The 256,533-nt window shown below is 45.6% G+C and overlaps 2 protein-coding genes across 5 annotated transcripts; both read left to right on the forward strand.

Moving 5' to 3' along the window:
• The first annotated feature begins 42,810 nt into the window (after positions 1-42,810).
• Positions 42,811-60,840, forward strand: LOC140395921 (uncharacterized). The gene is made up of 2 exons (XM_072483966.1): positions 42,811-42,945; positions 58,739-60,840. Exon 2 carries the CDS (start codon positions 58,771-58,773, stop codon positions 60,130-60,132), a length of 1,362 nt encoding a protein of 453 aa, XP_072340067.1. The 5' UTR covers positions 42,811-42,945; positions 58,739-58,770; the 3' UTR covers positions 60,133-60,840.
• An 18,154-nt stretch (positions 60,841-78,994) lies between these two features.
• On the forward strand, positions 78,995-237,585 carry gnptab (N-acetylglucosamine-1-phosphate transferase subunits alpha and beta). Of its 4 annotated transcripts, XM_072484782.1 has the most exons (22): positions 78,995-79,103; positions 82,612-82,810; positions 89,787-89,872; positions 91,217-91,336; positions 92,753-92,791; positions 94,879-95,084; positions 96,448-96,512; positions 99,758-99,892; positions 141,629-141,790; positions 145,386-145,565; positions 147,796-147,966; positions 148,194-148,317; positions 159,018-159,203; positions 175,985-177,162; positions 178,162-178,361; positions 179,337-179,556; positions 181,288-181,401; positions 181,998-182,083; positions 182,955-183,053; positions 183,953-184,120; positions 213,770-213,860; positions 235,599-237,585. In XM_072484782.1, exons 2-22 carry the CDS (start codon positions 82,682-82,684, stop codon positions 235,674-235,676), a joined length of 3,837 nt encoding a protein of 1,278 aa, XP_072340883.1. In that variant the 5' UTR covers positions 78,995-79,103; positions 82,612-82,681; the 3' UTR covers positions 235,677-237,585. The 4 variants fall into 4 exon arrangements, with proteins under 4 accessions (XP_072340883.1, XP_072340884.1, XP_072340886.1 ...); XM_072484783.1 differs by lacking the exons at positions 213,770-213,860; positions 235,599-237,585 and adding an exon at positions 205,798-206,051; XM_072484784.1 differs by lacking the exons at positions 78,995-79,103; positions 82,612-82,810; positions 89,787-89,872 and adding an exon at positions 90,013-90,104.
• The last annotated feature ends 18,948 nt before the right edge of the window (positions 237,586-256,533 follow it).

The raw sequence follows: 256,533 nt of genomic DNA on the forward strand, positions 1-256,533 counted from the left end.
AGAATCATCAATCGGAGAGGTGTGGCCATGATCAGGTGCCGTCAGCGGCTGGTTTAGCACAGGGCTAAATCGCTGGCTTTGAAAGCAGACTAAGGCAGGCCAGCAGCACGGTTCAATTCCCGTACCAGCCTCCCCGAACAGGCGCCGAATGTGGCGACTAGGGGCTTTTCACAGTAACTTCATTTGAAGCCTGCTTGTGACAATAAGCGATTTTCATTTTCACCTGATGTTGACAATTCTCAGAAGTGCAGCCCCACAACAGATGAAGCAAGGGATTAGCAGAGCTCACTCCAAACAATGGGCACATGCACCATGGCCATTGGAACCCTCCCTGCCACACATTCCCTCTTAGAGTAGAAGTCTCCCCAGTGACACTATCAGCTAGCCCACCACTGTGGATCACGATATGTCTCCAAGCCCTGTCTACCCACCATGCTACTGATCTCATCCATCTTGCCTTAGGTCAGGAACCCTATCACAACTTGTGTGTTAAAACCAAGCTCCACATAACACTGCAGCTAAGGTGCCAGCAAATGCACACATCCCTTGTTGACTCCCATCTGTAGGACCAACCTCTTAGCATGGAGGCAACTGACAAGTTGACCGTCTGCACCACACAACCAATTGCCACCCTGCTGGCGGGATAACATAAGGCCTACCGAGTGAGGAGTCCTACAGTAGACCCCAGTGGGAGAAAAAGGACAGGGGGCCACAGAACCTATCACGGGTTTTACCCCTGTTGACAGGGACGGGTGGTGAAGATAGAGGCTCCCCAATTCACAGTCCAGGTGCCAGTCACTGATGAGGACAGGGTTGTAGTGTGGACGTCATCGTCTCAAAGGAGCCGGGAGAGAGGAAAGGGGTGGGCCAGATTACGGGTGGCGCAGCAGTACAATTCAGGGTGACCATGTAACCTGGTGGCATTGAATGGTCAAAGGAATCCTTATCTTGCTGACATTCTCTGCTCTCCCTTCTCCACCTGCAGATTCATGGATATCAGAATACAGCCAGCTATGCTTGTTAACTACCTGGCTGCTGAAACCGTTGCGGATGCATAGAAGCTAAAGCACCAGGGCCAGCCCAGTGAGGACCCTGCACAAGAGGAGCCTGCCTCAGGAGAGCAGGAACCAGCTGGTGAGACCCAAGCCTGCCTCAGAAGAGCAGGGGCCAGCTGGTGAGATTTCAGGGGTGTGTGAGGAAGAGATGTTGAGTGGGTGTGGGGGCTGGGATGTTGGTTTGGAGAAGGCTTCAGTTATTCATTGGGGGGGGGGGGGGGGAAGTAGGAGTTGAGTATGCCCCATCTCCATTACCCACCAATCTCCCTCCATCTCCCCTATCTTCCCCCTCCTTTGCTCCCTATTTCCACCTTCATTTCCCCTCTACATCTCTTTCACCCTCAATGTGCCATAGCGAGCATCCTATCCAGCTGCATCACAGCTTGGTATGGCAACTGCTCATCCGAAGATCGCAAGAAACTGCAAAGTGTGGTGAACTCAGCCCAACGCATCACACAAGCTTGCCACCCTCCTATTGATTCTGTTTACACCTCCCGCTGCCTCAGGAAGGCAGACAGCATTATCAGAGACCCCCTCCCACCCAGGCATTGCCTTCTCCCAGACCCTTCCATCAGGCAGAAGACACAGAAGTCTGAAAACCCGCACATCCAGACATCGGAACAGCTTCTTTCCCATAGCTACAAGACTCCTCAACGACTCCCCCTCGGACTGATCTGTTCCCTGTAAGAACACTAATCATGACGCCCTATGCTGCTCTTGCTCATTTATTTGCTTTGTTTGGCCCCTTGTTCCACACTGTAACCAATCACTGTTTAATCGATGTACCATTTGTCAATGGACTCTGTTGATTATTCTTTTTGTCTCCTATGTACGTACTGTGTATATTCCCCCGGCCGCAGAAAAATACTTTTCACTGTACTCCGGTACATGTGACAATAAATCAAATCATCTCCCCTTCTATTACTCCTCAGTTCTACCTTTTTCACTCCCCATCTTCCCCTGTGGGAGTTGATGAAAAGACAGGGGGCTGAATCGTCTCCAATTTCGGCAAAGTTCGATGTCAGATGGGCAAAGCGACATTGGCCACCCAATGGCAACACCATCTTTTTTGGAAAATGCTTAGAAAAGCTTCAGAGTTCACTGAGAAGTCATCCCTCCAGACCTATGAAACATGATCGAGTGCTTAACTGTATTTAGTTGGTGGAATTAACTGGTGATTGATTTATGCTCCTTTATACAGCAGAGTGACCATTTTTATTTGTTCATTCGAATTTTTGATAATTTGTCCACTTTTGAATTGGTTTCATTCAAAAAAAATAGGAGGGTTAAAACTGTGGCTGTTGGGGTTGGAGATGCATGTTTCAAGTGTGGGTCCTGTAAATAAAACTTCGCAAACATGTTAAGATTAATCTCCAGTTCTATCCTTCTCTGTCTGATCATTTGAGAATAAAACCAACTTTAACTGGAACTATATCGCTGTTCCTTCATCATCACTGGGTCAAACTCTTTGAAATCTCTAGCACTGTGCATGTACCTACACGCAGACAGGAAGCGGAAAGTAGGAATAAATGGGTCTTTTTTGAAGTGTCAGGCAATGTCATATGTGGTCCCACAGGGATCAGTGCTTGAGTCACAGCTAATCCCAAAGGTAGGCAATAGCACAGTGGTATTGTCACTGGACTAGTAATCCAGAACCTAGAGTAATCCTCTGGGGACCCAGGTTCAAATCTTACCACAACTGATTGCCGATCATTAATCAAACCCATCTGGTTCACTAATGTTCTTTAGGGAAGGAAATCTGCCATCCTTGCCTGGTCCGACCTACATGTGACTCCAGACCCACAGCAATGTGGTAACTCTTAAATGACCTTTGCCTCGTTTTGTGAGGGCCATGAAGAAACCAGCACGAGTTGAAGGATAGAAAGAAATAACATTTATTAGCAGCAGCAACTCGCTTGCTGCTCACTCTCCTTTATCCGGTTCCAAACTGGCCAGCTTTATTTATGCAGGGAATCTGTTAATGATTTCTCCGCCCCCCCCCCTCATTGGGGAAGCTCATACTCCCAAAGGATAGTGGGATTGCCATTAGTCCCAGCCAGTGGTAAGCAGGCAGGTTGTAACATCCCCCCCCCCCCCCCCCCAACGTCCAAGGAATCCACCGAAGACCCTGGCAAAGGAGGGCGTCGGACTCATTTTGCCACAAGATGACACCATTTGCACGAGGCGCTGGATCGGGCGGCGTGTAACGAGATGGAGAACGGCGCTTCCGTGATGAACGGCGTAACGGTTGTACATCCACGGCCCGTGGTGCCCGAGGATTCCCCCTCTGAGGCGTCCTGTGTCTCCATCTCGGAGTCGGAGTCCGCTGCCTCTGTGATCTCGGCGTCTCCAGCGGCACACGGTTGAGTGCAGCTTTGAGTGTGGCACCAGAGGAAGACTGTGAGGAATACTTTCCACTGTGTCTGATCTCTGTGGTTGTACAAATGAGCTCTGGGACGGGGAATCTTTGGAAGAGATGGTTTTCTGGACCGAACGTGGTCTACATGCTTTCGCTGGAGACCACCCTGTGCTTGCACCTGGTAAGAGACAGGGCCCGTTTGGCGAAAGAGTACGCCAGGGACCCACTGGGCACCACCAGCAAAATTCCGAACGAACACTGCGTCACCTGGCGCAAACTGCCGAATCGGCCGATGTCGAGAAAAACCATGACCCTGCCATTCCTGTGTGAGGCGTACTTTTGCGCCAATGTCTGGGAAAACCATGCTAAGGCGGTGCGAAGTCTCCGGCCCATTAGGAGTTCCGCGGGAGCTACCCCAGTCACCGCATGTGGGGTGGTCCTATACGAAAACAAAAAACCATCAATCCGGAAGACTGCTTCTTTAGGTCTTGTTTGAATGTCAGCACTCAGCGCTCCGCCAACCCATTTGAAACCGGGTGGTATGGGGCTGTGCAGATACGGCCTCGCAAACTCCTCACTTGTGAACGGAGTGCCGTTGTCCGTGACCAGCACCTTGGGGAGGCCATGCGTACTGAAGGACAAACGCATCTTCTCGATTGTTGCGTAGGACGTTGTGCCTCCCATCTTATGCACCTCTAACCATTTAGACTGGGCATCGATTAATAGAAGGAACATGGATCCTTGAAAAGGGCCAGCGAAATCCGCATGCAAGAGCGCCCAAAGCCTCCCTGGCCATTCCCAGTGATGTAGGGGCACGGCCGGCGGAAGCTTCTGGCAAATGGAGCAGTTTTGGGCCACCTTCTCAATGTCGGTGTCGAGGCCTGGCCACCAGACATAACTCCGGGCCAACATTTTCATTTTGGTCACGCCTGGATGCCCATTGTGCAAGTCTGATAGTATCAGCTCCTGGCCTTTTTCTGGGACAATCACACGCGTCCCCCAAAAGAGGGTACCATCTTCCATGCTAAATTCTGACAGCTTGGAGGAAAATGCCCGCAACTCGCCTGGGAGCTGTCTATGCTGCTCATCATACAGGACTATGTGCCGAACCTTTGACAGGACTGGCTCCGTCTGGGTCCACTCACGGATCTGTGATACCGTGACAGGCAAGGTGTCCATAAAATTTAGGGTAGCAACCACCTCACTGGTCGTGGGGGTCGACATGGGGCCGGTCGATAAAGGCAATCGGCTCAGTGCATCAGCATTCGCTATCTGGGTTCCTGGTTTGTGCTCCAGAGAATACTCATAGGCAGCGAGCAACAAAGCCCAGCGCTGGATCCATGCGGAAGCAATGGGCGGTATTAGCTTATCCTCTCGCAGAAATCCCAGCAGTGGCTTATGATCAGTTACGATAGTGAAGTGGCGGCCATACACGTACTAGTGGAAGCGTTTCATCGCAAAGACCACTGCCAGGCCTTCCTTCTCGATCTGCGCATATTTCTTTTCCGCTGCAGTCAATGTGCGGGAGGCGAAAACTATTGGCCGCTCGGCCCCGTTCTCCATCTTGTGGGTCAGGACGGCCTCAATACCATATGGGGATGCATCACATGTGATGCGCAAACGCTTTCCAGGATCATGGTGGGTTAGTAACTCAGATGACGACAATTGTTCTTTTCCCGCCGTAAAGCGGCTTCTTGCTGTTGAACCCAGACCCAGGCGTGATTCTTCTTTAGCAGAAGGTGCAACAGGGCCAGCGTAGTTGCCAGATTGGGAGGGAAATTCCCATAATAGTTTACGAGGCTGAGAAAAGAACGAAGATCCAAAGTGTCAGTCGGGGCGGGGGCCTGTTGAATTGCACGCACCTTCTCTGCGACGGGGTGCAAATCTTCGCGGTCCACCCGATAACCCAGGTTGACTACTTCCTTCGCCTGAAAGACGCACTTTGTGCAACGTAAACGGACTCCAGCCTCTGAAAGGCGTCTCCAAATTTTCCAAATGTTCCTGCTCCGACGTCCCTGTAATCAAAACGTCGTCTAAGTAGACAACGACATGCAGTAAAGCTCTCAAAATGCCCTCCATGACGCGTTGAAAAATAGCGCAGGCAGAGGATACCCCAAAGGGCAACCGTGTATATTCATACAGGCCCCGGTGTGTATTAATCGTTACATATGGCCGGGAGGCAGGGTCCAGCTCCAACTGTAGGTTGGCGTGACTCATATCTAATTTCGTGAACGAGAATCCGCCTGCAAGCTTTGCGTAGAGATCCTCTATGCGAGGCATTGGATATCGGTCGAGCCGGGAAGCCGAATTCACTGTAAGTTTATAATCGCCACACAAGTGAACTGTGGCACCTGGCTTCATTGCAGGTACAATTGGTGCTTCCCAGTCAGCAAAAACGGAGGGGCCTGATAATACCCAAATTCTCCAAACGAGTGAGCTCCCCTTCTACCTTCTCGAGAAAGGCATAAGGCACCGGGCGCGCTCGGAAATAGCGTGGCGTGGCTCCTGGTTCGACTTGGATACGGGCTACAGCCCCTTTTATTTTCCCCAAACCGGGCTGGAATACATCTGGGTACCATTCTAGGACCTCAGTCAATCCTCCAGGAACTGTTTGGAGGATGTGCTGCCACTGCAGCCGCAAATGGCGCAACCAATCCCGACCCAACAGGCTGGGCCCAGGGCCGCGCACCACGGTAAGTGGGAAATGCCCCTCCTGGCGTCCATAAACAACAGGGGTCATCATAGTTCCTGCAATGTCCAATGGTTCCCCCGTATAGGTGGCCAACCTGGTCTGTGAGTCGGTTAATGTAAGGGTCTGTATACCGTGCTTGATGCGGTCGAATGTCCTCTGGGCGATCACGGAGACCGCTGCGCCAGTGTCCAACTCCATCTCAAGCGGGTGACCATTGACCCGTACTGTCACCTTAATGGGGGCCACACGGGGAGCTGCCACACAATGCAGCTGCAGGCAGTCATCCTCCGTCTCCACGTCCTCGGGAGTAGTCGCCACAGTTTCATCAAATGGAAGGTTCGGCACCTGGACTGGCCCCTGTTTCTGTCGGAACGATGGTGCATCTGGCACCCCCAGGAGCGGCGTCCATGACGGGGCCGGCGCCCACAAGTTAGACACGGACATGGCTCCTCATCCATTGGTTCTGGAGAAGGCTCCCTTCGGGGAGGAATGTCCGACGGCCACTGCCGTCGATCCGGACGTCGCCTCGCCCAAGGTACCGCAGGGATGTGGGGGGATGCTTGCGGACGGAAGGGGTTGCACCCCAAAGCATGCACCTCCATTCCCTGTAGCTCCTGTACTCCCCATTCTGCGCTCTCTCGGGACAATACTATTTGAATGGCCTGCTGAAAAGTCAATGTTGGCTCAGCTAACAACTTTCTCTGGGTGGCCGCATTGTTAATACCGCAAACCAAACGTTTGCGTAACATTTCTGACAAGGTCTCACCATAGTCACAGTACTCCGCAATCCTGTGTAGCCTGGATAGAAACTCGGCAAGGGATTCTCCTGGGGTCCACTCAGCGGTATTAAACCGGTAACGATGGACTATCGTGGATGGGGTTGGGTTAAAATGTTGCCGTACTAATTTCACAAGTTCATCAAACGTTCTGGTGTCCGGCGTAGCTGGGTACGTAAGGCTCCTAATCACCCCAAACGTATGTGGGCCGCAGGCGGTGAGCAATATGACCACTTGGTGATGTTGTTTGCCCGGAAATAGTAACGCATCCGTTGTGCGTACTGGTTCCAGCTTTCCAGCGCAGTGTTAAAAACATCCAAAAGTCCATACAGAGGCATGGTGTAATAGAAAACAACTTCCAACCTGTATCCAACAAAAATCCAGGGAGGTGGCTTCAGCAGTGTAGACAGATATTCACGTTAACCCTCGTCGCCAGTTTTGTGAGGGCCACAAAGAAATCCAGCACGAGTTGAAGGATCAAAAGAAATAACATTTATTTACAATAACATATATACACAACAGCAGCAGCAACTCCCTTGCTGCTCACTCTCCTCTAGCTGGTTCCAAACTGGCCAGCTTTATTTATGCAGGGAGTCTGCGAATGATTTCTCCGCCCCCCTCATTGGGAAGCTCATACTCCCAAAGGATTGTGGGATTGCCATTAGTCCCCAGCCAGTGGTAAGCAGGCAGGTTATAACACCTCGCTAGCCATCAGTTAAAGGGCAATTAGGGATGGCCAATGATTTGGATGAGGGGACCAAAAGTAATATTTCCAAGTTTGCGAATGACATGAAACTTGGTGTGTGGGGAGGAAGATGTTGAGAGGCTTCAAGGTGATTTAGACAAATTGATTAAGTGGGCAGCTGCAGTAAAACGTGGATAAATGGTATCCATATCAGACAGAGAAACAGAATGGTAGAGTATTATTTAAATGGCAATAAATTGGGAAATGTTGACATTCAAAGGGACTTGAATGTCCTAGTATATCAGTCTCTGAAAGAAAGCATGCAGGTACAGCAAGTAATTAGGAAGGCATATGATATGATGGCCTTCATTGCAAGAGGACTTGAGTACGGGAGCAAGGATGTCTTACTGCAGCTGTACAGGACCTTGGTGAGACCACACCTGGAATATTGTGTGCAGTTTTGGCCTCTTTATCGAAGAAAGGATATATTTGTCACAGAGGGAATGTAGCAAAATCTCACCATACTGATTCCTAGGGATGGCAGAATTGTCAGAGTTGTTGTATCAGGAGAGATTGGGGGGACTGGGCCTGTATTTGCTGGAATTTAGAAGAATGCGAGGGGATTCCATCAGTACTGGACAAACTGGATGCCGTCATGTTTTTTTCCTCTGGATGTGGGTTTTAGAATAAGTGATCACAGTCTCAGGATATGTAGTGGACCTTTTAGGACTGAGATAAAGTGAAATTCCTTAATTCAGACTGGTGAACCAAATCACTGAATGTATTTAAAAAGGAAATAGGTAGATTTCAGGATTCTAAGGATGTACAAGGATATGGGAAGGGCACTTGAGTATGGTGCTGAGATCGAAGATCAGCCATGATCACGTTGAATGACAGAACAGGCTAAAAGGGCCGAATAGCTTACTCCTGCTCCTATTTTCTATGTTTCTGTGTTTACACCATGGCATTAGTTTGGGGAGGCCTAAACCTCTTGTGGATGTATTGACTTCTTTGCCGCCATCTTCTCAAGGGCAATTAGGGATGAATGTTGGTCAGTGACACTCACATACTGAGAATGAATAACTGACAAAAAGGCAGCAGTGCTTTGTGTTTAATGACAGGATAGATTGATAATCTAAGACAATGTTCTTTAGATGTCTGCAGCCAGTCCTTGTGCTCAGGAATCTGCAACATGCTCTTTCTTTCTCCTTTAAACTTTGCTCTAATTCATAATGCACTCAGTCTGTTGGAAGTATGTCAATGAATTATGGTATTTTGCCAGGCACCTGAAAAAAAAACATACACTTGTGCCAAAGTGTAAAAAGAAGAAAATACCTTCAGACTGAATAGAGAATGGGTGTGAGAATATGGAAGTTAGAGTTTGTTTACTGACATGTTTATGCTGTTGTTTTATGCAGCAGCTGTAGACTCTGATAGAATCATGGAATGAAAGAGCACAGAAAGAGGCCTGTCAGCCCTTTGAACCTGTGCTGGGACTTGGCTATCCAATCGGTTCAACTCTGCCGATCTTCCCCCTTAGCTCTGTGAATTATTCATTCAATCTTCTTATGGAATTGTTATTGAATCCGCTCTCATTGCCCTTTCAGTCAGTACATGCAGATCACAACAACTCACTGGGTAAAGGTGAAAGCCATTCATTGACTTCTTTAAGGAGGATTGAGGAGTCAGCAAAAAAAAAAGGGGGGGGGGTAAAGAAATGGCTCCTCTCACCTTTTCTTCAGGCATTTTCATAAAAACAAACTGAAGCAGAATTATACAACATTATCAATAACCAACATCCATCACTCCCCACCTTCACCCCCTTCTCCCATCCTGCCTTCCTCATTTTAACCGCCATCCACTCCCCCCTTTTGCTGACTCCCGCAGCTTGTTCCCTTCCCACTTCCTCATCTGCCTTGCCCACCAAAGAACCTCTTTATCCAGAAAGTATTGCAACCGCACCTCCATCGTCCTTGACGGCTCGCCCGCTTGCAGCCTCCTCATCAGCGTCCTGTGCACTCGGTCGACCTCCAGGGGGCGGTCAAAGGCTCCCTCCCCCATCAACTGCTCCAACATTTTGGCCATATACCTGCTAGCCTCTGCACCTTCGATGCCTTCGGGCATTCCCACAATCCTCAGATTTTGCCTTCTGGAGAGGTTCTCCAGATCCTCCATCTTCTCCTGCTGCCTCTTCTGGTGCCGCATCACCCCCACCTCGGCCACCAGCGAGGCCAACTGCTCCTCATGCTCCCCCACGATATCCACTTTCTGGATCGCACGGCCCTGGGACTCCAGCCTCTGCTCCACTCTCTCGATCCTTGCTTAATCGGCACAACTCAGCACAATTCTTCCAGGGTCTCCTTCCTCTACTGGCTCAACTTAGCGTTCAGAAACTCCATTAACAGCTCTGTTGACCCACTGGGCAGCAGAATAGCCTCTTTGCCCTCCATCATCTTAACCTGTGGTACACCACGAAGACTCTCCAGTTCCAACAGCTCTTTTCTTCTTGCCCCACTCCGAGTTTGTGGATCCATCCACCAGCCACACCAGAGGAGTTACACCTTTTCCAGGTATTCCTACACCTCTTTCCATCCAAAGACTTCACCCTTCAGACGGGAAAGGACCAAAAAATACCACTTTAAGCAGGTGCGACCGCTACTCAATGTGTGCCATGGGAGGTTAGTCCTCCCCTCTCGATTTTGAACAACAACCTTAACTGGCTCCCTTGAGCGGGAGCCGTTTCCGCCAGCTGGCGGGGCAGAAAGAAAACAAGTTCACTTTCATGATTTGAAACACCTTCCCTTCACCGAGCCTGCTCAAAAGGAGAATTGCTCTCGTATTTTTATTTATTCTTCGGATTTGGGCCTTATTAACAATGCTGGAATTTTTTATTATTTTTTTTTAGAAATATTTTAATTCAAATTTTTACATATTTTCAACAAACTCCCCCCTTACAGAAAAAAGAAAACAAAGAACACATAAATAAACATCTTACAACTACATCACAAATTCCCCCAATATACAAACCCCCCATTAAGCAATAATACACAGTAGAAAACACACAGTACACCCCCCCTCCTCCACCCCCCCCCCCCCACCCCCCCCCCCCCCCCCCCACCCCCCCACTCTGGGTTGCTGCTGACCACCTCCTAACGCCCCGCTAGAAAGTCTAGGAACGGTTGCCACCGCCTGAAGAACCCTTGCACAGACCCTCTCAAGGCAAATTTTACCCTCTCCAATTTAATGAACCCTGCCATGTCGCTGATCCAGGCTTCCACGCTCGGGGGCCTTGCATCCTTCCACTGTAGCAGAATCCTCCGCCGGGCTACCAGGGACGCAAAGGCCAGAATATCGGCCTCTTTCGCCTCCTGCACTCCCGGCTCGTCCGATACCCCAAATAGTGCTAACCCCCAGCTCGGCTTAACCCGGGTGTTCACCACCTTAGACACCATCCTCGCAATACCCCTCCAGAACCCATCCAGCGCCGGGCACGCCCAGAACATATGGGTGTGATTTGCTGGGCTCCCCAAGCACCTCACACACCTGTCTTCCACCCCAAAGAACCTGCTCAGCCTCGCCCCTGTCATATGCGCTCTGTGAAGAACCTTAAATTGTATCAGGCTAAGCCTGGCGCAAGAGGAGGAAGAATTAACCCTACCCAGGGCGTCCGCCCACGTACCCTCATCTATCTCCTCCCCAAGCTCCTCCTCCCATTTACCCTTTAGCTCCTCCACCGAGGTCTACTCCTCCTCCTGCATCTCCTGGTAGATCGCCGAGACCCTGCCCTCTCCAACCCACACCCCCGAGAGCACCTTATCCTGGATCCGGAGTGCTGGAAGTAGCGGGAACTCCCTCACCTGCCGTCTTACAAACGCCCTAACCTGCATGTACTTGAAGGCATTTCCGGGGAGTAGCCCGAGTTTTTCCTCCAGCGCCCCAAGGCTCGCAAACGTCCCATCTAAAAACAGGTCCCCCATCCTTCTAATTCCTGCCCTGTGCCAGCTCAGGAACCCTCCATCCATTCTCCCCAGGACGAACCGATGGTTCTCCCGGATCGGGGACCAAACAGAAGCCTCTACCTCACCCCTGTGGTGCCTCCACTGCCCCCAAATTTTCAAAGTCGCCGCCACCACCGGACCCGTGGTGTACCTAGTTGGCGGGAGCGGCAGCAGTGCTGTCACCAGCGCTCCCAGACTCGTGCCCGCACAGGACGCCATCTCCAGCCTCTTCCACGCCGCCCCCTCCCCCTCTATTACCCACTTGCGTATCATCGCCACATTGGCAGCCCAGTAATACCCACACAGATTAGGTAACGATAGCCCTCCTCTGTCCCCACTTCGCTCCAGAAACACCCTTCTCATCCTAGGGGTCTTTTTCGCCCACATGAATCCCATGATGCTCCTACTGACCCGCTTAAAAAAGCCCTTCGGGATCAGGATGGGGAGGCACTGTAATATAAAAAGGAACCTCGGGAGCACCGTCATCTTCACCGACTGTACCCTACCCGCAAGGAGAGTGGCAGCATATCCCACCTTTTAAACTCCTCCTCCATCTGCTCCATAAGCCTCGTCAAGTTGATCTTGTGTAGGGCCCCCCAGCTCCTGGCCACCTGGATCCCCAGGTACCGAAAACTCCTTTCCACCCTCTTCAGTGGAAGCTCATCTATCCCCCTTCCCTGGTCCCCTGGGTGTACCACGAAGAGCTCACTCTTCCCCACGTTGAGCTTATACCGGAAAAGTCCCCAAACTCCCTGAGGATCCGCATCACCTCCGGCATCCCCCCACTGGGTCCGCCACATACAGTAACAGGTCATCGGCATACAACAAAACCCGGTGTTCCCCCCCCCCCCCCCCTCCCCCCCCTCCAGTTCTGGACGCCCTTAGAGCCATAGCCAAAGGCCCAATTGCCAATGCAAATAGCAACGGGGGGATAGGGGGCACCCATGCCACGTCCCCTGGTACAGCCAAAAGTATTCCGACCGCCTCCGAATCGTGACCACACTCGCCACCGGGGCTTCGTAAAGTGGCCTAACCCAACTAATGAACCCCTCCCCGAACCCAAACCTCCTCAACACTTCCCAGAGGCACCCCCACTCCACCCTATTGAAGGCCTTCTCCGCGTCCATCGCCGCCACTATCTCCGCCTCCCCCTCCACTGTAGGCATCATGATTACGTTAAGGATCCTCCGCACATTGGTATTCAGCTGCCTTCCCTTAACAAAACCCGTCTGGTCCTCGTGAATCACCTCCGGGACACAGTCCTCAATTCTGGTAGCCAACACCTTCGCTAACAGCTTCCATGTTGAGGAGAGAGATTGGCCTATACGACCCACACTGTAATGGGTCCTTGTCCCGCTTCAAGATCAGCGATATCAGCGCCCTGGACATCGTCGGGGGGTAGGGCCCCCCCTCCCTCGCCTCATTGAAAGTCCTCACTAATAGAGGGCCCAGCAGGTCCATGTACTTCCGGTAAAATTCCGCCGGGAACCCATCTGGCCCCGGTGCCTTCTCTGCCTGCATACTCCCCAGCCCCTTAGTCGGCTCCTCCAGCCCTACTGGTGCCCCAAGCCCAGCCACCTGCTCCTCCTCCACCCTCGGGAATCTCAGTCGATCGAAAAATCGATGTATACCCCCCCCCCCCCCCCCCCCCTCCGTCGGGGGCTCAGACCTATGCAGCCCCTCATAAAAGTCTCTAAATACCCCATTTATTCTCACCACACTCCGCACCGTGTTCCCCCCTTTATCCCTAACTCCCCCGATCTCCCTCGCTGCCTCCCGCTTCCGAAGCTGGTGTGCCAACATCCGGCTAGCCTTCTCCCCGTACTCATACACCGCCCCTTGCGCTTTCCTCCACTGCACCTCTGCCTTCTTGGTGGTCCACAGGTCGAACTCGGCCTGGAGGCTTCGTCGCTCCTTGAGTAGTCCCTCCTTGGGGACCTCTGCATACCTCCTATCCACCCTTAAAATCTCCCCCACCAATCTCTCCCTCTCTCTCCTCTCCTTCTTCTCCTTGTGGGCCCTAGTGGAGATTAGCTCTCCCCTAATCACCGCCTTCAGCGCCTCCCAGACCACCCCCACCTGCAGCTCCCCATTATCGTTAGCCTCTAGATAGCTTTCAATGCACCCCCGGATCCGCCCGCTCACCTGCTCATCTGCCAGCAAGCCCACATCCAGGCGCCACAGTGGGCGCTGGTCCCTCTCCTCCCCTAGCTCCAGCTCCACCCAATGCGGGGCATGGTCTGAGATGGCTATGGCCGAATACTCCGTGCCCTCCACCCTGCTCATAACGAAGAAGTCTATCCGGGAGTAGGCTTTATGGATGTGGGAAAAAAAAAAGATTCCCTGGCCCCTGGCCTGACAAACCTCCATGGGTCCTCTCCTCCCATCTGGTCCATAACACCCTCAGCACCTTGGCCGCCGCCGGCCTCTTACCCATCCTGGACCTGGAGCGGTCCAATGCTGGATTCAGTACCGTGTTGAAGTCCCCCCCCCCCCATTATCAAGCTCCCTGCCTCCAGGTCCAGAATCCGGCCCAACATGCGCCGCATAAATCCGGCATCGTCACAATTCGGGGCATACACATTCACCAAGACCACCCGCACCCCCTGCAGCTTACCGCTCACCATCACGTACCTACCTCCATTGTCGGCCACGATGTTCAGCGCCTCAAACGACACCCGCTTCCCCACCAAAATCGCCACCCCCCGATTCTTTGCGTCCAAACCCGAGGGGGAAACCTGCCCTACCCACCCCTTTCTCAGTCTAACCTGATCTGCCACCCTCAAATGCGTCTCCTGGAGCATGACCACATCTGCCTTCAGTCTCTTCAGGTGCACGAACACACGGGCCCTCTTGACTGGCCCGTTCAGGCCTCTCACATTCCAAGTTATCAGCCGGATCGGGGGCTTCCCGCCCCCTCCCCCTGCCGATTAGCCATCCCCTTTTCTAGGCCAGCCACGTGCCTGCGTCTCCCGCACTCTCCATTCCCCCCCAGCGGCAGAACCCCGCCCTGACTCTCTCTCCGAGCTCCAGCTCACCTTTGGCCAATGCAGCAGCAACCCAGTCACCCCCCCCCCCCCCCCCCCCCCCCCAGCTAGGTCGCTACCCCATAGCACTCCCGTAAGTCAGCTGACTCCTGCTGACCCCGGCCACTCCGGCCACTCCATCGACCCCCCTGTGTGGTAGTCTCCCCCCCTCCACTCCTGTCCAAAGCGGGCGCTCCTCTCCAACACTGCCCTTCCCCCCCGGCCCTGCCCCCTTCCTTCCCTAGCGCAGGAAAAAGCCCGCGCTTTCCATCAGACCGGCCCCGCCCTCTCTGGCGCAGCTCCCTTTTGCGGCCTAATCCCAGCTACCCGACCTCAGGCCTCCCATCTCCCCTCCCCCAACGGGGCCCTGTCCTTCCAACCACCGAAACTCACACTCTCACAAAACCCTCACTTCGAACCATTTCACCCTACCCCACCCAGCACCCAAGGAAACAATACAGAACAGAATAGAACATCCCCCAACACACAGTAACCACAGTAGTCCCCCGCGCCCTCCCCTCACAACCAACCCTCAGTCCGCATCCAACTTTTCGGCATGAATAAAGGTCCACGCCTACTCCGGCGTCTCAAAGTAATAGTGCCGGTCCTTAAACGTGACCCACAGTCGCGCCGGCTGCAGCATCCAGAATTTCACCCCCTTCCGATGCAGAACCGCCTTAGCCCGATTGTACCCGGCCCTCTTCTTGGCCACCTCCGCGCTCCAGTCCTGGTATATATGGACCTCTGCATTCTCCCACCTGCTGCTCCACTCCTTTTTTGCCCATCTTAGGACAAACTCCCTGTCCACCAATATCGCCCGCGGCGGCTCGTTAGACTTGTGCCTCCTTGCCAGGACTCGGTGGGCCCCATCCAGCTCCAGGGACCTCGGGAAGGCACCCGCGCCCATCAACGTGTTCAGCATCGTGACCGCATATGCTCCAGCATCCGACCCCTCCACTCCCTCCGGGAGACCCAGAATCCGCAGATTCTTCCTCCTCGACCGATTCTCCATGCCCTCGAACTTTTCCTGCCATTTCTTATGCAGCGCCTCGTGCGCCTCCACCGCCAAGCCCACTATCTTGTCCTCATTCTCCGAGGCCTTCTGCCGCACCTCCCGGATCGCCGCCATTTGGGCCTTCTGGGTCTCGACCAGCTTGTCGATCAAGGCCTTCATCGGCTCCAGCAGCTCTGCTTTCAATTCCGTGAAGTAGCGCTTGAGAATCTCCTGCTGCTCTTGCGCCCACTGCGCCCATGCTGCCTGGTCTCCACCCGCCGCCATCTTGGCTTTCCTCCCTCGCACTTTTCGCTGCACCAGAATTACTTTTTTCACCGCTCCACTCCTGGTCCAATCCATACAGTGCCGGGGAAATCGTACTGTCACCTTCCCACACTGGGAATCGTCTACCAAATGCAGCTGGGGCCCCTTAAAAGAGCCCAAAAGTCAGTTTCTGGCGGGAGCTGCCTAACGTGCGACTTAACTCAGCATAGCCGCAACCGGAAGTCCAACAATGCTGGAATTAACAGAAGAAAGTGACCCCTAGTTTATGGAGTTGCAGTCCAGAAGTAATCGGAAAAGTACGAACCATGTGGTGGTGGCAAGTAAGGAGCGGACAAACAGGGTCGGTCCCCGTCAGCTCAATGGTCGATGGACCAGTTGGTGAGCTTCTTAAATGAGAAGTTCACCCAACAGCGGAAGGAGAGTGCAGAGGACCTGGCCCGGGCGGTGGACTCGATCAAGGCGGTGGTTGACCGGGTGGTGACGAGACTGACAGCCCGGGTAACAGGCGATCCAGAGGTTGGAGGAGCAGACGGGTAGCAGGCGGAACAGTCCACCTCGATGGCAGCAGAGATTGGGATGCTCCGTGACTAGCAGAAGAGACTGCTGGAGAAAGTGGAGGACCTGGAAAATCATTCTCGGAGGCAGAACATTTGGATCATGGGTCTTCCGGAGGGATTTGAATGATCGGATGCTGGTGCGTATGTGGGGAAAATGTTGGAAAAGCTGCTTGGAGAAGGTGCGTTCGATCGACCATTGTAGGTGGATCGGGCCCACAGGGCACTGATACGCAAGCCCCAGTCGATGGTGGTATGATTACATCGGTTCCTGGACAAGGAGCGTATTATGAGGTGGGCCAGGTAGACAAGGTGATGCACTTGGGAAGATATTGAGATCCTGTTGTACTAGGACCTGGGAGCAGAGCTTGCGAAGAGGAGGGCGAGCTTCAATAAGGTCAAGTCGGCCCTGTACAAGAAGGGCATAAAGTTCGGTCTACTGTATTTGGCTCGCCTATGGCTGACCTATGGGGGCCGGGAGTTGTACTTTGGCTCGTCGGAAGAGGCAGCAGGCATTATGAAGGAGAATAGACAGGCAGAAGAAGGAGGACCTTGAACTTTGACTGAGGAGAACTGAGTTATGTTTTGTAAAACTTTGCGATGTTCGGATCTATTTTGGGGGTTTTGCTTGTTTATTTTGGGCTTTTTTGGTCCTGTTTGGGGTTAGGCTGGTATATCGTACTTTGTTAAGGGAGGAGGGGTGGGTCATTGGGTTCGGACCTTGGGAGGATTGTTTGTTTGTTTTTACTTCTTGTCTTTGTTTCGATTGTTTGCACTAAGAGCGTGGGGGGAACCAATAGAGGGTAAGATGCTCGGCTCACTGGGCAGGCTAGATCATGGAAACAAAGCCAACATTGAGGGCATTTAAAGGTTTATTGGATAAACATATGGATGATAATGGCATAGTGTAGGTTAGATGGCTTTTGTTTCGGTGCAACATCGTGGCCGAAGGGCCTGTACTGCGCTGTATTGTTCTATGTTCTATGTTCTATGTTCTAAAGTAGGCGGGGAGCTGAAGACCGATGTGGAGGGGTGGGGGCGGGATTAGACTGCTGACAGGGAGGGAACTTTCAAGGTGGAGGAAGAGGAGGGTTGATGACGATAGTTGCTTGAGGGCGGGCCAGGGGAGGTGCGGGGCATGGGTCGCAGGCTGGCCTAGGAGAGGTTATGGTTGATTGGCAGGGAGGGGGAGGCGGACCAGGCTGGTCATGTGGAACGTTTGGGGACTGAATGGGCCAGTCAAAAGGGCCCATGTGTTCGCGCGCTTGAGACAACTGAAGGTGGGCGTGGCTATGTTCCAGGAGACACATCTGAACTGGGGCTGGTTCAGCACACTGGGCTAAATACCTGGCTTTTAAAGCAGACTAAGGCAGGCCAGCAGCACGGTTCAATTCCCGTATCAGCCTCCCCGAACAGGCGCCGGAATGTGGCGACTAGGGGCTTTTCACAGTAACTTCATTGAAGCCTACTTGTGACGATAAGCGATTTTCATTTCATTTCATTTCAAGGTGGTGGATCAGATTAGGTTAAGGAAGGGATGGGTTGGGCAGGTGTTCCATTCGGGATTAAAATGATGGGGGTGGCAATTCTGGTCAAGAAGCGGGTGGCATTCGAGGTGGGGAATATAGAGGTGGACCCGGGGGGTAGATATATTATTGTTAGTGGGAAGTTGGAGGGAATGGCTGTGGGATGACGTTGAGTTTGCTGGATGAGTGCTGGAGAAGATCCCGGACCTGGATTCAGATCGACTGATTATGGGGGGGGATTTCAACACAGTCCTGGATCCTGGTCGAGTGCCAGGTCTGAAAGGTATCAACTATGGAAAAGGAGCTGCGGGGGTTTATGGAGCGCATAGCGGTTTGATCCGTGGAGATTTGGGCGGTCAAGAGTAAGGAGGTTTCATTCTACTCGCATGTGCTCAAGGTGATTCCCGGATAGACTTCTTTGTGTTGGACAAAATGCTGCTGGTTGAGGTGGCAGATGCTGAATATTCAGCAATTGTGATGTCAGACCACGCCCTGCACTGTGTAAACCTGCAAGTTAACAAAGGAAACTTCCAGCGCCCGCAGCGGAGGTTAGATGTGGGGCTGTTAGTGGAGGAGGAGATGGGCGGGTGAGGGAGGCCATTCGGGGATATATAAAGATCAATGACATGGGTGAGGTATCAGCGGGGGTGGTTTGGGAGGCATTGAAGGTGGTTATTAGGGGGGGAACTCATCTCAATTCGGGCCCATAAGGAGAAGGCTGAGTGGGTGGAGTTGGCAGGCTGGTAGGCAAAATTTTACAGGTGGACAGGAGGTACACGGAGTCTCCGGATGACGGGCTTTTGAAGGAGCGTCAGAGACTACAAGTGGAATTTGGGCTCCTGTACACAGGTAAGGCGGAGGGACAGCTAAGGAGGGGAACGGGGCAGTCTATGAATATGGGGAGAAAGCCAGCAGGATGCTCGTGTATCAGCTGAGGAGACAGGAGGTGGCGAGAGAGATTGGGAAAGTAAGAAATACAGGGGGAAGGTGGTTTTGGATCCGGCGGAAGCGAATGATGTGTTCCGGGAATTTTACAGTGGATTGTATAAATCAGAAGCCCCAGGGTATGAAGCAATTCCTGGAGGGGCTGGCGTTTTCAAGGATAGATGAGGAGTTGATGGAGGGTTTGGGAGCCCAATTGAGCTTGGGGAGGTAATAGACAGGTTGGGGGCGATGCAGTCAGGTAAGGCACTGGGACCTGACTGATACCCGGTTGAGTCTATAAAAAGTTTTTTGGGCTGCTGGGGCCGCTCCTGGTAAAGGCTTTTAATGAGTCCAAGGAGCTGGGACTGCTCCCCCCAACATTATCGCAGGCATCAATTTCCCTTATTTTGAAGCGGGATAAGAACCCGGAGAGCTGTGGGTCATACAGGCCAATCTCCCTGTTAAATGTAGATGCAAAATTGCTGGCAAAGATCTTGGCCATGCGCATAGAGGATTGTATTCCAGGTGGAGTGGAAGTTCGTGTGGAGTGGAAGTACCTGTGGAAAGTACCTGTGGGATGTCCTGGGTAGGTTTGGGTTTGGACAGGAATTTGTGGATTGGGTCCGGTTGTTATATCAGGCACTGGTGATGAATGTAAGGACCAACCGGGTTCGATCAGAGTACTTTAGTCTGTACAGGGGCACAAGGCAGGGTTGTCCACTCTCCCCACTACTGTTTGCCCTGGCCATAGAGTCTTTGGCAATGGCACTGAGGGGATCGAACATTTGGCGTGGGATAGTGAGAGGGGGGGTGGAACATAGGGTCTCGCTCGACGCGGATGATTTACTCCTTTATATAACAGACCCGTTGGGGGAATTGCATGAATTATGGGAATATTGAAGGAATTTGACCGGTTCTCGGGTTACAAACTGTATATGAACAAGAGCTAGGTCTTTGCTATCCAGGCAAGGGGGCAGGAGAGGAAATGGAGGGAGTTACCATTCAAAGTGGTGGGAAGGAGTTTTAGGTACCTGAGGATTCAGGTGGCAAGGGACTGGGGTCAGCTTCATAAACTAAATTTGGGCAGAGTGATTGCGCAAATGAAAGGGGATTTCCATAGGTGGGATGTGCTCCTGCTGTCATTGGCGGACAGGGTACAGACTGTGAAGATGACAATCCTCCCGAGATTGCTGTTCGTGGTTCAGTGTCTCCCAACCTTCATCCCCAAGGCATTTTTTTAGGAAGTGGAATGCGGTGATCTCGGATTTTATATAGGCCGGGAAAGCCCCGAGGTTGAAGAAGAAGGTCCTTCTTGAGCGGGGGCGTGGGGTGGGGGGCTTGGCCCTTCCGAACTTTATTAGCTATTACTGGTCGGCCAATATATCGATGGTCAGGAAGTGGGTAGTGGGGGAGGGGTCAGTGTGGGAGCGAGTGGAGGTGGCGTCTTACAAGGGCACGAGTCTGAAGGCTCTGTTAACGGCACCTCTGCCATTCACGCCAGCTCGGTACTCCACAAGTCTGGTGGTGGTGGCAGCCCTGAGAGTGTGGGGGCAATGGAGGCAACACATGAGACTGGTGGGGGCGTCGGTGTGATCACTGATCTGTGATAATCACAGGTTTGCTCCGGGGGGGGCTGGACGGGGGCTTTAGGGGGTGGCAGCGGGCAGGGATTGAGAGATTTGGGGATCCCTTCTTTGAGGAGGGTTTCCCGAGCCTGGAGGAGCTAGAGGAGGAGTTTGTGGTTGCCGGGTGGGAACGGATTTCAGTATCTGCAGGTACCTATTTTGTCCGGAGGCAGGTTCCAAGCTTCCCTTGCCTTCCTCTAAGGGGACTACAGGATAAGGTGATGTCAAAAACAATGGGTTGGGGACGGGAGGGTCTCAGAAATATATAAGGAACTGATGGAGTGGGAAGGGGTCACAATTGGGGAGGTGAAGAGGAAGTGGGATGAGTTGGGAGGGGAGTTGGAAGTCGGGCTACAGGAGAAGGCCCCGAGGCGAGTCAACGCATCCTCGTCATGTGCCAGGTTTAGCCTGATCCAGTTCAAGGTGTTCCACAGGGCTCATATGACTGTGGACCGGATGAGAAGGTTGTTTGAGTGATACAATTTAAGGTGGTCCACAGAGCGCACATGATGGGGGCGAGATTGAGTAGGTTCTTTGGGGTAGAGGACAGATGTGGAAGGTGCTCAGGTAGCCCGGCGAACTAGGTCCATATGTTTTGGTCATGCCCGGCACTGGAGGGGTTCTGGAGAGGAGTGGCGGGAGCAATATCCCAGGTGGTGAAAGTCAAGGTCAAGCCAAGCTGGGTGCTAGCAATATTTGGAGTAGTGGACGAACCGGGAGTGCAGGAGGCGAAAGAGGCGGCATTCTGGCCTTTGCGTCCCTAGTAGCCCGGCGAAGGATCTTGCTAATGTGGAAGGAGGCGAAGCCCCCCAGCCTGGAGGCCTGGATAAATGATATGGCTAGGTTCATAAAGTTGGAGAGGATTAAGTTCGCCTTGAGAGGGTCTGCGCAGGGGTTTTACAGGCGGTGGCAACCGTTCCTAGACCATCTCGCGGAGCGTTAGAGGAAGGTCGGTCAGCAGCAGCAACCTGGGGGGGCGGGGGGGGGGAAGGGGGGGACTGCATGGGAGGGTGGATGAGCAAGAGATAACATGAAGGGTTGGGGAAACTGGCACGTACGGGTGAGGGCCAGTGTACAAAGCTGTGTAAATATATCATTTTGCCATGTACATATCTTGCTCTGCGTGATTTCTCGTTTTTTGTTTTGTTACGATGGGGGGGGGGGGGGTTATTGTTTGTAAGGGAGAAAAATTGGGTTAAAAAACTTTAAGAAATATATTTTTTTTTTTTAAAAAGAGAAGGTTATTTGAGGAGGTGGAGGACAGGTGTGGGGGAAGTCTGCCGAATCATATACATATGTTTTGGGCTTGTCCGAAGTTGAAGGGATTTTGGCAGGGATTTTCAGATGTCATGTCAGAGGGCCTGGAAGGGAGAGTGACTCCGAGTCCAGAGGTGGCAATATTTGGAGTGTTGGAAGACCCGGGTGCCCAGGGGTGGAGAGAGGCCGACGTTTTAACCTTTACCTCCCTGTTGGCCCGGAGACTGATTTTGCTGGGATGGAGGGAACTCGGAGCCTCCAAAGTCAGGGGGTGTGGGTCACTGACATGGCAGGGTTTCTCCGGCTAGAGAAGATTAAGTTCGCCTTAAGGGGTTCATTACAGGGGTTCGCTAGAAGGTGGCACCCTTTCAGTGACTTCTTTAGGGAAAACTGACCATCAGTAGGAGGGGGAGGGGAATGGTGGGGGTGGGGGGGGGGGGGGGGGGGGAGGCATGAAAGTGAAAAATAAGGTCAGAGAATCTAATATTTGGGTAGCTAGAGGTTAGGGTGGGGGGGACATTGGGTATGTTATTGTGCAGTTTTTGCATGTGTTGGACCGCTCTGTTGTTTAGAATGTTAAAATGTTAAAATTATAAATGCCTCAATAAAATATTTACAAAAAAAAAAATGCTGGCATTTATTGCCCATCCCTAATTGCCCTTGAGAAGGTGGTGGTGAGCCGTCGCCTTGAACCGCTACAGTCCATGTGGCGTAGGTACATTCACAGCGCTGTTAGTGAGGGAGGTCCAGGATTTTTACACAGTGGCCGCCACTTAAGTGATTTCATCTATAAATCATGAATGGTTTACTTAGTCCTTTACTTTTCTCCTATCTTATAACCTGGTATATTGAGTTCCCAGTCCTGAGTGCCTTGCAGCCATGTCTCAGTGGTGGTAACCACATTAGACCCTCCAAGTTGAATTTGCGCCTGCTCGGCACTGTGGTTAGCACTGCTGCCTCACAGAGCCAGAGACCCATGTTCAGTTTAGGTCTTGGATGACTGCCTGGAGTTTGAACTTTCTCCACGTAACTGGGTGGGTTTGCTCCACGTGCACCAGTTTCCTGCCACAGTCCAAAGAGGTGCAGGTTAGGTGGATTGGCCATGCTACATTGCCCCTTAGCGTCCAAACATGTAAAGGTTTGGTGTTCACAGGAATACGGTGGAGGAGTGGGCCTCAGTAAGGCGCCTTTCTTTTTAAAAAAAAAACATTTTATTAGGGTATTTGTAGTTTTTATAATAGTAACGATAACAGCAACATAAACATGGTACATAAAACATTTCCATCCCTATCACGTTCTTCGCACCCCCAACAATAAACAATAGCCTAACCCCCTCTAGATTTCTGCCTCTGCTGACATTTTAATTTTCTCCGAGAAAGTCGACGAACAGCTGCCACCTCCGACAAACCCTAACATTTACCTTCTTAGGGAGAACTTTAATTTCTCGAGACTGAGAAACCCAGCCATGTCACTAACCCAGATCTCTAATTTTGGGCTTTGAGTCCCTCCACATTAACAGTATCTGTCTCCGGGCTACCAGGGAGGTAAAGGCCAAAACGTCAGCCTCTCTCGCCCCCCTGGACTCCCGGCTCTTCCAACACTCCAAAGATCGCCACCTCTGGACTCGGCACCACCCGTGTTTTAAGTACCGTGGACATAACCTTAGCAAAACCCTGTCAAAACCCTCTAAGCTTCGGGCATACCCAAAACATGTGGACTTGCTCATCCGGGCTACTGTCATATGTGTCCGGTGGGCTACCTTAAATTGTATCAGGCTAAACATGGCACATGATGAGGATGTGTTAACCCTGCTTAAGGCATCCGCCCACAGACCCGCCTCCATCTCTCCCCCTAGCTCATCTTCGCACTTGCCCTTTAGATCCTCTTTCTGAGTTTCCTCTGACTCCATATCTCTTTGTAGATATCTGATACCTTCCCCTCTCCCACTACCCTGTCCAGTATCCCCCGTGGTGGCAGGAGAGGGAAGTTTGGAACCTGCCTTCTCAGAAAATCCCGTACCTGCAAATATCTAAACCCATTCCCTGCTGGCAGTTCAAATTTCTCCTCCAACTCCTTCAAGCTAGGGAAGCTCCCGTCTATAAACAGATCTCCCATCCTCTCACTTCCCACTCTGCCATCTCCGAAACCCGCCATCCAGTCTTCCCGGCACAATCCAATGGTTGTTGTAAATTGGGGCCCAGACCGATGCTCCCTCCGCTCTCCTATATTTCCTCCACTGCCCCCAGACTCTCAGAACCGCCACAACCATCGGGCTTGTGGAGTACCGGGCCTGCGAGAACGGCAGAGGTGCCGTTATCAGTGCCCCCAAACTTGTGTTCTTACACAATGCCGCCTAAACTACCTTTTCCATTGAGTCCCCCTCCCTCAATCAGGTGGAGCCCACCCCAATGGCACATTTCCTTCCTGATGCCAACATCCCATGAAATGAAACCCCCTCCTATCACATGTTCATCTCTCAAATTTGCTTGACCCGAACATCAATTTGCACATGGCCAAGGTCAGTGTTCTTCAAACTTTTTTTCCAGGGACCCATTTTTACCAACCTTCGGGACCCAACCTGCCGACCTTCGCGACCCACGCCGGCCGACCTGTGCGACCACCATTTTCTCTTACCTTGTTTGTTGCTGACAAAAATGGAGAAAATGGTTTTGGGTCCCTTTGACCCTCGTACACGCTCCTCCAATGGAACCTGTTGGATGAAGGTGAAGCCTTCCAGGTCGGAAAATATGGGGCGGGATTCTCCGACCCCCCCCCGGCGGGTCGGAGAATCGCCAGGAGCTGGCGTGAATCCCGCCCCCCACCGGTTGCCAAATTCTCCGGCACCGTGATGGGCCGCGCCGGTCGGCGGACCCCCCCCCGGCGATTCTCCAGCCCGCGATGGGCCGAAGTCCCGCTGCTGTCATGCCTAACCCGTCGGCGTGACTCAAACCACCTACCTTCCCAGCGGGACTAGGCGGCACTGGCGGGATCCAGGGTCCTGGGGGGGGCGCGGGGGGGCGATCTGGCCCCAGGGGGTGCCCCCAGGGTGGCCTGGCCCGCGATCGGGGCCCACCGATCCGCGGGCGGGCCTGTGCCGTGGGGGCACTCTTTTCCCTCCGCCTCGGCCAAGGCCTCCGCGATGGCCAACGCGCATGCGTGGACTTCCGCCGCCTGGCGAAGTCCTTTCGGCCCTGGTTGGCATGGCGCCAAAGGCCTTCTACGCCAGCCGGTGGAGCGGAAACCACTTCGGCGCGGGCCTAGCCCCTCACAGTGAGTGCTTGGCCCCTAAAGGTGCGGAGAAAAGGCCGCACCTTTGGGGCGGCCCGACGCCGGTGTGGTTCACGCCACTCCATCCCGTCGGGACCCCCCGCCCTGCCGGGTAGGGGAGAATCCCGGCCCTGGAGTCTCCTTCTGTCCAAAGTTCTGCATTTTTTTACTGTAAAATGTATCAAATAAACCCCCCCCGAACTTGTAAAAAAAAAGAATAAAACAAATGAAAAAAAAAATTAAATGAATAAAACCCCCCCCGAACTTGTAAAACAAAAAGCTGCGACCGTTAAAAAAAAAGCGCCCGCAATGTGCATGCGTGCCCGATCATCGGCGCGCATGCGCATAGTTTCCCCGGTAGGGATCTAGCAGGAGTTGCATATTAAGTAACTGTAAATAAACCACATTTCTTTACTTTATTTGGTACTCCCCGTGTCCTTATTAAACTGGCAATGAGGAATAAACTGGTTGATGCTGCAACCTACTCGGCTGAGCCACCTCCCTGATTTTCTGGACCCAGGTTGGGACCAATTATTTCACCATGCCCGTTTGTATGATTAGATGCATTTGATGCCGGCGTTGAAGACTGGAACAAGTATGCAGAAAGGATACATTACTTCTATGATCTGTGATCTTCCAATCAAACAACATTACAGAGAATAAGCACTAGACGGTCATACTGTTGACGGCCTTTGACGATCACTTTCGGAGTGATCAGGAGTCTTATATACCAGACGTATGTGCCAGATGCACAATCATTCGACCAACTCGTGGCAGATGTGGCGCAACACATTAATCCTCCCTAGTCAGTGTCATTCAAAGATATCAGTTTAATACGGTGCAGAGATCCCGTGGTGAGTCCGTCACCGAGTTCCTTTTTGGCTAGGGAAGATAGCCGAGTTTTGTGAGTATGGAACTGCTTTATCGGATTTACTCTGCGATCGTTTGGTCTGCAGTATAAATAATATGGAAACATGAAAAAACTTTTGGGTGACACCTCCCTGACTTTTTAACAGCTCTGCAGAGCGCTTTGTCCCGAGAGAGCGCTGAACGTGGCATCCAAGAAATACAAAGGATGGAGGTGAAAGCTTTGTGGCATTGCCCTCACATGGTATCACCACGGGCCGGATAAGACCACTGCAGCGAATCCGGCCTCTGGCGAAGGGCCGGCCATTGAGACGTGTGACATCCCCTGAAATAGATTCCGGCCCATGTGTGACGTGCGGGGCCATCTAGGCGTAACCGCAGGCAGCGGGAGGGCCAGCACTCCAGGTGCCCTGGTCAAGGTAAGCGTCAAATGGCTTGGCAGAGAGGACCATGCAGATGGTTAAATGGGGGGGCTCAAGATTGAGACATCAGGCTTGATCGACACCAGGCTTGGACTTTTTTTATTGTCGTACAGGACCACGCCACACGCAATAACTCCCACAGAGATGCTCACGGGTCGTCGGCTTTGTACCCGCCTTAGTTTGATTCTCCCAGACATTGGGGCAAAGGTGCACCGTAACCAGAAGTTGCAAGGATGTTGCCAGGTTCGACATCGACCTGTCTGACCATTCTCACCTGACGACGCGGTGTTCATTCGTAACTTCACGGACGGTGCTCACTGGCTGTCTGGGATTGCCATTCCTCAAATGGGACCAGTCTCTTACCCCATTTCGATCTGGGGGCAACTGATGAGATGGCATTTGGATCATATCTGCTCGAGGAGGTGGTCCCTCATGAGGTTCCTCGGAAGAAACCTGTCTTGGATCCTCCAATGCCATTGTCGAACCAGCCTGCTGTGCTGCCTCTAGTCTGTGCCGACACCGACATGCCCAACGTTATATCTTCAGATTCAGACATGGAAACGCAGATATCTGAGCTCTCGGATGCAGATTCATTGGTTCAGCCGACTCCTGCTGATCATCCACCATGGTGTTCCTGCCGCACACGGTGTTCCCCTGTGAGGTATACGCTGACTGATCTGGTGCATCAGGTGCATGCTGATTTACCGGAGCCGAAGTTAATCCAATGTCTTCCACCTATTCCCCCTCAATCATCTGTCAAGGAGATCATCGGACTTTGGTGGGGTGGGGGGAGGGATATACTGTAATATCCTGCCTGAGACTTACGGGCGGAATAATTATCCTCCTGTGATTCTCGTGGAGTATGAGTTCCCCTGCTGAGGAGCAGGGGAACTCCATTTAGTTGTGTTTTAAAGGTCAGCAAGTAAGGCACCAACCAGGAAGAGGCCTGGGAGGGATCTACCGGGGGTTGCATATAGCATAACTGTAAATATTTTATTTTACTCAGTGTGGACTTCCTGTGTCCTTATTAAAATTGGTTCCAATACTGAAGGACAAATTACTTTGGGCTCAACCCTCACTCTTAGAATGAAGACTGACCTTTATTTTCAAGTTATAGAAAATAATAATTACCGGTTGCTTAGCTTATGCCTGCTAGAGCTCTGTGTGATTTCTTCCCCTCGCACGTCCTCGAGTGACTGCCCAGGTCACTCCTTCCCAACCGGAGGTACAGATTTCCTCCTGCACTGGTTCATTCAATTCCACACTGCATTCCAATTATCGTGATGTCAGCATGTCTGCTGTCTCTGAAAATGTTTGGATCACCTGATTGGCTTTCAATCAGTTAATTGTCTACTGCATGCTGGACATTACTGACCATGTCTTCCTTTGGCGTTGTCTCAACACTAATTGGATCAGCTGAGTTTGCTGCAAATTTCAACTTATTACTCCAACTGTGGCTCTCATATGTTCTTCGGTCCAATGACAGACAATTCCTCCTGCTGGTTTCACACATGGTTAAGCCACAACTGGTCTTTACACAATACATCTGTTTCAACATTTGTAAATCATCTTACAACATGGATCTCAATTACTGGCTGCTTCTCCTGTCTCTCCAATTTCCTTTCAAACTGGTTGGAGATACATGGGTATATGGTACATGAAACTCTCCATCCTTCTTACAGATGGTGTTATGTGTCCCTCTCGTTCTTTAATTCCATATGATTATCACATTAGGCTTCCCCTCCTCCTCCCCCTTTGACAGCCTCCTGCTCAAAGGTGTGATGGTCTACATTCTGGCTATCCTTCAGACAGATTTTGTCTTTATCATCTTCACAGGGAGCAGGTGTGACAAAATCAGTTTTTTTCCAAAAATGTGTTCTTTGGTGTGTGTGCATCACTGACTGTGCCAGCAATTGTTGTCCATCCCTAATTACCCTTGAACAATGGCTTTCTCGGTCATTTCAGAGTGGGGCAGTTAATAGTCAACCACATTGCTGTGTGGGTCTGGAGTTACCCATAGGCCAATAGGCCAGACCGGGTAAGGACATTAGTGAACCAGATGGGTTTTTACAACAAGCAGTAATGATTTCATGGTCATCATGAGATTTTTAATTCCCGATTTTTATTGAATTCAAATTTCACCATTCGCCATGGTGGGATTGGATCCCAGAACTCGGTATATGGTCGCAAAAGGAAGTTTAAATAAAGCAGGCAGTTGTAAAAGGGAAGACCCTCCTTAAGCCACCACAGAAATTATATGTAAACCCCCACAGTACCATAAATATCAGATTTTCCTGACCTTCAACTTCTGAGGCAACCAACAAACTTGAACAAAGATTTTTTTTAAATGCTAACAGTGGCTTCATCCCAGCCAACATAATCCAAGCACCAAATGTAGAGGCACATGCTATTTGGCACTGTTTAAAAATGACACTGAATCTATCGTGAAAGGTACAGGGCAAGAACAGCATATACAAACAACACTCTATACAAACTACCCATTATTCTCTTAAAGGCCAGATATAACAATTCCAAGCGATCTGAAAAGCTCCAATATTATTTATCTTTCAATATCTAAATTTTGCCCAATCCAGAATATTTCAAAATCAGCAATGATTCTTGTCACATTAACTATACAGAATATGCGGTAATAATTTTAGCTGGTGATGTGCAGAATAAAGAACCCCATCCTATTCCATCTTTCCTGATAAGTATAGCCTCTAAGTTATGGAAGTAACACTATAAGGTTCATGTTTATGCAGCAAGTTAAGGGTTACAGTACTAATCACAGAGAATTACCCTGGGTCTCTGAATTACCAGGCCAGTGACAACACCACTACACCATTGCCTCCTCTGCAGATTTTCATTTTTGATCTCACCACTATTGGTCACACCAGCCCAGTTCTGACCCGACGCCCTGTTTAGAGAGATGGTGCAGGCACAATGGGCCAAATGGCCTCCTTCTGACAATTCTGTGTTTCTGTGTGAGTTGTGACTGAAATGAGGAACAAACTGTGCAGAAACTGTTCCCCCTCCATTATTGTGTTGGAGTCTCCCCAACAACACTCCAGCTCAAAGACTGAGCTGGAGAGATTTGAGATGGAGACATCTTTTCCAGATGTCTTCACATGGCACATGTCCACAAACTGCCCCATACTGAAGGCCATACACAGAACTTGCTCTTCCGTATCTTGGTCTTCGTTATTTATATTATTTGTACCTCCTTTTCAGTTTGTTTTGTTTTTGTTTTGTTACATACTAGCTCCACACTGTACTGGAATTTTTTTGAAATGCCTCCCATGTTTAGAAAGCTATCTAAACTTACCAGAAATAAACTTAAGACTTGTCTCTGGGGGAAAAACACTTTAAGTGTTGTCTTACCCTCTCCCTAATGATCACACTTCCTTACATCCAGGCTCTCTGATTGAGGCCTACACTCAGGGAATCACTTGAATCATAGAATTACTACAGTGCAGAAGGAGGGCATTTGGACCATCGAGTCTGCACCGACCCTCCGAAAGAGCACCTTACCTTGGACCACTCCCACACCATATCTCCGTAACCCCACCTAAACTAAGGGAAAATTTAGCATGGCCACTCCACCTAATCTGCACATATTTGGACTGTGGGAGGAAACTGGAGCACCCGGAGGAAACCCACGCAGGCACGGGGAGAATGTGCAAACTCCTCACAGACATTCACCCAAGGTCTGAATCAAACCCGGGTCCCTGCTGCTGTAAGGCAGCAATGCTTTTTTTAAAATAAATGTTTTTAATTGGGTTTTTGAACAAAGTAATTTTACCGTTATGTACACAAAATAGAATACATATATATATATATACATTGAAGAGAAGGAAAGACGCACAAAAAACAAAACAAACAACAACAAAAAAAAATGGTAGTATAAAATAACTGGTAGGGTATTATGTGCTAGCTCAACAACAGCAGCTCTGTACAATTGGTAATTTTGTTTTTAGCACATAAGTAGGCATCTGTTTGTGGGGGGGAGGGAACTGGGGGGGGGGGGTACATATACATTTGGGCGCCGGGGAAACAATTGCAGAACTGATAAGCCATCAATGAACACATGATGAGTGGTGCACGTAACTGAGGCTTTAATAAACTAAACGGAAAGCCTTCAGGCCTCGGATCCCGAACTGAGGCAGCGGCGGAGACCAGCCACCTTTATACCGAGCCCGAGGGAGGCGGAGCCAGCAGGCAGTAGTTTATCACATTACATATAATAGTGGCAGTTTACCACAATACACATATGATATACTACAGAGGTTCGGACTCAGCAGGGACAAGCCCAGACATGTAACAGTACAATACAGTGGTTTACCACAAGAACAATCACAGAGGGCAATACGCGAATGGATCTGGTGTTGCTGTTGTCGCTTGCTTCTCCCAGACGGTTTTTGCTGCCGTTGTCATCTCGCGATCACCTCCGCTTCAGCCGTTCGTCCCGTCTTTTGCCCGGATTTTACTTGTTCTCTGCTCCTGTAGATACCAAGTTTCAAGGTAGCAATGCTAACCACTGAGCCATCGATCCACCCACTATTCTCCTGCCACTCTATCGGCCTCTCTCAAACTCCCTCAGGGCTATATTTCTTTACTTCCTTGGTTTCAGTTCTTTTGTAGAAAATGTTCTCAGAAAATTTGTTTCCTACATTACAAAGGTGACTGCATGTCAAATTGGCTATGAGGTGCTTTGGAACATTCTGAGGTCATGAAAGGTGCTATAGAAATACGAGACCGTATCAGCCCTCTGGAATTTTCTCCCTCTTCCGCTCGCTTCTTCCCTGCTTGTAAAAAAAACATTCTGAAAACCAGTTTTCTCCGCACATGTTTGGCCAAGACCCTTAATTCTCTGACTCATGTTGGCCCAGTTTCTTCCTGTGTGGAGAGCATTGCAAAGTTTTTTTTATGACATTGAGAGTGCTCTATAAATATCATGTTGTTGTTGGACAAAGCTTGAGATCTCCTCACCTATACAATAGATAACATTCCCACACTGATAACAAATCTTGTTAAGAATGCACAATGGAGCGGTGGCGTGGGCGAGCAGGGCGGCCGCAGCAACAAGAGCTCCCGCCGGTGGCCGCGATTCCGGGGAAATCCCCAAGTCTTCACGCACACCCCGACTATCTTCGGCCTTTGGGGCCGTCACGAGCAGCTAGCGGGGCCGGTTTAAAAACTGTCGAAGAACCCCGCGCGGGTATCGGGCGGCAGGGGCTGAGGCGCTGGGCCCAGCACGGCGCTGAGGTCAGAGCAGCGGGGGCGGAGCTACTAGGAGGCCGAGGCGGCAGGCCCGAGGCCAGGGCACTATGTAGGGAGGGTGCTCCACGTCGGATGGCTCCCACCTAGGAGGAAGAAAGAAGGCTGAAGCCTGGTCCCAGGGGAGTTCATAGAGTCATAGAATTTACCCAGAGGTATGGGTGAATGCAGAGGAGAAAGAAAGAAGGTTTAAGGAAGTTTGGTTTTCTCTCCCTTTTAAAAGAAGTCAGATTGATGAAGGACAGGAGGGTGAAGGGGGAGAGAGGAGAAAAGAAAGAAGATAAAAAACAATAAGCCGCTAAAGGATGCGAAGAGCAGCGTCGAAGAAAGGAGGAAACGCGGGTTCGCCGCTGGAGGAGAAGACGAGCAAAAGTGTTGACAGGATTCCTACTCCCCAGAAGGCGAATGAACAAAGAGACAAAGGGATCTTTGCAAATCAATTCAAATGGTATCAAGTTTCACATAAACGATTCCCATAGATCATCCTATACCCCTCCTGACCTAGTCAGACATTCTGATTGGCTCACTTCCAATCCCTTCCTCTGGCCCCTATTACCCAGCATCCTTTTCTCCTCCTTTGGTGGACACACCTCCTCCTTGCTTTGCCATGCGGTCTGAAATCCTTTGTCTGTGAACTCACCAGAATGAGACTGGCCTATCTCTACATTACAGTAACTAATATCTCTAAAGTAACTATTTTATATCACATTCGTCATTCCCTCCTTTTATCATTCCATGATAACCGAACTATCCAATCAATAGCTACGGTCCCTCATCTTAAAAGATCTGTCACTGCATTTCCAATTCCTGGCGTAGCCCCCCTTCATCTGCTGCACCCTCATGGATTTTGACAGCTAAGATTTTAGGGGCGTTGATCTGTTCCAGTGTACCCCGCATTCTACCCATCACACATTTAAGGATGGCTGAGCCCACAATGATGCAGCCGATAGCCACCACTAAATACATGACCATATTTATCAACCAGTCCTTCCAACCTCCAAATCCCCAGTTACCCCAAGCGCCAGGATCCTGCATTCCGTCCAGGTGATCCCGTATGTGATCCATAAATTTAGTGATGTTAGCGGTCAAGTCCTGAACTCCCATGGTACACTTGCCCTGCACTATGGCGCATACCCCACCCTCACGGGCCAGAAGATAGTCAAGAGCATACCGGTTCTGCATTGCAAACAACCGTAGCTGAGACAATTCCCTGGTTATTGCCCCGATGGCTCCCAAGATTTCATTTCCCAAGATGGTAAGGCCACAAATAAAATAATTCCTATTGCTGACAGCCAAGGAACCCCCAGTAGCCCAGTTTATCTAGCTTCGAAACGCCCATTCGGGCCGCCTAGCAATGCGGAAAGCCCTCGTCCCAACAGTGATATGAGAGACATTCGCCCAGCCACAAAGGAGCTGGAGGCCGGCGTTCAATGGAACGCAAGTGGTGTTGTAACAAACGCATTGGCCAGACGCCTGGGTGATATGGCACTTCCTGTCCGTACAGGTGGGGAACAGACATGTTATATTCGTTTCCACCTCTACCAGCAAACAGCCGTATCCTCCACTGCTGAAACAATTCTCGTACGACCGGAAATCCCTATTGGGAGTGAGGTGGCTAGGTATATATGCCCTCCACCGTTGCAGCCTATCATACTGTGAATGGGAATTATCCCGAGGAAGGGGAAGGCAAATAGACGGTGGTGCTGAACCCGGATCGTAAGGAGGAGTGACTTGCTCGGGCGGTGGCTCGGAACGCTGACAATGAACCACCGTTTGGGGAGTGCCCCAAAGCGGTGAAACAGAAAATAACCTAGACACCGCTGTGGGGTTCGGGTAGCAGACAACCCGTCCGTGGCCATACAAGCGGTGGTAAATCTGGTAGAAGTGATTCATACTCCCCAGGTTTTCCTCAGTTTGGCCTTTAACTAAATTAAGTGTATCTCCCGATAACCTACGTTCTAGCTGTACTTCCCTTCTCACACGCCCCGTCCTCTCTCTAGTCCCCCTCTCTCTCTCACAACCTCTTCCTACGCTCTCCTGACGGCCTGATGTTACCTTTATCGCACCAATCTTAACACATCCAAAATCAAATTTACATGTACTCCAAAAACAAGGCAATGTCCATATAATGTTCCCTTCCCATCGCCGGGACCGGTGCAATTGCTTCATGACTCCTGCATTCTCCTTAACTTTGACGACCTTCCATGAGTCGATACCATGTCTTCGTATATGGGGGCAGCGAAGAACATCACCTTTGCATAGGTGATGTATCCTTGTAGATTGGTTGGGGTTACAAATATAAATAATATTCCCCTTTTCCATGTCCGTCGCCAATAACACTCCAAGCGAGGTGAGGCCAAATATCACACAGACGGTGCGTAGCCACCCCATCATGCTCCACACCTGTAAAATAGCACTGGAGAAGGGAGGCAGGTTAATCTGTCCAAGAAAATGAGGCCAGTTAGCAGAACTCAACTGAGCTGGTCTACTGTACCGGGGAATGATTCCCGCATCAGAACTTTAACCACAGTTCTTAGCTTTATTATCGGTAGTCGGATACGCCTCAACCCATCTGCTGAACCCATCCACAATGACCAAAACATATTTATAACATTGACACCTTTCCAACTCAATGTAATCCATTTGGAGCGTCTCAAAGGGACCACTGGGCAACGGGGTTTGCCCCTCCCACAAGGGATACCTTTTCCGGTGTTATATTGCTGACAAATCAAACACCGATTACTGATACTCTGGGCCAACCCCTGCATTTTAGGGTGCCACCAAGTGTCCAGCAACAAATCACTAGTCCCCCGAGCCCCACAATGAGTTGCAAAGTGTACACATTCGATGACCCATAAAGCCAGCACATCAGACATACAAGTCTGATGTGCAGGCGTGGTCCATAAAGAGGAAACAGAATCATATGTACAACCTAACCGTTTCCACATTTGTTTATCACTCTCAGGAGCGTCCTCCTGTAACCTTATGACGTCTTGGATGGTTGGCATTGACTTGCCAGAAGCAGACATATTTATAGTAGATCGTTTAGTCTGACTTAACATTTTAGGCACCATCACTTGCTGAATTTGCACGGCTGTCCGCGCTGCACAATCTGCTTGTTCATTACCAACGTCAACTGGGGTCTTACCATTTGTGTGGGCAGCGCATTTAATAATGGAAATCTGCGCGGGCATAAGGAGGGCCTGCAGTAAGTCATTAACTAAACCCCGGTGTGATATTTGACCACACATAATCATGTCAGGTTGTTCTGACGAAATGTCACTCAAATCGCCCCTTATTGTGGTAGTTTCCCGAATCAAGGCTAAACAGTCGTGGCCAGGTGCATCTTCATGGACAGGGGGACCACTAAGAAAACAGGCTGGATTGTTAGTGGTACAGTATTTAAATGTCAGACGTGGATTGTTCAAAAGGTATATCTCATACCTATTCTGACGAGCTGCGGTATGATGCTGAGTCTGCAGTTGCCTCAGTAGTGCGATGACCGAGTGGGAGCTATACACCGTAATATCCTGTTGGAGGGTGAGAGCATGTAACGGCTATGCGATGGCATTGATTGAACGTAAATCCTGCACTATTCGGTACTGGTCAGGTTTGGCTGGTTTAGGCACAGCAAGTATGGGGGTGTTACATTCTGATTGGCAAGGGACCAAAATACCCTGTTGCAACAGCTCTTGAATTAATTTGTCTATAGACGGAGCAGCTTGGGATTTCAGGGGGTATTGCCGAATGGAAAGTAGCTTTACATGATCCTTAATCGTTACCTTTATAGGTGTAGCATTTGTCTTTCCCACTTGTGATGGGTATTTCTCCCAGACCTGTGGATTGACATATTCCAAAACATCATGTCCCCAGTGATGCTGCAGTCGAGTGTTAATTGTTTCAGGGACCTCAAAATATTTTATGGCAGTGCCGTCCGGCATGACTTGAATTGTGTATTCTGTTGGATCCGAATGATCCACTGCCCTCCTTACCATTTGCCCCAGATCCCTGGCATGGTACTGGTCGTGGACCTGACGTGTAATATGAGGGCTTACCGAAGCTGACTGTGGCCATAAATGTGGCGGTATTGTAACAAAATCGGCTGTACCTTCTTTTCCCGTGACTGTGGCTGTACCTATGACTGGCCATTCGGTCCCAATTAATGGCCGGTATTTGTCCTCCAACTCCCTGTTTTGTCCGGTTCTGTCATAGGCCAGGGTAACGTGTTGCAGTGAATGTTCAATGTCTAACGTCCACCACTGGGGGTGATAGAAGTATAGCACTGTTGTCTCATCCTCCATGATTGGACCGTTACCCCTTCGTCTCCGTACTCTAGCTGTAGCTGGAAGATACACAGTAAATCTCGGGCCAACAAATTACAGTCCAATCCAGTAGTCACTACAAACTGATGATCTGCAGACTTATTCTCGTAAGTGACTGTCACAGGTTCAGAAATAGGATACTCACACACCTGTCCTTGGAACCCCGACAATTGCTGTGTGTGGTCAGATAATGGTAGTTGAAGTTCTGATTGCACAGAAGACATGGCTGCTCCAGTGTCGATTACAAATGAGTGATGTTAATCTCCTATCTGCAGAGAGATAATAGGTTCCCTGTCCGATTGGAGAGTCCTTATGACTAAATTAGCTAGTCAATCCTGTGTTGGGAAAGGGTTTGCCTGGGAGAAGTCAGTGTATCTCGTCTGTCCTCCCTTGGTGGGTACCCCCTCCTTTGGGTCGGATAATCTCCTTCTGCTGCCTGTCTTTTAAAGGGGCATTCCTGTTGCCAGTGATCTGCATGGCCGCAATTAAAACATGCATTGCACCCTCTATATCTGCCCCGTCCTCTTCTCCCAGTAGACCAATGGCCCCTCAGAGGGGGCGGCGGTTGTAAAGCTGTTGGTGCATACGGTGGGCCATAAAAAGGAGCTGAGGGTCCCTTTGGGTGGGTTTGATATCCTCCCCCTCGCTGATCCACCCACCCAAAGTCACAATATTGGGGCTCCTGCTGGTAAACTACCATTTCTGCCGCTTGTTGGGGTCGCAGATCATCCTTTTTCATTACATACTCAGTCTTAACCTTTGTAACTGAGCCTCCTTCCTGGCCTACACTCTCCTTCCAATAAAATCTGACTGCCCTTGCCATCTGGGAAGGGTCGTTCTCTGTCCAATTCATGTTATTACATTTCACAGCAGTAGCCACAGAAGGTGGTAGGCAATGCATTAACATAGCACAATATTGAGGGGAATTCTGACCATTTTGATATGGCAAGTCGCCTGACTGCCCACGGTAGATTTCATTAAAACGCTCCAGAAATTCCTCTGGCTCTTCAGTCTTCTTAGGTTTTAGGTCTAAGATAGCAGAAATATTTATGGGCTTTTGAAATGTGCTATTCAACGCATTCAGGATCTGTGTCCGTCTATCGTCGTCTAACGCATGGGCTTGCTGAAGTGCGGCGTGGCTAGCATAATTCAGGTGATTGGTATCTTCCTAATCGGCAACTGTCTCCGAGTCTCACCAGGGGGCACTCTAGCTATTTCCTCTGGTTCTTCCAAGACTTCGACGTCCCTCCCTGTCACTAGAGGGAGTTCTTTCTCTTCAAAATCATCTGTTGCAGCTCCCTTTGTTCTCGAAATTTGCGGTCTGGAGGGATTTTGGTGGTATGCTTAATTGTTTCTGGTTAGGATCAAGCCCTTCTCTCGCTGTCCGAGATCTGGTCCTAGAGCTAACTGGGCTTGCGGAACAGAGCTCCTCTTTCTCTACTGATCGTGAAGATGGTAAATCGGGACCCACACTATCATCCAAAAGGGCTGGAGTTACTGGCATGATTGGAATCTGGGGAGCAGTGACTGGATATAAATTATTATACTCTGGTGGTTCTGGAATTAGTGCAGACAATGCTACAGGTGCAGTCAAAACTTTTACTGACATTTTTAAATTATTGAATTAATCATTTTCTGTCAATTCAAGGCCAGCCATTGAACTACGTAGCTCATCTTTTGTTTGACCCGAGCCTTTCCTGTCTCTACTTGCGCGTTTTTTTTTTTCTTGGCAAAACAATTGAAAAGGTTCTAACAGTGTTCTTTTAAAACTTAAAAATGTTTGAAAATTCAAATTGAATTACTGCAACTTGCAAGCTTAGCTCTGATCTCAACTCAGAACTAAATTTACGATTTGCTTAACACAAACTTGTATAACATTTACAACTTAATTAATTCTTTATCTTAACAATTTTTCTTTTAACAAGTTTTTCTTACATTCTCAAAATGTTGGGTGCTATCAATGAGGGAGGTGATGTATACCAGAGCAAAGTCAACTATCATCTCCAGATTTACACTTTTTAAAATGGTGTCAGTGATCTTCTTTAAGTTTCTATTAATTCACAAATAAAATGAGATAAACATTATTTCAAGTAAGTAAAACTTAAGATTCTGGCAATTGCAATCAATTGCTTTCAATCAATAATAACTTTTATCAAAGAGGTGGAGAAACCCACTAGTTTCCTTTAATTAATTCAAAACGTAACTTTGCTGGAGTTCACTGACTCAAAGGAAAGGTATCCGATTACACTACAGGCTGCTGCTGTTATCTCAAGGCCTGAGTGAGAAGCACTGTCTGTCGTCCTTAACTTTGGCTGCTGTTGTTAACCCTTTGAGAGACTTCTGCTTCAACCAATATGCAGCATTCCCCACAATCTCAACTAGTCCTCAGAACTGCTCTCTCTGCCACCACAGTCCAAGGGTACAATTTTAGCTTAATCAACTATAGATTTAAAACACTCACATATGGAGTTGAACCATCTTCAATTTTAGATGTCCCATCAACCCATAACCTAACCCAAGCCGAATCAGAACTCACACATGGAGTTGAACCATCTTCAATTTTAGATGTCCCATCAACCCATAACCTAATCCAAGCCGAATCAGAACTCACACATGGAGTTGAACCATCTTCAGATTTAAAAACACTTATTTAACTGACCCCTCATCTGCTGAAATCACATCAGTCGTCAACAATACAATTAACCCAAAACTGAACTATCAATTATGATATCCCATCAGTTTAATTTGCTAATCCCCAGACTGACCTTTGATTTCATCGAGACGATCTTTCCGTACCAACCGCGAGTGACCAGACTAATCAGACGATAAGAAGAGGGGAAAAATCAATGCGCAGTCATTTTTCAGCTGTACATTGTGGGCCCTTTTTCCCCATCCTCCTGTTCATAATCAGTCTAATTCTGATTTCGCAGTTGGTCAGAACCGTCTTGAGAAATCACCGGTTTCGGCACCAAATGACAAATCCCAAATTTCTTTACCAGTCAGTCTGGCCTCAATAAAAGTCGAGATGGATTTGCAGGTACAGCATTAGTTATTTTATTTGGCTTGCAAGCCTGATTCATCTCAGAGGCATAAGACACATCCAGTCTCCTACTCCCCAGAAGGCGAATGAACAAAGAGACAAAGTGATCTCTGCAAATCAATTCAAATGGTATTAAGTTTCACATACACGATTCCCATAGATCATCCTTTACCCCTCCTGACCTAGTCAGACATTCTGATTGGCTCACTTCCAATCCCTTCCTCTGGCCCCTATTACCCAGCATCCTTTTCTCCTCCTTTGGTGGACACACCTCCTCCTTGCTTTGCCATGCGGTCTGAAATCCTTTGTCTGTGAACTCACCAGAATGAGACTGGCCTATCTCTACATTACAGTAACTAATATCTCTAAAGTAACTATTTTATATCACATTCATCACCATCTGTCCACATGATTTAATATTTTTTGCCCCAGTATCATTCTGGTGAATCTGTGATTCACAGCACTCCCTCAATGCCAATATATCTTTCCTGAGGTGCAGTGGCTAGAACTGAATGCATTTGCTCAAAACTGAGTTAACCAGGGCTCTGTAAAGTGGTAAACTCACTTTCACCTATTTGTATTCTAGTTATTTGCCAATAGCTTTACTAAAATCCAACAATACAATGTCGATCATCTCATGCCCAACCATATTTACTCGATATAAAGGTTAGCTTCCATTAACTTCCAAATTGCATTTTGTCCATTTATCTATTTAAATTGTAATTCTGCACGCTTACAATTTTTAGAGATTCAACATGAATTTGAGAGATAGACAACTCAGAAGGGGAATTTCCTCGAAGTTGCTCCTGCATTAGTCAGACAAAGCTTCCAGTGCACTTACAGTGAAGTAAAGGTGGTCACTGTGCCTGGAATCCTCCACTTCACCAACTCCTGATAATTTAATGTCACCCCCGCCTAATCCTTTTAAAAACCTTCACTCTTAACAAAAGATCTATATTAGTATCAGATGAGGCATTCAAAGTAAGGTGACCTTCCTCACTGGCTACCCACAACTGACAGATTTAAACAGTGCCGTGTAGTACACTGTGTACCCAGTGATACACCCAGCAACAGCCAACAGCCATTATTTCTCAGGGCAAGTGTAACATGCCAAACTTTGGACGCGTAACAGTTTGTTCCACCTTTTCACAGAATTGGTGGCTGGATAATTGAATAAGAATGGAATTCAATGATGCACTGTCAGAACAGGAATGTAGAGGAGACTATTCAAAAGGACTGTGGAATCGAAAATATCATTATCCTGATGTAAAATAGAATCCGTAGGAAGAGGCGGGGAAACGATTGTTCAGTTGGTCTCGCATCATTTGCTGGGAAAATGCTTGTCTGGGACAATCTGATTGAAAATTAAAGAAGTTACTAATTTGTAAGAAGCAATGTAGAAAAGTGAAATTATTTCAAACTTAGAATTTTCTGATGAAATAACTAAACATACGCAGATGCGAGCACATAGTTGTTAATGTTGGAGTTTAGTAAATGTTTGATAAGCTGCCTCATGAAGATGTACTAGCAATCAGGAAGGGAATCCGGAACTTATTGTGGATAGATCCCTCAACTTATCAGGGGAGATAGCCCTACATCCATGCCCAGGAGCGTTGGATTGTCTGAATGCAGTAAATATTGGAAAACTGGCAAGCTACTAAAGGTATGGTTGCTAAATATGCTGATGACACAAAGGTAGGTAGGAAAGTAAAGTTTTGAAGGACATAAGGAATATGCAAAGGGATATTCATAGAATTTACAGTGCAGAAGGAGGCCACTCGGCCCATCGAGTCTGCACAGGCTCTTTGAAAGAGCACCCTACCGAAGCCCACACCTCCACCCTATCCCCACAACCCAATTACCCCACCCAATACTAAGGGCAATTTTGGACACTAAGGGCAATTTAGCATGGCCAATCCACCTAACCTGCATATCTTTGGACTGTGCGAGGAAACCGGAGCACCCGGAGGAAACCCACGCGCACACGGGGAGGACGTGCAGACTCCGCACAGATAGTGACCCAAGCGGGAAGCGAACCTGGGACCCTGGAGCTGTGAAGCAATTGTGCTAACCACCATGCTACCGTGCTTATTAGGTTAAGGGAGTCGCCATTTTCGCCTGTGGAGAATGCCGGCAGAAAATCACCCCCCCGCCCCCCCATGCCTCTGTAATGGCTATATGATCATCCCCATTAACCTCAATATTTGCCGCTGTTGTTTATTTTGTGCAAAATACTATGTGTATTTAAGTAGAGTCATTATGTTAGCCTTTTTACCATTTTTCCCCTTTGACCCTATTTGCTGCTTTTTTTTATATCTGTACACTCTGTCCCTTCCTGTCGCACTGTGGATATCATCACCTAAATATTGCCTTGCAATGCTGTCATATCCTTTTCCTTTGAAAGCCGACATATCCCCTCCCCATAAACATCGTCCTCTGCACTCTGTAACCCCTCTCTGCAAGTCCCTGAATTAAGACAGTAACATTCCCATAGTTCCCCATTGAATAAGGACTAAGGAAAACACTAAACCTCCAAAAAAACAACACCCCAACTTCTGAGCCCTCGTGTGAACCATCCTTAATAGGCCACACTAATAACTCCCCTGCACTCCCCATTCCAGTCCATAAGACCATAAGAGATAGGAACAGAATTAGGCCATTCAATCAGGGCAGCACGGTAGCATTGTAGGGCAGCACGGTAGCAATGTGGATAGCACAATTGCTTCACAGCTCCAGGGTCCCAGGTTCGATTCCGGCTTGGGTCACTGTGGGAGTATATCTGTGCGGAGTCTGCACATCCTCCCCGTGTGTGCATGGGTTTCCTCCGGGTGCTCCGGTTTCCTCCCACAGTCCAAAGATGTGCAGGTTAGGTGGATTGGCCATGATAAATTGCCCTTAGTGTCCAAAATTGTCCTTAGTGTTGGGTGGGGTTACTGGGTTATGGGGATAGGGGGGAGGTGTTGACCTTGGGTAGGGTGCTCTTTCCAAGAGCCGGTGCAGACTCGATGGGCCGAATGGCCTCCTGCTGCACTGTAAATTCTATGATATGTTTCTCATCTCCAATCTTTTGCCTTCTCCCCATAACCCCTGAACTCCATAATTATCAAGAATCTATCTATCTCTGTCTTAAAGACACTCAGGCAGCTCTTGCTGTGTCCTGCCTGTTAAATTGCAGAAAAGCCAGGTTTAATAATAATAATAAACGTTATTGTCATAAGTAGGCTTACATTAACACTGCAATGAAGTCACTGTGAAAAGCCACATTCTGGCACATGTTCAAGTACACAGAGGGAGAATTCAGAATGTCCAATTTACCCAATTGTCCAAATTGTTACATATTCTGTGTTGGTAAGGGTAAACTTGTGTGTGTCCAGGGTTATTCAAATGTGAGGTTGTTGGATTCAGATTATCTCTAGAATCTAAGGGATACAAGACTAAAGGTGTTATCTTTTGCATTTTGTATTGAGGTCTTATGGTGAAATTTGCATTTGGAGATAAATTTGAAATTGACCAGTGGCTGTTGCATTTCAAAGGAGTCTCAAAGGTGGCAAAGGATATTTACATTTTACAGGAGAATCATGAGTAAACAGGGGAAGGTGTTTTAAATTTTATTGACCTGAGCTAGAGATAAAATAGGAACTCAAAAGTTTTCAATATTTGGGAAACTAGGTGTTCAAAGGAATATTTAAAGACAATGGAGCACTCAGATGAAAGAGATAAGGAGTTATTTATGAAAATATGTTTTCAGCTGTAGTTAGCTGTTGTAAAACGGTGTAGGTGGGGTGGGGTGAAGTTCAACTGAAAGCCAGCCCCTGTGTTTTGGAGTCTGTAGCAAAACTGTTAATGTGTGTTAATTGAAGAAAGAAACTCTGTTTTGGTGTGGAGAATATTTGTCTTGCGAAACTGGTTTCTTTTGAATCTCCCTTTGGAAAAAACACTTCGGCATAAATTTGTTCTGAAAAGTCACGGATAATACTCCAATTTCTCGGTTTGGGTACTATTTCTTGGATTTTATGGTTAAGAATCTATAATGGAGGTTGCCAAAATGATAGTTTTGTTGTGAATCTTTGATATTGCATTTTTGGGGGGTTATTTTGTAAAATTTCTTTCTAATTGTATATCTTTTATGCTTAAATTTGACCTTTTCTGTCTTTTAATAAACATTTTAATTCTTCACATTTTTAAAAGTTCTCACTGGAGACCTGTGATTTTGTGTTCAGTAGCTTTCCCTCTTCATTTCTACAATGCAAAAAATTACAATCAATTGCAAAAGATTTCAACCTGGGTTATGACTTGCTCAACATTAATATCGGTTGCAGTCGTAACATTATACTTTCCAAGATCTTGAAATTAAATGAATAACTTATACCTCTAATGGGATAATTACAAATTTATAGGCTCCTTTACTAAGCTTGTTTTTAGATCTCTAACTTTAACCCCTGAAGTAAACAGGAGTGTTCACCAGGTTCTCAAACCAGTCCCCCCTCAACTTCTCAAACCCGGTGCCCCCTCCCCCCATTATCTTACATTTAAAATTTCAATTCTTAAAACATGAATCATGAAATTAGAGTTTTACGCAACATGGTGGTCAAAGATAGAACTAGAACCAATCTTTAAACACTTCTATAATTTTTTATTTACAGGAATGCACATTACAAACATGCACCTCCGAACACAAGAACCCCTGTTTTAGTTTATTGCATTTATAGTACCACAAATAAATTCCCAGTTAATGCCAATCACTTGCACAAAATGAATGGCAATTATTATACAACTAACACCTTTTCCTACCTGGAAGCTGAGCAGAGGCAGTCAGGTGCACCTAAATAGAATCCATGGATCCTTTCCTACCTGGGCCATGCAGGGGCTGGTGGGAGTTTGGAGCACCGTAAATAGAGCTTGGGAATTGCTAGGAGCCCTGGTTCAATTATGGCCTTGGGTGACTGTGTCGTGTTTGCACGTTCTCCCTGTGTCTGCGTAGGTTTCCTCCGGGTGTTCCTGTTTCCTCCCACAGTCCAAAGATGTGCAGATTAGGTGGATTGGCAATGCTAAATGTTCCCTTCATGTCCAACGATGTACAGGTTAGGTGGAGTTCTGGGGATAGGGATCGGAGTGCAGCGTTTCTTGCTTTGGAGCTGAGCAGAGGCAGTCTGGTGCACAGCTATCTCAGCTGCTGAAGAAACGTGAGTGAAACAAACCAAATGTGACATCACAGGAAACCGGTTAGTTGATTGACCAGTTAGTGCTTGGTGTAAAGGATAGTGTATTTATAGGCAGCTTAAGACACAAGCTTTAAGGTAGATCTGTAAATATCAAGAACTAAAACTTAATCAAATTAATACAAAATAAAATAATTGAAATAAAATTGATAAAATATAGTAATTAAAATAAGTATCTAAACACATACCTGTCTTTTAAGAAACAAATAGCCTTTAGTTTTATTTCTGGGGACACTAGCATTTAATAATGTTAAGAACCCTGCTGATGTTAGATATGAGGGTATCCCAAACGCCAGAGCGCTAATTTGGAACACCGGTTCTTAAATTTGTACTTTGCAATTTGGCATAATGTGAGGAAAGATGTGCAAACCAGACTGACAATCTGCAGCTGGTTGAAATTTTAATTTTAGACTTTCTCCCTGCTATATTGTTTTTGTATGATTTTATCTTGTCATGTATCCTAATTATTGGGAGTGTTATCATTTGAGCACTATGCTGATTATCTTACCCTTAAGATTTTCAGGGACTTTTATTTGAGGTAACTGTGCCACATGCTAATTATCTGTCTTTTTCTCTTCTAATCCGTATCTTTATATAAGTAATACTGGTTGTATTATTTATTCATGATAGAATTGAATGGCGCCATTGCCAGGAGGTGGGTGGAAGGTCTAGGTCTTCATGGGTGGGTCCTAAATGCAGGAGGGACATTTGGTTCCCATTCCCTTGTTGGCTCTTTTCTTCTCCCTTCCAAGGAGTCTGTCTCCTGATGATAATGATGGTATGACTGGAGGGTTAACCTTGCGAGTCCTCATTTGTGTTGAGGAATATCCCCATAGAACTATTGTGGTAATGATTTTTTTGTATTTTTACTGTCGGGGTTTGTGTGATGTTGAATGAATCCTACAATGGTACAGACAAATATTTTATCAGAGAAAAGAACGTTTTGCGGATATTCTGTTGCCTCTGGTGCAGTTTGAGATGGGGGAGGTGCGATTTTGTGCAGGTCCGAATTCGGCACAAAAATCCCATCCTATTTTGTTTCTGGTGAGCTTTGCGATGGTAGTAGCTAATTTTAAACAATGTTCTTGGAACGTACGGGGAATTCATCATCCTATCAAAAGGATATCCTATCAAAAATCTGTGGGATTTTCCATTGGTAGGATCCTCCGCCCCGTCAGCAGCACACCCCACCCGCGCCTCTCCCGACAGCGTGGGGTGGCCCACAATGGGGAAACCCCATTGGCCGGCTGTGAGAATGGAGAATCCCGCTGCCTGCGGGGGCGCACTCCTCCGGAAAATGGGTCTGGCAGGATGGACAATTCCGCCCCTTGTTTTTTCTCAATGCACTAACTCTCTCATGACCCACAGGGACGACCCGATTGATCTCCCTGTGGGACACATGGAATACAAGCTCCCCCCCCTGATGGGCATGCCTATCAGCTGGGCCTTACGGAATTCATCCTTAAAAGCCGGCCTGGATTGGGACCGGCATGATCGATAGTCCTGGTTAGGACTTGAGTGCTGTACACGCATTATGGCCTTTTATTTTGGTTGGAAATAAACCTCCGTTTTGAATCACTTTTAGGATCTCCTGAGCTTTACTACTTCAGAAGGAGAAAGTTGACATAGCCTTGTTACAGAAGACTCATTTGGTTGACAAGGACACTTCAGAATTAAAGCGGGACTAGGTGGGGCACGATTTTTTGCCTCATTTCTGACTAGCAGCAGGGGAGCGGTAATTTGGTCAATAAAAAGGTGCCCTTTATGGTGGAGAAATGTGTGAAAGATTAGGGGGGTAGATATGTGATTATTAAGGGGCTTATATATGGAGAATCTGTCTTGATGATGAATGTGTATGGCCCTTCTAATCACTCCCCGGAATTTGTTACTGAAGTCTTTATGAACTATGTGGAGTTGGTTTCGACCAATTCGTTTGTGGGCGGAGACTTTAATTGTTATTTTAATCCCTTGATTGACACGCCCCTGTTAGCCAGAAATACCCCCGCTCTACAGGCAACAACATTGACGTCAATATGTGTGGAAATGAGATATCAAGACGCGTGGAGGACCTGACACACTAGGGAAAAGGAAGCTACATTTTTCTCAGCCCCTCATTCATGTCAAACTCGAATTAATTACTTCTTTGTTGCTTGGGCAATCTTACATCTGGCATCCTCCTGTTCTATGGGTAGTACTGTGATATCTGACTATGTTCCTGTCTTCTTTGAGTTTATGCTTAAGGGCTTACCCCCCCCCCCCCCCCCCCCCCGCACCCCCCCCCCCCCCCGCACCCGCACCCCCCCCCCCCCCCCTGCCATCTTGGTCATGGCATTTTGATGCGTCTCTGCTTCGGCATAGATCCTCTCCTACCTATTTTCAGAAAGAGTTTGAGCTTTTTTACTCATTCAGTTCCCTTTCTGGTGTGACCCCCTCTATTTTGTGGGAAACCTGTTTATGCTATGGGGTTGGTTATTTCTTTTACGATGAACAAAAGATGTTGAATGCTGGAAAGCTAGCATTGGCTGGATGCTCGATTGGCCCAAGTGGAGGAGGAGTGAAGGAGAAATCCTAGCGGTAATTGTTTAGAGAGGTTAACACACCTTGAGTGGCCCTTGATTCCCTGCTGATCCAGCGGGCTGAAAGGAACCTTAAATTTTTGAAACAAAGATTGTATGAATTTGGGAACAAGACAAGCAGCGAGCAGATACTTGGCTTTTTTGACCAAGAAGAGGGGTGATTCTCGGGGTAGTAAATTAATTAAAACTGAAGATATTAATAGGACATTTGGGGATTGTTATGCTGAACTGTATAGGTTGGGTCAGTCTGCGGATGCGTTGACATGTATGGAGCGCATCCTCTCTTCCCTCGAGCACCCTGTGCCTTCAGAGGATTAATGTTTGACCCTTAATGCTCATATCTCAAAAAGTGAGCATCATCAGGGCAAAGCTCCTGGGCCAGTATTATGACACCCTGGGCTACTACATGATCAATTCCAGCCCCACAGGCACCGGATTCCCAACACAAGTGAATTAACCAATAATTCATACAAAAATTCCAGAAATCTTTGGCCCTTGGCTGCCCAATAACTACAGTCACCAGGTTTGTAAGTTGATTAACAATTTCTTTTTATTTATAACAGAGATAAATATGAAGTAATTTCAGATGGATAACAAGCAAGCTAATCTACTGTCCCGCTCACCTTTAACTGCCCCACCGTCTACCTACACACCAGGACAATCACAGAGGGGTGGAAAGGGGTAAAAATAATAATTGTTACGGGCAAAGAAAATAAGAGTCCTTGCATCAGATGATGAGTTCTTTGCAGCAAGCATTCCTCCCAACACATGGTTGATCAAAGGCCATGGTTTAGAGTTGAAGATGATCTTCTTGTAGAGCCATTGGTTCAGTACTCACAAGCAGTAGGTTGTCTTCTGGAGAGACACTTTAGCTTTTATTAAACTAGGCCTTCAACTTGAAGGTTCATCTTCAGGTCTGTTTCTTCCTTGAGACCCTTTGTTTGACCTCAAACCCAGCTTCCAGCCCGTGGGTTGATTTCAATCCTTTAAAGTCTCCAGAGAATGAAATCCAGTTTTACTGGGAAGGGATAAGAACTCTTACACTGGATTTTTAGAGAGAATCAGAACCAATCACCACTGGTTACTGGGCAAATGCACAGCATTTCAAGCCAATTCATTGGCCGCCAGCCAAGTCAGTCAAAGCAAGTCATCACTGATCTTTCCTGCTGCTACAATCCTCTGCTCAAATTAAAGGCACAGGCCACATACAAGCCGCCTTGCCTTAAAGCCTATTAACCATTCATGCATCAAAATGCTAATTGCAAAAATAAAAGAAAGGGGAATACAGGGAACAAACAGGGTTTAATTAGGAGAACCCTTACGCCAGATAGTTTTGTGTGTGAGTTTTTCAGAGAATTTAAAGACCTGTTAATTGATCCATTAGATGGCATGTACTGTCATTCTTTCAAGATAGGTCTGCTGCCACCGACCTCCGGGAAGTGATTATTTCACTGATTTTGAACGCAGACAAGAACCCGGAGGAGTGTGCCTCCTATAGGCCAACCTTTCTTTTAAATGTTAATTCAAAAGTGCTGTCTAAGTTGTTGGCACGTCAGTTAGAGTGAATTCTTCTGATGATTATCCGGGAGGACCAGACTGGGTTTATAAAGGGACAGCACGGTAGCATAATGGCTAGAACTATGGCTTCACAGCACCAGGGTCCCAGATTCGATTCCCGGCTTGGGTCACTGTCTGCGCGGAGTCTGCACATTCTCCCCGTGTCTGCGTGGGTTTCCTCCCAAAAGTCCCAAAAGATGTGCTATTAGATAATTTGGACACTCTGAATTCTCCCTCTCTGTACCCGAATAGGCGCAGGATGTGGCGACTAGGAGCTTTTCACAGTAACTTCATTGCAGTGTTAATGTCAGCCTACTTATGACAATAAGGATTATTTTATAAAAAATAAAGGGGCGGTTTCCTAGCAATATCAGGAAGCTACTGAATATGATCCAAGTTTTCCACAAGTGGGCGTTGAATGGGTTAATGATCTCCTATGATGCAGAGAAAGCTTTTGAAATTACTTAATTTATACATTGTGGAGGTTTGGGCTAGGTGAGGAATATGTCAAGTGGATTTTGGAGTTGGACAAAAGGCCTTTGGCCACAGTGCTTACGAATGGTTACAGTTCTGGAAATATTGATCTTCAGAGAGGGACTAGGCATGGCTGCCCCGTTCTGTTCGCTTTGGCCATAGAGCTATTGGTAGACACTATTTGGGAGGATCCCTTGATATTTGGGTTGTGCTATGGAGGGAAGCAACACAAGATCACGCTTTATGCTGACGATGTGCTGCTGTTCGTGCTGAGGCCGGATGTTTCAGTTCTCCCTTTCATTTTTGGTTTAATGCCTTCTCCAGTAATAAGATTAACTTCACAAAATTGGAAGCTACCCCCGTAATTTCCCTTTTAGGTGATTTCCCTTTTAGATGGTCTCAATCGGGGTTCTCTTAACTGGGTGTTGTAATTACCCCCCTTTTTAAACAAGTGTATAGGGCAAATTTTCATCAGTTAATTGCATCAATTAGATGGGACCTGACACGTTGGTCCTTTCTGCCTCTATCATGGTTGGTGAGGATTGCTTTGATTAAGATGAATGTGTTGCCTAAATTTTTATATCCCTTGCAGATGTTGTTGATCTTGTTGTCTGCTAGAGTCCTGAAGGAAATTTATGGAATGATTAGCTCATTTATTTGGAATAAAAAGAAGCCTCGTCTAAGGTCTACCAAGCTGCAGCTCCAAGCTTCTAAGAGCAGGGGTGGGATTCTCCGACCCTCCGCCGGGTCGGAGAATCGCCAGGGGGCGGCATGAATCCCGCTCCCACTGGCCACCAAATTCTTTGGCACCGGAGATTTGGCGGGGGCGGGAATCGCGCCGGTCGGCCCCCCCCCCCCCCCCCCGGCGATTCTCCAGCCCGCGATGGGTCCAAGTCCCGCTGCTGTAATGCCGGTCCCGCCGGCATGAATTAAACCAGCTCCCTTACTGGTGGGACCAGGTGGTGCAAGCGGGCTGGGGGGTGGGGGTGGGGGGGCGATCTTGCCCCAGGAGGTGTCCCCACGGTGGCCTGGCCCGTGATTGGGGCCCACGATCCACGGGCGGGCCTGTGCCGTGGGGGCACTCTTTCCCCTCCGCGTCAGCCATAGCCGCCGCGATGGCTGACGCGGAGGTGACCCCACCCCCCGTGCATGCGCAGGGATGACGTCAGCAGCCGCCGACGCTCCCGTGCATGCGAGGACTTCCGCCGGCCGGCGGAGTCCCTTCGGCCCTGGCTGGCGTGGCGCCAAAGGCCTTTCACACCAGCCGGCGGGACGGCAACCACTTTGGCGTGGGCCTAGCCCCTAAAGGTGAGGGCCTGGCCCCTAAAGGTGCGGATCCGCACCTTTGGGGCGTCCCGACGCTGGAGTGGTTCACGCCACTCCATCCCGCCGGGACCCCCCGCCCCGCCGGGTAGGGGAGAATCCCGCCTCAGATCTGGGGGTCCCGAATATTAGACTGTACCAATTAGCCTTTAATCTCAGGTTTATAATAGACTAGGTTAGGAAGGTCTCTACCTCAATTTGGCTTGATATTGAAGCAGTCCAATCGGCTTTCCCCCCTCCAGGTCTTATAAGGACTTTAAGTCAGGTTCTGCTGAGAATATGGCTTAAACTAGAATAGAGCTTGATGGGAAAATGAAATGTCAAACAGAGTTTTTAGTCTAATGGAATTTCAAGGCATTTTGTTATCGCTTATGCTTTTGCGCTAGACAGTTTGCAGTAACAAAACATGGCCTTGGGAATCGTTTCTAATTCTACAGATAACTATATTTTAGCTGAGAGCCACAGAATGCTGTAATTCTCAGGCCTCCTCTAAGAGGGCTGTCCTTAGGAAGGAAACATTGTCATTTAATTATATATATGTAATTGTCTGCTGTATTAACTTCGACTTGCTACTGTAGACTCTTTGATGTACAGTGCTCAAGTCCCGGCCGTGAATAAACGTACGTTGAAGTAACTTGGTGTTCGATTGGTCATTTCATCCGGACTGAAGGGAAACTAATTCACATTTGGTAGCAGAGGATGGTTCTCACGGAGCCTTGCCAGGAGCAGACGGTGTAACTGACTGGTCGTGTCCGGAGGCGAAGGAGGGATCGGGCCCTCAAATGTGAGTACCCTTGTTACCACTTTGGTTTCCCCCTCCGCTGTACCCAGCGCGGCCTGGTCCTACTGTCTGTTTCTGGAGAGACTCTTACGAGATCAAGTCAGTCCGGCGAACCCGTTACAGACCGGGTTAGAGGCCCGGGAAGGGTTGGAGTCCCGTAGGAGGTTAGAGTCCTCTTCGAATCCCTGGGTTGGAATCCCATAAGAGGTTAGAGTCCTCTTCGAATCCCTGGGTTGGAGTCCTGTAAGAGGTTAGAGTCCTCTTCGAATCCCTGGGTTGGAGTCCCGTAAGAGGCTAGAGTCCTCTTCGAATCCCTGGGTTGGAGTCCCGTAAGAGGTTAGAGTCCTCTTCGGATTCTGGGTTAGAGGCCCATAAGAGTTTAGAGTCCTCTTCGAATTAGAAAGGTGCTTGGCTGTTGATGATCCTTCTGGTTGCTTGATACCTTCGCGATAAAAGGTTGCCCTTAAAACAAGCGATTGTCTCAACCAGTGTCTTGACTTGTTCGACACTCCGGGTTGACTATTGGCTACAGCGGAGAACGGATAGCTCCATCTAAATTATAGTACTTCTCACCAGGGGCGGATGACGCCTTAAACTCCACAATAAACAGGGTTTCACCGTTGCGTACCCTGTCGGAACACTCAAACAATTTCTTAAGTTTGTTAGTTATGTCTTTAATTCCCTGAGTCTGTCAGTCTGTTTAAGTCAGTCTGTCTTTGTAGTGATGTAGTGTTTTTGACTTTGAGTTTGAGTTTAGCTGAAGATTAGCTCTCTCTCTCTTTTCATGTTTCATTTCCAGACTTTGACCTTCTAAAAGTTACTTTTGAACAATTGCCTAAGCCTCCTGATTGGGTAACGGGGCAGGATAACCCCATTTAAATTCTTGATTGAATAAGCGATTTAGGATCGCTATCAAAATTAAGTAGGTAACCACGACTTCCAGGTGCGGCGATGACCAGCTGAGTCGCACGTTTCGGCAGCTCCCGGTGAAACGGACTTTTGGGCTCTTGATAGGAGCCCCAACGGCAATTTTGACGGCTAAAAACACTGTGCGGTAAACCAGAAGGGAATCCCCCCTGGATACGGATGAAAAAAGGAGGAGAAAGTGGCCGGATTGCAGTGGATCCTTTAGAACAGCGGCAAGGAAGGCAAGCAAAAACCAAGATAGCGTCGGAAGGTGGCAGTTTAACATGGGGCCCTGAACAACAAGAGTTCTTGAAATGCTGTGTGGAAGAGCTCAAAAAGGAAATGAAGAAAGAGCTGTTGGTCCCGATACTACAGGCGATCGAAGGGCTAAAGGAGGAACAAAAGACCCAGGAGCGGGAGCTTCGGGTCGTGAAGGCAAAGGCAGCCGAGAATGAGGACAACATACAGGGCCTGGTGGTGAAGACGGAGACGCATGAGGCACATCAGAAACGACGTGTGGAAAGGTTGGAGGCACTGGAGAACAACGCAAGGAGGAACAACCTGAGGATTCTTGGTCTTCCTGAAGGTGCGGAGGGAGCAGACGTCGGGGCATATGTGAGCACGATGCTGCACTCGTTAATGGGAACGGAGGCCCCGGCGGGTCCATTGGAGGTGGAGGGAGCATACCGAGTGATGGCGCGAGGACCGAGAGTAGGAGAAATTCCCAGAGCCATAGTGGTGAGATTCCTCCGTTTTAAGGATAGCGAAATGGTCCTTAGATAGGCAAAGAAAACTCGGAGCAGTAAATGGGAGAACGCGGTGATCCGCGTTTATCAAGACTGGAGTGCGGAGGTGGCGAGAAGGAGGGCGAGCTTTAATCGGGCCAAGGCGGTGCTTCATAAAAAGAAGATAAAATTTGGAATGCTGCAACCGGCAAGACTGTGGGTCACATATCGAGGGAGGCACCACTACTTTGAGACGGCGGATGAAGCGTGGACTTTTATTGTGGAAGAAAAACTGGAATGAGCGGGTTATTAAAAAGAACGTTTGAACAAAGTGGTGGGGCGAATGTGGGGGGCGAAGAGGGGGGTTAAAAAGGGGGGAAAGAGGAGTTTTATGTACTAATCCTGCGATGTGGTAACTTTTCTCTCTTCCACAGGTGGTGATGGGGGGAGGAGGGGAGGTGGAGGAGATGGGGCGTTGGCCATTGGGGGCGGGGCCAAGGGAGAAGCGCGGGCTTGGTTCCCGCGCTATGATAATCATGGCGGGAATAGAGAAGCAGGAAGGAGGGGGTGTCGCACGGTGCGAGCCGAGGTCACGGGGGGAAGCCGAGGTCGGCCAGAGTTTGCTGACTTCTGGGAGCAACATGGGGGGAGTAATTACGCTAGCGGGGGATCTAGCGGGGGGGTGGGAGGGGGGAATTATTGGGTTGCTGCTGCTGGGGAGAGGGGGGAGCTGGTATGGGAGGGGATGGGCGGGGGGGCACCGCCTGGGGGAGATACAGCTGCGTGGGAACCGGGTGAGGAGCTGGAAAAAGGGGATGGCTAATCGACAAGGGGGGGGGGTAGGAAGCCCCCCAACCCGGCTGATCACGTGGAACGTGAGAGGGCTGAACGGGCCGATAAAGAGGGCACGGGTACTCGCACACCTTAAGAAACTTAAGGCAGATGTGGTTATGTTACAGGAAACGCACCTGAAACTGATAGACCAGGTTAGGCTACGTAAAGGATGGGTGGGGCAGGTGTTCCATTCGGGGCTAGATGCGAAAAACAGGGGGGTGGCTATATTAGTGGGGAAGCGGGTAATGTTCGAGGCAAAGACTATAGTGGCGGATAACGGGGGCAGATACGTGATGGTGAGTGGCAAACTACAGGGGGAGACGGTGGTTTTGGTAAATGTATATGCCCCGAACTGGGATGATGCCAATTTTATGAGGCGGATGCTAGGACGCATTCCGGACCTAGAGATGGGAAAGCTGATATTGGGGGGAGATTTTTATATGGTGTTGGAACCAGGGCTGGATAGGTCGAAGTCCAGGACTGGAAGGAGGCCGGCAGCAGCCAAGGTACTTAAAGATTTTATGGAGCAGATGGGAGGTGTAGACCCGTGGAGATTTAGCAGACCTAGGAGTAAGGAGTTCTTGTCCTATGTCCATAAAGTCTACTCGCGAATAGACTTTTTTGTGCTGGGAAGGGCGTTGATCCCGAAGGTGAGGGGAATGGAGTATACGGCTATAGCCATTTCGGATCACGCTCCACACTGGGTAGACTTGGAGATAGGGGAGGAAACAGGAGGGCGCCCACCCTGGAGAATGGACATGGGTCTAATGGCAGATGAGGGGGTGTGTCTAAGGGTGAGGGGGTGCATTGAAAAGTACTTGGAACTCAATGGTAATGGGGAGGTCCAGGTGGGAGTGGTCTGGGAGGCGTTGAAGGCGGTGGTTAGAGGGGAGCTGATATCAATAAGGGCACATAAAGGGAAGCAGGAGAGTAAGGAACGGGAGCGGTTGCTGCAAGAACTTTTGAGGGTGGACAGACAATATGCGGAAGCACCGGAGGAGGGACTGTACAGGGAAAGGCAAAGGCTTCATGTAGAATTTGACTTGCTGACTACGGGCACTGCAGAGGCACAATGGAGGAAGGCACAGGGTGTACAGTACGAATATGGGGAGAAGGCGAGCAGGTTGCTGGCACACCAATTGAGGAAAAGGGGAGCAGCGAGGGAAATAGGGGGAGTGAGGGATGAGGAAGGAGAGATGGAGCGGGGAGCGGAGAGAGTGAATGGAGTGTTCAAGACATTTTATAAAAAATTATATGAAGCTCAACCCCTGGATGGGAGGGAGAGAATGATGGGCTTCTTGGATCGGCTGGAATTTCCCAAGGTGGAAGAGCAGGAAATGGTGGGACTTGGAGCACAGATCGAGGTAGAAGAAATGGTGAAAGGAATTAGGAGCATGCAGGCGGGAAAGGCCCCGGGACCGGATGGATTCCCAGTCGAATTCTATAGAAAATATGTGGACTTGCTCGCCCCGGTATTGACGAGGACCTTTAATGAGGCAAAGGAAAGGGGACAACTGCCCCCGACTATGTCTGAAGCAACGATATCGCTTCTCTTAAAGAAGGCAAAGGACCCGCTACAATGCGGGTCTTATAGACCTATTTCCCTCCTAAATGTAGATGCCAAGATCCTGGCCAAGGTAATGGCAATGAGAATAGAGGAATGTGTCCCGGGGGTGGTCCACGAGGACCAAACTGGGTTTGTGAAGGGGAGACAGCTGAACACGAATATACGGAGGCTGTTAGGGGTAATGATGATGGCCCCACCAGAGGGGGAAACGGAGATAGTAGTGGCGATGGATGCCGAGAAAGCATTTGATAGAGTGGAGTGGGATTATTTGTGGGAGGTGTTGAGGAGATTTGGTTTTGGAGAGGGGTATGTTAGATGGGTGCAGCTGTTGTATAGGGCCCCGATGGCGAGCGTGGTCACGAATGGATGAGGATCTGCATATTTTCGGCTCCATAGAGGGACAAGGCAGGGATGCCCTCTGTCCCCATTATTGTTTGCACTGGCGATTGAGCCCCTGGCGATAGCGTTGAGGGGTTCCAAGAAGTGGAGGGGAGTACTTAGAGGAGGAGAAGAACACCGGGTATCTTTGTATGCGGACGATTTGCTACTATACGTGGCAGACCCGGCGGAGGGGATGCCAGAAATAATGCGGATACTTGGGGAGTTTGGGGACTTTTCAGGGTATAAAGAACATGGGGAAAAGTGAGTTGTTTGTGGTGCATCCAGGGGAGCAGAGTAGAGAAATAGAGGACCTACCGTTGAGGAAGGTAACAAGGGACTTTCGTTACCTGGGGATCCAGATAGCCATGAATTGGGGCACATTGCATAGGTTAAATTTAACGCGGTTGGTGGAACAAATGGAGGAGGATTTCAAGAGATGGGATATGGTATCCCTGTCACTGGCAGGGAGGATGCAGGCGGTTAAGATGGTGGTCCTCCCGAGATTCCTCTTTGTGTTTCAGTGCCTCCCGGTGGTGATCACGAAGGCTTTTTTTAAAAGAATTGAAAAGAGCATCATGGGTTTTGTGTGGGCCGGGGAGACCCCGAGAGTGAGGAAGGGATTCTTACAGCGTAGCAGGGATAGGGGGGGGCTGGCACTACCGAGCCTAAGTGAGTATTATTGGGCCGCTAATATTTCAATGGTGAGTAAGTGGATGGGAGAGGAGGAAGGAGCGACGTGGAAGAGATTAGAGAGGGCGTCCTGTAGGGGGACTAGCCTACAGGCTATGGTGATAGCCCCATTGCCGTTCTCACCGAGGAACTACACCACAAGCCCGGTGGTGGTGGCTACACTGAAGATTTGGGGACAGTGGAGACGGCATAGGGGAAAGACTGGAGCCTTGGGGGGGTCCCCGATAAGAAACAACCATAGGTTTGCCCCGGGGGGAATGGATGGGGGATATGGAATGTGGCAAAGAGCAGGAATAACGCAACTGAAAGATCTGTTTGTGGATGGGAAGTTCGCGAGTCTGGGAGCGCTGACCGAGAAATATGGGTTGCCATATAATGCATTCAGGTATATGCAACTGAGGGCTTTTGCGAGGCAACAGGTGAGGGAATTCCCGCAGTTCCCGACACAAGAGGTGCAGGACAGAGTGATCTCAAAGACATGGGTGGGGGATGGTAAGGTGTCAGATATATATAGGGAAATGAGGGACGAAGGGGAGACTATGGTAGATGAACTAAAAGGGAAATGGGAAGAAGAGCTGGGGGAGGAGATCGAGGAGGAGCTGTGGGCAGATGCCCTAAGCAGGGTAAACTCGTCGTCCTCGTGTGCCAGGCTAAGCCTGATTCAGTTTAAGGTATTACACAGGGCGCATATGACTGGAGCACGGCTCAGTAAATTTTTTGGGGTGGAGGATAGGTGTGCGAGGTGCTCGAGAAGCCCAGCGAATCATACCCATATGTTTTGGTCATGCCCGGCACTACAGGGGTTTTGGATGGGGGTGACAAAGGTGCTTTCAAAAGTAGTGGGGGTCCGGGTCGAACCAAGCTGGGGGTTGGCTATATTTGGGGTTGCACAAGAGCCGGGAGTGCAGGAGGCGAGAGAGGCCGATGTTTTGGCCTTTACGTCCTTAGTAGCCCGGCGCAGGATATTGTTAATGTGGAAAGAAGCCAAGCCCCCGGGGGTGGAGACCTGGATAAATGACATGGCAGGGTTTATAAAGCTAGAGCGGATTAAGTTCGTTCTAAGGGGGTCGGCTCAAGGGTTCACCAGGCGGTGGCAACCGTTCGTCGAATACCTCGCAGAAAGATAGATGGAATGGAAAAAAGAAGGCAGCAGCAGCAGCCCAGGATCGGGGGGGGGGGGGGGTGAGGAGGAACCAGAAGGACTCTCAGGGTTGTTAATATATACTGTATAATATGTATAGGTCGTTGCTACAGATAATTATATATTGGACTGTTAAATTATATTTTTGGAGTGTGTTACTTGTGATAAGGCAGTTGCCAATTAGGGTTAGTTTTCATTTTTGTTATTTATTATTTATTCATTTTTTTTTGTTTGTTCATAAAATAGGTCATTGTTATTTGTGTTGTTATAATATTGTGTAAAGGAGGCACAATGTACTGTGTTGGTTGACCAAAAATTTTCAATAAAATATTTATTAAAAAAAAAAGTAGGTAACCACAAGGATAATCCGAGGATAGGAGACAATGGGTAATACTCTGGATAGCACCTCTGATAGTGGAAGCGCGCTTCAGACTCTTTGTGAACAGTATCCGGAACATTCTCAGCAGCTGCGGCAGTTGTCGGGGGAATTGCATAAGAATTTGGAAAAGGGGAAATGGCCCATGGGAGGATCAAAAGATTTGCCTACGGTTATAGAGGCACAGCAGATTATTTGGCAACGTAACCGTAGCTCCACGGCTAAGAAATTGATTGAGTTATGGCGGGAGTACCGAATGTGTTCACTTTGCAACTCATTGTGGTGCGCGAGCTACGAGTGATGTATTGCTCAAGACTTGGTGGCATCCAAGACTGCAGGACATAGCGCAAAACATTAGCAGTCGTTGCCTAGTATGTCAGCAGTATAATCCTGGAAAAGCAATACCCTGTGAAATGGGTAAAACCCTGCTACCGGAAGGTCCCTTTGAGACACTCCAGATGGATTACATTGAGTTGGAAAGCTGCCAATGTTATAAACATGTATTGGTTATTGTTGATGTATTTAGTAAATGGATAGAAGCTTACCCCACTGTAGATAACAAAGCTTCCACGGTAGTAAAAGTTTTGATGCGAGAAATTGTTCCTAGATTTGGGATTCCATATCGATTAAGCTCTGATAATGGACCTCATTTTGTGGGACAGTTCAATGAGGAATTTTGTACTCAGCTGGGAATAAAACAACAATTACATTGCGCATACCGACCCCAAGCAGCGGGAATGGTAGAAAGGGCTAATCAGACATTAAAAACAAAACTGGCAAAACTACAGGCAGAGACTGGAGCCACTTGGCTCAAATTATTGCCTATTGCCCTCTTCCAAATACGTGCAACCCCAGCTGGAAAGACGCGACTGAGTCCCGCCGAAATGTTATACGGAAAACCCTTGCGTACTCCTTGGGATCAAGGGAAACATAAGGAAGTACAGTTTCACCATATGACCACTGAAATGGCCAACTATGTGATAGCCTTGACTAAAGTACTAAAAGGCCTCCATTCATGGGTACGAGCTGCTTATGCAGTTCTGTCGCTATTAATCCGGGGGAGTATGTTCTGATTCATAATTGGGTTAGGAAAGGATTAGAACCCCGATGGGAAGGACCACACCAGGGCCTACTCACTACTCCCACTGCTGTAAAAGTGGAAGGCAGAAATGCCTGGATCCACATCCTCCATTGTAATGTTGTGAAAATGCAATAGAAAATAACCCTCTGTTTTGAGCCCTAGGTAATAACTCCGACATCACTTCAAGGATGAAGGCCACACTTATTATCGTAACCCTGCTGGGACTTTTGGAAACGGGAGGAGAGGCCAAGCAAAGAACCTGTGGCCCCAAGGGAAGACGGACTCATCACCTCTGTCGAGGAGACACCTTACAATGCACCAGTCAAGGCTCAGGAGAAGGACCTTGGAACGCGACCCCTGCGGACGGATGTTCGGCGTACGTACAACGATGCAATCGGACCATACTCATCAGTGGAGTGACTAAGGGCAACCTAGCTTGTCATCAGGTCAACTGTAAATGGGACTATAGCTGCAGAAACAAAAAAAAGACTTTACCCTTGGGATGCGTTGACCTGCAGAAAAAAAGGGAATTACATGTAAACACGTATCTGTATATGTCATATGTGTACGCAAAGGACATGAATGTTTCTGGTTGCTGGGTATGTACACATATCCCGACCCATGCTAAGGGAGGGATCCCCCTCAGACCTGTTCCGCTTAACCTGTCAGAAACAGTAGAATGGTATATTTACCAGAATGGTACTCGTCAATCCCCCAGGACTATAAGAATTGCATCTGTGGTAAGACACCCAGACGGCGGGGCAGCTCCTAGTTTATCGTTTCTCCCCATATCTCCAGGACCTTGGAAAGAGGAGGGCTATCCAATGAACACCTTTGAGATGTGCTACCAACTAAGTTATAACAGATCCCACCAGCCTCCGTTTCTTACCCTCACTAATACCACCTACATGGGAAGACCATTGGCAATAATATGTTTAGTAAGGAATGTGGTTAAAGGGACATTTGTAGGTGCTAGTCAATGCGAGCACAGATTTGTGGTGGCCAACATTTCCGAGGTCTATCCCGTATATACGTCTCCTCAGTTTTATGGGTGTACACTGGATGTCCTATACGCAAATGGGACAGGTACCTTCAAGTACTCTTTAATTGCTAAAGGGTTTGATGTGGACAAACTCACTTCGTACAATGGGACATACTTTATTTGTGGCCACAAGGCATATCCCTGGTTGCCAGAGAATTGGACGGGATCCTGTTATCTGGGGTATGTAGTCCCGTTTATACACCATCTCGCCAATTTAGGCGACCATTACCAAATGACGAAGCGACAAAAGAGAGCAATAACCGAAACGCAACGATACTTTGGGATCCTGCTTCCCCCTATTGCGGTGGCTCTTGCAATGAAGAAAATAAGGAAGATAGCAAAAATCCTGGAGGAGGTAGCAAACGACACCACTGAAGCATTGACTGAGATAAATAATGAAATGGTGGCAATAAGAACCATAGCCCTACAAAACCGAATGGCCTTCGATTACCTCTTTGCAAACAAAGGTGGGACTTGTGCCGTGATCGGTTCGGAACATCCCCAATAGTTCGGAGAACATCACCCACCTTGTGGATCATATCCGCAAAGAGGTTAAGAAACTGCATGAAACATCAAGGGATGTTAGATTGGTTATTTGCCAGATCATGGGGATCTTACCTGGTGCATGGATTAATAATCCTGGTAGTTGTAATACTTGTAATAATTATGCTTAGCTTCCTAATGAAATGTTTGTGTAAAAGTGTCAGTGCAGCAGTAATTTCTCAACAGTTAATGCAGCAACATGAGGTGCGGCTTGAAGAGTTAATGGATGTGAAAGAAAGTGCAGAGGAATGTAAGAAAATGATAGAAGTACAGATAGAATGGGAGAGACTGAGACGATTGGCTATGGATTAGAAGTTATCATGAAATGATAAAAGGGGGGAATGAGAATATGGCTTAAACTAGAATAGAGCTTGATGGGAAAATGAAATGACAAACAGAGTTTTTAGTCTGATGGAATTTCAAGGCATTTTGTTATCGCTCATGCTTTTGCGCTAGACAGTTTGCAGTAATAAAACACGGCCTTGCGAATTGTTTCTAATTCTACAGATAACTATATTTTAGCTGAGAGCCACAGAATGCTGTAATTCTCAGGCCTCCTCTAAGGGGGCTGTCCTTAGGAAGGAAACATTGTCATTTAATTATATATATGTAATTGTCTGCTGTATTAATTTCGACTTGCAACTGTAGACTCTTTGGTGTACAGTGCTTAAGTTCCGGCCGTGAATAAAACGTATGTTTGTTGAAGTAACTTGGTGTTCGATTGATCATTTCATCCGGACTGAAGGGAAACGAAAATTCACACTGTTAGGTGCAATAGTGCTATTATTATTAATACTCTTAGAGCCTGGAGGATGGTTCGTCAATTGGAAAGGAAATCTAGACTGACTTCCACTCTTTCTCCTATAAAGGGCTGCCTGACTTTCCACATAAGTCTTATGGGCCATGGAGTGGATACTTGGGAGAGATAGTGGCATTTGTTGGCTGCGAGATATATTGAGTCGTTCTTCCATGTCATCCTTTGAGCAGCTCTGCTAACAATTTGACAATCCGAGACACTCCTTTTTTTTAAGTATCTGCAATTTAGAGACTTTATCATCAACAAGTCAACTTTGCGTCTTGACTCTTCTATTTCCCCGATGGAAAGAATTCCTGAAACAGTTTATTAGCAGGTTTTGTGATACCGTGTGCTCTAGATCCTGTGTTAGTACATTGGGTACGTTCAGTCTTGGGAATGAGACTTGGCAACTCAAACTGATGAGGAGACATGGGGTAGTATCTGGGATTATGCCAATAATACTTTGGTATGGAATAGAATGAAGGAGTCTCAATTCAAGATACTGCCTGTTTGCATATCATTCCAAGTCTGAGGCACAGACTCACTGAGGGATCCTGCTATATCCCCGATGTGCCGAAAGTGCCTGGTCGTTGAGGGTGATTGTATACACTGCGTATGGATCTGTGTCAAGATTCAATCCTATTTGTCTGGTGTAGTTAAGGTGCTGGAGGGGATATTTGACAGAGCCTTAGAGTTTGATCCTTTATTGTTGACATTAATTTAAAAAAGCTGTATTACATCCTAACAATTGTGGGTCGTAAACATATCCTCTGCTTGTGGATTAGTGACAAGTATCCTTCAATTCAAAACTGATGTAAAGTAGTCATGGAATGTGTCCCAGTGGAATTCTTGACATCTGTAATCCTGCTCTTGCTAGGATTTCCATGAGCTATTTTGCAAGTCATGATCTCCCTATGCATTAAAGTGTTATCCTATCATGTTTATTTGGTCTTATCCTTTTTCCTCCCCATTTTTTGATTGACCCAGCCTATAACTAGAGGCACCAGTTCTTATCAACTGTTGTTCTGAATTTATCCTGTCTTTCTCTCATATCTGCAGAATTTCTTTTTCTGTACTGTACAGATTGTGCTTTGAAAAATGTGTTGCGTTTTCTCTAAAAAATTATAAAACTCTAATAAAAATATATATTAAGAAACCTCTCTTTGACCAAGCTTTTGGCCATCCTGTTAGCTATTTTGAATCTTACAGAATCACAGAATTGTTATTATGCAGAATGAGGCCATTTGGCTCATTATTTCTGCACTGAATCTCCAAATGTGCATTATGACTTAGTGCCATTCTCCTGCCTTTTCCTGTGCTATTATACTCTAAGCCCCAATAAGCTCTCACCTATCAATGACTTCCTACTCCAATCCAGCTGCTCCACCCCCTCTATTACAGTATATGGGGGTCGGTTAGCTCAGTTAGCCGGATGCCTAGTTGTAATGTGGAGTGACACCAACAGCGCAGGTTCAATTCCTGTACCGGCTGAGGTTATTCATGAAGGCTCCGCCTTCTTAACCTTGCCCTTCACCTAAGGTGTGGTGACCCTCAGGTTAAATCGCCACCAATCAGCTCTCAAAGGGGAGAGCAGCCTCTCTATACAGTATATATAATCCATCACATTTCTCCCTCTCTTTAGCTCTGAAGAGGTCATATGGACTCAAAAGTTTAACTCTCTTTCGCTCTCCACAAACCTGCTGGGTTTCCCCAGCATTTTCTGTTTTTGTCCCCCTATTAATAAAGTCCAGGATACTATATGATGTGTTAGGCAGGTTGGTTCGATGTGGACTGCACTCAATGCAGCGGTGTTAGAAACAGACCTCTAACACAGGAGAAGATCCAACACTGTTTTATTCAACTAGATGAACTGCTGTACATATTCAGCTGTGGGTTAACACTATACTGATCTGTCTAGTGACCTTGTAGTAGCCTGACCAGACTTACTAGCTACCGCATGATGTTTGTGCTCGCTAGCTCGTGGACTCTGACTGTCTCAGTAGCTGGGTCCCGAGAGAGTGGGAAACCTAGTGCCCTCTGGCTTTATAGTGGTAGTGTCCTGGCTGTGCTGTGTTGTATGCTTACTGGTCATCCTATGCTTACTGGTCATCCTATGTGTCAATCACTGCCTGTCTGCATCTCATTATATACATGAGTGGATATTATGACAATATGCTCTATTAACTGTGCTCTCCACCTGTCCTGCCGTCTTCAATGAACTGCTCCAGCACCCCCTTAAGAATTGTACCCCTCTCTCTTTGTTCTTCCTATCAAAATGCATCACCTCACAATTCTCTGCACTGAACTTCATCTGCCACCTGTCTGCCCACTCCACCGACTTATCTATGAACTTTTGAAGTTCTATACTCGCCTCCTCACAATTTACAATGCTTTCAAGTTTGTATCATCTGCAAAATTTGAAATTGTCCCCTGCACACCAAGATCTTGATTATTAATATATATCAGGAAAAGCAAGAGTCCCAATACCGACTCCTGGGGTACTCCACCATAAACCTTCCTCCAGCCCAAAAAAATCATTGCATATTACTCTCTTTCATATTACTCAGCCAATTGTATCCATGTTGCTACTGTTCAGCAGAGGGCAGTAGAGCGGAGCTGCTGATTGGCTGTTGCCGGGAAAATTTGCATACGTCCGGTGCGGTCACTCTAACTTGAAGGTGTACCTGTGCAAGAGACTCTATCTGTTCAAATGAAGACAAGCATCCAGCAGAGGGCAGTAGAGCGGAGCTGCTGATTGGTTGTTGCGGGGAAAATTTGCATACGTCCGGTGCGGTCAGTCTAATTTGAAGGTGTACCTGTGCAAGAGACCCTAGCTGTTCAAGTGAAGACAAGCATCCAGCAGAGGGCAGTAGAGTGGAGCTGCTGATTGGTTGTTGCGGGGAAAATTTGCATACGTCCGGTGCGGTCAGTCTAATTTGAAGGTGTACCTGTGCAAGAGACCCTAGCTGTTCAAGTGAAGACAAGCATCCAGCAGAGGGCAGTAGAGTGGAGCTGCTGATTGGCTGTTGCTGGGAAAATTTGCATACGTCCGGTGCGGTCACTCTAACTTGAAGGTGGTTTGTGGAGGAGCTGTTGTCAAGTGACACTTAAACCAGAAACACTTCTTCAGTGTTTCCCTCCCTACCCCCTCCTCTAACCAAAAAAAAACCCAACCGCTGTAAAGATCAAGAGGAAGGCTCGAGGGCAGGTAGAAGTAGAAACAAGTTGAACCGTGACGTCACAGCCTGCAGGTAAGGGATTGGCTGGTGACTGGTAAGTAGTTTTTCTTTTATTTTCCCTCAGGTGTTATCGTGCGGGGTGCAGAGGTTGCTGAGTGAGTGCTTGCTGAGAAGGGGAGTGAATAACAGGTAAGCTCTTTCTTTCTTTTTCTTTTTTTATCTAGAGGGGATGGCAGGGAAGGTAGTTCCTCCTGCAGAATGTTTGAGGTGAGGGACGCCGTCAGTGACCCTGCTGATTTCATCTGTGGGAAGTGCACCCATCTCCAGCTCCTCAGAAACCGCATTAGGGAACTGGAGTTGGAACTGGATGAACTTCGGATCATTCGGGAGGCAGAGGTGGTCATAGATAGAAGCTTCAGGGATGTAGTTACTCTGAAGAATAAAGATAGATGGGTGATGGTGAGAGGGGCTGGGAGGAAGTGACGAATGTGATATAAAATAGTTACTTTAGAGATATTAGTTAATGTAATGTAGAAATAAGCCACTTTGATTCTGGCAAGTAGAGACAAAGGATTTTAGACCGCATGGAAAAAGCAGGAAGAGGTGTGTCTATGAGAGTGATGCTGCATTGATAGGGGCCGGAGAAAGGGATTGGAAGTGAGCCAATCAGAATAGATCAAACAAGTCAGGAGGGATATAGGATGACCTATGGGTGGCGAGTATGTGAAACTTGATGCCATTTGAATGTATGAGTACTGATCTCTTTGTCTGGGACCTTCACTTAGTTCCCGGGGCTGCAGAAAGCAACATGTTATCTGTATCACTGTGGACTAGGTAGCTTGCAAGCTGAATAAAATAACTTCTTTTTACTTGCAAATCCATCTCGACTTTTATTGAGGCCAGACTGACGGATAAAGAAATTTGGGAATCAACATTTGGTGCCGAAACCCGGGATTTCTCAGGGCGATCCTGGTCCAACTGCGAAATCAGAATTAGACTGATTATGAACAGGAGGATGGGGAACGAGGGCCCTCAATGTAGAACTGGAAAATGACCGCGCATTGATTGTTCCTCTCTTCTTATCGTCTGATTAGTCTGGTCACTCGCGGTTGGCACAGAAAGACCGCCTCGACGAAATCACAGGTCAGTCTGGGGATTAGCATTTTAATTGATGGGATTTCATATTGTTAATTCGGCTGGGGTAGGCTATATTGTTGATGTGACATTTAAAATATAAATGGTTCAACTTCATTTGTGAGTTAATTCGGTTGGGTTACGTTATGGGAGGTCGATGCAACATTTGAAATTGAAAATGGTTCACCTCTATGTGTGTGTGTTAAAAATATAGTTGATTAAGCTAAAATTGTCTCCTTGGACTGTATTGGCGAAAAACGCAGTTCCGAGGACTAGTTGAGATTGTGGGGAATGCTGCATATTGGTTGAAGCAGAAGTCTCTCAAAGGGTTAATAGCAGCAGGCAAAGTAAAAGACAGACAGTGCTTCTCACTCAGGCCTTGAGATAACAGCACCAGTCTGTAGTGTAATCGGATACCTTTCCTTTGAGTCAGTGAACACCAGCAAAGTTACGTTTTGAATTAATTAAAGGAAACCAGTGGGTTTCTCCACCTCTTTGATAAAAGTTATTATTTTCGAAAGCAATTGATTGAAATTGCCAGAATCTTAAGTTTTACTTACTTGAAATAAGGTTTATCTCATTTTATCTGGAGATTAATAGAAACTTAAAGAAGATCATGGACACCATTTTAAAAAGTGTAAATCTGGAGATGATAGTTGATTTTGCTAATACTTATGTGTATGTAAAAGAAAAAAAACTTGTTAAAAGAAAAATTGTTAAGATAAAGAAATAATTAAGTTGTAAATGTTGTAAAAGTTTGTGTTAAGCAAATTGTAAATTTAGTTCTGAGTTGAGATCAGAGCTAAGCTTGCAAGTTGCAGTAATTCAATTTGAATTTTCAAACATTTTTAAGTTTAAAAAAAAAAGCGCAAGTAGAGGAAGGACACGGGTCACACAAGAGATGAGCTACGTAGTTCAATGGCTGGCCTTGAATTGACAGAAGAAGAAAAATTCAATAATTTGGAAAAGTCAGTAAAAGTTCCGTCTGCACCCATAGCATGGTCTGCGCTCATTCCAGAACCACCAGAGTACAATAATATATACCCAGTCATTGCTCCCCAGATTTCAAATATGCCAGGAACTCAAGCCCTTTTGGATGATAGTGTGGGTGATAGTGTGGGTCCTGATTTACCAACTTCACAACCGGAAGAGCAAAAGGAACTCTGTCCCACAAGCCCAGTTAGCTCTAGGACAAGATCTCGGACAGCGAGAGAGGGGCTTGACGCTCACCAGAAACAATTAAGCATATCACCTAAGTCTCCCCAAACTAAGGAGAAACCACAAGATTCGGGAACAAAGGAAGCTGAAACAACTTCTTTTGAAGAGAAAGAACTCCCCCTAGTGACAGGGAGAGACGTTGAAGTCTTGGAACAACCAGGGGAAATAGCTAGAGTGCCCCCTGGTGACATTCGGAGAATGTTACCGATTAGGAAGATGCGAAACCCCGACGCAGTGACTGTGGGAGCGAACCCCACGATAGACGTTTACTTCCCATGGACACCCAGTGAGATGATGGCTATTATGTCTACAATCCCAGATAGAAAAAATCTCCTGCTGCCTTCATGGATTCCTTGAGAACTACCATCTCAATTTATCAAGCTGATTTAAGGGACCTCTGGGCCCTAGTCCAGCAGATTTTAACCACAGCAGAGTACCGCAATTATCTTAACCACCTGAATTATGCTAGTCATGCCGCACTTCAGCAGGCCTATGCGTTAGACGACGATAGAAGGACACAGATCTTGAATGCGTTGAATAGCACATTTCAAAGGCCCATAAATCTTTCTGTTATCTTAGACCTAAAACCTAAGAAGTCTGAAGAGCCAGAGGAATTTCTGGAGCATTTTAATGAAATCTACCGGGGGCAGTCAGGCGATTTGCTGTATCAAAATGGTCAGAATTCCCCTCAATATTGTGCTATGTTAATGCATTGCCTACCACCTTCTGTGGTTACTGCTGTGAAATGTAATAACATGAATTGGACAGAGAACGACCCTTCCCAGATGGCAAGGGCAGTCAGATTTTATTGGAAGGAGGGTGTAGGCCAAGAAGGAGGCTCAGTTACAAAGGTTAAGACTGAGTATGTAATGAAAAAGGATGATCTGCGACCCCAACAAGCGGCAGAAATGGCAGTTTACCAGCAGGAGCCCCAATATAGTGACTTTGGGTGGGTGGATCAGCGAAGAGGAGGATACCAAACCCACCCACAGGGACCCTCACCCCCTTTTTATGGCCCACCGAACGAATCAATAGCTCTACAACCGCAGCCCCCTCTGAGGGGCCATTGGTCTACTGGAAGAAGAGGACGGGGCAGCCATGTCTTCTGTGCAATCAGCACTTAAATTACCATTATCCGACCACACGCAGCAATTGTCAGGGTTCCAAGGACAGGTGTGTGAGTATCCTATTTCTGAACCTGTGACAGTCACTTACGAGAATAAGTCTGCAGAGCATCAGGTTGTAGTGACTACTGAATTGGACTGTAACTTGTTGGCCCGAGATTTACTGTGTATCTTCCAGCTACAGCTAGAATGCGGAGATGAGGGGGTAACGGTTACATCATGGAGGATGAGACAACAGTGCTATATTTCTATCACCCCCAGTGGTGGACGTTAGACGTTGAACAGTCACTGCATCACGTTACCCTGGCCTATGACAGAACTGGACGAAACAGGGAGTTGGAGGACAAATACCGGCCATTACTTGAGACCGAATGGCCAGTCAAGGTTACAGCCACAGTCACGGGAAAAGAAGGTACAGCCGATTTTGTTACAATATCACCACATTTATGGCCACAGTCAGCTTCGGTAAGCCCTCATATTACACGTCAGGTCCATGACCAGTACCATGCCAGGGATATGGGGCGAATGGTAAAGAGGGCAGTGGATCATTCGGATCCAACAGACTACGCACTTCAAGTCATGCCGGACGGCACTACCATAAAATATTTTGAGGTCCCTGAAACGATTAACACTCGACTGCAGCATCACAGGGGACATGATGTGTTGGAATATGTCAATCCACAGGTCTGGGCGGAATACCCATCACAAGTGGGAAAGACAAATGTTACACCTATTAAGGTGATGATTAAGGATCATATAAAGCTACCTTCCATTCGACAATACCCCCTGAAATCCCAAGCTGCTCCATCAATAGATAAATTAATTCAAGAGCTGTTGAAACAGGGTATTTTGGTCCCTTGCTAATCAGAATGTAACACCCCCATACTTGCTGTGCCTAAACCAGCCAAACCAGACCAGTACCGATTAGTACAGGATTTACGTTCAATCAATGCCATCGCATAGCCGTTACATGCTCTCACCCTCCAACAGGATATTACGGTGTATAGCTCCCACTCGGTCATCGCACTACTGAGGCAACTGCAGACTCAGCATCATACCGCAGCTCGTCAGAATAGGTATGAGATATACCTTTTGAACAATTCACGTCTGACATTTAAATACTGTACCACTATCAATCCAGCCTGTTTTCTTAGTGGTCCCCCTGTCCATGAAGATGCACCTGGCCACGACTGTTTAGCCTTGATTCAGGAAACTACCACAATAAGGGGCGATTTGAGTGACATTTCGTCAGAACAACCTGACATGATTATGTGTGGTCAAATATCCCACCGGGGTTTAGTTAATGACCTATTGCAGGCCCTCCTTATGCCCGCGCAGATTTCCGTTATTAAATGCGCTGCCCACACGAATGGTACAACCCCAGTTGACGTTGGTAATGAACGAGCAGATTGTGCAGCGCGAACAGCCGCGCAAATTCAGCAAGTGATGGTGCCTAAGATGTTAAGTCAGACTAAACGATCTACTATAAATATGTCTGCTTCTGACAAGTCAATGCCAACCATCCAAGACGTCATAAGGTTACAGGAGGACGCTCCTGAGAGTGATAAACAAATGTGGAAATGGTTAGGTTGTACATATGATTCTGTTTCCTCTTTATGGACCACGCCTGCACATCAGACTTGTATGTCTGATGTACTGGCTTTATGGGTCATCGAATGTGTACACTTTGCAACTCATTGTGGGGCTCGAGGGACTAGTGATTTGTTGCTGGACACTTGGTGGCACCCTAAAATGCAGGGGTTGGCCCAAAGTATCAGTAATCGGTGTTTGATTTGTCAGCAATATAACACCGGAAAAGGTATCCCTTGTGGGATGGGGCAAACCCCGTTGCCCAGTGGTCCCTTTGAGACGCTCCAAATGGATTACATTGAGTTGGAAAGGTGTCAATGTTATAAATATGTTTTGGTCATTGTGGATGTGTTCAGCAGATGGGTTGAGGCGTATCCGTCTATCGATAATAAAGCTGCTACTGTGGTTAAAGTCTTGATGAGGGAAATCATTCCCCGGTACGGTATACCAGCTCAGTTAAGTTCTGATAATGGGCCTCATTTTATTGGACAAATTAACAAGGAGATTTGCTCCCAGTTGGGCATACGCCAGCAGTTACACTGTGCTTATAGACCGCAGGCGGCCGGGTTGGTTTAGAGACACAATCAGACCCTCAAAACTAAATTGGCTACATTAAGAGCAGACACGGGACTGACATGGCTTAAGTTGCTCCCCGTTGCCCTCTTCCAGCTGCGGGTTACACCTGCGGGACCGGCCCGGCTCTCTCCCGCCGAGATTCTTTATGGCAGGCCTCTTAGAACTCCCTGGAGCCTGCAGGTTCCCAGACTGGTTCAGTTTCATCAGATGACTGAAGAGATGACCACCTATGTTCTAGCCCTCACGCAAGTGCTCAAAGAACTCCATGGCCAGGTCCGCGCGGCTCACCAGCCATTGCCCCCAGTACCTAGCTCACTTTCAGTCCAGCCCGGTAGTTATGTCATGGTCAAAAATTGGACTAGGACGGGGTCGGAGCCGCGATGGGACGGGCCCTTCCAAGTTCTCCTTACCACCCCCACAGCAGTTAAAGTGGAGGGGCGAAGTGCTTGGGTCCACCTACATCACTGTAAATTGAGTCCATCTCCACTACTGTAAAAGGTCGGATACTAACCTGCCTCCCTTCTCCAGTGCTATTTTACAGGTGTGGAGCATGATGGAGTGGCTACGCATCGTCTGTCTAATATTTGGCCTCACTTCGCTTGGCGTGTTATTGGCGATGGACATGGAACAGGGGAATATTATGTATCTGTGTAGCCCCAACCAATCTACAAGGTTACATCACCTCTGCAAAGGTGATGTTCTTCGCTGCCCCCATATACGAGGACATGGTATCGACTCATGGAAGGTCATCAAAGTTAAGGAGTCATGAAGCAGTTGCACCGGTCCCGGCGATGGGAAGGGAACATTATGTGGACATTGCCTTGTTTTTGGAATACATGTAAATTCGATTTTGGATGTGTTAAGAGTGGTGCAATAAAGGTAATATCAGGCTGTCAGAAGAGCGTAGGAAGAGGCTATGAGAAAGTGAAAAGGACTAGAGAGAGGACGGGGCGTATGAGAAGGGAAGTACAGCTAGAACGTAGGTTACCGGGAGATACACTTAAGTTAGTTAAAGGCCAAACTGAGGAAAACCCGGGCAGTAAACCTTGGGAGCCCTTGGGGCAATAACCAAGGAATTGTCTCAGCTACGGTTGTTTGCAATGCAGAACCGGTATGCTCTTGACTATCTTCTGGCCCGTGAGGGTGGGGTATGCGCCATAGTGCAAGTGTATCATGGGTGTTCAGGACTTGACCGCTAACATCACTAAATTTATGGATCACATACGGGATCACCTGGACAGAATGCAGGATCCTGGCTCTTGGGGTAACTGGGGATTTGGAGGTTGGAAGGACTAGTTGATAAATATGGCCATGTATCTAGTGGTAGCTATCGGCTGCATCTTTGTGGGCCTGGCCATCCTTAAATGTGTGATGGGTAAAATTTAACCAAAAAAACATTTAACTGTTAAAATCCATGAGGGTGAAGCAGATGAAGGGGGGCTAAGACAGGAATTGGAAATGCAGCGACGGATCTTTTTAGATGAGGAACCGTAGCTATGGATTGGATAGTTCGGTTATCATGGAATGATAAAAGGAGGGAATGACGAATGTGATATAAAATAGTTACTTTAGAGATATTACTTAATGTAATGTAGAAATAAGCCACTTTGATTCTGGCAAGTAGAGACAAAGGATTTTAGACCGCATGGAAAAAGCAGGAAGAGGTGTGTCTATGAGAGTGATGCTGCATTGATAGGGGCCGGAGAAAGGGATTGGAAGTGAGCCAATCAGAATAGATCAAACAAGTCAGGAGGGACATAGGATGACCTATGGGTGTCGAGTATGTGAAACTTGATGCCATTTGAATGTATGAGTACTGATCTCTTTGTCTGGGACCTTCACTTAGTTCCCGGGCTGCAGAAAGCAACATGTTATCTGTATCACTGTGGACTAGGTAGCTTGCAAGCTGAATAAAATAACTTCTTTTTACTTGCAAATCCATCTCGACTTTTACTGAGGCCAGACTGACGGATAAAGAAATTTGGGAATCAACAGAAGCAGTCAGTACAGGGATCCCCTGTGGTCGTTCCCCTTAGTAACAAGTATACCGCTTTGGATACTGTTGGGGGGAGTTACTTACCAGGGGTAAGCCATGGGGTACAGGTCTCTGGCACAGAGTCTGTCCCTGTTGCTCAGAAGGGCAGGGGGGAGAGGAGCAGAGCATTAGTCATTGGAGACTCCATAGTTAGGGGGATAGATAGGAGATTCTGTGGGAACAAGAGAGACTCGCGGTTGGTGTGTTGCCTCCCAGGTGCCAGGGTCCGTGATGTCTCGGATCGTGTTTTCGGGATCCTTAAGGGGGAGGGAGAGCAGCCCCAAGTCGTGGTCCACATAGGTACCAACAACATAGGTAGGAAAAGGGATAGGGATGTAAGGCAGGAATTCAGGGAGCTAGGGTGGAAACTTAGATCTAGGACAGAGTTATTATCTCTGGGTTGTTACCCGTGCCACGTGCTAGCGAGACGAGGAATAGGGAGAGAGAGGAGTTGAACACGTGGCTACAAGGATCATGCAGGAGGGAGGGTTTCAGATTTCTGGATAATTGGGGCTCATTCTGGGGTCGGTGGGACCTCTACAAACGGGATGGTCTACACCTGGACCAGAGGGGTACCAATATCCTGGGGGGAAAATTTGCAAATGCTCTTCGGGAGGGTTTAAACTAGTTCAGCAGGGGCTTGGGAACCTGAATTGTAGCTTCAGTATACAGGAGGTTGAGAGTAGTGAGGTCATGAGTAAGGTTTCAAAGTTGCAGGAGTGTACCGGCAGGCAGGAAGGTGGTTTAAAGTGTGTCTTCTTCAATGCCAGGAGCATCCGGAATAAGGTGGGTGAACTTGCGGCATGGGTCGGTACATGGGACTTCGATGTTGTGGCCATTTCGGAGACATGGATAGAGCAGGGACACGAATGGTTGTTGCAGGTGCCGGGGTTTAGATATTTCAGTAAGCTCAGGGAAGGTGGTAAAAGAGGGGGAGGGGTGGCATTGTTAGTCAAGGACAGTATTACGGTGGCAGAAAGGACGTTTGATGAGGACTCATCTACTGAGGTAGTATGGGCTGAGATTAGAAACAGGAAAGGAGAGGTCACCCTGTTAGAGGTTTTCTATAGCCCTCTGAAAAGTTCCAGAGATGTAGAGGAAAGGATTGCAAAGATGCTTCTGGATAGGAGCAAAAGCAACAGGGTAGTTGTTATGGGGGACTTTAACTTTCCAAATATTGACTGGAAACGCTATAGTTTGAGTAACCACAATTTGATTACGTTTACTTTAGTGATGGAAAGGGATAGGTATATACCGCAGGGCAAGATTTATATCTGGGGGAAAGGCAATTATGATGCGATAAGGCAAGACTTAGGATGCATCGGATGGAGAGGAAAACTGCAGGGGATGGACACAATGGAAATGTGGAGCTTGTTCAAGCAACAGCTACTGTGTGTCCTTGATAAGTATGTACCTGTCAGGCAGGGAGGAAGTGGTCGAGAAAGGGAACCGTGGTTTACTAAAGCAGTCGAAACACGTGTCAAGAGGAAGAAGGAGGCTTATGTAAAGATGAGACATGAAGGTTCAGTTAGGGCGCTCGATAGTTACAAGTTAGCTAGGAAGGACCTAAAGAGAGAGCTAAGAAGAGCCAGGAGGGGACATGAGAAGTCTTTGGCAGGCAGGATCAAGGATAACCCTAAAGCTTTCTATAGATGTGTCAGGAATAAAAGAATGACGAGGGTAAGAGTAGGGCCAGTCAAGGACAGTAGCAGGAAGTTGTGCGTGGAGTCCGAGGAGATAGGAAAGGTGCTAAATGAATACTTTTCGTCAGTATTCACACAGGAAAAAGATAATGATGTCGAGGAGAATACCGAGATTCAGGCAACTAGACTAGAAGGGCTTGAGGTTCATAAGGAGGAGATGTTAGCAATTCTGGAAAGTGTGAAAATAGATAAGTCCCCTGGGCCGGATGGGATTTATCCTAGGATTCTCTGGGAAGCTAGGGAGGAGATTGCTGAGCCTTTGGCTTTGATCTTTAAGTCACCTTTGTCTACAGGAATAGTGCCAGAAGACTGGAGGATAGCAAATGTTGTCCCCTTGTTCAAGAAGGGAAGTAGAGACAACCCCGGTAACTATAGACCAGTGAGCCTTACTTCTGTTGTGGGCAAAATCTTGGAAAGGTTTATAAGAGATAGGATGTATAATCATCTGGAAAGGAATAATTTGATTAGAGATAGTCAGCACGGTTTTGTGAAGGGTAGATTGTGCCTCACAAAACTTATTGAGTTTTTTACCATGAGGCAGCAGGAACCTTTTGTCAGTATTGCATTCCCGTTGTAGTCTGACAACCTACAGTTTGATTTTTTAATTTGTGGTATCTCGTGCACTTGTTTGAGATCTCCCACTGTGATTAAATTTGCATGTGCACCCTTATCCAGCTTGAATGGAACATCAGACCCATTAGTATTTAGTGTTACAGTCCCATCTTTAATTAAATTGGAGAGTTGAAATATTTTTCTATCATCAGTGTCCAGTGCATTAACTCTGGTTATTGCTTTTAAAATGAAGAGTACTTGCAGAGTAAACTTAGAGGAATCATTATTTGAAGTTAGAAATGTTTCTTCATGTCCTTCATTTTGTAAGCTCTGTATCTTTTTATGTGTATAGAACAATTTTTTTAGAGTTGTTTGCCGGTATTGCTGAATTAAAACAGCATTGTGAGGCAAAATGATTGAACTTGTTGCATCGCAAGAATTTTTTTCATTTCGCAGGACAATTTGTTCTATAGTGGGTGCACGTCATCATGTTCGTGATGACACTTTCAAAATGGCCACCATCAGTGGCGCGTTGTCTTCTGAACTGCACCACAGTGTTAATGGCATCGGCCACGTTTACCGAGTTTGCTCCTTTTTCTTTAGTCCTGAACTCTGCATATTCATTTGTGGATTGTTCACTGGCCTTGCAAAGATTTATGGCTTCTTCTAACTGCAAAATCGGTCTTCTTAATAACCTTTCTCGCAATCGCTCATCATACATACCAAACACTATTTGATCCCGCAACATCAAATCCGTAACGGAGGAAAAATTACAGGCTCTCAGTCTTAAATCAGTTATAAACAAATCTACCGATTATCCTTTAAGCTGCAACCTTTTTCTGAACATGTATCGCTTGTATGTTTCACTGACTTGCGCTTTGCAATGCACATCAAATTTGTCCATGACCTGTTCAAATATTTTCTTATCCTCACTATCTGTGAATTCAAATGAATTTTAAAAATTCTAATGCCTGCAGTCCTGCCAAATTGAGGAGGAGCGCAATTTTTCGTTGATCAGGAACTGATTCTAACGCGGAGACAGATAAAAAAAACTTCAAATTGCTGTTTGAAATTTTTCCAGTTTACACTTAGTTTACCAGTCGTCCTGAAGTGTTCAGGCTTTTTCAGACCTTCCATCTTACAATCAGTAACTTGGTGCTGTCTTCGAAATCTGTGTAGCGGCTTGATTGTCCTTCTTTTCTTTCAAGAAGCTAAACTCACTTTCTAAACTCACTGTTTACTTTTTAGGAGCATGCGCCTGGTACCATGTGGTGTTCTTTGTGATTCTTGTTATCAGGATGGATGCTGTAGTGTTCACAAAGACCACAGTAGCTAAGTTCATTAACAAAGCTAACATTTATTTACACTACTTATTAAAGCTCGACCACTTACTCCTATAGTAAACAATAATCTTCTAATCTACACTCAATTAACACTAGTCTCTACATTCTATCTATTTTTTAAAATAAAACTAGAGTACCCAATTATTTATTTCCAATTAACGGTCAATTTAGCGTGGCCAATCCACCTACCCTTCTCATCTTTTGGGTTGTGGGGGTGAAGCCCAGGCACACACAGGGAGAATGTGCAAACTCCACACAGACAGTGACCCAGGGCCAGGATTCGAACCTGGCTCCCCAGCACCATAGGCAGCACAAAGAACAAGAACAAATAACAATTCAGCACAGGAACAGGCCCTTCGGCCCTCCAAGCCTGTACCGGTCATGATACCAACATTTGCCAAAACCCTTAGCACTTCCTTTGCCATATCCCTCTATACTCATTCTATCCATATGTTTATCAAGACGTCTTTTGAACACCGTTAATGTATCTGTTTCCACAACCTCCCCTGGCAACACGTTCCACGCCCTCACCACTCTATGCGTAAAAAAACTGCCTCGCACATCTCCTCTAAACTTTGCCTTACAGTTCTTAAACCTATGCCCCCTGGTGACTGACCCCTCCACCCTGGGAAACCAGAGTGCTAACCACTGTGCTACCATGCCACCCTCTACACTCCATCTATAACTGTACTCTGATCTCTTTCACTACTCCTATGCTCTCCAGCCTTCTCCCAGAAGTCTGAGTCAATGTTTTATATAGTTCTGCATCTAGCGCCACCTAGTGGTTAATTATGATATGACATTAACCCCTTCTATTCTGAACATTTCCCATAATGTCACGTTTTATTGCCCATTTAATGCCCATCCCTAATTGCCCCTGAACTGAGTGGGTTGCGGAGACATTTCAGAGTCAACCACAATGATGTGAATTTCGAGTCACATGGGGGAGGCCAGGCAAGGACACAGATTTTCTTCCCTGAAGGACGTTAGTGAACCAGATGGGTTCAGTACGAAGTCTTAAAACACCAGGTTAAAGTCCAACAGGTTTGTTTCGATGTCACTAGCTTTCGGAGCGCTGCTCCTTCCTCAGGTGAATGAAGAGGTATGTTCCAGAAACATATATATAGACAAATTCAAAGATGCCAAACAATGCTTGGAATGCCAATCCACCTACCCTTCTCATCTTTTGGGTTGTGGGGGTGAAGCCCAGGCACACACAGGGAGAATGTGCAAACTCCACACAGACAGTGACCCAGGGCCAGGATTCGAACCTGGCTCCCCAGTACCATAGGCAGCACAAATAACAAGAACAAATAACAATACAGCACAGGAACAGGCCCTTCGGCCCTCCAAGCCTGTACCGGTCATGATACCAACATTTGCCAAAACCCTTAGCACTTCCTTTGCCGTATCCCTCTATAGTCATTCTATCCATATGTTTATCAAGGCGTCTTTTGAACACCGTTAATGTATCTGTTTCCACAACCTCCCCTGGCAACGCGTTCCACGCCCTCACCACTCTATGCGTAAAAAAACTGCCTCGCACATCTCCTCTAAACTTTGCCTTACAGTTCTTAAACCTATGCCCCCTGGTGACTGACCCCTCCACCCTGGGAAACCAGAGTGCTAACCACTGTGCCACCATGCCACCCTCTACACTCCATCTATAACTGTACTCTGATCTCTTTCACTACTCCTATGCTCTCCAGCCTTCTCCCAGAAGTCTGAGTCAATGTTTTATATAGTTCTGCATCTAGCGCCACCTAGTGGTTAATTATGATATGACATTAACCCCTTCTATTCTGAACATTTCCCATAATGTCACGTTTTATTGCCCATTTAATGCCCATCCCTAATTGCCCCTGAACTGAGTGGGTTGCGGAGACATTTCAGAGTCAACCACAATGATGTGAATTTCGAGTCACATGGGGGAGGCCAGGCAAGGACACAGATTTTCTTCCCTGAAGGACGTTAGTGAACCAGATGGGTTCAGTACGAAGTCTTAAAACACCAGGTTAAAGTCCAACAGGTTTGTTTCGATGTCACTAGCTTTCGGAGCGCTGCTCCTTCCTCAGGTGAATGGAGAGGTATGTTCCAGAAACATATATATAGACAAATTCAAAGATGCCAAACAATGCTTGGAATGCGACCATTAGCAGGTGATTAAATCTTTACAGATCCAGAGATGGGGTAACCTCAGGTTAAAGAGGTGTGAATTGTATCAAGCCAGGACAGTTGGTAGGATTTCACAGGCCAGATTGTGGGGGATGAATGTAATGCGACATGAATCCCAGGTCCCGGTTGAGGCCGCACTCATGTGTGCGGAACTTGGCTATAAGTTTCTGCTCGGCGATTCTGCGTTGTCGCGCGTCCTGAAGGCCGCCTTGGAGAACGCTTACCCGGAGATCAGAGGCTGAATGCCCTTGACTGCTGAAGTGTTCCCCGACTGGAAGGGAACATTCCTGCCTGGTAATTGTTGCGCGATGTCCGTTCATTCGTTGTCGCAGCGTCTGCATGGTCTCGCCAATGTACCACGCTTCGGGACATCCTTTTCTGCAACGTATGAGGTAGACAACGTTGGCCGAGTCGCACGAGTATGTATCGCGTACCTGGTGGGTGGTGTTCTCACGTGTAATAGTGGTATCCATGTCGATGATCTGGCATGTCTTGCAGAGATTGCCATGGCAGGGTTGTGTGGTGTCGTGGTCACTGTTCTGAAGACTGGGTAGTTTGCTGCAAACAATGGTTTGTTTGAGGTTGCGCGGTTGTTTGAAGGCAAGTAGTGGGGGTGTGGGGATGACCTTGGCAAGATGTTCATCGTCATCAATGACGTGTTGAAGGCTGTGAAGAAGATGACGTAGTTTCTCCGCTCCGGGGAAGTACTGGACGACGAAGGGTATTCTGTCGGTTGCGTCCCATGTTTGTCTTCTGAGGAGGTCGGTGCGGTTTTTCGCTGTGGCGCGTTGGAACTGTCGATCGATGAGTCGAGTGCCATATCCCGTTCGTATGAGGGCATCTTTCAACGTCTGTAGATGTCTGTTACGCTCCTCCTCGTCTAAGCAGATCCTGTGTAGACGGAGAGCTTGTCCATAGGGGATGGCTTCTTTAATGTGTTTAGGGTGGAAACTGGAGAAGTGGAGCATCGTGAGGTTATCCGTAGGTTTGCGGTAAAGCGAAGTGCTGAGGTCGTTGATGGAGACATGTGTGTCCAAGAATGCAACTGATTTTGGAGAGTAGTCCATTGTGAGTCTGATGGTTGGATGGGTTCAGACAGCAATGATTAATTTAATTTCAGACTTTTACTGAATTCAAATTTCACCCGGGTCCCTAGACCCTGGGCGCTGGATTAATAGTCCAGTGCCAACGCCACTTGACTACACCCCTCCGTAAATTTGTGTTTACTTCAGCCAGCCACCATGGCAACCAAGTACACTAATCTGGACTGTAGCCTCAGAAGCAAACCTGCCAAGATGCACAGTTCGGTGTGTGCTTGCGCGCGCACATGTTGTTATTCGGTTATGGCGGTGTGCCGGTCATGGCGCATGCGCCCTTTCCAGGACGTTTGAGGCCCTGTCACGTGCCTTGCGGCGGCTGGCTGCTGGTTTGGAATGCGGGCGATGTTTGAACACGGCGCGCGGGCAGCTTTGGTTGGCGTGGCCTCAGTCCCGGGCGACTAACCGTCTGAGGCAAGTCTTCACAAAACACCCATTACGTATTTATATATTGCCGCTGTAACGCATTCCCGCTTCTGCTCAGATGTGGGGGTGGGATGTGGGGGTGGGGGTAGGGGTAGGGGTAGGGGTAGGGCTGCCGCCGGGGGGGGGGGGGGGGGGGTGGTGGTGGTGGTGGTGGTGGTGGTAGGGCTGCCGGGGGTGGGGGGTGGTGGTAGGGCTGCCGGGGGGGGGGGGGGGGGGTGGTGGTAGGGCTGGGGTGGTGGGGGGGCTGGGGGGGGGTGTGGTGGGGGGGCTGTGGGGGGGTTGGTGGGATGGTGGTGGTGGGGGGGGTGCTGGTAGGGGTGGGAGGGCTGGGGTGGTGGTGGGGCTGGGGGGGGGTAGGGCAGGGGGTGGCAGGGCTGGGGGGTAGGGGGTGGCAGGGCTGGGGGTTAGGGGGTGGTAGGACGGGGGGGTGGTGGGGGTGGTAGGGCTGGGGGGTGTGATAGGTTTGGGGGGGTGGTGGGGCTGGGGGCGGTTGGTAGGGCTGGGGGGGTGGGAGTGTGTGGGGGTGTTAGGGCTGGGGGGGGCGGGTGGGGGGATGGTAGGGCTGGGGGGGTGGTGGTCGGGCTGTGTGAAGGGGCTGGTAGGGCGGGGGGGTGGTAGGGCTGGGGGGGCGGGTGGGGGATGGTAGGGCTGGGGGGGCGGGTGGGGGATGGTAGGGCTGGGGGGGTGGTGGTCCAGCTGTGTGAAGGGGCTGGTAGGGCTGTGGGGGAGGGGGGTGGTAGGGCTGGGGCGGGGGGTGGTAGGGTTGTGGTGGTAGGGCTGGAGGGGTTTGGTAGGGCTGTGGGGGGGTGGTAGGGCTGTGGGGGGCTGGGGGGTGTTGGTAGGGGTGGGGTGGTGGTGGTAGGGCTGGGGGGGGTGGTAGGCCTGGGGGGGGTGGTGGTAGGGGCGGTAGGGTGGTGGGGTAGGGGTGGGGTGGGGTGGGGGGGCTGGTAAGGGTTGGGCGGTAGGGCTGGTGGTTGTGGAAAGGGGCTGGAATCTGGGTAAAGTGGAGCTGGAATAGGGGGTGGAGGTGGAGAACGGGTTTGGATGTGGCGAGCGGGTTGAATGTGGAGGGGGGTTGGGGGCTGAGTGGAATGGACTGGGGTGAGGGGGTTAGGGGTTTGAATGGATGTGGTGAGGGGGCTGCAGTGGGCGGGGAGAGGTGAGGGGACTGGAGTGGGCGGGGAGAGGTGAGGGTGCTGGAGTGGGCGTGGTGAGGTGAGGGGGCTGGAGTGGGTGGGGAGAGGTGAGGGGGCTGGAGTGGGTGGGGAGAGGTGAGGGGGCTGGAGCGGGTGGGGAGAGGTGAGGGGGCTGAAGCGGGTGGGGAGAGGTGAGGGGGCTGAAGCGGGTGGGGAGAGGTGAGGGGGCTGAAGCGGGTGGGGAGAGGTGAGGGGGCTGGAGCGGGTGGGGAGAGGTGAGAGGGCTGAAGCGGGTGGGGAGAGGTGAGGGGGCTGGAGCGGGTGGGGAGAGGTGAGGGGGCTGGAGCGGGTGGGGAGAGGTGAGGGGGCTGAAGCGGGTGGGGAGAGGTGAGGGGGCTGAAGCGGGTGGGGAGAGGTGAGGGGGCTGGAGCGGGTGGGGAGAGGTGAGGGGGCTGGAGCGAGTGGGGAGAGGTGAGGGGCTGGAGTGGGTGGAGAGAGGTGAGGGGCTTGAGGGGGCTGGAGTGGGCGGGGAGGAGTGAGGGGGCTGGAGTGGGCGGGGAGAGGGACAGTGGATCTGGAGGGGAGGGGAGTGAGTGGAGGGGGCGCCGTGGAGGGGGAGGGGGGACGCCGTGGGGAGGGGGGACGCCGTGGGGAGGGGGGACGCCGTGGGGAGGGGGGACGCCGTGGGGAGGGGGGGCCGCCGTGGGGAAGGGGGGGCCGCCGTGGGGAGGGGGGCCGCGCGGGTCGCAATGGTGGGGAGATCTCCACTGAACCGGCACATCTCCACTGTACCTCTCTTTCCCCCCCCCTTGTAATTGTCATTTCCGCCCTGGGAAAAAGCCACCAACTGTTCACCCTATCTGTACCCCTAATAATTTTATAAACTTCTATCAGGTCGCCCCTCAGTCTCCGTCTCTCTAGGGAGAACAATCCCAGTTTATTCAATCTCTCATAGCTAATACCCTCCACACCAGGTCAGATCCTGGTAAACCTTATACGTGCTTTATACATTTCCCTGCATGTTCGGATAAGAGATTTTGAATTCCAGTCTTACTGACAATCCAGTTGCGGGTCTGAGATTGAATTGATAAATTGGAAAGGGCACTGAGAAGAGCATCAAGACTGACTTTCCGTATAAAGAGGGTAAATTATAAATTAAGGCACTGGTTTATGATGGCTGAATAAATCAAACTCTTTCTTAAATGGGGTTACAGGAGTTTCTGAAATTCTTTATGCCAATAACTTTTAATCAATTTTCAGTGTAAACAGAACTCGTCAATTTGATTGATTGAATGTTTAGCATATCCTGCTGAGCAAGCTAATAGAAAATAAAATAGAGACGTTCCAAGTGCAGTTGGATGAAAGAACAGTAAAGATGACAGTCATGGTGCTTTGTGATTTGATGTGGCGAATAATCTTATCTTTAAGCTTTCTTTCAAATACAGTGAAACAAATCCGAAACTTACAACTCATAACAATGTTTCAAGAGTTAGCAAATCTCATGTTGATTATTTACTTGTATTTGACAACTCATGAGAGCATTTTATGTTTTGGATGTAGTTGGACACCCCACTAGACTCATGTCCGAGGTTTCCTTTGATGCAGTTTAATATTGGTGCAATTGTTTTTTCTAGTACCCTATTCTTTTTTTCCAATTAAGGGGCAATTTTGCGTGGCCAATGCACTTAGCATGCGCATCTTTCGGTTGTTGGGGTGAGACCCATGCAAACACGAGGAGAATGTGCAAAGTCCACATGGACAGTGACCCAGGGCCGGGATTGAATCCGGGTCCTCAGCGCCATGAGGCAGCAGTGCCACCATGCTGCCCTGTAATATTGGTGTAATTAGCAGAACTGGCTTAATGTAGTTACTAGCAGCCCAGCTCTGGCTTCCACTGAGTGGCATTAGTAAAGTGCAGCCCAAGTTACTTACAATGTAGCTTGATTGAGAATTGGCAAAAGAGACAAAAACATACTGAATATTTGAAAGTACATGCTGCAACTAAAAGGTTTGTTTCTTTTAATTTTATATTATATTTATCCTGTTAAGTTGTACTTGTACAACTGCTGCATTTGTTGTACTTCACATTGAATTTTAGAAATGTCAACATTTTTCATTCAATTTTGTGTACAGTGTAATTGGGGAATGTGATTTTAATATTTTTTTCACCTGCAGTTTTCATGTTGGATATCTTTCTATGTTCTGATTACTAAAAGATGTACACTTGGCATGTGAGCTAAGCTAGTATGAATGGTTGTCAATCTTAAGCACTGCCACAGTGTTGGGAGTATTTCATCATGTCATAACTAGAATATTTCAGTGTCGTTATAGGGTTCTTTTCTGTTATTTTATCTCCCCAGTGATCTGTTCTTGCTGCAGACGAGTTTGTGACTGGTTGCATGTTTGCACCAGGAGTATGTCAACTTGGCCATGGTCCTCAATTCATTGCTGAAGTTGGTTCAGAGGCAGACCTACACTTGTCTGTCCCATCAATATGGCCTTTACCTCTGCTTTGGGGGATTAGTGCTCATGATTGTATCTGCCTTTCAGTTTGGAGAGGTAAGTAACTTGTGAAATAATGTTTACCTACAAACCTAATAGGCTAATGTGTGCAGATTTGGCTGAATATACAATTCAAGTATAACTGCATAATTATTCTGAAGGTGCTATGTTCATAATTGGTTAGAACAGACTCAACTAGAAGACTGATGCATATGCCACTTATCAGCTCATTATTTTACCCCTACCTGTTGAGTCTCATAGATCAAAATTTGTTATAAGTAGGGTAAATAATATGAATGTTATTCAAAAATAATTCTTACCCAAATAACCATTTAGTGTTTGCAGTATTATATTTCCAGTTGCAGTTTTTACACCTGAATATACTACCTACTGTGATTTCAGTAATTCATTTTATAGAAATGCAGCATAGAAATGTGAGTTTTCAATTTTTTTATTGTTATGTAGCTGAAGGCCTAATACTAACATCTCCTTTTAGTTTGTCAAACTAAATAAGATGCTAAATGAAAGCAAAATACTGTGGATGCTGGAAATCTGAAATATAAACAGAAAATGCTGGAAATACTCAGCAAGTCTGGCAGCACCTGTGAAGAAAGACAACAGTTAACATTTCAAGTTTCTGTGATTCTTATTGAATCCATTTGCCAATGTTTTCTTTGATTTCTTTTGTACTTCTGCATATTTGAAATTTTAGTGTCCCCCACATTATTAAATAGCTCATAAACTTGAGACACAAGCTCCCTTCATGTATATTTTGTAGTTGCGAACTTAAAAGGATCTTGACTACTTTGAAATAAAAATCAGAAAATATTGAGAACACTCAGCATGACTGGCAGCAGCTGTGGAGCAGGAAACAAAAGTTCATATTTCAGATAAATAGCCTTTTGTCAGAACTGTGCATCAGCAAAGAAAGATATATTAGCCTTGGAGGGAATCTGATTAATACCTGGACTCTAAAGTTAAAGTATGAGGAGAGATTGCACAAACTGGTTGTGTACCATAACATTTAGAAGGTTATGGGTATTTTTGATCAAAGTTTCAAGACTTTAAGGGGAATGGATAGGGTAGATTTGGAGAAACTATATCTGCTAGTTTAGCGTCTAGGACAAGGGGGCATAGTCAAAAAAATAGAGCCAGACTTTTCTGGAGTAAAACTAGGAAAAACTTTTTGCAAATTGTGGTAGAAGTTTGGATGTCTCATTTTCAGATTCTAGATCAATTGTTAAGTTTAAAACTTTGAGATTGATCATTTTTTGTTTGCCCAAGTTATCAAAGGATATGGGATGAAAGCAGGATTTGTGGAGTTCGGTGGGAGATCTGCCATGGTTTCATTGAATGGCAGCGGAAGCAGCTTAAGGGTGAAATGGCCTTCTGTTCTAAATTCCTATGTTCAGATACAAAAGGATTTACTTTTTTTTTTTAACACTAATGGGATGTGGACGTTGCTGGTAAGGCCAGAATTTATTGCACGTACCTAATTGCCTTTGAGAAGGTGGTAACCTCTTCTTGAATCGCTGCAGTCCATGTGGTTTAAGTGCACCTACAGTGCTGTTTGGAAGGGAATTCCAGGACTTCAACTCAGTGACAGTGATGGAATGGCGATATTGTCCCAACTTGAGAGGCTTGCATGACTTGGAGGCATACTTAAAGGTGATAGTGTCCCAGCATATGCAGCCCTCGTCCTACTAGGTGATGGGGGTCGTGGATTGGGAGGTGCCGTCCTCGGAGCCTTGGTGAGCTGCTGGAATGCATCTTGTAAGTCTGTGTTTTTCAAACTTTATTTTTCTTGGGACTCACTTTTGCCAACTGGCCAACCTTTGCAAGACATGTCACGTTCGCTTACCTTTAATGTGACAGGTGAACGTGCTTGGTCCTCACAATCTCACTTCAATCAGGTTCACAGGAGGAGAGGACAATGTGCATTTCAGATGCAGAATTCAGCCGGTTCCTTTGTACCGTCTTCATCCTTGTTAGAATGGAAAATCCAACCTTGCACGTGTAGCTCGTTGTGGAGGGCAATGGCAACAAAATGCTTGTTTTACTCAGCATTCGATACTGCGTGATGCTAATCCAGAATGCTGACAATCCAATGGACTTGTGACCTGTTTATAATGTGCTATCACAGGTCAAGTGCAGCAACTCAGTCTCCTCACTTGGAGTCAGCTGTAAGATAATGACTGATTCTGCGGTCTCAAACTCAAAGGGATTTTTCATCCATCACTTCTCTTTCAAAGTCTGAAAACTTTTTGAAAAGTAGTGACAAAAATTGTTGATCAGCACAGTCAGATGCAACTGAATAAGGCTTGCCAGTCTATTGACAGTTCCCTTACAACCACTGTTTTCTTCAGTGTGCTCTAGCTTTTCACAGTAACTTCATTGAATCCTACTTGTGACAATAAGCAATTATTATTATTCGCAGTGAGGGGACAGCGAGTAGTTTTGGTTTAAAAAAATTACTTTTATTAAGATATTTCTATGAACAGCAAATACTTTTTTTAAATTTAAAAAAAAAAAAAAAAAAATTTTTTTTAGAGTACCCAATTAATTTTTTCCAATTAAGGGGCATTTAGCCTGGCCAATCCACCTAGCCTGCACATCTTTGGGTTGTGGGGGCGAAACCCACACACACATGGAGAGAATGTGCAAACTCCACACGGACAGTGACTCGGAGCCGAGATCAACAGCTTCTGGGCAAACCCATAAATCGACCCTCTTAAAACGAACTTGATTTTCTCCAACGTTAGGAACACCACCAGGTCACTCACCCACAGCCCCCCCTCCGGTTTCAGTGGCTCCGAGTCCCTCCACTCCACTAAAATCAGTCTCGCTTGCTCGCTCACTCTCTCTCTTGGGACACCTTCAAAGCCCGAGATCTACGTATTGACTTTCTTAAAGAATGTGTTTGGGACGAAGATCGGGAGGTTCTGAAAGACAGATAAGAGCCTTGGCAGCACTGTTGTTTTCACTGTCTGTACCCGCAGCACTGTCATTTCCACTGTCTGCACCCGCCAGCGATAGTGGCAGCACATCCCACCTCATAAAATCCCCCCTCAACTTACACCAACCGTGCAGCTGTTCCAATCCCAAGCCGCCTGGATACCCAAAAATCTGAAGCTTGCCCCCACTTCCTTGAACGGCAACTCACCCAACATCCTCTGCTGTCCCTTGGCCTCAATCGGGAATGCCTCGGTCTTCCCCATGTTTAGCTTGTATCCGGAAAACCGGCCCAACTCCTCCAGAATACTCATCATTCTCTGAGATATAAAGCAGCAGGTCGTCAGCGTGTAGCGAGACCCTGTGCTCAATCCCCTCCTGCACAATCCCTTTCCAGCTCCTCAGTGCTCAGTGCCATTGCCAATGGCTCTATTGCCGGGCAAAAAGGAAGGGGGAGAGTGGGCACCCCTGCTGTCTCCCACTGTGTAGCCCAAAGTACCCCACGCTCACCAGATTTGTCCACACGCTAGCTACCAGCGTCCTATTCAACAATCCGACCCAGTCCACAAACCCCTGCCTGAATTTGAACCGTTCGAACACTTCCCACAAGTACTTGGACAGCACGCTAGCACAAGTGGCTAGCACTGTGGCTTCACAGGTTTCCTCCCACAGTCCAAGGATGTGCAGGTTAGGTGGATTGGCCATGCTAAATTGCCCTTAGTGTCCAGAAAAAAAGGTTAGGAGGGGTTATTGGGTTACAGGGATAGGGTGGAAGTGAGGGTTTAAGTGGGTCAGTGCAGACTCGATGGGCCAAATTACCTCCTTCTGCACCGTATGTTCTATGTACCCTGGAGTGTAGTCCAGGTGTTTTACCCACCTTCAGACCTTTCAGTTCCCCAGGACATTTGCCTTAGTGATAGCCACCACACTCACCTGTGCTCCCCAATTCTTCTGGAGTTCTGGCATCCCACTGGTGTCTTCCGCCGTGAAGACTGAAACAAAGTAATTATTCAGTTCCTCTGCCACTTCTTTGTTTAGTATTATTACTTCTCCAGCCTCATTTTGCAGTGGTCCAATGTCTGTTTTTGCCTCTCTCTTTCCTTTTATATATTGAAAAAACTCTTCCAATCTTCTTTTATATTACTAGCTAACTTACATTCATATTTCATCTCCCCCCCCCCCCCCCCCCCCCCATTTTTAGTTGTCCGTTCGCTTTTAAAGGCTTCCCAATCCTCTGGCTTCCCACTAATCCTCACCATTTTGTTTGCTTTTTCTTTTTCTTTTATGATGTCCTTGACTTCCCTCACCAGCCATGGATTACTCGTCCTCCCCTTAGCATGTTTCGGCCTCCTTGGGATGAATTTCTATTGTGCCTCCCGAATAACCCCCAAAAAGTTCTGCCATTGCTGTTCCACTGTCTTCCATGCTAGGCTTTTTTCCAATCAACTCTGGACAGTTCCTCCCTCGTGTCTTTGTAGTTACCCTTATTTAATTGTAATAACGCTATATCTGATTCCAGCTTCTTTCCCCCTCTCAAACTGCTGGGTAAATTCAATTTTATTGTGGTCACTGCTCCCTAAGGGTTCCTTCACCTTTCCCTAATCAAGTCTGCCTCATTACACGTTACCAGATCTGAATTGCCTGTTCCCTAGTAGGCTCTGTCACAAGCTGCTCCAAAAAAACATCTCTTAGATATTCCACAAATTCCTTTTTTGCGATCCACTTCCAACCTGATTTTCCCAGTCAATCTGCATATTTAAGTCCCCCATGATTATTGTAATATTATCGTTTTTACATGCCTTTTCTATCTCCTGATTTATTTTCTGCTCCACATCCTGACTACTGCTAGGGGGTCTGTACAGAACTCTCATCAGGGTCTTTTTACCTTTGCGATTCCTCAACTCTACCCACGGACATTCTATGCCTTCTGATTCTATATCGCTTCTTGCTATTGATTTAGCTTCATTCCTTACTAACAATGCAACCCCGCCTCCTCTGCCCATCTGCCTGTCCTTTCGATAGGGCACATTTCTTTGGATATTTAGATTCCAGCCCTGACCCCCTTGCAGCTACGTCTCTGTGATGCCCACAATATTATACCTGCCAATTTCAATGTGTGCAACAAGCTCTTTTACCTTGTTCCGTATACTGCGTACATTTAGGTACAACACCCTCTGTCCTGTATTGACCACCTCCCTTCTCATACTTGTCACCTTTTTTGCTCTGCCTGAGGTTAGATTCCTGCCAACTTCTATACTCTGTTCTATAATGTGGTCTGGAAACTTTACTAACCTCTCCTGAGCCCTCTTTAACTAGTTGAAAGTCCTCATCATTAACCTGCACTTCTACCCTTTCCTTTAAGTTTGATTTTCTAATTCTCCATACAATTGGGGGACCCCCTCACCCCCAGCATGATTCAGATGAAGACCATCCCATCGGAGCAGGGCCCCTCTTCCTCAGTATTGGTGCCAATGTCCCATGAATTCAAACCCATTCCTTCCAGAGCAATCATTGAGCCACACATTTACCTCCTTAATCTTAGTGACCTTGTGCTAATTAACTTGTGGTTCAGGTAGTATCCCAGAGATTATTACCTTTTTGGCTCTGATTTTTAATTCCGCTCCTAGCTGTTCGTACTCCCTTAGCAAAACCCTCTGTTTCTGTCGTTGATACCTACGTGGACCACGACAACTGGATCTTCACCCTCCCACTCCCATGTTCCTCTGCAGCCCATATGTGAGATCCCGAGCACCAGGGAGGCAACACAACCATCGGGATTCTTGATCCTGGTCACAGAGAACAGTGTTAATGCCCCAAACTATACTATCCCCAATTACGACTACATTTCTTTTTTCTTCCCCCACTTGAACAGCTCCCTGTACCACGGTACCGTGGTCAGATTGCACATCCTTCCTGCAGTCCCCGTTCCCATCCGCACAGGGCGCAAGAATCTCAAACCTGTTGGACAAGTTCAGGGACTGAGGCTCCTGCAACCCTATTTCCTGGCCTCTACCGGCCTCCTGTCCCTGACTACTGGCCGAATTGAAGGTATTTAATCTGAGGGGTGTGACTGCCTCCTCAAACAGTGTTCAGGTATCTCTCCCCCTGCCTGATGTGTCACAGCGTGCAAAGCTCAAAATCCAGCTCATCAACTTTGAGCCGGAGTTCCTCAAGCGGGAATTGAATGTGGAGCAGGCTCACGGGCCGAATGGTCTACCCATGCTACAAGTTTTTATGTTATGTTCTGCATAGCTATTGCTGAGTTGAGAATATATTAGCAACAGCTGCAGCCAAAATTTGAGTAACATTGGGTAACTGTTTATAGCTGTGGAAATAGTTACTTCAGTTGGGTATAGATAGGGTGAACAGTTGGAGGCTTTTTCCAACGGCGGAAATGACAATTACTCGGGGGCACAAGGGGTGATAGGTTCAGTGATTAGCACTGTTACTTCGCAGCTCCAGAGTCCCAGGTTCGATTCCCGCTTGGGTCCCTGTCTGTATGGAGTCTGCACGTTCTCCCTGTGTCTGTGAATTTCCTCTGGGTGCTCCGGTTTGCTCCTGCGAGTCCCGAAAGACGTGCTGTTAGGTAATTTGGACATTCTGAATTCTTCATCGGTGTACCTGGAATGTGGCGACTAGGGGCTTTTCACAGTATCTTCATTGCAGTGTTAATGTAAGCCTACTTGTGACAATAAAGATTATTATTATGTGCGGGGTAAGGTTTTTTACACAGAGGGTGGTGGTGGTGGTGACCTGGAATGCATTGCCAAGTGAGGTGTTTGAGGCAGACACGTTGGCGATCTGTAAGACTTATCTGGATGGACACATGAACAGACGTGGGACAGAGGATACAGGCATTTGGTCTAGATACGACATGTGATTGGCGCAGGCTTGGAGGGCCGAAGGGCCTGTTCCTGTGCTGTATTGTTCTTTGTTCTCATGGTCTAGTAAAGTCATTCTTTGGTCCGTTAGGACTATTTTCTTATTAGGATCATATTGGAACAATGCAGGAAAATGTTTTGTGTTAATGAACAAAGCAAAAGTGAATCCAATTATTTTTGAATTTTATGATTCTTTCTAGGTTGTCCTGGAATGGAGCAGAGATCAATATCATGTCATGTTTGATTCTTATCGCGATAATGTAGCTGGAAAATCGTTCCAAAATAGGTAACGTACAGTTAGTTTCAGATACTACTTGATTGCTGGTTTAGAACATTGCAGATCACAAATGCAAGATTGAACTTTTTACAACCTGTTTGAGGGCTCATAGCTCTGTAAACCTCTCTTGTCTATTCTAGGTAATGGGTTTGTTGAGAGATTTATTAGTTGATTCGCCCATCAAGAACATCAGCTTGTTCTTTTGCACTTCATGTAATGCACTCTGAGGATTCATGTTCAGGTGAAAATGTAGCTGTTCGTTAGAAATGAGTGAAATGAAAAAGTGAACATATATTTAGTGCATAAACACATTTGGGTTAAATTAGAACTTTAAAAGGTAGACTTGTATTTATATCGCTGCTTTCATGACCTCAATGTGCCAGTGCTTTATAGCCAATTAAGTACTTTTGAAGTCTAGTTATTGTTGTGATGTAGGAAATGCAACAGCAGTTAGCACACAGCAACTCCCTCAAATTGCAGTGTAATGCTGACCAAGTAATCTTGGTTGAGGCATACATATTGGCCAGGATACCTGGGGGAACTCCTTTGCTTTTCAAAAATCATGAGGTTTTACTTCTGCTGGGGAGGAGGACCGTAGTTTAACATCTCACTGGAGGACATCACAATCCTCCTCCGTACTACACCAAAGTGTAGCCTAAAGTTTGCAATTCAGTGTCTGGAGTATGACTTGAATCCCCAATCATTCGACTCACAAGATTGCTTCCACTGCCACAAGCGTCAGCTACTGCCTACTGCTGTGTTAAGTGGTTTTAGTTTTGCATTAATATATGCATAGTATAAATTGGCAAGCTTGGAGACAGTATAGGTGTCCCGGATACAGAAACTGTATATCTGAGTGCAGTGAGAGTATTTGGTAAGAGCAAGGACTTTTGCAAGGCATTTAGCAGCGCTATCTCCAATTTGCTAAGATGTGTTAATTATTGAAAGAATGCTTCAAGCAAGGTATTCAATTTTTTTATTTCTATGAAATATTAGAACTGAGCTAACTGAGTTTGTATGTGCAGCTTCGTTACCATTGCTTTAGGGAGAGAAAAAGTTCCTGGATTGTACTATAATTAGAATGCATCAGCTGAAATATGCGCATTGATTGAGTGACATTGCAGCCCTTTCAGTCACTTGAAGTATTGAATTGTTAGCCAATTGTTTAAATGCTTGATAAAGTTGGTTGCACTATTTTGTGTACGTGGAATCTCTGAATGTACTTCACAGTAAAGTGTTTTTGATACGCTTGTCAGACCAATGTGATTTACAATATCTGTTGTACAAGTCTGTATACAGATAATTGAAATAGAATAAGAACAGCTACTTTAATGCTATTTTTGTATTTATTAGGTTATGTCTGCCAATGCCAATTGATGTTGTCTATACATGGGTGAATGGTACAGATCCAGGTTTGCTGAAAGAACTACACGAAGTAAAGGAACAGATGAAGAAAGACCAGCATGCATGGAAGTATGTTTTTCTTTCTATCTCTCAACTTTTTTTGGCGGTGGTTTGCAAATTTTGGATTTCCATCTAGTTGCCCAGTCTTCTGTACAGATCTGAGATCGGTTATGTTACTGAACTTGTAATCTTTGAGGTTCAGAGAACACCGGTTCAAATCCTAAATTTGAGAGTTTCAGTGTAAAATAAATAAACAATTTGATAATGAACTAAAGTGACCATGAAGCAGATGGATTGTAGTGAACCAACTAATTCACGAATGATCATTGGAAAATACAATCTGCTGTTCTCCCTGGTTTGGGAACTCCGCACCAATCTGGTTGACTCTTACCTGTCCTCTAAAGCCACCTAGACAGCTGCAGGAGCTAACATTTGCCAGAGACATCCCAATCTGAGAATTATTGAAAAGATCAACTAGCAGCAGGTCCTGTTAAAACTGAATCCGATCAAATTCAATCCCTTAGGGTAAATGTGGTGCTGAATGCCTTGTATATCTTTTCAACGAAGGCAGGTAAGTTCAAGTGACGAAGCCTGGACTTTGGAAAATGATTGTCTGAGGGAATGATTTTTTTTTTTTTGAGGTCAGCATCAATATCTATAACTAAAGATCAGTGGAAATCTGGGGAAAGGACTCCCATCCTATACTGAAAAACTAACTTGTCAAATTATGGATAAATGATTTTGGGGAATAAATAGTTCTTTAACTTTGTATAAGATCTGATCTTGGTCTGTGGCATCATTTTGGGGGAATAGTCATGGTTCTCAGAGTAACTGAATTAAAATTAACGGAAGGTATGGTTTTAGAATGGGCTGAGTGTAGGTGTTAGAATACCCAGTTGGTAACCAGGTTTTGATAGGATTAAATGGTTCCTCCAGATCTGCTCTTAACCTAGCCTGCTGCTGTCGTAAGGCTCTGGGATGTAAGGTGCTACTCACTGCTGCTGATGTCACAAAGCAACCTAGCATACCATACCCCGTGCCATTTTAAATTAAGAATTCTTGATGTCAACAAAAGTCAACACCAGATTTTGGTCAGTTACTTTTTAAAACTTTCAATAGAGGTATCAACTTTGCCGTCACCTTTTAGTATACGTAAAGTCAGTATTGTATATATTACACCTAAGTATTTTAAACAAACACTGCTGTGAAATATGTGTCAATAGTTGCCGGTGTAGAAGTGAATTATGTTCTAATAATTTTCATCAGTATCCACATTTTGTGACAATGGCCATATGATTTTTACGAATGTTACAGGTTAATTGCAGATCTAAGAGTGTCATTTATGGTAGTTTTTTATTGTACAAATTCAGGGTACTGAGCTGCTGGTGAGTACATGGTCCTGCTCTCAGCTACTCAAATCATTTAAACTAAATAGATTCTTCATTATTTATGCTATTAACAAATTAGTATTTTTTATTTTTTTAGGGAAAGTCTTGGAAATGCAACAGAAGCCACTAAAAAAAGGTAATTAACTTCTATTTGATGCTGAACTTCAAAATTCCTTTGAAAAGTTTTTTTTGAGGTGCATTCTATGGTGTTATATCTGGTTTACAATATGTTTATATTTTTCTCAATGTGTAAGTTTCACATATTGTGGATAAATGGGACAAATAAGCAACTTATTGAATGCCAATTGCAGTTTCTTAGTTTTGACGGTCCTGATCTTTGACTCTGGTTATTGGAGATAACTCTGATAATGATTTCTATGTGACACTTGAGAAGGCAAGTGTGTCCAAACCTTTTCCGAGTAAGGTATCAGACTACATGGTGAGGAACCTTTTAAGGCACAAAAAATAATTACAAAACAAAATAATGTATTCAAGGCAAATTTTATACTGTGAATCAATCAACCGTAACCCCATGATTGGATTTGGGTGGGTACCAAAAAGATGCACTGGGGAAAGTCACAGGTCAAGGTTTGTATGGCAATTGGCTAGAAGTGCAAACTCCTTCCAGGCAATTTCCCTGTGCTATGAAACCATCCAAAAATGTGATTTAAATCACAAACTTTGTATGAATCCGGTTCTATTACACAAATAGTTACCCAGAAAAGTTAGAAGGATTAAAACCCCTCTGACCAACCTCTGATTGGCAATGATCATCTCCAACAAGAGAGGGGGGAAGTGACATTTAATCTCCTTACCATCGCTGAATCCCTCACTATACTGGGGGTTACCATTGACCAGAAACTGAACTGGACTGGCCATATAAATATTGTGGCTATAAGAACATGCTAGAGGCTGTGAATTCTACAATGAATACAGCCCTCATGACTCCTCAAAGCGTGCCCATTAGCTACAGGGCACAGGTTAGGAGTGTGATGGAATGGGACTTCTGGTGGCATCATGTTGGAGGAAGTCGCACGTTGGTTCCTGCTCGAGGCTTGATATTTTGGACTTTAATGCCCGGTCCCAGGGGCAATCTTTTGACAACTGAGTGCACAAAGACATATGGAAGGTGGGGGATGTCGAAAAACCAAAAGAAAGCCGCGGTGAAGAAGAACGAGTGAAGGTTCGCTTGGTAGCTGGAAAGATGGCGGAGGCTGGGTTGCTGGGTGGGGCTGCACGGCTTACGGCAGAAAAGATGACCGAGTTGATGGCTTTGGAACTTGAGAAACAGTTTGCAAAGCACATGGATGTGATGAGGAAGGAGATGATGGTGGCGCTGCAGGTGTTGGTGGAGGAGGTGATTGCCCCCATGAAGGTGGCTATGTCGAGGACGTCGGCTGAGGTGCGGAAGCAGGGTGAGAAAATGAAGGGAGTGGGGGAAGCCATGTCACAACACAGTGATCAGCTCACCTCGATGAGTGAGGAGCTGCAGAGAGTGGTCACGTGCAACAAAGGTCTGCAAGCTAAATTGGAGGACCTGGAAAACAGATTAGACCGGAAAAACTTGAGGATAGCAGGCCTGCTCAAAAGGATGGAGGGCCCGAGGCCGACTTTGCCAAGATGTTGGCGGAGCTGTTGGGCCAGGCGGAAGGTCCCTCCCCGTACGGACTAGACAGGCTCATCGGCCGTTGAGGCCTAAACCAAAGACGAATGAGCCGCCAAGAGCTGTGCTTATTTGCTTCCACAGGCACCACGTGAAGGAGAAGGTCCTGAGTTAGGCGAAGCATAAGCTGGAGGTGCAGTGGGCTTGAACTGGTATGCGTATTTACCAGGACTTAACCGTGGAGTTGGCAAGGAGGCGGGTGGTGTTCTGCCGACTGAAGACGACACTATAACAGCAGTGTGCGGGTCGGCGTAGTATACCCAGCTAAGTTGAGGGTGATCTACAACTCCAGAGACTTTTATTTCGAGATGGTGGAAGCGGATTTGGGAGGGGGGATGTGAGAGACCCCCGGTCAGGCTAGTTATGTGGAACGTGAGGTGGTTTGGCAAAAGGGTTGAATGGAAGTTGCCTACTTCAAAATTAATTTAACAGTAGATACAAATGTTTTTCACAAAACTGAAGAGACTCGAGCAATTGGCATGGAGTAGTAAATGTCTTTCATACTAATTGGCGCTTTCTATGTTCACAACACTAGATTAATGCAGGTTTGTTGATTGCAGTGAGAAGCAACCAGAATGCTTGTTTTCACAATGTGTGAAGGGACCAATGATCGTTTTGGATCCGAGTTTGCCAGCAAACATTACAGTCAAGGAACTGTCTTCACTCTACCCTTACTTTCAAGCTGTCAAACATGTATTGCAAATACCAAAGCTGAAAAACCCTTTGTCCAATATTACTGTAATTATGTTTGATAATCAAAAAGAAGGTAAGTGTAAATGGCTTTACACTACATGCAACACTCAATAAATTTCTGGTTTAAATTGGTGGAAAACTTTTTTAAAATGTTGGCATGTTCATTTGTAAAAACCAGGGGCGAAATTCTCTGGAAACGGCGCGATGTCCGTCGACTAACGCCCAAAACGGCACAAATCAGCCGGGCATCCGCATCTTTGGGGACCGAGCCCCAACCTTAAGGGGCTAGGCCGGCGCTGGACGAATTTCCGCCCCGCCAACGGAAAAGGCCTTTAGTGCCCCGCCAGCTGGCGCGGAAATGACATCTCCGGGCGGCGCATGCGCGGGAGCGTCAGTGGCCGCTGACGGCATTCCCGCGCATGCGCAGTGGAGGGAGTCTCTTCCGCCTCCGCCATGGTGGAGACCATGGCGAAGGTGGAAGGGAAAGAGTGCCCCCACGGCACAGGCCCGTCCGCGGATCCGTGGGCCAGGCCACCGTGGGGGCACCCCCCCCGGGGCCAGATCGCCCCGCGCCCCCCCCCCCCCAGGACCCCGGAGCCTGCCCACGCCGCCTTTTCCCGCCGGTAAGGTAGGTGGTTTAATCTACGCCGGCGAGACAGGCATTTTAGCGGCGGGACTTCGGCCCATCCGGGCCAGGGAATCGCGCGGGTGAGCCCGCCAACCGGCGCGGCCCGATTCCCGCCCCCGCCGAATATCTGGTGCCGGAGAATTCGGCAACCGGCGGGGGCGGGATTCACGCCAGCCCCCGGCGATTCTCCGACCCGGCGGGGTGTCGGAGAATCTCTCCCCAGAAGTCAAATACATAGGGGACATAGATATAAGATTAAATGGAAAAGATTTGGGACAGTGTAAGCCACTGGGTTTTGAAACTGTGGCATGCACTTGGTGATTAAAGCAGAGTATGTGGACATTTGGATGTGATGTTAAATTGGTGCTGCATCTCTCTTGTTAAAGATCCTACAGGAGTATTCAAAAATGAAGAATTCTCTTGGGAGTTCTGGCCAAAATTCTTCCTTCAGGCAATAGCACAAAAAAACAAATTAACAAGTCAATCAATTCATTGCTTTTGTGGGATCTTGCATTGTATGATTGGCTACATAACAGTGACTGAATTTCAAAGTGCAATTTGTGTGAACTGTATTCAATTTATTCAGACCCATAATTGTTACTTTCTATATTATCTTTTGGTCTGTTAATGCAAATTAGATGATGAACCTCTTCATAAAATTGCTGGTGCTGCAGCCAACTCTACTAGTCTTTAAAATACTACTACTGTGCATATACGTAATGGAATACTTGCTTTGTCCAGAAATAAAATAGATAAAGGGGTCACAGATTTAGAATCTGCGAGATAACATTTAAAAGTTTTCTTTCAGTGGATGACGCACTTTCAGCAATGCAAAAACAAAATGGTAAACGGCTGGCATGGAGAGGCTATCTGGTAGGCTTTTGTATTTTATGTATGTTTATCATTGACTAATAAGCAATTACTCATAAACTTAAATGCATGAAACCAGTTAATGTTGAAGTAAAATTTCGGGTTACTGCTTCACTAAATACCTTAGGAACTGCTGAGCTGCCTTTGATCTGTAAGCCTTGATTTTGTTGCCTTAATAGAAGCCCTATCAATATCATAGAACCATACAATTTACAGTGCAGAAGGAGGCCATTCAACCCATCAAGTCTGCACTGGCCCTTGGAAAGAGAACCCTACTTTAAAAAAATATATATTTTTATTGGGTTTTACACATGGCATACTTACAAATGTACATACAGAAAAAAAAACAGGAAGTAAAAAAAATAATTTCATAACACATAGCAGAAAGAGGGGGCTTTTCACCCCACCCGTCCCTTTTTTTTTTAAAGTGCAAAACAAAACCGGGTGGAAGGGGCACCTGGGTGATGCCCCTGATATCACTTGCGTCTCTTGGTCGTTTTTTTTTGTCCATTTGCCTCAGCTTTGGGCCCTCTTATCGTTCCTTCTTCCCGTTCCTCCTTTCTCTCTTTCGCCTTGCTATGCTTGTTGTGGTTGTTGTCATTTCTTGCACTCTCCTCCCAGTTTGTGTTCCCTCCTCCTTCCTCCCCTCTGGCTCCCCTCTGTTGATCTCCTTCCCTCCCTCCCTGTCCCACCCCCTTCTCTGCTACTCCCCTTTCCTGCTGGGTTTGGCTACACCCTCTTTCTCCCCCTCCCCTCACAGTACTCCCTCCCTTCCCTCTCTTCTATCATGTCCTGGCTACTTTCCCCTGGCTCTAGGCTACTTGTTTTTTGTTTGTTTGTTGGCAACAAACAGGTCCCGGAACAGTCGGGTGAATGGCTCCCATGTTTTGAGGAAACCATCTTCCGACCCTCGGATGACTAATTTGATTTTCTCCATTTGGAGAACTTCCTTTAGATCGGACAGCCAGTCTGCAACTTTAGGTGGTGCTGCTGATCGCCAGCCGAGCAGGATTCTACGGCGGGCGATCAGGGAGGCAAAGGCAAGGGCGTCCGCCCTCCCCACAAAGAGATCTGGCTGAGCTGATGCCCCAAGGTCCCCCTGCAGGAGGCCTCCTCCTCGTGCACCCACTCAGCTTCTATATCATAGAATTAACAGTGCCGAAGGAGGCCATTCGGCCCATCGAGCCTGCACCGGCTCATGGAAAGAGCACCCGACCCAAGGTCCAGACCTCCATCCTATCCCCATAACCCAGTAACCCCACCCAACACTAAGGGCAATTTTGGACACTAAGGGCAATTTAGCATGGCCAATCCACCTAACCTGCACATCTTTGGACTGTGGGAGGAAACCGGAGCACCCGGAGGAAACCTACGCAGACATGGGGAGAAAGTACAAACTGCACAAAGACAGTCACTGAGGCTGGAATTGAACCCTGGTCCTTGTTGCTGTGAGGCAACTCACGCACACACGGGGAGAATGTGCAGACTCCGCACAGACAGTGACCCAAGCCGGGAATCGAACCTAGGACCCTGGAGCTGTGAAGCAATTGTGCTAACAACAATGCTACCGTGCTGCCCAAATCTGGCTCATTTATCCATCCCATCACTCTCTCTGCTGTCGCTGCCCAGTGGAAGTACTGTAGGTTTGGGAGGGCTAGCCCCCTCCTGGACTTTGTTTTCTGTAGGACCTTCTTTGAGATCTTAGGAAGCCCCCCCATACAAACGCCATGATTATCTTGTCCAAGGACTTTTTAAAAATCTTGGAGATATAGATCGGGATGGATCTAAGTAGGAAGAGCTACCTGGGCAGCACTTTCATTTTGATCGTCTGCACTCTCCCCGCGAGGGAGAGTGGAAGTGTGTTCCATCTCTGTAGGTCCTTCTTTACTTCCTCTGTCAGACTGGTCAGGCTCCATTTGTGAACACCCGTCCAGTGATGAGCGATTTGGATTCCTAGGTAGAGGAATTTGTGTTGGGCTTGTTTAAATGGCAGTCCCACCAGTGCTGCCCCTACTCTTTGCTGGCTCATCGGGAAGATCTTGCTTTTGCTCATGTTGAGTTTGTAGCCTGAGAAGGCACTGAACTATTTCAGGAGTGCAATGATTTCTTCCATGCTGCTTTGTGGGTCCGAGGAGTAGAGGAGAAGCCATCCGCATAGAGCGAGACTCTGTGCTGTCTGCCTTCTCTTTGGATCCCCCTCCAGTTCTTTGCTGTTCTGAGTGTGATCGTAAGTGGTTCGATCGCTAGGGCGAACAGCAGCGGCGGCAACGGGCATCTCTGCCTGGTATCCCTGTGCAGCTGGAAGTACTGGGAACTGGTGTTGTTTGTCCGTGCACTCGCCATGGGAGCTTTGCACAGGAGCTTCACCCAGGAGGTGAACCCTGTTCAAGACTGTACCGCTCCAGTACCTCTATGAGGTACCTCTACTCGACTTGACAGTGCAGAGTCTGCACGTTCTCCCTGTGTCTGCGTGGGATTACTCCGGGTGCTCCGGTTTCCTCCCCCAATTCCCAAAAGACGTGCTGTTAGGCAAATTGGATATTCTGAATTCTCCCTCTGTGTACCCGAGCAAGTGCCGGAATGTGGTGACTAGGGGCTTTTCACAGTAACTTCATTGCAGTGTTAATGTAAGCTTGTGACAATAAAGATTATTATTATTATTCCTCTGTCGAAGGCCTTTCTGCATCCAGGGAGTCGATCACCTAAGTTGAAGACTTATTGAGAAACCTGCTTGGTATAACATACCAGAGGTTTATTGAATGAACATTTGTAATTTATGAACTATGGGTATGCTTTAATGCATCAAGCCTTTTTATAGCTCGAGTCACTGGTACTGCCTGTTTATAGCTGTTGTATCTGGATATAACCAAGTTGCTTGCTCAGCGATTCATTTTAGAGACTGTTTCAGAGGGAATGAAGTCTGGAGTCACGTGTAGGCCAGACGTGGCAAGGATGGCAGATTTCCTTCACTAAAAAGTGGTGAACTGATGGAACAATCCTCAATGGGTTTTTTATGGTCATTAAACATTAATTCTGGATCTTTATTGATTGAATTCGATTTGAACCCGGATCTCAATGGCATTATTCTGTATCTCTGAATTAGTCTAGTGACAATATCACTACGCCACTGCTTCCCCCTTGTTAATATGGCTTGACATTTTACTTGACTATCAGTCTCTGTCAATATTTCATAGCTTTCATTTCTCAGTAGCTACCAAAAATTAATAGGAAGTAACTTACTTGTCTAGACCACAGATAAAGAATCTCCTGGGTCAGTCTTGATGCAGAATCTTGCTTTCCTGAGTGGGTTTCCAGCATCATGCAAAGAGGAGGAACAACTCCGAGCCAAACTCCCACCAGTTGTTACTGGCAAAATGAAGCAGGTAAGATCTGATTAAATTAATTGTTTTGGGATAGTGTGGAAACTGAAGGTTTTATAAGATCTTTTTCTATTGGTTGAAGTTGAAAACAAAACTGCTCTTAAACTACATTCTGGTGTTTGCAATTTCAATATCGGATACTGATGTATTTTAATTCTGCCTGGACTGTACGCAGAACTATACTTTTAACAGTACCTGTACGTGACAAATCTAAATCTAAATTCAATTCACTCATATATCAAACTCACTGGTGAAAATTGGGAGCCAAATTACTGACTTCATACCTCATCTTTTCTTCACTTTCTGTTTAACTTTCATTCCAACACCGCTGCTCTTTAAAATATAGGAAATAGGAGCAGGAGTAGGCTATTCAGCCCCTTGGGCCTGCTTTGTCATTCAACTGGACCCTGGCTCATTTTCTACCTCAGCACCATTTTCCTCTCCATATTACTTCTATTTAATATCTAGAAATCTATCGATCTTTGTCTTGAATATACTCAATGGCTGAGCCTCCACATCCCTCTGGAGTAGAAAATTTCAAAGATTCCCCACCCTATTTGTGAAGAAATTCTTCCTTGCCTCAGTTCTAAATAGTCTGCCTCTTTGAGTCTGTGTTCCTCTGGTTCTAGACTTCCCAGCCGGGGGAAACTTTCATCCTGCATTTACTCTGTGAAACCTGTACGAATTCTGTATGTTTCAATAAGATCCCTTCTCAATCTTCTAAACATTAGAGAATATAGGGGCAGCACGGTGGTACAGTGGTTAGCACTGCTGCCTCACAGGGCCAGGGACCCAGGTTCAATTCCAGCCTTGGAATTTGCACATTCATGTCACCCAAGGCCAAAACTAGAAACAATACTTGGGTGCGGTCTTATCAAGGCTCTATACAATTGCAGCAAGACATCGCTACTTCTGTATCCCAATTGTCTTGCAATATAACCCAACATATCATTTGCCTTCCTAACCTGTTTTGCCTTCCTAACCTCCATGTTAGCTTTCAGTAATTTATGAACAAGGAGACCCAGGTACCTCTGACCATCCGGACTTCCCAATCTCTCACCATTTCATAAATATTCTGCATTTCTGTTTTTCTTACAAAAGTTAATAGCTTCATATTGCATCCTCTCAACTTGTATTCCCACAGAGTTTTGTGTCACCAGCAAATTTGAAAATATTACAGTTGGTTCCCACATCCAAATCATTGATATAGATTGTGAATATCATAGGCTCAAGCACTGATGCAGTCAGTATCCCTCTAGTCACAGCCTGCCAACCTGAGAATGACTCATTTATCCCTGCTGTCCCTTTTCTGTCTGCAAAACCAATTCTCAATCCATATATTACCCCAATGCCTTGTAATCTGATTTTATTTACTGACCTCTTGTGTCGGACCATATTGAAAGCCTTCTGAAAATGCAAAGACACCCACACCATTCATTTATTCTGCAAGTCATATCTTCAAAAGAAAACCAATAGCTTTGTCAACCATGATTTATCTTTCATAAATACTGCAATTGACTTCAGTTATCAGAACCTTTATTTATGATAGATTCTAGCATTTTCCTTACTAATGTTAGGTTGACAGGTAAGTAGTTGCCGCTTTCACTGTTGCTCCTTTCTTAAATGGTGAGGTCACATTTGCTACCTTTTTTCATTCTTGGGGTGTGAGCATCGTTGGCTAGGCCAGCATTCATTGCCCAACTCTAGTTGCCCTTGAGAAGGTGGTGGTGAGCTATCGTCTTGATTTGCTATAGTCCATATGGTGTAGGTACACTCGCAGTGCTGTTCAGGAGGGAGTTCTAGGATTTTGTCCCAGTGACAGAAGGAATGGCGATATAGTTCCAAGTCAGGATATGTGTAGCTTGGAGGGGTATTTTGAGTGGACGGTGCTCTCAAGCACCTGCTACCCATATCCTTTTAGCCATAGCAGTTGTGGGGTTGGAATGTGCTGTCTAAGGAGCCTTGGTGAATTCCTGCAGTGCATCTTGTAGATGATACACACTGATGCCACTGCCGAGTTGGTTGTGGAGGGAGTGAATGTTTGTGAATGGGGTGCTAATCAAAAAGGCTACTTGGTTCTGAATGGTGGTGAGCTACTTGTGTTGTTGGAGCAGCATTCACCATGACAGTGGGGAGTATCCCATCATGCTCCTGACTTGTGTAGATGGCGGTCAGATTTTGGGGAATCAGGAGGCGAGTTGCTCGCTGCAGAATGCCTAACCTCTGACCTGATCTTGTTTTTATATGGCCAGAATTTATATGGCTGGTCCAGTTCAGTTTCTGGTCAATGGTAACCTCCAGGATGTTGATATTGGGGAATTCAGCAATGGTAATGCCATTGAATGTTCAGGATGATTATCTTGTTGGAGATGTTCATTGCTTGGTACTTGTGTGGCACAGATGTTACTTGACACTTGTCAGCCCAAGCCTTGATATTGTGCGGGTGTTGTTGCATTTGGACACTGACCTGCTTCAGTATCTGAGCAATCATTTATGGTGCTGAGCATTGTGCAGTCACCAGTGAGCAATCCCCACTTCTGACCTTAAACTGGAAGGATGCTATCCTGTAGAACTGCTGCAGTCCTGGAAATGAAATGACTGACTTCGAACAAATACAACCATCTTCCTTTGTGTAAGGTATGACTCCAATCAGGGGAGATTTCCCTCTGATTACCATTGACTCTAGTTTTGCGAGCGCTCCTTGGTCAAACGTTCTCTTGATGGCAAGGGCAGTCATTCTCCACTCACCTCTGGTGTTCAGCTCTTTTGTCCATGTTTGAACCAAAGCTGTAATGAGGTCAGGAGCTGAGTGATCCTGACAGAACCAAAACTGGATGTAAGTGAACAGGTTATTTCTGAGCAAATACCACTTGATTGCACTGTTGATGACCCTTCCTTTACTTGACTGATCTAGTGAGGACTGATAGGGTGATAATTGGGCAGCATGGTAGCACAATGGTTACCACAGTTGCTTCACAGCTCCAGGGTCCCAGGTTCAATTCCCGGCTTGGGTCACTGTCTGTGCGGTGTCTGCATGTTCTCCCCATGCCTGCGTGGATTTCCTCTAGGTGCTCCGGTTTCCTCCCACAGTCCAAGGATGTGCAGGTTAGGTGGATTGGCCACACTACATTCCCCTTAGTGTTAAAAAAGGTTAGGTGGGGTTAAGGGGATAGGGTATAGGTGTGGGGTGTTCTTGCCAAGGGTCGGTGCAGACTCGATGGGCCGAATGGCCTCCTTCTGCACTGTAAATTCTATGTCTATAATTAGCCAGGTTGGATTTGTACTTGTTTTGTGTACAGGACATCGCTGGGTAATTTTCCACATTGCCAGGTAGATGCCAGTGCTGTACTGGACACATGGTTCGGGCATGGCAGGTCCTGGAGAACAAGGCTTCCATTTCTTGCTATTGTTGGATTATTGCTGGAATATTGTCGGGGCTTGAACAGTAATCAGTGCTTTCAACCATTTCATATAAAGTGAAATGAATTGAATTGGCTGAAGACTGGCATCTGTGATTCTGGGGACCTCCAGAGGTCAACCTCGGCATGAGATATTTGTGAAGCCTCCTCCTCCAATGAGTTGTTTAATTGTCCACCACCATTCACGACTGGATGTGACAGGACTACAAAGCTTAGATCTGACTTGGTTGTAAGGTAACTTAGTTCTGTCTATCACATGCTGCTTACACTGCCATGCAAGTAGTTCGGTGTTGTGCCTTCACTAGGTTAACATAGGTATTCCTCATGCTGCTCCTGACATGGCTTGATGGTAATGGTAGAGCAGAGGTACATTGGGCCATGAGATTGCAGATTGCGATGAGTGCAGTTCTGCTGCTGCTAATGGCCCAGTCTTCAGTTTCTAGGTCTGTTCAAAATCTACGGTGGTAATGCCACAGAACAAAATGGTGGGAATCCTCATTGTGAAGATAGGACTTCATCTCCATAAGCACTGTACGATGGTCACTCCTACCGATGCTCTCTTGATCAGATGCATCTGTGCAGGCAGCTAGGTGAGGATGAGGTTAATTATGTTTTTCCCAGTTCTCTCACCACCTGTCACAGATCCAGTCTAGCAGCTATGTACTTCTGGAATTTGACTAGCTGAATCAGTAGTTATGCTACCGAGCCACTCTTGGTGATTCACAGTGAAATCTCCAACCCGGCATTCCTTGCCACCCTAAGTGCTTCTTCCAAGTGGTGATCAGCATGGAGTACCTTATTCATCAGTTAAGGGTGTGTGTTACATAGTAATCAACAGAAGGTATCCTTGCTCATCTTTGACTGATGCCATGAGACATCAGAGGGTCCAGATTTGATGTTGACTCCCAGGGCAACTCCCTCCTGACTATCTCACTATGTCGCCACCTCTGCTGGGACTGTCCTGCTAGTGCAACAGGACATACCTAGGTGTGGTGGTGTCTGGGGCATTATCCATATTGTGATTCCATGAGATTGGCCATGTTAGGCTGTTCCTTGACTAGTCTGTGGGACAGCTCTCCCAATCTTGTCACAAACCCCCAGAAGTTAATAAGGAGGGCGTTGCAGGGTCGACAGGCTGAATGTGCCACTGTCATTTTTGGTGCCCAAGTTGATGCCGGATGGTCCATCCGATTTCATTCCTTACGGACTTTCTAGTGGCTTGATACATCTGAGTGACTTGCTAGGCCATTTGAGATTTAATCACTGTTATGGGCCTGGAGTGACATGTAGGCCAGACCAGCTAAGGAATAGTTAAAGGACATTGGTGAACCAGGTAGATCTTTACCACAATCTATTCACGGTCATCATTAGACTTTTAATTCCAGCATCATCTGTGGTGGGATTTGAACCTGAAGCATCAGAGTCCACAATTGTACCATTATGTCATTGCCTCCCCGTATTGCTATCTGCAGGAACCATTCCCACATCTTGGAAGATTACCACCAATGCATTCATCATCTTTACAGCCACCTTTTTCAACACTGAGGTGTAGATCATCATGTCTTGAAGATTTACCAAGTTTCAGTCATTCATTTCTCCAGTACTGATCTTTTAGTAATAATTTTATTTCAGTTCCTCATTCCCGCTAGTCCCTTGGTTCTCTGGTATTTGTGGGAGGATTTTTGTATCTTCTCTGAAGACAAATTACTTGGTTAGGTTCTCTTTTCATTTTCTTATTCCGCATTACAAATTATCTTGTCTCTGCCCGTAGTGGGCCCATATTTGTTTTTGCTAATCTTTTCCTTTTTTTTCCTACTTAAACAAATTTTTACAACCTCTTATGTTGCTTGCAAGTTTTCTTTCATATTGTATTTTCCCTTTAGCAGTTTCTTGGTCCTTCTATTAATTCTAAAATGCTCCCAATCCTTGGGCTTTCAGCTTCTTTTGGGCAACTTTATAAACCTTTCTTTTGATCCATTACATTCTCTCATTAGCCACGGTTGGACCATTTTTCCTGTTGGTCTTTTGTGCCTCAAATGAATGTATATTTGTTGTAAACTATGTAATAATTCTTTAAATGCTAACCATTGCCAGTTTACTGTTATACCTTTTAATGCAGTTTCCCAATCTTTCTTGGCCAACCTCCTACTCATAATTTCCTTTGTTTAGATTTTGGTCCCTAGGTTTGGATTAAAAGACAGGATTTTACATTAAGTTTGAAAATTATATCATATTGGCCAAACAATTGTGTTGGGACACAGCATTTAGCAGGTTAGACTTTTTTTTAAAGCGGATTGACCTTTTGGGTTGGTCTCCCTTCAGAGCTGGAACAATTGAAAATATGGCGGGTTTTAGGAAGGTGAAATGGGGGAGAGTGGAACTTGCCAGCACAAAAAACGAATGGCATAGAAGAATTTAAGGAGAAGCTGGTCAAACATATGAGGGGGAAGGACATGGAAGGTTTCAATGATGACGAGGTGGGTCCACTGGAGCATGAACACCAGCATTGACTGGTTGTGTCGAATGGCCTGTTTCTGTGTCTTATAGCCTAAATTTGCATAGTTAAAGGACATTGGTGAACCAGGTGGGTCTTTGCCACAATCTATTCACGGTCATCATTAGACTTTTAATTCCAGCATTTGCTGTGGTGGGATTTGAACCCGAGGCCCCAGAGCCCACAATTGTACCATTATGTCACTGCCTCCCCGTATTGCTATCTGCAGGAACCATTCCTGCATCTTATAGAATTTTGGAAGATTACCACCAATGCATTCATCATCATTACAGCCACCTGCACTAGGAGGAAATGATGCCTAATGTTTTTAGAAGTAGATCCGTGTTTTAATTTTGGATTTGAGCAAAATTATTAGGTTTGGAAAAACAGGTTTACAACTAGATGATGATGATGCTTAAATTTGCAGCCTATCCAGCAGGCTTTAAGATTGTACTATTATGGTGTTGATGATCAGATGCTTATTTGTGAATTGAAGTGTCAGAGGAAAAAGAAAATGACAAACTTATTTCTTCACACATTATGGAGAATGACCTAGGTTGGTCATCTGCTCTGATCCTGGGTGGGTGAGGCGGTGGCAGGTGTTAGTGTAAGGGAACAGAACCCTAATTTTCATTTTGAGATGTTTTGGAATGTGGTATGGATTTTCTTGTTTGCTTTCCAGCCTTTTCTTGATGTTGATAATTCCATTCAAAAATTTTACTTGAAAGATTTAAGGAAATCAAGGTGCCAGCTTTGTCAGATTGATGGAATGCAGCCTTATATTTCACGTCAGATCAGTTTGTCTTTAACCAAGTCCCATCAAGACTATTTGCTGCAGTGTTTGGCCTTGATACAAGATTGAATTTCATATAAGGATGAATGTGGTAATTCAGGATTAGGCCAAGGAAACCCTCTATCAGTGCCTTCAGGTAGAAACGTTTCCTGCTGGTATTGTTCACTGGAAGCACTTTCTGCGAGTCCTCCACTAAAGCTGAGATTCCCCAAAATGTGTCTTTGATATCAGTGCCATGAGCTCCATATTAGCTCCAGGTTTGAGTCAGATAACCAAGAACCAATCCTGTACTTCTGTTTTCTCAAAGATTGACACCATTGCTCTTTGCTGTTTTCATTCTTCTACCTTTTTACTCCGAATTCAAGGAAAAGAATTTTGAAAGATTGTGTGTAAACGACCTGTTGCCACATTATATTGCTGATGTCTGTACCGTGAGCAACTTTAGTTCAGAATTGTTGAATTGGAGTTAGGGCTGCAGATATTGCAGGACATCAGGGATGGGGAGGGATACTTGGATACTGTGTTCCAAGAGACAGTTGTACACCTGAAGTAAATAGAGGTGTAACACCTAATCAGGCAAGTATAAGGGTCATGACTGTAGTGATGGTGGATTCTCAGGCCTTGACTTTGACCATCAGGTAACCTGTGTGAATGAGACCATCTGCATAGTGGTAATAGTGAACCAGTAAATTTAATCCATGTAAAGAATACTAGTAATTTAAAAAAAAACTCTTTATCTGAATGCACATCGCATTTGTAACAAAATATCTGAACTTGTGGTGGGACAAATAGAAATAAATGGGTTTGATATCATACCAGAGACAATGTTGCATAGTGACCAAAGCTGGGAAAAAATATTCCAGGGCGCACAACATTTTGAAAAGATAAGTGACATGTCAATAAGACATGAAAGAAATCAAAACTATGTACATCAAACTTTTACTAAACCAGAAGATGGCTACTGCAAGTAACAAGACTCACAGGATTGGCCATCAGCCCTGAAGCTTCCAACAGGAATTATAAGAACAAGAGCGTTCCCTTTATCCTTGTGGCATCTCACCCCCATTTGTAAGGGCATTTAAGTCATGAAATCAGGGGACTTGAGATCAAAACTTATTATTTCGGCAGAGGCGTTAATAGACCCATTTCCCACCTTGGGCTGTCCAGGTCCATTTCAAAAGGGACCGTTGAGGGGAAAATGGATGTAATTTGTACCTTTTTAAAAAAATAACTAGAATAGCCAATTCTCTTCTATCCAATTAAGGGGCAATTTAGCATGGCCAATTCACCTAGCTTGTACATCTTTGGGTTGTGGGGGTGAGACCCACGCAAACACGGGGGGAATGTGCAAACTCCACACGGACAGTGACCCGGGGCTGGTATCGAACCTGGGCCCTCGGTGTTGTGGCAGCAGTGCTAACCACTGCACCATCGTGCCAACCAACGTAATTTGTATCTTGATTAGCTTACTCTTCTAACAGAGCCTTTTCCCCATACTTGTATGTAGCCCCCTCTCTCCCTTCTCAGCTGATGCACTGCTTTCCCCATGGATAATAGGTCAAACCTTGCCTGCAACTCCTTCCTCCTTGCCAGGAGATCTGGGAGCCCTGCGTACCTCCCATCCACCTCCATTCAACCCCTTGAGCTTGTTCCTCCATTCAATGTTATCATAGCTGAACAGTGACCTAACTCCATATACCTGCCTTTTGCCCATATTCCTTAATATCTTTGCTTAACAAAAATCTTATCTATCTGGTGAAAACAGGTTTAATTTGAGTAATCTCTCGTAACTCAACCCATGTAATCCACATATTGTTTTTAAAAACCTACATTGCACTCCCTCCAAGGCCAATATATCCGTCCTAAGGTGTGGTGCCCAGAACTGTTCACAGTACTGCAAGTGGGGTCTAACGAGGGTTTTGTATAGCTGCAGCACAACTCCCAAATCTTTACATTCCAGTCCTCTAGATACAAAAGCTAGCATTCCATTAGCCTTTTTGATTTTTTTTGCACTTGTTCCTGGCATTTTAAGGACCTGTGGACCTGAACCCCCAAGTCTCTAGACCTCCACTGTACCTAACCTCTTTCCATTTAGAAAGTACTCTGCTCTATCCTTGGTCCAAAATGGATAACTTCACACTTGCTTACATTAAATTCCATCTGTCACAATTTTGCCCATTCACCTAGTCTGTCAATAACTCCTTGCAATTTTCTGCTCTCATCCAGGCGGTTTACAATGTCACCTAACTTTGTGTAATCTGCAAATTTGGATATGTGACTTTCTATGCCATCATCCAAGTCATTGATGAATGGTGTGAATAATTGAGGCCCCTTTACAGATCCGTGTGGTACACCACTAGTCACCTCCTCCCAATTAGAGTAATTACCCATTATCCTCACTCTGTCGCCTGCCTCTACTGGAAATTGGCACCAATGCACTGTAACAACTCACCAAGGCTCCTTCAACAGCACTTTACAAACCGGCAATTTCTACCACCCACCTAGAAGGGCAAGGGCAGCAGATGCATGTGGGCACCACCTGCAATTCCCCTCCCAGCCTCGCAGTATCTTGTCTTGGACTATATCATTGTTTCTTTACTGGGTCGCTGGGCCAAAATTTTGTAATTCCTTCCTAATAGCACCTTCATCATATGGACTGCTGTGATTCCTCTTCTTCTTGAGTGAATTTAAGGGTGAGCAATAGTCAGCCATAACCACACGCCATGAAGGAATAAATAAAGAATTTTCAATGATATTAAACACCTTTTCACATAGTCAATGTTTCAAACTGCTTCAGTGTGAGAAATACCTTCAGAAAACAGTGACCTAGGTCAACAAACTCACTAAAATGTAAGTATTTGGATAATAGCTCATTTATGGGTACAAGCTGTATTTTTAAAAACATATTCTCTAGTTATTTGTGGTGAAACTTTGGTTTCAAATCCCTGATATGGACCACACAAGCAACTTTAAAAGTGGAACATGTAGTTTAAATCCTGATATGCAAGCTAATTGATGATACGGAAGGAGTATGTATTTTTGTGTGACCAAGTGCCTTGTGAAATTCAGGCATCAAGCTTACACCAGTTGAGATTTTGCAAGCTGAAGTTACATTCAGATTTTGAAAGTGCTTCAGTCAGAGGGCTGTTCTGCAATGTGCACAGTGCTGTCAATTGAGAATTATTCCAGATGAAAAGCCATTTATCTCATTTGCATAGATTCATTCCTTTAAATATCGCATATGATTTGCTTCTTGATTGACTTAAGTATTTATTTCCACTGTCCCACTTGGAAGACTATTCCAAATATGAATCACTCTTCTCTGGTAAGTGCTGCTAGATATCAGTCCTTTACCAGCCTTGTACCTTTTGTTGTCTGATAATAATGGATTAACTTGAAATAGTTAGTCAGAAATAGCCTTTTTTGTTCCACTTGGGACATCCCAAAAAGCTTTACAGCCAACAAAATACTCATATTCTTTTATTGTTCCAATTAAGAGGCAATTTAGCATGGCAAATCCAACTATCCTGCACATTAGGGCAGCATGGTAGCATAGTGGTTAGCACTATGGTTTCACAGAGCCAGGGTCCCAGGTTCGATTCCCGGCTTGAGTCACTGTCTGTGCGGAGTCTGCACCTTCTCCCCGTGTCTGCGTGGGTTTCCTCGGGGTGCTCTGGTTTCCTCCCACAAGTCCCAAAAGACATGCTGTTAGGTAATTTGGACATTCTAAATTCTCCCTCTGTGTACCCGAGCAGGTGCCAGAATGTGGCGACTAGGGGCTTTTCACAGTAACTTCACTGCAGTGTTAATGTAAGCCTATTTGTGACAATACTAGCAAAATTTGTCTTTGTCTTTCTGTAGTCCCTTGTCTGCTTTGTTAGACTGGATGGCTCCCATCACTCGACTTTTATGATCTTTTCAGTGGACTTCTGAATTCAGCTCATTTTATAGATTGGAAACAGTAGGGGTCTGAGTGCATTTTAACCTTCCCCACCTGACTACTTCCTAGTCATTAGAGGCAGACTTACACTTTTGGGGGGCCCGCACTTTCCCTCTTTGTGCAGGCCCCATGTCACGCCCTGCCCCCTGGTGACGTGATGGCCTTCCCCCAATGATGTTGAGTCTCATCCCGAATGATGGCAATGCCCTCCTGACCTTGCCCACGCTCAGCTCACACAATGCAAGCCACAGAAACCCCAAATCTTGCCCTCGCTGCCCAGTCCCGTTGCTGTCCAGCCCCTTACTCTCAGCCCTGCTGCCTGGCTGACCTCTGGCTCTGGCCGAGTTGCCCTGATTCCCTGAGACAAGACACCGGGGTTTAGCTGACTGCCCTCTCAGCTCCTGACAGCTGCTCTACTCCGCTCTCGCTTGTGCAGCTGGGCCTCGAGCTTCAATCCTCTACCATCATGTGTGCTGCTGGCTGGCTGCTGCTGCTGGCTACCTGGCCAGGCCTCTCCCTTGTCCTCGCCGCCCGGTCAGGTTTATGCCTAGTCTAGCCCTCTCACTACCCGCTCTGCCTGACTGACCTCTGGCACTGGTCAAGTTGCACCGCGTCTGCTGGCTGCTGCTCCCCAATTCCCTTGAGACACAGCGCTGGCATTTGCCTGGCCTCCTTCGCACCACCTTGAGACACAGCGCCAGCATTTGCCTGGCCTCCTTCGCACCACCTGACTACTGCTCTGCATACCTCTCAGCTCTCGACCCGGTGGCTGGTTGTCAAGCCTCGACCCTCGATGACTGCATCTGGTCCTGGCTGCTGCTGGCTATCTGTCCTCTTTTCTCTCTTGGTATTGTTGCCAGGTCTGGTTGCTGCCCAGTCCCCTCTCTCTCAGCTCTGCCTGGCGGGCCTCTTGCTCTGGTTGAGTCGCCCCACGCCTGCTGGCCGCTACCTCTTAGTTCCTCGAAGCAAGATGCCAGCGCTTGTCTGGCCTCCTTTACACCTCCCGACAGCTGCTCTGTTCTCACTTCGGTGGCTGGTCCTTGACCCTTGATGATCACGTGCACTGCTGTTGCTGGCTATCTGGCCTGGTGGCCTCTGTTCCTTTTGGTTGGTTACCCACCTGCCCTCCTCAGCCCTAGCCTGGAGGCTGTGAGTCAATCCTCTGCTCCCCTTGATGGCCGTTGGCCAGTGGCGCCACCTTGACTTGCTGAAGGTTTTGTAGCAGAGGCAGACTTGCACTTTTGAGGGCACACACAACCACCTCTCCATACTATCTCCCCCCCCCCAAAAAAATATTGGTCGGGGCCCAGCGCTGCTGCACCGCTTCATTGTAAGACCACCGTTGCTTATCATTCAGCAGATATTTTTATCCGCATCCAAATTATTGTTGGGATATCCATCACCATAGGTTTGTGCAGCAATCTCTCATGTGAAACTTCCCATTGGCATCTCCAGTGGCTGTTTGGTATGTTGCTTCTTTAAAAAATTGAAGATGGGTTAGGTAGGATTCACTGTTTTAAATGACAACTAACTGTCCTCCTTAAGCTAATTGTCAGCTTTGTTCCCAATTCATTCCTTATTTTCCAGTTTTCCCTGTATGGCAATTCTAATTGCCCATTGATTTTATTGTATTATTTCATTGATAACTCATGATTATAAGTACATTGTACATTTTGATGGGTAGCTTTGAGTCTGTGTTGTATTGATGGTCTGAAAATCATGGGTAGTTTGTGCCCAATTATCTAATATATGCTGTCAGTGAACATGGCTTGCTCCATCAGCAATGCAGACTCATAGAATCACCCATTTATCACTAATCTCACCTGATATCCTAAATTGTATATTCATCATGCCTGAGGATTCACTGACCAACATTAAGCTTGGGACAAGCTTACAAATTATAGTGATCAAAATTTTGTTGTGAAACCTTCCACAGTCTGCAGCATGTTATTAGTTTCATATTTATGCAGTACAGAAAAGGGATTGTTTAATTTTCTTGTGAAGAAGAATCATTGTCGACTTGAAACATCCATTGTTTCTTTTTCTATAGATACTGCTAGACCTGCTGAGTATTTCCAGCACTTTGTTTTTATTTCACATTTCCAGCTCTATGGTATTTTTATTTCATTTAATAATTGCATTGATAGCTATTCCATCAGCCATGTACAGAATAGTTTGTTTGTCTTGCAAGATGCATGTTTTCTGTAATTGAGTTGTTTGGTAGATGACTGATTATTTTCAGCCACTAGATGGTGTTCTTCCTATGTACCAGTTATCTCAAAAGCCTGTTATACTTGGATGTAATGTTCAAATACATTGTGAAATATGCATTTGTATTTTCGAAACTTGAATATAAATAAGTGGATATATAGCGGCAGGTCATTTTTTTTTTTTTTTGAAGAATCGAATAATAGTGTGGTAACTACTAACATCTAAATGTTAACATGCAGGGTAAGAGCAAAGTGAGCCTTGCATTACATAAAATGACAGATGCTGTGCTGTATTGTTCTTAGTTCTTTTAGGAAGTGCTGAGGGTTTTGCCCAAGGGTGGTATCATGACTGGTACAGGCTTGGAGGGCCGAAGGGCTTGTTCCTGTGCTATTTTGTTCTTTGATATGCAGATTAAGGATGTGCTTTGCTATGCAGAACTGAGATTCATAATTTGATAAATCTCGCTTCAACAGATCGTGGTACATTTGCAGTCAGTACAATAATTCTACATCTGCCAGCATGAATGATAACTACTTTCTAGTCAGATGTATATTAACTTGGGGTTTCTCCTTTTTTCCTGAATAATTGCTGTACAGCAGCTTCTTGGTGCAGTTGAGATTTTTCATGTTTCTTGACACTTGTTGTGTAAGTCATTTCTGCATCTGAGCAGTCAAGACAAGATAATGGATGCGATTCAGCGAGAAAGTTTCAAAGTGTCATTTGGGTGAGTTTGGCGAGGTGTTTAGCTTCGGCTGCATTGGCTAAATCGGCGCCTGTATTCAGCCGCACTTAGTCAAAAAATTAGCCCACATGAATCTCGATATGCATGGCTCCCTCGCTGTCAGAATCGCCCGACTCGGGCCTCAGCTGCTCACCGCTAACAAGGGGAGCTGTTTTTAAATGCTCTCTCAGCATTCACTCCCAGTCAAGAAACAAGGATGGCAGCGTGGAAATCTCCTTGCTTTGGGGATGACGACCTGGCCAGTGGATGAGGCGGGACACCCCTGTTTCCACTAGGGGGTGGGAGGACCAGAAGCAGGTTCAGCAATGCCACCTGGGTGGCAGTGGCAGCTGCACTAAGTGTGGGCAGCATAATCAGGAGTACCACCGTCCTATGTTGGAAAAAGACAAACAGCCTCAAATGAGCTTCAAAGGTAAGTTACCACCTCTCCTGGCATCAGATCTCCCCCTGTCCACTCAATTGACTTGCTGACACCTCGCACTCTCCCAACACGGCTATCAACCACACCTTCCACCAGTGCAGAGACACACCTCTGTGGGTGATCGTAGTGGACAGGCCTCGGGGCACTATCTGGTGAGTACCACATAGCTTCTGATGCACATCAGGTGGAGGTAGGAACATCCAAGGGAGATAACAGCCAGAGGTCTGCTGGATCTCAGTACACAGCTGGGTCCCAGCCAGATGTCGAGCATCTGGACACGTTTAGCCCCAGAGCTGATACAGATAATAGGCCAAAGAAGTGAGACTCAGGAGGCGTATCAGCAACATTCTAGCGACTGCAGGGCCGATTGGAGGAATGCAGTGGATGGTGCTGGCAATGTATGGCACTTAAAGCCAATATTGCTAGGGTGGCACCGCAGTGGAAAACCTGGAGCGCAACGCCTGCGCCACAAATTATGGTGTCCAAACATAGCTCAGTCTGTGATAACATGTCCCGGTCGATGAGGGGCATGTCCCAGACACAGGTGGGCATTGCCCAAGCACTCCAGTTACTGAGGAGCATCGTTGAGGGTGTCGGCACCATGGTGCAGACAATGGGGAGTCTTCAGGGCTGGCAGAGCCAGATGACTCCGAGGCTGCAGGAGCTCACTCCAGCTGCCGCTCCGTCTCATGGAGTCACCCAGGGCCCTACGGACACCCACAGGGAGGAGGAAGCGCTGGAGCCTGACCAAGGCCTGCCACAAAGACAACTACGGCGGACTCCAGTTCTTATCCCCCCCCCCCCCCTCTCTGATATCGGCGTATCCCAATGGCAGTGGACAAAACAGGGTGGCATGGAGACGCATGTGATACCGCGGTAAGTCGGCCAGAGCACTCTGGCTCCAGGCACACCAGAAGACGTCCAACGAGAGCATCAAAGGCCACAAGGTGTGGAAGGCAGCAAGCTGCCTCTACCTCTGATATGCGTTCTGGGGACACTGGGACATAGCACTAGACCACTGGACCATGGAAGATCAAGAAGTGTGAGGAACACAGAGAGAACTGGTGATGTCGCTATCCGTAGCTAGGGGGACTGGAAATCTGTCACATTGAAATGTTCACCATTAAAACATTTCACACCTGAGATATGGGAAGGCTTGGCCACGTTAATCTTCACAGCGGGCCTGCCTGCAGCCACGTGCCTGGCACAGTGGTCCAAGATCAAAAGCCCCCGATCCGGATCCGTCATGAGGATGGATTTGAGCATGCAGTCAGCAGAGGAGTCAGACTTTGTTAGACCCTGAGGAGCACCAGAGCTTTCCTGAAAGAGAGGGAATGGGGTGGAGGGGAGGGGGGGGGGGGGGGGGGGGGGCGAGTTGGAGGGAGCGAGGGGGAGGGTGGAGGGAGCGAGGGGGAGGGTGGAGGGAGAGTGTTGAGCTTATAGACTCGTCCGAGGGGAATCTCGAGATCAGCCTCCTTGGTTGTCCTGGCATGTCAGACCCTTGCCGTAGCCTGTCCTCCATCCTCTGGTTCCTCTTCAGGCTCATCCGCCAGCCCCTCCTGGTGTTCCTCCTCCTCAGACAAGGCCTCCTCCCTCCGATGCCACTGCCTCCTCCGCCATTTCGTCCCCTGCTGCTGTGCCAGATTGTGGACGGCACAGCAGACCTAGAAATATAGAAAATGGGTGCTGGAGTAGGCCATTCGGCCCTCAAGCGTGCACCACCATTCAATATGATCATGGCTTATCATGCAAATTCAGTGTCCCACTCCCGCTTTCTCTCCCTACCCTTTGATCTCTTTAGCCGCAAGGGCCACGTCAGTTCCCTCTTGTCTATATCCAACAAACTGGTCCCAATTCCACAAGTTCACAACTCTCTGAAAGAAGAAGTTCTTCCTCATCTCAGTCTGAATGGCATATCCCTTATTCTTAGGCTGTGACCCCTAGTTCTGGACCTCCCCAACATCGGGAACATTCTTCCCGCATCAAGCTTGTCCAGTTATTTTATATGTTTCTATGAGATCCCATCTCAAACTGCAGTGTGTACAAGCCCAGTTGATCCAGTCTTTATTCATACATCAGTCCTGCCATCCTGGGAATTAGTCTGGTGAACCTTCGCTGGACATCCTCAATAGCAAGTATGTCCTTCCTCACAGAGTACACCCTCACCAAGGCCCTGTAATACTGCAGCAAGACATTCCTCCTCCTATACTCAAATCCTCTCACTATGAAGGCCAGAATGCCATTAGCTTTCCTCACCGCCTGCTGTACCTGTATGCCAACCTTCAGTGTCGGTTCCACCATGGCATCCAGATCTTGTTTCACTTCCTAAACTGCCACCATTCAGATAATCTGTTTTCCTGTTTTTGCCATCAAAGTGGATAACTTCACATTTACCCACATTATATTGCATTTGCCCACTCAGTCAGCCTGTCCAAGTCACTCTGCAGCCTCCTTTGCATCCTCCTCACAGCACACAGCCACCCAGCTTGGTGTCGTCTGCAAATTTGGAGATATTGCATGCAATTTCTTCACCCAAATCATGAATGTATATTGTGAAAAGCTGGGGCCCCAGCACTGAATCCTGCAGTACCCCACTAGTCACTGCCTGGCACTCTGAAAAAGACTGCTTCCTGTCAGCCAACCAGTTCTCTATCCACATCAATACATTACTCCCAATACCATAAGCTTTAGTTTTGTCCACTAATCTCTTGTGTGGGATCTTGTCAACAGCCATTTGAAAGTCCAGTTACACAATATCCACTGGTTCACCGTTGTCCACTTTGCTGATCACATCCTCAAAAATTCCAGAAGATTTGTCAAGCATGATTTACCAGGGCAGCACGGTACACAGTGGTTAGCACAGTTGCTTCACCGGGTCCCAGATTCGATTCCTGGCTTGGGTCACTGTCTGTGTGGCGTCTGCACGTTCTCACCATGTCTGCACGTTCTCACCATGTCTGCGTGGGTTTCCGCCGGGTGCTCCGGTTTCCTCCCACAGTCCAAAGATGTGCAGGTTAGGTGGATTGGCCATGATAAATTGCCCTTCGTGTCCAAAATGGTGAGGTGGGGTTACTGGGTTACAGGGATGGGGTAGAGATGTGGGTTTAAATGGGGTGCACTTTCCAAGAGCCTGCACAGACTAGATGGGCCAAATGGCCTCCTCCTGCACTGTAAATTCTACAATTCTATGATTTCCCTTTGGTGAATCCATGCTGACTTGGACCGACCTGTCCCCGCTTTCCGAATGCTCAGTTATTTCATCCTTAATAATTGACTACCGATGTCACATTAACCGGTTTATAATTCCCCATTTTCTTTCCTTCCTTTTTTAAAAATGGGGTTACATTAGCTACCCTCCAATACATTGGCCCTTTGGTGTCCCGCAGTTCCACCATACACATTGTCCAGGCTAATGTCCTTCCTTACTGTTACGTTAATGTCCTCTTTAACCAGCAACACTACACCACCTCCCTTTCCTTTCCTCCTTTTCCTGAACATTGAACACCCCTAGATGTTGAGTTCATATCCTTGGTCGCGCTGGAGCCAGATCTCCGTGATCCCAATTACATCATATCCATTAATGATTGTCAGCGCAGTTAATTCAACTGTATTACAAATGCTCCTCGCATTGAGACGTTGGGCTTGTTTTTTGACATTCATTGACTTTGTAGAATTATCATGTAATGCGTCCCTTTATGATTTTTGTCTTTGATTTCTCTGCCTTCCACTTTCCCTTTTACTGCCTTTTGTTTCTGTCTCCACCTTGCTTCCCTCCGACTTCCTGCACCGGTTTCCATCCCCCTTATTAGTTTAAACCCTCCCCAACAGCACTAGCAAATACTCCCCCTAGGACATTGGTTTCGGTCCTGCCCAGGTGCAGACCGTCTGGTTTGAACTGGTCCCACCTCCCAGAACAGGTTCCAAGGTCCCAGGAATTTGAATCCCTCCCTCTTGCACCATACCTCAAGCCATGTATTCATCTTAGCTATCCTGTCATTCCTACTCTGACTAGCACATGGCACTTGTAGCAATCCTGAGATTACTACCTTTGAGGACCTAACTTGCACATCTTTTTAGTTTAACTCCTAACTCCCTAAATTCAGCTTATAGGACTTCATCCCATTTTTTTTACCTATGTTGTTTGTGCCTATATGCCCAATGACAGCTGGCTGTTCACCCTCCCCCTCCCAGAATGCCCTGCAGCTGCTCAGAGACATCCTTTTTCAAAAAAATATTTTATTCAGGCATTTCATATAAACAACAAACACACATACGAGCAACAGCAAACTTGTGCAACATAATAAATAACCATTACCCACCCACCCCCCCTCCCATCCTGTCTTCCCCATTTTAATCCCCTTATCTCTTCCCCCCCCCCCCCCCCCTCCCCGCTGACACCTCAATTCTCCTCAAAGAAGTTGATAAATGGCTTGGTCCACGTCTGGGAGGCCCATCAACCGATACTCTCTAGACAAACTTGATTTTTTCCAACCTCCGGGCTTCTGCCAGGTTTCTCACCAAAGGCCAAGACGTCGGTCTCTCTCGCCCCTGGACTCCTGGGTCTTTCGACACCCCAAATATTGCTACCTCTGGCCTCCTCACAAAGTCCCAGACCTGCAAGTATCTAAACGCATTCCTGCTGGGCAACTTGTATTCCACCTCCAGGTCTTCTAAGCTCACAAAGCTGCTCCCTGCAAACAGGTCCCTAATCCGCTCAATCCCTGGCTGCTTCCACCCCCGAAACCTCACGTCCAGCCCCCCAGTGCAAACCTGAGGTTGTCACAAATCGGTGCCCACACCGAGGCACCCTGAAATCTCAGATGCTGCCTCCACTGCCCCCCATACGCTCAAGGCTGACGACACCATTGGGCTTGCGGAGTACCTGGCCAGCGAGAGGGCAGAGGCGCCTAAACTCGTTACCCTGCAAGAGGTCACCCCCATACCAACCCCTCCCCCACTTTCCACTTCCTAGCTATAGTGATATGAGCCACCCAGTAATAATTCATTATATTTAGCAATGCCCATCCCGCCCATACAAACCCCCAAATCAACACGTTGACCGTCTTATAAATTGACTTTGGGATGAAGATCGGGAGGTTCTGAAATATAAATAAGAGTCTTGGCAGCACCGTCATCTTCACTGTCTGCACCCGCCCCGCCAGCGACAATGGCATGACATCCCACCTCTTAAAGTCCCCCTTCATCTGCCCCACCAACCAAGCCAAATGTAACTTTTGCAGCTGTGCCCAACCCTGCACCAACTGGATCCCCAAGTACCTGAAACTTGCCCCCACCACCTTGAATGGCAGCTCTCCCAACCTCCTCTCCTGCCCACACCTCACTCTTTCCATGTTCAGCTTGTATCTGGAAAACCGACCCAAGTCTTCCAAAATGCTCATAATTCTGCCAATGACAGTGGGTCCGAAATATACAGCAACAGGTTGTCCACATATAGCGATACCCTGTGCTCGACACCCCCGCCCCGCACAATCCCTCTCCAATCCCTCGACACTAAGCACCATTGCCAGAGGTTCTATCGCCAGGACAAAAAGCAATGGGTAGAGCGGTCACCCTTGTCTTGCCCACAGTGCAACCCGAAATACCCCAAGCTCACCCGGTTCGTCCGCACGCTTGCTACCGGCGCCCTATACAGCAGCCAGAACCAATCCACTAACCCCTACCCGAACTGCCCCAACACCACCTAAAGATACTCTCTCTCCACGACCACTTCACCCAGTCAAAAGCCTATTCTGCATCCATTGCCACTGCCACCTCCACTTCCTGCCTCTCTGGGGGCATCATAATCACATTAAGTAACCTCCTTACATTCGCCGACAACTGCCTCCACTTCACAAACCCAGTCTGATCCTCACCTATCACCCCGAACACAGCCCTCAATTCGCAAGGCCAGCAGCTTGGCGCCCACATTTAGCAATGTTATTGGCTGGTAGGACCCACGCTGCTTCAGATCCTTATCTTTCTTCAGTATCAGGGAAATAGACGCCTGCGATCATGTAGAGGGGAGCTCCCCCTTTCCCAAGCCTCATTATCTATCCTCACCAGCAGAGGCCTCAAGTCACCCCCAAACCCCTTTTAGAATTCCATTGGGAGCCCATCCGGGTCCAGGGCCTTCCCTGCCTGCATCGCCCCCATACTCTCCATCACTTCCATCAACCCAATGTGGGCCACCAGGTCCTCCTCAAACCGTGGAAAACTCCGACCCATCCAGAACGTTGCATCCCCCCCCCCCCCCCCCCCCCCCCCCCAACCTCTTCCCCGGGGCCAGGGGCTGCGACTCATATAGCTTCCTATAAAACTCCTCAAACACTCCATTCGCCCTCACTGGGTCCACCCTTCCCATCCCGTCTCTCCCTCGCCGCCTCCTGGTTCCTAGGTTGGTTGGCTATCAATCTATTTGCCTTCTCCCCATACTCATAGTCTGCCCCATACCATTCACAACTGCCCTCCCGCCTTCCCCATGAACACCAGCCCAAACTCCAACTGGAGCCTCTGCCTCTCCTTCAGTCCTTCAACAACCCTGCCTCCAGGGCCTCTGTATACCTCCTGTCAACCCTCAAACTCTCATCCACTAGTCTTGCCATCTCTACTCGTTCCTCCTTTTCCCTGTGCGCCCAGATCAAAATGAACCACCCCTCCCCAAACCACTGCCTTGAGTGCCTTTCACAGCATGGTGGCCGTAACCGTATATAAAACAAAAAAGAGTGGCTAAGGTAAATATTGGTCCTCTAGAGAAGAGATTTAATAATGGGAGATGAGGCCCCATTTAGAATACTGTGAGCAATTTTGGGCTCCACACCTCCGGAAGGACATACTGGCACTGGAGTGGGTCCAATGGAAATTCACACGGATGATCCCAGGAATGGTAGGCCTAACATACGATGAACGTCTGAGGTTCCTGGGATTATATTCATTGGAGTTTAGGAGGTTGAGGGGAGATCTAATAGAAACTTACAAGATAATGAATGGCTTAGATAGGGTGGACGTAGGGAAGTTGTTTCCATTAGCAGGGGAGACTAGGACCCGGGGGCACAGCCTTAGAATAACAGGGAGTCACTTTAGAACAGAGATGAGGAGAAATTTCTTCAGCCAGAGAGTGGTGGGTCTGTGGAATTCATTGCCACAGAGGACGGTGGAGGCCGGGACGTTGAGTGTCTTTAAGACAGAAGTGGATAAATTCTTGATTTCTCGAGGAATTAAGGGCTATGGAGAGAGAGCGGGTAAATAGAGTTGAAATCAGCCATGATTGAATGGTGGAGTGGACTCGATGGGCCGAATGGCCTTCCGCTCCTATGTCTTATGGTCTTATGAAATGGCTGAGGAACTGAACAAGTTTTTTGGATCAGTCTTCACCGTGGAAGACACAAATAACATGCCAGTGACTAATGGAAATGAGGCTATGACAGGTAAGGACCTTGAGACGATTGTTATCACTCAGAAGGTAGTGATGGGCAAGCTAATGGGATTAAAGGTAGACAAGTCTCCTGGCCTTGATGGAATGCATCCCAGGGTACTAAAAGAGATGGCTAGGGAAATTGCAAATGCACTAGTGATAATTTACCAAACTTCACTAGACTCTGGGGTGGTCCCGGCGGATTGGAAATTAGCAAACGTGACCCCACTTTGAAAAAGGAGGTAGGCAAAAAGCGGGTAATTATAGGCCAGTTAGCTTAACTTCGGTAGTAGGGAAGATGCTGGAATCGATCATCAAGAAAGAAATAGAGAGGCATCTGGATGGAAATTGTCCCTTTGGACAGACGCAGCATGGGTTCATAAAGGGCAGGTCGTGCATAACTAATTTAGTGGAATTTTTTGACGGCATTACCAGTGCGGTAGACAATGAGGAGCCAATGGATTTCTAGAAAGCTTTTGACAAGGTGCCATACAAAAGGTTGCCGCATCAGATAATGATGCATGATGTTAAGGGGATGTAGTAGCATGGATAGAGGATTGGTTAGCTAATAGAAAGCAAAGAGTGGGAATTAATGGGTGTTTCTCTGGTTGGCAATCAGTAGCTAGTGGTGTCCCTCGGGGATCAGTGTTGGGCCCACAATTGTTCACAATTTACGTAGATGATTTGGAGTTGGGGACCAAGTGCAAATGTGTCCAAGTTTGTAGACGAGACTAAGATGAGTGGTAAAGCAAAAAGTACAGAGGATAATGGAAGTCTGCAGAGGGATTTGGATAGTTCAAGTGAATGGGCTAGGTTCTGGCAGATGAAATACAATGTTGACAAATGTGAGGTTATCCATTTTGGTAGGAATAACAGCAAAAGAGATTGTTACTTAAATGATAAAACATTAATACATGCTGCTGTGCAGAGGGACCTGGGTGTCCTAGTGTATGAGTCGCAAAAAGTTGGTTTACAGGTGCAACAGGTGATTAAGAAGGCAAATGGAGTTTAGTTTAGTTTTCTAAAGGGATGGAGTTTAAGACAGGGAGATTATGCTGCAACCGTATAAGGTGTTGGTGAGGCCACACCTGGAGTATTGTGTTCAGTTTTGGTCTCCTTACCTGAGAAAGGACTGTCGCTGGAGGGTGTGCAGAGGAGATTCACCAGGTCAATCCCAGAGTTGAGGGGGTTGGATTACGAGGAGAGGTTGAGTAGACTAGGACTGTAATCGTTGGAAGTTAGAAGGATGCAGGGGATCTTATAGAAACATACAAAATTATGAAGGGAATAGATAGGATAGATGCGCGCATGTTGTTTCCACTGACGAGTGAAAGCAGAACTAGGGGGCACAGCCTCAAAACAAGGGGAAGTAGATTTAGGACTGAGCTTAGGAGGAACTTCTTCATCCAAAGGGTTGTGAATCTATGGAATTCCCTACCCAGCGAAGTAGTTGAGGCTTCTTCATTAAATGTTTTCAATATATAGATAGTTTTTTGAAGAATAAAGGGTTATGGTGTTCGGGCGGAAAAGTGGAGCTGAGTCCACAAAAGGTCAGCCATGATTGCATTGAATGGGGGGCAGTTTCGAAAGGGCTAGATGGCCTACTTCTGCTCCTAGTTCTTATGTTCTCACCCGTATCATTAAGTTCCACATACCCCCGGATGGCAGCCCTCACCTGCTCGCACACCACCTCATCTGCTAACAACCACACTTCCAGCCTCCACTGTGGACGCTGGACCACCCCTCGGTCCACTCGCAAACCAACCCAATGCGGTGCGTGGTCTGAAACCCGGGCATCTTGGGTCTGGTCCAGGTCGAAGTTAATATCGTTTGATGCCCGGGCTCACATAGCATCCGTCACCTCACGGATGCATCTGTGGCCTGACGGTTGCGATATGCCACGTGGGTCCCTGCTCAAGCCCTGAATGACCTGGTGGCATGGAAGTTCAGGGGTGCAGTGACTTCACGGCCACTGGGAGCGGGTGTCGTCCTCCACAGGGGCTGTACTGTATCCCTGGTGAGACAGAGTCTTCTGTGGAATATACTGTCCGTCAGTATATTCGGACTGGACCGTCGCTGGCTTCCTTTTCTGGCCCCCTCGTGAGCCTGATGGGCGACCAGATCTTCAGGGTATCCGGCGGCCCCCCTGCACCTGTGATGCCACCTCCTGTCTCAATGGTTTTTCTGCCTTCTACGGCATCTTTCTGCCTTGACTGCCACAAGAAAAACAAGGCAGCCTCCGCGGGATCCACACCAGCAAACAATTTTATATCTGGAAGGAATTGGAGAAAGAGAGAGACCGACAATTAGCCTTCATTCTTGGGGCCCTCCCATCTCCCAGGCCTCCTCCTCCCCCCCAACCTTACCATGACTGCCCCACCTCCTCTGAGTGCCATCCAGCGAGCCAGTTGTGCTGGCAAACCTCGCTCTGCACACTCACCTAGGCCAAATCAAGAGCCCTAGACCCCAGTCCTGTGCCGGCAACATTAGGGAGGCCGTGCCCAGCTGCCCTTGTAGATCCAGACACTGCCCCCGAGAGGATCCTCAGCAGTGAAGCCCTGCTGTGTACTGTTTGATTGTTTGCAGCTGCTGCTGTGGTGCTGACGCTCCTAGAGTACAAGCCAGGCGCAACACGATGGCTGAATCGAGCCCAATATTTATCAAGTGCTTTCTTCAGAGGTACTGTTGCATTGTTAGGCTACCATCTTTCAGTTAGTACAGCTGAGATCAGAAACTGATTAGAAGGTCAAACCTGTGCCTTCTGTTGCTCGATGCTTTGTTCAATGAGTGGTGTGATCTACATCAATTTCATGTTTATTTTTCTGAAAAGCGATTTTTGTTGACAAGAAATGTCAACAAATCCCTACAGTGTAGAAGGAGGCCATTAGGCTTATCGAGTCTGTACTGACCCTTTTAAAGACCACCCTATCTATGCCCAATTCCCTGCCCTATTCCTGCAACCCCCGCCCCCCAGGGACAATTTATCATGGCCAATCCACCTAACCTGCGCATCTTGAAACTGGAACACTTGGAGGAAACCCATGCAAACACGGAGAAAGTGAAAATTCTACACAGCCACCTGAGGTCAGAATTGAATCAAAGAATCCCTACAGTGCAGAAGCAGGCTATTCGGCCCATTGAGTCTGCTCCGACCATTTCAAAGACTATCCTACACAGGCCCAATCCCTGCCCCATCCCTGTAAACCCACCTAACCTTTGGACAGTTGGGGGCAATTTACCATGGCCAATCCACCTAACCTGCACATCTTTGGACTGGAATGAAACCGGAGCACCCGGAGGAAACCCACGCAGACACTGAGAGAATGTGCAAACTCAACACAGACAGTCACCCGAGGTCGGAAACGAACCCGGGTCCCTGGCGCAGTGCTAACCACTGTGCCACAATGCTGCCTCATAACTAATTTACCTATTGCAAAATGGTCATAGTCATTATGGCGCAGAGGGGAGACCATTTGGCCTATTAAGTCAATGCTGGATTTATAGAGCAGTTATGTCAGTCCACTGATGTATTTCTGTAGTTCTGTGAGTTTATTTTCCTCAAGTGCTTATCTAATTTCCTTTTGAACCATTTCCCCCACCGTAGTTTCACATACATTGCTACTTAAGGTGTTAGGGTGACTTAAGGCAATTGGAAATAGTTTGATTGCAATTCAGTGTTTTAAAAACTACATTATCATCTGTATGTTTTGTGAAATGGTTCTAATCATTTCGTACTGCTTGCAACTGCATAGCAAAATTACATCCTGGAAATTCAAATTGGTCCGCAGCAATGTAACAGTCAGTCGGTGCTGAGGGTGTCATCTTTCAATTGTCCTAGCTATTCTTAATCTCTTTCCTTGAAAAGTATCAACAGTCATGCTTGATCTTTAGTTCTTAGCTAAAGGAATATTTTTAGAATATCTTCATAAACTGTGCTTAAAATAATATGGTAATGATTTATTCTGCTCATGGGCTTACCAGTGAACTTTACTTTGATCCAGTAAATCACAAAGTCACACAATTTACAGTGCAGAAGGAGGCCATTCAGCCCCTCGAGTCTGCACCAACCCTTGGAAAAGAGTACCCTACTTAAGCCCCACGCCTCCACCCTATCCCCTTTATATCCGTAATCCAACCTAACATTTCTGGACACTAAGGGCAATTTAGAACGGCCAATCCACCTAACCTGCACATCTTTGGACTGTGGGAGGAAACCGGAGCACCCGGAGGAAACCCACGCAGACACGGGGAGAATGTGCAGACTCCACACAGTGACCCAAGTCGGGAATCGAACCTGGGAACCTGGAGCTGTGAAGTAACTGTGCTAACCACTATGCTACCGTGCAGCCCCCATTATGCTACCGTGCTGCCCAGTCTTCAATCTTATATTAATAAGACTGAATATATTCAGTCTTATTAATAAACTTTCTATTTTTAGTATTTAAGCATGTTGATATTTGCTGTTTGATTATTTTTCTATCTACTGTTTTTGCATATATTCTGCAAGCCGTTCTTTCTTGGAGAATATGTCCTGTTGTGAGAAGCACTCTAATAATATAAGATGTATTGTAAATCAAACAGGTTTATTCTGAATGAAATTCCATAAGGGGCATCTTATGTTCTGTAACATCTTGTGCCTTAGGAAAATACATGATTGTCATTTTTTAAGCAGCATGTACTTGCAAGCTAGCTGTAAAATTAGTTGTTACAGGCTGTATGCGTTCTTGACTCAGTCTACATTTCAGTCACTGTTCTTTTCCCTTCCAAGAAGAAGAGAAAGCAAAGGTCTGTTCTTTCTTCTCTCAACCCTGGATGTTGCGATTTGGTCAGTATTCTGATCTTCTTAGGGTCTACTTACTTTTTTGTTTAAAGTAGACAAAAGTTTGAAATTTCACTTACCCACTTGGCGAATAAAGCCACCAGATTCCACAATTTTAAATAGACAAATTAAACTTTACTATACAAAATCAAAAAAAGTAAAATAATTTACATTATCCTATTTCTAATATTCAGAATTAGATGTACAAAAGAATTAATAGGCAACTATGGTCAAACACACCATACTGCACAATGGATATCTCAGCAGCACATCCAGACATCTGGAATCACTTGAGTCTCAAGATATCAAAACTGTCTCCCTCATGAGGAATTCAATTCTTCACTTCTGAAGATCTAGCCTCTGAACATAAGAACTAGGAACAGGAATAGGCCATCTGGCTCCTCGAGCCTGCTCCGCCATTCAATGAGATCATGGCTGATCTTTGTGGACTCAGCTCCACTCTCCGGCCCGTACACCATATCCCCGAATCCCTTTAATAAGAACATAAATTAATTCAAAAGCCACTCTGACCCCGTATGCCTCACAATTGTTCAACTCTGATGGTTCACTCTTTTTTTCTTCTTCTGAGATTATGATTTTTAAAATAAATTTAGAGTACCCAATTCATTTTTTCCAATTAAGGGGCAATTTAACATGGCCAAGCCACCTACCCTGCACATCTTTGGGTTGTGGGGGCGAAACCCACGCAAACACTGGGAGAATGTGCAAACTCCACATGGACAGTGACCCAGAGCAGGGACCTGTAGCCACCTGGGTTGGCCACTTCCCGACTTAAAATGGAGAACCGCAAAGACTAAAGGGAAATTCAGCCAACACAGGCAAAGACTAGCAAGTGCAGAATTCATGTGTATTGAAACCTGCAAAAAACCAGACAGCACTGAAACCAGCAGCCATCTGCATAGTATTGAGCGATTCCAAGGCACAATTGCAACAGTTAAGGTGAATAAAGCCAAGCCAGATTCCTCAGCACCAGCAGGAGCCAAGACAAAGGAAGGCCAACGGACATTTAGGGACCGCCCAGCGATCAGGGAACAATTCCAGTATTGGAGAAATCGATCCAAGTGATCGGATCGCAGTCCAATCACTTGGAACCAGGTACGGGGTCCGCCCAGAAGGGCGGGAAGCCCCTGGGGACTATAAAGTATAGCCCCCAAGTTCAAATCGTCCTTCTTGACAGGGTTACTCAGCAACACGAAGCAACCTCTGAGAGTGAACTGTCCAGCAGCCACGCCACCCAAGTAAGTCTGAAGTCAACGCTCGCTACGAGATAGGCGCTCCTAGATCCAAGTCCATACCAGCTTTTGAATCCTGCAGACTCAGGACCTGAACAAAAGGCCATTTGTTCCCCATACCTGGTGGGCCAGCCCGAAGCTAAGTATAGGCATTTTAGTGATAGGAATAGTCTAGAAAGTAGAGTTTATGCATGAGTAGTGATTTACTGTGTATAATAAATGTGTTTTGATTTGAATCTTACTAATTGGTGTGTTGAGTTATTGATCATTACTTGAACTTGAACCTCGTGGCGGTATCATAAAGATACCTGGCGACTCTCGAACAATGGTTATAAAACAGCCAATTGAACCAACCAAAAGTTAGCAACATATTACTGGCGACATCCTGACGGGACCCGACTTAGAAGTGGCTTAGCCACTCCGGGAGAACCCAAACATTTTAATTAGAAATCCAATTGGGAACAGAAAAACCGCAAGTGTTCAAGCAGTTCTGATCAGTCCTCATAATTCGGAAGTGTGTTAATGCATGCGTAACTAACAGGGTTATAAGGTAAAACTGATAGATTTTTGTTGCAAAAAACTGTCGGGAGTTTGTATTCCGGAAAATAGCGAAAGCCGTACCCATAATTACAGCACCGCCTTAGTACCCCTCGTTCCAAATTTTAAGAGAGTATTTAGAGAGGAAAGATGGCAATGCAGGCAATGCAACGCCTCATGAACCCTGAGGAATTCGTGGTCGCAGCGACCAGCAGCAGAGTAGGACAGTGCCCCGTTTGGGAAGAGGAAATCAGGAAGTACCTCAAGGGGAAAGGATGGCCCATTTGGAGCGAATTCTGTGACAATGAGGAAACAGGACCCGGGAGTATAGGGCATACTTGGTGGGAGAACCTGTCAGAAATTCATAAGAAAAACTTGGGAAAATCTCGCAAGCCGATGGCAATCGTGTCCTGTTTGGCACAATTGCGAGGCACAGAGGAGGTCGTTTGGACACTCCGTAGAGAGATAGAGGAGGCACATCGAATGAGTAAGGTCGATGTGAGCAAGATAGAGAAAGAAACCGTAGAATTGAGAAGGAAGTTAGCAGCAAAGGACTGAGAGGTGGATGACGCCAAGAGGGCGCACCAGTCTTGTCTGGCGCATTTAAGCAGCTTCCAGACACAGTACGAAAAGGCCCATCAGGACACGCAACGTGCAGTCCTGGTAAGAGAGGAAACAGAGAAACTGGTAGAGGCATTGCAAAGGCAGTGTAGCGACCTGAAAGCAGCATTACGAGCACTCCATGCTAGCACCACAGAGCAAAGACGAAGCTCACTAGATCATGTGAAGTGCAGGAAGCAGATTGCAGAACTGCAGTCTTTGCTTTCAGTTCAGAATGAATTCCAGAGCACCTTTGGATCCTAGTTAGATACAGAAGATGGCCCGGATTGGGAAGAATTAAATGAGACCGCGCATAGATATGTTCAGGGAACATGTGTGCGAGAAAAGCGCCCCAACCCCCCACATTGCAGATAGTTCAGGCACCAAAGAATCCAGTCACCACCCACCGCACAGTCACATCGGACGGAGATACAGAGTTCCTTTATACCACCCCCTTAACCGTAACCCAATTACGGGACGCGTCCGAGAAAATTACACCGTTCCTCCCCACCTCAGACCCCCACCACTTCTTTGCCAGAGTAAAGCAGCAGGCGACCATGTATGGCCTGGATGAGCGTGAGCATGTGTAGCTCACAGTTTTGAGTGTAGACCCTTCGGTCGTAGCAGCCCTTCCCGACCCACAGAATGTAGGAGGAGGCACCCTTGCAGAGCTGCACGCAGCGATCCAAGACGCGATCGGCTACAACAGAGGTGACCCGGTAGAAGGCCTGAATAAGTGCAGGCAGAAAAAGACGGAACACCCCACCGCGTTTGCTGGACGCCTGTGGATCCATTTCACAGCAGTTTTCGGTAATCTAGACCGCGCCCATTTGTCCCAAGACGGTATGGCCAAATGGACCCGCACCCTTATCCCATGCCACAGAGGCAGGACAAAAAGCCTGTACGAATTATGACCCCTCAGAGGAAGCCCACAATGAGAAATGGGTTTTAAAAAGATTGTCCCGCGCCTGGGAGCAGTCTGTACAAAACAAACCCGCAGTTAGGAAACCCGAGGAACAGCAGGCAGAAGCAGACATCCAAGCGGTGAAAATACATGGGTGAACGAAGGCAGGAACAGCCCCCCCACAAAAACCACAGGAGTGTTGCAACTGTGGACAGTTAGGACACTTTGCACGAGAATGCAATGCCCCACGAAAGCCACAGAGAGCCCAGCAGGCAGGCACTCTGAATAAGAATAGGACAGAGCCCATACATAGTGTAGGCACCCGTTCAGACCGGACAGACCTGAACGGAATGGACTGGCGGTGTTCGGGCTCCCCCAGTTGGGTCTGCGACACCCTTTGGGATAGGTCCGGCCGACCAGTAGTTGCAGCAAAGATACGGGGACAGCCCATCGAATTTCTCTGGGACACAGGAGGGTCCCGCACCACAATTAATTCCTCCACCATATTCCAGAAAGACACGTGGCCCACTACAGCCACAATCACCCTCAGCGTCTTCACAGGCCACTCACAGCAGGGACACATCACAGCCCCTGTACCCATTCAGATTGGCAATATAACAACAAAGCACCCCGTAGTTTTAGTCGATCTACCCCACACAGCAGAACACATTTTGGGAATTGACTTTATGAACTCCCACCACCTTTCCTTTGATCCAGTCAACCAATGTGTTTGGAGAATGGCAAAATCCGCAAGAGCCCCCACAACGCTCAATAGGTGAATACGCAAACAAGATTGGCGCATTCGGCGATTTCTGGTTTGACCCGACCACAATTAGCACAGACAAGCAGGTTAGGGCAGTTCTGCAGAAGCACAGGACAGCATTCGCGACCCACAAACACGACTGTGGCCGGATGACTGGTTCCGTTCAAATCACAGGACCTGACCCCAGACCCCAAAAGCAATACGGATTTCCCCAAGAGGCAGAGGGAGAAATCGCAAAAGTGATCGACAGCTTATTAGAGCAGGGCGTACTCAGATCAGTAGCCTCCACTAATAATGCCCCGATTTGGCCAGTGAGAAAGCCCGATTGATCATGGCGACTGACCATCGATTACCGGGAACTCAACAAAGTCACCCCCGCAGCAGCCCCCACGGTAGCCACAAGTCCCGAGACCATGCTCAAACAGGGACTCAACTCACAATACTATACGGTTTTGACGTCAGTAATGGATTCTGGTCCATTCCATTGGCAAAAGCGTGCCAATATAAATTTGCCTTAACTTTTAAAAATGAGCAGTACACGTGGACATGCCTTCCACAAGGATTCCACAACTCCCCCTCCATTTTCCACCGACAGCTGGCAAATGGTTTGTCAACATTTTCTCAGCCCGAATGTCTGGTCCAGTATGTGGATGACCTATTACTGCAGACAGACACCAAGGCAGAGCACGTCGGGCTTCTGGCCGAACTCCTGGAACTCCTACATTGAATTGGCTGCAAAGTAAACCCCAAAAAGGCCCAGATTTTGGAAAACAGTGATATATTTGGGTACGATTATCACGCACGGTAAACGCGAGATCGAGAACAAAAGAATTGACTCTATGCCAAATTGCCCCTTCCCCAGAATGTATCAGCCCTCCGGTCGTTTTTAGGACTGGTTGGCTACTGCCGAAACCACATTGACGGTTTCGCCAGAAAGGCAGCACCCCTCTAGGAACTCCTAAAGAAAGGAGCCCCTTGGGAATGGCTTCCGCATGCTTTGAAAAGATCCCTCATTGCAGCCCCCGCACTACAGGCTCCAGACCCGCTTTCCCCCTATGCTATAGAGATAGCTAGCACCGACCGCATCCTTTCGGCCGTGCTCCTCCAGGAACGGAACAAACAACTAAGACCCGTGGCTTACGCCTCCAGAGTTCCTGTGGAGCAGGGATTTTCGGCCTATGAAAGGCACCTGCTCGCAGTTTTCTGGGCAGTTCAGTATTTTTCCTACATAACCGGACTAAACCCCATCACAATCCTCACGGAACACCCCCCCCCCCCCACCCAACTTTTACTTGACGGAAGACTCAAGGATGGTACAGTTGGTCAAATTACAGCAGCAAGATGGACCCTTCTTTTGCAGGGACAGGACATCACTGTTAAAAGGACCAAGACCCACACTTTCTTAGCCGATAACCTTCAGTACCCAGGCACCCCCCACAAATGTGAAATCATCTCACCGCACCATAACACAGGCCTCTTTATTGCAAAAACACCCCCCAGAAACATGGGTAGTTCACCACAGAGCCCACAGACACGTGCGCACCGTTGCAAATATATGTGGATGGTTTTTCCACAGTCTTAGAAGGGAAGCGCATTACAGGATGCGGCATATATGTTGAGGACGCGCAGGGGCGCGCCCTAGAAGAGATCTCCTTAAAGCTACCAGGCCACTTAGGCGCGCAGGTGGCAGAACTAGCAGCCGTTGCATACATTGTGGATCACCCAGATTCCTTCCCCAGCCCAGCAGACATATACTCAGACAGCCTGTATGTCTGCAATAGCCTTACAGAATTCCTACCCCTGTGGAAAGCAAGAGGATTTGTTTCCGCAGACGGAAAACCCCTCCCTTCAGCCCCATTGCTCTGCCACATTTTAGAAAAAGCACAGGACAGGACCTTTGGTATTGTTAAAGTTCGGAGTCAGCACTGTTCCTCTCTCTCCCCCCCCCCCCCCCCCCCCCCCCCCCAAGGACAATTTCCAGCACCTTACATTAGGTTTAAAAATGCACTGACCACACATGACGGTGTGGTGTTAAAAGACACCCTTTATGTGGTTCCTGAACAGGACAGGAATTAACTTATTTGTTTATTCCATGACAGTCATGGACATCAGGGAATTGATCTCTCTACAGCCCACCTCAGGCAGCTCTGTTGGTGGCCAAGTTTAAAAGAAGATGTAACACACTACGTCGAGAATTGCCTTATCTGTGCCCAGAACAATCCGGACAGATATGCAAAGAAAGCTCAACTTAGTCACACCCGCCCCGTTAACGGCCCCTGGACTAGCCTCCAGATCGATTTTATAGGACCATTGCCCCCCTTGCAGGAATGGTTACAAATACGTATTAGTCGTCATAGACACTTTTACGAAATAGAGGCATTCCCATCCAGAACGAACACGGCACAGACCACAGCCAAGATCTTAACCCACCACATCTTTACGAGATGGGGACTCCCCCACAGCATTGAATCCGACCAAGGTTCCCATTTTACGGGACGTGTCATGAAGAACATCCTCATGATATTTGGCATTACCCAAAAATTCCACATCGCATACCACCCCCAGTCAAGTGGTATCGTGGAGCGCATGAATCGGACCCTAAAATCAACCCTCTGAAAAATGGTCCAACAGAACTACACCACTTGGGATTCAGTCCTCCCTTTTGCGTTGATGTTTTTCAGAAATACTGTCTCAACATCCGCAGGTTACACCCCACACACTCTCATGACCGGACGCCCCATGAAAGGCACAGAATTTTTATTAGGATTGGACTTGACCAGCCCCGAAGTGACGGCCCTGACACACGAGAACGCAGTCAAACAGTTAGTGGAAAATGTAAAAACGGCTCAGCTAGCAGCCGCAGTAAGAATAGACACAAGAAAGAAACAGAGCAAGGCCTGTTTCGACAAGACTGTGCATGTGACTGAGTTTGAGGTAGGACAGCAGCTCATGCCCTCAATTTACAATCCCAGCACATTCCTGTCACCGAAGTATTCGGGTCCATACTCCGTTGCGGACAAAGTAAGCCCCTCCGTCTATAAAATTAAGTACCCCAACGGAAAGACTGCGTGGTTCCATATTAACCAGCTTAAGGCATATGCCCACAGTCCAAGCACGCACACCACGTCATGCTCGACGCAGAAGACCACACCCCGCCCACAGCCAACGTATCCCTACCCTCCCCCAACACTCCCACACATCCACGGACTCTCCCTTGACTCCACCCCCAACCTCTAGACTCCGCCCCGGAACGCCCACAGACCGCAGCGACAGCGACTGTGACGCAGACAATAGCCACAGCACGCCTCCCTACTATCCCCATGCAACAGGACCCACACCCAGCGAATCTGACCATGATTCAAGTGATCCCTTCCTCATCACGTTCCTCAACAAACCCCACCAAAGACCACCGCCCTACGATGACTATTCTGTCCCCACAGAACTAGACACCACCTTTTGGCACCGCGATCATTCATACAGGCTCGTCCGGAACGACGAGATGGACTCCAAATCACACCATGCAGCCCTATCAGCCCTGATACACTCGAGAGTATGGCATCCGAGAGAAGATGACGACTTTGAGTCTGACTCCCAAAGTGAGAACCCCTTTGCGACCCTGTCCGCAACTGATAACTGAGGTGTCCAGATGATGTTGTAAAAGGAACCGCTTGGGAGGAACAATGTCCTTTCTGATGGAACCTGCAGCATGTTGTTTAATGTTGTTTGTTACTGTTATTGTTGTGTGTTGTATGTAAGATCGGAATTTTTATTTCCACGGCCCTACGCCTTATTTGTCTGCAGAAACCTATGAAAACTTGCTCATCGGTAGAAACCGCTGAGAGCTTGCCAGACCCCCGTTCATAACTGCTCTTCTGGTTCGAAGGTAGAACCAATACGGCAACCCCCCACGATGACTACATTTTTTGCCCGTTCTTGCCGGTCGCTCAGGCAGTGGAGTAACAGCATTGGTCTCCGCCCTGCCTGAGGACCCCCCTCTGGTCAACTACGCTCGGGTAGAGCACACACGGCATCGGTCGCCGTCCTACCCGGGGATTCCATCCAATTCTTGCCCGTCGCGGACCATACGCAACTTATTTCGGCACTTTTGGTTCAAAAAGTTTTATTTTCAGGCGACCCTTAGGTTGCCATCCCTATGCTATTTACATCCTCAAACATTTGGATGGTAAATCGCACAGCCTGCGTGACGGCTCGCACTGTTTCAGTATTTTTAAGTGTCTTGTCCTGAATATTCGTTTTTTTTTTTAAATGAGCGAGTCACATGGTGACAAATTATAAAGGGAGAATTGGCACTAAAGGACAGACCTACTAACGCACGAGATATTAACCAAGATAGTAACAGACACTATGCTTGATCCATTGAACCCCAGACGCTCCAGGAAAAGAGACGAAACGGAAAGGAAGAGACAAAAAGGAAAGAAGACAACATTGAAGACGTCATGCGTGTATTTCGCCGTTATTGCAATGTGTATTCGGTTGCGCGCGAACGCGAACCCCCTGACCCCAACCCCCCCCCCGGCCGTTAATGATTCACTTCCCCATGGCACCCAGAGCCCAGTAACAAGCAACACCACACCACCATGGTGTGATAAGCTCATAACATGGTACTCCCTTTCCTATGTAGTCTAATCCCTACTAGTGTTGCCGATACTCTGCAGCATCGTGCAGACTATCCGCATGAGGAACTGGAGAAGGAGAGCCTACCACGCTCGCACCCCGGTATACAGAATAAGATCCCCTATGTTCAGTTATCCGCAGGACCCCGAACCCCTCGATCTATAATAAAGGGCATTCGTTTGCGTTCTTCTGTAAATAAAGAAATGGAAAGATGGTACAACCCTGTGCTTGACTGCCAAGCCAGGAAAAATGTGAATGCTGCATTTATTTTTGTACTGTTTAGGAAGTTAGTGTGATTGAATGTTTTAGTGAGTGTAGTTTATTAAGGAGTTAGAGGTCGCTTTTAAAAAAATTTTGTAATGCATGCCCCTTTATGACATAGCGCCACTTACAATGTTAGTTAAAATTTTTACTGCATAGTTATGGTCAGTGCAGAGGCCATGGAAGAGTGCTCGCCGGGTCAGGGAATGAAGACAATGCAGTTATGTGATACTTCACGCTTCGCGTTAGGGATCACAAGGAGGGAGTGTAGCCACCTGGGTTGGCCACTTCCCGACTTAAAATGGAGAACCGCAAAAACTAAAGAGAAATTCAGCCAACACAGGCAAAGATTAGCAAGTGCAGAAATCATGTGTATTGAAACCTGCAAAAACCCAGACAGCACTGAAACCAGCAGCCATCTGCATAGTAATGAGCGATTCCAAGGCACCATAATGAACCAAAAGTTAGCAACAGATCGAACCTGAGACCTCAGCGCTGTGAGGCAGCAATGAAAATACTGTGCCACCGTGCTGCCCTTTCTGAGTGTGTTGATGAGTTTGACAAATTTGCACTCACACCGCTAGCTAAGTGCCAGCTCCCTTTTATTTTTAAAGTTTAATGTGCCCAATTACTTTTTTTAAAAATTAAGGAGCAATTTTATCATGGCCAATCCACCAACCCTCCACATCTTTGGGTTATGGGGGTGAGACCCACGCAGACAGGAGGAGAATGTGCAAACTCCACTTGGAGAGTGACCCAGGGCCGGGATCGAACGGTGCCGTGAGGCAGCAGTGCTGATCACTGCACCACCGTGCTGCCCACCAGCTCACTTACCACTCTCCTGCAGACTGCTAGCTTCACTAAGCTGGCACTGCCACTGGGTTTTCCAGACTCCAATCTTCCAATTGCACCAAGCTATAAATTGCTCCAAGGACTCCTCTGAGCACTAATTGCCTGGCACTGAATCGGTGACTTACTGCCACCTTCTCAGCTCCCCAAATTTCTCTGCGCCTTAACTGGCTGGAGCTGACTAATAGCTTCCACGGTTTCTCTGTGCCTTAACTGACTAACAGCTTCCAGGGTTTCTCTGACCCTTAACTGTCTGGAGCTGATTAACAGCTTCCAAAATTTCTCTTACAGCTGCAAACCACACAAGGTCTAAGCTGCAACTAACAACTGCACAATGGCTCCCAGGGCTGTTTCAAATCCTAACTGCTTGGAGTCTGAAAACAGCAGAACCCTTTTGGTACCTAACCTCTTCCCCAACTAAATTGAAACCTGAGAACTTTCTTAAGCTCCATCCATCTCCAGGATGATGCAGCCTTTCAGGGTTCACTGAATGCTTTTAATCTAATTTAGCTCTAACTCCCAAAACAAATCATCTTTCTGAACAGCACTTCTTGTGAGCAGTATAGACGCCCATCTCCAGTTCTCCAGATAAGTAAGTAAACTGTTTGCTGGGAGTTGACCAGCTTTTCCTGCTGACATCTCAAACAACTACCGCTGTAGGTTTCAGTATTTCTTGAAATACATTTTTACCCTTTGATCTATCAATCGTCTCACCCAGTCTCTTTAGAAATGCTTTCTCCCAGAACCGATTAACTTTATTTCTTTTACTTTTGAATTTAGAAGAAAAGTACATTCTCTATCTATACTTCACCTATGACACTTTGACACCCTGCATTCCTTCTCCTTTGAACCATAGCGACCTTCTTATCTCCATCTATATGCTAATATATTATAAGATGCATGCATTAACATGACAATATTCCCAAAGCTTCAGTAAAGTCAGTCCTTTTTTCCATCAGGTTCAAATGTCCAATCATCTTTAAAGCTTAAACTCTTGATAATGCATCCGTAATTATATTTTCCCTTCTAGCCACTTGTATAATTTTAAAGTTAAAGGATTGTAGTAATAGATTCCATAGGGGCAGCACGGTGGCGCAGTGGGTTAGCCCTGCTGCCTCATGGCGCTGACATTCCAGGTTCGATCCCGGCTCTGGGTCAGTCTGTGTGGAGTTGAAAATGAAATGAAAATCTCTTATTATCACAAGTAGGCTTCAAATGAATTACTGTGTAACGCCCCTAGTCGCCACATTTCGGCGCCTGTTCAGGGAGGCTGGTACGGGAGTTTGCACATTCTCCCCGTGTTTACGTGGGTTTCACCCCCCACGACCAAAGGTGTGCAGGCTAGGTGGATTGACCACACTAAATTGCCCCTTAATTGGAAAAAATGAATTGGGTACTCTAAAATTTATTTTAAACATTTTTTTTAAAAATTCCGTAGAAACATCCTGACATACAGGTCTCAAATGTTTCCAGAAATCGTAAAGTGTGTGGTCAGTGCAAACGATGGTTTCTGAGTAATGGTTGGCAGCACAAACCTCAAATGTTGCAGTGTCAATACCAAAATCGATGTTTCCTTCTCAACAGTAGACTATTTCTGTTGGTGAATATTTTTTAGTTTTCTTGAAAAATATCTCTCCAGCTTTCCAATACATGAAACATCATCTTGCAATAATACAGCCCCTAACCAATATCACTTGATCAATACCCAATTTAAACTGTTTGGCATAAGTCAATGTCACCAAAGCAGTTTTGAAATTTCTGAATGCAATTTGGCACTGTAATGTCCAGATTTTGGAATGTATAAAAGTCTAGTAATGATTACCACATAGTGCCTTTCATTTCTCTTGGGGTGCAATCTGAGGTTAACATCAGTTCGCTTTTTGGATCTGGCTTTGTTCATTCGGGTTGCAGGGAGTTGACCAGCTATTCCTGCTGAGATCTAAACCAGCTAGCCCCATGGGTTTGAGTATCTCCTTGAATACGTTTGTTCCCTTTGATCTACCCATTGTCTCTTTAGATTTTATTTCTTTACTTTAACTTTAAGAATTTAAAAGAAAAATAAACTCTCTATCTATACTTTACTCATGCCACCTCTCTTTCACAACCTGCATCCCATCTCCTTTGAAGCACAATGACGTATTCAAATCTACTGTTTTGTAAACTTTCTAATTTAACTTATGTAAACATCTGTTTAAAAGTATTTCTAAGCTCATTACCACAGCAAACCCACATATCACAGTCGTTCTGTTCCTTGCTTTAATTACCACTCAGATACCCCAACCGTTTTTTTAAAAAAAAGGGCTGGAATTCTCCGACCATTGGGATTCTCTGTTCCCACTGGCAGCGCACCCAAGCTTGTAGGTTTCCTGGTGGCATGGGGTGGCTTCAATGGGAAATGCCATTGACAAGCAGCGGGAGTAGTAAATCCTGCTGCCAGCGAATGGTGTGCTGCCAAGAAACATGTGGCTGGGGAACCAGAGAATCCAGCCCCAGAAAATTACCAACAGAAAAAATATTACAATTTCTTGCATTTTTCTGACAGACATAGACATGTTAAATGTTAATACATGGGCCTGCAGGGCAGCAAAATACTCAATTGACGTGTACTACATTTTAGCTGTAATAATTGTGTACTAATAGTATATCCTTATTGTTTGATATTTAAGCATATTTGTGGTAGCACAATGGTTAGCACTGTTGCTTCACACCTCCAGGGTCCCAGGTTCGATTCCCAGCTTGGGTCACTGTCTGTACGAGTCTGCATTCTCCCTGTGTATGCATGGGTTTCCTCCGGGTGCTCTGGTTTCCTCCCACAAGTCCCAAAAGAGGTGCTGTTAGATAATTTGGACATTCTGAATTCTCCCTCTATGAACTTGAACAGGTGCCTGAATGTGGCGACTAGGGGCTTTTCACAGTAACTTCATTGCAGTGTTAATGTAAGCCTACTTGTGACAATAAAGATTTTTTAAAAAATAATGAAAACAATGCTTTTGAGCATAACAAAAATAATGGTAAGTGTTCAAATTGAAAATTCTCTCGTCTTTCATCTGGTATGGGCAGATTTTCAATGTAAGGAATGAAGAAATATTTTCATAGCCAAATAAGTATTTTTTTAAATTGTAGTAGCTATTTAATGCAAGGAAGAGTGAAAGCTAATTTGCACAGAGCAATGTCCCTCAAACAGGATCTATTGTATTGATATTGATTGAGAGATAAATGTTGTCAAGACACCATTAGATAACCCTAGCTTTGAATAATGCCATGTTTTTTTTTCATCTGGTAAGACAAAGCATCTCAGTCTAACATCTAATATGAAAGATGCCATTTCTGACAATGCAGCATTGACTCAGGACTGCCATGGAATATTAGTCTCTCGAGTGGGAGAGCTGGTTGAAGTAATTACAGGTTGAGCATCCCCTATCCGAAAAATTCCAAAATCCGCACTTTTTCTCAAGCGCCGATGTGACGTCACAAGTGGGAAATCCCACAAGTCTCCAGGATGATGCGCCGTTTCAAACACGTGCCGCACGTGCGCCGTCCCCAACACATGCCGTACATGCGCCCTTCCCAACGTACATCACACACGCGCCGTCCCCAATGTGCCTCGCGCAATTCCCAACGCGCGGCACGAATCGCAGTATATTCCGAACCCCAAAATCCGATGCACATTCAGCCCCAACGTTTCGGATAAGGGATTTTCACCTTATGCTGGGGATTAGAGGCAAGCACACGTGAAACAACTTGCTGCATCTAACCGTTAATTTAGACTTTAATTTTGATTTCATTCTGTGGTCAGTGTTTGACTTTGCTACCTGATTAAATGTTCCATGGAAATCACTTTGCAAGTTCTGATGCAGGAGTACTTAATTGAAAGCTTTATCCTTTCTGAATTTTCCTAATGTCATGAAATCCTGACATAACTTGTGGATAAATAGTGTTATTTTATAAAGTGCACTGGACCATTTTGATGATTGAGGAAGAAATATTTGGTCACTTCTGATTGGCAAATTTATATTTTTATTCTCAAGTTCCTCAAACTATAGTTCAAAACAATATATATATATTTTTTCATCCACTGGATGTGGACGTCGCTGACATGGCCAGCATTTATTGCCCATCCCAAAGTAATTGTTTAATACTATTGAAATAAACCACTGCTGAAGAACAGATTGACCATAGCACATGGTCTGATAGCAATGGTAATAAAAATACCCTGTGGATTTAAAATCAAATTAGAAGAGGTTAGTGCCATGTGTTGCATCTGATTTGGCTCCTTATGCATTTTCAATGTAATAAAGAAAATGTTATCTTATTCAGTAGTTTTTGCACTCCAAAATGGATGGTGTAGTATAATCTTCAAACAGCCAATAAATGCATCTAATCTCATCATTATATGTATGAATAAAATTAAGTTTTCTGAACCTATCAGTTCCTAGGATCCTATTCAAATCCTATCTACTATACTTTCTGTTTTCTCCCTCTTTTCGAATCCTTCTACTACTCCTGCCCATTCAACCCATGTGGCTGTTGGTCACATAAACTTTGACAGTGTTTGTTGGCAGGCTTGTTGGAGTGTGGGCTTGTGTGGGTTTGATCTACATACATGCATTCCTACAGAGGCCACTGGATAGCGATCAGGAGCGGAAACGTTTACCACATTTTCCCTTGAAATCTGATTGTGGATAGAACTTGGAATTTATTACTTGGTTTTAAATGTTTTTATTTTTTATAAATTTAGAGTGCCCAATTCTTTTTTTTTCAATTAAGAGGCAATTTAGCCTCTTAATTGCACCTAGTCTGCACATCTTTGGGTTGTGGGGGTGAGACCCACGGAAACACGGGGAGAATGTGCAAACTCCACACGGACAGTGACCAGGGGTCGGGGTTGAACCCGAGTCCTCAGTGCCATGAGGCAGCAGTGTTAATCACTGCGCCACCGTACTGCTGCAACTTGGTTTTAAATTATGATTCATTCCTAAACTTGATTGGGTTGTTTAACAAGCAACTGTAGGGGGGGAAAGAATACAATTAAATAGTTTGCAGCTGAAAGTGAAGGGCAACACACAATGTCCATTCAGATCTGCAATCCTGTCCATTCATTTGACTATGTTAAAAAGAAAATGCAAAAATCCTGCAGTAATAATGCAGATTTTATTTTAGTGTATGCAAGGTTTGGATATTGCATTGTAGGATATGTTGGCAGTTTGGTCAGTAAATCTTGATTTGTCAATCATACAGATTTGAATCTGCTATGACTGGCATATGCATTTGTACTCTCCAAACTACACTCCAACGCTCCTTCTACATCACTGTCTAAATCCACAACCTCGACCACTTAGAAGGATGAGGGCATCAGATGGACGGGAACAGCACGATCTACGAGTTCCTCATCAAGCCACACACTAGCCTGTTGCAGAACTTTCTCGCCCGTACCTTCACTGTCATTGGGTCAAATCCTGAAAATCCCTTCCTAACAGCACAATGGGTATACCTACACCACATGGACTGCAGTGTTTCCAGAAGATGACTCACCACCATGTTTTCAAGAACATTTAGGAATGAGCAATAACTGCTGGCCTAGCCAGCAACACCCACACCCTTTTATATTACATCCCGCTTGCTATTGGCTGACTATTCCATCACCCTTATTGTGACAGTTTCCCAATGTCATTTTTTTTCTTTTTTAGCTGCAGTTGTATTCAGACGTTGGTGTTGTACTACTGCTACTCAATGATCCCAGAGATTTTGTGGAATTAACTAAACAGCCTAAAAATAACATGACTATTGAAGGAAAAGAAATGACAATCAACCCTGTTTATTTGCTGTGGGATCTCAGCACCATCAGTCAGGTAGGTTCTTCCAAAATTTGTGCAACAGCAAATGTGTATCATGTACACACTTCTAAATTGTATTATTGATATTTTTGAGATTTTAAGATATTTTAATCTGCGCATTCAATTATTGCAATGTCAGTATTGCAATTTTTTTTGTGGAGTGACTCCATTTCATATGGAGGGTTTCATTGTGCATGATGCAAATTTAGGAATGTGTCCACTAAGATATTGTAGTTGTTTGATAGTACAGAACTTGAGTATTGCTAAAAAAGACACTTTATTGAAGCTTTTCGTCTTAACACTCATCAGGCCAATCACAAGAATTTCAATGTCGGGAAACGACAAAAAGAATATGTACACACGTTGCACCCGCTTCAGCTAAACTAAATACGCGATAGTTAATCATTTGTTCATTCCTCAGGGCAATGTCTTAACTGGTCAGAGTCAAACTGCCATGTCTCAATTTTCATGTAATGCTTGGCAGTTATCTGTCAGTCACCATTAACTGGTGCATTCTTCATGACAATGCCTCTATGGGCACATGTGAACTGTTTGAAGAGTGATGGTCACATGAAATGGCCTGCAGTTACCCTGAACAACTAATAACGGGCAGTTCATTTCACGAGCTCATCTACTACTTGAAGGAGAATGAATTCAACAGCAGATGACCCGTTCCTTATCATCCTGCCACAAATGGGTTGACGGAACGTTTTGTACAGATGCCGAAACATTTGCTGAAGAGAACTAGGTTCATTGTCTAAACGATTGAGCCAATTCCTGCTCACATTCAGGAATACTGTGTACTCAACAACCCGAGTTTCTCTGGCATTGCTAATGATTAGGTGTCAACTACGCACAGCTTTCGATTTGCTGAAACCACCCAACAAAAGCAATTGTCGAGAAAAAGCTGCAGGGTCAGGCCATACGGTGGGAGAAGAAGGCAAAACATTGTGGTTTTCCGCCAGGGTCAAGAAGTTCTGGCAAGGAACTATACCACAGGTGAAAAGTGGATACCTGTCACTGTACAAACAATATACTATGGAGGAGACATGCGGATCAACGTTTGCCGACAAGAACCAATCTGCCAGAGACCGAATCGATAGAATCCAAATTTGGCGATGCCAGGAACTTATCGAGAACGTGACGCTAATCAAACCAACTGGGAAAAGTAGTGCCTCAGTTGAGAACTAGACACCAAGTCAACCTTAACACTATCTCGACTCCAGTTAAGATGACCACTGACGACGTCCAAACCAAGCTAAAAGCACCAGAGATTGTAGCAAGCACTAAAAGGCTGAGATTCGCCGACGATCTCAAGAATGCGACAACCCTAAGCGTCTGATGTATTGACTGTTGATCGATTATTAATGTTATACTGTTTATTGTGTTGGGGACCTTTTGACTTAAAGGGGGAGGAAAATGTTATGAATTCATGGTATTTCTAGTGTCCGCTCACTGGTAGCCTTGCAGTGGAACAGGGGCACTTTAAGGGACAGATCACATGTTTGCGCAGGCAAACACGGCCTGTAGTGTTAATATCTCCTGAACAAAGCTCTGTTTGTTTGAGTCTCTGAGATCTGCCGACTTAATTTTACAACCACCACCATATTATATGGCATCTTTAATGTAGCAAAATATTAAATAGTGGTACAGGGTTATGGAACCAAATTGCCTACTACAGTTGCTATGTTCCTGTATTCTATTGGACTCCTGATCATATTTTACTTTCTGCAAACTTTTAGGTCATCCAAAACTCTGCTCCCTGCTAGTCCAAACTTACTCTAGGTTCCATTCCCTGATCTCTAGGTTAGATTCACTGACCATCCTTGTGCTTTGAGTTACATTGGTTCCCAGTTAAGCAGTGCCTCAATTTGAAAACTTATCCTTGTTTTCAAACCCCTTCATGGCCCCTGCCCTCCCATTATGTGTAATCTCCTTGAAGAATATCTGCATTCCTCCAATTTTGGCTTAATTAACATTTGTATTTTAATTGCTTCACCATTGGCAGCCATGCCTTCAACTGGCATCACCCTAAATTGTCACATTTCCTCCCTAAATCTCTCCGCTTCTCTGATTGTCTTTCTTCCTTTACGACTCCCCTTAAAACCTATTGCTTTGACCAAGCTTTTGATCTATTATCATTCGGTGCCAAATTTTGTTTGGTAACACCTGAGAAGCGTCTATTAAAGGTGCTACAAAAATAAAATTTGTTGGATGTATTGCACAGTTTGCTAACTTCCAATCGAATCACTGGATAATGTTGGTTCAATTTTATTTTAACAGGTAAAATTCTCTTTCATTTATAATTCTTCAAACTGTTGCCGATGTATTGTCGTTCAAGAAACTTGTCATAAATATATTTAATAAACCATAGCTGAGACCTGTAAAGCATTTGAGTGCCTTTATACAAATAATTTTGTGGCAAATTGGATGCTCTGGAATCATGAAAGTATCTCCTCAAGAGGGCAGCAATACTATTCCTCTTGTCAAACAGATATTGTTAAGGCAGTGAATACCTTTATGTGCCCAGTTAAATGCTTGCCCTTTCTCTTTCCCCTGTCCATCAGTGGGACAGTGCTAGGTTCTGATGAATGGTTCCTGTTGACAGCTCGTTCGGAATGGGCTGGGAGGTGGGAGGACTGGCAATATCTAATATGGTGGTAGATTGTGTTGAGAAGGAAGTCTGACGTCATGCCGCCACCATGACATATCGTCAGCAGTGGGAATATTGATTGGAGATCATTAGCCAATTCTACCACTTAAAAGTGACCAATTAGGGCTATTGCATGTCTCCACAGGCATTTTGGCAAACGTCAGGAGGGCCTGCCACCATGTGGAGAAGCCACTGGGCGAAACCTGCTCCCTGTCCAATTACTGGGACTTGCTTGCCTGGCCCCTGCATCCCCAATCCAACTCATCCGTCATGAAGGATGCTGAGCTGTTGAGGCATCCTCTGTCTAGAGTTGTAGCCTTAACACTGGCACTGCAACGCTTGTACAGTTGAGGCTGCCAAGCTGTCAACCCTCTTGATTGGCTGCCTGTGGCACGATGCCATGCCTAGATCCCACTGCCTGCCCAATAGGTTTTGGACCCGGTGGTAGAGCTTCACCTGTTGACAGAAGAAATAAGCCTATGCTGTTGAGAAAAGTACTAATCTGCACTAATTTCATAGCATTCTAGCTTAATATGATCTTATTTTTAGAAGCATAATCCTGGTTTTGTTAACGTAGCCCTTACTGTGAATTTGTAAAACTTAACAAGTAATTCATATTTGTTAACGTAGCCCTTACTGTGAATTTGTAAAACTTAACAAGTAATTCATATTGTTATTTATCTTGTTAAAATAATTCGCTTTTAGGAATGCATTCTTGCGCAATGTTGATTAATTAAATATTTTGTTCATAAAGTTACTCTCTTAGGAATTTAAAAATTGTACTATGTTGTAACTAAACTTGAACATTATTAAAATATTGATAGCTTTATATAGAATAATTGGGCTAGGTGGGATGATTGTTTATTATTTTGCTAAAATTATAATTGTAGTTTATATACACTTGATAGCTGTAACAGAGTAAGTCCATTCATCACCAGCTTCACTCTTCTCCACAAGTCCAAGCAGGATGATGATATTTCAGCCAGTCGATTTGAGGATAATGAAGAACTGCGCTACTCTTTGCGTTCTGTGGAGAGATATGCACCTTGGATTCGACATGTCTTTATTGTGACAAATGGTCAGATTCCTTCCTGGTTAAACTTGGATAATCCACGTGTTACAATAGTAACACACCAGGCAAGTTTAAAAAAATATATATATTTTCTGTATCGACATCGGGTTAACATTGTCAAGTATGGTAAAATGGTATCCCTTGCTGTTTTTTAGTGCCCACTAATGATCTAGGCTTGAATGTGAGATGTATGATCAGTAAGTTCACAGATGTCATGAAAATTGGGTGTGAACCTTAGGATACAGGATGATGTGGATGGGCTGGTTAGATGGGCAGAATAGTGGCAAATGGAATTTAACCCTGATAAGTGAGGTATTATTAGGTCTACCAAAATGTATCACAAGGGAACAAACAATTGGTGATAGGACGTGAAGAAGTACAGCACACCAAAGGGACTTTGAGGCCCACGTCCAAAGATCCGTAAAGGCAGCAGGACAGGTAGATAAAGTGGTTAGGAAGACAGATGGAATACTTGCCTTTATTAGCTGAGGCATAGAATATAAGAGCAGAGAGGTTATGATGGAACTGTATAAAACACTGGTTAGGCCACAGCTGGAGTACTGTGTACAGTTCTGGTCGCCACACTATAGGGAAGATGTGATTGCACTTGAAAGAGTGCAGATAGAATTCACCAGAACGTTGTCTGTGCTGGAACATTTGACTGGGGGGGGGTCAGGTGGTGGGACATGTATAGGAAGAAACCTTTCCCCTTAGTAGAGGGGGTCAGTAACCAGGGAGCATAGGTAAGCGGAAGGAGATTTATAGGGGGTATGAGGAAAAACATTTCACCCAGAGGATAGTGAGAATCTGGAACTCACTGCCTGAAAGGGTGGAGAGGCAGGAACCCTCACAACATTTTAAGCATTTAGATGAACACAGACGATACAATGCACAGTGCTACGGACTAAGTGCTGGAAAATGTGTTTAGAGTAGATAGGTACTTGATGGCCGGTGCAGACAATGGGGCAGCACGGTAGCATAGTGCTTCACAATTGCTTCACAGCTCCTGGGTCCCAGGTTGATTCCCAGCTTGACTCACTCTCTGTGCGGTGTCTGCACGTCCTCCCCGTGTGTGCATGGGTTTCCTGCGGGTGTTCTGGTTTCCTCCCACAGTCCAAAGGTGGATTGGCCATGCTAAATTGCCCTTAGTATTGGGTTGGGTTACTGGGTTATGGGGATAGGGTGGTGGTGTGGGTTTGGGTAGGGTGCTCTTTCCAAGAGCAGGTGCAGACCTGATGGGCCGAATGGCCTGCTTCTGCACTGTAAATTCTATGAAATTCTATGATGGGCCGAAATGGCTGTAATCCTATTGGTATAGAGAATATTGAGTGACAGGGTGAAGGGAGACATTAATTAAAGTCAATAAAGTATAAGTAAAACATCCCAATCATTTATTTTTCTATGCTATGTACAAGCTAGAAGTATACTGATGGCTAGATGCACAGAAATGTAAAGGACTGGAAAAGACCATTAGAGTCTATCTGCAGTGTCTGGAAGAGCTGCATTCTATGTTGCAGTTCATACTCCTGTACCAAATTTGATTCCACTTGCTTAACTAACTCTACCTTGACTCTGCTGATACCATCACCTCCCACTGCTGCTCTCTTGTAAGTCTATTCATAAGTCATTGCAAGCTCTGAATAATTTTTATTGTCATAAGTAGGCTTACATTAACACTGCAATGAAGTTACTGTGAAAAGCCCCGAGTCGCCACATTCCGGCGCCTGTTCGGGTACACGGAGGAAGAATTCAGAATGTCCAAATGTCTTTCACGACTTTTGGGAGGAAACCGGAGCACCCGGGGGAAACCCACACAGTCACAGGGAGAACGTGCAGACTCTGCACAGACAGTGACCCAAGCCGGGAATCGAACCTAGGACCCTGGCGCAGTGAAGCAACAGTGCTAACCACTGTGCTGCCGTGCAGTTAATCTCAGTTTGTAACTGATGCACATTAAGCTGTAGTCGTTAGTGATCTGTCCATCATGCTGTTAAATTTGTCTCCTGTGTCATGTCTTATGTAAAAAGCAGCATTTAAATTAGATTCACCTGTTTATTATACTTCCCCAATGGTTGCATAAGTCCTCTTAATTGCATCAACCCTGCTCTCCAATCTATCCTGGTTCAATTGTATTTGATGAGATTGTTGATTGGCATTCAATGTTTTGTTTCAGTCTGCTGTGGAAATGCTGTTTGAGAATCAAATTTATAACGCAAATTTCTGTTAAATGGGGTTGTTTCATCCAATGTATCATGTGCTTATAAATGCCTTTCACATTTGACCATTTTCCCCTAGGAAATTTTCAGGAATGCAAGCCATTTGCCAACATTCAGTTCCCCCGCTATTGAAACACATCTACATCGAATTCCAGGTCTTTCTCAAAAGTTCATTTATCTAAATGACGATGTAATGTTTGGAAAGGAAGTGTGGCCTGATGATTTCTATTCTCATTCTAATGGACAAAAGGTAAGCACTTCTAAGTTGGAAACCAAACAAGAAAACTACACAAGTCCATCATTTAAACTTTGATGGAACCAACCCAATTGAATTATTGAAAATAAGTAAATTTGGGATAACTGCTCAATGCTTTGAAATTATACACTGGTTGGAAACAGTAAAATATATATAAGGCTAAATATATTTAGCAATACTTTTAGCTTGTTTGGTTGAGACACTTTTGCTATTTATTTTAGGTTTATCTCACATGGCCAGTTCCAAATTGTGCTGATGGATGTCCTGGGTCCTGGATTAAAGATGGCTATTGTGATAAAGCTTGCAATAATTCAGCTTGTGACTGGGATGGAGGTGATTGCCTTGGTAGGTTAAATTTGTCTTGTCCCTCCTGGCACATTCACACAAGCTGAACAGAGTTTAGAAAGGAACATGGATTTTCTGGAACTTGGTAGCACAGTATGTCATCTCAACTCATGTTCAGGATGTCATACCCAGTGAAGACATGTATGACTCATAATTTGAAAAGTGGACTGCATTCAGTATATAATTTTCTTGAACTATCTTTTTGAAAAAAAGACAACAACCAAGTTCCTAAGGTGGCTGCCAAGGGTCAGGTGATGTTTTGCAATTTCTGCACAGGCACAAACTTGTCTAAAATGCCTCTGGAAAGTTCTGGAAATGGGTTTCTACAGTTTAACGTGTCCATACAGCTCGGTGAAAGAGATCTAACGAGCAATGTATAGGAGCTGTCAGGATAGAAAGAAATTAATGCCTCCCAGTGAGTTAATCATAGCTGGTATGTTGATGGGTTATCAATAACTTCCCCATTGTGTATCAATAACTGGCTCTAACTTATGTGGATAAAGGTGCGGAGTTTGACTGGGGCGGTACGCCTGTCATACCGTAACGCAGGTGCCCTAAGGCGAGCTCAGGGAGGACAGAAACCTCCCGTGGAGCTGAATGGCACCGAAACATAGAACATACAGTGCAGAAGGAGACCATTCGGTCCATCGAGTCTGCACCGACCCACTTAAGCCCTCACTTCCCCCTAACCCAATAACCCCTCACAACCTTTTTGGTCACAAAGGGCAATTTATCATGGCCAATCCACCTAACCTGCATGTCTTTGGACTGTGGGAGGAAACCGGAGCATCCGGAAGAAACCCACGCAGACACTGGGAGAGCGTGCAGACTCCGCACAGACAGTGGCCCAGCGGGGAAGCGAACCTGGGACCCCAGCCGATCCTCATATAATCCTCATAATCCTAGCAAAGCTCCTAAACCTAGGACTTGGCTCTCCACTCTGCAACTGGATCCTCAGTTTTCTGACCAACGGCCCACAATCAGTAAGAATGAACAACAACACCTCCTCCACAATAGTCCTCAATACCGGGGCCCCGCAAGGCTGTGTACTTCGCCCCCTACTCTACTCCCTGTACACACGACTGCGTGGCAAAATTTGGTTCCAACACCATCTACAAGTTTGCTGATGATACGACCATAGAACATAGAACATAGAACAATACAGCGCAGTACAGGCCCTTCGGCCCACGATGTTGCACCGAAACAAAAGCCATCTAACCTACACTATGCCATTATCATCCATATGTTTATCCAATAAACTTTTAAATGCCCTCAATGTTGGCGAGTTCACTACTGTAGCAGGTAGGGCATTCCACGGCCTCACTACTCTTTGCGTAAAGAACCTACCTCTGACCTCTGTCCTATATCTATTACCCCTCAGTTTAAAGTTATGTCCCCTCGTGCCAGCCATTTCCATCCGCGGGAGAAGGCTCTCACTGTCCACCCTATCCAACCCCCTGATCATTTTGTATGCCTCTATTAAGTCTCCTCTTAACCTTCTTCTCTCCAACGAAAACAACCTCAAGTCCGTCAGCCTTTCCTCATAAGATTTTCCCTCCATACCAGGCAACATCCTGGTAAATCTCCTCTGCACCCGCTCCAAAGCCTCCACGTCCTTCCTATAATGCGGTGACCAGAACTGTACGCAATACTCCAAATGCGGCCGGACCAGAGTTCTGTACAGCTGCAACATGACCTCCCGACTCCGGAACTCAATCCCTCTACCAATAAAGGCCAACACTCCATAGGCCTTCTTCACAACCCTATCAACCTGGGTGGCAACTTTCAGGGATCTATGTACATGGACACCTAGATCCCTCTGCTCAGCCACACTTTCAAGAACTTTACCATTAGCCAAATATTCCGCATTCCTGTTATTCCTTCCAAAGTGAATCACCTCACACTTCTCTACATTAAACTCCATTTGCCACCTCTCAGCCCAGCTCTGCAGCTTATCTATATCCCTCTGTAACCTGCTACATCCTTCCACACTATCGACAACACCACCGACTTTAGTATCGTCTGCAAATTTACTCACCCACCCTTCTGCGCCTTCCTCTAGGTCATTGATAAAAATGACAAACAGCAACGGCCCCAGAACAGATCCTTGTGGTACTCCACTTGTGACTGTACTCCATTCTGAACATTTCCCATCAACCACCACCCTCTGTCTTCTTTCAGCTAGCCAATTTCTGATCCACATCTCTAAATCACCCTCAATCCTCAGCCTCCGTATTTTTTGCAATAGCCTACCGTGGGGAGCCTTATCAAACGCTTTGCTGAAATCCATATACACCACATCAACTGCTCTACCCTCGTCTACCTGTTCAGTCACCTTCTCAAAGAACTCAATAAGGTTTGTGAGGCATGACCTACCCTTCACAAAGCCATGCTGACTATCCCTGATCATATTATTCCTATCTAGATGATTATAAATCTTGTCCCTTATAATCCCCTCCAAGACTTTACCCACTACAGACGTGAGGCTCACCGGTCTATAGTTGCCGGGGTTGTCTCTGCTCCCCTTTTTGAACAAAGGGACCACATTTGCTGTCCTCCAGTCCATAGACCATAGTGGGCCGGATCTCGAATAACGACGAGTCAGAATACAGGAGGGAGATAGAGAACCTAGTGGAGTGGTGCAGCGACAACAATCTCTCCCTCAATGCCAGCAAAACTAAAGAGCTGGTCATTGACTTCAGGAAGCAAAGTACTGTACACACCCCTGTCAGCATCAACTGGGCCGAGGTGGAGATGGTTAGCAGTTTCAAATTCCTAGGGGTGCACATCTCCAAACATCTGTCCTGGTCCTCCCACGTCGACGCTGCCACCAAGAAAAGCACAACAGCGCCTATACTTCCTCAGGAAACTAAGGAAATTCGGCATGCCCACATTAACCCGTACCAACTTTTACAGATGCACCATGGAAACCATCCTATCTGGCTGTATCACAGCCTGGTATGGCAACTGCTCGGCCCAGGACCGCAAGAAACTTCAGAGAGTCGTGAACACCCAGTCCATCTCACAAACCTGCCTCCCATCCATTGACTCCATTTACACCTCCCACTCGGCTTACTCACTCTTCCAACTTCTTCCATCGGGCAGGAGACACAGAAGTCTGAGAACATGCACGACCAGACTCTCAAACAGCTTCTTCCCCGCTGTTACCAGACTCCTAAATGACCCTCTTATGGACTGACCTAATTAACACTACACCCTGTATGCTTCATCCGATGCCGGTGCTTATGTAGTTACATTGTATACCTTGTGTTGCCCTATTATGTATTTTCTTTTATCCTCTTTTCTTCCCATGAACTTAATGATCTGTTGAGCTGCTCGCAGAAAAATACTTTTCACTGTTTCTCGGTACACGTGACAATAAACAAATCCAATCCAATCCAAACCCTGGTGCTGTGCTATCCATTTGTGCCACCATGGCATTGTGACCAAAACCAGCTGCAGATAAAGGTTCTATTATCCCAAGAACCAGAGAGAACTTTGATAGCTTGCAAAGAATACCAGCGGTAGAGTAGCAGCTGCTTATCAAGGCCGTAACACCTATACCTTTTTAAAACATGACGATTGCAACATCTTCTAGGCCTCTTGATCTGATTCCTATTCCAAGTCCGCTTGGTAAGAAATACTACAAGTGACTAACTGCACGACCTGCTGAGCATCCGTCTCAGGGATTCCAGCTATTGAACCCGCCTAAATTACCCTTTCCTGAGTGAAAACACCACCTTCAATGCACCTGTAACAATTACTTTTTGCTACAACACCTGAATATGACCACTTATTTTGTTTACAATCTTAAAAATGCACTATTTTGAACCGTATCTTTTGTGAGTGTGTGCTGCGCTGGTTTTAATTTGATTGCACATGCTCCATGGTAGGTGCCAAGAAGCATACATGCGTTCTGTTTCAAAGAAACATATTATGGAAAAGGGTACAAGGGTTTCAGTTCTCTCCCAAACCTATCTGTAACAAGTTGTAGACCCAATTTCTATGTGTAGGCCAAACGAATGAGGCAGAATCTCAATTTGGCTTTCCTCTTTCAACAAGGCTCCCAAGTGTAAACTGATATTTCACAAGAGTTGGAGGAAGAAGAGAATAATTTGGGCATATTGTTTGTTTAATAAGAGAGATTTGATAGAGGTGTTCAAAATCATAAGATTTACAAAGAGAAACTTTCTATTATAACACAGATGGCAAACCAGAGGACACAGATTTGCGGTGATTGGCAAAAGAACTAAAAGCAATATGTGGGAAAAGTTTTTTAATGCAGCAAGTGATTTCTATCTGAAAGGCAATATCTTAACTAGTGGATGTGGTGTATTTGGATTTTCCGAAAGCTTTTGATGATCCTACATAAGAGGTTAGTGTGCAAAACTCAGGCACACTAGATTGGGGATAATATGTTTTCATGGATTGAGAATTAGTTAGAAGACAAGAAACAAAATAGGAATAAATGGGTCTTTTTTGAAGTGCCAGGTGGGGTCCTGCAGTAATCAGTGCTTGGGCTCATGTATGAGGGAACCAAATGTAATATTTCCAGGTTTTCTGATGTAATTAAACTTAATGGGTATGTGAATAGTGAGGAGAATGTTAAAAGCCTTCCGGCTGATTTAGACTAATTGAGTGAGTGGGCGAGTACATGGCAGATGCAGTTTAACATGGATAAATGTGAAATTATCCACTTTGATCAGAGAAACAGAATGGCCGAGTATTATCTAAATGGTGATACTGGGCAATGTTGATATACAAAGGAATCTGGTTGCCCCTTGCACACCAGTTGCTGAAAGCAAACATGCAGATACAACAAGCAGTTTGGAAGGCAGGGTGGCATGTTGGCCTTCACTGCAAGAGGACTTGAGTGCAGGAAGAAGGATTTCTTGCTGCAGCTGTTCAGGGCCTTGGTGAGACTACTGTTTGTAGTTGTTTGTTGTTTTGGTCTCCTTATCTAAGAAAGGATATACCTGCCATAGATGGAGTGCAGCAATTGTTCACCACTGTTTCCTGGGATTGCAGAATTGTTTTATTAGGGGAGATTGGGTCGACTTGCTTATACTCACGGAACTTGGAAGAATGAGACCATAGCCCACAAGACTTAAGAGCAGAAGTAGGCCACTCGGCCCATCGAGTTTGCTCTGCCATTCGATAAGATTTTGGCTAATCTGATATAATCCTCAACTCCACATTCCCGCCTTATCCCAATAACCCTTGGCTCCCTTGTTGATTAAACATCTGTTGGATAGCACTGCTGCCTCACGGCGCTGAGGTCCCAGGTTCGATCCCGGCTCCGGGTCACTGTCCGTGAGGAGTTTGCACATTCTCCCCGTGTCTGCGTGGGTTTCACCCCCACAACCCAAAGATGTGCAGGGTAGGTGGATTGGCCATGCTACATTGCCCCTTAATTGGGAAAAAATAATTGGGTACACTAAATGTATTTTTTAAAAAATAAATAAATATATCTGTGTACTTCAGCCTTGAACACACCTAACGACCCAGCTTCTACAGCTCTCTGCAGTAAAGAATTCCACAGATTCACTATCCTCAAAGAAGAAATTCCTCCTCATCCCTGTCTTAAATGGGCGACTCGGTACTCTTTGGTCCTAGACTCTTCCACAAGAGGAAACATCCTTTCAGGATCTATCCTGTCAAGCTCCCTGAGAATCCTATATGTCTCAATAAGGTTTAAAAATCATTTTCATGTCAGTTGTGGTTCATGAGTGTGCGATCACTGTAAATAAATTGCACTTATTGAAATTCATTGGATGGATTTGTGAAATGTTTTGGGCAAATGAGGGTGTTTTTGTACTTTGGAATCCCCTTATCTCAAGGTTTAGTCATCCTCCCACTCGTATGCTAGTGTCCCATTCTGAGATGAACATTCATCTGATGTCAACCTCAGTGCAACTAGTCTCCAGATTCTTGTGTTGTCAGGAAGATATGTTTAAATCTTTATTAGAAGTGTATGATGGGAAAGCTTTGAACTCTTATTCCTCAAGGGACAGCAATAGTTAAGCGCAGCACATCAGCAATGATAGTTTTTCAATAAATATTTTTATTAGAATTGCCCAATTTTAACAATTGGACATATAAAACACAAGAACTGTCTCATTCTGTAAATATTATGTACAATTTACATGTACCCAGCTTTGCTGGAGGGGGCTCTCTGCCCGCACCCCCCAGCTCTATTCCCACGTCCCTTCCTGATAGTTCCCTGGGTTCCTTCCTTGCCTGATCGCTAGCGTCCCCTCGTCCTGTCTCCACTTAAAAGTGGCACCTAGCATGGCTGATGGGAATTTGTGGTTACCTCAGATGGGCGCCATGGTGGACATCTTGGTTAAACTAGTTTCATGTTTTCCTTGTGGCTACCACCACTGGGCTGAAAGTGTATTTTGTGAAGGGGGATGGGAGCGGTGCAAGGCGTTCCCTTACAGGAGGACGACTCCAGCCGTACCCATTCCGTGCTCGGTGCCCTTATCCATCCCTTCACTCTCGGCTGTGGCTGCCCAGTGGTAGTATTACAAGTTCGGGAGGGCCAGGCTCATCATGTTTCTTCTCTTCTGCAGCGTAGTCTTGGGGATTCTTGGATTCTTCTCTCTCCTCCTCTGGGGACAGCGGGCATCCCTGCCTGGTTAAGCAGCAAAATTTATATGGTCCGCATTCCGTCGGATCTTTGTCTTTTTTCGGTATCAGCGATATGGTGGCCTGTGATAGCAGAGGAGGTAGAGAGCCCTTCGCTAGTGAGTCTGCAAACATCTCCCATTGGTGCGGGGCCAGCGCTGGTGCAACTTTCTATAGTAGTCCGCTGGGAGCCCATTGGGTCCCGGTGCCGTCCCCACTTGCATGGAGTCGATGCTCTCCATAACCTCTCCTAGTCCTATTGCCGCTTCCAGTTCCCTCCGGCTATCGTCCCCCATGAATGGCATGTCCAGTCCATCGAGGAACTGTTTCATTCCCTGAGTCCCCGTTGGGGGGCTAGAGCTATACAGTCCCCAGTAGAAGGCCTCAAATGCTTGGATGACCTTTATTGGTTCAGCTACCAGTCCACCTCTGCTGTTTTTTTACCTGAGCTATTTCCCTCGTGGCTGCCTGCTTTCTCAGCTGGTGAGTCAACAGGCGACTCGCCTTCTCTCCATGCTCACAAAAGATTCCCCTGGAGTTGGTGCACTGCCGGGAGGTGCGTCACAGCCCCCCTTGCTACTATCCATTGCACAAGTTTGAATGAATGCAGGACTTGTTCTCTCTATGACAGGAAATGGCTTGGAGGGTGAAGGGCGATATATCCAGATGACTGTACTTAAACTTTACTCTTCCTGGAGTCTATTAGTTATTAAAATGCCATGAGCACATCTCCCAAGTCTTCCTTCCTTCATGTCAACAGTGTGCTCATACTGTCCCTCAGCAGTGCCTTGGACATCCTGGAGCTCCACATGTTCACCTTCTGATGAGCTCTCATCCTTTTTTAGTTCAGCCTCTGACAAGTTCTCACCTGTTTGCATGGCCAGATACTGCGATTTGTGTGGGAAACCCTCTCATGTAAGTATTGCAGAGAACCACCTGAGCGGTCCAGGTAGATGACGCACATCTTCAGAAGTCTTGTCCACTTTGAGAGAGCCTATGGAGCTGTGAACAGCATTGTACCTCTCCTCGTCACGTGTTTCACCGCGATGCCCTCAGCCAGTGTTTAAGTGAGTAGTCCTTATCCCCCAGCAGCCAACCCTGTAGACATTCTGTCCCCTCAAAATCCAGACATCTGGGAGTAATTGAGGGTGTAGGACTCATGCCAACTCCCAGGGTACTGTGCGCACACGTACAGGATGTGCTTGTGATGGACATGTTGATGGAATTGTAGCACCTGTGGTTTATAAACATTTTTTTTTTTTTAAATTAAAAATTCCAATTATGGGAGAATTTAGTGTGACCAATCCACTTACCCTGCACAGGTGAATGTTTCTTCAAATCATAGAATCCCTGTAGTGTGGAAGAAGGCCATTCGGCCCATCGAGTCTGCATCGACCCATTTGAATGAGTTACCCATTTACACTTCCCCCGTCCTTCCTGCCCTATCCCCGTAACCCCATAGTCTAACCAGCACATAAAGTGGTAAGTTAGCATGGCCAGTCCACTTAATCCACACACCTTTGGACTGTGGGAGGAAACTGGAGCACCCGGAGGAAACCCACGCAGACACTTGTGGACCCCCCCTTCCCCTCCTGGCGGAGTTGGTGCACTGTAGGAATTATTATTAAGTCATGGGGCGATACCAGTGAGCAGCTGTTTTAATGTGCATTCATGAGATGCAAATAAATGCATATGGCGTTCATGCCACAGGGCAATGGAAAAACCAACCTGCCATTGGGTGAATTGCAACGTGTTTTTACGCTGGCGGTTCAGCTCCTGCTAGATTCTTGCTTGCCTGCCACCAAACACACTGGTCGCGATGGAAGAAATCATCCCGAAGTGTCTGGCTAATTGAAAGAAGTGCAATGGAATGATTATTTTCCATAAGTGTTCTTAAATTTAAAAGTTCCATGTTTCAATAATGGCCTTTCCTCCTGGTTATGGGGTTCATCTTTTGAAGTTACTGAGGCTGGGCTACAGAAACATGCTGTGGAGTAAAAGCTCCCATCTTTTTTAATATCCATTTATGTTAATCGGTCAAATGTGTTAGGAACCGTGGCTCAGTTGCACAATGTTGTGTTGTGCCTTGCCTCAGACTTTTTAAAAATAAATTTAGGGTACCCAATTTATTTTTTCCAATTAAGAGAAAATTTAGTATGGCCAATCCACCTACCCTGCACATCTTTGGGTTGTGGGGCGATACCCACGCCAACACTGGGAGTATGTGCAAACTCCACAATGACAGTGACCCAGAGCCGGGATCAAACCTAGGACCTTGGTGCCATGAGACAGCAGTGCTAACCACTGCACCATCGTGCTGCCCTGTCCTTGCCTCAGACTTGACAGTGGCAGTGCTATTCACAAATTAGCTTGAGTTCTAAGTTTTTCCATTTGTTAATCTAACTACCAATATTATTTTAATTTGTAGAGCACTAATAATTCTTTGCAGCATAAGCACCATTGTAATTTTGGCACTTGTGCTTTAAAGTAGAATTTGACAAATATAATAGAAAATATTACGAGTCATGGGTTCTTGGGATTTAAATGATTAATGCCAAACACCTGCTGCAGGCTTTAAGGGAGTGAAATTGGAGTTTATTAGGCATTCATCAAAGATACCTTCCATGTACACAGAATCAGAATAGTACCACATGATGGTGAACCAGTACAGCTGTCCAAATAGCAGAATTTTCCTTCATTGAATAGGTCTAAGTATAACATATTTATCACAGAATTAGCCTCAAAAACACCCAATTGTGTACAACTATTATTCCATTAAAAAGGACAAAACAATTGGTTATGGATTGTATCTATATGGATTCTAACTGGTTTGAAAAGTACCAATGGCCATTAATACTACATTCTTGTTGACTGAGAAACATGAGGGGTGGGATTCTCTATCCTGCCAGCCATGGGCATGGCATGGCCGTGCTGGCAGCGGGATTTTCCATTCCCGCAGCCAGCCAATGGGGTTTCCCATTTTGGGCCACCCCACGCCATCAGGAAACATGTGGGCGTGGGTGCGCTGCTGGCAGGGTGCAGGATCCCGCCTACGGTGAATACCGCAGGTGATCTGTCACCCTGTCTTTCCACTGCAACTTGTCAAGCAAAAGCAGGAGATGTAATACCTTCTCTCCTCACTAGCCAAGGTCCTAGATGAAGCAGCAATTTACATGTACTTTCAATTAAGTCTACTGTATTCACTGCAATGTGATGGCCTCTACATTGGGGAGATCAAATACAGACTGGATGACCACTTTGCGGAAGACCTCCGTCCAGTGTGCAAGCGCAGCCCTGAGCTTCTGGTCGCCTGTCATTTTAATTCTCTACCTTGCTCTCACGCAGGCATCTCTGTCTTTGGTCCGCTGCATAGTTCCAGTAAGTTTGAGGAATAATACCTCCTCTTTCGAAAACCTTCAAACTCAATGAGGAGTTCAACAATTTCAGACCAAAGCCTTATCCCCCAATTTTATTTCTTTTTGCTTTTCTTTGCATGTTTTCGTTTTTCTCCTATTTTGACTTTCAGACAACAGCACATCAGTAAATGTATATTTTACTTTTTTGTTTCCTTTCTTGTCGCACCAGTATTCCCTTTTATCCTTCAGTCTGTCCTATCTCCCCCTTATCAATGACCTTTCTTCTGTCCATGTCCCATCCATACCTTTCTCAAAACCGCCATCTCTAATTTTTTCCAATTCTGCTAAAAGGTCATCAACCTTTTTTCTTCTTTCAAGGGATGTGGGTTATGTTTAATTATGTAGCATGGTTGTTTAATAACACTTCTGTGAAGCACTTTGGCATTTTAGAAATTAAATTTCAGGTGAACTTTACATGTACTTTCAATTAAGTCTACTGTATTCACTGCAATGTGAATGGCCTCTACATTGGGGAGATCAAATACAGACTGGATGACCACTTTGCGGAAGACCTCCGTCCAGTGTGCAAGCGCAGCCCTGAGCTTCTGGTCGCCTGTTATTTTAATTCTCTACCTTGCTCTCATGCAGGCATCTTTGTTGAACTGTCACGTTTAATGTTAAACAGATGACTAAATATTATTGATATAATTGCAGGTAATATTGCAGGTAACCGTGGCGGTGGAGCTGGAGGGAATGTGCAGGCCTGGCAGTTTCCGGGAGGGCTCCCTGGAATAACATATTGCAACCAAGGTTGTGCCAACTCCTGGCTAGCTGATAAGTTTTGTGATCAAGCTTGTAATGTCCTAGCATGTGGGTTTGATGCTGGTGATTGTGGTGAGGGTAAGTATGAGCTCCAATTTCTTTTCCACATTTTGTCTGTTTTAATATGAACCTAGATTGTTGCACGTTAGTTGGCTCAAGTCAGATTTTCACTGTTTGTACAAAGCCCCATCTTAATATGACCTTCGAATATTCCCTGAATCATATTTGATACTTTTGATGTGAGCATTATATAACATCCAAATAATATCCTTGCATATACTTTGTTTATATTACCAGTGTGATGCTTCTTACTCCACATCTGTTGCACTTTGAACAGGAAGCAATGAACCAGTGCCACAACCATGATATAATCTGTTTGAGAAAGGACAGGATAATCAGGATGTGCTAAGTGCATTTTCCCTCTACCTGACAGTTCTGATGATAGCTGACAGATTCAGTGGGTTTGCTTTTGGAATTATCAAGAACTTAAACATCAGATGTTCTGTTGAACTTTTCTTTTTTTAAACCAGCAAAAGGCACCATGTGGGCAATTTTGTGGATGTGTATATGTAAGGATGAGTTAACATTATAGAAAAATCTGCATTTATATTTCATCACATCAGCCAAGGAATTACTTCAAAAGTACAATCACTATTATGCAGGGAACCAATTTGCACATAGCAAGCTTCTAATTTATAGAATTATTTCATGGGATGCGAGCATTGCTGAATAGGCAAGCATTCGTTACCCATCCCCAACACTCTTGAGAAGGTGGTGAGCCACCTTTTGAAGAACTACAGTTCATATGGTACATGTACACCCACAGTGCTGTTAGTAAGGGAGATAAATGAATGCAAAGCTAATTGTTTTTGAATAAGATTCAAAGGTATAATAGAAAAACAACTGGAAACTGACAATATAATCAAGAATTGTTAACACTGATTTAAAAAGGGATGGTCAAGCTTGAGCAATCTTGTATTTGAAGCAATAGAAAGGGTGAAGAGGGGTAATTCAGTAGACATAATATTTTTGGATTTACAAATAAGCTTTTAAAAAGTACTGCATAGTAAATTCATGACTAAGGGTCAAAGCATCTTACGGCACAAATGCAACGAGGCATCATGGGTCATAAAGATTGAGGAACTTTAAGTTAGTACGAATACAGAAATCAGTGGTACCAAATGTTGACAAATCTGGACCTGATGGCCTGCATCATAGGATTTTGAAATAGCTACAGAGCTACACTAGATGCATTGGTTTTGATCTTCCAGAATTCCCTGGATTTTATAATGAGTCTCATGGATTGGAAGGGGGCAAATATAGCCCTGCTTTTTGAGAACCGAGGAAGATAAAGTGGTGATAAAATGGCGAGTTAATCTGACACCAATTGCAAGGAAAATTATAAAATCTATTATCAGGGCCTATTAACAGGGCACATAAATCATTTTCATGAGCCTTCCGGTGGTGGCGATGTGCTGAGCAGTCTCATGAAAGTGGCTCCCCCTTGGTAACTTCAATTTAGACTCTTTTAACCCGTAAATCCGATACTAAAATAATAAAAAGAAAACCCCGCCCACACCCTAAACCAACAACCATCCGAGGAAATGCCTTCAAAACCAGCTATGGGAGCTGGAAAAATAGCAAGAGTGAAAGTCTGGAGAGGAAGATCCAGACCTTAGAGCGAATAGACACAAAGAACGAAGCGGAGCAGAACATAGCGGACCGAGCAGGATCGCGAACGCCGGCCCACTCACTGACAGAACACTGGATGGAGTTTCTTTCAACAGAACTCCAGAAGCACAGGGACTCCATTAAGGAGGATATCATATCATATGTCAGCTAAGAGGACAGCCATAGAAATTACTTTGGCCCTCTTCAAAGAAGCACTGGAAAGAGTGTAACGGAGACTGGAGACCCAGGAGGCGACAGTGCAGGACCTGGAGAAAGCGGCCACCGACCAGAACGAACAGATCGCATCGGAAGTGGTAAGGTTGGTAACAACCCAGAGAGTGAAGGGGTAGGTGAAAGACCAGGAGCACTGGTCCCGGCTCCACAATCTAAGAATCGTCGGGTTACCTGAGGGCAGGAACTCAATGGTAGTATGTCGCGCAGATGCTCGGGAAGCTAGTCAAAGGGGAAGGCTTCGCCAAACCTCCAGCGATAGACCAGGCCCAAAGCAGAAGAACCACTGGGTATGATCATAGTGAAGTTCCAAGACAAAGAGAAGGTGCTGAGCTGGGCAAGGAGTACATGGTCGTGTTGATGAGAGGGACACACAATCTGCATTTGCCAAGATATTGTGGCCGAACTGGCCAGGCGCCGGGCTGAGTTTAATGGGGCCAAGGCAACTTTATTCAGAAGTAAGGTGCGGTTTAGAATGCTGTACCTGACGAGAGACTGGGTAATCTATGGCAACAAAGAACATTATTTTAACACGCTGGAGGATGATGTGTTCATCCAGAAAAACAGGCTGGGAAGACAGCAGTAGTGAATATCTAAGAACTATTAATTGTAATCTTTCATTTTCTGGACTGAACATTTGCACGACTTGGAAGGGCGGGGTAGAATGCTTGTTACAACAGATCACACATGGAGACTACTGGGACAAAGAAGACAACTGTGGCCACCTTGGATGGCCCACAAACAAAGGGCAACACCAGCGTGCAGGGGCATGTCCATGTGGTAAATGTGGCTGACCCTGCAAGAAGGGAGGGGATGGACTAAAAATCCCCCATCAGAATAGTCACTTGGAACGTCATGGGACTCTAAGGCCGGTGAAAAGATCCAGAGTCTTCGCCCATCTAAAAAACCGGTGGGCCGACAAAGTCTTCCTCCAGGAGACGCACCTGAGAGAGTCTTCCTCCAGGAGGCGCACCTGAGAGAGAAGGACCGACTGAGGGTAAAAAAGCGCTGGATAGGACAGACCTACCAAGCTTGCTTCGGTATGAGGGCAAGGGGGTGGCCATGCTGTTTAGTAAAAGGATAGTCGTTTAGCGACAAATACAGCAACGGACACGGGAGGTGGGTATGCAATGGTCAGCGGTGTTGTGGAAGGGTCACCAGTGGTACTAGTGAATATATACGCTCCTAACTGGGATGACGCAGACTTCATCAAAAAAAATGGCAGAAATCCCCGACCTAGAATACCACCAACTCTTCAATGGGCAAGACTTCAACTGTGTACGGGACTCGAGGATGCCCAAGTCAGGGAAACAATCGACGATGGCAAGGGAACTGAACGCTTTTATGGAGCAGATGGGGGTGGGGGTGAACCTTTGAGGGTATAACCACCTGAGTTCACAAAGTACACTCTCGTGATGACTTTTTTTGTAGTGAGTAAGTCATTACTTCCAGGGGTAGTAGGGACAGAATGTTCTGCAATAGGAATATCAGACCGCATGCCACAGAACGTGGATGAGTTTGGAGATGGGCCAGGCCCAGCGTCCCCCATAGAGGCTGGACACAGCCCTCCTTGCCGAGAAGGCGTTCTGCGAAAGAACGTCACAGGCCATCGACTGATACCAGTCCTGCAACCATAACAGGGAGGTCTACCTTCCACATTCTGGGAGGCACTGAAGGCGGTGACTGAGGGGAAATAATAGGATAATAAGGAGCGGGCGGTTAGGCAACGGCTGATTGATTCCATGTTGGAAGTGGATCGGCGATACTCCATGGCCCTGACCGTGGAACTACTGGTGGAGAGAAAAAAGCTACAATTGGAATTTGAACTCTTCTCTCCCGGGAAAGCAGTACACCAACTCTGCCAGGCACTTTTATGAACACTGAGATGAGGCCAGCTGCCTTACCAGCTGAGAAAGCAGGCAGCTACGAGGAAAATGTCACTGGTGAAGGACAGGAATGGTAAACTAGTCACAGCCCCAAATAAGACCGATGAGTCCTTTGCAACCTATTATCGGGAGCTGTACACCACCGAGCTGCCTGATGGCGACTCAAATGACCAGTCGGTTTCCAGACTGGTTGGACCAGCTGTGGAGGAGGAAACGAGGCAGGAACTGGAAGCATGACTAGAACTGGGGAAGTCATGGGAACGCATCAAGAGTGGTGAGCCTGTGGAATTCATTACCACAGGTAGTAGTTGATGCTAAAACTTTGAATATATTCAAGAGGCGGCTGGATATAGCACTTGGGGAGAATGGGATCAAAGGCTAGGGGGAGAAAGCAGGATTAAGCTATTGAGTTGGATGATCAGCCATAATCGTGATGAGTGGCGGAGCAGGCTCGAGGGGTCAAAATACCTCTTCCTGCTCCTATCTTCTATGTATCAACTCCATGCATGTATCTATGTATTAACTCCATGCAGTTGGGGAAGGCACTGGGTCCAGATGGATTCCAGGTGGACGTCTATAAAACATTTGCAGCAGCACTGGCCCCGCACCTGCGGGAGATGTTCAATGACTCTAGAGGGAATCCGGCTGCTCACACTGGCACAGGCCTCTATATCACAGATCCCTAAAAAAGACCAAGACCCAACGAAGTGCAGTTCATATAGACCCATCTCACTCCTAAACAGGGATGGCAAAGTCCTGGTGAGGCTACTGAAGAATCTGTGTTGCCTTTATATGCACATCTGTTTATTTTTGTTTGTGTTTCTTTCGTATTCCCATTTCGTAGATTCCGCTTGATTTTTTTGAGACGTTCCTAGAAATGTTGTTACAATTAAATACAAAACCAATAAAAATATTTAAGAAAAAAAAGAATGTTTTATTAGGTGGAGTCAACATAGATTTATGAAATTGTATTTGCCAAATCTTTAGGATTTGTTGTGGTTGTAACTGGCAGAATTGATATGAAGAATCAGTGGATGTACTATAATTGGATTTTTAAATGTTTGAAGTGTTGTACTAGAGTTTATTAGTCAAAACTGGGGTTTGTGATTGGGAGTAATATGGTATCATAGTAAGAGGATTGAATAATGAGCAGGATTGAAAAACAGTAGGAATAAATGAGTCATTTTCAAATTCCAGGCTATAACTTGCAGGCTACCACACAAATCAGTGCTTGGCCCTCAGCTATTTACAGTCAATATCAATGACTTGTATGAGGAGACCGAATGTTTTTGATGACAATACAAAATTAGTTGGGAATGTAACCTGTGAGGATGCAAAGCATTCAGTTAGGTTAAGGTGTGTCAAGTTTGTGGCAACTGGAATATAATGTAAGGAAATATGGAATTGTTCACTTCAGAAAAATAGAATATTTTTTAAATAGTGAGAAATTGGAAAATGTCAGTATTCAAATGAACTTGCATGCCCTTGTACACAAAATCAACATGTAGGTGCAGCAAGCAATTGGAAAACTTGTTGTATGTTAGTCTTTTTGCAAATGGGTCAGAGTAGGAGAGTAAAGAAATCATACTTCAATTGTATAGGGCTTTGGTGAGACCACACCTCCAATACTATGTGCAGTTTTGTCACATTACCTCAGGAAGGGTATACTTTCATAAAGGGAGTAAAACAAAGGTTCACTAGACAGATTGTGGGGATGAGAGGATTGTCTTATGAGGTAAAACTGAATAGACTAGGCCTACATTCCCTAAAATTTAGTTGAATGAGGCGGTCTCATCGAAACATTAAAAATTCTTAAGGAACGTGACAGGGTAGATAATGGGAGGATGTTTCCCTTGGTTGGGGAGTCTAAAGTTTGGGGTTTATAGCCTCAATAAAGGGATGGCGATTTGGGAATGAGATGAAGTAAACTTTTCTTTCAAATGATTGTGATCCTTAGAATTCTGTACCCCAGAGTGAGTTATGTATCTTCAGCCATTAAATATCTTCAAGATAGATCAATAGATCTTTAACAATCGAGTGATCTGGGTTAATTTGAGTAGATGGAATTGATCAGCCATAACCTTATTGAATGGTGGACGAGGCTCTCGAGCTGAATGACTTACTCCTCGTTTCTGATGGTGTGAAGAACATGTGGAGTCAAAGGAGGAGTAGAAACAGGATCAGAGTTAAAAGTAGTTACTCAGACTGGTTAGTGTTGGAAAGTGATTTTCTACAAGTATTGTTGATGAGACCAAATTGGGGAGGTAGTGGCACAGCTGTATTTCAACAAAAGAGAGGAAGACATTAATAAACTTGGAGAATGAGCAAAGAACTTCAGTATAGGAAAGTGTAAGGTGATACATTTTGGTGGGACGAGTTTGCTTAGAAAGTGTTGAAATGCCATTGAGAAACAGATCACTAAAATAATAATAATCTTCATTGTCACAAGTAGGCTTATATTAACACTGCAATTAAATTACTGTGAAAAGTCCCTAGTCACCATATTTCAGCACCTGTTTGGGTACACAGGGAGAATTTAGTGTCCAAATTACCTAACAGCACGTATTTCGGGACTTGTGGAAGGAAACCAAAGCACCAGGAGGAAACCCACGCAGATATAGAGAAAACGTGCAGACAGTGACGCAAGCCAGGAATCGAACCTGGGACCCTGGTGCTGTGAAGCAACAGTGCTAACCACTGCTACTATGCCACCCTTTAAAAAAAATAATAACCTTTATTGTCACAGGTAGGCTTACATTAACACTGCAATGAAGTTACAGTGAAAAACGCCAAAGGTATGCTTGTTAAGACCAAAAAAACAGACACAGCCAATGGGGTTTATTTTTGGGTGTTGTCATAATATACACACAAGTATATGATGGTGCACAGACAGACAGTGAGTGACACCACTGGGATCACCAGACAGGACACGGCCACTATATAACCAGGGGGCACTAGTTTTTCCTCTCTCTTGGGATGCAGCTTCTGAGACAGTCAGAGCCTATGAGCAACAACTAGAACATCCACCATGTGGTAGTAAGATAGTCTGGTCAGGTTAGCCTCAGGTCTCCAGTCAACTCAGGATAGTGTCAACCCACAGTTCAAGCATGTTTAATAGTTAAGAGTTTAATAAAATAGCGTTATATTTCTTCAAGTGTTGGAAGCCTGTCTCTCTTAGCCTACAGTAAACGCAGTCCTCACAGACCCAGCTTACACAACACATCAGGTGTATAGAATTGAAAAGCAGAAGTTTTGTCAAATTTAAGTAGATCCTTGACTAGAACACACGTTGAGTCCTGTTCTGATCTCCGACTAATGGAAAGCATGTTAGATATATGTTGCATCTCTGTGAATAATACCAGAACTGAAGTTATATCTATCAAAAAAAGTGATCATGCTGGGATTTCTCTTTTCAAAAAGAGGGACGAATGATAGATGACCTGATAGAGATCTTGAGAATTGTGAAAGAACTTAATAGGATAGAGGTAGAAAAGTTGTTTCAATTTATGGAATAGACCAGGGCAAGATATGCAAGATAACCAGTAATAAACCAAAGAGGGAATTTGGGAGAAACTCCTTTACCCAGTGGTAAGAATCTAGAATTTTTTACCCCCAAGAGTAGTTGAGATGAAAAGCATTGATGCATTTAAGAAGCTAGATAGACCTATGAAGGAGAAAGACATAGGAAGGATATGTTGATTGTGTCTGATGAAACACAGATGTGAACTTGTGCTGAATGATCTCCTGTGCTGTAAATTCTTTGGAATGGTGCTTGACACTACAGCTTTTTAATTGCAGTGCAACCAACTGTACCAAGCAGCAACTGAATGGTGGTTCTAAATCTCAGCCTGTGTTAAATTAATTTCCTTTCACGCCAATTTTTTAAAAGTCAGATGTGATCCTATTTTATTAGCAGAAAATAAGTGGAACAGGGACAACTTGTGTAAATGTACTTTTGCAATATCAGTTTTTTATTATGAGCAAGCAAGAATTTCCAAAAATACTTCCTCTTAATGGCTAAAATAAATTTATTTTGATTATTGCTAATCATTCTATGGATCAAATCTTAGTTCTATTTGTCATTGCGTTTTGACTATTTATTGAATGTGTTATAAAAACAAAATGCTGGAAAAACTCACCTGGTTCAGCAACATCTTTGGAGAGAGAGAATGGGTCTGTTAGCCATGGGTGTAAATGCCATAATGGCTGCAAACTCTCGAGAGGCCAAAAACGGGATTTGCGATGGCAGGATTTCCCATCGCGTTGTTCCTGAGCCCTTCCTGATGACCTGATTTGAATTAATTTGAAACCATTTCAGTCCATTAATGAGGTTATAGTCAGTCGCTCCTTCAGACTTCATTGAAGTTTCCCATTCACCAGCGTGGTTATGCAGACGCAATTGACTACTTTTTAAAACGCCAAGACCTCTGAGAGGGAAGCAGGAGGTGAGCACCACTGTCTCCACCTAGAACCAGGGTGTACAAGGGACCGTATTTGTTGGTCATCTGTAGAGGGGGGCAGGTGCAAGGATGGGGTGGGATGGGACTAAGGTAGATGTTGGGGTGAGAGGGCTCCAGGTTGGAGGTCGCAGCTAGTGGGTGTTGTCCTGAAGTCGTCAGCCTGTCTGTTTTAGAAAGTGTTCACAGCCCAGGCACTTAAATTATGCAGTGGCTGCCCAGGCGCCTTGTGCAAAGGCAAGACAGCATTGAGATTTTGGGATGACAGCTTGATTATGAACAGCGTGTATTAGTGTAGTCAATCTCAGCTACATAGATTAATTGTGCCCTCTAACATTCCATGCTCATCAAACTAATTGGCCATCATGAGTTAAGCCTGAACAATGTCGGCTGCCCACATTCTCAAAGTCCAGGAGCGGGGTGCAAACACGTTTTTCAAGGTTCATGGTGTGGGTGCAAGGGATCTAGAGAGGATGTGAGAGCACAATATCTGGAATCCTGGGCCTGCCAAAGAGGAAGCTATAGCCCTCAATGTAAGCAAAGGCAGCCAGCTGACCAAACAGTGTGAGGGATGGTCGACCATGGAATCAACCTGGCAGAGGTTCCTGTGATGGGGCGGCACAGTGGTTTGCATTGATGCCTCACGGCACCGAGGACCCGGGTTCGATCCCAGCCCTAGGTCACCGTCCGCGTGGAGTTTGCACATTCTCACCGTGTCTGCGTGGGTCTCATTCCCACACCCCAAAGATGTACAGGGTAGAAGGATTGGCCATGCTAAATTGCTCCTTAATTGAAAAAAAAAAGATTGGGCAGTTTAAAAGTTTTTTTTAAAGAGTTCCTGTGATGTAAGTATTAAGGGAAAGAACAACCAGGTGGAAGGTCATAGACAACTCTGAAGGGGTGAGACCATTGACCGGGGCCAGTAAAGCAATGATGATTGAAGGGCATCAGACATTTGAGTGAGCGTTGGCTGCAATAGAAGGTTAAGGAATGACTAATTCCAGTACCAAGATGACAAGAAAATCTGAACACAACTGGATGGAACACCAACCTGATTGTGTGTCTCTTATCCCTCTCAGAGTTCTGTGAGAGCTCGGTATGGAGCCACAGGAAACTCTGCCTCACAAGGGAGACAGTGCGACCTTCTTTCGAACTTGGTGCCTCTTGGAGGAGGGAGGGCACCCCCTCCTTTTGGCCGCAAAGGCCACGGGAGCCCTCTACCACGCCACGGGATCATTCCAGGGCTCAACGGGGGACCTTTGTGGCATATCACAAGCATTTGCCCACAAATGCATACATGATGTCAAGGACGAACTCTATGACAGGGCCTCTGATTTTATATATATATATATATATAATATTATATATATATTTTTTTTTTTGAAAAGTATTTTTATTCTCCATTTTCACAATTTCTTAAGTTACACCCCACCAGCAAGCAGTAAACGGTAACGAATACAATGTCAACCCCCCTGCCAACAACAACGATCCCATCCTCCCACCACCCCCCAACCAACAGCCCACCTGACAATATAAGCATCAAATAAAACTAAACCTCCCAAGGAGGAAAAAAACAAAATGGAATCAGGAATTGCCCCTGGTTACTGTTGACATATATAGTCCACCCCCCCACCCCCAACCCCCCCTAACATTCAATGCCATCCAATCCCCGAAAGAGTACTGTGAATGGCACCCATGAATTGTAGACGCTCCCCCACCCCCCTCCCAGACTCCTCCCCTCCACTTCCTCTTGCAAACTCCTCCCCCCAACCTCAGTTCCTCCCCCAACCTCGGTTCCTTCCCCCAACTTTTCACCCCGGCTAGACTCAGCGAAACCTGTTCTACCAGGCTCCAATGGCCGCAGTCCCTCCCTCCACCTCACTCCTGTTCACTGGCCAGCTTAAACCGGCCAGCGTGGAGGCCCCTGCCTCCAAGAATTTCACTTTAGCACACAACCCCAGCATACACACCCAAGCTCCAAAGAACCATCATTGCAAATGAAAGTCCCAACTCTTCCCTTGTCCAAATGTACAGCGTCGACTCATTTAGTACATACACCAACACGCAGTGAAAAAATAAAGTTACATGAGGCTACATCGGTACACAACCCACTCTCAGTCCCATTTCTCAATTCTGCCACAGTCCTTCTACCTTCGCAAACGCCTCTGCCGCCTCCGTCGTCCCAAAATAAAAATCCTTGGATTTGTGGGTCACCCTCAATTTAGCTGGATATTCTATGCCGCACTGCACCTTGCTGATGTACAGTGCCTTCACCCAGCTGAAGGCAGCCCGCCTCCTCGCCAGCTCCACCGTAAAGTCCTGGTATATGCGTGCTCCAGCCCACTGCACCACCCACTTCTGCTTTGCCCAGCACAGGACCTTGTCCTTTACGCTATATCTACGGAAACACAGAGTTACTACTCTTGCCGGCTCTTGGTATAGGCCTCCACGACTGATGAGCCCGTGTGCTTTGTGAACTGTTTTCAAGTTCCACAACCATCACTTTGGTCATTTCTTCTGCTGTGAGCGATGCAGCCTCCCCCAGTGCTCCACCCTCCGCTTTCCTTACAGCTCCTGCGCTGACATTTCCACTCACCGGCGGACTTTCATTAACCCGTTTTTCACGGCCGTTTTTTTCCCAAGCTTGGACATTTCTCCTCCGTGTGCCTTCTTACAGCTTTTTCAGCCTCAATTGCCCCTGAGGCCGGGCGTTAAAACTCCAAAATTTCTATTTCTGACCGGGAGCTGCCTCCCGCCCGCCGTCACCGGAAGTTGGCCTATGATTATATTAATTTCACCCTAAGCCAGGTCCATCAGGGTGAGAGGGCTGTGGGATTCATTACCATCGCTGGTATGCCATTGATGGCACGCGTGGCTCTACATGTCCCATGGCATCAGAGTCCCATATATAAGCAGAAAGTACTTCCATTCCCTTAATGTGCAATTGGTACATGACGACAAAATGAAGAACATGCTTGTGTCTGCACATTTTCTAGGGAGCGTGCATGATAGTTTCGTTCTTGGGCATTTTGAAATACGTGGGATTTTGTTTTTTGATTCATTCATGGAACGTGGGCGTCCCTGGCTGGGCCAACATTTATTGCCCATCCCAGCAGGAAGTTAAGTGTCAACCACATTCATAGAATCATAGAATTTACAGTGCAGAAGGAGGCCATCCAGCCCATAGAGTCTGCACCTTGGAAAGAGCACCCAATCTAAGCCCACGCCTCCACCCTATCCCCGTAACCCAGTAAACCCACCTAATCTTTTTTGGACACTAAGGGCAATTTAGCATGGCCAATCCACCTAACCTGCACATCTTTGGACTGTGGGAGGAAACCGGAGCATCTGGAGGAAACCCACGCAGACATGAGGAAAGCGTGCAGACTCCACACAGTCAGTGACCCAAGCCGGGAATCGAACCTGGGATCCTGGAGCTGTGAAGCAACTGTGCTAAGCACTGTGCTACCGTGCTACCCTTTGCTGTGGATCTGGAGTGGCATGTAGTGACATTGCTGTCAATCTGGATCAGACAAAGTAAGGACAACAGATTGTCCTTCCTTATGGACATTAGTGAACCAGATGGGGTTTTATGACAATCGACAATGGTTTCATGGTCATCACTAGACTTTTAATTCCAGATTCTTGTTGCATTCAAATTTCACCATCTGCCATGATAGGAATTAAACTCCAGTCTCCAGAGCATTGGCTGGACCGCCAGACAATTCGGGGTCATTCCAGGCTGCAAGGATGGCTTGTTGGAAGCCAGCGATACCCACTAATGTCTTGGGTGATGGTGCCTGTGCGCTGGCCTGAGACTGAATCAGTGTCCCAATACAACAATGCTTACAGTGCCACCCAGACTGTGATAGAGCAGTGCATCTGGCTGCTGAAGATGTGCTTGCGCTGCCTTGATGGGTCTAGTGGAGCCCTTCAACACAGTCACAGAGGGTCTACCACATCTTCATGGTATGCTATGCCCTCCATAACTTAGCACGGCAGCTGGGTGACGTCCTCGATGAAGAAGATCAAGAGGAGTGGAATGTCATCTCCTCTGATGAGAAGGAAGTCCTGGACGAAGAGGCTTCAGATCAACCATGGAGAACAGGTATGGCCGAGGGTTTGCATGGGCAGGAGCATCAGAGATCCCATAATTGCGCACTGGTTTGCTGTCCGACAACTCTACAATCCACCCACCCACCCCCAGGTTCTTTGTGAATCCCTCCGTGACCAAGGGGGGTCCACTTCAAAACTACCTCATCAAGATGCTGGCATGGGGGGCACTTAATGTGTCAATGCGGGTGGGTGATGATGACTCTGACAAAAGTTCTGATGCTCCTCAGCTTTTGCAAATGTCTGACTCCTGTATGTATGCAGCCAGCATGTTAACTCTCTGGCTGATGTACAAGTTAGGGTCGGGACCCTATCCATTTGGCCCGTTGCTCTGGAGGGGGATAAGGAGTTAGGATCCAGGGTTCATTGCTTAATGGCAGTGTCCCTCCAGGATGCCCATTACTCACCGAGTGAGTGGATCGAACTGTTAACGTTTCCCACATTCCCTCAATGTAACGCTGTGTCCAGGTGGGGTGAAGACCTATCCAAGTGGGAGGAGGCTCAAAGAGAGTGAGGGCTTAAGGTTGTGAATAACAAACAGTTTTAATATGGTGACGTGCAGCTTAGTGACAATTTATTTTGACCCATAACTGTGCATAACTTCACCCGGGCTGACTGCCATAAACCCCTTCATCTTAGGTGCCCTCCCACTACATCTAGGTATATTCCCAGGATGCACATCAGAAGTGGAGCCTGCTGCCTTCCAGGCCCTGTTGCCTGAGATGCCATTTGCAGCAATACACTGGATGGTCTGGACCTGAAGGGCCCTGGCTGAGTGAGACTGATGTTGTCTGCCCACTGTCTCTGAGAAGTGACGGTATCAGGAAGGGAGGATGAGAAGATATCACTCTGGCCACCTAGCTGGAAGGTCCTGGGATGTGCTCCTGCACTTATTCCTCCCTCTGGCTGTGCATGGGCCCCTGGGTTACACCATGGAACAGAGGGGCAGCTGGAGTGAGCTCGGAAGCCTCAGCATCTGGCACTCCCAATCCTGGAGGCCCCCAATGTCTGCATCTTTTTGTCGAACCCCTCAGCAATGGCCCTTGGACTGAGCCATGTTTTGGAATTTGTCATTCATGGCTCTGACATCTTGCCCTAGGCTTTTCACAGTGGGTGCCACATTTGCAGTGTGGAACACTTGCGACCGAAGGCTTTGGAACTCCATTCGGTCTTGCAGTCACAGGAATGCCGTTGCCAACCCCTCCTGATATTCCTGGCTCTACTTTTGCGTTGCAGCTGAGGGACGAACCTGTCCAGAGGCAAGACATCTGGTTGGGACACAGCTGAGTCCTGGGATCAAGCAGACTTCCTACTATCTGATCCCTGGGAAATGCCTGTCTCCATGTGATGATTCAGAATTTGTGTGGTGCTCACCAGATAGTGACCCAGAATTGTCTGCTAAGTTTTCCCACCGAGGTGTGTCTACAGTGGTGGATGGCGTGTGTGATAGCTGTGACATGTCATCCATAGAATTCCTACAGTGCAGAAGGAGGACATTCGGCCCATCAAGTCTGCACTGACTGTCCAAAAGTGTGTTCTACCTAGACCCACATTCCTGAAACTACATTCATTCATCATAGCCAACTTACACATCTTTAGAAACTAAGAGAAAAAATTAGCATGGTCAATCCACCTAACTTGCCTATCTTTTGTCATCCATGTCCTCATCTGAGATCTCCTCCGAGGTGTTGTCAAGGGTGCTTGTTGATGGCATTGGTTGATGTTCCTGCAAGACAGCCACATGGTTTTAATGCAGGGCCAGGTCCAGGGTTTGGACAACAAATATCTCACTTTTGACAGGTGATCTGGATGAAGGTGCCACTTTTCTGTCGCAGGCCAACCTTGCTCTCTGTGTGGGCCCGCTCCTGGTCCTTCCCTACGAACTCCATGGCACCCTCTGTTCGAAAGGTCTCTCTGTCTCTCGGCAGGTCAGAGGTAGAGGACAATTGCCATAAGTGGGCACTGCGCTTAAGCAGGAAGGGATTCTGATTAGTACCGATGGGGGGGGTTTGGGATGATGCTGGGGACCTATGAGGTGACAGCCTGTGGGTTCAATGTGACATTTTGGGGGTAACGGAAGGGTCATATGCTAAGCGGAGACAGAGCATTCATTTTCTACATTGAACCCCTGTCCTCTTGGTGAAGCTGCTGCCACCGTCTCACAGGCAAAATTGGCAACCTTGCTAGAGGGCCTCCTGCAAACATTGGGGTAAATTGTGGTCCACCTATTCTCAGCAGCAGCACCAGTCAGGGCACCCTCCAAGAATTTGGGAGCTGGTCTTCTAGCGGCCATCCTCCTGGTTTGAATGAGTGAGTGGCGTGGAGCTGTTTAAACACAGCGTCCTCCCTTGATTGAAGTGCTCAAATGACTGGTCTCAGGCATGGCATTTTACATGTGGATAAAAATAAAGTTTACTAAGTACCTAAAAATTGCACAGTATTTGCTCCGAGTTTCGCACTGAAAATGACACTTGGGCCGTTTTTTCAGAAAATTGCACCCAACATTTTGAGTCCAATATGTCTCTTCGGAGCTCTAATTTGGTGTTCTGAAGAAAAGTCATAGGTCTCAAAACATTAACTCTGTTTTGCTCTCCACAGATGCTGCCAGACGTGCTTAGTTTTTCCAGCAATTTTTTTATTTCAGATTCCAGAAGTTCTTTGCTTTTATTTTGTTGAATTTGTGTTGCATTTAGTAAATATTTAGTCAGACTGAAGCAAGGTTCTAATATTGAATGCAAAGCCGTTAATGTATTAATTTTGCTCTCATGACCTAGCACATTGCAAAATTTGATTTTCGTTAATCAAACCACAAAACATTGACAATAAGTTGAAGCTTGTTGAAATCTACCGTGGGGTTAAGTGTAGTCTCATATACACTTTAACTCAGTAGAAATTTAAGCTACATGCCTCGGGTGCAAAATGAAATCTTTATTGTGTCTATTGATTATAATTGAGAGTTTGAAATCTTCTTGTGGTTACAAATCAAATGTTCTCAGTAAAGCCCCTGCCAGCAGAAGACTTTAAGAGATATAATCAAACTTAGTGGCTTACAAACAAATTGAACTTTCAAAATACAGTAATGGTTTCTTGCTCAAAGCAAACCGCTTGCGTGGGCTCAAGAGTTAGAATAGAAATATGAAAATACGAAATAAGGATAGTGAGTAGTTAGATAAATGATATAGTGAGATCCCGGAATGAAAAATGGCTGCCCGGACCTCTATCTTTAAGGAAAATGTTATCAATCTGACTCCATCAGTTCCTATCCCTGTAATGTGCTGATTGTCTTGGATGAGTCTCAAATGCATTTGATTGGATAGTTAGTTGTCAATCATCAATGTGCAACATAGATGTGAGTATGTTGCATCTTTGGGTGTTTGATGTGTGTTGGAATGTGACTTACACTTTTTATCAGATCTGGTTTCTGCTGACTGCTATATTTATTCACATTTTGAACAATGGTAGATTCATGTTAACTTATGGTGCACTTTTTGACCTTCATTGAATTGTTTCATTTGCTTCTAGTTAGGATGCAAATGTTTCAAATCCATGCTTTGATTATTGCAAGTTGTACGCTTTTGTAATCTGAGGTTGTCTTTGCAGTCTTATGATGGAATTCATTTTAAAATGAATTTTGACATGGGCTTTAGTATTTACATCAAAATGGCTAAATCAATTATCCTTTTTCCGATTAAAAATAGCTGGTTCCTTCAAAGCTATTGTAATAATCCGAACTACCATGGTGCTTTGATTTTCCATATACATTATTTTTTTCTCCATTTAAATAATTGTCTCTCCATGGATATTTATGACCCCCACTTAGATTTCTATCTTCTATGTAAATGTTGAATTCCCAAGAATATACAAACATTCCTGTCGGTTGTCCTATTCAGATTTGTAGTCTGCCATCTTTGTTAGCTTTAACTTGTTATCTTTGTTTATTTCTGTTAACCTGCAATTTATGTCATTGGTTAATTTGGTCATTTTCCTTGTTTACAGCCTGTTACACTGTGCAGGTCCCTTCATGATTGCTTCATGGGTGTGCATCTTAAAGAGAACATAAAATTATGCAAGGCCTGTTTAGTGCACTGCACATTATGTTCTAGATTGCTATGTGGCCAGACAGCTCTGAGGGAATGCTGTTTGAGAGTCCTTGATCCAGGTTATGGATCTTTTAGCATTAATGTTTCAAGACAGTTGTTAGTACTTACTTAGTACTTAGATATTAAATATTGACTTGTTTCTGACAAAGTTATTTTTCCTTCAACTACTAAGCTTTCTACAGATATTTAATATTTGACTCAATCATGTACATTTGTTTTCATTTGAGAATCTATTGCCTTGAAATAAAGGAGGGGAGGGAAACAAAGCTGATAATTAGGAAGAGTTTAAATGGAATTGGTCCTTAAAGTTCAATAGCATTTATTTCGTGCTTGACCATTACTTTTGTTATATATATTTTTTTTCTTTATTAACTTGGTTTGTTTACCTATTTAATCCACAGAACATTTTAATCAGATGTATGATGTGAATCTTCTTCTGAATGAGACTCATTATGTGCTTCCCAATGGTGAGGCTTTGCCTTACTTCCGTTTTGAGGGCTTTGCTAACAAAATCACAGAGGCATCGTTCACTGATAATACTATAATTCGCCACGCTTCTGTTGCCAACAAATGGAAAACCATTCACTTGATTTTGCACAGAGAAATGAATGCAACTACAATCCATTTCAATCTGACTTTCTTGGATAAAAGCGACAAAGAGTTTAAAATGCACCTCAGTGTAGATGCTGACACCAGAGAAGATCAGAAATCAAACCAAACTGTCAGTTCAAAGAAGGAAGAAAATGCCATCAATCTCACTGCAGCACCATTAGAAATAGAGATTCCATTCAAAGACATTGCTGAAGAACTGCAATTTCCTAAAATTCAAGAAAGGACTTTAGATAAATTGAATATCAGTCTTCTAATTGGTCTTCAGTTTATTAACATGTCATTTTTGCCATTTGATATTCAGAAAGAATTGAGAGAGTTGGATGCAAAATTAGAAGATGATGATATCACACTTAAGGGGTACAATCGGACAAAGGTGTTGATTTTGGAACCGTTCAGAAAGCTTGTGGGTTCTTCAAAACAAAATGGAAGTAAAGGTGTTATATCTCAGCACTCAGAAAAGATTAATTTGGTTAAAAATGCAGGCTTATTGGAATTTGTTGGTGGTGGATATGTTTACAAGGATGAAGATGCTAAAAATCACTTAGAAGAACAAGTTGAAGTTGAGAATCGGCAGAATGGAAGAAATGAACAAGCTGCTAATCAAGTGTCTCTAAGTTCCTTATTTGCAATTAAAATGAATAACCTATTAAAAAGCCCTGCCAAAGATGTGCCAATTTTCCAAAAATCTGAAATCAGACCCATCACTTCACAGAAAATACTTAATATTCTCATACCAAATAACAACAGCAAGTTAAAACAAGATCAAAATGCAAGAGGAATAGAAAAAAAAGTCAAGCACCAAGGACAAAGGAATGGAGTCCTGAAGGAGGTTATTGCTGAGTCTGCAGAAATTGAAATTAAAAATAACAGTACAGGACATGTCAACAGAAAGCTGCAGTTTTATGCTCCGAGTAATGCTGGCTTTTTACCTTGGGAAAAGCAAGGGTATTTCCAGGATCTCGTAGAAGTAAGTAATTTATAAAGTGCACATTCACTAATTGTCTATGAGGTAGAAAATTGCCAAATGAGTGGAACTTCTTTTGTTATAATGCTAGAATGTTATAGTGTTGAGATATTCCAATGCCTCCCAATTTTTAATTCACATCCTCATGTTTATATTTCTTAATGCTTTCAAATCTCCCTTTCTCGTTAACTCTCCAGACCTGTCCATTTGTTTAGCTACACTTCCCGTCTCCTCACCATTGATCATTATGCTCTCTTCAACCTCCCTGTCCTCTAAATACCTTTTAACTATACTTTTTGTCATTTGCCCTAAGATTTCCTTTAGCTTTGACAACCTTTTTAATTCTGATTGTATCTCTGTGAATAGTCTTGGGATATTTTTCTAAGTTAAAGATACTATTTACATTCCTGTATTTTATGGAGGGCTTTTGCAAGGATGAGAGGTTGACTGTTGGAGCAGAGTTTAAAAGCTTTACTCTGTCTATTCTGGAAGTATTTGCCGTACTTGAGTAGAAAAGTAGAATGCTTATTTCTCCAGCTCCCCCCTTTCTACCTATCCCTGCCCCTATTTACTGGGTGACATGAAATACGAAGATCCAATTGATCAGAATGCTGGTTATTTACTTTAAGTTTTTTAATTCATTTTTGGGATGTGGGTGTCACTGCTGGATCAGCATTTGTTGTCCATCCCTAATTGCCTTGAACTGAGTGGCTTGCTACACCATTTCAAAGGGGGCAGTTAAGTGTCAACTGCATCGCTGTGTGGGTCTGGAGTCACATGTAGGCCAGACCGGGTAAGGACGGCAGATTTCCTTCCCTGAAGGACATTGAAGGACTGATGCTCTATATGTTGGACTGAATATCTGACCTATGGTTATGCCATTACTAATTTTTTTTATAGTTTAGAATTCAGTCTTTAGATAATATATATTATGCAAAGGAGATAAATATCAGTTCCATCTAAAAATGACGTTTGCAAAAATGTCATCACATTTTACTTCAGGAGGATGCAAAACTGGAGAAGGCACTTGCGTACCACACTGACAGCAAACAAATGGGAAGAAAACTCCAAGACACGTTTGCAGACTCACTGCGCTACGTAAATAAACTTCTCAATACAAAGTTTGGATTTGCTTCTCGGAAAGTTCCTGCCCACATGCCTCACATGATTGACCGTATTATCATGGACGATCTTCATACTATGTGAGATACTGACAATAATTTCTTCCTTTTAAAATGTGTTTTAATGAAGGACGTATAGGTTTTACCTGTACTTTTTAATAGGTTTTAATCTTTGGTTACATACAATATGCATTGACTTTAATTTGGGAAATGGCAAGTGACAAAAATGTGTTTTAAAAGAAAATTTACTAAACTCTTGTCATGTATTGGAAACTAAATGTATGCCAAACAATGCAATGTTTAGTATCAAATCTCTATGAAGACCAGCAAAAATTAACCAATTGTCCTTTTTCCATTACCATCGCCATATTGCTTCATGAGCTCCAGTTTCTGTGAAAATACATTCATTCTTGAGTTTGAAATATTCAGAAATTAGCTTAAGATTCCTAAGGATGAACTGGATAAGAAAAGAAACTTGCATTTCTGTACCATTTTTCACAAAGTACTTTTGAGGTATAATGTAGGGGCAGTAGGTCCAACAGATTAAAAGTTAAATTTGCTGATGTCCACTGGATAATGTCAGGTGGCCAAATTCAGCAACCATTGCTTGACAATATGTGTGCAGGATCTCGGGCAAGAGTGGAATTAGACGCAGCAATATGACCACACTCCACCTCCTTGGGCTTTATGTAAAAGTCTGTTGATGCTCGTTTTCTATTTTGCAAGAAGAATATCATTTGGAAGTTAATGGATGGTAATAAGGACTGCAAAAACTTAAAATAATAAGCCAGTTTAGCTTTAGGGCAGTGATGGAGTGCAAGAAAACTGACAAATGAACAGAAAGAAATATTGGATGTAATTGATATTTTTGTTCTACTCGTGTTTTCTAATACTTGGACTATTTAGAAGTTCTGATGGAAGATGACAACCTGAAACATTAGTTATGTTTGTCTCTTCATAGATGCTGCCAGACCTCTTGAGTATTTCCAGCATCTACTGTTTTTATTTCCAATATTTATTGCATTTAATTATCAAAATGGTTTTATTTCTGAACAGGTTTCCAGAGGCATTTGACAAGACTTCTAACCATAAAGTTCGTCATTCTGAAGATATGCAGTTTGCTTTTTCTTATTTTTACTATGTAATGAGTGCACTCCAGCCATTAAACCTGTCTGATGTTTTTGATGAAGTCGACACAGATCGATCAGGAATCCTCTCTGATCGAGAAATCAGGACGCTGGCAACAAGGATTCATGAGCTCCCACTGAGCTTGCAGGTAAAGAATTTGTATCTACTCATTCCTGATCCATGTGATAAAAAATAGATAGCAACGTCTGCATGCTTTATACTCCAATAAAAACACATATCTAAAGCATAGGTTTCTCAATTCTGTTTTGAGCACACCTAGGCAATCATTTTAGTCTTGGATTTGGTTTAGATGAATGAGCTCTGGTTTCCTGTTGCACTTCTGAATTTAGAAACTGTGATGGCTAAGGTAGGAACATGTGCATATTGGACTATCTATAAATATAGAGGCTTAAATGTTGAATACAGTTTGCAGAGGAGTGAAATATGAGGGACATCTGAACTGGAATGATATAGGTTAATTGACCATGTTGCTGCTCAAATGAAACTCAAAAATGGAAATTAAATATTCATTAAAGTATTTTGAAAAGTTCAATATTACAACTGTTATTCAAGAAGTATTATAATGGCGTAAAAATAAATTAAGAGCATTTTAAGTAAGGTTTAACTGTACTTTTTCCATGAGATGCTTTAGTCTCTGTTGTTGTCAGTGACATGAGCTAGAACGAGGAACTGGCCTGCTTGAAGGCCTAAACTTCAAACTTGCTAAAGATTAAAGGGCGCAACTGGTGTAAAACTGATAAATTTAGATCACATGAATGAGAGAACCCGAAGTTGTGATGATCAGCCAGAGAAGTGTAAATTTTATTTTTATAAACTTGCCTAAAGTTGAAGAAACTGCTGATATGACTTAGAACATACAGTGCAGAAGGAGGCCATTCGGCCCATCTAGTCTGCACGACCCATTTAAGCCCTCACTTCCACCCTATCCCTGGAACCTAATAACCCCTCCTAACCTTTTTGGTCACTAAGGGCAATTAATCCTGGCCAATCCACCTAACCTGCACGTCTTTGGACTGTGGGAGGAAACCGGAGCACCCGGCGGAAACCCACGCAGACACGGGGACAACGTGCAGACTCCGCACAGACAGTGACCCAGCGGGGAATCGAACCTGGGACCCTGGCGCTGTGAAGCAACAGTGCTATCCACTTGTGCTACCGTGCTGCCCATGAAATTTGTTTTTAAAGGTTGCTGAACATAGAACATACAATGCAGAAGGAGGCCATTCGGCCCATTGAACATGCACCGACCCACTTAAGCCCTCACTTCCACCCTATCCCCGTAACCCAATAACTCCTAACCTTTTTTGGTCACTAAGGGCAATTTATCATGGTTAATCCAGCTAACCTGCACGTCTTTGGAATGTGGGAGGAAACCGGAGCACCCAGAGGAAACCCACGCAGACACGTGGAGAACGTGCAGTCTCAGCACAGACATTGACCCAGCAGGGAATGGAACCTGAGACCCTGGCGCTGTGAAGCCACAGTGCTAATCACCTTGTGCTACCGTGCTGCCCCTGAAGTGATGACGGACATCACATCAGAATGGGGAAATTCCATTGAGGATTTCCTAAATATAACAAGAAATGATAATAGCTAACTGGTGACATTAAAAATTGAAATATCTCATGAGATATTTACCCATTTCTAAAATAAAAGTGGGCATATATATTTGATTTAGATCAAAGTTTTTATGGTAGCTGTGTTAATGCTTTTCTATTATAGTTATTTTGCTAAATTATTTTCTTGTAGTCTTCATGGTCAATTGAACAGGATTGAGGATATTTGGTCTCTTGTGGTCATGGTATAATAGCTGTTTTTTCACATATATATAATTATATATATATATATATATATGCAGGACTTAACTGGACTGGAGCAGATGCTGATCAATTGCTCAAAGATGCTTCCCACAAATGCCACTCAAATTGATAAAGTCCCTGCCACCCAGGAGGCATATTATGACCCAAACTTGGTAAGAGCTTGCCAACTATCTGAACAATTCAGTTGTGACTTGGTCATTGGGTTACATTTCTCTGATGCAAACTCTTGTGATATTTACCATGGAAGTCTTGGTAATGTCTTAACGTGTGAAAGCTGGATAATTTATTTTTGTGTTGGGTGGGTCGTTGTTGAATAATCTTCACAGAAAAACCAAATGAAGATTCTTCACTCGCAATGTTTTGTGTAATCGATTTTCAAAATATTTGGACGAGATATTAAAAGGAAATAAATTTGAGAAATGGAAACTTCTTCTGATTTTGTAGATTAGTAAAATAATTTGGATGTGTAGTATAATTTTTATAACAAAAACAGCTTTAATATACAAATTATTAAAAGCATAATTAAACAAAAATGGATGCCATGGCAAAGGAGAGGATGTGGATAGTAAGGAGGACCTTGAGGAGAGATGAAGAGGTTTAGGGAGAGATTTCCAGAGCATTTTAATTTAACCTGTGAATAAGAGGTAAATGCCTTCATGTTTGTTTTGTTTTTAATATGGAAAATTCAATTTGCAGGTCCTCTATTTAAGTAGCACTTGACTTGCTTTTTAAATCTTGTTTGCCATAGCCGCCAGTGACCAAAGGACTTGTGATGAATTGCAAACCAATTACTGACTGTATTCGCAAGGCTTACAAGGATAGAAATAAATACAAGTATGTCAATAATTGAGTACTGTTTTTCCCCTCAATGCCATTTGTAAATAATGGGACCCAAACTCCATATTTCATAAGAACATAAGAACTAGGAACAGGAGTAGGCCACCTGGCTCCTCGAGCCTGCTCCGCCATTCAATGAGATCATGGCTGATCTTTTGTGGACTCAGCTCCAGTTCCAATGATGTCCTGCACGCTTTGTAACAGCATAATTTCTTTATCATTGTCTTGATGTGGAGGATGTTTCTACAAGGAATTAAAACTTTATTTTTCCATTTTGAGCAACGCTGTCTGCATCAGATGTATGCAAGTTAGGATTATCACTGTTCGATTCAGAGTGAAACCCTCTTTGTTGAGAAGTATGTCTTGTTACCTCCAGTACGCTAGTGTGAACTTTTCGCCCATTTGTTATATCAACCATGCTCTTAACTTCACTGCAAGATTGTTGGGTTATACTGAGATAATTTTGTGTATTAATGTCTGCACCCACTGGAAGTTGGCTTGAAACAGGCCATGCTAGTTTAATGCAGAATTGTTATAGCTTTAGAGAGGGGACTGCAACCAATTAGCCTGGGTTTAATTCAAACAAGAGATCTAGCATTCCTCGCTCATTGACTTTTGTTAACTCCTGTATTTGCTAACCTATGTTCAGTATTTCTACCCAGTGGCAAAATATAAATAAGAATTTTGTGTCAGATAGACCTTTCTTGTACTATTTTAGAATGTAGATTTTAATCTATAATATGCTTTGCTATCAGATCACACTCTTGTACTGATGTTCACATCCTAGAATGAGAGCATGTAAGGGATTGCCTTTGTTAAACATTTTGATTAAAAGTTTAGTACTCACTTTGGCCTTTTTAATACTTAGGTTTGAAATTATGGGAGAAGAGGAGATTGCTTTTAAAATGATTCGTACTAATGTTTCTCATGTTGTTGGCCAATTGGATGACATCCGAAGAAACCCCAGGTATGTATGTAAAAGTAATTACTGTAAAGAGCATTTCATTGAATGGGTCATGTATCTGATGCTGGTCTTTGTATGTTATTTACATTGAAGCATGTTACCCAATGATTTTGTATGTACCTGTTATGAACCAGCTCCATGGTCTCCATGTACGTGATAATAAATTCTATTATGAAAAAGTGTGGGGTAACGGTAAATAAATGGGATCAAGTAGATAGCTTTTAGAGAGCCACTGTAACACTCTACATCAGGGCTTCTCAACCTGTGGGTCTTATTGGGGTCACGTGATGAGATTTTGGGGTCGTGAGTTCTGAGACAGCAATGGCTGCCTCAAAGTGCAAACGTAACGCCAATAGCAGGGAGGCCCTCTTTGGAGGTTTCCTATTGTTTGAGTGTGGCATGATGACAGATCTTTGAGACCAGATTCCTACTGCAAAAAGGCCAGTGAAGAGACTGGTTTAAGCATTTCACAGCAGACTAAATCTTTACCCTGTGCCCCCACAAATCCCCTCCACCCTGCTTTCACTCTGGGGTCACAGCAACGTTCAAGATTCAAAATGCAGTCACAGTGGAAAAATATTTGAGAACAAAATATGAATTACTTTGAAAAATTATTTGAGAAAATTACTCTTTTTCGATTAATGGTTAACTTCACAGAGAACAAAGTATTTGAACAGTGGATGGGAAAAAGCCACTGAATTCTTGCATATTCGATGCAATCAATGTTTACACAACATTTGGCTGTGAACACAAATAAAATCCATCTTTTAGAAGCTGCTGAAATGTGCAACAAATATTTTTGAACAACTCGAATAATTTGTGATGTAGTTTTCTGTACTTTCAAGTATTTAATCACTGACCTTTGACCATTGCCCTAAATATGTTTTGCCATGTTCCAACAGGAAATTTGTTTGTTTAAATGACAATATTGACCATAATCACAAGGATGGCGCCACAGTGAAGGCAGTGCTTCGGGATTTCTATGAGTCATTGTTCCCAGTGCCATCCCAGTTTGAATTGCCAAGAGAGTACCGCAATAGATTTCTTCATGTGCATGAGCTACGGGAATGGTAAGTGAAACTTTAAACCCTTATTTGAAGGTCATGGTAAATCTAGAAGTGTACTTGTTATTCAAAGTACTTCCCTATTTTATTAGAATATATATTTTGTACAATATTTTCATATACGCCCATAAAAGCATCAGTTTTATTACTTGTGTGGAAGCCCTTGTTTACGCCTTCCTCCCAGATGATGCATCTTCATGCCCTTATAGGCATTTTCTGTGCTTAACTGTTCATGAGCGTAGTTTGGCAGTTAACCATCTGATTTGGTCTAATCCAGCTTGTATGAAATTGGTAATGGAGAATGAATATTACCTGAAAATGTCTTAGAATGTTTATCTTAAACTATCTTTATGTCAATACTGGGTAATAAGAAAATTTAGCGAATGTCGGAAAAAAATAGCAAAATTGAACCGATTTATTTTTCTGGGAGTACTGTGGCGCAGTCGTTAGTACTGCTGCCTCAGCGGCAGGGACACAGGTTCAATTCCAGCCTTGAGTGACTATCTGTGTGGAGTTTGCACATTCTCTCTGTATCTTGCCTGGGTTTCCTCCCACAATCCAAAGGTGTGAGGGTTACGTGGATTGGCCCTGATACATTGTCCCAAGTCTCCCAAATGCTTAGGTGGGGTTACAGGGATAGGGTGGGGGAGTGGACCTAGGTAGAGTGCTCTTTCGGAGTGTCGGTGCAGACTTGATGGGCCGAATGGCTTCCTTCCGCACTGGGGATTATACAAAAACACACATAGCAAATAGAAGCAGGGGAAGGCCATTCGGCCTTTTGAGCCTGCTCTGCAATTCATTAAGTTTAATACCCTAATCCAAATATTGAAATACGGGCTGCGGATGTGGTGTCGGAGTCAGGGAAGTTAAACGAGGCATTTAGGGAGTACTACCAGGTGCTTTATGAGGCAGACCCGGGAGGAGCGAAGAGGGACATGGGGCAGTTTCTGGACGAGCTGGAATTTCCCCAGATGGAGGAAGCAAAGAAGCAGGTGTTGAAGACTGGGACTGAGGGAGGTGCTGGATAGTATCAGCGGTATGAAGTCGGTGAAGGCCCTGGGCTGGATGGGTTCCCGACGGAATTTTATAAGGAATTTGCGACGGACCTAGTACCATAACTGTTGGGGCGTTTAAGCACTGGAGAAGGGGGAGTTGCCGGAGACCATCACGCAGGCAGTAATCACGCTAATCCCGAAAAAGGGGCAGGACCAGGTGGAATGTGGGTCGTATACGCCCATATCACTATTGAACACGAATGGCGGGGAGGATGGAGGATTGTGTCCCGGGGGTGCTTGCAGAAGATCAAACAGGCTTTGTGAAGGGCAGGCAGCTCACGAGCAATATAAGACGGCTGTTGAATGTGATGATGAATCCCTCGGGGACTCTGGTACCGGAGGTGGTGAGAAGGCAATTGATCGGGTGGAGTGGCGGTACCTGTTCGAGCTTTTGGGAAGGTTTGGGTTGGGGCCGAGATTTGTGGCATGGGTGCGGTTGCTGTATGTGGCACCAAGGGCGAGTGTGCGGACAAATGATACCAGCTCACGAAGCATTGACTCGCACGTCGCTGTTGTGCTGGCCATAGAGCCGTTGGTGATGGCTCTTAGGGGGTTGGCAGAGTGGCGAGAGATTATGAGGGGACTGGGAACATTGGGTGTCGCCGTATGCCGATGGCCTCTTGCTGTATGTTTCGGATCCATTGGAGAATATGGGAAGGATTATGGACCTGCTGGGGAGATTTGGAGGGTTCTTTGGGTACAAACTGAATGTAGGGAAAAGAAAGGTTTTCCTGGTGAATGAGCTGGGAAGCAGGCTAATTTGGGGGGAGGGGGGGGTGCCATTTACGGCAGCGAGGTATAAGTTTAGGTATTTGGGGATTCAGGTAGCGAGGGAATTGATGGGCCTCCATAAGTGGAACTTAACGAAGTTGGTGGAGAAGGCCAGGAGTATCTTAAGAGGTGGGATACACTGCACTTAACATTGGCGGGGAGGGTCCAAGTGGTGAAAATTAATATTCTGCCGAGGTTCTTGTTAATTTTTGAGGCTCTCCCGATCTTTATACCAAAGGCCTTTTTTCGGAAAGTGGACATGATCATTTCGGACTTTGTATGGATGGGGAGGTGCCGAGAGTAAGGAGGACCCTGCTACAGAGGCAGCAGGGGGTGTTGGCGATGCCGAACTTGCTTCATTATTATTGGGCAGTGAATGTGGACAAGGTGCGGCAGTGGTGGGAAGGAAAAGCGGCAGAGTGTGTTAGGGTGGAGGAGAAATCTTGTAAGGGGTCTAGTTTGAGGGCTATGGTGACCGCAACGTTGCCAATGGCTCCGAGTAGGTTATCAAGGTAACCTGATAGTGCAGTCCACGGTGAAGATATGGAATCTGTTGAGGAAGTATTTTAGGTTGGTAGAGCTGTCGGTTTTAATGCCGCTGTGCAAGAATCCTGGGTTTGAGTCGGGGGGATGGATCGTGTATACAGACGATGGAGGGAAAAGGGGCGGTCAAGGTGAGGGATCTGTGTTTGGAGAAAGGGTTCGCCTGTCTGGAGGAGCTAAGGGAGAGGGTAGAGTTACCGAGGGGGAGTGAGTTCAGGTAACTTTGCGCATAAGGTCTGGAGGGGGTTCCCTAGGTTGCCGGGATACACCCTGCTGGAGCAACTGCTGCTTCTGGATGTGGAAGGGGAGGGAAGAATTGGGGATATATACAAGTGGCTGGGGGAGCAGGGAGACAAGCGGGTGGTGAAGATCAAGGAGAAATGGGAAACGGCGTTGGGAGGGTAGATCATTTGAGGAGAATGGAGTGAGGCACTGCGTAGGGCAAACTGGACCTACTTTTGTGCAAGGATGAGACTGATACAGTTTAAGGTGGTGCACAGAGTGCATATGACTCGTGCGCGAATGAGTGGGTTCTTTCAGGGGGTAGCAGTTGTTTGGGTGGGGCCAGCGAATCACGCGCACGTGTTTTGGGGTTGCGAAAAATTGGGAAGATTCTGGGCGGGGGTGTTCGCGCTCTGAGCCAGAATAGCGGAGGAGGAGGTGGACCCGGACCTTTTGGTGGCGATATTGGTGTTCTCAGAGTGGCCGGAGCTCACGGAGAGAAGGAAGGCCGATGTCGTGGCCTTCGCCTCTCTGATTGCATGGCGGCGAATTTTACTGGAGTGACTGTTAGCACCACCACCGGGGGTAGCGGCTTGGTTGGGTGATCTGTACGACTTCCTGTGGTTGGAGAAGATAAAGTATGAGTTAAAGGGCTCTGCAGAGGGGGTTGAGAAAAGGTGGTGGATGTTTGTGACCGTGTTTGAGGAGCTGTTCGTCGCAGAGTGGGTTGTGTGTGGTGGTGGGGGGGTTGGGGGGGGGGGGGTGCAGTAGGGTGAAAGAGGGAAAAAGTCTGCACAGACTGTATAGTTGATTGCTGGGAAGTAAGTTTCCCGAGGTGTTTATTTGCTGTAACCTGTTTTGATACATGTTTGTAATAAAGTACATTTTTTTAAAAAAAGTTTAATACCCTAATCCAGCCTCTACCCTCCCCAATATCCTTCATTCCTTCAGCCCCAAGAGCTATATCTAACTCCTCTTGAAATTACACAACGTTTTGGCCTCAACTGCATTTTGTGGTGGTGAATTCCACAGATTCACCGCTCGCTGGGTGAAATAGATTCTCCTCCCCTCATTTGTAAAAGATTTACTGCTTATCCTCAAAAACTATGACTCCCCACCATCAGGAATATTTTTTTCTGAATCTACCCTGTCTAATCATACAGCTCAGAAGAAGGCCATTCGGCTCATCTAGTCTGCACTTACCCTCTGAAATAGCACTCCACCCAAGCCCATTCGCCGCCCTATCTCTATAATCAACTTCTTCCATCAGGCAGGAGATACAAAAGTTAGAACACGCACTACCACATTCAAAACAGCTTCTTCCCCACTGTTACCAGACCCCTAAAGGACCCTCTTGTGGACTGATGGACTGATCTGATCTCCTCACACATCTTCACCCGATGCCTGTGTCTTATGTATTTACATTGTATTTTATGTTTGCCCTATTATGTATTTTCTTTTCATGTACGGAATTATCTGTTTGAGCTGCGCGCAGAACAATTTTCACTGTACCTCGGTACACGTGAGAATAAACCAATCCAATTCAAGCAAGAACATCTTTCCACAGATAAGGACACCAAAACTCCAGATGTGGCCTCGCCGATACCCTATGCAATTGCAGTAAAACTTCCTTATTCTTATACTCAAATCCTCTCACTATGAAGACCAACATACCATTTGTCGTCTTTACTGCCTTCTGTACCTGCGCACTTACTTTCAGCGACTGATGCCCGAGGATGCCAAGGTCACGCTGAGTATCCACCTCTCTCAATTTACAGTGTTCAAATAATAATCTGCCTTTCTATTTTGCTACCAAAGTGGATAACCTTGCATTTATCCACATTATACTGCATCTACTATGCATATGCCCACTAACCCAACTTGTCCAAATCCTGCTGAAGCATCTCTGCATCCTTCTCATAGCTCACCCTTCCACTCAACTTGTATCATCTGCAAATTTGGAGATAATAGTTCCCTGTTCCAAATTATTAATATACAATTTGAACAGTTGGAGTCCTAGCACAGATCCCTACGGTACCCCACTGCCTACCAATCGGAAAAAGATCCATTTATTAAAATTTTATGTCTGATAACCAACTTTCTATCCACCTTAAGACACTACCCATAATCCTGTGCATTTTAACTTTACATAATAATCTGCTATGTGAGACCTTGTCGAAAGCCTTCTGAAAGTGTAAATAAACCACATCCACTGTTTATCCCTGGCCAACTCTACTAGTTATATCTTCAAAGAATTCCAGTAGATTTGTTAAGCATGATTTCCCTTTTGTAAATCCATGCTGACTTTGTCTGATTACACCCCTGTTGTCCAAATGCTGTGCTATGAAATACTTGGAGCATAGAACATTACAGCGCAGTAGAGGCCCTTCGGCCCTCGATGTTGCGCCGACCTGTGAAACCACTCTAAAGCCCATCTACACTATTCCCTTATCGTCCATAAATCTATCCAATGACCATTTGAATGCCCTTAGTGTTGGCGAGTCCACTACTGTTGCAGGCAGAGCATTCCACGCCCTTACTACTCTCTGAGTAAAGAACCTACCTCTGACATCTGTCCTATATCTGTCTCCCCTCAATTTAAAGCTATGTCCCCTCGTGCTAGACATCACCACCCGAGGAAAAAGGCTCTCACTGTCCACCCTATCCAATCCTCTGATCATCTTGTATGCCTCAATTAAGTCACCTCTTAACCTCTCTAACGAAAACAGCCTCAAGTCCCTCAGCCTTTCCTCATAAGATCTTCCCTCCATACCAAGCAACATTCTGGTCAATCTCCCTTTCCAATGCTTCCACATCCTTCCTATAATGCGGCGACCAGAATTGCACGCAATACTCCAAATGCGGCCGCACCAGAGTTTTGTACAGCTGCAACATGACCTCATGGCTCCTAAACTCAATCCCTCTACCAATAAAAGCTAACACACCGTACGCCTTCTTAACAACCCTCTCAACCTGGGTGGCAACTTTCAGGGATCTATGTACATGGACACCGAGATCTCTCTGCTCATCCACACTGCCAAGAATCTTACCATTAGCCCAGTACTGTCTTCCTGTTATTCCTTCCAAGATGAATCACCTCCCACTTTTCTGCATTAAACTCCATTTGCCACCTCTCAGCCCAGCGCTGCAGCTTATCTATGTCCCTCTGTAACTTGTAACATCCTTCAGCACTGTCCACAATTCCACCGACTTTAGTGTCATCTGCAGATTTACTCACCCATCCTTCTACGCCCTCCTCCAGGTCATTTATAAAAATGACAAACAGCAGTGGCCCCAAAACAGATCCTTGTAGTACACCACTAGTAACTGGACTCCAGTCTGAACATTTCCCATCAACCACCACCCTTTGTCTTCTTCCAGCTAGCCAATTTCTGATCCAAACTGCTAAATCGCCCTGAATCCCATGCCTCCGTATTTTCTGCAGTAGCCTATCATGGGGAACCTTATCAAAAGCTTTACTGAAATCCATATACACCACATCAACTGCTTTACCCTCATCTACCTGTTTGGTCACCTTCTCAAAGAACTCAATAAGGTTTGTGAAGCACGACCTACCCTTCTCAAAACCGGGTTGACTATCTAATCAAATTATTCCTTTCCAGATGATTATACACCCTATCTCTTATAAACCTTTCCAAGATTTTGCCCACAACAGAAGTAAGGCTCACTGATCTATAGTTACCGGGGTTGTCTCTACTCCCCTTTTTGAACAAGGGGACAACATTTGCTATCCTCCAGTCTTCTGGCACTATTCCTGTAGACAAAGATTACTTAAATATCAAAGCCAAAGGCTCAGCAATCTCCTCCCTAGCTTCCCAGAGAATCCTAGGATAAATCCCATCCGGCCCAGAGGACTTATCTATTTCAAGCGTTTTCACACTTTCCAGAATTGCTAACACCTCCTCCTTATGAACCTCAAGCCCTACTAGTCTAGTAGCCTGAATCTCCGTATTCTCCTTGACAACATTGTCTTTTTCCTGTGTGAATACTGACGAAAAATATTCATTTAGCACCTCTCCTTTCTCCTCGGACACCACGCACAACTTCCCACTACTGTCCTTGACTGGCCCTAATCTTACCCTAGTCATTCTTTTATTCCTGACATATCTATAGAAAGCCTTAGGGTTATCCTTAATCCTACCTGCCAAAGACTTCTCATGTCCCCTCCTGGCTCCTTTTAGCTCTCTCTTTAGGTCCTTCCTAGCTAACTTGTAACTCTCGAGCGCCCTAACTGAACCTTCATGTCTCATCTTTACATAAGCCTCCTTCTTCCTCTTGACAAGTGTTTCAACTGCTTTAGTAAACCACGGTTCCCTTGCTAGACCACTTCCTCCCTGCCGTACAGATACATACTTATCAAGGACACGCAGTAGCTGTTCCTTGAACAACCTCAACATATCCATTGTGCCCATCCCCTGCAGTTTTCCTCTCCATCCGATGCATCCTAAGTCTTGCCTCATCGCATCATAATTGCCTTTCCCCCAGATATAACTCTTGCCCTGCGGTATATACCTATCCATTTCCATCACTAATGTAAACATAATCAAATTGTGGTCACTATCACCAAAGTGCTCACCTACCTCCAAATCTAGCACCTGTCCTGGTTCATTAGCCAGTACCAAATCCAATATGGCCTCACCTCTCGTTGGCCTATCTACATACTGTGTCAGGAAACCCTCCTGCACACATTGGACAAAAACAGACCCATCTAAAGTACTCGAACTATAGCGTTTCCAGTCAATATTTGGAAAGTTAAAGTCCCCCATGACAACTACCCTGTTGCTTTCACTCCTATCCAGAATTATCTTTGCAATCCTTTCCTCTACATCTCTGGAACTTTTCGGAGGCCTATAGAAAACCCCTAACAGGGTGACCTCCTTTCCTGTTTCTAACCTCAGCCCATACTACCTCAGTAGACGAGTCCTCATCAAACGTCCTTTCTGCCACCGTAATACTGTCCTTGACTAACAATGCAACTCCTCCCCCTCTTTTACCACCTTCCCTGAGCTTACTGAAATATCTAAACCCCGGCACCTGCAACAACCATTCCTGTCCCTGCTCTATCCATGTCTCCGAAATGGCCACAACATCAAAGTCCCATGTACCAACCCCTGCCGCACGTTCACCCACCTTATCCCGGATGCTCCTGGCATTGAAGAAGACACACTTTGAACCACCTTCCTGCCTGCCGGTACACTCGTGCAACTTTTGAAACCTTACTCATGACCTCACTATTCTCAACCTCCTGTATACTGGAGCTACAATTCGGGTCCCCAAGCCCCTGCTGAACTAGTTTAAACCCTCCCGAAGAGCATTAGCAAATTTCCCCCCCAGGATATTGGTACCCCTCTGGTCCAGGTGTAGACCATCCCATTTGTAGAGGTCCCACCGACCCCAGAATGAGCCCCAATTATCCTGAAATCTGAGAATGGACTCTAGCAACTCCCTACTGCCAACGTTCGGCTCATTGGTTTATTGTTCCCTGTTTTCTCTCCACCTCCCTTTTTGAATAGTGTGGTTATATTAGTTAACTCCCGAACTGTAGGAACCATTCCAGAGTCCAAATAATTTTGGAAAATGACCACCAATAGGTCTACTATTTCTAGGGCCACTTTGGTACTCTGGGATGAAGATTGTCAGGCCCTGGAGATAGATCCGCCTTCAATTCAATTAATTTCCCAAAACCAATGTCTTAACTCGACGCATACAGATTCCACATCATCTGTGCTAATATCTTTCCTCCATATTGTATCACTATCTTCTTTAATCAACAATGCAACTCCACCACCTTTTCTTTTCTGTCTGTCCTTCCTAAAACCTGAATAGCCCTCAATGTTTACTTTCCATCCTTGGTCACCTTGGAACCATGTCTCCATAATCCTAACTATATCATACCCATTTACATCTAACTGCGCAATTAATTCATCCATTTTATTTTGAATGTTCCATGCGTTTAGATACAAAACCTTAAGGCTAGATCTTTAAAAATTCCTTGTCCCATTCCTACTATTTTTTTCCTGTGGCCCTTTATGATTCTGGCCCTTGATTTCTCTATCAATTTTCTTATTTTGCGTGCTGTCTTTTTCTCTTGATTCCCCTGCTCTGAATTGATTACATAGGTCCCATACCCCTGCCACATTAGTTTAAACCCTCCACAACCACTCAAGCAAGTATCTCTTCCCCCCCCCCCTCTCCCACTAGGACATCAGATTATATGATACTGTGCACTGCAACTCTTAATTTAGAACTTGGGCTGTTATTCTGTCTTAAAATTCAAATTTTCAGACTTAATGGCTCCATTCATGACACCATTTTCAAAGCTGCGGGCCAAATTTGGATATTAACTTGGATCTTGCTACGTGTGATTTTTTTTTTCGCGGGGGTGGAGATCAGATTGCCCTGAATGACAACTTGGTTGAAGTAATAACAGAACTGTACCCAATCTTCAACCAATCAGTTGTTTGGGAAGAATCTTGAACCTTTAAACTCTATATGATAGATTAATTTAGTTTCTAGCCATGAAGAAGGATGTTTAGCTCATTGCACCTGTCCCAGTTCTTTGAAAGACCTACACCCATGTTGTTTTCTCATATTCTATCCATTCCTTAAAGCCTATTATGGATTGTATTTCCTCGATTGTTTCTGTTAAGCCATTGCAAGACCTCACTCCTACTTGGTTGTTTCAATAATAATGGGCTGGATTCTCCGCCCCCACCCCGCCACATTTCTTTCAGCACGCCAGCGGGATGCTCCGTTACGCCGGCTGGTCAATGGGGTTTCCCATTGTGGGACACCCCACGCCGTCCATAAAACCCCGGGCTGCTGGCAAAATGGAGCATCCCGCCGGCGGAGAACCCAGCCCAATATTCTTAATCTCTTGCATGACTAATAGAAACTGTTCAGTTTTCCTCTGTAGGTTAGAATTGCTAGCTTATTTACGCTCACCATTTATTAATTACAAATGAACAATGACTATTGAAATACAGTTTGTTTAATGTAATGTAAAAGGTCATCAAGCAGTAACTTTAATTCTAAGATATCTTCTGCTTTATTGCTATGACACGCAGTGATATATTTGTGTCAAAATAAACAACCTGTTTTCTCCGTCAGGCAATTTGATTGCAACTGTCATGACTTCAAATCAAATGAATATAATCATGGTAACAAATAAGAATGTATTTGGCTACAAACCCTTGACCAAGAAATGGAATTTCAAATAATAGTCATAAAGTAATAATGACACAAAAGAAGACCATTTGACTTATTAAGTCCTTGCAGACTCTCCATAGAGCAATCCAGTTAGTCCCATTGGCCAGTTCTATCACCATAACGCAGCAGCTTAATTTTCCTTAAGTTACTGACCAATTGCCTTAAATTATTGATGATCTCCTTTTCTATCAACCTTGCAGGCAACGAGTTGCACATCATTACCACAGATATCACTAGAAAAGGTGACTTTGTGCAGTAGTATTTCATAGAATTTGCAGTGCAGAAGGAGGCCATTTGGCCCATCGAGTCTGCACTGGCTCTTGGAAAGAGCACCCTACCCAAGCCCACACCACCCTATCCCCATAACCCAGTAACCCCACTCAACCAACACCAAGGGCAATTTTGGACACTAAGGGCAATTTAGCATGGCCAATCCACCTAACCTGCACATCTTTGGACTGTGGGAGGAAACCGGAGCACCCGGAGGAAACCCACGCACACACGGGGAGAACGTGCAGACTCCGCACAGACAGTGACCCAGCCGGGAATCGAACCTGGGACCCTGGAGCTGTGAAGCAATTGCGCTAACCGCTATGCTACCGTGCTGCCCAGTAGTTTCGAGATACGGCATGGATTTTTCCCCAATGATTTGTTCCTGAACCTAATTGGAGAAGGGGCTTCCACCAGAAAATGGTGATTTATAAGATCTTGAAACTTGATGCTTTCCACATAAGACAAGGTTATCCTACCTGAATGTATTTTCTTGCCTATCTGCCTCAGCCAGAATTCCTACTTGTCTGTTGAATGAGCAATTCATTTTTTATTTAAAAAGTACTAAGTTGCAATTTATTGGCAGTTTCTTTTTGAATCCCAATAAACATGCTGTTAATCAGTGTTGCATGATGGACATCCATAAGCATTTGTGGAAAAGAACAAAATTAAATGTTTTTTAAAAATTAAACACAAGGAATGAATTAGATGACTCAAGCTGAATTGTTGTCAGGCATTGTTTTATGACCAGAGTTGTTGTTGTACTGTAAGGATCCTTCCTGTTCCTGTTTGTTCCCTTATTTCTCCTTTTTTATTTTTGTCGTTACATTTATTCCATCGAAGATTTGTGGACATGTGTCTTAAAGGCATCCTATATCTTTAATTCAGGCAGAAGAAAGCAGTGACCTATGCCACTAATGCCAGAGATTAGCTGGGGCTTGGTTTGATTGATTGGCTGGTGGCCAATGAATTGACCCAAAAGGCTGAGCTCTGCCCGGTAACAGGTGGTGATTGGATCTTATCCCATTGGAATCATTTCAGAGTCACGAGGATTCCAATTTGGTTTCAGTTTTGATGCTGGCAGACTGATGAATGGATCTAACTAACTCGCTCCAAAAAAGATCCAACTTATTCTCTTCAGAAGGCCACTGTTGAGGGCTGACTCTCTCTCTCTCCAGCAAGTTTGGGTGCCATTCTCTTGAGACTGCAGAGGCCTGAAGTCAAACCATGAGCTAAAAGCAAGGTTTGATGTAAAATAGTGTCTCCAGAAAGTTATAGGCCTGAATGCAAACATTGAGGTAAAGGCCCAGTTTGATGAGAACTAAAGTGTCTCTCCAGCAAGCCTGCTGCCTCTGAGTACTACATTTTCTAACCTGCATTTTCTAACCTAGCTAACACCAAACTAATTATCTTGAACTATTGTGTCTGAATGTTCTTGATCATTGATTTCAAACTGCATTGCATTTCACACCTAAATACTCAGGTGACTACTTTATCAAGGATTATTACAAACAAAGCTTTCAGGGAATGTTCAGCAAAACATCCCATTCACTGCTCCGAAGAAGATTCATGCAGACTCGTAATGTTAGATCTGGGCAATAACCTGGTTCCCCAGTGTCACAATTGTGGGGATACCTGAATGATGCACTGGGCAATCCCTCTACGATATTCCCAGCAGTTGTTCAGAAGAGCTAACTTCCTGTGGACAATTGCGCAGAGCTGGGACAAAGTGATTCATAAGAACTAGGAACAGGTGTAGGTCATCTGGCCCTTCGAGCCTGCTCCGTCATTCAATGAGATTAAGGCTGATCTTTTGTGGACTCAGCTCCACTTTGCTGCCCAAGCACCATAACCCTTTATTCTTTCAAAAACTATATCTTTATCTTGAAAACATTTAATGAAGGACCCTTAACTGCTTCACTGGGCAGGGAATTCCATAGATTCGCAACCTTTGGGTGAAGACGTTCCTTCTAAGCTCAGTTCTAAATCTACTTCCCCATATTTTGAGACTACGCTGCCTAGTTCTGCTTTCACCCGCCAGTGGAAACAACTTGCCTGCATCTATCCTATCTATTCCCTTCATAATTTTATGTTTCTATAAGATCCCCCTGCATCCTTCTAAATTCCAACGAATACAGTCCCAGTCTACTCAACCTCTCCTTGTAATCCAACACCCTCAACTCTGGGATTAATTTAGTGAATAATCTCTCCACACCCTCCAACGCCAGTACCTCCTTTCTCAGGTAAGGAGACCAAAATTGAACACACTATTCCAGGTGTGGCCTCACTAACACCTTATTCAGTTGCAGCATAACCTCCCTTGTCTTAAACTCCATCTCTCTAGCAATGAAGGACAAAACTCCATTCGCCGTCTTAATCACCTGTAAACCATATTTTTGCGACTCATGCACTAGGACGCCAAGGTCCCTCTGCACAGCAGCATGTTTTAATATTTTATCATTTGAATAATAATTCCTTTTGCTGTTATTCCTACCAAAATGGATAACGTCACATGTCAACATTGTATTCCTTCTGCCAGATCCTAGCCCATTCACTTAACCTATCCAAATCCCTCTGCAGACTTTCAATATCCTCTGCACTTTTTGCTTTACCACTCATCTTCGTGTCGTCTGCAAATTTGGACACATTACACTTGGTCCCCAACTCCAAATCATCTATATACATTGTGAACAATTGTGGGCCCAACACTGACCCCTGAAGGACACCATAGCTACCGATTGCCAACCAGAGAAACACCCATTAACCCCCACTCTTTGCTTTTTATTAATTAACCAATACTCTATCCATGCTATTATTTTACCCTTAACGCCATGCAACTTTATCTTATGCAGCAACCTTGTGTGGCACCTTATCAAAAGCTTTTTGGAAATCCAGACATACCACACCCATTGGCTCCCCATTGACTACCGCACTGGTAATGTCCTCAAAAAATTCTACTAAATTAGTTAGGCACGACCTGCCCTTTATGAACCCATGCTGCGTCTGTCCAATGGGATAATTTCCATCCAGGTACCTCGCTATTCCTTCCTTGATGATAGATTCCAGCATCTTCCCTACTATCGAAGTTAAGCTAACTGGCCTATAATTACCTGCTTTCTGCCTACCTCTTTTTTTAAACAGTGGTTTCACGTTTGCTGATTTCCAATCTGCCAGGACCACCCCAGAGTCCAGTGAATTTTGGTAAATTATCACTAGTACATTTGCTATTTCCTTAGCCATCTCTTTTAGTATCTGGGATACATTCCATCAGGACCAGGAGACTTGTCTAGCTTTAGCTTGCCCATCACTACCTACTTATTGACAACAATCGTCTCAAGGTCCTCACCTGTCATAGCTTCATTTCCATCAGTCACTGGCCTGTTATTGTGTCTTGTGTGTCTTCCACTGTGAAGACCGACCCAAAAAACCTGTTCAGTTCCTCAGCCATTTCCTCATCTCCGTTATTAAATCTCCCTTCTCATCCTCTAAAGGACCAATATTTACCTTCGCCACTCGCTCCTTCCAAGAGGATCCCTAACTATGAAATCATTAATCAATCCTGTCTCATTACACAGGACAAGATCTAGGACCGCTTGTTCCCTCGTAGGTCCCATTACATAATGTTCCAGGAAACTATCACGGATACATAGAACATAGAACAATACAGCGCAGTACAGGCCCTTCGGCCCACGATGTTGCACCGAAACAAAAGCCATCTAACCTACACTATGCCATTATCATCCATATGTTTATCCAATAAACTTTTAAATGCCCTCAATGTTGGCGAGTTCACTACTGTAGCAGGTAGGGCATTCCACGGCCTCACTACTCTTTGCGTAAAGAACCTACCTCTGACCTCTGTCCTATATCTATTACCCCTCAGTTTAAAGTTATGTCCCCTCGTGCCAGCCATTTCCATCCGCGGAGAAGGCTCTCACTGTCCACCCTATCCAACCCCCTGATCATTTTGTATGCCTCTATTAAGTCTCCTCTTAACCTTCTTCTCTCCAACGAAAACAACCTCAAGTCCATCAGCCTTTCCTCATAAGATTTTCCCTCCATACCAGGCAACATCCTGGTAAATCTCCTCTGCACCCGCTCCAAAGCCTCCACGTCCTTCCTATAATGCGGTGACCAGAACTGTACGCAATACTCCAAATGCGGCCGTACCAGAGTTCTGTACAGCTGCAACATGACCTCCCGACTCCGGAACTCAATCCCTCTACCAATAAAGGCCAACACTCCATAGGCCTTCTTCACAACCCTATCAACCTGGGTGGCAACTTTCAGGGATCTATGTACATGGACACCTAGATCCCTCTGCTCATCCACACTTTCAAGAACTTTACCATTAGCCAAATATTCCGCATTCCTGTTATTCCTTCCAAAGTGAATCACCTCACACTTCTCTACATTAAACTCCATTTGCCACCTTTCAGCCCAGCTCTGCAGCTTATCTATATCCCTCTGTAACCTGCTACATCCTTCCACACTATCGACAACACCACCGACTTTAGTATCGTCTGCAAATTTACTCACCCCCCCTTCTGCGCCTTCCTCTAGGTCATTGATAAAAATGACAAACAGCAACGGCCCCAGAACAGATCCTTGTGGTACTCCACTTGTGACTGTACTCCATTCTGAACATATCCCATCAACCACCACCCTCTGTCTTCTTTCAGCTAGCCAATTTCTGATCCACATCTCTAAATCACCCTCAATCCCCAGCCTCCGTATTTTTTGCAATAGCCTACCGTGGGGAACCTTATCAAACGCTTTGTTGAAATCCATATACACCACATCAACTGCTCTACCCTCGTCTACCTGTTCAGTCACCTTCTCAAAGAAGGAGGCAGCAGCAGAGTTTATAGAAGGATGCATTCTATAAACTCCTCCTCAAGGCTGCCTTGACCGACTTGGTTAAACCAATCGACATGTTGATTAAAATCCCTCACGATACCTGCTGTACCATTTCTACATGCATCAGTTATTTCTTTGTTTGTTGCCCGCCCCACCGTAACTTTACTATTTGGTGGCCGATAGACTACTCCTATCAATGACTTTTTTGCCTTACTATTCCTGATTTCCACCCAAATGGATTCAACCTCATCCTCCAGAGCACCGTTGTCATCTCTCACTATTGCCCGGATGTCATCCTTAAATAACAGCTGCACCACGTCCTTTACCATCCACTCTGTCCTTCTGAATAGTTTGATACCCTTGGATATTTAACTCCCAGTCGTGACCATCCTTTAACCATGTTTTAGTAATGGCCACTAAATCATAGTCATTCACGATGATTTGCGCCATCAACTCATTTACCTTATTCCAAATACTAAGAGCATTCAGGTAAAGTACCCTTATGTTGGTTTTTATACCTTTGTTTGGAATCTTTTTAAAAAAAAATATTTTATTGAAAATTTTTGGTCAACCATCACAGTACATTGTGTATCCTTTACACAATAATATAACAGTATAAATAACAATGACCTGTTTTATAAACAAAGAATGAATAATTTATAACAAAAACTAAAACTAAATGGCAACTGCCTTGTCTCAGATAAACACTCTCCAAAAATATGATTTAACAGTCCAATATACAATTATTTATAGCAATGACCTATACATATTATACATATATATTAACAACCCTGAGAGTCCTTCTGGTTCCTCCTCCTCCTCCCCCCCCCCCCCCCCCCCCCCCCCCCGGGCTGCTGCCTTCTTCTTCTTTTCCATTCCCTCTATCTTTCTGTGAGGTATTCGACGAACGGTTGCCACCGCCTGGTGAACCCTTGAGCCGATCCCCTTAGGACGAACTTAATCCGTTCCAGCTTTATAAACCCTGCCATGTCATTTACCCAGGTCTCCACCCCCGGGGGCTTGGCTTCCTTCCACATCAACAGTATCCTGCGCCGGGCTACTAGGGATGCAAAGGCCAAAACATCGGCCTCTCTCGCCTCCTGCACTCCCGGCTCTTGTGCAACCCCAAATATAGCCAACCCCCAGCTTGGTTCGGCCTGGACCCCCACTACTTTCGAAAGCACCTTTGTCACCCCCACCCAGAACCCCTGTAGTGCCGGACATGACCAAAACATGTGGGTGTGATTCGCTGGGCTTCTCGAACATCTCGCACACCTATCCTCTACCCCAAAAAATTTACTGAGCCGTGCTCCAGTCATATGCGCCCTGTGTAACACCTTAAATTGAATCAGGCTTAGCCTGGCACACGAGGACGATGAGTTTGCCCTACTCCGGGCATCCGCCCACAGCCCCTCCTCAATCTCCTCCCCCAGCTCTTCTTCCCATTTCCCTTTCAGCTCATCTACCATAATCTCCCCCTCGTCCATCATTTCCCTATATATATCTGACACCTTACCGTCCCCCACCCATGTCTTTGAGATCACTCTGTCCTGCACCTCATGCGTCGGGAGCTGCGGGAATTCCCTCACCTGTTGCCTCGCAAAAGCCCTCAGTTGTATATACCGGAATGCATTCCCTTGGGGCAACCCATATTTCTCGGTCAGCGCTCCCAGACTTGCGAACTTCCCATCCACAAACAGATCTTTCAGTTGCGTTACTCCTGCTCTTTGCCATATTCCAAATCCCCCATCCATTCTCCCCGGGGCAAACCTATGGTTATTTCTTATCGGGGACCCCACCAAGGCTCCCGTCTTTCCCCTATGCTGTCTCCACTGTCCCCAAATTTTCAAAGTCGCCACCACCACCGGGCTTGTGGTGTATTTCTTCGGTGAGAACGGCAATGGGGCCGTCACCATAGCTTGTAGGCTAGTCCCCCTACAGGACGCCCTCTCCAATCTCTTCCACGCCGCTCCCTCCTCTTCTCCCATCCACTTACTCACCATTGAGATATTGGCGGCCCAGTAGTACTCACTTAGGCTCGGTAGTGCCAACCCCCCCCTATCCCTACTACGCTGTAAGAATCCCTTCCTCACTCTCGGGGTCTTCCCGGCCCACACAAAACTCATGATACTCTTTTCGATCCTTTTGAAAAAAGCCTTCGTGATCACCACCGGGAGGCACTGAAACACAAAGAGGAATCTCGGGAGGACTACCATTTTAACCGCCTGCACCCTCCCTGCCAGTGACAGGGATACCATGTCCCATCTCTTGAAGTCCTCCTCCATTTGTTCCACCAATCGCGTTAAATTTAACCTGTGCAATGTACCCCAATTCTTGGCTATCTGGATCCCCAAGTAACGAAAGTCACTTGTTACCTTCCTCAGTGGAAAGTCCTCTATTTCTCTGCTCTGCTCCCCTGGATGCACCACAAACAACTCACTTTTCCCCATGTTCAGTTTATATCCTGAGAATTCTCCAAACTCCCGGTGTCCGCATTATCTCTGGCATCCCCTCCGCCGGGTCCGCTACATATAACAACAAATCATCCGCATACAGAGATACCCGGTGTTCTTCTCCTCCTCTAAGTACTCCCCTCCACTTCTTGGAACCCCTCAATGCTATTGCCAGGGGCTCAATCGCCAGTGCAAACAATAATGGGGACAGAGGGCATCCCTGCCTTGTCCCTCTATGGAGCCGAAAGTATGCAGATCCCCGTCCATTCGTGACCACACTCGCCACTGGGGCCCTATACAACAGCTGCACCCATCCAACATACTCATCTCCAAAACCAAATCTCCTCGGCACCTCCCACAGATAATCCCACTCCACTCTATCAAATGCTTTCTCGGCATCCATCGCCACCACTATCTCCGATTCCCCCTCTGGTGGGGGCATCATCATTACCCCTAGCAGCCTCCGTATATTCGTATTCAGCTGTCTCCCCTTCACAAACCCAGTTTGGTCCTCATGGACCACCCTCGGGACACAATCCTCTATCCTCATTGCCATTACCTTGGCCAGAATCTTAGCGTCTACATTTAGGAGGGAAGTAGGTCTATAGGACCCGCATTGCAGCGGGTCCTTTTCCTTCTTTAGGAGAAGCGATATCGTTGCCTCAGACATAGTCGGGGGCAGCTGTCCCCTTTCCTTTGCCTCATTAAAGGTCCTCATCAGTAGCGGGGCGAGCAAGTCCACATATTTCCTGTAAAATTCAACTGGGAATCCATCCGGTCCCGGAGCCTTCCCCGCCTGCATGCTCCTAATTCCTTTCACTACTTCCTCTATTTCAATCTGTGCTCCCAGTCCCACCCTTTCCTGCTCCTCCACCTTGGGAAATTCCAGCCGGTCCAGAAAGCCCATCATTCTCTCCCTCCCATCCGGGGGTTGAGCTTCGTATAATTTTTTGTAAAATGCCTTGAACACTCCATTCACTCCGCTCCCCGCTCCATCTCTCCTTCCTCATGCCTCACTCCCCCTATTTCCCTCGCTGCTCCCCTTTTCCTCAATTGGTGGGCCAGCAACCTGCTCGCCTTCTCCCCATATTCGTACTGTACACCCTGTGCCTTCCTCCACTGTGCCTCTGCAGTACCCGTTGTCAGCAAGTCAAATTCTACGTGTAGCCTTTGCCTTTCCCTGTACAGTCCCTCCTCCGGTGCCTCCGCATATTGCCTGTCCACCCTCAAAAGTTCTTGCAGCAACCGCTCCCATTCCCTACTCTCCTGCTTTCCTTTATGTGCCCTTATTGATATCAGCTCCCCTCTAACCACTGCCTTCAGCGCCTCCCAGACCACTCCCACCTGGACCTCCCCATTATCATTGAGTTCCAAGTACTTTTCAATGCACCCCCTCACCCTTAGACACACCCCCTCATCTGCCATTAGTCCCATGTCCATTCTCCAGGGTGGGCGCCCTTCTGTTTCCTCCCCTATCTCCAAGTCCACCCAATGTGGAGCGTGATCCGAAATGGCTATAGCCGTATACTCCGTTCCCCTCGCCTTCGGGATCAACGCCCTTCCCAAAACAAAAAAGTCTATTCGCGAATAGACTTTGTGGACATAGGAGAAAAACGAAAACTCCTTACTCCTAGGTCTGCTAAATCTCCACGGGTCTACTCCTCCCATCTGCTCCATAAAATCTTTAAGTACCTTGGCTGCTGCCGGCCTCCTTCCAGTCCTGGACCTCGACCTGTCCAGCCCTGGTTCCAACACCGTATTGAAATCTCCCCCATTACCAACTTTCCCACCTCTAGGTCCGGGATGCGTCCTAGCATACGCCTCATAAAATTGGCATCATCCCAGTTCGGGGCATATACGTTGACCAAAACCACCGTCTCCCCCTGTAGTTTGCCACTCACCATCACGTATCTGCCCCCGCTATCCGCCACTATAGTCTTTGCCTCAAACATTACCCGCTTCCCCACTAATATAGCCACCCCCCTGTTTTTCGCATCTAGCCCCGAATGAAACACCTGCCCCACCCAACCTTTGCGTAGTCTCACCTGGTCTATCAGTTTCAAGTGCGTTTCCTGTAACATAACCACGTCTGCCTTAAGTTTCTTAAGGTGTGCGAGTACCCGTGCCCTCTTTATCGGCCCGTTCAGCCCTCACGTTCCACGTGATCAGCCGGGTTGGGGGGCTTTTTACCCCCCCCTTGTCGATTAGCCATCCCCTTTTTCCAGCTCCTCACCCGGTTCCCACGCAGCTGTGTCCCCCCCAGGCGGTGCTCCCCCGCCAATCCCACCCCATGCCAGCTCTCCCCCCTCCCCAGCAGCAGCAGCCCAATAATTCCCCCCTCCCACCCCACCCCCCCCCCCCCCCACCCCCCCGCTAGAACCCCCACTAGCGTAGTTACACCCCCCATGTTGCTCCCAGAAGTCAGCAAACTCTGGCCGACCTCGGATCGCACCGTGCGACGCCCCCTCCTTCCCGCTTCCCTATTCCCGCCATGATTATCATAGCGCGGGAACCGAGCCCGCGCTTCCCCCTTGGCCCCGCCCCCAATGGCCACCGCCCCATCTCCTCCACCTCCTTTCCTCCCCCCACCACCTCCTGTGGAAGAGAGAAAAGTTACCACATCGCAGGATTAATAACACAAAACTCCTCTTTCCCCCCTTCTTACCCCCCTCTTCGCCCCCCATACTCGCCCCACCACTCATTCCAATTTTTCTTCCACGATAAAAGTCCACGCCTCATCTGCCGTCTCAAAGTAGTGGTGCCTCCCTTGATATGTGACCCACAGTCTTGCCGGTTGCAGCATTCCGAATTTTATCTTCTTTTTGTGAAGCACCGCCTTGGCCCGATTAAAGCTCGCCCTCCTTCTCGCCACCTCCGCACTCCAGTCTTGGTATACGCGGATCACCGCGTTCTCCCACTTACTGCTCCGAGTTTTCTTTGCCCATCTAAGGACCATCTCTTTGTCCTTAAAACGGAGGAATCTCACCACTATGGCTCTAGGAATATCTCCTGCTCTCGGTCCTCGCGCCATCACTCGGTATGCTCCCTCCACCTCCAGCGGACCCGCCGGGGCCTCCGCTCCCATTAACAAGTGCAGCATCGTGCTCACATATGCCCCGCCGTCCGCTCCCTCCGCACCTTCAGGAAGACCAAGAATCCTTAGGTTGTTCCTCCTCGCGTTGTTCTCCAGCACCTCCAGCCTTTCCACACACCTTTTATGGTGTGCCTCGTGCATCTCCGTCTTCACCACCAGGCCCTGTGGTCCTCATTCTCGGCAGCCTTTGCCTTCACGACCCGAAGCTCCCGCTCTTGGGTCTTTTGCTCCTCCTTTAGCCCTTCGATCGCCTGTAATATCGGGGCCAACAGCTCCTCCTTCATTTCCTTTTTGAGTTCTTCCACGCGGCGTTTCAAAAACTCGTGTTATTCAGGGCCCCATATTAAACTGCCACCTTCCGACGCCATCTTGGTTTTTGCTTGCCTTCCTTGCCGCTGCTCTAAAGGATCCACCGCAATCCGGCCACCTTCCTCTCCTTTTTTCATCCGTATCCAGGGGGGATTCCCTTCTGGTTCACCGCACGGTACTTTTAGCCGTTAAAATTGCCGTTGGGGCTCTTATTAAGAGCCCAAAAGTCCGTTCCACCGGGAGCTGCCGAAACGTGCGACTCAGCTGGTCATCGCCGCACCCGGAAGTCGTCTTTGTTTGGAATCTTAACACCTCTATCAGTAACCTCTCCTAAGTTATTTTTCCTTTGAACTTTTCTCCTGATTTTGCTTATCGTTGAACCCATATCCTCTTGTAACAACCTGCTGAAAATCACTGACTTCCGATTGTTCTGGCAGTTTTACCCTCACAGCTACTCCGTTTAAATGGAAAAAAAAAAACACTTCGAACTTTAGAATAACTATTTTAACCACCAAAACCCAGCCCCAATGTCTGGACTTCACCTACTTTTCAAATTTACCTTCCTTTAAGTTGTCCCTTTAAACACCTGCTTTGCAGCAGCTGGTGCTGTAAAAAGGGGGCATATTTTCCTCTTTGTGCTCCACATCACGCTGATGAAGCCCGGGGTGTGCTTCGAAAGGTAAGTCCCCCTAGAGTGACAATCCGCTGTTTCTAACAGACAGATAGACTGTTTCTATTGCAGTCGCTTAATTTTGTTTCAAATCCATGGAGTCTTTCCACCCGAACTGGCGGCAGAGAGACGGTCAGGTGCCCAGTACACTAACGTCACGTCCTCTGGGAGCGAAATTACTGAGGAAAACTTCCTCCATTTTGCAGCTGCCAGCAAGCAAGCAACAGGACTGTGTGCAGAACTGAAGATGGATCTTTTTGGACTAAGGAAGAGAGGGTCAGAGACACAAACAGACCAGGATCTCACTACTGAATCTGCTGGAGAGAGCTTCATAGGAGAGTCCATGGCAGGAGAAAGCAGTGCTGGTGTGTGCTCCAGGACCTCTGATGAAGAACCCCTATAGAAAAGTAACATTGAATGACAAAGCAAGTGAGATCATGAGGACCAAGCAGGCTCACCTATCTCATTAATGGTAAGCCAAAGTGGTGAGTCGCTAAGTCACTAACCCCGGCGTGGGTTAATTAGTAAAAATGCTTCCCCGAAAATAAAACTGAAAAACACTGCCCTAAGGGCATATTTGATTCCTTCTAGTCTAAGAAACTCTGCTATGTTCTCAATCACACCGAGGCTCTGGGCACTGACCTCCATCCAAGTAGGATTTTTCGGCTGGCAATCAGCAAGGTGAAGGCCAAGACATCAGCCCCCTCTGCTCTACAAGCTCCTTCAAATCGGACACCCCAAACATTGCCACCAATGGGCACGGCTCCAACCTCACCACCACTATCAACGACATGGTCTCAAAAGACCGAAGCCCAGAACCTGACCAATTTTGGACAGGACCAGAACATATGCGAGTGATTTGCTGGTCCCCTTAAACAACCCTCACACCTCGCCTACACATCACGGAAGAACCCATTCATGCATACTCTAGTCAAGTGAGCCCTGTGGGCAGGTTTCAATTATATCAGGCTCAGCCTGACGCAAGAGAAAATAGAGTTCACCTGATACAATGTCTCGCTGCATGCCCCTCTCTCCAGTTCCAAGCCCAATTCCTCCTCCCACTTCCCCTATATTTCTTCTAATGGAGCCTTCCCTGTCTCCAGCAACTACCTATATCAGAGATTCTCCCTTCCCCCAGCTCATCGCATGATAACATCCTATCCTTCAATGTGTGACTTGGCAACTGGGGGAACGAAGGACATTCTTTGAGCACCTGGATATGCCTAAATTTGCTCCTTAATCGGGAATCAGTATTTTTCCTTCAACTCTTCCAGTCTCACGATCCCACCCTCCACAAACCGATCCCTGATCCTCTCGACACCCTCCCTCTTCCAAATCCTGTAAGTAGGCAGCACGGTAGCACAGTGGTTAGCGCTGTTGCCTCACAGCACCAGGGACCCGGGATTGATTCCCGGCTTGGGTCACTGTCTGTGCGGAGTCTGCCTGCTCTCCCTTTATCTGCGTGGGTTTCCTCCAGGTGCTCCAGGTTCCTCCCACAAGTCCTGAAAGACGTGCTTGTTAGGTAAATTGGACATTCTGAATTCTCCCTCTGTGTACCCGAGCAGGTGCCGGAGTGTGGCGACTAGGGGATTTTCACAGTAACTTCATTGCAGTGTTAATGTAAGCCAACTTGTGACAATAATAAAGATTATTATACATTATTATTATGTTCTGTCTATCGCAGACAGTGCAAATCTATGGTTTGCGCAGATTGGCAACAATACTGATATGACCCAATCCAAAATGCCACCTCAACTGATTCCAAAGTTTAAGGGATGCCACAATTACTGGGCTTGTTGTAAACCTGGCCAGGGAAAACTGGAGAGGGGCAGTGACTAATGCTCTTAAACACGACTCAACACAGCCTTCTCCATTTGCCCCCACCCCAACCGCTGCTTCCTGCACCACCACCGCTGGTATATTCGCTATCCAATAGTGTAACATTAAATTTGGTAATATCAGCCCTCCTCAATGCCATTCCCTCTGCGGAAAGACTCTCTGAATCCTGGGTGCCTTAACTGGCCACACAAAATCCGAGATTAACTTATCCACCTTAACAATAAAGAATTTTGGGAGAAAGATCGGAAAAGACTGGAACACAAATAGTAACCTCAGCAGATTGTTAATTTTGATCGTCTATAGAGCAGTGCGGTGGCGCAGTGGGTTAGCACTGCGGCCTCACGGCGCGAGGTCCCAGGTTCCATCCCGGCTCTGGGTCACTCCGTGTGGAGTTTGCACATTCTCCCCGTGTTTGCGTGGGTTTCGCCCCCACAACCCAAAGATGTGCAAGCTAGGTGGATTGGCCACGCTAAATTGCTCCTTAATCGGAAAAAACTTAATTGGGTACTCAATTTATTAATAAATAAATAAACTTTGGTCGTCTACTCTTTCACTCTTCCTGCCAAGGAAAGAGGGAGGGCACCTCACCTTATCAAGTCCCCCTTTCACTCCTTCTACCAGATTGACCACGTTCAATTTGTTCAGCAAGGCCCAATCATGAGCCACCTGAATCCCTAAATATCTGAATTTCGACCTGGGGCCAAGTCTTCTCTCCTACCCAGGGGGGATTTGCTGGAAATACTTTGCTCTTGATCACATTAAGTTTTTGCCCATTATCTTCCCAATACATGATAGCGGGTCCTAGATGTACAACAACAAGTCGTCCACATAAAGGGACATCCTATGCTCCTAACTGTCTCTTCACCCCCCCCCCCCCCCCCCCCCCTCCAGTACGTCTCCATTCATTCAACAACCTAGGTGCAATTGCCAAGAGTTCAATTGCTTGTGCAAGCAGTGACGGGGACAGTGGACACCCCAGCCTCGTGCCCCTGTACGGTTGGTAATAACCTGAGCTCGCAGCATTAGTCCTGAAGCTCGCCATGGGACCAGTGACACAAGCCCAGTAACAATCTCACCCAGGAGATGAACGTTGGGCCAAACCCAAATTGGCCCAGGATCTCAAAGAAGTACCTCCACATCACCCGATCAAAAGCCTTCTCTGCATCCATAGACACGATTACTTCAGGCACCTTCCCCCTAGATGGGGTCATGACTTCATTCAAGCGTCACCTGATATTGGTCGACAACTGTCGCCTCTCAAAGCCAGTCTTGTCCTCAGAGACCACCTCCACACAGCCCTCCAGATGCTTCGCCAAGACCTTAGCTAGCACTTTCACGTCAATGTTCAGTAAAGAAATGTAAGTCCCACACTCCACCGGATCCTTGTCCATCTTCGGGATCAGGTAGATGGACGCCTGCACCAACATGGCTGGCGATTCCTCCTACGACAGAGAGTCATACATCTCCAATAATTGTGGTGGCAGTATAAAATTCCACTGGGAAGCCATCTAGTACCAGTGCCTTCTGCAATTGCATAGAACTGATGCACTTCATTATCTCATCCAGCTGCAACAGCGTCTCCAGCCCCTGTCTCCTCCCCCTCTCCACTGGGATGTCCATCCCATCCAAAAATTGTTCCATTTCCAAGCTCTCTGCCGGGGGTTCGGACCTAATCAGCCCCAATAAAATGCCACAAAGGCGCCATTAATTTTGCCTAGAGCCATCACCAGCCCTCACTCTTTGTCCCTCAGCAGGGCTATCTCCTGTGTAGCTGCCTGTCATCTCAGCTGGTGAACTAGTAGACGGCTGGCCTTCTCCCCATACTCACAGAATGCTACCCGTGAACACCCTAGTTGGTTCATCGCCATTCCCTTCGATACGACCTGCAACCTCTTTCTCTCCGCTAACAGTACTGCTGATCCACTTCCAGAATAGAGTCAACCAACATCTGCCTTTCCACCCTTTCAACCTGGTCTCCCCTTCCTTCCCCTCTGATCACCGCCTTCAGTGCTTCCCAAAATGTGGCGGGCAAGACTTCCCCATTCTGGTTGAACTCTACATAGCTCCCTATGACCGAGGCTACCTTCTCACAAAACTGAGAAGCTCTATACCCAACCTCCACGGGGGCTGCTGGGCTCAACCTGGCTCTAGCCTTAAGTCCACATAATGTGGTGCATAATCCGATATCACTTTTGCAGTGTACTCAGCTCCTACGCTCTGATTTCCCCACCATAATAAAGTCTATTCAGAGTACACCCGATACACGTGGGAGGAGGAGAAAAACTCCCCCTCTCCTGGATGGATTGGATTTTGTTTATTGTCACATGTACCAAGGTACAATGAAAAGTATTTTTCTGCAAGCAGCTCAACAGATCATTAAGTACATGAGAAGAAAAGGGAATAAACAAAAATACATAATGGGGCAACACCAGGTACATGATGTAATTAGATAACACCGGCATCAGGCGAAGCATACAGGGGTGTAGTGCTAATGCAGTACATAAGGGGGTCGTTTAGGAGTCTGGTAACAGCGGGGAAGAAGCTGTTTTTGAGTCTGTTCGTGCATGTTCTCAGACTTGTGTATCTCCTGCCTACATGACTATAAACATTACCAATTCTTTTGCCATCACCGAAGTTACTAAGGCCTTGGGGCGCTATCTGTCTATCCTCGGATTCAACGTGCAATTGAAATCACCCCTCATGATCATATTACATTACATTTACATTACATTACATTACATATCATATTATAGAATTTACGGTGCAGAAGAAGGCCATTCGGCCCATCGAGTCTGCACCGGCTCTTGGAAAGAGCACCCTACCCAAGGTCCACACCGCCACCCTATCCCCATAACCCAGTAACCCCACCCAACACTAAGGGCAATTTTGGACACTAAAGGCAATTAATCCACCTAACCTGCACATCTTTGGACTGTGGGAGGAAACCGGAACACCCGGAAGAAACCCACGCACACACGGGGAGAATGTGCAGACTCCGCACAGTCAGTTGATGAGAGTCGAGGTCCGGGATGGCCGCTGACCTCTTCATAAAATCTGTCATCCCAGTTTGGAGCATAAATGTTAACAAAGACTATCAGCGCCCCTGCCGAGATCCCACGTACTCATCACATACCGTCCACTTGACTACAGCACCATACTGACTGCCGTAAAGGCCGCCGTCTTGTTAAACAATGGTTTTGAATCAAAATCTGAGTGGAAGGCTGCCTCACCCATCCGTTCCTTAGCCTTGTCTGATCTCTCACCCTCATATGCACCTCCTGCAAGAAAATAACAGCAGCTATCAAGCTGTTCAAATGTGCAGACATCTGGGATCTTGTGACCGGACTGTTTAATTCCCTCATATTGCATGTAATTATTCCGACAGGGGGTCTCTGAACGCTTCACCCTCCCCAATTAGGTTCTGCCATATCCCCTTTGTGGAGATCATGCCGAATCCAGGCCTACCTCGGTTTTGGGCCCACCCAAAATGGCTGCCATCACCGCCCCCTCCCAAACCTAACCATAAAGACAACTGAGTCACCAGCATTCTACCCCCACCGCCCCGTGCGACTTCCTAACCACCACCCCCCTCCAATTCGAACAAAAAACCCACCCAACCAATTCCCTCCGCCTCACATAACAATGAAAACTTAACCAACCTAGGCAGGCTGCTTCTCCTCTTTCCCCCCCCCCCCCCAAAAAAAAAAACCAGGCACGCTGTCCCCCCATAAACCTGACCACCCTCTTCTGATTACCCGCTGCAGACTCTTCCCTCACACTGCGCCTGTTTACTAGCATCCTTCCTGGCATGCTAACACCCCCTTCGAAAACAACGAAAAGAATCCGACTCAAACAGCCCAAACTAGCCCACTCCCCCATCCAAGCTACTGCAAACCGGGAAGGACAAACGCATACCCCCCATGACGAGGCCCCATACCCTTAACTCCCATTAGGAGAAAAACACAGAACTCAAAGTAATCCTAATATCAACCGTAGTGAAAAGCCAACACATAAACATGTGGCACCTCCAACCATTCAAATAACAATAACACCAAAACTGTATTTCATTGGCATTAATTCTCCCCCAAACCATTCTTTCTCAAGTCTTTCGCCACCTCCTGCATATTAAAATAGTCTTCTTTGTTCTTGAACATGACCCATAGTTTTGCTGGGCACAGAATCCCTGCAGAACTGAAGGAGTCCACTCAAGCTCAGTCCCCCACACTATCTCAATAACCCACCTAACCTACACATCTTTTTTTGGACACTATGGGGCAATTTAGCATGGCCAAATCACCTAACCTGCACATCCTTGAACTGTGGGAGGTAACCGGAGGAAACCCACGTGGATACAGGGGTGAAAGTGCAAACTCCACACAGACAGTGAAACAAGCCCAGAATTGAACCCGGGTCCCTGGCGTTGTGAAGCAGCAGTGCTAAACATTCCCATTGTGCTGTCCATGAGTACTGGCTTGGCCTTGTTAAAGTCTGCTCGACATTTGGCCAGGTCAGTCTTAATGTCCTGGTAAATTCATATGGAGTGACCCTCCCAGCTGCAGACTCGAGTGGACCTCACCCGTTTCAAAATTTGCTCCTTCTCCCAAGTATTTATGGAACTGAACAATTACCGCATATGGTGGATCCTCGGCTTCTGACGCAGCGACCATTGGGCTCGATTCACTTCTGGGGACTTGCCTCTTTGGCAAGCTTTCCCAAACATCCTTGTCACTTATTCGGTGGCGCTTGTACCTTCGATTCTCTTCAGCAGTCCATCTATCCTCCAGTTTTGACGCCTGGATCGATTCTCCTAGTCGTCCATCCTGGCCGTCAAAACTTTATGCGCCTCCTGCAGCATTGTTATCTCTGCCTCCAAAGAGACAAACCGACCACTGTGATCTAAGACCACACTTTCCACCTCAGAATTGACGATGATGCGGTGACGTCCACCATATTTTCGTTTGTGGCGCTATGAGGGTCCTCCAAATCTTGAGCAGGGGCTTTGTTTGTTCAACTTAACAATGTTAAGTTGTATTATAACATCCCATGTCGGAAGAGAAACAAGTAAACTTCACTTGCTTTGTTCTACTTCCCACCAAGACACCCGTTTACTGGGTACAAAGGAGCAAAAACCAAGTCTCCAAGCAGGAGCCACCTTATGTGCGACCGATCAGCCCATGGCTGCGATCGGAAGTTATCTGAGCGTCAAGCAGAATATTTTAAATGAGTACGGTTTGTACGAATCCTACAGCATCTAAACTGGAACTCACTTCTGTAATTTATGATATGGTAGTATGTTATATAATGCAATGAAATTGGATAGTCTTGTTTAGCAATGACATGCATGTGCCCTGAATGGTGTATTTCAATATCAACTGAAAGAGTCAGTATATGGTAGCATTTGGAAACACTGACCAAGTCAATCTGTGATTCAATGTACTTCCCTTTCATGCAATTTTAACTCTTTGAGCACTTATTTCTCCTTAGGTGAAGGTGTTTTTTAACTTCACAAAATCATTTATCCATTAAGAATTTTCAATCTGACAGTGCAGCATTCCCTCAATGTAGCATTAAAATGTCAGTGTGGATTTTTCTACACAAGCTCTGAAAAGTTGAACCCACACCCAGACAACAATGTTATTAGCCGAGGCAAACAGATTGTTATTTGCGGCTGCGGTTTCTCTTCCTTCCCGTCTTCCTTCCTCCAACTCTCCCCAAAAATGACTTCCCTTTAAGGGGGAAGAAATGTAGTCGCGATATTACTCTGATGAAGTGAAGGGAAAATTGAAATTCAAGTCACTTGATAGATAAAGGAGCAGGACACTTGTTTCTGTTATATAGTTATAGGTGAATTGTTTCTGTTCACTAATGGATCGAAGCATGGCTAATAAAGCTATAAAGGAACTTGTTTAAAATTATCAAAATTACTCAATTTCAACTGATTTTATGATCACTGTTTACATGTTTGATCGTCAAAAATTTTAACTTTTAAGTTTCTTTTGTGTAAATGAATTCTTCCTTTTGTTGTTTCCCTTGGGTACGTACAATCCACAGTCGGAGGGGATCAGTTTGCTTTACACCTTTGTCAGTAATTCTATAAATTGCTGAAGATCTCACTGGTCTTTATGATTTTATCCCCCGATTCCTCTTTCTCTCCATCCTACATGAATAGACCTGAGATTGTTCATTCCGTCCCTGTTATAGTGTAGATTCTCCATGTTATTTTCGGTACAGCTTGTGTTCCCGACTGTACAGTTTCATGCAATGATTAGTTGCATAGCTACTAACAACAATACAACTTGCAGTAAATAGCTGCAACTAAATTACGATTTTCCTTTGTAGGAGAACTTACAGAGACAAGTTGAAGTTCTGGACGCACTGTGTACTCGTGACTCTGATTATCTTCACGGTTTCATCTTTCTTTGCTGAACAGGTGCGTATACCTTGGATTTCATAGCTCTTTCATTAAAACTGATCTTTAAGTAATCCCTTCACTGCATCTATGGGGACTAGTTCCACTGGAGTAGAGACAACTAAGAGGAGATTTAATAGATGTTATTTAAGATGAAATATTTTGATGTTGGCTAGCTGAAGACCATTCCTTCTGTTTGGGGAGTCACTGAGGAAAATACAAGGCAATGGGAAGTGCATTGGGTGGGATTGCTCTGGTAAAGACACACTGGACTAAATGGCTGCCTTCTATGCTGTAATCTGTGGTTCTACATTTCTAATTAGTTTTCATTTGTTTGTCCTTCAAAGTACAAGTTTCAGATTTGAAAGAGGATGGTGGATGAAAAATTGATTTTGAGGTTGAGACACCAGAGTCAGTTATTAACTTAAAGCTCGCTCGAAATAAAAAGATTAAGCTGCTGTACCTGACCTGTGACAGCATATTAAAAACACGCTTAAAGTCCATGAGGCTGATACTATTCTGGAGTAGCATCTGCCAGGAGTATCCAGCGCTGAGAAAAGCAAGCATTTTATTGCTATTGTCCTTCACAACGGCCTACATGTGCAAGGATGGATTTTCCATTTTCACAAAGATGGCGGCATATAGGAACTGGCTGAAGTCTGTATCTGATATGCGCATTGCCCTCCCCTGCTGTGAACTTGATTAGAGTGAGATCGTGAGGACCAAGTAGGCTCCCCCTTTTGCATTAAAGGTAAGCCAACGTGGTGTGGTTCCCGAAGGTCGACCAGTTGACAAAGGTGGATCCCGGTGGAAAAAAAGTTTGAAAAACACTGCAGGAACCTATTCTCAACCCATATGTAACTCCCAATCCAATATTCTCTAATTTTGTTTCCTAATCCCTGGGTGTGGGTCCTTATCAAAGGTATTCTGAAAATCCAAATACACAACATCCACTTTATCTCTGCTACATCCTCAGAAGCTTCAAGTTTGTCAAGCATGATCTCCCTTTGATTAATCCATGTTGACTCTGCTCAATCAAATCATTATTTTCTAAGTGTCCAGTTATCTTGATTTTGACTTGATTTTTGATTTATTGTCACATGTACCGAAGTACAGTGAAACGTATTTTTCTGCGGCCAAGGGAACGTACATAGTAAACAAAAAAGAATAATCAACAGTCCAGTGACAAATGGTACATTGACAAAGTGATCGGTTACAGTGCGGAGCAAAGGGCCAAACAAAGCAAATACATGAGCAAGAGCAGCATAGGGCGCCATGAATGGTGTTCTTGCAGGGAACAGATCAGTCCAAGGGAGAGTTGTTGAGTCTAGTAGCTGTGGGGAAGAGGCTGTTCCTGAGTCTGGATATGCAGGTCTTCAGACTTACCTTTTGCCTGATGGAATGGTCTGGAAAAAGTTAAAGCCTGGGTGTGAGGGGTCTCTGACAATGTTGTCTGCCTTCCTGAGGCAGCGGGAGGTGTAGACAGAATCAATGTGAAGGTGGCAAGCTTGTGTGCCATATTGGGCTGAGTTCACCACACTCTGCAGTTTCTTGCGATCTTGGGCCGAGCAGTCGCCATACCAAGCTGTGATGCAGCTGGATAGGATGCTCTCTATGGCGCATCTGTAGATGTTTGTGATAGTCCATCCTTTATCATAGATTCTAACATTTCTGGACCACTGACTTTAAATTAACAGTTCTATAGTTCTCTGTTTCTCCCTTCTTAAATAGTGGAGTCACATTTGCTACTTTTACTACTTTCAAGTCTGCAGGAACCTTGCCAGAATCTATAAAATGTTGAGATATAACCACCAATGCACTCAATATCTTTCTAACCACCTCCTTCAGCACTCTGGGATGTAGATCATCGGGTCCAGTTTAATTACTTTTACGAATGTTATCTCTTTATTTATACTAATTTCTTTCAGCTCTTCGTTTTCACAAGTTCCTTGGTTCCAAATTATCTCTGGAAGATTTTCTGTACCTTTTCTCTGTGGAGACAAACACAAAGTAATTGTTTTGCTTTTAAATTGTTTCAAGGGACTTGGGTGTGATGATATGCTTAGAGCAGTTCTGTATATAATATACATGACCTCCAGCCACCAGGTGGCAGTGTAAAACTCACCACGTGACCTTGAGTCCAGGGAGTTGGGAGTAAGTCGGGTTGGAGGATAGATGTATTTTGCAGTAGCTCTATAATAGTTACTTAGTGTTAGTAGTTTACTATTTATTTATCCTAGTCATCTTTATCACACAGTTGTTTCATCACACAATTGTTTCATAATAAATTATTTAAATTGGATGTTCTGTAGTTTATAATTCACATCCGTCAGTCTACAGAACATGACAGTAGGCATCACTGGCTAGGCAGCACTTCTATTTCCCACCTTTAATTGTCTTGAAAACGTGGTGGTGAGCTGCTACTTTGAACCGCTCTGTAGTCCATGTCGTGTAAGTACACCCACAGTACTGTTCCAGGATTTTGACCAATGACTGTGAAGTAACAGGGGTACTGTTTCAAATCAGGATGGGGTGTGCCTTGGTGCTTTTATGGTGTTCCTTTGTCTGCTACCCTACAAGATGGAGATTGTGGGGTTTGAAGGTACTGCCAAAAGAGCTTTGGTGAGCTTTGGCACTGCGAGCCGATGGTGGAGAAAGTGGATGTTGAAAATGGTGGATGGGGTGCTAGTCAAATGGGCTTCTTTGTCCTGGATGGTGTTGAGTTTCTTGAGTGTTGTTGGAGCTGCAGTCATCCTGGCAAATGGAGAATATTCCATCTGAACTTGTCTTGTAGGTGGACAGGCTCTAGGGAGTCGGTAGCTGAGTTACTCTGCAGAATTCCTAACCTTTGACCTGATCTTGAATTTCTATGGCTGGTCCAGTTCAGTTTCTGGTCAATCGTAACCCCCAGGATAGTGCGCGATCCAGCAATGGTAATGCCATTGGTTGTCAAAGAATGATGATTAAATTCTCTCTTGTTGGAAATGTCATTGTCTGGCACTTGTGAGACGCAAATAGAACATACAGTGCAGAAGGAGGCCGTTCGGCCCATCGATTCTGCACCGACCCACTTAAGCCCTCACTTCCACCCTATACCCGTAACCCAATAACCCCTCCTTACCTTTTTGGACTCTTAAGGGCAGTTTAGCATGGCCAACCTACCTAACCTACACTTCTTCGGACTGTGGGAGGAAACCGGAGCACCTGGAGGAAACCCACGCAGACACGAGGAGAACATGCAGACTCCGCACAGACAGTGATCCAGTGGGGAATCGAACCTGGGACCCTTGCACTGTGAAGCCACAGTTCTAGCCACAGTGCTACCGTGCAGCCCATTATTACTTACCTCTAGTCTGCTCGAGCCTGAATATTGTCCAGGTTTTGCTGCATTTGGGTATGGACTACTTTAGTATCCGAGGTGTTGCAAATATTGGTGAACATCCCTACTACAGACCTTATGATGAAGGAAGCTCATTGATGAACCAGCTGAAGATGGTCTAGGATACTACCCTGAGGAATGTCTACTGTGGTGTCCAGGGACTGTGAAAATCCCCTAGTCGGGATTGAAGCCTAACAACCAAAACCACATTCCTTTGTACCAAGTATCATCTAACTACTGAATCATTCACTTGACACTTTTGGCTGAAGATTGTTGCAAATGATTCATCAGTATCGATTGCACTGATGTGCTCGGCTCGCCCATTGAGGATGGTGATGTTTGCAGGGATTTCTTTTCCAGTGAGTAGTCACGACTGGATGTGACAGGACTGCAGAGCTTCGATCTGATCCATTGGTCATGGGAATGCCTAACTCTATCGCATGTTATATTTGCAGATTGGCATGAAAATAATCCAGTGTTGTAGCTTCATAGGTTTGACTCCTCATGTTTAAGTGCTGTTCCCTCCTGCATTATTCATTGAACCAGAGTTCAGTCTCTGGCTTGATGGAAATGGTACAGGTGGGAATATGACGGCCATGAGGCAGTGCAGATGTCCCCTGCGGTCATCTCCCTGCAAAACAGATATACCGCTTTGTTGAGGGAGATGGCTCACCGTGAGAAGGCAGCAGCAGCCAGGTTCATGGCACCGTGGCTGGCTCTGCTGCGCAGCTGGGCAGGAAGAAGAATGGCAGGGCTATAGTGATAGGGCACTCAATCGTAAGGGGAATATACAGGTAGTTCTGCGGACGCAATCGAGACTCCAGGATGGTATGTTGCCTCCCTGGTGCAAGGGTCAAGGATGTCTCGGAGCGGCTGCAGGACATTCTGGGGGGGGGGGGGAGACAGCCAGCTGTCGTGGTGCACATAGGCACCAATGATATAGGTAAAAAACAGGACTAGGTCCTACAAGCTGAATTCAGGGCGTTAGGAGTTAAACTAAAAAGTAGGACCTCAAAGGTAGTAATCTCAGTATTGCTACCAGTGCCATGAGCTAGTCAGAGTAGGAATATCAGAATAGATAGGATGAATGCGTTGCTCCAGAGATGGTGCAAGAGGGAGGGATTCAAATTCCTGGGGCATTGGAACCGGTTCTGGGGGAGGTGGGACTAGTACAAACCGGACAGTCTGCACCTGGTCAGGACTGGAACCGATGTCCTAGTGGGGGGGGGGGGGGGGGGGTTGCTAGAGCTGTTGGGGAGGGTTTAAACTAATGTGGCAGGGGGATGGGAACCGATGCAGGTAGTTGGAAGGCAGTAAAACAGGGACAGAAACAAAAGGCAGTAAGGGGGAAAGTGTAAGGCAGAGAAGCCATAGTCAAAAATCAAAAACGGTGACGTACGAGGTACAGTGAATGAGGGGAGCTCAGTGAATAGGACCAGTAATACTAAAAGGAATAAAACGGGAAGTAAAAACATTAATGGTAAGCGACGCGGCAGGTTGTTACATGAAGATATGATTTCAACGACAAGGAAAATTAAGAGAAAAGTTAAGAGGAAGCATAACCTAGGAGAGGTTACTGATCGAGGTGTTAAGAGTCAAAACAGAGGTAAAAAAGCCAACATAAGTGAACTTTACCTGAATGCTCGTAGTATTCGGAATAAGGTAAATGAGTTGATGGCACAAATCATTGTGAATGACTATGATTTAGTAGCTATTACTGAAACATGGTTAAAGGATGGTCACGACGGGCAGCATGGTGGCGCAGTGGGTTAGCCCTGTTGCCTCACGGCGCGAGGTCCCAGGTTCGATCCCGGCTCTGGGTCACTGTCCGTGTGGAGTTTGCGCATTCTCCCCGTATTTGCGTGGGTTTCGCCCCCACAACCCAAAGATGTGCAGGGTAGGTGGATTGAACACGCTAACTTGCCCCTTAATTGGAAAAAAAAATGAACTGAGTATTCTAAATTAAAAAAAAACGATGGTCTCGACTGGGAGTTAAATATCCACGGGTATCAAACTATTTGGAAGGACAGAGTGGATGGTAAGGGGAGGTGGTGTAGCTCTGTTATTTAAGGATGACATCCGGGCAATAGTAAGGGATGACATCGGTGCTATGGAGGATAAGGTTGAATCCATTTGGGTGGAAATCAGGAATAGTAAGGCGAAAAAGTCACTGATAGGAGTAGTCTATATGCCACCAAATAGTAACATTATGGTGGGGCAGGCAATAAACAAATGTAGAAATGGTTCAGCAGTTATCATGGGGGATTTTAATCTACATGTCGATTGGTTTAACCAGGTCGGTCAAGGCAGCCTTGAGGAGGAGTTTATCGAATGTATCCGCGATAGTTTCCTACAACAATATGTAATGGAACCTAAGAGGGAACAAGCAGTCCTAGATCTGGTCCTGGGTAATGAGACTGGATTGATTCATGATCTCATAGTTAGGGATCCTCTCGGAAGGAGCGATCACAATATGGTGGAATTTAAAATACAGATGGAGGGTGAGAAGGTAAAATCAAACACTAGTGTTTTGTGCTTAAACAAAGGAGATTGCAATGGGATGAGAGAAGAACTAGCTACGGTAGACTGGGAGCAAAAACTTTACGGTGAAACAGTGGAGAACCTTCCAAGCAATTTTTCACAGTGCTCAGCAAAGGTTTATCCCAACAAAAAGGAAGGACGGTAGAAAGAGGGAAAATCGACCGTGGATATCTAAGGAAATAAGGGGCGATATTGTTGGAGAGGACAGTGTGAAACAGACTGGTAAGCTCGAGGAAATACTTGTTAGGAAGGAAGATGTGTTGGGCATTTTGAAAAACTTGAGGATAGACAAGTCCCCCGGGCCTGACGGGATATATCCAAGGATTCTATGGGAAGCAAGAGATGAAATTGCAGAGCCGTTGGCAATGATCTTTTCGTCCTCACTGTCAACAGGGGTGGTACCAGGGGATTGGAGAGTGGCGAATGTCGTGCCCCTGTTCAAAAAAGGGACTAGGGATAACCCTGGGAATTACAGGCCAGTTAGTCTTACTTCGGTGGTAGGCAAAGTAATGGAAAGGGTACTGAAGGATAGGATTTCTGAGCATCTGGAAAGACACTGCTCTGATTAGGGATTGATTAGGGATAGTCAGCACGGATTTGTGAGGGGTAGGTCTTGCCTTACAAATCTAATTGAATTCTTTGAGGAGGTGACCAAGCATGTGGATGAAGGTAAAGCAGTGGATGTAGTGTACATGGATTTTAGTAAGGCATTTGATAAGGTTCCCCATGGTAGGCTTCTGCAGAAAGTAAGGAGGCATGGGATAGTGGGAAATTTGGCCAGTTGGATAACGAACTGGCTAACCGATAGAAGTCAGAGAGTGGTGGTGGATGGCAAATATTCAGCCTGGATCCCAGTGACCAGTGGCGTACCGCAGGGATCAGTTCTGGGTCCTCTGCTGTTTGTGATTTTCATTAATGACTTGGAGCATGGAGTTGAAGGGTGGGTCAGTAAATTTGCAGACGATACGAAGATTGGTGGAGTTGTGGATAGTAAGGAGGGCTATTGTCGGCTGCAAAGAGACATAGATAGGATGCAGAGCTGGGCTGAGAAGTGGCAGATGGAGTTTAACCCTGAAAAGTGTGAGGTTGTCCATTTTGGAAGGACAAATATGAATGCGGAATACAGGGTTAACGGTAGAGTTCTTAGCAATGTGGAGGAGCAGAGAGATCTTGTGGTCTATGTTCATACATCTTTGAAAGTTGCCACTCAAGTGGATAGAGCTGTGAAGAAGGCCTATGGTGTGCTCGCGTTCATTAACAGAGGGGTTGAATTTAAGAGCCGTGAGGTGATGATGCAGCTGTACAAAACTTTGGTAAGGCCACATTTGGAGTACTGTGTACAGTTCTGGTTACCTCATTTTAGGAAGGATGTGGAAGCTTTGGAAAAGGTGCAAAGAAGATTTACCAAGATGTTAACTGGAATGGAGAGTAGGTCTTACGAGGAAAGGTTGAGGGTGCTAGGCCTTTTCTCATTAGAACGGAGAAGGATGAGGGGCGACTTGATAGAGGTTTATAAGATGATCAGGGGAATAGATAGAGTAGACAGTCAGAGACTTTTTCCCCGGGTGGAACAAACCATTACAAGTGGACATAAATTTAAGGTGAAAGGTGGAAGATATAGGAGGGATATCAGAGGTAGGTTCTTTACCCAGAGAGTAGTGGGGGCATGGAATGCACTGCCTGTGGAAGTAGTTGAGTCGGAAACATTAGGGACCTTCAAGCAGCTATTGGATAGGTACATGGATTACGGTAAAATGTTATAGTGTAGATTTATTTGTTCTTAAGGGCAGCACGGTAGCATTGTGGATAGCACAATTGCTTCACAGCTCCAGGGTCCCAGGTTCGATTCCGGCTTGGGTCACTGTCTGTGCGGAGTCTGCACGTCCTCCCAGTGTCTGCGTGGGTTTCCTCCGGGTGCTCCGGTTTCCTCCCACAGTCCAAAGATGTGCAGGGTAGGTGGATTGGCCATGATGAATTGCCCTTAGTGTCCAAAATTGCCCTTGGTGTTGGGTGGAGGTGTTGAGTTTGGGTAGGGTGCTCTTTCCAAGAGCCGGTGCAGACTCGGGGCCGAATGGCCTCCTTCTGCACTGTAAATTCAATGATAATCTATGATTAATATAGGACAAAGGTTCGGCACAACATCGTGGGCCGAAGGGCCTGTTCTGTGCTGTATTTTCTATGTTCTATGTTAAGGGAGAGTATCAAATTGAAGGAAAAAGCATACAAAGTGGCAAAGATTAGTGGGAGACTAGAGGACTGGGAAATCTTTAGGGGGCAACTGGAAGCTACTAAAAAAGCTACAAAGAAGAGTAAGATAGATTACGAGAGTAAACTTGCTCAGAATATAAAAACAGATAGTAAAAGTTTCTACAAATATATAAAACAAAAAAGAGTGGCTAAGGTAAATATTGGTCCTTTAGAGGATGAGAAGGGAGATTTAATAATGGGAGATGAGGAAATAGCTGAGGAACTGAACAGGTATTTTGGGTCGGTCTTCACAGTGGAAGACACAAATAACATGACTCCGGCTTCTGGGTGCAGAGCCTGCCGCCAAGAAATGCAATGTCCTCTGCTGAAGGCAATTCCAGGCTGAAGGCTGAGATGCAGCTGAACGGTTTGGCAGCGTCCCGTGTGGCCCCTAATCGCGTTCTGATACAAGAGAATGGTCGGCATTCAAGTTACAAGAGGATTCAAGAGGGTTCAACAGGATACAAAAGTGGATGGCACAGTAGCACAGTGGTTACTGTTGATTTAGAGCACCAGGGACCTGGGTTCGATTCCTGGCTTGGGTCACTGTGTGGAGTCTGCACGTTCTCCTCGTGTCTGCTTGGGTTTCCTCCGGATGCTCTGGTTTCCTCCCACAAGTCCCGAAAGATGTGCCTGTTAGGTGAATTGGACATTTTGAATTCTTCCTCAGTGTACTGAACAGGTGCCGGAATGAGGTGACATGGGGATTTTCACAGTAACTACATTGCAGTGTAATGTAAGCGTACTTGTGACACTTGTCATAATATGCACAGAAGTATATGATGGTGCACAGACAGACAGTGAGTGACACAAAGGATGACCAATGAATATACAGAATACAGCAGCCAATCACCAGACAGGACACAGCCACTATATAACCAGGGGGCACTAGTTTTCCCTCTCTTGGGATGCAGCCTCTGAGACAGTCAGAGCCTGTGAGCAACAACTAGAACATCCGCCGTGTGGTAGTAAGATAGTCTGGTCAGGTTAGCCTCAGGTCTCCAGTCAATTCAGCATTGTGTCAACCCACAGTTCAAGCATGTTTAATAGTTAAGAGGTTAATCAAATAGCGTTATATTTCTTCAAGTGTTGGAAGCCTGTCTCTCTCTCTCCTACAGTAAACGCAGTCCTCGCAGACCCAGCTTACCCAACACATCAATACTAATAAAGATTATTATTATGTGCTCCAAATGGAGCTGGATGTTGGAGCACCCTTTTCTGTAGTGGCGCAGAGCACTTTTGATCTTGCCAACCAAGGAATGCATAGTTTGTCTTTGGCTGACACGGCGGCTCGTTTGGTCACTTATACAAAGGAATTTGGGGTCCACCCTCACTCCGGTGGTTTATGGGCGCTAGTCAATGCTCATTGTTGTGCAGGGGAATGTCGTAATCTGTTGGGCCACGATTGGCTAGACTAGCTGCAGTTGATTTGGCAGTATATCCTCCAAGTGAGGTCTGGCGGGCTGTGTAAGGTGCTGAGCAAATTCCCAGAGGATTTCCAGCCTGGTTTAGGTACCATTAAAGGAGCCATGGCTAAAATCCAGGTGGACCAGGAAGCCCAGCCTCGATATTTTCACACCCGCCCAATTCCCTACGCTATACTAGTGGAGAAGATTGAAACCGAACATCGGATTTTAAAAAGTTTGAGCATCATTCGGCCTATCCGCTCCACTGAATGGGCGCCGCCGATGGTCCCTGTAATGAAACTGGATAAGACGGTCTGCTTCTGTGGAGACTATAAATTGACAGTGAACACAAGCTTTTGAGGTTAGACCTTTACTTCGCATCGAGGATTTAAATGCAGCCAGTGGCTGTACATTCATGAAACTGGACATGAAGAGCTCTATAAATTCTCATGGAAGTACGTCACAATTAATTCGCATTCGGGACTCTGAGTATTCCTGGCTTCTGTTTGGAGTCTCCTTGGCATGCGTAGTCTTCCAGCGTGACATGGAGAACACCCTGCATGGGATGTTGCGTGTTGCGCTTTACTTCGATGATGTGATAGTCACTGACCACGTAACATTTCAAAACGTTAAAGCAGTGTTGACATGGTTTTGCGAATATGGGGTCTGCCTGCACTGCTCGAAATGTGTGGTTCAGCGAAAGAAGTGGTATATTTGGGATATCGAATGAACCGAGATAGCCTGCCCCGGTCGGCAAGAAGGTACAGGCACTCAAAATGGCCTCCGCTCCACGAGATGCTACGGAACTTAGCGCTTTACTTGGATTAATAAATTATTATGGCCACTTTTTTCTGAATTTGGCTACTATCCTCGCCGCCGGTCGACAAGAAGGTACGGGCAGTCAAAATGGCCTCTTCTCCACAAGATGCTCCGGAACATTGCGCTTTTCTTGGATTAGTAAATTATTATGGCCGCTTTTTTCTGAATTTGGCTACTATCCTCGCCCACGTCCACTTGCTTTTGAAAAAGCGCCAGCCTTGCGCTTGAGGCAAGACCCAGGATGCGGGGCTAGCTGCTACCGTGTGGGCATTGATCGGGATAGTTTGGTTCACTTCCTAGTAATCGATAGTGAGATTACTGACCTGCTAGTCTATTAACATCCGTTAGCTTTGACAGCCAAACCAATTATGCCCAACAACCCGGCACTGATTGGCGATCATCATATAACATTTTGCGTGCTGAACACCCATTGTGTCAATCCCGAGGGCTGCTTTCAGCATTTGTTGAGAAAACGGGCAGATATTCAACATCCCTGACACGGGGCAAAAGCCTCAACGTTCCAGCAGGATGGCCTGCTCCAACAGGCATTATTGCAGTGGCATGCTCATGGGCGAGCCCCCTCACCCTGTGTTTCATGCAGGGCCTCACAGATAGCCATAGAGCAGATCCCTGCGCCTTTCCTGAGATCTCAGGAGACAGGTGAGTCTCTGAAGCTACTACCAGTAGAGTAGGCAGAGTGGGAAGAGGGTCCTGTGTCGATCTTGTCCATTTGGGAAAATAGTGGTGTTATTATTTGACTAGAAATCCAGAGACCCTAGGTGATGCTCTGGAGACTCGGTTTCGAATCCCACCATTGCAGATGATGACATTTTAATTCAATAAAAACCTGGAATTTAAAACTCTATTGACAACCATGAAACCATTGTAGATTGTTGTAAAAACCCATCTGGTTAACTATTGTCCTTTAGGGAAGAAAATCTGCCGTCCTTACCTGGTCTGTCCTACATGTGACTCCAGACCCACAGCGATGTGGTTGACTCTTAACTGTCCTGTGAAATGGGACTAGCAAGGCACTTAATTTGAGGGCAATTAAGGATGGACAATAAATGCTGGCCCAGCCTGTGACACCCACATCCCACAAATGAATGGTTGAAAAGAAATCTCGTCATCCCAGGAATCAATCTGGTGAGGATTTGCTGCACTCCCTCTATGGCAAGCATATCCTTTGGTAAGGAGAACAAATCTTCACACACAACTTGGTGTGGTCTCAGCAAGGCCCTGTACAGCTGCAGAGCGACATACTTAAACTCAAGATATCTTGTAATGAAGGCCAAGATACCTTATGGCATTCTAACTGCTTGCTGCACCTGCATGCTTACTTTCGATGGCCAGGGCACCCAAGGCCTCTTAGCACATATTTCCCAAAATACCACTATTTAAATGGTACTCTGCCACTCTGTTTCTCTGTCAGTAGTGGATTATTTTACACTTATCCATGTATCCATGTTATATTGCATCTGCCATGTATTTGCTCACTCTCAACTAGTCTAAATCACCTTGAAGTCTCAATATCCTCCATCACCCAAATTCCCACCAAATCTTGTCATATGCACCACCAGGCAGTTTGTTACTCTTGTGCAAGTCCAACAAGCATTTTGGTAACTTGCGGTCTTTTGCAGCAGGTCCAGTGGATATGAATTTGGAGCTGTTACCATTAAGAATGGTGCGAATTTCGTTGATACAGATATGTTAAGTGAGTGGGCAAAGTTTTGGCAGATGGACCATAATGTGGGAAAAAAATGAATGTATCCACTTTTGCAGAAATAATAGAAAAATAGCATATTTAAATCTAGAGAGAATGCAGGTGCAGAGGAATCTGGGTTCCTGGTACATAGATCACAAAGTTAACACAAGTGCAGCATGTGATTCAGACGGCAAATGGATGTCATCATTTCTTGCAAGAGGGACAGAATATCAAAGGGATGTTTTGTAATATTGGATGGGGGATTTCGGAGCTGGCATCGGGCAGGGATTAGAAGAATGGGGGACCTGTTCATCGATGGGACGTTTGCGAGCCTAGGGACACTGGAGGAGAAGGTTGGGCTACCCCCGGGAAATGCTTTCAGGTACATGCAAGTGAAGGCGTTTGTGAGGCGGCAGGTGAGGGAATTTCCGCTGCTTCCGGCAAGTGGGATTCAGGACAGGGTGATTTCGGGTGTCTGGGTTGGAGAAGGCAAGGTTTAGGCGATTTATCAGGAGCTGAAGGAAGCGCAGGAGGCCTCGGTGGAGGAGTTAAAGGGCAAGTGGGAGGAGGAGCTTGGGGAGGAGATAGATGAGGGCTGATGCCCTAAGTAGGGTTAATTCTTCCTCCTCTTGCGCCAGGCTCCGCCTAATACAGTTCAAAGTTACTCACAGAGCACATAAGACAGGGGTGAGGTTGAGTCGGTTCTTTGGGGTGGAGGACAGATGTGGGAGGTGCTCGGGGAGCCCAGCAAATCACGTCCATATGTTCAGAACACTTCTTTTCTGTTTTATTTTTTTCGACCCGCGGACTTCTGGGAAGACCCCCCCCCCCCCCCCCCCCCCCAACCAATAAATTCTGGTGGAGAGGAAACCCGAGACACTACACGTGTAGTGTTTCCCACCCGCCCTCCTCCTCTAACCTAATAATAAGACCCATTGGTGTGAGGTAAGTGCCATATTATATTATTATTAGCATTATTATATTATATTATTAGCATTGCGCAGGTCAAGGAGACACAGCCGGAGTGAGAGAGATACAGACAGTGAGAATTTGCTAGTTTGGTGCAGTAAGGTAACCAGGAAAGGTAAGTGGTTAATCTAATTGTGCTGTTTTTCAGTTAAAAGTGCAGGGTAGTGTCTGATTGGCTGAAGCTGCCCCCACCATAAACCTAAATGAAACTAATTAATTAATTAGTGATGGCTGGTCAGGTGATGTGCTTGAGCTGCTTGATGTGGGAGCTGGCAGATCCCATTGCGAGCTGCAGCGACCACATCTGCAGTAAGTGTTGGCTGCTCGAAGAGCTCCGGCTCAGAGTTGATGAGCTGGAGTCTGAGCTCCAAACACTGAGGCACATCCGGGAGGGGGAGACTTACCTGGACACTGTGTTTCAGGAGGCAGTCACACCTGTCAGAGTAAGTAGTTTACATCCTGCTAGTGGCCAGGGACAGCAGGGTGTGACTGCAAGTCAGGCAGGTAAAGGGAACCAGCAGTCAGGAACTCGGGAGCCTCAGCCCTTGACTCTGTCCAACAGGTATGAGGCACTTGCTCCCTGTGTGGGTGGCGAACAGGGTTGCAGGAAGGATGAGTCAGCTGACCAAGGCACCATGGTTCAGCAGGCCATTCAAGGGGAGAGAGTAAATAGGCAAGTTGTAGGGGATTCTATTATCGGGGGGATAGATAGTATCCTTTGTGAGCTGGATAAAGAGTCCCGCATGGTATGTTGCCTGCCCGGTGCTAGGGTGCGGGACATCTCTGACCGGCTTGAAAGGATACTGGAGAGGCAGGGGGAGGATCCAGTTGTTGTGGTCCATGTCGGTACCAACAACATAGGCAAGTCTAGGAAAGAGGACCTGTTTAGAGATTATAAAGAGCTAGGATTCAAATTAAACAGGTCCTCAAGGGTCATAATCTCCGGATTACTGCCCGAGCCACGTGCAAATTGGCATAGGGAGGCAAGAATAAGGGAAGTTAACACGTGGCTGAAAGAGTGGTGTGGGAATGAGGGGTTCCTTTTCATGGGACACTGGCATCAGTTTTGGGACAGGGGGGCCTATACCGTTGGGATGGTCTCCACCTGAACCGAGCTGGGACCAGTGTTCTGGCGAAAAGAGTAAATAGGGTGGTCAATAGGACTTTAAACTAAAGATTGGGGGGGGGGGGGGGGAAAGTCAGGGAACCAAGAGGTGAAGTAATCCGTGGGAAGCGTAGCTGCTTAGGAATACAAAAAAGCATGAAAAGACAGAACTCAGGAGAGGTTACAATAGTCCCCATCCCACAAAATATGACAGTGTATGGAAAGGCTCAGTAAACCAAGGTCCACCACACTAAGAAAACAAAAAGGGACGGTCAATAGAGAATTAAAGGTGCTATATTTAAATGCGCGCAGTGTACGGAACAAGTTAGATGAGCTTGTGACCCAGATTGTGCCTGGCAGGTATGATGTGGTAGGCATCACAGAGACATGGTTGCAGGGGGTTCAGGACTGGCATTTAAACATCCAGGGATTCACAACCTATCGAAAAGACAGAGAGGTGGGCAGAGGGGGCGGGGTTGCCTTGTTAATTAGGAATGAAATTAAATCAATAGCACTAAACGACATGGGGTCGGATGATGTGGAGTCTGTGTGGGTAGAGTTGAGGAACCACAAAGGCAAAAAAAAACATAATGGGAGTTATGTACAGGCCTCCTAACAGTGGTCATGACCAGGGGCACAAGATGCACCACGAAATAGAAAGGGCATGTCAGAAAGGCAAGGTCACAGTGATCATGGGGTCTTTAATATGCAGGTGGACTGGGTAAATAATACTGCCAGTGGACCCAAGGAAAGGGAATTAATTGAATGTTTACAGGAGGGCTTTTTGGAACAGCTTGTGATGGAGCCCACGAGGGAACGGGCCATTCTGGACTTAGTGTTATGTAATGAGCCAGACTTGATTAAAGATCTTAAAGTAAGGGAGCACTTAGGAGGCAGTGATCATAATATGGTCTAATTCAATCTCCAATTTGAAAGAAAGAAGGTAGAATCAAATGTAAAGGTGTTACAGTTAAATAAAGGTAACTACAGGGGCATGAGGGAGGAACTGACGGAAATCGACTGGGAGCAGAGCCCAGTGGGAAAGACAGTAGAACAGCAATGGCAGGAGTTTCTGGGAGTAATTGAGGACACAGTACAGAGGTTCATCCCAAAGAATAGAAAGGTTATCAGAGGGGGGATTAGGCAGCCATGGCTGACAAAAGGAAGTTAGGGAATGCATCAAAGCAAAAGAGAAAGCCTATAATGTGGCAAAGAGTAGTGGGAAGTCAGAAGATTGGGAAGGATACAGAAACAAACTGAGGATAACAAAGAGAGAGATAAGGAAAGAGAGGATCAAATTTGAAGGTAGGCTAGCCAGTAACATGAGGAATGATAGTAAAAGTTTCTTTAAATACATTAAAAACAAACGGGAGGCAAAAGTTGACATTGGGCCGCTCCAAAATGACGCTGATAATTTTGTGATGGGAGACAAGGAAATAGCTGAGGAACTGAATAAGTACTTTGCTTCAGTCTTCACAGTAGAAGACATGAGTAATATCCCAACAATTCCAGAGAGTCAGGGGACAGAGTTGAATATGGTAGCCATCACAAAGGAAAAAGTGCTAGAGAAACTAAGAGGTCTAAAAATTGATAAATCTCCGGGCCCAGATGGGCTACATTCTAGAGTTCTAAAGGAGATAGCTGAAGAAATAGTGGAGGCGTTGGTGATGATGTTTCACCAGTCACTGGAGTCAGGGAAAGTACCAGAGGATTGGAAAATCGCTGTTGTAACCCCCCTGTTCAAGAAGGGAACAAGGAAAAAGATGGAAAATTATAGGCCAATTAGCCTAACCTCTGTTGTTGGCAAGATTCTAGAATCCATTGTTAAGGATGAGATTTCTAAATTCTTGGAAGTGCAGGGTCGGATTAGGACAAGTCAGCATGGATTTAGTAAGGGGAGGTCGTGCCTGACAAACCTGTTCGAGTTCTTTGAAGAGATAACAAATAGGTTAGACCAAGGAGAGCCAATGGATGTTATCTATCTTGACTTCCAAAAGGCCTTTGATAAGGTGCCTCACGGGAGACTGCTGAGTAAAATAAGGGCCCATGGTATTCGAGGCAAGGTACTAACCTGGATTGACGATTGGCTGTCAGGCAGAAGGCAGAGAGTTGGGATAAAAGGTTATTTTTCGGAATGGCACCCGGTGACGAGTGGTGTCACGCAGGGTTCAGTGTTGGGGCCACAGCTGTTCTCGTTATATATTAACGATCTAGATGACAGGACTGAGGGCATTCTGGCTAAGGTTGCCGATGATACGAAGATAGGTGGAGGGGCAGGTAGTATGGAGGAGGTGGGGAGGCTTCAGAAAGATTTAGACAGTTTAGGAGAGTGGTCCAAGAAATGGCTGATGAAATTCAACGTGGGCAAGTGCGAGGTCTTGCACTTCGGAAAAAAGAATAGAGGCGTGGACTATTTTCTAAACGGTGACAAAAGTTATAATGCTGAAGTGCAAAGGGACTTGGGAGTCCTAGTCCAGGATTCTCTAAAGGTAAACTTGCAGGTTGAGTCCGTAATTAAGAAAGCAAATGCAATGTTGTCATTCATCTCAAGAGGCTTGGAATATAAAAGCAGGTATGTACTTCTGAAGCTTTATAAAGCATTAGTTAGGCCCCATTTAGAATACTGTGAGCAATTTTGGGCCCCACACCTCAGGAAGGACATACTGGCACTGGAGTGGGTCCAGCGGAGATTCACACGGATGATCCCACGAATGGTAGGCCTAACATACGATGAACGTCTGAGGATCCTGGGATTATATTCATTGTAGTTTAGGAGGTTGAGAGGAGATCTAATAGACACTTACAAGATAATGAATGGCTTAGATAGGGTGGACGTAGGGAAGTTGTTTCCATTAGCAGGGGAGACTAGGACCCGGGGGCACAGCCTTAGAATAACAGGGAGTCACTTTAGAACAGAGATGAGGAGAAATTTCTTCAGCCAGAGAGTGGTGGGTCTGTGGAATTCATTGCCACAGAGGGCGGTGGAGGCCGGGACGTTGAGTGTCTTTAAGACAGAAGTTGATGAATTCTTGATTTCTCGAGGAATTAAGGGCTATGGAGAGAGAGCGGGTAAATAGAGTTGAAATCAGCCATGATTGAATGGTGGAGTGGACTCGATGGGCCGAATGGCCTTACTTCCACTCCTATGTCTTATGGTCTTATGGATGGGTTTTGGCGGGGTTTTGCGAGGACTATGTCCAAGGTGGTGAACGCCCGGGTCCAGCCGAGCTGGGGATTGGCATTATTTGGGGTATCGGATGAGCCGGGAGTGCAGGAGGCGAAAGAGGCCGGTTTTCTGGCCTTTGCGTCCCTGGTAGCACGGCGGAGGATTTTGCTATTATGGAAAGATGCGAAGCCCCCTCGTGTGGATGCTTGGATCAATGACATGGCAGGGTTCATTAAGCTGGAGAGGATAAAGTTTGCCTTGCGAGGGTCTGTGCAAGGGTTCTCCTGGCGGTGGCAACCATTCCTAGACTATCTCGCGGAGCGTTAGGAGGAGGTCAGCAGCAGCAGCCCAGGGGTGGGGTTTATTTTGGGGTGGCGTTTGGGTGAAGGTGTTTTTTTTTCCCTATTTGTGCTTTTAAATGTTATATGGGGGAAATCCAATGTATAATTTATGATTGTGTTTTTGTTTCTCTTTTCTTTGGGGGGGGGGGGGGGGGTTTGTTGAAAATTTGTTAAAATTTGAATAAATATATATATTTTTAAAAAGTGTATGTATGTGTGTGCAAGAAATATAGTGTGGTGATACAGGGGTATTTTAATTGACCAAATATCGATGGAGATAATGTTGGAATAAATGTTAGGGGCAGCACGGTGGCGCAGTGGGTTAGCCCTGTTGCCTCACGGCGCCGAAGTCCCAGGTTTGATCCCGGCTCTGGGTCACTGTCCGTGTGGAGTTTGCACATTCTTCCTGTGTTTCAGTTCCAGGTATTTTACTTTCCAACCAGGGCAAAAAACATGACTCCTTGGTAATAAGGAAGATGGGGGTTCGGTCATACTTGGCTGCAACTTAACATGTGACTATGTACATTTAAACTGTAGACAGTACTCAGTTCTGTGGTCAGCATTTAGTTAAACTGTGAAGTTTAAACATCACATTGTTTAAGGACGAACCAGCATTTGAGGAATATGGGACCTCTCGATTGTTAGTTAATCTCTTAAGTGCCATATTGAACAAATGAGAATATTTGAGCTCAGATTGGGTAAAGAGAATACTGAATGACCATTGTCAACTGCTGTTGAGCCGTGGTGGGCTGAACCCCAGAGGTGTTAACCATACAGCCATAGAACATAGAAAATACAGCACAGAACAGGCCCTTCGGCCCACGATGTTGTGCCGAACCTTTGTCCTAGATTAATCATAGATTATCATTGAATTTACAGTGCAGAAGGAGGCCATTCGGCCCCGAGTCTGCACCGGCTCTTGGAAAGAGCACCCTACCCAAACTCAACACCTTCACCCAACACCAAGGGCAATTTGGACATTAAGGGCAATTTATCATTGGCCAATTCACCTAACCCGCACATCTTTGGATTGTGGGAGGAAACCGGAGCACCCGGAGGAAACCCACGCAGACACGGGGAGGACGTGCAGACTCCGCACAGTCAGTGACCCAAGCCGGAATCGAACCTGGGACCCTGGAGCTGTGAAGCAATTGTGCTATCCACAATGCTACCGTGCTGCCCTTGAGAACAAATAAATCTACACTATATCATTTAACCGTAATCCATGTACCTATCCAATAGCTGCTTGAAGGTCCCTAATGTTTCCGACTCAACTACTTCCACAGGCAGTGCATTCCATGCCCCCACTACTCTCTGGGTAAAGAACCTACCTCTGATATCCCTCCTATATCTTCCACCTTTCACCTTAAATTTATGTCCACTTGTAATGGTTTGTTCCACCCGGGGAAAAAGTCTCTGACTGTCTACTCTATCTATTCCCCTGATCATCTTATAAACCTCTATCAAGTCGCCCCTCATCCTTCTCCGTTCTAATGAGAAAAGGCCTAGCACCCTCAACCTTTCCTCGTAAGACCTACTCTCCATTCCAGGTAACATCTTGGTAAATCTTCTTTGCACCTTTTCCAAAGCTTCCACATCCTTCCTAAAATGAGGTAACCAGAACTGTACACAGTACTCCAAATGTGGCCTTACCAAAGTTTTGTACAGCTGCATCATCACCTCACGGCTCTTAAATTCAATCCCTCTGTTAATGAACGCGAGCACACCATAGGCCTTCTTCACAGCTCTATCCACTTGAGTGGCAACTTTCAAAGATGTATGAACATAGACCCCAAGATCTCTCTGCTCCTCCACATTGCCAAGAACTCTACCGTTAACCCTGTATTCCGCATTCATATTTGTCCTTCCAAAATGGACAACCTCACACTTTTCAGGGTTAAACTCCATCTGCCACTTCTCAGCCCAGCTCTGCATCCTATCTATGTCTCTTTGCAGCCGGCAACAGCCCTCCTTACTATCCACAACTCCACCAATCTTCGTATCGTCTGCAAATTTACTGACCCACCCTTCAACTCCCTCATCCAAGTCATTAATGAAAATCACAAACAGCAGAGGACCCAGAACTGATCCCTGCGGTATGCCACTGGTAACTGGAATACAGGCTGAATATTTGCCATCCACCACCACTCTCTGACTTCTATCGGTTAGCCAGTTCGTTATCCAACTGGCCAAATTTCCCACTATCCCATGCCTCCTTACTTTCTGCATAAGCCTACCATGGGGAACTTTATCAAATGCCTTACTAAAATCCATGTACACTACATCCACTGCTTTACCTTCATCCACATGCTTGGTCACCTCCTCAAAGAATTCAATAAGATTTGTAAGGCAAGACCTACCCCTCATAAATCCGTGCTGACTATCCCTAATCAAGCAGTGTCTTTCCAGATGCTCAGAAATCCTACCCTTTCCATTACTTTGCCTACCACCGAAGTAAGACTAACTGGCCTGTAATTCCCAGGGTTATCCCGCGTCCCTTTTTTGAACAGGGGCACGACATTCGCCACTCTCCAATCCCCTGGTACCACCCCTGTTGACAGTGAGGACGAAAAGATCATTGCCAACGGCTCTGCAATTTCATCTCTTGCTTCCCATAGAATCCTTGGATATATCCCGTCAGGCCCGGGGGACTTGTCTATCCTCAAGTTTTTCAAAATGCCCAACACATCTTCCTTCCTAACAAGTATTTCCTCGAGCTTACCAATCTGTTTCACACTGTCCTCTCCAACAATATCGCCCCTCTCATTTGTAAATACAGAAGAAAAGTACTCGTTCAAGACCTCTCCTATCTCTTCAGACTCAATACACAATCTCCCGCTACTGTCCTTGATCGGACCTACCCTCGCTCTCGTCATTCTCATATTTCTCACATATGTGTAAAAGGCCTTGGGGTTTTCCTTGATCCTACCCGCCAAAGATTGTTCATGCCCTCTCTTAGCTCTCCTAATCCCTTTCTTCAGTTCCCTCCTGGCTATCTTGTATTCCACCAATGCCCTGTCTGAACCTTGTTTCCTTCAGCCATGTGACTGAAACTAACTTTTGGGGATTGGGGCTATTTTAAAAAATCCTGTAAAAACCACAACTCATGAGAAACATCTGGAACACGAGAATATTTGGATCATCTGAGTGATCATAGCTGAATGTCCTCTAATGCAGCCAAAATACTGTACTTGTTTCAGCTTCCAAACCCACCTGACAACTAACCTGGCTATAATCTGCCAAAAAGAGTCTTTGCAGCTTTGAGAATCATTTGTTTCTAAAAGACCTTCACTCAAATTAAAGGCAAATAAAAGATCAATTAAGGTGACATTAGACCCGCATCAACATGAATCAGAATTATAAATTCCATTTTTATCATTCTGGCTTTAACTTCATCTGTATCAACAACTTATTGGTGTGATTGAGATGTTGCATTCAAACCTACGGGCCAAGTGTGTAATAATAAATAACCACCTTTAAAAATAAATTATCAAAAACCTGCTGCTGGAATTTATTTTAAATTAGAAAAAAAATCACTCCTGAAGGTAAGGAAATAAAGAGACTTTATGCGCACTCACACACACACACACACTCTTAGTACCAACTGGAAGGGATCTCTCAAATTCTGTCACCATGAGAAAATTCCCATTAGCTGATTATTCAAGGACTAGGAGACACCGTTTTAACATTTTTGACCAAGCAATATAGGAGGAATGTAAGGAACAACCTTTTTTACATAGCGAGTGGCAACTACGTGGAATTTGCTGTCCACTAGGGTGGTCAAAGTGGAAATAATAGATTTCAAAAGGAAATTGGATGAACACTTGAAATAAACTTGCAGGGACAGGAGTAATGAGCAGTGGGGAGTGATAATAGTGAACTAACTGGATTGTTCTGTGCAACGGTAGCATGGACCCATTGGGTTAAATGGCAACCTCCTGTGCTGTAAATGAGAATGAGCACTGATTGTCCCATTAAAAAATTTGTGTGTTGTGAAAGCTAATATACCACATCGAAAGGAATTTGTTTTATGATACACAATTGCTTACTGTAGTAGGTGACCTATTTGTTTTTATTTCAGTTGATTGCACTAAAGCGAAAGATTTTCCCAAGAAGGCGGGTTTATATGAATATTGCTCCTGATCGAAGCAGTGTGTAGAAGCAAGGACAACAAGAAACTCCTCCCGTTCTTAATATAGAATTCAGAAACTTGACCAGCAAGAATGAACATGGTAAATAATTGATCAAAGGAACGGAACAAGAGTCTCTGAATATGCCAAAAGGGGAATGGAAATCTTGGCAAAATACCATGTTATGTACCTGAACTGTATAACTCCAGAAAATGAGCACTTTTGCACAATAGGAATGAATATAACTTGATTGTCAACTTTCTGTTCTGGATTTATCAGCATTAGACTATTGACATTTTAACCTGTATTGGTTATTGGAAGCATGCAGATAAATCGTAAGCACCTCCGCGAGATGGAATGATTAGACCTGAGCTTTCAAAGCAAATTAGGGGGACTTCATCTATTCTGGTTCCATTCCATGCAAAATAAACTGATATGCTTTATGGAAATCAAGTGCTGTTGTGGGTGGTGGGCTGAGCTACTGCACTATAAAAGAACATTGATATCTTTTCTCCCTGTGCTATATTGTAATATAAGATTATGGCATAGCTTTACATAAACTACAAAGATTACAAAGAATCCCGAATCAGACAGAAAACAGGTGTTAATGATGCTGATATAGTATTTGTAATATGCACTCCAAGTGTGGAGAATATATTTTATCACACTCCTGCAAGACAGTTTGTCTTGATCTTAAATTCTGTATCATACTGAACTGTTTCATGCTGCACTATCCTGTGAATGCAGCATACATGCTGACCTGCTGTAAAATGACTATGCTGCTGTCACTCCATTTCCACATGGAATAAGTCAATGTGTATTTTGACTAGCAAAGTACTACCCATTGAGTGTAAAATGTGAATCTAACCTCATTTCTCATCAGTTGCTGGTTCTCCAAACATTGCAGATACATACCTAAGTGCCTGCCATGGTTGATGCAGTTCACAATGGTATAAGATATTTATTTATTTTACAAGGATGGTTGCAACATTTTTGAATTGGCTAAAAATAAATTTATTGTACGTCTTTGTTGTTTCATGTGATCCACTTTTGAAGAGCAAATGTTTTAATATTTTTTTAAGTAGATTATGGCCTCCATTGAAACAAGGTCAAATGTACAATTTTGTAACCTTTTTGATCTTTGATTTAAAATAAAGATTTGGCAACAAGAAATTAAATAGCATATAAATTAGAAACATGAAATATCTGTCTTTCATCTCTAAGTCAGAATACTTTATTTCCGGGAAACCATTTTTCATCTTCAACCATATTTTTGGCAGGATGCCATAATTCTTTTAGATAAATACTTTAAATTGACACGTGTCAATTGATAGCTGTTTTAAAACAGCAAAAGATTCCCTGGATGCCTCTCCAGCGTGACGCTTGAGATTAGTCACACTTTATTTTTAGTATTGGTATCTTTATGGGTTTATACTGAAAATATGGAGACGGACTTTGTACCCGTTGTGGCTCCTCTTCAGATTGACCCATTTGACATCCTCTGAACCAATCGTAACCCACCCCACCCTTGTCGTAAATATGATCAGAATAGAATGGGTGTAATCAGTCACCTTTTTGTCAGATCTTAGCACAACTGTTTGTAAATCTAGTCTTTGTTGTTGTGAAGGGCATGTTGTTTTTTTAAAATAACTTTTACTTTTTAAAAAAGATTAAAATGTTGCTCTGTGAACGAGGAACTTGTGAAGAAAGCTGTTGTTCTCGCAGAATTAAGGATTTAAATTTGAAATATCACTGAACAAATATGATGTCTTGAGTATTGTGGCGATGAAAGCTCTTGTGTACAAAATATTTGCTTTACTGACAAAATTGAAAGGTACCTTCCTGGTTTCAGCACACAAAATGAACTGAAATGTTTACTTAAGACAGACAAAATACTACAGATGCTGGAAATCTGAAATAAATATAAAATGTTGGAAATGCTTCTTGTGTTTGATCAGGTATTTCATAGCCCTATCTCAGCAACTGTATCTGGTTCTGACTTGATTTTTTAAAAATTATTCACAGGATGTGGGAGTTGCTGATAAAGTCAGCATTTATTGCTGATCCCCTAATTCCATTTCAGAAGATGGTGGTGATCTGACTTCTTGAGCCATTGAAATCTGGTGAAGGTATTTCCATGGTGCTGTTCGGCAGGCAGTTCCAGGATATTGGCCCAGAAATTATTGAACGATGATAGATTTCTAGTTCAGGGTGGCGTGACTTGGATGGGAGCTTGCTGGTGGTGTCCCCAGACGTCTGCTGCCCTTGTGACCTCTGCTATCAGAAAGATGAGTTTTGGAAATGCAGTCAAAGAAGCTTTGGCAAGCTGGAATTTCTCAGGGGTCAGTGCTTGAGACCTTTGCTTTTCTTGACATACATCAATAATTTAAACTTTGGTGAACAGGACGCAATTTCAAATTTCGCAGATGATACAAAACTTGAAAGTACTGTAAACGGGGAGGATGGAGACACAATACAAAATAAAGGGTGCAATTCTAAAGGAGGTGCAGGAGCAGGTGGACCTTGGTCTATTCGAGCATAAATCATTGAAGGTGGGCAGCACGGTGGCGCAGTGGGTTAGCCCTGATGCCTCACGGTGCCGAGGTCCCAGGTTCAATCCCAGCTCTGGGTCACTGTCCGTGTGGAGTTTGCACGTTCTCCCAGTTTCTGCGTGGGTTTCGCCCCCACAGCCCAAAAGATGTGCAGGTTAGGTGGACTCGTGATGCTAAATTGCCCCTTAATTGGAAAAATGGATTGGGTACTCTAAATTTATAAAAAATAAATCATTGAAGGTGGCAGGACAGTTTGAGAGAGCTGTTCATAAAACATACAGTATCCTGGACTTTATTATTAGGGTATTATTGGTGTACAAGAGCAAAGAGGTTATGCTGAATCCATAAAAGTCCTCTGTTAGCCTCTGCTAGAGTATTGTATTCAGTTGTGGGTGTTGCACTTTATGAAAGATTGTTCCAGAGATGAGGAACTTCAGTTGTGAAGATCAATTAGAGAAGTTAAGACTATTTTCTTTAGAGAAAGGAAAGTTGAGTGGAAATTGGATAGACTTATTCAAAATCATGACGGATCTGGGCAAAATAGATAGGAAGAAACTGTCCCCACTTGTGAAAGGATCAAGAATAAGGACCAGATTTACAGTAATAAGTAAAAACAACAAACGTGATGTGAGGAAAAATGTTTTACTCAACAAGGTTAGGGCCTGGCATACACTGCCTGAATATGGTGGAGGCAGATTCAATCAAAGCAATCAAAAGAGAATTAGATGGTTATCTGAAAAGCATGGATGTGCAGGGTCATAGGGAGAAGACAGGAGGATGGCACTAGGTAAAAGGCTAATTTGAGCCTTTTGAGCTGTAACAATTCTGCAAAGCTGTTGTAGTGCATTTTGTAAATAGTATTCATTGCAGGCACAGTGTGCTGGTGAGTGAATGTTTAAAGTGAATGGGTTGGCAGTCAAGTGAGCAACTTTGTCCTGGATAGTGTTGAACCTGTGTCGTTGGAGCTGCACTAATCCAGGCAAATGAAGAGTAATCTATCACACTACACCTTGTAGATGGTGGACAGACTTTGCGGAATTGGGATGTATTACTCAATGCAGAATACCCAGCCTCTGACCTGAGCAGTTCATGTGAATGCCAATTGAAATTCTACCCTACGCATCTTGTAAATACACATGATTACAGATATCTCCAAGGTTATTCCACATTCCTTGAACCATTGTCCTCACCTCAACATGAGATCCGCAAAGTCTGTCCACCATCTACAAGGTGTAGTGTGATAGATTACTCTTCATTTGCCTGGATTAGTGCAGCTCCAACGACACAGGTTCAACACTATCCAGGACAAAGTTGCTCACGACATGAGATCCACACTCAATGTCGCCATGTACATGCTCTGGACCTGTCCCGCTGCACTGACTCACTATCTGAAAGCTGCGCTACTCCACAGTTCTGTTTTATTCTGATCATTGGGACAGATGAATCCTGATGTGTACAATACTGTTCCACTAGTCATCTGGAGGGATTCTTTTATTCTGTTGCAGTTCTGTGTGTTCACTAAACCCCTCTGGTATTTTCTGCAAATTTTGAAATTGTATTTCCAATTCCTGAAACCAAATTATTTATATAAGTAGTGAACAACAGTGATCCCAAACACCAACGCCCATGGGTCTCGAGGAGGAGGAAACATGCTAAAGGGGGGACAAGGCATCCATGGCTGATGAAGGAAGTAAAAAACAGCATAAAAGCTAAAGAAAAGACATACAAAGTGGCGAGGATTAGTGGGAAGCCTTTAAAAGCGAGCAGAGGACAACTTTAAAAAAAGCAATAAGGGGAGAAGATGAAATACGAGTGCAAGCTAGCTAGTAATATAAAGGAAGATGGGAAGAGTTTTTTTTCAATACATAAAAGGTAAGAGAGAGGCAAAAATAGATATTGGACCACTGGAAATTGTGGTTGGAGAAGCAATAATAGGAAATAAAGAAACGGCAGACAAACTGAATAGTTACTTTGCATCAGTCTTCACAGTGGAAGACACCAGTGGGATGCCAGAGCTCCAGGAGAATTAGGGGACAGAGGTGAGTGCAGTGACCATTACTAAGGAGAAGGTTTCTGGGGAAACTGAAAGGTCTGATGGTGGATAAGTCACCTGGACCGGATGGACTACACCCGAGGGTTCTAAAAGAGATAGCTCAGGAGATTGTGGAGGCATTGGTGATGATGTTTCAGGAATCACTGGAGGCAGGAAGGTTCCCAGGGGACTGGAAAGTGGCTAATGTAACCTGTTTAAGAAGGGAGGGAGGCAGAAGACGGGAAATTCTAGGCCGGTTAGCCTGACTTCAGTCATTGGTAAGATTTTAGAGTCCATTATTAAAGATGAGATCGCGGAGTACTTGGAAGTGCATGATAAAATAGGACTGAGTCAGCACGGCTTCGCCAAGGGGAGGCCATGCGTCGCAAATCTGTACTTTGAGGAAATAACAAGGAGACAAAGGAGAACCAGTGGACGTGATTTATTTAGATTTCCAGAAGGCATTTGACAAGGTGCCGCATAGGAAACTGTTAAATAGGTTAAGAGCCCATGGTGTTAAGGGTAAGATCCTGGCGGACAGAGGATTGGCTGACTGGCAGAAGGCAGAGAGTGGGATAAAGGGGTCTTTTTCAAGATGGCAGACTGTGACTAGTGGTGTACCTCAGGGGTCAGTGCTGGGACCACATCTTTTCACAATATACATTAATGATCTGGAGGAAGGAACTGAAGACACTGTTGCTAAGTTTGCAGATGATACAAAGATCTGTAAAGGGTCAGGTAGTATTGAGGAAGCAGGCGAGCTGCAGAAGAACTTGGACAGGCTAGGAGTGTGGACAAAATGTTAGCATTCATGTCGAGAGGGCTAGAGTACAAAACCAGGAATGTACTTCTGAGGCTATATAAGGCTCTGGTCAGACCCCATTTGGAATATTGTGAGCCGTTTGGGGCCCCATATCGAAGGATGTGCTGGCCTTGGAAAGAGTCCAGAGGAGGTTCACAAGAATTATCCCTGTAATGGAGAGCTTGTCGTATGAGGAACGTTTGAGGACTCTGGGTCTGTACTCGTTGGAGTTTAGAAGGATGAGGGGAGATCTTATTGAAACTTACAGGACACTGCATGGCCTGGATAGAGTAGACGTGGAGAGGATGTTTCCACTTGTAGGAAAAACTAGAAGCAGAGGACAATCTCAGACCAAAGGGAAGATCCTTTAAAACAGAGATGAGGAATTTCTTCAGCCAGAGGGTGGTGAATCTGTGGAACTCTTTGCCAAAGAAGACTGTGGAGGCCAAATCACTGAGTGTCTTTAAGACAGAGATAGATAGGTTTTTGATCAATATGGGGATCGGGTTATGGGGAGAAGGCAGGAGAATGGGGATGAGAAAAATATCAGCCATGATTGAATGGCGGAGTAGACTCGATGGACTGAGTGGCCTAATTCTGCTCCTACGTCTTATGGGACTCCATTGTCTGAGTAACCACACAGCTTCGGTTTTCTGTTCCTTTCCGTTTCTTGCTCCCTAACTATATAACCTGGCCATAGTATTATGGATCAGTGTTTAGAAAACGCCAAAGTATATCATGGAGTTCACCTGCCCCACAACCTTTAATAGATTTTGGTTCTGGGGAGTACAAGGGCCCACTTTACAGGCGTGATGCAACAGAGATCTAAAGTATCTTTAAAACAAAACAATGTTTATTCTATGAATTCAGTTAACACTTTATAAACACACAGTAAACATCTTATCAACTACAAACACTGATACTTTCCCAAATGCAATATTCTATAGGTAACCCTTAGTAACTTTCCTAACAACATGCATAAGCCCAAAACACTTTTTAACAAAGACAACAGGTTTAAATTCTCTACAGAAACAGGTATTACTTTGAAGTCATCCATGAGCTGAAGACATTCTTTAGCTTGTAGAGAGAAAGATCAATACACACATCTGCTTGGTTCACATGCAGCTCTCCAACTGAAAGCAAAACTAAACACAGAGCCAAAACCAGCTTTCAGCATAAAACAAAAGTAAAAAGCAGAGCAGAGCCCAGCTCCACCCACACACTGACATCACTGCAGCTATTTGATAAACACCCATTTCTTAGAGGTACATCCACCTGACACCTCCCCCCAGAAAAAAAAACCCATTAACTTAAAGATGATTTCATTTTTAATGTTTTCACCTTTTCACTTTCCTTTAAGAAATACAGACAAAATACTTTTTTGTTTCGCAAAACAAAACAGGTATAATAACATATTCCATTTCAGTTCCTCTTCCTCCACCGAACCTGCTTCTCATCATCACATTCGAAACAACGGCTTTGTTTTCTCGTCCTGCCACATGCATTATTTTAAAATGAAATGGCTGTAACAACAAACTCCGGCGAAACAATCTTGCTTTGTTATTCCGCAATGGCTCCAAAAACGTCAATGGATTATGATCAGTATATATAATTGTGTCAGACGGATTGCTGGTCACATAAATGTGAAAATGTTGCAAAGCCAGCACCAAACTCAAAGTCTCCTCCTCAATCATTAAATACTTCTTCAGGTGCGTACTTAATTTCTTAGAAAAATAACCAATAGGCTGCTCTAGTCCTTCGTCGTCTTCTTGTAAGAGCACCACACCTACACCCACATCACTCGCATCAACAGCCACTTTGAATGGTTTTGTGTAATTTGGGATGGCTAACACAGGAGCAGTGGTTAACACAGCCTTCAGGCCGCCAAATGCCTGTTGACACTCCGCTGTCCACTGAAATTCTTGACGTTTCTTCAGCAAGTCCGTCAGTGGAGCAACCACGCTGCAAAGATTTGGCACAAATTTTCGATAAAATCTACTCATGCCAATAAATCGCATTATTTCCCTTCGTGTCGAGGGTATTTTAAACTCCCCAATAACTTTTGTTTTCACATCCGTGGGAACATTCGACCCTGTCCGATTGTATTGCCAAGGAAAGTGACTTGGGCTTTTCCAAATTCACTTTTGGCTAGGTTTACCACCAAACCCGCCTTCTGAAGTAGATCGAATAACTCCATCAAATGCTTCAAATGTTCTTTCTATGTCTGGTTAAAAATTACCAGGTCGTAGATGGCACAATTGGGTAATCCTGAGACCACTTTGTTCATTAACTGTTGAAATGTGGTTGGAGCGTTTTTCATGCCAACTGGCATAACCTTTAATTGGTGTACACCATCTGGAGTCTGAAATCTTCGCCCTTTCAGAAAAAGTAACCTGCCGGTAACCTTTAAGTAAATCCAGTTTGGAAATAAAAGCTGATTGTCCCACTTTCTCAATGCAATCCTCCAAACGTGGGATAGGATAAGAGTCCGTTCTTGTAACTGCATTAACCTTTCTATAGTCCACACACAACCGTTGGGTACCATCTGGTTTTGTACCATCACTATAGGTGAGCTCCATTGGCTGCAACCCACTTCAATTATGCCATTTTTAAGCATACTTCCAATTTCTTTGTTAACCTGTGCCAATTTTAAAGGGTTAAGTCTATATGGATGTTGTTTAATTGGAACAGCATTTCCCATATCTACATCATGTATAGCCATTTTAGTACTTCCCAACTTATCTCCACAAACTTGCCCATGTGATATCAATAACTCTTTCAGGTCAGTTCGTTTTTCCTCTGGAAGGTAACTCAACAATTTATCCCAATTTTTAAGAACACCCTGGTTTTCCAATTTAATTTGAGGTATGACAAATTCAAAGTCATCTGGATTGGGTTCGGCACTTTGAGTTAGAATCATTAAAACCTCCTCCTTTTGCTCCACTTCCCTTTCAAAGTACCTTTTAAGCCTATTCACATGACACACTCGGTGAGTTTTCCTTCTATCCAGCGTTCTTACCACATAATTCACCTCACTTAATTTCCTTTCAATCTGATAGGGTCCGCAAAACCTTGCTTTTAAAGGTTCACCTACCACTGGTAACAATACTAAAACTTTATCTCCACTGGCAAAACTACAAACTTTTGCTTTCTTGCCCGCTACCGGTTTCATCACATGTTGTGCAACTTTTAAATGTTGTCTAGCCAATTTCCCTGCTCTGTTTAATCATTCCCTAAAATTTGACACGTAATCCAATAGTGTAATTTCCGATTTCTCACTCACCAATTTTTCCTGAGTCAATTTAAGTGGTCCTCTTACCTCATGACCAAAATTAGTTCAAAAGGACTGAATTTGGTTGACTCATTAGGTGCATCCCTAACTTCAAACAGTGCAAATGGAATTCCTTTATCCCAATCCTCTGGATAATTTTGACAATAAGCCCTCAACATTGTCTTTAATGCCTGATGCCACCTTTCTAACGCTCCCTGCGATTCTGGTTGGTATGCAGTTGATTTAAATTGTTTTATTCCTAAGCTATCCACCTTTGAATAACTTTGAGGTAAAATTTGATCCTTGATCCGATTGTTTTTCTGTGGGTAGTCCATATCTAGTAAATAATTTAAGTAACTCCTCCAGAATCTTTCTAGCTATAATATTGCGTACTGGAATGGCCTCTGGAAACCTAGTAGACACATCCATTATAGTCAAAAGATATTGATTCCCACTTTTCGTTTTAGGAAGCGGTCCTATGCAATCGATTAGGACCCTTGTAAAAGGTACCTCAAATGCTGGAAAGGGTAATAAGGGCGCTGGTTTTATCACTACTTGAGGTTTCCCTATCACTTGACATGTGTGACATGATCGACAAAATTTAACTACATCTCTATGTAGTCCAGGCCAAAATAAATGTTTTTTGATTTTAGCTTGAATTTTCCTTACTCCAAAATGACCTCACACTGGTACCTCATGTGCAACTCGCGACACCTCCTTTCTGTACCCTACTGGCAATATCACTTGATAAATTTCTGCCCACTTTTCATCTGCCTGCATATGTAAAGGTCTCCATTTTCTCATCAAGACATCATGTTTACCGTAATAACATTCAATATACACTCAGATTCCTCTTCCCTGTATGCTTTCTGATACATCCATTTTATTTCTATATCTTTCTGTTGTAACTCCGCCAATTTTCCTGAACTAAAAATATCCACCTCATCCTCCACCTATTCTTTTCCAACCATCTGATCAAAAATCGTTTCTGTTAATTGCACTTCAACTTTATCTTCACTCTTTGATTTCTCCTCTTGTCTCAACCTGTGACTTTGCGACCTTGTTACTACACAATCGGAAAAATCCCAGGATATTCGTCCTTCAACACTTCAGTTGTCTGATTTTCCATTGGCTTATCAACCACAGTAGGCATTACTCCCACCTGCGATCCGGCGATATCATTACCCAAGATAAACTGCATTCCTGGACAAGATTGTTTCTCTATTACTCCTACTAACACTTCACCACTCTTCACTGGACTTTCCAACCTTACCTTATATAATGGAACACTACTCTTGTTATGGGCGAAGCGTTTTCCGAACCCTTTAATGTATTTGTTGCTTTTCCTAGCACACAGCTTGTTCCCTAGGTGTGGGATTACAATTATGGACACGTGGGTTTTTAAACACAAAACACTGTTTATTCCATGAACTCAACTTAACATCTTAAATAAACATTGGATCTCTTAACACCCCTTACTTCAAAGATAACTCAGAAAATATTGCAACAGTAAATAATTCCTCAAAATGTTCCTTCAAACTTCCAAGAGACTTAACACCTTTAAACAGAATCACAGCAGGTTAGAGGCTTTACTATTATGAGTTTAAATCACCCAAATGATCCAGAGATAGTCTTTCATGGCAGAGACCCAGCTCACTGCAAACACAGACACTCCCCAAGCTCTTTTTCTCCAAACTGCAGCTCTCTGGAAATCTTTTTCAAATTTGAAACTAAAAACTGCCAAAATAGCTGATCTGACCTCAGCTCTACCCACTCTCTGACATCACTGTTTTCTTAAAGGTACATTGCTTAAACATCCATGTCTTAAAGGTACTCTCACATTACACCTCCCCCCAAGAACAAAAAAAAACCATCAACTTCAAGATGGTTTCATTTTTCACTTTTGCACCATCCACTAAGAAGTGTACACAGTAAATATACCTTTTTGTTTAAAAAAAAACAACACATGCAAACAGGTATAATAATACAGTCCATTTTCCTTTGTTCTTCTTCCTCCAACCGAAATCCTTCTCGATTGACAGTCTCTTTGAACAAAGTTTCTGCACGATCCATCCATTCCTCTACTCCTCGGCATTTCTCTTTAGAATCAGATACTTTAATTCAATCTGACTACACAATCCGGAAAAATCCCAGGACATTCATCCTTCAACACTTCAGTTGTCTGATTTTCAACTAGCTTATCAACCACAGTAGGCATCACTCCCACCTGCGATCCAGCTATATCATTACCCAAGATAAACTGTATTCCTGGACAAGATAGTTTATCTATTACTCCTACTACCACTTCACCACTCTTTACTGGACTTTCCAACCTTACCTTATATAATGGAACACTACTCCTCTCACCCTGAATTCCAAATATCACCACCTTTGCTGGCAACATTCTTCCCAAACTACATAATTCATCATCTCTTACCATTAAAGGTTGACTAGCCCCTGGATCTCTTAAAATTGTGACTTCTTTACCTGCTCTTCCTGATATACACAAGTAAATTCTTTAAATACATCTGGCACCTTCTTAACAATTACTTCTTGAACAAGCTGGACAATCATTTGCACCTCTTTCACTTCCCTTGGGCCTTCCTTTGCCACTCTAACAAACTCCACTGTCTTATCCTGTTTTACCACATCAGCCTTCCCAGTGCTTTTCTTCAACAACCAACACTGTGACTTTACACGACCGAGTTTATTACAGTGAAAACATTTGAAATTTTTCATTTCTTTTCCACATTCCTGGATTTATTTTTTAATCTGAGGTACACCCTCTTTATTGTCTCCCATCACATCACCTTTACCTTTACCACTTGAGTATTTCTCATGTCCCCAGTTTCTATCCCTCACCGGCTGAAACTGATGTCGGAAACCAATCTTTGATTTATGAACTAATTCATAATCATCTGCCATTTCTGCTGCTATTCTCGCAGTTTTAACCCTCTGTTCTTCCACATGAGTTCTCACTACATCAGGAATTGAATTTTTAAACTCCTCCAAAAGTATAATTTCTCTGAGAGCTTCATACGTTTGGTCTATTTTCAAAGCCCTTATCCACCTATCAAAATTACTCTGCTTGAGCCCTTCAAACTCCATGTATGTTTGACCAAATTCTTTCCTTAAATTTTTTAATCTTTGTCTGTAAGCTTTAGGCACTAGCTCATATGCACTTAAGATGGATTTCTTCACCTCCTCATACGTTCCAGATACCTCCTCCGGTAGTGATTCAAACACTTCACTAGCTCTACCTACCAGCTTTGTTTGAATCAGTAACACCCACATGTCCTGTGGCCATTTTATTTGTTTAGCTACCTTCTCAAATGAAATGAAAAAGGGTTCCACTTCCATCTCGTCAAACCTTGGCAATGCTTGGACATATTTAAATAGATTCCCACTAAGCCTTCGACTATGGTGCTCTTGTTATGGGAGAGGTGTTTTCAGAATCCCAAAATGTATCATGGAGTTCAACCAACCTCTCCCTTTAATGGATTTGTTGCTTTTCCTAGCACATGGCTTTTTCCCTAGGTGTGGGATTACAATTATGGACACGTGGGTTTTTAAACACAAAACACTGTTTATTTCACGAACTCAACTTTACACCTTAAATAAACATTGGATCTCTTAACACCCCTTACTTCAAAGGTAACTCAGAAAATATTGCAACAGTAAATAACTCCTTAAAATGTTCCTTCAAACTTCCAAGAGACTTAACACCTTTAAACAATATCACATCAGGTTAAAGGATATATATATATTTTCTGTAGAATGGCAGAGATATATTAGCTTGGTTGACTTCAGCTCCAGCACCTTGCTTTCTTCCTGCAAACTCTCTGGAAACACACAGACACACACACACTGCTTTCTCAAACCTGGCTTTCTCCCTTCAAGCAGATCACAGCAAACAAGAACTTCTCAAGCTGCTGTCTCAAACTGGCATTCTACTTTTAAACTGCTCTCAGCAAAACCAGCCAGGCACTTTTTAGCTACTCTCAGCAAAACCAGCCAGGCACTTTTCAAACTGCAAAACCAACCTGCAAAATAGCTGAACTGAGCTGAGCTCCACCCATTCTATGACATCACTGTTTTCTTAAAGGTACATTGCTTAAACATCCAGTTCTTAAAGGCACTCTCACATGACACTCTTTCTCATTATCCTCATCACTATCATCCAACTGTACGTTTCCCTTTACGCCTGCCAATTTTAACTGATTGTCATGTTTCATGGCCATTTTCTGAAGTTCAAACTCCCTATCTTTATCTTTTTCCCTGATCTGTATCTCCCTTTCTTTTTCTTTTTGTTCTGCAAGGGCTATTCTTTCTTTTCTCCTTTCTTCTCTCTCCTTTTCTTTTTCCTCTCTCTCTCTTTCTCTTTCTTTTTCCTCTCTCTCTCTCTTTCTCTTTCTTTTTCCTCTCTTTCTCTTTCTCTTTCTTTTTCCTCTCTCTCACTCTCGTATTCAAGCCGCTTTAATTCTTTCTCATGTTCTATTTGTTTAACTTGCAACTGTATTTTTGCCATTTCCAATGAGTCAAACTCTGTCTCAGGCAACTTTGAATGCTTAACCACCGCCATAATTACCTCATCTTTTCGCATTTTGTCAGGTAATGTTAACTGCAATGTTCATGCCAAATTTAACAGTCTGCTTTTCGTTTCTGTCCGTAAAGTACTACGTGTGACATTCTCCACCCCCAAAAATTTCTGAGCCTCTGAAAGAGCCACTGTTCACAACACTCTCCCCACTTAAACTAAAATACCACACTGGAAAAGCAACAATCCTTCACTGTCTTTAAGTTCACAAAAGCCAATCCAATAGATAGACTTTTATTCCCCTCGAGCCCCCAATTGTTATGGGCGAGGCGTTTTCAGAACCCCAAAATGTATCATGGAGTTCAACCAACCTCCCCCTTTAATGTATTTGTTGCTTTTCCTAGTACACAGCTTGTTCCCTAGGTGTGGGATTACAATTATGGACACGTGGGTTTTTAAACACAAAACATTGTTTATTCCATGAACTCAACTTAACATCTTAAATAAACATTGGATCTCTTAACACCCCTTACTTCAAAGATAACTCAGAAAATATTGCAACAGTAAATAATTCCTCAAAATGTTCCTTCAAACTTCCAAGAGACTTAAAACCTTTAAACAGAATCACATCAGGTTAGAGGCTTTACTATTATGAGTTTAAATCACCCAAATGATCCAGAGATAGTCTTTCATGGCAGAGATCCAGCTCACTGCAAACACAGACACTCCCCAAGCTCTTTTTCTCCAAACTGCAGCTCTCTGGAAACACACAGACACACACAAGCTCTTTTTCAAAACTGAAACTAAAAACTGCCAAAATGGCTGATCTGACCTCAGCTCCACCTACTCTCTGACATCACTGTTTTCTTAAAGGTACATTGCTTAAACGTCCATGTCTTAAAGGTCACTTGACACTCTTCACACCCTAAATTCCACATATTACCTCCTTTTCTGGCAATATTCTTCCCAAACTACATCACTCCTCATCTCTTAAAATTGTGACTTCTTTACCTGCTCCTCCTGATACACATGAGTAAACTTTACCCACACAAGTAAATTTTTTAAAGAGACCTGGCACCTTCTTATCAATCACCTTTTGATCAGGCTGTACAATCTTTTGCACTTCCTTTGCTTCACTTGGGCTTTCCTTTACCACTTTAACAAACCCCACTGTCTTATCCTGTTTTACCACATCAGCCTTCCCAGTGCTTTTCTTCAACCACCACCACTGTGACTTTGCATGGTCTAGTTTATTACAGTGAAAACATTTGAAACTTTTCATTTCTCTTCCACCCTCCTGGATTTCTTTTTTAATCTGAGGTACACTCTCCTTATTATCTCCCATCAGATCTCCTTTACATCTACCACTTGAGTATTTCCCTTTTTCCCAGTTTATATCCCTCACAGGCTGAAACTGATGTCGGAAACCAAGCTTTGATTTAGGAACTAATTGATAATCATCTGTCATTTCTGCTGCTAACCTCGCAGTTTTAACCCCTCTGCTCTTCCACATGAGTTCTCACTACATCAGGAATTGAATTTTTAAACTCCTCCAAAAGTATAATTTCTCTGAGAGCTTCATACGTTTGGTCTATTTTCAAAGCCCTTATCCACCTATCATAATTATTCTGTTTGGTCCTTTGAAACTCCATGTATGTTTGACTAGATTCTTTCCTTAAATTTCTAAACATTTGTCTGTCGGCTTCAGGCACTAGTTCATATGCACTTAAAATGGATTTTTTTCACCTCCTCATACGTCCCAGATGCCTCCTCTAGTAGTGATGCAAACACTTCACTAGCCCTATCTACCAGCTTTGTTTAATCAGTAATACCCACATGTCCTGTGGCCATTTCATTTGTTTAGCTACCTTCTCAAATGTAATGAAAAAGGCTTCTACCTCCTTCTCATCAAATCTTGGCAATGCATGGACATATTTAAATAGATCCCTACCAAGCCTTCGACTATGACGCTCTTTCTCTTTATCCTCATCACTCTCCTCCAACTGTACGTTTCCCTTTACATCCGCCAATTTTAACTGACTGTCATGTTTCATGGCCATTTTCTGAATTTTAAACTCTCTCTTTTTCCCTTTCCTCACTCTCTTTTTCTTTTACCCTGATCTGTACCTCCCTTTCTCTTTCTTGTTGTTCTGCTAGGGCTATTCTTTATTTTCTTTTTAAAAAAAAATTTAGAGTACCCAATTCATTTTTCCCATTAAGGGCCAATTTGGCGTGGCCAATCCACCTAGCCTGCACATCTTTTGGTTGTGGGGGCAAAGCCCATGCATACTATTCTTTCTTTTTCCCTCATTTCATATTCAAGCTGCTTTAATTCTTTTTCATGTTCCAGCTGTTTAATCTGTAACTGAATTTTTTGCCATTTCTAATGAGTCAGACTGTATCTCAAGCAACTTTAAATGCTCAGCTAGCACCGTAAGTACCTCTTCTTTTCGTGTGCTGCCAGGTCACGCTAACTGCAATGTTTTTGCCAAATCTAAAAGCCTTTTATTAGTCTCTGTTCGTAAGGTACTGCGTGTGACCTTCTCCACCCCCAAAAACTCTGAGCCTCTGAAAGAACCATTGTCCATAACACAGTCCTTACTTAAAACTGGAATACCACACCTGAAAAGCAAACACAAATATGCTGACCCCTCACTGTCTTTAAGTTCACTAAGCCAGCCCAATGACGAAAGATAGACTTTTATCCCGGATGAGCCCCCAATTAATTATGGATCAGGGTTTAGAAAACTCTAAAGTATATCATGGAGTTCACCTGACCCATAACGTTTAATAGATTTTGGTTATGGGGAGCACAAGGGTCCACTTTACAGGTGTGATGCAACAGGAATTTAAAGTATTTTTAAAACAAAACCATGTTTATTCTATGAATTCAGTTAACACTTTATAAGCACCCAGTAAACATCTTATCAACTACAATGATACTTTCCCAAATACAATATTCCATAGATAACCCTTAGTAACTTTCCTAACAACATCCATAAGCCCAAAACACTTTTTAACAAAGACAGCAGGTTTAAATTCTGTACAGAAACAGGTATTACTTTGAAATCATCAATGAGCTGAAGACATTCTTTAGCTTGTAGAGAGAAAGATCAATACATACATCTGCTTGGTTCACATGCAGCTCTCCTATTGAAAGCAAAACTAACCACAGAGCCAAAACCAGCTTTCAGCACAAAACAAAAGTAAAAAGCAGAGCAGAGCCCAGCTCCACCCACTGACATCACTGCAGCTATTTGATAAACACCCATTTCTTAAAGGTACATCCACCTGGCAATAGTTATGAGTGTACTACACAATCTTGCCATTATGCAGTGGGAATTTAATATATATTTTACCATATTGTGTAACTTTGCACACAGCAATGGCAGGAGTGTGCAGTGGAACAAATCTGAACTGAATCAATACTTCCATCCAACTTTTCCTCTGCTGTTTTTCAATGTCTGCATCTAATCACTTGAATAGGGCTGACTCTCCTTGTACAGAGAAAGTTTAGAATTTAACAGTTAGATCAACAACAATGCTCCTTGATTAGGTAACATTTTGATAACTTCCTACTTTAAAGTGTCATCACACTGCGTTACAAATCTTGGATTAATCACTGTACATTCCAATGGAAAATACTGAAAACCATTTACTTTTGGTTTGGCCTCATTGAAACTTCACACAGAAAGTCAGTTGTTTGTGGGGGTTGGAGAGGGGTCGAGGGGAACAATGGTAGAAAAGCAAACTGATGAAAGAAAGGATTCAAGGGCGAAAAAATAGCTAAGACTCGTAAACAACTGCAGACTCTTGGACTGACCAGCAGTCTGTGCTGTGCTTCCTCTGAATGTTCAACCAAAATGGTAAATGACCCTTTGTGAAATAAAGTAAAGCTCAGTAGTTAGAATATAAAACTGCTCATGGTTCATGCACATTCCACATATTTACTACTTAGAACAGTCTCACTGAAAACTACATAGCATGCACAGCATAGCCGAAGGTATCGAAGCAGGAGAAGGATAACAGGGTGAGTTGAAGACGGGTGGGAGGAGGCATAAACACCTTGGATCTGTTAGGCTGAATGCTCTATTTTTGTGCTGTAAATTCTGTTGTATGTGTGTATATATATATATATATATATATCCTGTGAAGATGCTGAAAGCTAATGGAGCGTATGACCAAATCCTGGCTTTTACCTGTTATGACCAGGATGTGAGGAGTGCAGTTTCTCTAGCACCACTACTCCACAGGTCTTACCATTAGTTTAAGAGTTTAATTCACTCACTAAAATAGCCAATTATTTACTTTGATCCTGTTGCACCCAGAATAAAAGAAACTTAACCAGGTTTATTTCAATACCCTCAATGATTGTTTTATCTTAAAACAAAACTGATCTTTAAAACAAGCTGCAAGAACTGGTTACCACAATTGTACTTATAAGTATAGCCATCCATTTTTTTAAAATACCCCAGCGCAAGCACACGCATGTAAACTAACAAAGGACAAGCAGATTGAGTCTTTGCAGAGATGGGCTTAGGAGGACAGGCTGTATAAAATGGAGAATAAAGTTTGCAGTGTTTGACGTCAATCTGGACCTCGCTTGTATGGACCCAGTAGATATCTGGAGGTTCTCACCAATGGAACGTCGGCATGGAGGAGAACTGGATTGATTTTTGTCTCAGCTTTGCAGGTTTTCAAATTTGGACAATTTATACACCAGTGAGGATTCTCTGGCTGTAGATTGATAACCACACATGAAATTTCAGGCAAGGCAGGAGAGCGTGAGTTAGAACAGTCTTCTTGGTTTATTTCCCAAAACTGAGTTCAAAACAAGAGGTTAAAAACTTGTTTCCTCTGTCAGGTGATTGCCAGTAAATCACTAGCCTTTGCTGTTATATCGGTTTGTCAAGTAAAATAATTGCTGTTCAATATTCAAATAGCACTCACCAAGTACCACGCTGACCTGGTAACTGAAATCATGAGATTTCCTAAAAAGGTCATGCTTTTTAACCTTTTTTTCCTATTTGTTCAGAGGATGTGGGTGTTGTTGGCTGGGCCAGCATTTGTTGCCCATACCTAATTGTCCTTCCACTGAGGGCCTTGCTAGGCCAACTTCAGAGGACAGTTAAAATTGAATTTGGGTTGGATTTGTTTTATTGTCACGTGTCCGATGTACATTGCGTAAGACCAAACAGATCATTACATACATGAAAAAAAACATAGGGAATACGTAAATACACAATGTAAATACATAGACACAGGCATCGGGTGAAGCATACAGGAGTGCAATGCTACTAAGATGTGTGAAGAGATCAGTTCAGTCCATAAGAGGGTCATTCAGGAGTCTGGTAACAGCGGGGGGAAAGCTGTTTCTAAATCTGTTAGTGCGTGTTCTTAGACTTTGTCAAATCAGGGTCAAGCTGCCTGGTCTAAATAAATCTACCCGATGGAAGAAGTTGAAAGAGTGAATACCCTGGGTGGGAGGGGGTCTTTGATTATGCTGCCCACTTTCCCAGGGCAGCGGGAGGTGTAGACAGTGTGGTTCCCAGTTAACACATCTGTAGCAAGTGTTGGTTGCTCAAGGAACATTGTCACAGAATTGATGAGCAGGAGTGTGAGCGTCAGACTCTGCAACACATCAGGGAGAGGGTGAGTTGGCTAGATCATAGAATCATAGAAGTTTACAGCATGGAAACAGGCCCTTCGGCCCAACCAGTCCATGCCGCCCAGTTTTTACCATTAAGCTAGTCCCAGTTGCCCACACTTGGCCCATAACCCTCTATACCCATCTTACCCATGTAACTATCTAAATGCTTTTTAAAAGACACAATTGTACCCGCCTCTACTACTACCTCTGGCAGCACATTCCAGACACTCACTACCCTCTGAGTGAAGAAATTGCCCCTCTGGGCCCTTCTGAATCTCTCCCCTCTCACCTTAAACCTATGCCCTCTAGTTTTAGACTCCCCTACCTTTGGGAAAAGATGTTGACTATCTACCTTATCTATGCCCCTCATTATTTTATAGACCTCTATAAGATCACCCCTAAGCCTCCTACGCGCCAGGGAAAAAAGTCCCAGTCTATCCAGCCTCTCCTTATAACTCAAACCATCAAGTCCCGGTAACATCCTAGTAAATCTTTTCTGCACTCTTTCTAGTTTAATAATATCCTTTCTATAATAGGGTGACCAGAACTGCACACAGTATTCCAAGTGTGGCCGTACCAATGTCTTGTACAACTTCAACAAGACGTCTCAACTCCTGTATTCAATGTTCTGACCAATGAAACCAAGCATGCCGAATGCCTTCGTCACCACCCTGTCCACCTGCGACTCCACCTTCAAGGAGCTATGAACCTGTACTCCTAGATCTCTGTGTTCTATAACTCTCCCCAACGCCATACCATTAACTGAGTAGGTCCTGGCCTGATTCGATCTGCCAAAATGTATCACCTCACATTTATCTAAATTAAACTCCATCTGCCATTCGTCGGCCCACTGGCCTAATTGATCAAACATTCTTTGTCACAATGGACGTCTCGGCACTCTACACCAGCATCCCCCATGACGACGGCATTGCTGCAACAGCCTCAGTACTCAACACCGACAACTGCCAATCTCCAGACGCAATTCTGCAACTCATCCGCTTCATTCTGGATCACAACGTCTTCACCTTCGACAACAAGTTCTTCATCCAGACGCACGGAACAGCCATGGGGACCAAATTCGCACCCCAATACGCCAACATCTTCATGCACAAGTTTGAACAGGACCTACTCACCGCACAGGACCTTCAACCGACGTTATACACCAGATACATCGATGATATTTTTTTCCTTTGGACCCACGGCGAAGAATTACTGAAACGACTACATGATGACATTAATAAGTTCCATCCAACCATCAGACTCACCATGGACTACTCTCCAAAATCAGTTGCATTCTTGGACACACTCGTCTCCATCAAGGACGGTCACCTCAGCACTTCGCTTTACTGCAAACCCACGGATAACCTCATGATGCTCCACTTCTCCAGCTTCCACCCTAAACACATTAAAGAAGCCATCCCCTATGGACAAGCGCTCCGTATACACAGGATCTGCTCAGACGAGGAGGAGCGTAACAGACATCTACAGACGTTGAAAGATGCCCTCGTACGAACGGGATATGGCACTCGACTCATCGATCGACAGTTCCAACGCGCCACAGCGAAAAACCGCACCGACCTCCTCAGAAGACAAACATGGGACACAACCGACAGAATACCCTTCGTCGTCCAGTACTTCCCCGGTGCGGAGAAACTACGTCATCTTCTTCACAGCCTTCAACACGTCATTGATGACGATGAACATCTTGCCAAGGTCATCCCCACACCCCCACTACTTGCCTTCAAACAACCGCGCAACCTCAAAAAAACCATTGTTTGCAGCAAACTACCCAGTCTTCAGAACAGTGACCACGACACCACACAACCCTGCCATGGCAATCTCTGCAAGACGTGCCAGATCATCGACATGAATACCACTATTACACGTGAGAACACCACCCACCAGGTACGTGGTACGTACTCGTGCGACTCGGCCAACGTTGTCTACCTCATACGCTGCAGGAAAGGATGTCCCGAAGCGTGGTACATTGGCGAGACCATGCAGACGTTGCGACAACGAATGAACGGACATCGCGCAACAAT

The sequence above is a fragment of the Scyliorhinus torazame genome, chromosome 19 (assembly GCF_047496885.1).
Source record: "Scyliorhinus torazame isolate Kashiwa2021f chromosome 19, sScyTor2.1, whole genome shotgun sequence".
In the NCBI taxonomy this organism is placed as follows: domain Eukaryota; kingdom Metazoa; phylum Chordata; class Chondrichthyes; order Carcharhiniformes; family Scyliorhinidae; genus Scyliorhinus; species Scyliorhinus torazame.

Excerpts from the sequence above, each read along its gene's own strand:
- LOC140395921 (XM_072483966.1), top strand. The coding sequence starts at position 58,771 with ATGAAGGCCACACTTATTATCGTAACCCTGCTGGGACTTTTGGAAACG.
- gnptab (XM_072484782.1), top strand. The coding sequence starts at position 82,682 with ATGGTCCTCAATTCATTGCTGAAGTTGGTTCAGAGGCAGACCTACACT. Across the intron at positions 141,791-145,385 it reads ATCTCAGCACCATCAGTCAG|TCCAAGCAGGATGATGATAT; the intron begins GTAGGTTCTTCC and ends CTTCTCCACAAG. Across the intron at positions 181,402-181,997 it reads CATATTATGACCCAAACTTG|CCGCCAGTGACCAAAGGACT; the intron begins GTAAGAGCTTGC and ends TGTTTGCCATAG.